Raw genomic sequence first — 226585 nt, forward strand, 5'->3', positions numbered from 1 at the left:
CTGATGTTGAAACTGCTCCCCTGCCCGCACAGTTGACCCAGGTTTGATGGCTATGCGACCTTTGTGGGGTGGCAGTAATGAGCAGTCTGCCATCTTGTCCCCACAGCACAGGCAGCAACACAGTCACCAGGCAGTGCAGCTGGGACAGGAAGTCGCCCCACCCTGAAATGGAAAATTCTGAAAGCCCGCCTTTTTCACGCAAGCCCACTCTGTGCCCAGCTTATAAAAGCGGCCAGCCCCCAAGCCGGTTCAGAGGACCTTCCTCTCCTCTGGGCTGCCTCCCTGGTGCTCGGTCATAAGCTTAAAAGTCCATCTGAAAATTTCTCTGGGGTTTCCTCTCCAGGGCCCTCTTGGGGAACCCAAGAACCTCAATGCCAGTAACAGCAGTCCATCTTTATTAGGGAGGTCAGAATTGTGGACCCCGTCTGGGGAAATGCATTCTGAAAAATTCTCTCAAGAGGTAATACTGTCTAGTACATCAACGGGAGATTTGATAATAGTTTCAGGCCCAGCTGCAGGACTGTCCCTGTGCCTGGATTCCCCTTTAGGCCTAAATTAATTAACATCTCATAAATAAGTCAATACTTAGCCATCAGTAGCTATGCACATGACAGAGGGGAAAGGAAACCAACTCTGCGGTCTTCTGTAGTTGGACTAACTGGGCAGAAAGGGGGTTGCGTGGAAGGATGGCAGTGCTCATTCTGTGGGCCTGGAAGGGGAGGCGAGTGCATCCTCTCTAGACATCCCTTCTTGTTTGCTGCACAGATGATTGAGCTAAACAAGGGAGGGGGTCCTGTGAAAGACAGCCTGAGAGGATCCTATAGAGCTAGTGACCTCCATCCTCAGCTTACAGCAAGGGCGGGAGTCTCAGCTGCTGATCTACCTGCAGTCTGCTCATTGGGCCTGTGACCTGGGTAAGTTGCCTGGTCTTCCTAAGCCTCAGGTTCCTCATCTGTAAAATGGGCATAGCAGTAGTTCTTTCTGCAAAGTGTAGTTGTAAGAATTAAATGGGGAATCCATGTAAGTGACTGACCCAGAGTAGGAACTACAAACGTATTAGCTCCACCTCACCACCAGTACATGTGAGCTCCTTTCTTCTTTGACAGAGCATAGGGAGTAGAATGCCTCTGAAGGCAATAAGTTAACAAAGCACGGGGATTGCGAATGGTGGTCCCTGAGCAGACTTCCTGTGTTTGAATCTCTCTCTAAAAACTCCTGATTATGTGACCTCGGGCTAATTATGTAGCTTCTTTGCTATTGCCTCAGCTTCCTCATCTATAAACTAAGATGAAAACTGCACAGATCTCAAAGGGTTGATTGTGAGGACCACATGCTATAATGTAGGTGAGCACTCATCATGGGGCCTGGCTTATACAATTGACCCTTGAACAACTTGGGGGTTGGGGCACCAACCCCATGCACAGTAAAAAATTCACGTATAACCTTTGACTCCCCCAAAATTTAACTACAGTAGCCCCTCGGTACTCACAGGAATGATTCCAGGACCCCCAGCAGATAAAAAAAAATCCAAGGATGGTAAGGTCCCTTATATAAAACTAGAGGCCCGGTGCACGGATTTGTGCACTGGTGGGGTCCCTTGGCCTGGCCTGTGCCCTCTCGCAATCCGGGACCCCTTGGGGGATGTCAGAGAGCCGGTTTTAGCCTGATCCCCACAGGCCAGGCCGAGGGACCCCCTGGTGCACGAATCCGTGCATCGGGCCTCTAGTATACATATAAGATCCTTGGTTAATCTCTTCCAGTCCCCTCCTTCCTCCCTCCCCTTTAAGATTCATCAGTTTGTTCCATGTTTCCATGCCTGTGCGTTGAGTGTCTGCCCCCTGGTGGTCAGTACGTGTCATTACTACTGGTCGAACGGTCACTTAGGCTTTTATATATAGAGATAGATGGAGGCAGCTGGACCAGTGTGGCTTAGTGGTTGAGCGTTGACCTATGAACCAGGAGGTCATGGTTCCATTCCCGGCCAGGACACATGCCTGGGTTGCAGGTTCAATCCCCAGTGGGGAGTAGGGTGTGCAGGAGGGAGCCAGTCAATGTTTCTCTCATCATTGATATTTCTATCTCTCTCCCTCTCCCTTCCTTTCTAAAATCAATAAAAAAATATTTTTAAAGTAATGGATATAGTCCTCTGCATCTGCAAATTCCCAACCACAGATTTACATACCCTTTTCCATCCATGGTTGATTGAATCTGCAGATGTAAAACTTGTGAATACAGAGGGCCAACTGTATATTTGAAAAAATCCGAGCATGAGTGGCCCCATGCAGTTCAAACCCATGTTGTTCAGGGGTCAACTATAGTAGATGGGCAACAAATGTAAGCCTTTCTTCTTCTTTTTTTAATCGTTCTTTATTGTTGAAAGTTTTACATATGTCCCTCTGCCTTTTTTTTTTTAACTAGTTGTAAAAAGTTTACCATTATTTTAAAATTTGAAGCAAAATTCACATAATATAAAATTAACCATTAACTATTTTAAAGTGTACAGTTCAGTGACATCTCGTACATTCATAATGTTGGGCAAGCATCACATCTCTCTAGTTCTGAGACATTTCCATTACCCTAAGAGAAAAACCTGAACCCATGAAGCATTTATTCTCATACACCTCACCCCAGCCCCTGGACACCAGTAGTCTGCTTTCTGTGTCTATAAATTTGCCTATTCTGGATATTTCCTATAGATGGAATCATAAATGTGTCCTTTTGTGTCTGGCTTCTTTGAATTGGCATAATATTTTGATATTTAAAAGCCATTATTTTGATTATTACTACTCTCTAAATGCCTCTGGCTAACATTCCAGAATTAATAGATTCTTTTTTGGAAGTGAAGGTAATAATAATAAGTTAACGATTAAAATGCTTTTGTAGGACAAATACAACTTCCTTCTTACATGTTTGGGTGTCAGATACTTTGGGGGAGGTGGGAGACAAAGGTGTTACTGGGTCGCTGCAGCCCCGTAGTGGCACAATTGAGTGTGATCAACAACCAGACAGACAAGGTCCTTCCTGTAACATGCACTCATTGAATACCTGGCTACTTGGGCCACAAAAGTGAACAAAATGAGATTACGTTCCTAGGGACATCTGTGTCATGAGGTATAAGTGGAGTAAATCCAGATAAAGGCTTTAGATGTCAAGTAGTATTCAATTGATGGTAGGTGTTATTATTATTATTGTTATATTAGTGCCTTGTTTGATATTTTCTGATTATTAATTACAGTAATAGAAGCAGTAGTAATAAGATAGGTCGATCAATCGATTGATAGACAGATAGGTAGATAGAAATGTGTAGCTATAGATAGATACAGCCCTTTGGGGAGACTTCCAATTGCTGCTTAGATGAGTTCCAATTATGCATTCCCCAAATGGGGAAATGACTATAACTGTAGGTGAGTTCGGGAACACCAGGAGATAGACCGGAACCCCATGATCACTTGACCTAGATAAGGCCTCTCTGACTGGTGGGCAACAACGGCATTTTGGATCTACAGAAAGTATTATCAGTTCAAAGCCAGTAACTAGGAGTCCCCACAAATTCTGATTATTTCCCCTTTTCCAATCAATCTGCAGTCACCTGTAAATGGCGTCAGGTCCCTTGGAGGAAGGCTGGGAGGGATAAATTTCTGATGGTGTGGCAAGTTCCCTCCTCAGTGGGCCCAGCCTCCCCCTCATGCAAGCGGCTCTGGGTGTGTGAACTGTCTCATGTCTAGAAATCGGCTGAGGGGACATTACGATGATTTAAGTCAGACTTCTCCTCAACAAACAACAGCATTTTAATTCTAGATATCTGTAATATCTGTATAAAACTACTAAAGGCCCAGTGCATGAATTCATGCACAGGTGGGGTCCCTTGGCCTGGCCAGTGATTGGAACCAATCAGGGCCATCTCACCCAGTCCAGATCAGGGCCGGCCAGCCGGGGGGAGGCACCGTGGGAGGTTGGCTGTGGGAGCGCATTGACCACCAGGGGGCAGCTCCGGCGTTAAGCATCTGCCCTCCCCACTCCCCACCCCCCTCATAGCGACCAGTCTACTGGTCATTCGGTCATGTGGTGGCTTAGGCTTTTATATCTATAGATGAGAATATACTAATTTTAAAAGTATAAGACAACAACAAAGCTATTTCTAATTTTCTAATCTGGCAAAATGAATAAAGACTTGTTTTTTAACTTATAACAACTCTGTTCTTTGAATTTGCTTCTCCTTCATAAAGCATTGTTCTTGCAACAAAACCAGCTATTCTGGTCTTTTCCCTAAGTAAAAGGGAAGGCCCTGTTACTGGCGTTTCTGGGATCCTCAGGGAATACTCAGACCCTCCCTCCTACCCGCCCAGTTTCCCTTCACAATTTAGCAGCGCCTGCTGGCTTGCTCCCGCCCGCCCGCCCGCTTCACATGATCTATTCTGGGCCCCTGCAATTATTCAGCCAGTTGAGAGTTCTTCTCAGTGACAACTGAGATACCTCAAACTAAAAATAGGACCCTGAGTGATGGAGGAAGGCGACAGCAATGGGGCCACGAGGATCCCTGTTCTCTGCCAATTCTTCTTTAAAGACCTAAAACTTAGTTTTGTTCTTTGTGCCTCGGTTTGCCACTGGTCTGTGGTTTTGCTGTCCCATGTGTGTCTGTGAAATCTTGTCAGCTGCATAATCACACACATTACATGGGCTGGAGAAGCTTATCAAAGGTCCCTGAGAATGTTCCTTCTCAGCCGGCCTTCCAGCTGGAAGCCCTGGGTCTGAGTTTGCCAGATCATTATTGTACAGTTGGGGACGTTTTCCTCGGAGGCTTTTGATTTGAGGCCAAAAGGATTTTTGCTTTTTTTTTTTAGCAAATGCAAATTTTTGTATTTTCCAAGAGCTTCTGAGAGCAACGAATGACACTGCCCTCTTTGCACTATAGATGCTTTGTAAAGTGGCAAAAAGATTTTGAAGGTAGAGGGTGGGGCTCTATTCTCCTTAATTCGGTAGCCTTGGGCAGTTTGTTTTTAAAGCCTCAGCTTTGTCATCTGTAAAATGGGCGGGGTTGGGGGGTAGTATTTAAACCTGCCTCACAGTGCTGTGGTGGTGATTAAATGAGTGTTCGCAAATGCATAGCCTCTCAGTGCCCAACAAATACTAGCCAGTGTCATCCTACAGGGCAGAAATTGCACATGCTCCTCAGGAAGTCCTGTGGAATCCCGCTCCACTGTCTGGAGTAGCAAACACTGCTCCCTTGTATTGGTTTATCCGCCGTCCAGGTCCCCCTTCTCTCTTCTCTGGCTCCCTGGGGTCGAGACAGCATAGGGGCGTGGGCTCCGCAACAGAAAATACCGGGTGGGCAGGAAGCCAAGTTAAGACCAGATGGTCAGAAGGAAATTTGGGTAAGCTGATAGAAAAAAATGCCATCACCCTCCACGCCCTGCTCAGAAATGCAGAGGTGTCTGATTTTATCCCCCTTCTAATTGCCAACGTTGAAACTGCTGCCCTGCCCGCACAGCTGACCCAGGTTTGATGGCTATGCGACCTTTGTGGGGTGGCAGTAATGAGCAGTCTGCCATCTTGTCCCCACAGCACAGGCAGCAACACAGTCACCAGGCAGTGCAGCTGGGACAGGAAGTTGCCCCACCCTGACGTGGAAAATTGCGAAAGCCCGCCTTTTTCACGCAAGCCCACTCTGTCCCCAGCTTATAAAAGCGGCCAGCCCCCAAGCCGGTTCAGAGGACCTTCCTCTCCTCTGGGCTGCCTCCCTTGTGCTCGAACATAAAAATCAGTCTGGAAATTTCTCTGGGGTTTCTTCTTGATTTCTATCTTAGGGAACCCAAGAACCCCAAGCCAGGAACAGGATCACTTCCCACATTGACCACCTGCACACAGGTCCTTGTCTTGGGCCCTGCTTGGGGGAGCCCAGTGTGAGATGAGCTACAAATGAATAAAAGCAGCAGACTATTCAGGAGTGGTTTGCAGTTACACTCTTTACAAGATTAAGTGTGGTTGTATCGTTTGGTCATATCAAAAATTAGAAAAGTATTGATAATAATTATGCTGATTTGAGATTATGTGGGTGAGAGTTGCTGATGGTGCCACTACTATTGGATATTAAATTCCCCCAATTCTGGTTTTAGTAAGCTGAGCAATAAGGAGCAGATGTGCATGAAAGAGAGGCCTTGAAGGAAGCTGGCCTAGGGGGATGTACTGATTCAAACCCTCATTCCCCACATACCTTTTCTTCTTTCTTAAAAAAAAAAGCAGGGGGGACTATAAAATGCCAAAAGCCGAGTCCCAGCAGGTATAACATAAGGGTTAGAAATGGTCAGTGTTGGGCAAATTACTCTCTGTACACTCTGCAGTCAATTCCCAAGTATTGTGCTTCTGCACGTCTCCTTCCTGTTTCCCATTTCTTTGCTTCCCTCCTGGCTGAGCTGGCTCCGGCAGCAGAACCCTCCCTGCGGCTATTCCTCCACTCTCAGCGCCTTGCTTCTGTGGCACAGTGAGGATGAGCAGACGTCTGCAGATGCCAGGGTAATGAAGGGGTCTTGCAAGGTTTCACATTTTGTGCTTGGTTTTCTGTTCTCGTTACTATGGCTGTCTAACAAATTGCCTTAAAGTTGAGTGGTGGAAACGGCCATGTGTAATGCTCATGGATTCCAGGGGCCAGGGATTTTGCCAGGGTGCAGCAGGGACAGCTTGTCTCTGTTCCATGAGGTCTGGGACCTCCGCTGGAGGTCTTGAAAGCTGGGGGCTGGAATCCTCTGAGGACTCCTACACCCCCGTGTCTGGCAGCTGATTCTGGCCGTTGACCAGAGACCCAGTTCTTCTCCACTCAAACTTTCCCATGTGGTTTCTCTGTCAGAGTTGGTTTGGACTTCCTCGTAGCATGTCAGCTGAGTTCTAAAGGCAAGTGCTCCCAGCGAGGGGGCCAGGAGGACGTGATGGCTCCTGTGAACGTGCCTTGCAAGTTGTGCATCATCATTTCCACCACATTCTATCCACGGAAGCAGCGTAAGTCCTACTCAGGTTCAAGGGGAGACTAACTAGAATCTGCCTCTTGATAGAGAGAGGCAAGGTTCTAGAAGAGTGTGGGACTGGAAGTTTTTATGGGATTGTTTTTGAAAAACACAGGCATCCACATTGCACACAGGCCACTAAAGGAATATTTTAAGGTGCTTCCAAGACTCTGGATAATTATAGGTTGAAATAGAAAAAAAGGTGATGGTGTTGGGAAGGAGCAATGGTGGGCTCCACCATGATAAGCAAGGATAATGTTTGGTTGAGTTTCCCTGCAAGATTCCTAAAAGAAAGTCAAGAAGAAGGAGGGCCAAAGGAAGGATCCTAGATAAAACACAATCACCAGGTATGTCAAAACATCCTGCCCCAAGATAGGGATCTTAAGTTTAAACAGTTCAATTTTCTGACACACTTGAAGGACCAAAGTTGGCCTTGTTTTAAGATGTGCTCAAAGAGCGTCAGCAACATGTGTGGACAGGGGGCCAAGGATAGGGCTAGGTGTCTGCAAAGAGGTGAGAGGAAAGATTGAGTCCCCAGCTTGACCAGTAGGGTTACATTCCAAGTGTCCTAAGTGAGGGCTTGTGCTGTCAACATAGGGACATTCCAAAGGTGGAACAAGGTTTGCAAACCTCTGGGGAGCTCTATGCATAGGACCCTTGGGACTTCACTCATCCTATTTCCTCAGGAAGGGGACTGAAAGTTGGAGGTGACGCCACTAGAATTCAGTCCCTGCTGAGAGGGAGCATAATTAATTGCATAGGTGCACGTACTCGGAGGGAATTTACTGAGTGACCGTAGGCACTGGGTGTTGGATGTTGGTAAGATTGTGTCTTACTGACTCCATGGCCTGAAAAGGCTCTAGCGTTGGAGGGGAAATGCTGACCAAAGGCAGGGAGAAGGAGAGAGAAGCAGGGTTGGGAGAAGTGACCTGAGGCAGAGGGAGGAGAGGAGAGTGAGGCTGAAGCTCCTGCTCCCTTCCTTTTACTGGGGCTTGTGGGCTACCCCTGAGAGAGGAGTTCACACAAAGCGCCCCCTGGGTTCCCAATACTGACTCGCAGGTAACTTTCTGTTCAGAGCCTAAAAGTAGATGAGAGTGGCCAGCTGGGGAGGGGTGCTTCTCTCCTAAAAACCCAGACTTTACAGACTCCTCCTTTTCTTTAACTACATATCCTCCCTCCAGAGCCACAGGGGCTGGAGATAGAATGTTGCAGAATAGAGTCTCAAATTGCTCAGGGCTCTTGCCTGGTTTGGAGCATTCCTCAAGCTTCTTCCAGGTATTCTCCTGGGTCAGGTCTCTCACCTCCATCCTTGGATCAAACACCTTGCTCACACCCACTCTTTCATGCCCAGACCCAAGTGGAATATACTTCCTACATACCATGCACACACTTGCCAGTAATGATGGAATCACAGGCTCTGGGGATTTGGAAGTCAGAAAAAGAATAACAGAGTAACTTAAAGTAAGCAAATGAAAGGAAATAATAAAGAAAATAATATATATCAATAAAATTGGAAACAGTACCAAAGTGTGGAACTTTGACAAAAACCATGAAGTTCTGGCATGGCTGATCAAGAAAGAATATGAAAGACAAAAATAAAATACTAAGATCAAAATAGCGAAAATAATTGCACAATTGAGATTTTAAAAATAAAAAGAGAATCTATAAACAGTTTCACACCAATAAATTAGAAAACTTGGATGGGGTAGAGACTGCCGTTGTCCAAATTCATTCTTCTCTTTTTCCTCAGTAATGGAATCTCTGATTTTTATTTTTTATTATTTACTTCCTGTTGATTTTTAGAGAGAGAGGTAGGGAGAGGGCTAGAGAGACAAGAATATCGATGAGCGAGAAACATCATCAATGGGCTGCCTCTTGCACGCCCCCTACTGGGGATCAAGCCCGGAAACCCTGACTGGGAATCAAACTGGTTCATGGGTCAACACTCAACCACTGAGCCACCTGGCTGGGGAACTTCTGATTTTTAATTGGGTGCATAGCTATAAAAAAGACATTTACTAGCATTCCTTGCAACTAGTAAGGATGGCTTCTTAGGAGTGGCTCTATGACTATGTTCTGATTAATGAAACACAATAACTTTTGTGTGGCAACTTTTGGGAAACTCTAGAAAGTCAGCTGGAACTCACCTTTGGCCCCTTTTCATTTCTTCCTCCAACCAGCTAGCTGGAATATGGACATGATGTCTGGATATGAAGCAACTATATTAGACCCTGAGACAAGAAACATGTGCAGAAAGCAGTAGAATACTAGATTAAACAAACCTATATCCCCGATAACTTTGTGATGCTGTCTACCAATCCTACAGGCTTCCTCTGGAATTCTTTTATATCCCAGAGAAACAAACGTGTAGCTTGTTGAGCCAGTGGTAGTTTAGGTTTTCTGTGGGCCACCAGCAGCTTTGAAGATGCAGCAATTCTTAAGGGAGCACTTAACTATTGATTATAAGATTTTTTTTTTGGTCCAGCTTCTGACACCCCAAAATTTAGTGGCTTAAAACAACACTTTTGCAAAGTTTCTTAGTATGTGATAGGCCATTCTCTAGCATGCATTTCAGTTACAAAATGTAACAGAGTGTCATCTAATCCTTTCTTAGGTCTCACGAAGCCCAGCTCTACAAGGAAATATCTCTCTCACCTTGGTTATTTTTTTCAACAATGAAAATTTGTTTCACTAATATCAATTTTATACCCAACTGGTCTGTTTCTGAAATTTCTATATACATAGTAACTTCCCATTTCCATACTGAATTATAGTGTCATCTTTTTTGTTGTTGTTGTTGTTAACCCTCATCTGAGGGTATTTTTTCCATTGATTTTTATAGAGAGAAACATTGATGTGAGAGAGACACATCAATTGGTTGCCTCCCGCATATGCCCCAACTGGAGGCTGGGGATCGAGCCTGCAACCAAGGTACGTGCCCTTGACCGAAATTTAAACCCAAGACCCTTCAGTTTGTGGGCCTACACTCTAACCACTGAGCCAAACCAGCTAGGTTTAGTGTAATCTTTTTAAAGATTGCTTAATTCAACACGTTCATACAACGTTGACACCACTCAACTGAAGTATAATATGAATAGCCATGATCAAGTTCAGGTTTGTAAAGGCAACAATAAATAGGTCCCGACTGCTGCCTGGTGAAGAGGAATCACACAATGTCATAGATTGTTAGACCTCGCAGCCTAATTTCAAAGGTAAAATATGTCTTAGAATCAATGACAATAAGTTTGGATACCTAATAGGGAAAACCCTTCCATCTTGATGGCTGTTGTTTTAAGCCACTAAATTTTGGAGGTAATTTGTTATGCAACAAAGGCTTAGTGATACAGTCGTTTATAACAATAACCAGGAAGTGCATCTGTTTCTAAGATTATACAAATACCTCATTAAATAAAAAGTTAGACATCTGTACAGCATCAGTTCTTGACCACAGATTTTCTGTGCTTAAGATAAAAGGAGAAATACTAACTTCTTAGCCATTGCCTTTAAGTGTCGACTTGTTCTTTTTGTAAATAACCATCTAGGTTAGGAAAGCTGAAAGTCACCAAGATTAAGCCAGGCAGGAAAGACAAGTGAGCTCTGATAAACCACAAATCACATTATGGCTGAGAACTCAGACTGATATTTATGAGCATTTGTCGCAAAGATTCGGTCATTTTAAAGTATGTGCTTTTAGTGATGAATAATAAACCTTTCCAGAACTAAAAGGGTTCTTCCTGCTGTCAGCTCCATTTCATTCCGGTTCTCTCCTCCAGAGGACTAAAGTGTCAGAATAAAGTAATGCTTAGATTTTTTTATAAATCCTCATCCGAGGGTATATTCATTGACTTTAGAGAGAGAGGAAGAGGATGGGGACAGGGGGAGGGACAGGGAGGGGGCGGGAGGGAGAGAGAGACAGAGAGAGAAATGTGGATCACCTCTCTATCCCCACCAGGGACCCTTGACCCAGGCCTGTGCCCCAACTGGGAATGGAAGCAGTGACCCTTCAGTGAACGGGATGATGCTCCAACTAACCGAACCACACCGGCCGGGATTAATGTGTAGATTTTTAAAATGAGTACTACTGCCCAACTGGCGTGGCTCAGTGGTAGAGCGTCGACCTAAGAACTAGGAGGTCATGGTTTGATTCCTGGTCAGGCCATATGTCTGGGTTGCGGGGTCAATTCCTAGAGTGCGGTGTGCAGTAGGCAACTGGTCAGTGAGTCTCTCTCATCATTGATGTTTCTTTCTCTCCCTCTCCCTATCTGAAATCAATAAAAACATATAAAAAAATAAAATAAGTGACAGTCATTGAAGCTGGGTGATCTGCACATGGGGGGAGGGGGGGCGCGTCATTGTTCAGTTTTCTCTAGTTTGTAGTATGTTTGAAAAGTTTTTATAACAAAATATATTTCTTTAAAAGGCTGTCACTTTTAAACAAAGTTCCAAATAATGTTTAATATTCAGTGAATATTTATCCATATTGGTGTTTAAGAATTTGGTGCTCACAATGTACATTACTCCCTAAGAAATATATAGATCATTTCTGCTAGAAGTAGACTGAAATATTTATGAATTACCATGTGGTGTCTGTGGTTTACTTTAAGGTACTCTACTGGTGAAGGGAGTAGAGATTTTGGATGCAACAAGGTTGGCCAGGGGTCAGTAATGGTTGGGGATATTTATACTGCCCTGTCCACTTGTGTGGATGTTAGAAATCTTGCATAATAAAAACAATAAAAAAAAAAGAGAGATGTCTATGGTTCTGCCGATCTACTTCTAGATGTGTGCTCTCGAAGAATGGAGGGCAGAGGTCTGTTTGTACACCATGTTCATAGCAGCCTCGTTCACAATAGCCAAAAAGAGAAAGCAACCTACATGTCCATTCATGGTTGAATGGATACACAAACCTTATCATGTATATACAATGGAATATTATTATTCAGCCTTCAAAAGGAAAGAAATTCTGACACATGCGATAACATGGATGAACCTTGAAGACATTACGCTAAGTGAAATAAGCCACAGACAAAAGGCCAAATTGTATGATTCTACTTATTAGAGGTACCTAGAGTAGTCAGACTCAAAGAGACAGAGCGTAGACTTGTGGTTGCCAGGGGCTGGAGGGGAATGGCGTTTTGTTTGGTGGGTGGAGAGAAGAAAACCTCGAGGTGGTTGCCCAACAATGTGAATGTGCTTAGTGGCACTGAGTTATACACGTAAAAATGGATAAAATGGTAAGTGTTATGTATAGTTTACCACAATAAAGGTATGTCTAGTTTTTAAAAATAGTACTGGGGAGAGAGGAGAGAGAGGAAAACTCAAAGTGTATGTGAGTGTGGTAAACACTGCTTGATCTCTAAGACCTGCGGTATTCCTTTCCGTCTTCACACACAGCATCATTTCCTTAAACATATTTTCTGGTTTCCACTCTTGCCTGGACCTTCTTCCCCCAAAGTCCCTGTGCTTCAGAGTCAGGAGCTGATGTGCCTCCCTGAGCCGGTCAGAACAACCGTGGACTGCGCATCACTACCCTGCCTCTCACTGCTCCCAGTCCCAAGCCTGCCCGCTCAGAGTGCTCCATGCTCCTCCTGCCCGTCTCTCCCGATTACCAGGCCTAACCACCAAGCAGCTCCTCATTCTTCTGAGGAGAAACCCGAGGCCCCGAGGAGGAGGGCGGGTCATGGACTGTGGCCAGGGTAAGGAGGCAGCGGGAAGGGAAAGAGAAGTGTGTCCAGCTCCTGTTCTCTGCATGTCACGTGTGTTAGTTCAGACCTCCGGGTCCTTCTTCTCAGCCCGCTGGCTTTCACGGCTGCCAGGTGTGGCGGTGCTCCCGATATTTTTCTCTAGAAGTCTGTACCGTCTTGGAAAGGCTCCCAGGATGCTCTCGCAGGATTCAGTAGATGCTCTTTATGGCACGTTGTTTGGAAGAAGTCCAATAGTGGGAACACATTTATCAAAGTAACAAATATCAATGGACATTTAAAGATACATTCTACACCTCAAATGGCAGATGATGTAAACACGGCCATTTAAAGACAGACAAGTTGTTTCTGTCAGTTACCCATCTGATTTGTGTGTTCACTCGTGCATACCACAGCTCTCCTCCCAGAGTGTTTAAAATGGCCTGCAGAGATGAGTAGAGTAAAATAGGATTAATTAAAAATGGTGGCACCATCTGGGTGAAGACAGCCCGGTGCAGGAAAAGCGCTTGGCACAGGGATGACTCAGATACGCGGCGGTGCCGCAGGGTCCCGTGCTCTTTGCCCACACAGGTTGACTCTGAACTTCTCGGCAGTCAAAACAAAGTGGGCAGTGCTGTCAATAACAATCACACAATTGTTAAAAATAAACCCGCTGTTCAGGAGGAGCAGCACTTTTCCTGGAACTTCCTTTCCTACAATTCCCAGGAGGCCCTGTGGGATGTAAGAGACAATGTCCTCACAATCACCCTTCCGAAACAATAGGTCTTTTCAAAGGGCTCTCTTCTGAATGTCATTCAAGGTGAGAAAGGAGAGGCACAGAAGTAGATGCCATTAAGAACTCTCCAGCCGTGGCCAGAGACTGAAGTTCAGGTGTATAGCTCTCTGATGGCCAGACGTAATTGAAAGACCATGTTTTAGGCCATCAGGTAGACTGAAAATAGTGTAACGCCCCATGACTGCTATTTCCATAGCAATACTATTGACACAGATTAGACAACAGCCCCGGCCCAGTGGCTCAGTTGGTTGCAGCGTCATCCTGTACACCAAGGAAAGGTTGCGGTTCCATTACGGTCAGGGCACATGCCTAGGTTGTGAGTTCGATCCCTGGTTGGAGTGCATACAGGAGGCAACCAATCAGTGTTTCTCATATCGATATTTTTCTCTTTCGCCCTGTCTCCTTTCTTTCTCTCTAAAAGTCAATAAAAACATACCCTCGGGTGAGGGTTTAACAAAAAAATTGGACAACAAACAGAACTATCTGATTACCTCAGGGACTTGTCTATGAAACTCGTACCTACTCCTTGTCTGGACCCTTCCCCTGGGTATCAAAAGCATTACATTTAGCTTTTGTGACCTGGTTTTTTTTCTGGCACACCGTATTGGCACAGGCCCACCCACACCCTGTGCCCTGAACCCTCTGAGCCGAGGGGCTGGCAGCTCTTGTAATGTTCTGGTCTTACTGTCCACCAGATATTCAAAGACACTGTCCAGAGTATGCTCAGCCTCTGTATCTTTTGACTTGACAAAAAGGTTTTTGTGCCAAGGTCAAATCTGCTTCCTCTCCTAGGCTCCAAATGGCTTTGTTATCTTCCTGGCAGTGGAAGTGATAGAAGAAAAGCATTCTGGGACGAGGGCAGATGTATTTATGGGAGTGAAAAACTATAGCAATTTTTTTCCCCTACCACTTTCATGGATTGAAAGAAAAATATTTTCATGTGAAATCCAGACGAGAAACAATCGTTTTCAGTTTTGGTTTCATCAGTGTTTTATGGATCAGTAGTTGTCAACAAAAGCTCAGCGTGGGGCCAAGTTTGGGCTTTTGTTCTGCCCTGCGTACGTGCTGTGTTTATGGGCCTGATCCTGTGTGTCCCATGTGGGCTCTGAGGGGCCAGGAGGAGAATGACCAGACGTCATCTGTCACTCGGAGGATCTTAAAGCAAAGGCTCTCTGAGTGCCAGGAACAACCCATGTGGATCATCCGCTTGAAAAGACCTGTCTCCTGGATCTTACCTAGCCCAGCCCAGAGAAGACTCATCAGTAGGCATTAACTTGTCTTTGGGACTTCCATGAGTTGGAAGGAGGGTGTCAAAGGGGAGCTTTGTCTCCCCAGAACAGATACTGGGTCTAATTGACGAACACACAACTGGCTACCAGGAAATGTGATGTCTCACCTAGAGTCCCTCACAAGGCGTGTGGTCCCCTCTCAGCCCACTTCCCGCAGTACTTGCATATGCAGACCTGCCCTTTGTCCTTCAGGAGGGAGGGATGGGGTAGTCAGAAGGAGGCATGCAGATGGGTCTGTACAGGACTTTCCTCAGCTCTCTGCATGCACCCATCCCTTAAGATCTCTCCTCTTAGCAAATTTCAAGTGTACAAGACAGTATTATTAACTGTATTCACATTGCTGCACGTTAGATCTCTAGAACTTAATCATCTTGCAGTAATGAAACATGATACCCCGTGGCCAACTTTTTCCCATTTTCCCTCCTGTTAGCCCCTGGAAATCATCATTCTACTCTCTGCTGCTATGAATTTGACTATTTTAGAGTCTATGTTTAAGTGAGATCATGCAGTAGTTGTCTTTTTGTATCTGGTTTACTTTATTAGCCCAAGCATGTCAAACTCAAAGGCTAACACGGGCCAAATAAACAAGGCATGCAGCCTGCAGGCCGCGAGTTTGACATGCTTGAGTTAGCCTCTAGGTTCATCATGTTTTTACAAGAAGCAGGAATTCCTTCATTTTTAAGGCTGAATAGCATTCCATTGTGTGTGTGTGTGTATGCACACACATATATAATACCCATTGTGTGTAGATGTATATATGTACATACATATACATATATACATATATGTAGTGTATGTATGTATGGATAATACATATACTGTGTGTGTTCATTCATCAGTCAGTAGACACTTAGGTTGTTTCCATATCTTGGCTATTGTGAATAATATTTCAATGAACATGGGAGTGTAGATATATCTTCAAGATATTGATTTCATTTACTTTAGATATATACCCAGAAGTAGGATTGCTGGATCATAAAGTAGTTCTATTTGAATGTTTTGAGGCAACTCCATGGTATTTTCCATAATCGTAGTAACAATTTACATTCCCATCAACAGTTTACAAGGGTTCCTTTTTCTTCACACTCTTGCCAACACTTACCTTTCCATAGCTGTCAATTTCTCCCGTCAGATCTATCAATATTTGCTTTATACATTTAGGTATTATAATGTTGGGTGCATATGTATTTATAATTATTACCTTTTTATGCTGAATTGACCTTTTTATCATTATATAATAAACTACGTAGTTTCTAGAGGCAATTTTTGACTTAAAAGTCTGTTTTGTGTGATATAAGTGTAGCCATCTCTGCTTTTTTTGTTACTATTTGCATGGAATATCTTTTTTCATCTCTTCACTTTCAGCCTATGTGTGTCCTTAAATCAAAAATGAGTCTCTTGTAGACAGTATATCACTAAATCTTTTTAAAAAATTAATTCATCCCTTCCATTCCTTTTGACCTGGGAGTATAACTCATTTACATTAAAAATAATTACTAATAGCCCTGGCTGAGTGGCTCAGTTGGTTCGAGTGTCTTCTTGTACACCAAAAGGCTGTGGCCTGGATTACTGGTCAGGGAGATATACCTAGGTTGCAGGTTCGATCCCAGTAGGGGTGCATATGGGAGGCTGCTGATTGATGTTTCTCCCTTCCTCTCTCTCTAAAAATCAATAAAAATATATTCTCAGCTGAGGGTTAAAAAAAGTAATTATTAACAGATGAAGATTTACTAATGTCATTTTATTCATTGTTTTCTATCTGTTTTATAGTTTTTTCCCCCTCTCTTCCTCTTTTGCTGTCTTCTTTTATTATTTGGTTATTTTTTGCAGTGATTTGCTTGGATTATTTCATCTTTATCTTTTATGCATGTATCTGTTATAAATTTTTTTCTTTGTGGTTATCCTAAAGCCTCCATAAAATACCTTGTAGTTATTACCAAATTGACAACTTAACCTTTTGCACTCGGATGTTGAGTGTGACTCGACACGGTTAGCATCGGTAGCAGCTCGTATGTCGAGCCACACTCGACACGTAGTTTCACCGCGGAGGGGAAGGGGGATTTTTGTCTATTTTTCCAGTATCTTTTCTTGTTTTCATTAGCATGAAAGGACAAGTAAAATGTAAATGCCATCTCAACTGATGCCAAAAAAGAAAAACATGAAAAACCAATAACGTATGTGAAATTTATTAAGAAACTAGTACATGATCTTGTTGGAGAATTCAGAGATGGTACAGTAACTTCCAGGGGTAGATTATTATCCACTAACTTAGAGCAACGTTTAGATAGAAAGCTCCATATAATCACACCTCACCCTAACAAAAAACACAAAGATTGTGTTGTTTGTTCTAACAGAAAAATCAAAGGAGGAAGAAGAGAGACGATTTATATTTGTGAAACATGTGAATGTAAACCAGGTCTTCATGTGGGTGAATGTTTCAAAAAACATCACACCATGAAAAATTATAGAGATTAAAATTACTCTTTGAATGTATCAATAATTTGAAATATAAAAAGAAAATCTAAATAAATAAGTTTGTATGAAAAGAAACTCCAGTTTTTTATTCTACTGCCGCGCTTTGTAAAATCTGGGGTATTTAAAAAATTAAATCCCGAGTAGAATAAAGGAATCGAGAAAAAAGCAAGCGAGTGCAAAGGGTTAAATCACATACAAAAACTGCTAAATCATTGTTTGCTGGGGGAATGGGGACTGAGACCTCTTCATCTGCCATCTTGTTGGTGTCACCTCTTTGATATGGGACTAAATTTCCTAAGATAGCGTGACACTTTCTTCCCAATCCATCCATTCCCCTGATGTAAAAACACTTCCTAGTAATTTATATTGTGATCATTTTGTCTATCCTTCCACCACTTTCCATCCCATTCCTTGAGCCTGGCACTTCTGAAGGTTAAAGCAGAGAAAGGGGCATCATCACCTTGGAGCTCACATGGGTTGAATTATATTGCCTGAGCCTGAATTAAATAACTGATAGGACATCCTTTGAAGTTGTGTGTAGGTTGCTTCTCTGGCTGAGAGATGGACCACCTTTTCCTTCTCAAATCAGCAGTGGATACCTTGATTCCTCTGGGGTGGAAGATGGGGAGGCAGAGAGAGCGTATGGGGCCAGCTGCCCAGCTTGTGGATAGTCCTCCTTCCCGTGTAGAGGGATGCACGTGGAGCCATGCAGGTTCTCAGAGCTGGAGGAGCTAAGTGAGGGGACAGAGCTGAGGAAACCCGGGTAAGACGGAACAGAACCACCCTCCCAAGGAAGGAGAGGCAGCCTCGGCTCCTGGGCTATGTGGGGATGACACCTGTCCTTCCAGAGCGGTTTTCTCCATTTCCTCTTCCCGTGGGTAGGACAGAACGAGTTACCAATTGTTAGACTTGTTCTCAAGCAGGTAATCTGTAAGTGAAAATCTAGGGACTTTCAGACAAGATAACTCTGGACTCTGCTCCATGGGGCAAAGGTCATTCTGGACATTTCTTCCCACGCTGCTTCCATCCAGTGAGGCTGGTTTTTCCTCAGAAACTTAGGGCCTTTCATTAATCTAGGTCAGTTGAGAACCGCTAGCAGGGTCGCCTAAGACCATCGGAAAACACAGATATTTACATTATAATTCATAACAGTAGCAAAATTACAGTTATGAAGTAGCAACGAAAATAATTTTATGGTTGAGGGTCACCACAACATGAGGACCTGTATTAAAGGGTCGCGGCATAGAAAGGTTGAGAACCACTGATCTAGGTGTTTCCTTACCCCTGAACTATGCTATCAGCCATGATTAGACTCGTGGTTTTTTTTTTTAACATTAAATTTGAGATCATTAAGATTTATATGCAGTTATAAGAAATATTACACAGAGAATTCATATACCCTTTAGGTGGGTTCTTCCAATACTAACATCGTGCGTATCTATAGTACATGATCGCGACTAAGAAATTGACATTGATACAATCAATATACGTACCTTTTTGAGATTTTATCCCACTATTTTACATGTACACTGTGTGTGTGTATTTTATTCTATGTAGTTTTATCCCATGTATAGACTCTGGTGACCACCACCACAGCCAAGATACAAAATAGTTCCATTACTACAGGGGTCTCTTTTGTTACCCTTTTGTAACTGCACTTACTCTCTTCCCCACCCCTAAACCCTGGCAACCACGAATCTTCCCTCTGTTTCTGTTTTTCATCATTTTAAGAATGCTACATAAATAGAATCACACAGATTAGCTTGTTTCACGCACTATCATTTCCTGGACAGTCATTCAAGTTGTGTGTATCAATAGTTCATTCCTTTTTATTGCTGATTTTACATCTGTGATATCAATGTACCACCGTTTGTTTAATTTAAAGGAAATTCAGATTGTTTCCAGTTTGGAGAGAACAAACTGCTACAACATTCATGTGTAGGATTTTGTGTGAAGAAATGCTTTCATTTCTGTTGGGTGGTTGGAGGAGGAGGGCAGGGAAGGTGCTTAGATTGCCCAATAGTTGTATGGTTAGTTTTTCCAGAAACTATCAAACTGTTTTCCACAGTGGCCATACTGTTCTACATTTTTACCTGTCATAGATAAGGGATCCAGTTAACTGCATCCTTGCTAGGATTTGGTGTTGTTACTATTATTTGTTAGTCATTCTGATAGTTGTGAAGTGCTATTTGCATTTCCCTGAGGGGTAATTAGGCTGAACTTCTTTTTATGTATTTACTGGTCACATATATGTTCTCCTCAGTCAAGTGTCACATTTGCCCTTTTTCTAATTGGATTGTTGTCTTCTTATTTTTGAGTTTTGAGGGTTCTTTATATATTCTAGATACTAATCTTCTATCAAACATATGATTTGCAAGTTTTTTCTCAGTCCATAGCTTGTCTTCTCCTTCTCTGCACAAGACTTTTACAGAGCAAAAGTTTAATATTGATGAGATTCAATTTCTCCTTATATATTGTATAAGTATATGATTGGTGTCAAAATTAATAACACTTTGCCTAGCCTTAGAGTCCAAAGATTTTCTAAAAGATTTATAATTTCAATAGTACATTTAAGTCTGTGGTCCATTTTGAATTAATTTTTGTGTAAGGTGTGAAGTTTAGGTCAATGATCTGTTCCCCCCATCTCTGCCCCCCGCCCCCGCCCCCATGGATATCCAATTGCTCCATCACCATTTGTTGAAAGGGTTTTACTTGTATTTATTTTTCATTCATGAATGGGGGTGAGGTGGGGAGAGGGCAGGAGAGAGAGAGAGAGAGAGAGAGAGAGAGAGAGAGAGAGAGAGAGAGAGATTTTAATGACATAATTGGGCATACGCTGTGGCAGGTTTAGGGACACTGAAAGAAAAATGTTGGTTAGGTAAGAGGGAAGGATTGCCCAAGGAGGAATTAGTTAAGTGCTGTTAGAAAATAGGGAGGCATTCGACCTGTGCATTTTCCATTTTTAAGGAGAACAAGGACTGGTGGGAAAGAGAATGGAAGAAATTGATCCGCATCTTTGCCACTAGGTGAAGTAGCAACAGTGGACTGTCATGAATTCTAACAAGTGAGGAGGAGGTGAGGAGAAAACAGGTGGCATCCAGGTGGGTGTTTGAGGAGGTCATACACAGCAAATAAGAATTTGAGGAAGACATCATTTTTCTCCAGGTCGCCTCACAGACTACAGTGGTGGCCACACCTCGCAGGGCACCCTAATTTCTCTAGGGCATGACCAAACTTGGTATCTCCCAGGGAGGAATGCCGGAGCTGCCTCTGACACGCTCTTCACTGCGTTTGCCCCTTAAGCTTCCTTGTGATGTCGGAATGTAACTACTTCAGGATCAAGAGGCCTTCCACAAGAGACAGGAAGGCTTCGCATTCCAACTCTTGGTTCCCTGCCACGCGACTGTCTCTAAAAATTTCTATGTTATTTTTGGAATGGAAAAACCAAACAGGGCATGGCTTCTTTGGATAAGCAAGGTGATTGCTCGTTAGCTCGTTTTCAGCAAATAGGCACTCTGGATAATTCTCTTAAATAGACATTTAGAATTCAAGAAGAGGGAGGCTGTAAGGAAGGAAATACTTTGACAGTGAATTCTGTGTGTGCATTTTGTTAGTGGTGGTGGTGGAATTTAGAGCAGGCTGTGATTAAACATTTTGTCATTTCTATGGAAGGAGCAAACAATAGGATGGGCAATACAACCCACTTTGAATTTTTTTATTAAAAAAAGAAAAAAGCTCTGGCCGGTTTGCCTCAGTGGATAGAGCATTAGTCTGCGGACCGAAGGGTCCCAGGTTCGATTCCGGTAAATGGCATGTACCTTGGTTGCAGGCACATTCCCAGTAGGGGGTGTGCAGGAGGCAGCTGATTGATGTTTCTCTCTCATTGATGTTTCTAACTCTCTATCCCTCTCCCTTCCTCTCTGTAAAAAATCAATAAAATATATATTTTAAAGAAAAAGAAAAAAGAAAGAGCAACCTGACTAACTGATTAGCTCTGGGATTCTTCCAGGGCAAGCTATTAACATAAAAGAGAGGAGGATGGGATTATTTAGATGGTGATGGGGATGGTTTATTTTCTCTTCTTTATATGCCAGATCGGGTAGCACCTATAACATACATTGCATCCATGTGCCTCTTTCACAGCTTTCCTTTTTTTTTTTTAACTTAAATTTATTGGGGTGACATTGGTTAGTAGCACTATATAAGTTTCAGGCGTACAGTTCCATAATACATCGTCTGTATATTGCATTGTGTGCCCACCACCCAAAGTCCAGTCTCCTGTCACCATATATTTAACCCCTTTACCTTCTTTATCCTCCCACTACCCCTACTCCCCTCTGGTAACCACCATAATGTTATCTGTGTCTGTGAGTTTGTTTGCTAGTTTAGTTTGTTCGTTTGTTGTTTTCTGTTTTATATCCCCATATGAATGAAATTGTATGGCTCTTGTTCTTTTCCATCTGACTTATTTCACTTAGTATAATACTCTGAAGATTCATTCATGTTGTCACAAATGGCAGTATCTCATCCATTCTTATGGTTGAGTAGTATTCCATTGTATATATCTCTATCTCTATCTCTATCTCTATCTCTATCTATATCTATATCTATATCTATATCTATCTATCTATATATATATCTATATCTATCTATAGATAGATGTGATATATATATCTATATCTATAGATCACATCTTCTTTATTCAGTCAACTATTGAAGGACACTTAGGTTCTTTCCATGTCTTGGCTACCATAAATAATGCTGAAGTGAACATAGGGGTTCATATATCTTTACAAAAACATGTTTTCAAAATTTTCAGGTAGATACCCCAAAGAGGGATTGCTGGGTCATATGGTAGCGCTATTTTTAATTTTTTTGAGGAACCTCCATACTATCCTATCTAATAATAGACAAATATGCAAATTGACCACACCTCCAACACACCCACAAGCCACGCCCACCATCCAATCAGAGCGAGTATGCAAATTAACCCAAACTAAGATGGCTACAGCCACAGAGAGCAAGGTTTCCTATGTAATAGAGGAAGCCAAGCTTTCTGCCAGCCGTTGCAGGCCTAAGCCTCCACTCAAGCTACAAAGTTTCAATTATAGAAGGTAAACAAATTCAAACAAATGGCGGCAGAATGGAGCTTGAGAGAGCAGGCCAGGGTTGCCGCCGGCAACAGGGGAAGCAAAGCTTTCCACACACCCTGGCCGGGCCCACCCTCTTAAGGCAACAAAGTTTCAATTATAACCCCAACACAAATGGCTGCGGGCCTCAGAGGGAGCCCCAGGCTTGGCTCTGCTCCAGGCTACAAAGTTTCAATTGTAGAAGGAAAATAAATTCCAGATACCAGGGCCTCCGCTTGCGTTGCCAGGGGGCATGGCCCACCTGCAAACCACCACAGGCCCCTTGCTCAGGCTGCCCCACGCCCCAAGGGAACCCCACCCTGATCAGGGGCACCCTTCAGGGCAAACCAGCTGGCCCCCACCCCTGTACCAGGCCTCTATCCTATCTAATAAAAGAGTACTATGCAGATTGATCATCACTGCAACACACAATATAGCTGCCCCCATGTGGTCAAAGATCCTGCCCCCATGTGGACACAAGATGGCCAGCAGGAGAGGACAGTTGGGAGGCACCCAGCCTGCAAGGGAGGGCAGTTGGAGGTGATCAACCCTGCAGGAGAGGGCAGTTAGGGGTAACCAGGCTGGCAGAGGTGGGAAGTTGGGGGCAAACAGGCTGGCAGCAGAGTGGTTAGGGGGTGATCAGGCTGGCAGGCAGAAGCGGTTAGGGGCAATCAGGAAGGCAGGCAGGCAGGCAAGCAGTTGGGAGCCAGCAGTCCTGGATTGTGAGAGGGATGTCCGACTGCCCGTTTAGGCCCGATCCCTGGGATCGGGCCTAAACGGGCAGTCGGACATCCCTTGAGGGGTCCCAGATTGGAGAGGGTACAGGCTGGGCTGAGGGACAACCCCCGGCCGTGCACGAATTTTGTGCGCTGGGCCTCTAGTTTCCTATTAAGGCTGTACTAATTTCCATTCCTACCAGCAGTGTATAAGGGTTCCTTTTTCTCCGCATACTCGCCAACACTGTTATCTTTTTTCTTTTTGATAATAGCCATCCTAAGGAGTATGAGGTGATGTCAGTTGTGGTTTTGATTTGCATTTCTCTGGTGAGTAGTGATGATGAGCACCTTTTCATATATCTCTTGGCCATTTGTATACTTTCTTTTGAAAAATGTCTATTCAAGTCCTTTGCTCCCTTAAAAATCAGGTTATTTGTTTATTTACTAGTGAGTTATCTGAATTCCTTACATATTTTGGATATTAATCCCCTATAAGATATTTGGTTTGCAAATATTTTCTCTCATTTCATAGGTAGCCTTTTTGTTCTATTGTTTCCTTTGTTGTGCAGAAGCTTTTTAGTTAGATGTAATCCTATTTGTCTATTCTTGCATTTGTTACATCTGCTTTTGGTGACATATAAAAAAAAAAAATCATTGTCCAGACCAATGTCAAGTAGTTTTTCCCTTAGGTTTTCTTCTAGTAGGTTTATGGTTTCAGGTCTTACATTTAAGTCTTCAATCCATTTTGCATTAATTTTTTGTGTAGGGTATAAGATAAGGGTCCAAGCTCATTCTTTTGCATGTGCATATCTAGTTTTCTGTTTTCATTTGTCACAGCTACTTTTTTATTTCCCCTTTGACTTCATCTTTGATTCGTTGGTTATTCAGGGGTGTGTTTAATTTCCACATATTTGTGAATTTCCTCCTGTTTTTGATTCCCAGTTCATATAATTTTTAAATTTTCTATAGGGTGTCCTTTGAAGCACAAAAGTTTTCAATTTTGATGAAGTCTAATTCATTTATTTTTCTTTTTTTGCATGTACTTTTAGTGTTATATCTAAGAAACAGTCACCTAACTCAAGTTCATAAAGATTTACTCCTATTTTTTCTTTCAGGGACTTTATAGTTTTGGCTCTCATATATTCATGAGTTAATTTTTGTGTATTGTGTAAGTTTAATATCCTATAAATGTCAAGCAGTTTAAACATACGTTTTCTTATCATAGAATTTCCCAAGGCTGTTCATTATTAACAACTTGGTGATATTGACTATGACACAACTCTTCCTCTGTAGCTAGGGTTTCCCCACTATACAGGTCTTACCTGAATTTATCAGAGAACCTGAGAATATGGAAACCTTTGTGTTGACAGAGTCACAAACACAAATCAAAGTAGTCAGAAAAATGGATTTAGGAATTCATGTAATTAGGGAAGAGTTGAATAGCCTGATGGCAGGAAGCTTGAGGTATAGCTGGACCTGAGGAACAGCTGCAACTAGGACTTGAAGGCCACCAGGACACATTTTCCCTCTCTCTCTCTCTCTCTCTCTCTTCTCTGGGTCTTGCCTCCTTTTCTCTTTGCCCATAAGCTTCACTTTCCATGCAGGCTGAAGGCTGGTTTTCTCTGCATAACCAAAGACCAGACTACAGGTAGCTCTCAAGACCCTGGACTCCAAGCTCTCACCACCAGGGAGATTTTTTTTTTCTTTATTGATTTCAGAGAGGAATGGAGACGGAGAGAAAGAGATAGAAACATCAGTGATGAGAGAGAATCATTATCAGCTGCCTCTTGCACACCCCCCACCGGGGATTGAGCCTGTAATCCAGGCATGTGCCCTTGGCTGGAATTGAACCTGCTTCTTAAGTATTTTAAATGCTTGACCAAACAAGTACATGTTCCTGAGGATTTCACTCTTACAAATATATTAACCTTATAAATAAGTGAAAGCTAAAGTTCTAATAGGTGTTCCAATACTGTCTTGAACTTGGTAGGATTTCAGCACAGTACCATAAGTCTGAGTTATTCAAATGTGTATTTTAAACTGGAGGTAGAAGGCTCTCTAATACAACAATTTTTTCAATATCACAAACACATGGGATATCTAATATTTACAGGGTCTTTCTAAACACTGAAGTATTGATACATGGTTTTGACTCCTTAAAAATTTTTAATACTTAATTTTAAATCCTCCCAGTATTAAAACCTGCTATTCACTAATAACCTGAATACTTGTAGAATTCATATGAGTTCAGAATATTTAACTCTAAATATGTCCAGGATTAAAAGATGCTCATTTACTAAGTAAATTTCATCTCTTCTAAGATGTGTCCCACACCCCCAACCCACCCCACATTTTAACATCTCTGAAATTGGCCTGTATCTGACAGTAAATGGCACCTTGATTGGTAGCAGTTAGTCTTTCTTAGTGATACATAAAATAATGCTGTCTTAAATTCAGTTCAGTTGGATGAGATATGGTACCATCTTAGTTAACGGCATCAATTCCAACTGGAAATTAGGCTGCGTGTGACACCTGCGCCACAGACACCCAGCACATTTCTTCTCACTGACACCACTGTCTTGTTGAGATTTTTTTGTTTGTTTGTTTCTGTGACATGACTTGAAAACTTAAAAAAGAAGTATGGCTCTTGTAGACCATGGCTGGATTCAATTTATCAAAAAAGTTGAGTCTCTACCTGCTTCTGAAACCCAGAAGTCCCACTGGAGCTGGTCACTTGATTGGATTGCACTTGTCTGATTTTAGTGCTCATAATTATCTTTTTTCCTATACAGCTTTGAAACATGGGAGCCTGTGCTATTTAAATGTTTTTTTCATTTAACTTTAAAGAGATTTGAATTAGATTCATTTTTTTTTCTTTCATGTTCTAGATATTTAAGGTTATTGTACTTTTTTTCCCAGTTATGTAATGTATTTGAAACTATAATAATTTTTCTCTTTTAAAATAGTTATCTTTCCTTAGCTAGAAAGCCTAGAATGACATTTCAAATGGAGAACACATATATTCTTAATTTATTCCTAAATGTAATGAAGTTATTTTCTATGCTCTTGATAATGATTTGAGATAGATATAATCTTAAGAAATTGTCATTTGTTTTAGTAAGAGGTTTTAAGAGTCAGAAATGGATTTCTAGAGAAATAGTTCACATACTGTAAAATTTACCCATTTAAAGCATACTATTCAATAATTTTTAGTATATTCACAGATATGTGCAACCATCACTGTGGTCAGTTTTAGAATATTTTCATCACCTCAAAAAGAAACCCCATACCCTTTAGCTGTACTATTTCCCCCAATCCTAAACAATCACTAGTCTATGTTCTATCTCGATAAATTGGCCTTTTCTGGACATTTACTATAAATGGAATCATATACTATGCAGTCTTTTTCTACTGGCTTCTTTCACTTGGAGAAATAGGTGTTGAATTGATCAAACATCTTTTAGGAAGTATCCTAATTTTTGATTTGGACATCTCACACGGATTTGTCTGACTTGCAGTCACAATTATGAAGTCATTCTGTTGACATGGACCAAGCAATTGTGGTCCAGAGAAGAGGTGCTGAGAGGGCCCCAAGGTCAGACCCCTGCCTCAAGCCCAGTCTCCAGACAGGGGGTGGAGTCAGGGAAGAAGGCTGGGACCACGTGGCTGGGAGAAGACAAAGAGTAGTTAGTTCCTAGAAAAGGAGACAGACAGACAAAATTGAAGATGGCTTTTTTATTTCAGCCATTTGAGGGCCCTTTCCCAGGTGTTCCTGAATGATGATTAACGTTGTGCAAAATGTTGCTGTGGTGTGCTGGGAAAGAAACCGAATTAGAAGTCAGAAGCCCTAGGTTTTTCCTTTGGCCATGCAGTTTAACCTTGAGGAAGTCGCTCTATATCTCTGAACCTCGTGTTCTTCATCTTTAAATTAGTAAAAAATTAACTACTTGGCATGGTTGTTGGTGGTATTATAGGAGATAGTGTGCCTGAAGGATGAATACAAACATTATGAAACATATAAGTGTCTAGTATCTGTCTTCTCAGTCTCTCTGATTCTGGATATCCTGCATGGTTGGTTGCTCCATAGCCCACTGGTTTTTGGCGCTGGTTCAGATTGAACTCCGGTCAAGTGCACTCAGCATTTTTCACTGCCTAATCCTCCACTTCATGTTGACCTTGGGGTTTCTGTTTACAAGGCTCATGGTTAGTGGCCTCCAGGGTCCTCAGAGGTTTTTCCCAGACTGCATCCATCCACCACTTCCAAGAACACTGAAAACCATACACCACTGCCCTCCCACCCCCAATTTCCACTCACCCACCCACTCCCAGCAAAGATGGTTTGGCTGTTAGTTACATCAGTCCCCTTGGAGGTGTGTCACGGAAAGCTCATCCTTAGTCACATCCTAAGCTGCAAAGCCTCTGGGTTGTAGAGGGGCACAGCTCCTGGTCTCTGGGGCTAAGTCCTGAGGCTGACAGATAACATAGCCACCGTGAGCGGGACACCTGATATTCGGGTGGCAGGTAGCCTGACACCAGGGTTTTGGGGCCCTGGGTTCTCTTTCAGCTTCATTTACACACACACACACACACACACACACACACACAGCACACACACATGCACACACACGTCTTTGTGCTTTCCCATCAAGATGATTCATAATCAGGATATTCCTATTCAAAGGAGATCCAGGCACCTTGAGAAGAGAGCATTTCTAAATGCTGGCACTTAGATTTGATGTTAGAATTGGAAAGAACCATGCACATAAGCTAGTCTAAACCACTCCCTAAATACCCCATCCCTCCCCTCGTTAATGGGTAATATGGAAGCTCATTGAGGTGATATGGCTTGTCTAAGATTACACAGCAAGTGAGAATTCATTCATTCATTCATTCATTCATTCAAACTGGCAGGGAGGGCATGCATGGCCAGCTTTTTATTTGGTAGAACGAAGTACATGCTCTCAGCAGCAATCATTTCCAGGGATGAACAGAAACAGGAGTCCTTCAGTGTGTCAAAAGAAATCCTGTCTTGATCACGCCACAGAAAACACTAGCTACCATTTATGGAGTGTCTCCTGCATGCAGAGTCTAGATAGGAATATAGACGTCTAGACGAGAAATCATAACAATATTGTGTGACAAAAACTATGATGGGAAGTAGAGACTGATGTGCAGCACAAAGCGTGGATGCCTTATCTGGTCTCTGGGGCCGCTGGTGGGCATGTTGAAGGTGACTTTCTGTAGTGAAGGAGCTCCAGTCCACACTTTAGGGTTGAGTAGAGTGTCCCAGGAAACGTTTATATGTGAGTTGGGGATCAAGGGAGTAAGCATGGAACAGTGTCCTTGACAGAGGGAACAGCATGTTTAAAAGCCCCAAAGTAAAGATGAACCTGGCACAAAAGACCTATATATATCAGGATGCCAATTTATTATCCCAGGAAGTGGGAGCAGGACTATATAAAAGGCTTTCAAATGCACAGAACTCACAGCCGCTACCAAGGGCAGCCATCTGGGGGCATCACATAGCTGAGAGAGTGATTTAGTATCATACCATCTCATGGAGATCAACTTTATTTTTCTTTTATCCTGATGGACTGTCGAAAGGCAAATAGAGACTATGAGTGCACGAGGCACAAAGATAAATACTTTCCTTCCATTTCTTTCTCTTCCTTTCTGGCCCAGTTAAGTCAAGGATCCACTTGATAGAAATGTTGTATTAGAAATAATGCTCAGAAAGCCTGATAGCAGCCTGTCAAAACCAGTGGCTAGTATTAGCAGGAGGCTCAGAGAAAGGACCGGGCTGCTCCACTCCCTGCATCCTAAGCTCCCCTTTCCTCACTTGTCATTTCCTGTCCCGAGAAGGACCTCCACCTGTCGCAGGACAGCAGTTGTGACCTCTCCTTTTTTGGGGGGGGGGGGGGGCGGAGGGCGGCGGAATCCACCTGTCTCTCCCTCAGTGGCTTTGTGGTCTTCAGTACGTCAATGGCTAAGACATGTTTAAATCCAGTGAACTGTGCATTTTCCACAGGGTTTGTCAGTCTTGAAAAACCCAATCTATGGGGACATCTGCAACTCAGTCTATGTGGGCTGTCCCCAGCCCAGGCCAAGTTCCTCCTTATTGTTTCTCCTTCAGCTTGATAGACAGGACTGCCCCTCCTCTGACTATCTTTGGGGGCTTGAGGACCTCTTCTCCATGAAAAGTTGCTGGAAAGAACAAAACACACACACACACAGAGAGAGAGAGAGAGAGAGAGAGAGAGAGAGAGAGAGAGAGAGAGAGAGAGAGAGAGAAGAAAGGTATATTGGTCCCTGAGACATAGCTTCCCAGGACATCAGCAACCTCTGGGGAGCTTTTGTTAAATACATCTGGAAAGACTGACAAGCACCCCACACCGAGAGCCCCTTATGGAGTCGCCTGCTCCAGGCAGACAGCCTCTTATCTTACAGCTTTTTCCTAAACATAATTGTTTCCGAAGGGTCTAGGCTTCACATTTGCATAACTAAAAGGCTGTTCCAGCGATTGCCCCAGAACAAAGGAATGGTCTCTGCTCAAAGGTGAATTACAGCTTTGACTTCTACAGAAACTTGAACCTGCAGGGAGCTCTGATATTACAAGTTACACACACACACACACACACACACACACACACACACACACGCACACGCACATGCACACGCACTCACCTACTTATAAGATATACAGCTCCTAGAAAGTCATAAGCCAGAAATAATTTTTAGGGCAGTTGACTTGAATTGTGTTTTGTGGGATTTGAATTATAAGACATTGTAAGTATATAATTTCAACAGTGAGGGAAAAAAAGGTATGGGCTACAGCCCTTCTGTTTAACAAATAAGTCTGTTTAACAAATAAGTCTGTCTTGGGACCAGTTGCCTTAAATATCCTTAACAATCACTCTGCACTGTTATTTCAGAAAAATGGAGAGCGTGGTTTGTCCAGCTCTGCTCAGGGTTGCTTTCTTTCTTCCATTCTCTCTCTTAATTAAAAAAAAAAAAAGTTCCACAGTCTTTTCTCTGCAAAATGAAATGTTAAAATTGAAGCTGCCACTGCATATCCCCAACACAGCCCTCATACAACACAGCCCCTCAGGGGAAACCACGAGACCATGGAACCTGCAGCCTGGGTTTTCGGGTTTCTCCTGGGTATGTTGGTTCTGCATGTTTAACGATTCCACACCCAAATTCACCTGCTTTTCTTGGTTCCTGCTCTCTTGCTGGTCATCTGAGAAGCCATGGCAGTGAGAATAGCTGAACTTCAAAATCGCAGGCCTTGGGGACTCCCGCTGATCACATGGCCCAGCCTCAAGCAGATGAAGCATCATAAACTGGCACCTGGCAGAGGAAGCATGGAGGCTAGAGACGCTTGGAACCGGCTCAAGATCACAGAGGAGAAGGGCTACAACCCAGGATGTCTGGCTCCTAATATGGTGCCCTTTCCATTAGAATCCAGTGGTCTAAATCCTTCCTGTGCCTAAAACTCACCTGGATAGCAGTGCCTGGCGGGGACCAGCAGAGCCACTACTCCCAGCATATTTACATCCAAATTTGGTTTTGAGCCAAATCCTCTGCCTTCCCCTTCCAGCTAACTTGCTGTCCTTAGTTGTCTCGCATATACAAAGTCCCACATAAAAATTCTGGAGTCTGAATGGTTCCATCCATTAATATTTTGGACAATCCGTTAAAATGCAGGTTGCCATTGGCGCTGGTTCCAGAGTGTCGGGTGGGTGTGGGGGAAGTCAGCGAACCTGCATTCTGACACTCTCCCCTAGTGGTTCTCTGTGGTCCGTGGGCCACACTTTGAAAAGCTGCTCCAAAGCCACCATATTAAATGTGCCTTAACTCTGAGACATTCTTCTCTTTCTAAACTGGAAGAACTGGAGGCAGGTTGTCAGGGAACATGCTTTAAGGCGATTCAGCAGCAGCTCCCACTGTAAAAGGGAACACCCTCCTGCATCCGAGGCCAGGCTGGGTGTCTGAGGCAGGGTGGGAGGACTGAGGAGCTTGTTTGAGGGTGCCCAGGGGAACCTGAGCAGCGAGGGCTTTGTGTGGGAAGCGCAGAAAAGGAAGTGCAGGGAAGGGAAGAGTTGGTGGACATTTTTCCTTGAAGTTAGGCTTTGATCTTGAGGAAAGCTGGCAGCTGGGTCCCACGAAACAATACCCTAACAACTGTTATTTCCCTGGACTTTCACCTACATTAATGAAGGGTGGGGCAGTTCTCCCACACAGTCTCCCTCGCTTCATTTTAAGGGCTTTATGGAGGTGTAAGTCACATGTATCTTTATTGAGATATAATTCACTCATTTACAGTGTCCAATTCAGTGGTTTTTATTTATTTATTTTTGTTAATCCTCACCCGAGCTATTTTTCCATTGACTTTTACAGAGCGTGGAAGGGAAGGGGAGAGACAGAAACATGGATGTGAATCGATTGATTGCCTCCCACACACACCCTGACCAGGGCCGGGTGAAGCCTGCAACCCAGGTATGTGCCCTTGACGGGAATCGGACCCCGGACCCTTCAGTCTGCAGGCAGGGCGCTATCCACTGAGCAAACCATCTAGGGCTCAGTGGTGGTTAGTATATTCACAGAGCTGTGCAATCATCACCGTCAATTTTAGAACATTTTATCACCGCAAAAAGCACCCGACACCCTTTAGCAACCCCCCTACCTCCATTTAATCTCCCCATCCTCCCAACCATAAGCAATCATTAATCTACTCTCTGCCTCTATTGATTTGTTTGTTCTGGAGGTTTCATATAGGTGGGATTATATAATATGTTGTCATTTGTGACTGGCTTCTTTTACTTAGCAAAATGTTTTTTTAATTAAATTTACTGGGGTGACATTGGTTAATTACAGTAGATACGTTTCAAGTGAACAACGCCTGACTACATCATCTGTACAGTGCAGTCTGGTCTCCTTCCATCACCGTATATTTGACTCCCTTGACTCCCTTCATCCTCCCCTCAACCCCCTTCCCCTCTGGTAACCACCATACCGTTGTCTGTGTCTATGAGTTTGTTTTGTTTGTTTGTTTCTTGCTTTCTGCTTTATATTCCACACACGAGTGAAATCGCATGGTTCCTGTCCTGTTCTGTTGAAGCCACGCCAGCGGTGACTCCGCTCTGCTTCCTTAGTCCTTCCTCCCCACGTCACCTACAGCCCCGTCCCCCGGGCTTTCACCTCCTGGTGGGGAAAAGTTCAGAGCCGGACTCGCTTCCCATTAAAGGTTGCCGGGGTCCTTCTCTGGGCCGAACCGGAAAAGGGCGAGGGTCCACTGCGCTTCCTCGGGTGGGGACAGACGCTTAGGCTGTGGGCTCTGGCTCCAGGGCACGCTGTCCTGGGCTGCTGCCTGGTGGCACTCTCCTAGCCCGAGGGACCTGTTTTAAAGTAACGGCGCTGAGCACCTTCCTTGGACCCCAGAGAGCAGGCACCCAGAGTGAGGTTGCGACCCAAAGGTTGCAGCAGCCCCGCGGCCCCAGTGCAGGGCGCGCTGGGTGTGTGTGGGTGAGAGGGAGCGTGGGAGCGCGCTCGGCCAGGGCCGGTCAGAGGCGGACCCGCTTGGCGGCAGGTGGGTGCGGCCGGCGGGTGCCCGGGCAGCGGCAGGGCAGCCACGGCTGCGGAGCGGCAGCAGCAAGTGGTTGGGCTGCGCATTTCCTTCCCTCCCCCTTGGCCCGGCCCGGCCCGCGGTGCCCAGTGCGTGGCGCCCGCGGCTGCTCGGTCCTGCGCGCCTCCCTGCAGCCGCGGGCCGCTCCCTTCCCCGCCCGCCTGCCCATGTCCCTGCCCGTGGTGCTCCCCGGCTCCTGCTGCCCGGTGGCCGGGCTCTCGGGCGGGCCGCAGGCCGGGGGCCCGGGCGCCACGGCCACCGCTGCCCAGGAGCCACCGCTGCCTCCCTTGCGGCCACGCTGGCCCCGGGCCGCGCTGCAGCCCCCGGTGCGGTCTCGCTGCTCGGCCACCGCCGCCGGGGTGCTGGCCGTGCCGCCCGCGCTCTCCTCCCGCCGGGCCGCCGCCGTCGCCCCGAGCTCCGCGCTGCTGCCCGGCCGTCCACTGCTGTCGCTCGGGCTGCTGCAGCTGATCCTGGGGTGCTGCATGGTGGCACTCAGCTTCGGGGCGCTGTCGCTGAGCAGCTCCCCGCAGGTGAAGAACTCGTGCCCGTTCTGGGCCGGCTCCTCGGTGAGTGCCGCGCGCCCCTCGCCCTCCGCAGGGCCCACCCCGGGAAGCAGGGGCTCTGCCCGGTTCCCTCCACCGTCCCAGGATTGTTTGTCGCTTGCTTTCTGTTTTGTATTCCACGCATGAGTGACATTGTATGGTTCCTGTCCAGGACTGCAGGTGGGGAGCACAGCCCTCTTGCAGGCGAGGTGAAGTTTTGGGGGGAAAAGCCCACAAGAGCGTGGAGTTCTGGGATGAATTGGGTTGTACCTGGACAGTGTCTGTTCCCCGCAGGCTGAAGGACTCCCCACTCTGTGGGAAATTGGAAGGATGGGAGTGGGTGGTAGGAAGGTGGGAGGAAAATGGTTAAACTTCCTTGACTTCGCAGACAACATCTGTGCCAGGAGGGCAGGGATTTTGACATTTTGTTCACTGATGTATCAACAGGGCCTGCCTGGCACATAGTAGGCGTGTTTGTAGGGTGGATGAAGTAACAGGAAGGCTGAGGCAGGTCACTTATTTTGTTCCCCTTTAAGACACGGACACATGTGAAACGTGTCTGGGGATGAGTGCAAAAGTAATGACAAGGTGTGTAAACTCGTGCTTGTACCTGCTTATTACAGGGGGGCCCTAAGCCCCCACTCGGCTCCCGGAGCCACACGGGCTGCTGTGCAGAGTTTAATTCTCCAGAACCCGAACCATCATTATGCACGAGTTCGTCAAAGCCCAGGGGCTGGCAGAGGAGTTGGAGATGTCTGCCCGCCTCGGGGGCCTGGCCCTGCCTCTTGGGAAAGGCTGATCTGGGGCAAAGGTGCCGCCTCCATAGTCTGTGGACACTGGGCGGCTACTCTCCCCTGCCTCATAGCAGTTTCACAGCTTGCAGGGCATCTGACCCCTTGAGCTTTGCGTGTGGCTGAGAGACTTGGAAACCGGTCTTCATGGGAAGGTTGTGGAAGATGAGTGTTTGAAAGTAAATGACCCTTTTACGAACAAACTAAATGTGAAAGTCTGGCAGTGCCTGTAGTTTTGCCTAAGATCTGCCACGAATGTGTGTTCCGAATGCATAAAAATTGTCCTTTCGCAGGTCCACACATACTCAGGTTCAAGACCAAATTCTGAGAATATAGGGAAACTCATTAAACCCAAAATAATTGCTTGAAAAGGACATTAAGAACCTTGCGTACCTGGAGCCTGGCCTCATATTTTATACTTAAACCGATGCCAATTTGCTCTCCTTTGAAATACTTTGATGCTGGGCGATCTTATGTGGCACAGCCCATGCTGTGGTAATGAGGTCACAGTCTGTGCATCAGGTAAAAAGTACCCCACGCCTCGCTGAGTGCTTTTTAAACTCTAGGAGGAGGGATTAGGCCCATTATGCTTTTTAGTCCATGTGTCAGACTAAATTCAGCCAAATGGTGGGTGCATTTCATTTCTCTAAATACCATAGGCCAGAAATGAAACTTGCATCAATTTCTTTAGAGATTTGCTCTTAGTAAAGTCATAATCGCTTGTCCTCTCAAAGATAGCTAGTTTAGGATTATTGGAAACTATTTTTTCCCTTCTAAAATTAAAACCCGAAATCAGGTGTGCTATTGTGAATTATTCTAGAGGTAAATGTACTTAGATGTCACTCAAACCACAGTTGGAGTTGATGAAGTATTTAAAAAAAAAAAAAGGCCATGATCTCACTTATTTATGGAATATAATGAACAACATAAACTGATGAACAAAAACAGATCCAGAGACAGAGAAGCATCGATCAGACCGTCAAACCTCAGAGGGAAGGTTAGGGGAGGGTGGGGGTAAGGGGGAGAGATCAACCAAAGGACTTGTATGCATGCATATAAGCATAACCAATGGACAGAGATAGCAGGGGGGTGAGGGCATGAGTGGTGGTGGTGGGGGGGTGGCGGGAGCAATAGGGCAATAAGGACACATATGTAATACCTTAATCAATAAAGAAAAAAGTTTTATATATATATATAAAAGGCCATTAGCCTGAAGATGAAGGCTCTTCCCTGGGCCTGCTGGCTGGATATGTCCTTGCCTCCACGACCCAGGAAACCAGATCAGGGAAAGGATCAGTTATTTAGAACTAAATTCTCTTCTAGAGGGACGTTTCCCACCTCCTATCTCCCAACTCTACATGCAAACTTGCAACTATTCATTATTCTTATTTTGTGTGGCCTGTTTCTGAGGTTGACCTCAGAATTTGCAAAATGACAACAGAACCAGCAGATACTGCATCTCTGGAACAGCATACTGAGGACGGAATTGGGTACCGTGACTCTCTAGGAGTTTTGGGAAAAAAGTCTCACCCTCACTGGTAGCATACCTTTTGAATTTGTGTATGTGAGAGAGGTGGTGGTGTTTTTTAACCTCTGCATTATGGAAAATTTTGTAGTTATTCAAGCACTACACAATGAATCGTCGTATATCCTCACCCAGGTCCAACACTTGTTTGGTCTGGGCCTCTTCCTGGCCCTGCTGCTGGGTCTGTGTGTTCTGATAACTCCAGGGGATGGGTCTTCCAAGCAGGGGAGGAATTATCTCCATCGTGCTTCCTAGCCCATTTATCAGATTAATTTTCTTTATTGTTTTGAAGCAAATCTCAGACATTGCATTGTTTCAACTGTAAATATTTTAAAATAGAAAACATAAACAGAATAGAGAGCGAGCCTAGAAGTGACCAGGAAATCTTAAGAACCTCTCTCAGTTTTAATCTTTTATTATGAAATTTTAAAATCTCAACAAATATAGAGAAAATAGTATAATGAGCCTCCATTTACCCATCACCCACAGCTTCAGTAGCTGTCCACATATGGCCACACCCTCTCCCCCTTCTTAACACCCACTGGGTTACTTTAAGGCAAATCCCAGGTATAATTTTAACCATTAAATACTTCTGTATGTATTTCCAAAAGAAAGGGACTTAATAGTACAGTGTAACTAATTTAAAGAGAGCTGAACTAAGGTTTTTATGATAGAAAGCTTAAAAATTATGACTGAAAGACTATATAAAAGTTTTTCTTTAAAACTAACAACTTCATTGGGATACAATTCACATTCCATATGATTCACCCACTTAATGTATGCAATTCAGTGATTTTTAGTAAAGTCACAGAATTGTACAACCATCATCACAATTTTAGAAAATTTTCATCACCCCAAAAATAAACCCTGCCCTGGCAGCTCAGTTGGTTAGAGTGTCGTCCCGATATGCCAAGGTTGCCAGTTCAATTTCTGGTCAGGGCACATTCAAGAAGCAACTAATGAATGCATAAATAAGTGGAACAATGAACTGGTCTCTCTCTCTCAAATTAGTAATAAAAAAAAAAAAAGAAAGCTGGAACCTATTAGTAGTCATTCCCCATTTCCCCCTGACACCCTTATTCCTAGAGAACCGCGGATTAACCATGTTCTGTCTCGCTGGATTTCTTATTCCGGACATTTAATATAAAGGGAATCATACAACATGTGAACCTTTGTGACTGGCTTCTTTCACTTAGCATAATGTTTTTAAGGTCCATCCATGTTGTGACATGTATCAGGACTTCATTCCTGTTTATTGCCAAATGAGATTCTATTATATGGATATACCACGTTTTGTTTATCACTCAGAAGTTTTGTTGGTCTGTGAAACTTGGTAGTTGAGTAGCAGTGCCAACTTAAGTCTAAGGTTACTTCAAACCCACATGGGAACACAGTAGAAGGATATCCTCATATTTCAACCTGTGGATGACCATTATGTGCCATAATCTGCTGTATCAAACTCAATGGGAAAATCTTTTGGCTTCAGTAAAAATTTTGCTTGTATATTTGATAAAAAATTAAATCAAATATATTTATTTAAAAGGTCTATTTTGTTAAACACGGCATAGTTCAAGAGTATTTGCTCCATGTACACCTCTGTAAGTGTTCTCACATTGAGCCTGAGATTTTGAGGCTTCCTTCACTTGTCTGAACCTTGAAGGTATATTTTATCTATTTTAGTATATACTTAAGAATTAGCCTGATAGAGTGGCTCAGTAGGTTGAGTGTTATCCTGTGCACCAAAGGGTTGCCAGTTCTATTTCTGGTCAGGGCACATGCCTGGATTGTGGGTTTGATCCCCAGTCCAGGCACGTATAGAACTGGGGCATGTACAGATGCAACTGATGGATGTTTCTCTATCTTTGTCTCTGTCTCTGTTTCTGTCTCTATCTCTCTCCCCCCACCTTTCTCTCTCTAAGCATATCCTTAATGAACATTAAAAAAAAATTCTTCTTCAAAAAAAGAATGAACAGTTCCTATAAAGACTCTTTTTCAAAATTTCAGCAGGTTGAAGGGAGTGTTTTTCATGTACTCATTGTTTTTGAACATCCTGTGATCATTTTATTTCTTCCTGGTATTCTTGGTTAATGACTCAATCTATTATTATTACCGAAGTTCATGAAGCTAAGAGATTAGCCACTTTAAAAACAACCCGAAGTTTGACTCCATGTGGGTGGCAGAGAAACGATCTCGATGTCCATGCTCAGGCCACGCTGTCCAGGCACCTGATTTGGGGGAGCAGGTAGTTAACTTTAGATCCCACTGGGATTAGCGGAGACACAGCCTACCACACTGTGTTAGATTTAATGAAAGAGTAGAGATTCGCATTGGTTTATATCTCCTCCTTCAAAAAACAGAATTTTGGACTCTGATGACATATTTGATCCTTAGGAGATATTTTAGGCAAGTGGTAAGGAGTTGGTTATTGTTTTTGATCCTTCTCTGGGAGCCCTAATTTCCTTTCCTGTCTGCATACATTCATGTCTCCCTGCCTGGAGTCACTGACCTGTACTCATGGTCACCCATTCCTTGAGTCTGTGATTCTTGGGTGAGATTCCAGTTCTTTATAAAGAAACAGTCATTGGTGAATCTTAAGGTTAACCTTTTCTTAAAAAAAAAAAAGAAATTGAAACGACAAGACATAAAACGAATGAATGATCCAAAGGAGAAATTAATGCAAAAGTTCTGAAGTCTCTCATGGTTAAACAATGGTAAATACATTTTTTCAATCAAAACTATCAAATACTACTTTAATAGTTAAGAAGCATTTTAAATATAATTTTGATGAGATTTTTTTTATTTCTTTAGTCCTTTATTTTACAAGACAGCAGAGTTACATTTATACGTTTTTGAGCGAAGAAAACAAATAAGTTTTTGAGCCTCTTAGCCCCAGTTACTCATGTATAAAATGAGATGATTTTTACCTCAAAATTGATTATGTAAGTGTGTAATTAGAAAACATTTAGGACAGTGGTTCCCTGTGGGGCATGGCACCAGGCCTGGCATATACTAGAATTTCTATAATGTTTTTTAAACATCAAGGCAATCCTACCTAATAAAAGGGTAATATGCAAATAACCATCACTCCGCTACACCCACGATGGGGCCAGCGGGAGGCTGGGGGGCGGGACTCTGGGTGGCCTATCCGGTCATTGAGAGGCGCCGGAGGCTTTTGGTCTGGTGCACGAGCGGACACCCAGCTCCCCTGCCATCGAAAGCGGGGAGCTGGGTGTCTCTCTGTGCATACGGAGAGACTATAAAATGCCAAGAAAGAAACCACTACTAAGGAAATGACTCAAAAACTAAAACTATGGAACTTACAGGTAAAGAAATAGGAGAAAATCTTTGCTACTTTGGAGGTAGCTAGATAGCTTAGAAGGACATAGGAAACACTAACCATAAAAAAGTAATTATTAGATTTTTTAAAATTAACATCTTCTCTTGAAAAAAGACACCATTATGAAAATAAAAAGGCAAGTCATAGGGAGAAATTATTCACAATACGTATGTCTGAAACAGACTTTTATGGAGAATATCTATGAAGCAGTCTTACAATTCAATGGTAAGAATACAGACAACCCAATGTTCAAAATGTGCAAAAAGATTTGAACAGACACATCACAAAAATAAGATCTACCATCATGTGATGATTAATATCATTAGTCATAAGGGAAATGTGGATTAAGCCTCAGTGATTTTCTACAAAACACACTAGAAAGGCTAAAATTAAAAAGACTGACAATAACAAGTATTGGCAAGTATGAGGAGCCACTACAACTCTCATGTAGGTGGGAGTATAAACTGTTGCACCCACTTTGGAAAATGTATTGACAGTTTCTTAGAAAGGTAAACGTTCCCTTACCATAGACCCAGCAATGTTACCTCTTGGTATTTAAAATAAATCAATAAATCATAACATTTATTCACACAAGGATTTGTACACAGATGTCCATTGTAATCCTATATAATAAAGAGCTAATATGCTAATTAGACCAGATGGCAGAACAACCTTCCAGAACGATCAGTGGGCGGGGCTGTGAGGTAGCCGGGGCCCAAGGCAGCTGGGGCTTTGAGGGCTGAGTTCCTTGCACAAATTTTGTGCATGGGGCCTCTAGTATTTCATTAAAGTAAGATGAACAGGCCAGTTTTTTTTTTGTGGGGCATTCTGGTAACCATCGTGTATACATTAAAATATCCAGTTGCGTACTTCTTTAATTTTTTCTTTTTTTTTTAAATATATTTTTATTGATTTCAGAGAGGAAGGGAGAGGGAGAGATAGACACATCAATGATGAGAGAGAATCATTGATGGGCTGCCTCCTGCACGCCCCCTACTGAGGATCAAGCCCACAACCTGGGCATGTGACCTACCAGGAATCGAACTGAGAGATCCTGGTTCAAAAGTCGACACTCAACCACTGAGCCACCGTGGCCAGGCTTCCTTAATTTTTTTAATGAATCATGCTGGACAGGTAAGGAAGAATGACACATACACATTTTTTTAAATTGTCAGTGTAAAAGTCATAACAAGTTAGGTTATGAGAGGTTTGATTATATGTGCTCATTTATAAGGTAAGCATGGGACATTAACAACATGGCTCTTTTTATCTCTGTGTTTATATACAATTTTGATAAACAATCCAGAACATTTTTGCCCTACGGCATGCTAGTGGATTAACAAAGAAAAATAGGCAAGTAGAATTATATGCTTTTTATATTAATGATTTGATTTTTAAGTTGAAAAACTAAGACACATTAACCATATGTATCAGGTAATAGTGATTTCTGTCTGGAGCATCTCAGAATCCTTCTTTGCAAAAATCATTAAGAGAAAGAGAAAGAGAGAGAGAGAGAGAGAGAGAGAGGAGAGAGAGAGAGAAAGAGAGAGATCCGCTTTTTCCTAAAAGCTAAAAGGAATGGGTTGCAAGTGAGTAAAACCAAAATTGTAACAAATCTCACTCTAATAATAAAGAGATAATCTGATGTCAGAATATAGGTTCTTGCCTGTTCATTCAGAGCAAGTTGCATCTTGCATTGCATGGAAAGAATGCTGATGGAGTTGCCTTTTGCTGTTGATTTACTCTTTCAGAAAGCACAGAAGTGAATAATGTGTTTAGGCTTCCATGGTTATTTTTGAGTAAGCTTGTCTCCTATTTTTGACCTTTATTTATTTATTTGTTCATCATCCATTCATTTATTCATGACTCTTGCCACAACTGAGTGCCTTGAGGACCCTTTACGTATTTGAGTGACTATTCACAGATCTAAGACCTCATGAGATTGCAGTGAGCATAAAACACAATTAAACAAGTAATAGTATTATTGTGTAACTGGAGGTCTGATGCTCGAAATTTGTGCAAGAGTAGGCCTTCCTTCCCCGCGGCTGCTGGCACCAGCTTCCCCCCGGCACCCAGGACCCGGGCTTCCCTCACAGCCCCGGCTTTGTCCGGAAGGTCATCGGGAAGGTCATCCGGTCTAATTAGCATATTACGATTTTATTATTATAGATGGGCACCATGGATGGTCATTGTTAAGGGATTTTCTTGACTCCCTTCTGGAGCTCCAGCTTCTGCTGCCGAGGGAGGTAGAGGTAAATCATACTCTGCCTTCTTTTTTTAAAAATAAAAGTGAAATATGTTTATTGTAGAAATGTTGGGAAATTCAGAGAGAATCTAAAACACCCATAATCCCAGTTGAAACATCTTTGAATGTGTTTATTTCCAGTCTTTAAAAAATATTTAATTATAGTTGGTGTACAATACTGTATTAATTATATTAGTTTTAGGTGTACAATATAGTGATTCAACATTTTTATATGTTACCTTGTAATCATGCCACTAATTCTAGTAATCATCTCTCACTGTGCAAACTGATCACAATATGTCTACTGTATTCCCCTTCACCTTTCCACCCATTCCCTAGCCGCCTCCCTGCTGGTAACCATCCCATTGGTCTGCGTTTCTATGAATCTATTTTTGTTTTGTTTTACTTGTTATTTGTTTAGTGTGTGTTTTTTTTTTAAGATTCCACACATAAGTGAAGGTATAGGGTATTCGTCTTTCTCTATCTGACTTATATCACTTAGCATAATACCCTCTAGATCAGTGGTTCTCAACCTTTCTAATGCCGCGACCCTTTAATACAGTTCCTCATGTTGTGGTGACCCCCAACCATAAAATTATTTTCGTTGCTACTTCATAACTGTAATTTTGCTACTGTTATGAATCGTAATGTAAATATCTGTGTTTTCCGATGATCTTAGGCGACCCTGCTAGCGACCGCTGCTGTAGAGCCTAAGACCATCAGAAAACACAGATATTTACATTACGATTCATTAACAGTAGCAAAATTACAGTTATGAAGTAGCAACGAAAATAATTTTATGGTTGGGGGTCACCACAACATGAGGAACTGTATTAAAGGGTCTCGGCATTAGAAAGGTTGAGAACCACTGATTTAAGGTCTTCTTATTGCTTAATAAGCTTTATATATCTCCCTACTGAGGTCTTAAGTATCTTTAGATGATTGATATTTCTTATTTGTCAAGTACATATTTTTAAAATTGTGTTTTAAAGTTAGTTTGTTGCTCGTATATGCAACCTTCCCCTTCCAAAAAATAAAAAAGGGGGGGGGGGGAGAAATAAAGATAGCTTAGTTCTTATGTCCCAGAGATCCTTCATTTGAAATGACAATTGTATCTGTCATGAGCTATTATATATATAATCTCCCTTCCAGCTTAGCAACCTACTCCTGGGACTTAATCCAACAGAAATAAAAAACACTGTTTTTTGGGATATATGTTCATGGATGTTGGCTGCAGCATTGTTTGTGAGGGCAAAACACTGGAAATAGAGTAGATACTCATGAATATGGAAATTATTGAATACATTAGGTTCAGCCATACAAAGGAATATTATGTAGCCATTAAATGGAAATGAATGAGAGCTATTCCTGTGAACATGAAGAATTTCCATGAAATATTTATTGAGAGGGAAAAAGAAGAGGAGGAAAAGTATCTTTCATGATCCATTTCTTTATGGTAAAAATTATACCCCTGTGCATTTGTATATATACACATTACCCATATGTGTCTAGTTAAGAATTTAGAGGCCCTAGTTGGTTTGGCTCAGTGGATAAAGCGTCAGCCTGTGGACTGAAGGGTCTCAGGTTCAATTCTGGTCATGGGCACATGCCCAGGTTACAGGCTCGATCCCCAGTAGGGGGTGTGCAGAAGGCAGCTGATCAATGATTCTCTCTCATCATTGATGCTTTTATCTCCCCCTCATCCTTCCTCTCTCTAAAATCAATAAAAAATACTTTTTAAAAAATAAAAAAAAGAATTTAGAATGAGAAAATATGCTATTGGCTTTAAGATGATTACAAGGATATAGTGCTTGGTGGGCAGACAGCTGGTAGTAGCTTTGAACATCGATAGGATACAAAGAAATTGTTGCTTATCTGCCCATGTTTGGTTTTTGGTCCTTGATTCTAGTGGGTAGACTTGACCTGTGCTGGTTTGATATTGTGGAGTGAATTCCTCCCAGTCAGTAACTGGAGACTAGAGAGTATTGCAAGTAGGCCTGTGAGCTTTGAATTTGAAGCAACATGGCCAAATCCTTCCTGATTTGTAGTAATTGTGAAATGGTGCATTTGAGTGATTTGGGTATAAAATGCACTTAAAAGAAAATTCTCTCATGACTGCATTCAGCCGATGCACCTTATTGCACACAGGTAAATGTGATCAAATGGCATCAGAATGTCCCTGGGTGAATAATTACTTTGACTATTCTTTTCTAACTGTTTAGTGAACTGTGTTATTCAAAGGGCTGATGTTGGTTTCCAGTTTACATTTTTGCAAAATGTTGGCTCCTCTTTACCGAGGATTTTATTTTATTTATTGAAGTGTCATTTTATAACATGAGATTCTTTCTCACTGTAGTCCCCCCTCTTTGTGCAATAAATGCTCAGGAACATTTATTAGTCACCAGTCATGTGTCAGGCACTGTGCTAGGAGCAGGGGATTCAGAGAGACAAGATAGGAATTCACAGTTAGTAGGCAAGTCAGAGATGCAATACAGAGGTTTTTGCGGAAAAATAAAAATTATATGTAGAGGGCTTCCAGGTGTAGGGTGGTAGGGTTAGGGAAAGCTTCTCAGAGGAGGTAACTGTTAGCTGGGGTCTTGCAGGATGCATAGGAGTTCTCAGGCAGCTTGAAGGGGAGTTGGGAGGAGAGGATATTGCAGCAAAAAGCAGCACAAAGCCCGGGAATGTCTAGGGCCGAGCCAGTCTGAGGAATGATAGCTGTGCCAGGAATGAAGGTGTGTGGTGGAAGGGGCAAGGGTACATGGAAACCGCGTCTGAGAGCTAGGCAGGGGAAGACCCTGAAGGCCTGGTTGACTATGTAGATGAGTTGGCTTGTTCTGTAAAGATGGGGGTACCCACCTGAGCAGAGGGTTACGGTGAGATGTGCATCGTTTGAGGCTGACTCTGACAACAGATTAGGTGCCACTGTGGGCAGGGAGCTTGGATCAGAAATACTGATCCCTTCACTAACCAGAGGACAGACCAATTTTTGTTTGTGTTCTTAATTGACCTTAAGAACAAAATATACTGTCAGTAAAAAAGCTTCAGGGCCTTGAACGTGAAGGATAGTCCAAAGAGGTCTATGAGGGCTCATATAATCAGCAGGAATATTAAATGTTTGAGTTAGGAGGCTTTGAAATGTCAGTATTTAAAAAAATATACACTTTTAGATACTGGGTATTAGTTTATTGGAATTGGTCCCTTTTCTAGATTTATGATACTGTTTATCTTTGTAGGTGATACTCTCTGGAATCATAGGATTAACAACTTGGAAACGGCCTATGATACTCCTGGTATGTACTGTTCTTATAAATGTTTACCCTTTGTAAAAGGTGCTATTTATGAAGTCTATTAAATAAACCATTGAAGAAATGCTAAAGCTCCCTTGTGCATCATAAAAGAAGTTAATGATGCCCTAATTTCTGCCTGCGCACAGAGGGTCTCGGGTTTGATTCCCAGTCAAGAGCATACACCTGGGTTGCAGGTTCATCCCTTGCTCTGCTCTGTCTAGGCATGTGCGGGAGGCAACCAATCTGTGTGTCTCTTTCACATCAATGTTTCTCTCTCTCTCTCTCTCTCTCTCTCTCTCTCTCTCTCACTCTCTCTCTCTCTCCCCCTTCCTCCCTTCTACTCTTTTTAAAAAGCAATGGAAAAAATATTGTCCAGTAAGGATTAACAATAACAAAAAATAAGTTAACGATGGACAATATTAGAACTCACATGTTCTCATAACAGTAAAGTATTTTGCCAGTTTTCTGATTGACTTTAAGTTCCTTATGTATCCAATGCTAAATAATTCTTTCTTGTTTCAGGATTAGACCTACTGTAAGGATATAATTTTTAAAAAACAATCAATATAAATGTTTTTAACAGATATAAAAGTGGAGGGAATAATATAATAAATTCTCTGTACCAATAATCCAGCTTTAATAATTGCATATTAACTCCTAGCTAGTCTTGTTCAGCTTGAACCATTCCCCCAACCCTCCATATTCTTTTGAAGCAAATCTCAATATTAATCATAAATACATAATTTTTTTATTGTTATAATGCTCTGCTTGGACAACCTAAGAATTTCGTTACTTAGATTTTCTATATTCTCTCTTTATCACACAAATATATTTTTATGATAATACTAGAGGCCCGGTGCACGAAATTCATGCACTGGGGTGGGGGGTGGGGAGGGTCCCTTAGCCTGCCTCCACCCTCTTGCAGTTTGGGACCCCTCGGGAGATGTCGGCCTGCCAGCTTAGGCCCGATCCCTTAAGCCGGCAGTCAGACATCCCTCTTGCAGTCCAGGGCTCTTGCAGTCCAGGATCCCTCGCTCTTTACCACCTGCCTGCAGTGGAGGCAGGAGAGGCTCCCGCCACCATCGCTGTGCTCGCCAGCCATAAGCCCAGCTTCTGGCTGAGTGGCGCTCCCCCTGTGGGAGTGCACTGACCACTAAGGGGCAGCTCCTGCATTGAGCGTCTGCTCCTTGGTGGTCAGTACGTGTCATAGTGACCAGTCGTTCTGCCAGTTGGTTGATTTGCATATTAGGGTTTTATTATATAGGACTAGAGGCCCGGTGTACAAATTCATACACAGGTGGGGTCCCTTGGCCTGGCCAGCGATCAGGGCCAATTGGGGCTGGCTGGCGGAGGGGAGGGACCGTGGGAGGTTGGCCGGCTGTGGGAGTTGGCTGTGGGAGCGCACTGACCACCAGGGGGCAGCTCCTGCATTGAGCGTCTGCCCCCTGGTGGTCAGCGTGCGTCATAGCTACCGGTCGGTTGTCTGGTGGTAACGATTGCTTAGGCTTTAATATATATATAGAGATAGACATATATTGGTGAGTTTTAAAATTTTTCATTATTGAGGTAAAATTCACTGAATATAAAATTAATCATTTTAAAGTATATAATTTAGTGGCATTTAGTACATTCCCAATGTTTATCCTTTGTTTTTATTTGCTGTGTCCTTCTGATTCAGGGAGTACTATAAAAAACCGACCATTACTAATGAAGTTGCCAACGTTCAGGGATGAAGTACAAGGTCTAGGAAATTCAATTTGAAAAGTATACTTAAATATTTTTTTAAAAAATATATTTTATTGATTTTTTACAGAGAGGAAGGGAAAGGGATAGAGAGTTAGAAACATCTATGAGAGAGAAACATCGATCGGCTGCCTCCTGCACACCTCCTACTGGGGATGTGCCCACAACCAAGGTACATGCCCTTGACCGAAATCGTACCTGGGACCTTTCAGTCCGCAGGCCGACGCTCTATCCACTGAGCCAAACCGGTTAGGACTAAAATTTTTTTTATATAACATTTCATTTTAGAATTTCCTCCCATCCAGTTTGAAATAAGGTTAAATAATTTTCTCATCATTTTATGTATATACTTAACAGTTTATCTTGAACAGACCAGTGCTTGCTAGGTGTGGGTAATAAATACAAAACTAATTAGATTCTTAAATACTACAAGGAGAAGAAGCACAATATAAAATATAATCAGAAAAATAGATTGTACCCTAGCTGGTGGCTCAGTTGGTGGAGTCTTGTCACAATAAACCAAAGTTTTGGGTTTGATTCCCATTCAGGATGCATGAAAGGGTCAACTGATGAATGTATGAATAAGTGGAACAGCAGATCAAAGTTCTCTCCCTCTCTCTCTCTTAAATTAATAAAATTTTAAAGAAAGCAAAAAAGAAGAATGGAGCCCTATATTGTGTTGATGGTCCTGAAAAATTAGTTTTCAGGCCACACTAGCTGGTTTGTCTCAGTGGTTAGAGCATTGGCCCTTGGACTGAAGGGTCATGGGTTTGATTCTAGTCAAGGGCACATACCTCCATTGCAGGCTCAATCCCCAGGCCTGGTTGGGGCATGTTCAGGAGGCAACCAATCAATGTGTCTTTCTCACATGGATCTTTTTCTCTGTCTCTCCCCCTACCTTCCATTCTTCTCTTAAAAAAATATAAAAATATGGAAAAAAAAAATATCCCCAGGTGAGGATTAAAAAATAAAAAAAAAAGAGTTTTCAGGCCCACAAGACAATTTAGGCAACATTTTCCCAGCCCATCAATTCTTGCATTTAGTGAAACTAATATTTCTGGAAGGAGTAAATTACTAAGGCAGCATTTTAATATGACATCAGGATAGGCGAAAACAAGGCTTTGGATGAGTTCTGTGGCAGATGTTACGAGTGCCTGAGGCTTGTTTTGCAACAACTCCCTACGTTTACAATCTCTGCAGAAGAATTTTGGATGGTGTTCAATGTTTATACTAATATTTGGTTATAGGAATCATTTTTTCCATTGGGTCAGTATTGAAATACTCAGTAATAGAAACCTCGGGTATTTAAATTAAATTAAAATCAGAAAATCTCTAATGCTATTTATACTTTAAAAATTCCAACTGGTGAAGAGAATATGAATATGTGTTCTAGATAGATATTAAGAAAGCCCTGCTTTTATCTAAGTAACAAAATAATCTGATGAACGGAGTGGATCCAGAGACATGGAAGCATAGAACAGAGAATGGAATCTTGGAGGGAAGGTAGGGGAGGATGGATGGGTGGGTGGGAGGTAATCAACCAAGGACCTTGTATGCATATAGGCATGGCCCATGAACACAGACAATGGGGCACTGAGGGCTGGGATGGGGGACGGGCTGGAGGGAATCAATGGGGGGAAAAAGGGGACATATACTTTCAACAATAAAGAATGAGTAAACAAACAAAAAAAGAAAGCTCTCCTTTAAATACATTAATTTTTAACAATGTTTTCTTTTGGAAAGATGCCCTATACATTTATTATATTAGCTCAAGCAATTTTAAATAAAAATGACCTTTATATGCATGTATTACATTTTATTAATTTATTTATCCTCAAGAATATTTTTCCATTGATTTTTAGAGAGAGTGGACAGGGAGAGACAGAGAGAGAGAGAAACATCAATGTGAGAGAGCCATATTGATTAGTTGCCTCCCACAGAAGTACGTGCCCTTGATCATAATCAAACCCTTGACCTTTCAGTCCATGGGCCAATGCTCTATCCACTGAGCCAAACCAGCTAGGACTCAGTGTGAGCTGCTGGGTGCACACCAGTCGAGTGTGCATCCAGGACTCCTTACTTCCTTTTGAGAACCACTTACCTCTGTGCTCCCTCTTTTGTAATTGTTTCAGTGGTTCCTCAGGTTTCATACTCCTTTGAATAAACGAGGGTCAGTTTGACCTAGTTCCTTCAAACTCAAGTTTTCATGGAAACTCAGAAGTGGTGGCTCTCATTCATTGGGTTCTCTTCCTTATAACGATAAAATACTCACGTGTCCAGAACAAAAATAAGAATGTTGGAAAATAGTCTGCAAATATTGGTAGCTATTTATTAATATGACTGGGATTGAGCTAGGGTGTTTGTGCATGGGCATACATTTATGCATGCGTAGCGTGTGCATGCATGCAGAGTATTCTAGGTTGTATATTTTCCATCAAGAGAAAACATTTTCCATTTTTAAAAGGATGTTTTCATTTCTTCTAGATATTCCCTTTTTATTCCAATGAAATGTTTAGAAATCACAGACTCAGTGCAAGAAAAGACCTCAATGTTTGTATTGTCTAGGCACCTCGGTTAGAAAATGAAATTGTCTTGATAAGATATTTTTCTTTGGTGGCACATTTGGTAAGAATTGCCACTGTGAATGCCCAGCCAGGCATTCTGCCTATGATTTTGGTTGCTTAGGAAGTAGTAATTTGAGCTATTGTTCCTTTTTTCTTGTCGTTTGGAACAATGGGGAGAATAGGACTTTTAAGCTGATACAAGGACACCTGTATTCTTTAGCACCAAGAATGAAGGCTCTTGCCTGGTGATGTTCTTGGGTCACATATGTGGTTTATTCTCAGCTGGGGGCCCTGTTGATTTGCACTCTAGCCTGGGAGTAGAAGAGGTAAATGAACTGGCTATTTAAAAATATTATGTATCAGTTTCTCTCCTGACGTCAAGATTATATATAGTATTTAGGGTAGAGAGCCTCATTATCCAAGGAGACTAAAAAATGGCTTAAGTAAAATATATAGACATGGCCCCTACCCCTCATCTAACAGTCCAAGTGGGCTAGACTGGCAAGGTGGGCTGCTCCATGAAGCCATGTGGGGATCCAGTTAACTCCTGAGCCACTCGGGTGCTTTTCATCTTACTGTTCCTTGAAGGGAGAGTCGGGGAACACCCACACACTTGGTCCAAAGAGGTTAAGGAATTAGCCTCAACAGGGAGTCAGAAATAGTTACAGGTGGGCTGTGTTGTAAGGTAGGTGGGGGTCCTTTCATTCCTGATGATAATTAAGAACAGGAGGGGTCAGAACACCCACATGCCGTTCAGGAATATGCACATTTATCACATGGGCCCTGAGGCTCTGGTGTAGTGCAGCCTGGTGCTTGCAAATAGATCTCATGGTTGTCAGTAATTTGGGATGAGCCCTGGTTTGAGAGGCCAGGAACCCCGCACTTTCATTTTAATGCTGACATGTTACCACTAATTATCAGGGGACCTTGGGGGAAATCTCATGATTTCTCTGTCTGTAAAATGAGGGGCTTGGATCAGAAAAATCTTTTAAGAGTCCTTCTAGCTCTCATATTACAGGTTTAGAGAATCTTCTTTAGTTACCTGGGTGATGTTTAACTTTAGATGAGCATTTTTAACAGGCCATTATAAGTGCCCTGTGTATAAACTGAGATACTATGATTGTTTTACTATTGTTTTTTAAGGCATAAAAAAGGATGGTTATTCTCACTCTTCAGAATTATTAATACTCTCTTGCCTGTATATAATGCTTAAGAGTTTACTAGGTTCTTTTACATTTCTTGTGTGATTTATAGGTATCATTTATATTTTATAGATAAGGGACCAGTGGCTCAGGAGTTAACTGGTTTATCCAATCATAAATAGATGAACTATTATTAGGAAGAACCTACCATTCCTGCCCAGCCATCATGGCTCAGTGGTTGAGCATCGACCTATGAACCTGGAAATCATGGTTCGATTCCTGGTTAGGGCATATGCCTGGGTTGCAGGCTCGATCCCCAGTGTGGGGCTGCCCCAGTGTAGGGCATGCAGGAGGCAGCCAACCAATGATTGTCTCTCATTATTGATGTTTCTATCTCTCCCTCTCCCTTCCTCTCTGAAATCAATAAAAATATATTTTAAAAGAAGGAACGAACCTACCATTCCATTACCTCCTCTGTTAGTAAATTGGTAGGTATTTCTCTGTGGCCAACTATTGTGTGTGTGTGTGTGTGTGTGTGTGTGTGTGTGTGTGTGTGTATAAAATGTCATTTAAATTAGTTATCTTATTTGTGACATGTCCAATTCTTCTTCAAGTTCTAAACTGGCAAAAGTTTTGGAATTTTATCTTTGACTCAATAGTGCCAGAGGCAGAAAAGAATAAGACAACAGTTTTGAGTCTTAGTCCTGTCGCTTTCAATCAGCAAGTGGCCAAGGAAATTACCGAGTTTCCTTATTTGAATAACTAGAGGCCCGGTGCATGGATTCGTGCCCATTGAAAGGAAATTAATTAGAAGGTGGCCAGCGGGGTGGGACTGAGCGAGATGGGTCAGACACACCCTGGAGCCAACCTCTATAGATGCCCTTCAAGCCCTGGCGCCGCCCCAGGTGCAGGGTCCCTCGGCCTGGCCTGCAGGGATCAGGCCAAAACCAGCAGTCCAACATCCCCCGAGGGGTCCCGGAGTGTGAGAGGACACTCTGTAAAGTTTCTGTCACTCGACTGCTCCTGTGTTGAGCGTCTGCCCCCTGGTGGTCAGTGTGTGTCATTCCTACCGGCTGGTCGGCCAGTTGCTTAGGCTTTTATATATATAGATGTGAATGCACCCATCCTTCAGGACTGTAGTGAGGAGCAAAAGATGTGAATGCGCATGAAACTGTAAATGTAAAATGGGACCTAAGGCTTGGCAGGCACATTATGCTTTATTTTTCATCATCCACTGAGAAAATCCCCAAGAGGGCAGCTCTGTCAGTTTGGTGTGTCATTAACTAACCCATGGCAACAAAAAATGCACTTAGGCATCATGAAGGCACCCTGAACTTGGTTTGGGCTTACCTGTGACCACAGTGGGTTTAGCCCATTGATAGTAGAGCTTTAATTTCTGTCCTTTGATAACTTGCTCCCAGGAACTATGCATTAGGTAAGAACCTGGCACCCTCAGAAATAGGAAGTACTTGTGTGTTCATCTCTGGGCAGAATTAAGGCCTGAGTAGTACCTTGTTTACAAACTTACCTAAGCCATTTGGGTATGCTCTCAGCAGGTTTAGTTTGGTAGCAACAGGTAATTGCCAAAGCTTTGAAATAACCTTCCTGCCAAGTTGATGTTTACAATAAAAGTGAGTCTCAAGCCAAATTCTGCTACATATGCAAACTCTTACTAACCAACAAACAAAAAATTGTTCATGCACTCTGATTTGCACGCTTAAAGGATAGAGAGCTGGGATTTTTATCGAGTTTACAGAACACAGTATGAACAATTTTTTTTCTTATAGTTTTTTTTTGTTGTTGCATCCATTTGTCTTGAATACCATGGCTGATAACCTGAAATTCTGCCGAACAAGCACAGCTAAGTTTATTGGACCTGCGGCTATAAGAGAGAACACTTCCTTGCTAGTAGTTCTGAGAAAGGGTGAGTCAAAGAGAGCCTCAGGTGAGTCCTTCAAAATAGGGAAACTTACTGGGTTTGGGCAGAGCCTCTGAGATAAGGGCTTTAGATTGGTGGGCGAATGGAAGGGAGGGCATAGAAGCAAGATTTGGTGAGTAAGCTGTTAGATTTAATAAACTATTTTATTGGTCCACAGTCTTACCTTTGTGGAGCAAGTATTCCCTGGAGCAAGTAGCTAAGTTCTCTTTGCTTGTTCTCAGTATTGTTTACTATAGGGTCAGAAATAACACTGAGTGGCCAGATTATTGTGATCTCTGAATGCATAATAATCTGGCCACTCAGTGTATATCCTATATAATAAAAGGCTAATATGCAAATTGTCCCCTCGACCAGGAGTTTGACCAGCAGGCAGGCCAGACAACCGCCCATGTCCCCTCCCCCTGGCCAGGCTGGCCGGACCCCACCCATGCATGAATTCATGTGCCAGGCCTCTAATACACACATACACACACACACACACACACACACACACATACACACACACTGAGTGGCCAGATTATTATGTGTTCAGAGATCATAATAATCTGGCCACTCAGTGTATATGGCTGGTCCCAGAATTGATTAACGCAGGGGCAGGAAATTGTGTTGATTTTAGCTCTCACCACCAACTTCACAGAGAACACGTATTAAGCATCCATTGTGCTGATTAAACAAATTAATCATTTCATGAATTGGACAACTCATTTCCACCATGCCAACTTAGCAACGTCACCTGGATGTTGTTGGGAGATCGAGATAAAGGAGGCAGCTTCCGGGTACGGCCTTTCTCATAAATGCTAGCGGACTGTCCTGGCACGGGAGTTCTTCATTGTCCTTAGGGTGTCGCTTGGACCAACCTATATGCACATGATATCACAGCCTCTGTGTTGAAGTATTTCAAAGTGCATTATAGACACACTCTGGTAATATGTGAATATCTGGTCGCTGAAGGGCCCTACAGACTGTAGTGATCAAGTTCTGAATAACACTGTGAGAAAACTGCACGAATCATGAATGAATGATTTGGAGCAAGAAGGGAAACTGTTTTCAATGGGGGAACATTTTAAAATAGATGCATTGTCATGTGAAAAGTTGCAGAATAGTATGTATGGTACGTGTGTGTGTGTGTGAAAAACCTGGGGGATTATACATACATTTTGTAGTTACACAGGAAATTTCTAGAAAAGATGTACGTACAGGAAACTGTTTCTAGTGGGCACCTCTGTTGAGTGCAGTGGGAATGGGAAGGAGGGAGACTTTGCCTTCCTGCTTTATACCTGGAGAGCACACGTGTTGTCTAAAGAGGAGGCTGTTTCAGTGTCTTGCGTTAGTTGGGTTTGGCCATTGGTATCTGCAGTATCCGAGCTCTCTTCTTGGGGTTGATCTATCTGCCTTTGTGTGAGTCTGGTGAGAGGCAGGGCCCCACCTCCAGCTGTGGACTCTTCTGAGGCCAGATGCTTACACTTCTAAATGTCGGTGGCCAGGGTGCTCGTGACCTCCAACCACTGAAGTTCCTGTCCAGGACTCTGAAGCTGGAACCACTGATGCACAATAGTCAGGCAGCTGAGAATTCATTAGGGAAAAGAGACAACCGGTGTCCGAGGCTGGCCACCAGGGACGTGACCTTGCTAGAGGTCCCAGCACCCAGCTTCCCTTGGCTCCTTCCTGGGCTTCTGATCCTGGTTCCTGTGGATTCTGTGAGCTACCTGATAGCCTCGCAAGAAATTCCTTTTCTGCTTACATAGCACAACTTGGTTTCTGTTGTTCACAATATAATCAAGAAGTCTGACTGCTGTAGGACTGTGATATTTTTCCTCCATGAGTTACTTTTATAACAGGTTAAAAAAAAACTACTTCAAAAATAAGGAAATTCATTTTAAACATTTGGTTATTTATGGTAACTCAGTTGAAGAATGAAAAATCCAATGGGTTCTCAAGTTAGATTCATTAATGGTGAGTGCTTGACTGGGTGGAAAGTGTTGGGTGGAAGAGGCTGGGGTGGGGGAAGTGTCAGGGCTGTGGTGGTGGTGGAATTGGGTCTTAGTAGCTGTCATTTCTCAATGAGGACACCAAAAGGTTGCCTTGTAGTGCTCTTTATTGAAGAGAAAGGAATAATTTAAAAATGGACATTGTGTATTAGCAGGTATTATACATGTTGAGGGGAAAGAATATAGATTTGAATAAGACCTGCATCTGATTGGGGTCCCCTTATTAGTTGTATGATTTGGGGCATAATAAATAAATCACCACTTGTTTTATGTCTATATCTATAAAATATATTTTTATATAATACACACTGTGTATATATTTTAAACATATATATGGCGCATATACTAGTATGTACACACTATATATATCAAACACATCACAGTAACATTGTGACATTTTATAATTTCCTAAATGCCTTTTAAGAGGAAATTACATTTTTATTTAGAAAGGAAAACTCATAGCCTTTTTACTTTTATTAAAAATAACAACTAGCTCTGCTAGTGTGGCTCAGTGGATTGAGCATCATCCCCATGCACCAAGAGGTCACCGGTTCGATTCCCGGTCAGGGCACATGCCCAGGTTGTATGCTTAATCCTCAGAGGCAACTCATCAATGTTTCTCTCTCATCGATGTTTCTGTCTCCATCTCCCTTCCTCTCTCTCTCAAATCAATAATACAAACATATTAAAAAATATAATTAGACCTTAGTGCATTTCTTCCAGCATCCAAACCTGATTACACTCTCCAGGTTAACCGTTTAAACTCATTTCTAGTTTTAGTGCTCCTGGTGGCTGTCCCCATCTTGCTAAAGCGAGGGATCTGTAACACTTAGCACTCTCACCTAGCTTCCTCTCCTGTTTTTGGAAATTATTTTGATTTCCCCTATTGATGACTTTATAATTTTAAATAATATTATAAACTTCTATTTCTTTTTTATGTTTGTTGTTGTTGTTAATTCTCACCCAGGATATTTTTTCCATTGATTTTTTTTTTAAAGAGAGAGTGGAAGGAAGGGATGGAGGGAGGGAGAGAGAAAGAGAGAAAAACATCGATGTGGGAGAGACACATCGATTGGTTGCCTCCCCCATACACCCTGACCGGGATGGGGATGGAACCTGCACACCAGGTACATGCCCTTGACCAGGAATTGAACCACAACCCTTCGGTGTGAGGTCTGATGCTCTAACCACTGAGAAACACTGGCCAGGACTAAACTTCTATTTCTTAAATCAACTTTGTAAAGTATATCTTGACTCTCTCTTTTATAAGGTGAAGGAATCAGCACTTAGCTCTATTTCTTTCCCCCATTTCACTTCCCAGTTTTTCACAGTAACACCATTACCTTATATTGGCAGTGTTTTAATGCTTACATTTTGCTCTTAACCTTTGCACTCGCTTGCTTTTTTCTCGATTCCTTTATTCTAATGCTAACCGTGTTGAGTCACACTCGACATCCAAGTGCAAAAGGTTAAACTATGTTATACCATTCAGACGTCGTCCATAAATTGTTTCTAAAATAGTAAAAAACGAATAATAGCATCACTTGCACCAGGAAGTTAGCAATGGATTCTTTATTTCCACATTCACCGGAGGCTGCCATGTAACAGATGTCAGCAGCTCCCACATTTTAGCGCGTGTTAGACTGTCCAGGCAGGACGTGCAAAGCTTCTGGGTGAAAACCAGTTTTGCAACCCTTCGCTGATCTCTTCCCCCAGCCTATAAACACATTAGGGATTAAAGAGACATGTTTTTGAGGAAGTTACTGACCTGCTGGGGCGTTGGAGTTCCATCTCCCCCGGGGGAGAGGTGCTTGAAGATAGGCACTTGGATGACCTGATACGGTCCCTTGGTGGCTGACTGGGCTGAGGTCAGGCGCATGCTTGCGGGGGAGTTAGAGGTCTGGTTGGAGTGCCCTGTGGCCTCAGAGTTAAAGACTGCCATTGGGAAAGAAATGTACTTTCACAGACCAAGCCCAAGATGCATACTTCCAACTGACAGACGCAAGAGAGAGCAGACCTGCGTAAGCTTAGATCCTGCTCCCGAGAGCCTCTTAGAGGAGTGAGGAGACCGCAGCCTGCTCAGCTCGATGCCAAAGCCAAGGGAACTACAGGCTCAACAGTGGATGTCTCAGAGGAGCCACGGGAAGCCCCATTCGGGATCAAGTCCCCTAAACCGGCGTTCCGAAAGGTTGGCGACCGCTGCCCGAACACTTGCCGAGGCTACAAGTGAACTCAAGTGAGCTCTCGCTGCCCCTTACCTTGTTTACCATCGTGCCCTGGCCTCCCGCTCATCCCGTCCAGTCCTGAATGGCAGGGCTGTGGCTGGCAGGTCAGGAGAAATGGACACGAAAAGTGGGGAAATCAAGAAGCCTGCAATGCTCCCTTGCCTTTCCCCACTGCAGGCTTGCTTGCTCCCTGATGAGAAGAAGAGCTGAAATTTAAGTGAAGTTGCAAGTTTTGACCGGGACACAGGTCTGGACATTGTTATTGCTGAAATGAGACTTTCTGTTGCTTGCAGTGAGGAAGGACTCTTTGTATCAGATACTGACCAGAGAAGGCATGGGCCCAAACCCCAATTTCATCTAAGGGTTCAGGAAGAACTAGCCCTACAAAGTGGGCTTGATGAACATTGGTGAAGAGAGCAAAGTGGTTTTCTGTTGACCCCGTGAGTCCTGCTGTTCAGGAGATGAGCTAGATTAGTTACTGTAGCACCAGGAAGAACGATCGGGCCTAGAGAGAAGGAAACGTAAGCTCTGTCGCTCAAAGGACAGTTTTGAGCAGCCAGGTCAAATCTATTGTTTTTTCTTATTCTCTATCGTCTGTTCAGTATTATGTCACATTTAATTTGGCTCAGCTTAACAGCTCTATTGAGATAACATTGACATACCATACATAACATGCACCCAATTAAAGTGTACAGTTCAGTTGCTGTTAGTATTTCACAGATATGTGCAAAGTCACCACCAACAATTGTAGAACCTTTTCATCACCTCCCAGAGAAACCCTGTACCCATTGGTAGTCACCCTTGATATCTCCCCAATACTCCCAGTCCTAGGAAACCACTAATGCAGTTTCTGTCTTTATAAATTTGCCTATTCTGGGTATTTCAAATAAATGAAATTATATAATATGTGACCCTTTATAACTGGCTTCTTTCAGTTAGCATAGTTTTGTTTTGTTTTGTTTTTTAAATATATTTTTACTAGAGGCCCGGTGCACGAATTCATGCACCAGTGAGGTTCCTTGGCCTGGCCTGCGGGGATCAGGTTGAAACCAGCTCTCTGACATCCCCCGAGGGGTCCCGGGTTGCGAGAGGGCACAGGCCAGGCCGAGGAACACCACCGTTGCACGATTGGGGTCAGGGAGAGACCGCGGGAGGGCTCCAGGGCATGTCTGGCCCATCTCGCCCATTCCTGATCTGCTGGACCCCAGCAGCAAGCTAACCTACCGGTTGGAGTGTTTGCCCCTGGTGGTCAGTGCACGTCATAGCGACTGGTCGAACGGTTGGTCCAACGGTTGAATGGACAGTCGAACACTTAGCATATTAGGCTTTTATTATATAGGATTGATTTCAGAGAGGAAGCAAGAGGGAGAGAGAGAGAAACATCAATGATGAGAGAGAATCATTGATTGGCTGCCTCCTACATGCCCCCAACTGGTGATTGAGCCTGCAACCCAGGCATGTGCCCTGACCAGAATTGAACCTGGGACCCTTCAGTCTACAGGCCAACACTCTATCCACCAAGCCAAACCGGCTAGGGCTCAGTTAGCATGTTTTTCTAAGCACAGCATTTTAAAGGGTTATCCATGTTGCAGCGTGTATCAGTACTTTCCCCCCTTTTTATTGTTGAGTGATATATACCACATTTTATTCATCTGCTCATCAGTTCATTATTTCTACTTTGGGGCTGTTATCAATAATGCTGCAATGAGCATTAGTGTATAAGTATTTTTATGGACATGTTTTAATTTCTCTTGGCTATATGCCTAGGAGAAGAATTGCTGAATCATATGGTAACTCTGTGTTTAACATTTTGAGGAACTGTTTTCCAAAGCAGCTGTGTCATTTTACATTCCCATCAACAACATGTGTGGGTTTCAATTTTCTCCACATCTTTGTCAACACTTATTATTGTCTGTATTTTTTATTAGTCATTTGTATGGGTGGTAAGCAGTATCTCATTGTGGTTTTGATTTGATGTTGAGCATCTTTTCATGTGCTTATTGGTATTTGCATGTCTTCTTTGGAGAAATGTCTATTCAGATCCTTTGCTCATTTTTAAATTAGATTATTTGTGTTTTTATTACAAGTTATCACATAAATTATTTGCAAATATTGTCTCTCATTCTGTGGGTTGTCTTTTTACTTTTTTGATGGTGTCCTTTGAATCATGAAAGTTTTTAATTTTGATGAAATCCAGTTTATTTATTTGTTGTGGCTGTACTACCACCTTTAAGAAGGCTGGTCTAAGCCAAGGTCACGAAGAATTTCCTCAGATTTTCTTCTAAGAGTTTTATTGTATTAGTTTATATCTAGGTCTCTGATCCATTATTGGATTTCTTTTATTTTGAAGACATCTTTCTTCACACTGAGCAATTTTTAAAATTGTTTGATTAATTCTTTCCCTCAATTTGCTCTGCTCTATTTTTCCTAGAACAGCTAATCAGATGTTTGACCTCATGAATTGAGGCTCTTTGGTTTTTAACTTTTCAGAGTCTCACATTTTCTATTTCTTTGTCTTTTATATTTATATTCTAGGTATTTTCTTAATTTTTCTTCTGCCATTCCATTAAAGAGTTTGATAATTTTATCTTTTGATGTTCAGAAACTATTTTTGGATCTCTGATTATCTTTTACATAGCAGCTATTCTTGTTTTATGCATGCTGTGATTTCCCTTATCTCTTTGAAGATACAGGTTAAATACATTTACATTTTTCCTTTTATACTTTCTGAGTAATCTATGTTTTTTCCCTGCAGGCGGTGGGGGTGTGTGTCTAATTATGATTTAAGAACTAGATTGGTAATATTTGTAGTCTGTAATAATAAAAAACACATAACTGAGATGCATGTACTAGCCCACTGAACTATGAAGTGTTACTAGTGTCCTCATTCTGAAGAAACTGAGGCACAGAGAGGTTAAGTAATTTTCCCAAGTTTGCATGGTTAGGAGTGGAAGCGTTGGGTGCAGTGTCAGTTGATCTGCCTCTAGAGTCCATGCTCTTCATCACTCCCTTGCTTGTGTGCGTCTGCTTCCACAGCAGGCCCGTCTGGGGGAGGGCTGCCTGGAGCTCTGTGCGGCTGAGCGGGCCTTAGTGATGGCGAGGCTTTATCTCAGGGTGCGCTTGAGAGGAGCAGGCAGATGACCCTGCTTTGCCAAAAAGAAGATCTGACTCTGTAATGAATACGCCACTGGGAACTTTGCACCTCCAGCCAGATTATCCAGCTATTTTAGAAAGACGTTCACTGGTAGGAGCTGGTAGGCAAATGCCTCTACTCTGTTACTTGTGCACCTGAAAAAAGTCTCTTCAATTTTTTTTTCAATGTTTTATCAGGAAAAGCCTAAAACTTACAGGAATATTGAGCAAATGACCCAGCGAATTCTCATATACCTACCACTTGGATTCTGTAGCTGTTAACATTTTGCCATATTTGCTATGTCTACACATAAATAAGGGATTTTAATTTGAAGTATTTCAATGTTTCGGATTTCATGGTACTTTACCCCTGTATTCTTTTTTTCCCCAGAAACATTAAAACAATGGAATTTTATTTTGTTGAAAAACTCGAGTTTACAATCATTTAGTAAATGAAGAGCAAACACTTCATTTTCCTATCCCATAACTCTTATGAAAAAAATCATTAGTAAATAAATATCTGTGAACAGATTAAGAGTAAGGCGGACTGGATAATAAGCCACCCCTGATGTTCACACTCCCTGCATGTGACTCACTCTCACAGGGTGAGCCGGCACTGGAGATAACTGAACTCTTATGATATGGGCATTGAATCTCATTCTAATCATTCAAATAAGCCCAATGATAAATATTTATTTTTTTGCTCATCATGGGCAGTAAACTATACACATTTTACTGAAGGAATACTTTGATAGAAGCACTTAAAGTTACATTGTGCATCACAACTATAAAAATGTCTTCAACAGTTCCATTTAACCACCATTACCCCTATATTCTTTTTTTTTGTTGTTGAAAACTTTATTAATTTTTGTTTTTTAAGTATATTTTATTGATTTTTTTTACAGAGAGGAAGGGAGAGGGATAGAGAGTTAGAAACATCAATGAGAGAGAAACATCGATCAGCTGCCTCCTGCACACCCACTACTGGGCATGTGCCCGCAACCAAGGCACATGCCCTTGACTGGACTCGAACCCGGGACCCTTCAGTTCGCAGGCCGACACTCTATCCACTGAGGCAAACTGGCTAGGGTGTATATTCTTAAGGAGGCATTCTCTCCTAAAAATAAGACATTCTTCTATCTCACCATAATAACATTATGACAGCTAGGAAAATGATCAGTAATTTCCTAATGTCATTTAATATACGGCTCTTATTTACATTTCCCCAGTCACTCCAAAATGTTGTATAACTTATTCTTAATCAAAAAGCTTTTTAACTAAAGTATGATTTGTGTACATTTCTGTATGCATACGTGTACAGATTGATGTATCATCAAAAAGTGAATACACCTGTGTAACCTAGTTCCATTAAAAAAAACACAAACACCTAGGGTCCAGTCAAGGTTCCGTCATTTCCTTTAATTATAGTGTCTTTAGTGTTCTAAAATACTCTTTTTTATGAAGAGATAAGTCAAATAGTTTATTTATTCTCCCCTCTCTCCTTTCCTTTTCCTCTTCTCTTTCTCCTCTTCCTCCTCATTTCTTTCCTTCTTCTCTTCCATTTTCTTCTCTTCCTTCTTCTTTTGATATGGTAAATTTCAAATGCACTCCTAATCAGAGAGAAACACACGAACACCTTGTACCCATTGCTCAGCTACTATAATCATTAACAGTTGTTCGGATTTGTCTCATCTACACCCCTAACCATTTCTCTTTTCCCTTGCCATTGGGTTGTTTTGAAATAAAACCCAGCCTTCACAACATTTCATCCTTAAATATTTTAATACATTTGCATAAAAGACATGTCCGGGTGCTCAGTAAGGGCTGTTGACTAAAACATGAACATGTGCCCTGCCCATGTACTTGCCCCCAGCATGGTGGTTAGGATCTGAGAGGGAGTGTCTCAGAAGAGTGTTTCAGGAGGCCCAGGAGGCACAGGTGGCCCAGGCTTCTTACAGTCTAGCTTTGTGTGTCCCAGAATGTCACTTGCACCACTTTCTGTTGATCAGACAAGTTCCTACGGCCAGCTTAGAATCAAGGGGAAGGGAAACAGAAATTGGACTTCATCTCTTTTCCTTCCTTTCTTTTCTTTTTTGTTTAATTTTATAAAAAAAAATTTTGATAAAATACACATAAAATAAAAATGACCATTTTTACCATTTTGAGTGTACAGTTCAATGGCATTATGTGCATTCACAATGCTGTCTAACCATCACCACTATTCATTTTTTAAATAATCCCCAATAAAATCTCTGTACCCATTCAGCAATAACTCCCTTCCCCCCTCCCCAACTGACCACCAATCTACTGTCTGTCTCTATGAATTTGACCTCATCCTATATAATAAAAGCCTAATATGCTAAGTGTCCAGTTGTCCATTCAACCAATCAAAGCGTAATATGCCAATGATATGCTAAGGCCGCTCAACCACTAGCTATGACGTGCACTGACCACCAGGGGGCAGTTGACCGGTCAACCAGTCACTATGATGTGCACTGACCACCAGGGGCAGATGCTCTGACCGGTAGGTTAGCTTGCTGCTGGGGTCTGGCCAATCGGGACTGAGCAAGACGGGCCGAACACGCTCTGGAGCCCTTCCACAGTCCCTCTCCTTGGGCCAACCTCCCGCGCCCCTCTTCAGTCCCAATTGTGCATTGGTGGGGTCCCTCGGCCTTGCCTGCGCCCTCTCGCAATCTGGGCTGAGGGACCCTCCACGCCCTAAGTGCACGAATTTTGTGCACCGAGCCTATAGTATAAGTATAATCATCCTCTTGTGTCTGGCTTATTTAATTTAGCATTCTGTTCCCAAGGTTCATTCCCATTGTAGTATGTGTCACTGCTTCCTTTTTAAGGCTGGAGAATATTCCATTGTATGTATTGGACTTCACATACAATGTGAACAGCTTGCGAGTACAGAGAGGGAAGGACTTCATGGCAGACATATTCGGAGATTGTTCTTGAGAGCTGTGATCTTCATTGTTGGGGAATCATAAGGTCTGACTCTTTAACCAGCTGTGTCTTGAGAAGCTAACCACATCAGAGAAGAGGCCAGAAGCAAGAACAGAACACAAATTAGAGAAGTACAAAGAAAAGGAAAAAAAGAATAATGGAGTAAAGAGAGTAGAGTATCAAGAATCTTAGATCAGCAGTTTTGTTTAAACCTAACTTTCTGTTTTCTTCCTTATCTTCAAATCCAACTTGACTTCTGCCAGCCGATTCCTGAGGGCCATACCGGACCGCATTCCTGACCCTTCCACCGGATTTGTATAGCAGATCTGGTGTGTCATGTCATCCTCTGATTATTTCTTTTGAGATTCTCATTCAGATGTTGGTCTCCTGGTCGCAGTCGCATTCCTGACAAGAACATGTTAATTTAGGGATGGCAGAGCTAAGCTGTATTGGGGAATTACAGAGCCAGACACATGCGAAGGACCTCCCCTTTTTTCTTCCGCCCGACTCCTTAGCTCCTGAGAAAAGCCACTTTTCCTAAGAAATGAGGGGCGATGAGCTGAAAGGGAGCCCTGGGAGACGGGGGAGGTGCAAGAGATCAGGGCGAAGAGTCCTGGTAGGACAGAATGCCCCTTTCACACGTACGGAGACGGGAAGTAACCCCTGAGACCTGCACATTTCCACCAGAATTAGGGACTCATCTTGAAACTGTTCTCCAACTGATGAAGATTTGTGTCTCACTTTGGTGGAGAGGGGAAGAAGCCTTCTGCTCCCATTGAAAAAGCAATTGGAAATAAATGTTACCATATTTTAAACACTTTAACTTCGGGACAGGCCCAACCTGAGTAAATCTGACACTTAGCATCTTTGAGAGGAAAGAGAGACAGCTGGTTCTGTCCGCAGGGGGGCCTGTGTTTGGCCTGCCGGCAAGAAGCCGTCTGAGTGTTAGTGATCTGCCTGCCAAGTTTCTGGGAGACGTTTCAGGGGTGTCACGGGAGTAAGTTCTCTTGGGATCTGGGGATTAAGCCACACAGGCAAACCAAGTCAGTGCCTGTGTGAGCTCCCAAAACAGGTTCCAAGCAGGCAGAGTCTGGGCTTTTGAGTGACAGTGATTTATTATGTTTTGTTGGTTTCCATGGTGCTGGGGGGTCAATCAGAAACATTCATTTTTGTTAAACTACTTCAGAAAAGTTTGAGTATGGTGTCCTTTCCTCATTACCCCACCCCCCCCCCCCCTCCGCCCAGTGTCATTGTGTTGTGTTCGGATAACTTTGCTCAGGATTCTACACCTTTGTATTAAAATACTTCCCCAAACCGAGTTAAAATTTTAAATGTTAAGAGTCACATAAGCACTTATATGAACTGTCGTGGGTTCTATGGAATTTGTCTTATCAATTTGTCTCATCAGTGACTAATCAGTGGTTTGGAGCTTGGACTCTATGTCTCCAAAAACACAGATGTTAAAATGCCAGCCAGGTCACACGGCGTTCTTGTTTTAAAGGGAAAGTGTAACCTGAATTCTAAGAACAGGCTGCTTTGTCCCACCCACCACCCCCGCCCCCCGCAACCCTTCCCATCTTCCTTCCTCAGGAAGTGGTGAGTTCCCACCAGAGCAAAGGTGGCAACCATTTTCATACAAGCAGTGGTAGTGGATTCGGTGCTTGCCTTTCAGGGCCTGCCTGTATATGTTCCAGAATATTAGTAAGAACGCATGATACCCCCATGTAGTGTTTACCATAAAGTATCGATTTTCTTTCATTTGTTCACTGAGTGATTGTTGGATTCATTCATTCATTCATTCATTCAGTATTATTTAAGACCACCTGTGTGTTAGGGTCCTTGGTTCAAACTTTGTGCCCCACTGGAGAAAGTGTATATTGTTTTACATTTGTTTTGAGCAGTATGAAAGACTGCATGGGGGGGCGGGGGCAGGGAAGGCATAGTGATTAAATGAGTACCAGTGATATTTTCTTAGGAAATTACAAAAATGAATGACATTGTGAAAGAAAATCATTCTGAGGCAGTATTTTTTTTAAATTTGTTGGGGTGACACTGGCTAATAAAATTATACAAGTTTCACGTGCACAGTCTACACCACATCACCTGTACATTGCATTGTGCTTTCACCACCCCACCTCAAGTCTCAGTCCATCACCATTTATTCACCCTCTACCTTCCTCCACTTCCCTCCACCCCTGCCCCCTCCGGCAATCACCACACTGTTGTCCGGATAGCTCAGTTGGTTAGAGCATCATCCTGATATGCCAAGGTTTCAGGTTGGATCTCAGGGCACATTCAAGAAGCAACCAATGAATGTGTGAATAAGTGGAACAAATCGATCTCTCTCTATCTCTTCCCCCCTCCCCTTCTTCCCTGTTCTCTCTCCCCCCACCCCTCCAATCAATTAAAAAAATGTGTCCAGAATAAAAAAAAGTATTGGAGTTTTTAAAATTCAACGTCTTTGAGTTTTTCCTCATGAGGAATTTGATGAGCTTTTGATATTTAAATAGAAACACATACACACACACACATACACACACAAACACAACACACATACACACACAAACACACACACACATATTCACTAATCCCATTAATCTCCAAAAGGCCCCACCTCCTAATACCATCATCTTGGGGGTTAGGATTTCAACATATATGGGGGATACAAACATTCAGGCCATAGCACAGAGTTTTATTCATTTCTGAATATATTATAATCTGTTCATCCATTCTCCTATTCTTGGACCTTTGCATTGTTTCCAGGTTTTGGTTAGTAGGAATCAATCCATTGCTGCAAACATTCTTGTGTGTCTTCTTGTGGACATATACATTGATTTGTCTTGAGTATAGGATGGTGTATGTTTAACCTCATTAGAAACTGCCAATAGTTTTCCACAGTGGTTGTACCATTTTCTAATCACTTCTTAGGCTCTTGAACAGTCCTATTTTTAGGTTCACTTTCTTTTCCAGAAGCATATGCAGCCATAAGAACATTTGGAGATTCTGAGGAGTAAATCCTGTTAAGTTTTGGCTTTCCTCATTGCTATTGTATGATTCCCTTTTCTCTGGACTGTTGAGTCGATTCGCACTTGCCCATGGCTTTCTGGCTTCTAAAATGTTGCTGTTTTCCCATTTGCTTTGTTTTTATGTATTTCTGCATTTAAAAATTTTCCTTTACTGCCATTTTAATGTGCTTTCAGGATTTAGTAGGACTAAATGCTTATGTTCAACTCATCATTTTAAAGATATTCATTTTTTAACTACTCTATCTTCGTGTGATTACTGGAACAATTTATTTAAACATGCATAGTTGAGTTTTAGTTGCATCTTGAGCTTGGAGCACTGGGGAAATAAGCAAAATAAAAGTGTTGGGCAGTGGGAAAGGTCAACCTATTTATTTAGAGAATGAAATCTTGTATCAAAAAAGACATTGAATAATATACCAAGTGATTATAGGCATAATTATTTAAGGCTATTATGTGATGGGGATTATGAGGGACTTTTAGCAGGTAGGAACAGGCAAATTGAAGATGTTGTTTCTTCTTGATAGCCTCAGGCTCCACAAATATTTTTTCCACAAATATTCCTTTATTGGGTCATTTAATTGAAATCTGGAATGAACAGAAGGCACAATTGCAAAAGGTCAGATTTGAGATGAATTCCAAATACTGAGTTGAAGAACATAATGCCTTTTGCATCAAGCTACCTGATATATAACTATCATAAAGTACTCATGGTTCAAGTTATTGCTGGAAGTATTCCACTGTCTATTCTCCTGTTGTTGGATATTTGAGTTTTTATTTTTTTGGTCTAAAATGAATAAAGGTGTTGTAAATAGCTTCTGTAAGTCCTTTTGTGGGCAGTTGCACTTATTTCTCTGGGTCTATTTCTAAGAGTGGAATTGCAGGTCATATGGTAGGTATATATATTCAGAATTTTTAAAAATTAAAATTGTATTTTAGAATAGATTTAGATTTACAGAAATTTTGTAAAGATAGTACAGAGAGGTTCTGTATCCTCATACCCAGTCTCCCCTATTATTTTTTAAATCTTTACAGTTGAGAGTATTACAGATGACCCCCCTTTTTCAGTTTTCCCTATTATTGACACAATGGATGAACTAAAGGTACATTAGTCACAATTAATGAGCCAATATTGGTACGTCATTATTAACTAAAATGTATGCTCTCCAGGTTTCCTTAGCTTATACCTAACATCCTTTCTCTGTCCAGGATCCCACGCAGGACACCTTGTTACATTTCGTTGTCATGTCTGAGAAAGTGTCTTAGACTTTCCTTGATTTCGATGTTCTCCACTGTTCTGAGGGGTTCTTGTCAGACACTCGGTAGAACGTGCCTCAGTTGAGATTGTCGGCTGTTTTTCTCATGAACAGACGGAGGTTATTATGAATGTTGGGGAGGAAGACCACAGAGGTAGAACGCCATTTTCATCATATCCTATGAAGGGTGCATACCATCAATAGGACGTATTAGTGATGTTAACCTTGGTCACCTGGTCGATATTGTGTTTGTCAGGTTTCTCCCCTGGAAAGTTACTTCTCCTCGATCCTTTTCAGCCCACATTTATGGTGTAGGGAATTGAGGGTAGAGTAACCCCATAAATTATTTGGAATTCCTCTGCATGGGAGATTTATATTTAATTTTTAAGCAATTGATGTATCAGGACAATGCTCTAACCAGCTGAGCTATTCAGCCAGGGCTCAATTTTTAAGCAATTGAAATACAGTTTTCTAAAGCAGTGGTACATTTTGTACCCAGACAGGCGATGTCTGAACGTCCATGTGCTTCTCATTCTCACCAACACTTACTGTTGTCCGTCTTTTTTATTTTAACCATTCTTGTTGGTGTAAAGTGGTATCTCATTATAGTTTTAATTTGCATTCATGATCATTAATGATGTTGACACTTTTTCATGCTCTTATTGGCCAGTCCTTTAACTTCTTATGTTAAATACATGTTCCAGTCTTTTGCCCAGTTTTGTTTGTTTGTTTTAGCTAATGGTAACGTGCCTGGGACAGGGCGGGGTAAGGGAAGGGGAAGTGGAAGGACCGGGCAGGCATGCACCTGGGAGAGAGAGCACCTGCCCAGTTTTTACTTTGGGTTGTCTGCCTTTCTGTTTTGAGCTGAGGGGTAATTTGTATATTCTGGAAAAGGTTCTTTGTTCAACATAGGCATGATATATTTTCTCCCAGTCTGGGGCTTGCCTGTTGACTCTTTAAATGGAGTCATTTGATGAGCTGGACTTAAGATTTTAATGATGAAGTTTGGGGTCTAGCGTTGGGTGATGGACTCTCACCCATTCTATATTTGCTGCTGAGCCTTAGTCATGAAGATTAGTGGTGTGCTTTCTTTTCAAAGCCTCTGATGATGTGGTAGATACAGCAGTGGTTACTGGTGCCGCTCTGTCTGACCGCTGATTGGGTGAAGGGTTTGAGGGGCAACCGAGGGAAATTCCAATCTTATCAGAGGAGGCGCAGCCTGAGTCACACAGAACTGAACTGGGAAAGGGCTCATCTCTATTTTCACGTGTCTACTACAGTTTCTGGCTAGTAATGGCTCTGAGCTTCTTGATTTCCCTGGGTTCCATTTTTATTCTAGAATTCTCCATTTGTCTACTTATCATTTATTCTGCAAACCTCAGGAATAATAACAACGGCTCAAGGAGAACATCACTGTTGCTTTTTGCATTGTACAGATAAAAGACAGGGGCAGAACTCCCTTATCTGAAAAAGTGGGGGGGGGGGGGGGGAGGAAATAAGGACATGAAATTATTGAGAACATTTGAAAGACACTGGCATTCCTGAGCACATTTTAAACATTCTAAAAGTGGTGGTTGGGGGGGAGTTTTTTAAACTAAAACCATGGTCTGACTTTAAAAAAAAATGCTTCCTCTAGGAAGAGAATGTGAGTTTGTTTTATTCAGATAAAACCCTCTCTGAATTTAGCTGCCATCTTTTTCTAACTACCTATTTTCTTGCCATTTCAGGTCAACCTCTTCGTGCTGCTCTCCGTGGTGTGTGTCCTCTTAAATCTCGCTGGGTTTATCCTGGGCTGCCAAGGGGCTCAGTTCGTGTCCAGCGTGCCCAGGTGTGATTTGGTAAGCAGTCCGAAACGCCACTGTGCACCGGGCTGACCCCGCCTGTCTGGCTCCCCTTGGGTGCCAGTGTGTAGCTGGCAGCATGGATGCACCAGGCAGCCTCCTAAAGTGAAGCCTGAAGTTGGTAAAAGGAAGCTGTCTGCTAATTATTTTACTCAGGCTGTCAGTTATTTTGTTCTAGGCAGGGGCCAGCCAGCAGGACCCCAAGCCCCAGTAATTCAGTGCATCGTTAGTTAACTGGTGGATTAGGTATCCACTGTCAGTATCTATCTGCTCTCATCTAAAGAGGAAAAATGGGTATTATCAGAATACAAGTCAGCAGGCCTTTATCCACAACCTTTGGAGGCCAGGGGTGTTTCAGATTTCAGAGTTTTCCCAACTTTTAGAAGATAAATGTGACGTATAGACTATTTATTCTGTAGCACCCTAGTGCAATCTGGGACAGCGGCTGTAATAGAAACTTTTAAGGTTTCAGAATTGAGTATAAGAGGTTGTGGACCTGTACCATCTCTGAATTTTTCAAAAATATTTTTGTATAGTTATTTTTTTGTGGGCCTGGTTTTATTTCTCTTGAATAAATATATATACACACACACAGGTAGAACTGCTGGGTTATGAAATAAATGTATGTCTAACTTCATAAAAAACTTCCTAAATAAATACTTTTAATTTAAAATATATAGCAGTTCCTGTAATAAAGGGCTTCAGCTCACATTTCTCAGGTGACCCTCCTCCAGCAACAAGTGTCTTTCATTTTTTGCCAGTCTCCTGGGACTGAAGTGAGATCTCCTCCTTACTTTAGTTGGCAGTTCCTTAGTTGCTAAAGATGCATTGCCACTTTTTAGGCAGCTTCCCAGAAGATTCTGATGTGCAGCGAGGGTTGAGAACCACAGTACTGGTTGATGGCGGGAGGAAGGAGTAGATCTAACAGCCAGTGTCAAGGTTGAAGAATGGATGTTGTTCACTTAGGCTTGGGGAGAGTTGGCCAGGTTTGTGTGCCGGTAGGTTAAAGAGATTGAGGAGGAGTTAAGGTACGTTTTTAGAAACCTTGGGCAGAGATGGGATTAGGAGGGGAGGTGAAGGATCAGGACCAGGGAGAGCACAGAATACAACATGCACAGTTGTCTAGAATCATTTTGCACAGAGCCTTCGGGTTTCTTGTACCAGCTGGGCACAGTCATTGATATTCATTATTATTTGCAGAATGATTAAACTTTCAAATAGTCTTGTTTAAAGGGATTAACCTTCATACATCTGGAAAATTTTGCCGTCCACACTGGCTCACCCCAAAGGTTTCTGTATATTTGAATGTCGGGCGTTGTGTGAATAATGCAGCCATGTGTGTAGCCCATATAGGCCTGGTTTCTCTCTTAACGGAATGCCTTGTGTCAAGAATGGACTTGTGGGAAGGGAGGACTTGATAAAATGACATCTCGTCTTACCTGAGGGAGGTATAATCCTTCGATAAGATCTTGAGAATTACAGAAGTACAAGAAATACTGTGTCGTGTTGGAAACAGTGAGCTGGGGTCCTGCTTGGGGAGGAGAGGGCCTTGTGTACATGGCAGAATGGAGACACGCACAGAATGTATCACCTCTGTTCGCTGCCTGTTTGTTACCGCTAAACAGTGCTGCCTGCACTGAAACAGGAAGCTCCCAGCTGGAGACTTTAAAGGAGGGAGACCCTTGAGAGTAATATTTACCTGCAGAATTTAATTATGGGAGAGGGACCAAGAGACAGCTAGCGACCCCCAAGAGGAAAGGAAAGTTCCAGCCCGCCTAGACCCAGCCTAGAGAAACCCTGTCCGAATAGCCACAGTGGTTTTCCCTTCGAAGGCAGGAATCTAGGATGCATCTTCAACAATGTGAGACTGGAAGAAGAATTCACATACAGACAGCTTAGCCTGTGTGTGTGTGTGCGTGTGCGTGTGCGTGCGTGCGTGCGTGCGTGTGTGTGTGTGTGTGTGTGTGTGTGTGTGTGGTGGGGGGTGGACTTGGGTGTGAGGGCATCGCTGAGATCATCTCTGTGGACAAACTAGGAAAGGAAAGAAACCAAATGGGAATGAATGGACAGATAATGGAGTCCATCAAGGTAACTTTGGTTGTAATTCTTTGTATCACAGGCAGCATTTACGTTAAAATCCGGGCATCAGTGTTTGATATAATAATACATCCCTTTCAATGTGGTTTAAGGACAAGGAATCCATGGAGTTCTGGAAGAGGCAAAACTAATCTATGTAGAAAAAAAAATCAAAACCTTGGTTGCCTTTAGAAGGGTGTGGGCAGGGATTGATGGGGAAGGGTGTACTCCCATGGTCATGTTCTCTGTGTTGATAGGGTTTGGGTTACACAGGTGTATGCATTGCTCAAAATTCCTCAAATGGTACGCTTAACATTTGTGTGTGCAAATTTTGTGTGTATATAAATTTGCAAAAAAAGAAAAACTATAACCAAACCAAACTAAAAAAAAAAAAAAAAAAAAGCTGTGTAATCCAATAGTGGAATTTTTCCTTTAGCTTCCTAGTCAAATTTTTCCTAATTTTCAAAACTACCGTGAAATTTATTACTATGGCTAGAGGGTAAAAATCTTCATTCAATAAGAAAAAAAAATTTTTTTTTCTGATCAGTGAAGTTATCACTTCAAATAAATAAAACATTGAAGAAGTGAACTAAGAGATCTCTTTAAGTACAGATGGTTTAGGGCTACTGTTCACCAAAATGTACCATCTGCTTGTTACAGGGACACGGTAAACTGAGCTTCCTTGCCCTCTTGGAGTTTGGTGGGGACAAATTAGGTAAAGTGTTGAGTGTCATCGCGAAGAGGAAGATTTATGCTAGGGTTGACAGATTTAGCAAATAAAAATACAGGACAGGACATTAATTAAATTTGAATGTAAAATAAACAGCTAATAGCTTATATTGTAAACATGTCTCATGCAATATTTGGGACATACTTATACTAAAAAATGGTCTATTTTTTTTTCAAATTTAACTGGGTGTCTTGCATTTTATCTGACAACCCTACTTTAAGTGCCAATGTGCAATTTATCTTGTGTTCTCCATTTCTCTGGCACACCAATGATTAATCCTGAGATGGTAGATACTCTATCAACCTGGGTCTCTAAGTTAATTTGATGAGCAGAGTCCCCTGCTGACCTAAATGGACATGTGGCATGTTCAAGAAATAACCTTGTTTGGTTAAGCCACTGGAAATTGGGGGCTGGTTGTTAGCACAGCACACCAGAGCCTGTCCTGACTGATACAGACTCTGCCTGACCCTAAACCGTGTCTTATCTCATTCTGTAGGATTGGTGCTCCTTGGTGTAGCCTGTGTATTTTTTTTTTTTATTAATAATGAAATTATTATTCTGCCTTTTCCCCCTTAAGGTGGACTTAGGTGAAGGCAAGATTTGCTTTTGTTGTGAAGAATTTCAACCAGCCAAATGCACAGACAAAGAAAATGTCTTGAAACTCTTCCCGGTTCAGCCTTGTAGCGCGGTTCACCTTCTACTTAAGGTATTTTGAATGAATTTCATATCCCAGCAATAAAAACACGATAGAGCCCCGAAAAAGCAAAGTTACTTGTTACCTCCCTCAAATAGTTATGCTGCTGAAAGCAGATGTGAACAACCCCTCATCGGTGACTCAGAGACAGAATTGAACACAGAAAGAGTCACGTATTATTGTGTGTCTCTTGCATTGTGTATGGACGGCTTTCTTTGTGTTCAGGAATTATAAAATAGTAAAAAAAAAAATGTAAATGAGTATACACACACACATACATACACACACATGATGTAGCTTTTAGCAAACTCTTTAAATTGCTTGCCCATTTGCCATTGTTCTGATGCTCCTAGGTAGGTGTAAGTGAGTCTTGTGGGCTGTTGAGTGCTATCGTTCTGGGACACGCACTTAGGAGAGATATTGGCCGGAAGACACAGGATAAATTCAAGCACTTTACCTCTTGTTTAATAGGGATCAACTATAATAAGCAAAAGAGATTAAAACCAAATGATCCCAGTTGAAGACAAATACAAAATTAACCTTTATTAGGGAATTGGATAAAAATGGTGTACTGCCTTAAGGCCCATCAGCCCAGGGAGTGACAAGATCAGTTGGTGAGGTGGGAGGTACTAGCTTTTGGATAGTCTACCACTCATGGCTTTCTTTAGTTAGACCTTTGTTTGGAGTTTATTTTGGGGGGAGGAGGAATCTCTGAGCAGAGGAAGAAGCTGCCAGCTCTCTGGATTATGCAGGATGTAAAAATGGCTTCTTTCTTTGGCTTCTGAAGTTTTGGAGGCTGAGTCACCCCCAAACTTCCTGAGCCAGGACTTAGCTTAGGGAAAGCCCCACTAAGGAGCCAGGACTGTGGCAACAAAAACTTGGAATCGCCTTTGCTGCTATTCTGAGATGTGTGTTTAGAGGAGAGAAGCCCTGTTTACACTCGGGCGGCCTGCCCCCTCCCTTGTCCTAGTTGTGTGCCCTGGGCAGCTCTGCCAGTAGCTCCTGAAATAGAATCGGTGGCCACAGATGCAGCAGCAAGCTATCCTGGCGCAAGGCTGTGGGAGGGGGAGGCTGGGAATTGATGTCACTGGAAACTTCAACTTCAGAAGAGAAACTCACTGCTTTCCTGGAGGGAGTGTTTCCAGACAGTGTCCTGATGCTTGCAGAGGGAAATCGTGTAGTATCTGGTCTTTCTGGGACAGGAAGCTTCTAAGATAAGTTTTTAAATTAAGAAGTACACACCATTGTGTGAGTCATAATGATTACCAGCATTAAAAAAATCCTCACCTGAGGATATGTTCACTGATTTTAGGGAGAGGGGAAAAGAGAGAGAGAAACATTGATTGGTTTCCTCTGTACCCATCCCTCCTGGGGATAAAACCCACAACCTAGGTATGTGCCCCGACTGGAAATCGAATCCAGAATGTTTTGGGTGTACAATGCTCCAACCAACTGAGCCTCCAGGCTGGGCATCACTAGCATTTTGGGGGGCCTTTACCGTGTAATTCCTTTACATGAATTTTCTAAAGAGAATTATCTTACGGGGACAGTGTTATTCGTTCTTTTTACAAGTTCTTATATTGCACCTGGTCATCTGCTTTCAAGTACTCAGTGGCGTCTCTGTTTCCTCGTCCTAGAAAGTCCTTTTTGCGCTGTGTGCCTTGAACGCCCTGACCACCACCGTCTGCCTGGTGGCCGCCGCCCTCCGCTACGTCCAGATCTTTGCCGCCAGGAGGTCCTGCAGCGTAAGTCCCTGCGAGGTGGCACCGCCCCTGTGATTCTGCGGAACCGGCCCAGGACTTTTCTGGGCGGATTGCTTCTCTCCCCGAGCCTCGGGGGTGCAGGCTGCTGACTAATGCGGTGTTGTTTCGTTAGGATGAGTCCCAGATTTCTGCCGAGGAAGTGGAAGAACAGGGACGCATCCCAGACCCCGACGACTTCGTGCCGCCGGTGCCGCCCCCTTCCTATTTCGCCACGTTTTACTCGTGCACACCCCGGATGAACCGCAGGTCCGCTTCTACGCCCCCGCCTCACCCACTCCTCTGAGGGGTGCTCTTCGTTTTAGGACTGGAGCTCTGGACTTTTCTCCTAAATCTGGACAGATTGTGTTATTTGGGGGATTTTAAAATCTCTCTCTCTCTCTCTCTCTCTCTCTCTCTCTCTCTCTCTCTCTCTCTCTCTCTTTTTGATAAACTGCATGAAACCAAAGAAAAGTCAGACCTTGACCTAAGGATATACTTTTTCAATTTCAATTAGCTTCCCAGGAAAACTGACACCCAGGGAGATAACGGCTGTAATTTGACATGATTGAGAGCTGCGTTGCCCTGGAAACGTGCTCAGTTAGGCCAAATTGATGTTCATTATAACACCATCAGCAGGTCCTCAAATCATGCAGTTCTTCCCAGCCATTAAAAAGTGATGAATTATTAATTAATTCTCTCTGGTCTAGAAAAAATAGACTCTAGGCTTACTGTCGTTTTCAAATTCTAGCTCCAAATTTGATTCTTTCCTTTTTCTTTTACTTTATATATATATTTTTAAATCCTCACCCAAGGATATTTTTCCATTGATTTTTAGAGAGAGTGGAAGAGAGAGGGAAAGACAGAGAGAAATATCAATGTGAGAGAAACACATTAGTTGCCTCTTGCACGAAACCCGACCGGGGCCGGGCTGGGGAGGAGCCTGCAACCCAGGTATGTGCCCTTGATCCGGGAAACTTCTGTCCACAGACCGACCCTGTATCCACCGAGCCAAACCAGCTAGGGCTGATGATCTGTTTCTTAACTCTCAGGAATTATTATTTGGAGAATGAAATGCTGTAAACCTTCCTCTGATTGTTACCAAGTGCTAGAATTGTAACTAAGAAATGACTTTATTCATTCAACAAACGTTTAATCCGTTCTGTTGCTTACTAACTAATCACTGTGCTGAGTTACTGAGATTCAAAACGAGTGAGACCCACCCCCTCTGCATATGGAGGAACTCACAGCCCAGGCCCTGCAGAGTGAGTGTGGTTAGGACCCAGTAAGTGGTGCTCAGAGGAGAGGACTTACGTGCACCGAGGAGGACCCTGCCCTGGGTGGGCCGCAGGGAGCTTGAAGGAAGAGTCAGCCGGTCAGGCTTGGCGTCCTGGACAAGGTGATCTTAAGCTGACCTTCGAGGATAAACAAAACCATATTTAAGCTTCCAAAGAGAAACTCTGAATTCTACAGAAAGACAAGTGTCTTTAGCTTGATATTTAGAGGCCCAGGAATTTTTAATTTTTAATCTCTGAGGTTGTCAAATTTGGTGCCAGGCATGGTTTTTGGGAATCCATTTTCTAGTGCTTGGGGCAGCCAAACGTGACCCTGTAACAGGTCGCCACGGGGAGCTACCACCAGAAGCTGTTAATGCTCTCTTCCTTGTGTTAGAGTCATACCTAACCCGCCCCCTCAGGCCCCCCACCTGGCCACCCACCTAGGTGGAGGTAGAGATGACCACAGAGCCAGAGCGGGAGGCTGCTGGCAGGTCGGATGGGCTGGGGTGGCCCGAGGAACTGAACGCTTGAAGCTTCAGGTGCCAAGACAGCCTCCTTAGTCTCTTAGGAAATGAGCCCAGAATTATAGGGGCCATGGAGACCGCCACAAAACCCTTATTCTTTGTGCACGTTAGGACACGTTGGCTAAGACCTTAGCCCAATCTCAGGCTGCGTGCAGAGGGCTCATGGGAGGGTTCACTGCCTGGCGTTTCATGGTTCGGGAGAGAAGAGCCCTCTTCAACAAGAAGACTTCCTTGGCCCTTGAGGCCGTGGGTGAGCACTTGGTTGACCCAAGAGGAGGCAACAGACAGATTTAGTTTCCTGTAGTCGCAGAAAGGGAGAGTGACTCATGTGGGCTCGGGTTTGGAGTTGTGCCTGTGGGGCAGCCCCCCTCCTCCTTCCCCCTTCTTCCCCTCCCTTCCCCTCCCTTTCTTTCCTTCCTCTCCCCTGCTCCTCCACAGTCACGGTTAGCAGGGTGGGCATTTCCACTCTTGGAGGAGGGTATACATGCATCTCTGGATTTGTCCCTTTGAGTCCCGAGACAGCCCCTGGCCAAATGTAGGTTGGAAGAAGACAGGCACGCTTCTCATCAAGGGCATTGCTATTCAGAACTTTCTGGAAGGAATGTGGGGGGAGGGTGTTCAAGCAAAACAGGCTGGTGAGGAAGAAGGCACTGCTGGGCCTGAACCACGTACCTGGAGCCCTAGAGCACATCTCCATGGGCAGACGCTCCCATTTCTGAAATTCCACCATCTCAGCGTACAGCCCACTTTCTTTTTTAAAATGGCTAAATTTATTCACCTCTCTATACATACTCTATCCGAGATATTTTTAAGTTTGATCAACTTTGCTGGATTCTCAGTATAAATCAACTTTGTAGACGCTAGATGTTTAATCCCAATTGGTAACTTTTCTTGTAAGCAGGCAGGCAAAATATTGATGAATGTTATTTAAAAATTTCCATAACCGGTTGTGTTAAGTGTTTTCACACAATAGAGGCTCCCCATTTCCTGTTAGGTATTGTGACCTCTCCGAAGAGGTTTATTTATTTAACTTCTATAAATACAACCGCTTCATGCATTGGTCTCTCCTTGAGAAAGGGCTTCTCAAGTTACTGTCATAAACAGAGGCCCGATTGCAGTCCCGGCTGCTGTCCAAGCGCCGGTTATCTACTTAGTGAATCGATTTGCCGTCCGGGAGGGGGCTGTGCACCATCGCCACTACCCCGGGGAGTCCCCATTCTCAGAAATGGGCTGGAGCTAGGAGTCAGAAAGGAGACTCTCTCAACTACAGGGTGTCCCAAAAAATGTGTGCACGCTTTAACAGCGGATGGCTCAGTTTTGAAAAGGAGATGTAGTTTAATAAACACTGACTTTATAATTATTCAAAGTGAACATATACATTTTTGTGACACCCTATATTTTGTGAACATGGACCTGGTTATACCATGAGATGTCCCCTGCGATAGAACATTAAAGAAGTGGGTGAGAGGCAGGTGGACCTGGGCATTTCTTAAAAGTGAAGACAAAGCCCACATATTTGTTTTCTTTTAAAAACACACACACATATATATATGTTTTTATTGATTTCAGAGAGAGGAAGGGAGAGGGAGAGAGATAGAAACATCAAATGATGAAAATCATCGACTGGCTGCCTCCTGTACACCCCCTACTGGAGATTGAGTCTGCAACCCAGGTATGTGCCCTGATGGGGAATCGAACCGTGACTTCCTGGTTCATAGGTCGGCACTCAACCGCTGAGCTACACCAGCTGGGCCATATGCTTTCTTAACGAGATTCCGAACCCACCCTCAGGTTGACCCAGTGCTAGGCTGCTGGGCAGGGTACCCTTGCCTGGCTCCCCGCTCCAGGGGCAGCAACGCTACCACCATGTGCCCAGGAAAAGGGCTCACGCAGCTTTCCCAGCGCACAGAGGACGAGCAGGCTTTGGTCAAGGGCGTATTAGTTGCTGTATCCCCCTCGGATGAGTTCTCGAGGCCTGTTGGTAGGATCATGTTCCGCACGATCTGTTTGGTTCCCTGTTCACCTTCAGGGCTCAGGAGCACGAAGCAGAGCCGGTTTCCTGGAGACTCTGGGATGAACTTGAAAGAGCCCAGGCTCTGGAGTCTCCTGAAGGGGTGACCCTGGGTGGCGCTCCTACCATTTCCGGGCTCCAGTCTCCTCACCCACCTGCGTGGTCACGGGCCGCTGAGAGGCTTGTTACAAGAATGTGGCCATGAAAAAGCTTCAGAAAATGAGAAGCTTCCACTGCGCTCTGTCCCTGTTAGTTGCTCTGTTTAAAATGTTATTGGCATGTTCCTTGCTTTTAAGAAACATTTAGCCCTTCATCTTACCTCTGCCTTATCAGGTAGCAGTTTTCTAAAGACACTCATTCTTAGTAAAAATCTCATCATCTTTCCCAGACATAACAGGGTTTCATGTCGGCCACCAGGCACCCGTTCCGTTGGCGGTGTTCTCAGTCCCGCTGTGCACTGGGCATCGCCCGGGGCCACTGACAGCCTGCAGCTGCCTGGACCCCCCTCTCTACCCCGCGTCCCCCTCCACCCCCCGCTCCACCCCGCCACCGGCCACTAGAGCAGAACTTCTAGAGGGGAGGCCTGGGCCAACCATGGTTGGAAACCTCTCCCGGTGAAAGCCAGGGAGGATCAGGAGAGAGCAGACCCGTTCCCCACAAACAGATCCTATTTACCCACAGAGGGAATCGGAAATAAATGCGGAAAAGCCGCCTGAGAGGAAGGGGACTTCCTTTCTGCAGCCGTAGCCGCATCTCCCATCAAAACGAGGCTTTCCTGGTCCTTTTAATAACAACCAGAGAAGCCATTCTTGTTTTTTGTTGTTGTTGTTGTCTTTTTGGTCAATTTAGATAAAGTATGTCCCCTCTTCTCTGTCAGTTTCCTTCTTGAAGAAATTTCTGTAGTTTAGGGTCTAAAATGGAAGCCCTTTCTTCTCTGTGAATGTCTATATTGGTAGCCACTGGGCTGGGAATATAAAACAAGGACCACCAGAGCTGACAGACAGACAGGCAGGGGTTCACTTTCCAGGCCGGGGCCCAGCAGTGAGGAAATGCTGCAGAGTTGGCTGAGGGGAGGCGTTTGTGAGGGCTAGAAGATGGCTCATGAGGTTAGGGTTAGGGCGTGAGGAGAGGACAGGAGGGGTGCCCAGGGCTCATGGAGTAAACGGGTCACCGTGTGCATTGGTCCGGAAAGCATCTGCAGTCAGGCCCCGGAAGGGTCTGGATGCTGGAGTCGCTTGGCGTTTATAGCTGTAGAACAGCTTCGGCTGCGTTGGAGCATTGGGGAGGAATCCTGGGCAAGTCCTGCTCGGAGGGAGAATCTAATCTCCCTTTCTTGGTAACTTTCCCAGGACACCCCCCGCCCCCCAATACCCCTGGGAGAGACCCTCCAGGCTGGCGCCTCTCTTTAGACATAGTATGTGCTACGTCCTGAGCTGCACCTATCCATGCAATCCGGTGTCAAAATATAACCTTCTCCCTTCCCTCTCAGGGATGGCAGTCTTCCTTCCGAACAAAGATCAAGGGGAAAAGGGGAGAGCTTTCTGCTTTGTTTTATTTTATTTTATTTTATTTTATTTTATTTTATTTTAATTCAGGCTGCACAAGTCTCATTCTTCTACATCCCAGAATTCCAGAAGTTTTACTGTTAGGAATAAAGAACATTACATCTTTTTCAACTTCTTTTCCTTCACCCGTTGCATTTTTGAAAATGGGCACTGGGCAGGACATCCATAGAGCACCTTTCCAAAACAGCAGTGCCCTGCGCTCGTGGCTCCAGACATCTTCTCCTCCGTCTCCTTCAGTGTGTGTCCGTGTTTGCGTTTCAAGAACAGACGTTAAACTTTGCTGTTATCTATTTTTTCATCCTCCAATACTCCATGGATTGAATATAGGTTTTTGGGGTCTTTTGTGTGTTTTTAAAAATTGAGGTACAATTGTAATTGGATACAATTTCAGGTGTGAGACATTATGATTTGACATTTGTATATATGGCAAATGATCTCCACAATAGGTCTGGTTAGCTGATGCATCCTTGAGAATTTTTAAGACCTACTGTCTTAGCAACTTTCAAATACAATTCAGTATTATTAACTATAATCACCATGCTGTACGTTACAGCCCCAGGACTTATTTTATAATCAGGAGTTTCATTAAAAGGTACAAACTTCTGCTCGGCTGGCATGGCTCAGTGGTTGAGCGTTGACTTATGAACCAGGAGGTCAAGGTTTGATTCCCAGTCAGGGCACATGTCTGGGTTGTGGGCTTGATCCCCAGTGTGGGGCGTGCAGGAGGCAGCCAACCAATGATTCTCTCTCATCATTGATGTTTCTATCTCTCCCTCTCCCTTCCTTTCTGAAATCAACTTAAAGATATTTTTTAAAAGGTACAAAATTCCACATATTTTTAACTATTATTTAATTTATTTTTTTTCTTTTTAATATTTTCCCTATCACTATTTATCCCCTCTTCCACCTCCACCCATAACCCCTGCCATCACCACAGTGTTGTCCATGTCCTGAGTTCTCTCTCTTTTTTTATTCTTTTTTGATCAATCCTCTCTCCTCCCCAACCCCGACCCCCAACAAGAGCTGTCTGCCTGTTCTCTGTCTATGAGTCTGCCTCTATTTTGCTTGGTAGTTCAGTTTTTTAACTATTAACTATTATTTTAAAATGTAGGTTCTTTGTTACGTAGGGGTGTGTGTGTGTGTGTGTGTGATTTTCTGTGGACACTGGCAGGAAATCTTGTGGGTTTTTTGTGTTTGTTTTCTGCTGTCAAGGATCCCTCACCCGCAGGACAATACGCACAGTGCCTGGCGTGCAGCAGGCGCCCAATCAGTGTTTGGTGAAGGGCCACCTTCAGGAAGGGGCGCTCTGTGCCCCCTCTGCTGTGTGCTGCTTTGTCTCTGAGCTCTGATGTGGTTTGCTTTATTTTAAAAATGTATTTATCCTTTCAAATATATTTAACAAGTAGTGAGTTTCTTCCACGAATCAGACATTAGAGAAACCCAGGTAAGAACGGTGTCATGTCAGAAATAATTGAGTTTCTCTGTGTCCCTAATTTTGTCTTTTCTTTAATTGAGGTGACATTAACCATTTGGAAATGCACAATTCAGTGGCATTTACTACATTCACGTGCAACCATCACCTCCATCTGGTTCTAAAGCATTTTTTTCACCTCCAAGGAGTTCTATATCCATCCACCGGCCACTCCCCCACTCCGTCCCTCCCCCCAGCCCCTGGCAACCGCTCATCTGCTTTCTGTCTCAGGGATTGTTGTTTGCTTTTTGCCTAGCGGGCTTAAAGGAACGATGGTATCACACACGATGCGTTGCCACTTGCCTAAGGATAAGCATCTAGAGGCGAAGGCCAGCGTGCGGGAGCCGCCAGGTCGGCTGGCTTGTCTGTAGAACGCGCTTCCTGATGCCAACATGCTCTTCCTAGGATGGTTGGTCCCGACGTGATCCCACTGCCGCATATATATGGAGCGAGAATCAAAGGCGTGGAGGTGTTCTGTCCTCTGGACCCGCCGCCTCCGTACGAAGCCGTGGTGCATGAGACAGACCGGGAGCAGGTACTGTCCACGCAGGTTCGCTTTGGTGTGTTGACAAGTAGGAAAAGCCGCGTTGGGTACAGAGAGCAGTGGGAGACGGTTTGCCCTGCAGATCTTTTTAAGCTCCCTGGGCCCAGCTGATGCTTGAGTTGAATATCAACCAATATCCCTCTCTTTTCCTGTGATGCAGACGTCTTCATTCCAAATATCAGAGGGATCAGAAGCCGCCACCAGCCCGATGGAACCGATCGGCGTGCCAGTGACTCAAGGTAATACACACACGGTCACGCCCACACCTGTGAGGCAGTAAGTTAAAACACGATAAAATAATGATCTCGGGGGTATTTTGTTGGAGGTCAGATATTCTTGGAGCGACAGCCTTTGCAGGTGCAAAACTACTATCAACGTTTAGGGCTTACAAGTGGGAGATAACATTGAACAGAAATACGGATATCCCTAGAATCTGTTAGGAGTTACCAGACTATTCTCAGGGACCTATGAAATACATTAGAGTTTAATTTGGCATTCCTGTGTTTTCCAACCTAAGATTTTTTTTTTTCTTCTGTTCAAATAAGATGAACTGTTTTGAAGAGAAAAAAAGCATTTCATTTCTTACATGGGTGATTTGCTGTGAGATCATGCTCAGGTCATGCTGCCTTCACATGCAGTGAATTTTGATTCCCAGCCCTGCATTAAATATTCGAGTCGGTTTGTATTTATCTTTGTAATTTAAGGGGACATTGTTGCAGCTTTCTCTCTTTGGAGAGGTTTTAAGTGCCCCAGAAAATTGTCCACCAGGACAAAATTGCACATGGTGATAAATAATGGATCAACTTTCAGCTCTTATAGACAGAGGTGGTTTTTCAGCAGCACCATTTGGAGTTGGGTTTCTGTCCCGTTCACCTTCTGTCTTATGTAGAACTGCACAGTGCACTCTGTTTCCTGAGTATGTTTGTAATTCTTCCATTTTTTTTCTTTTTAAAAATCTTTATTGTTGAAAGTATTACATATGTCCCCCCTTTTCCTTCATTGACCCCTTCTAGCCCACCCCCGCCCCCTGCCCCAGGCATTCACCTCCCTGTTGTCTGTGTCCATGGCTTATGATACATGCATACAGCTTCTTTGGTTGATCTCTTCCCACCCACCCCCGTCTTCCCTCTGAGATTCCACAGTCTGTTCCGTGCTTCTGTGTCTCTGGATCTAGTTTGTTCTTCAATTTATTTTGTTCATTAAATTCCACATATTAGTGAGATCATGTGATACTTTGTCTTTCTCTGACTGGCTTATTTCGCTTAGCATAATACTCTCCAGGTCCCTCCATGCTGTCTCAGAGGGTAAGAGGCCCTTCAATTTTACTGCTGCATAGTGTTCCGTGGTGTAAATGTACCACAGCTTTTTTATCCACTCATGTACTGATGGGCACTTGGACTGTTTCCAGATCTTAGCTATTGTAAATTGTGCTGCTATGAATATAGAGGTGCATACATTCTTTCTGATTGGTATTTTGGGTTTCTTAGGATATATTCCTAGAAGTGGGATCACTGGGTCAAATGGCAGTTCCATATTTAATTTTTTGAGGAAACTCCATACTGTTCTCCACAGTGGCTGCACCAGTCTGCATTCCCACCAGCAGTGCACGAGGGTTCCCTTTTCTCCACATCCTCATCAGCACTTGTCATTTGTTGATTTGTTGATGGTAGCCATTCTGACAGGTGTGAGGTGTTTTCATTGTTGTTTTACTTTGCGTTTTGCTGATGATCAGTGACTTTGAGCATGTTTTCATATGTCTCTTGGTCATCTGTATGTCCCCTTTGGAGAAGTGTCTATTTAGGTCCTTTGCCCATTTTTAAATTGGATTGCTGTCTTCCTTTTGTTAAGTTGTATGAGTTCCTTATATATATTAACCCTTATCAGAATGTTCTCTCATTCTTTCACTTCTTAAAAAAAGTTTCCCAGCCCACAGCTGAGGCTCACAATGATGTGATTTTTATTTACTGCACGATCGCCTCGGCATGGGAGAGCTCCAAGCCGTCTCATACCGTTCGGGATGGGCTTGTTGGGTGGAAAATAATACCTGCAGAAGTATTATTACCCGAGCAGAAGTCACCCAATTCCAGAGTGGTTTCACTGATGCATTTAGTGGCTACTGGCTCTTTAACTGGGCTCAACAGAAGTGTCCATGGCCCAGCCTGCAGATACCTCTCTGCCTGCGCTTGGTCTGCAGCCCACAGGGCAGCCGCTCACCTTTGCAGGTGTTATTTTCCACCCAACAAGCCCGTCCTGAACGGTATGAGACGGCTCGGAGCTCTCCCACGCCGAGGCGATCGTGCGGTAACGCACACTCTCTCTTCACCAGGATGCTTCACTGGAGAAGCTACTGAGCACCTTTAGGAAAAACTGACATTTGGGCAGGGCTTCATTGTTTGGAAGCGAAGGTTTTGTTTGTCTGAGGTCTGGAGTGGTGGTTTGGAGCGGCAGCGTTTCCCACAGTGCCGGGAAAGAGACACTTCTCGGGCCAGCCGCCTAAGCAAATGTTGTCAACTGTGTGGCCCTTGCCCCGGCAGGTTTGGGCTCACAGGTGTTTCCTGCCCAAATTTCTGAGGGCTGCAGCTGGCAAAATAATTTTTGTTTCTCCTCTTAAAAAAAAATACTTAGATGGGAACATTCCTAACACACCTGGAGAAGAAGGCGCATCCACTTCAGTTGCCAACTCAGACCAGCCACATCCCGGGAGAAGCCGGAGAGCCCTCCCGCCCACGATGACAAGGTCGAAGAGCGACCCTGTGTTCCATCCTTCTGCAGAGCGAGGTGAGGCGGCCCCCAGGCTCCCGCAGAGCACTTGCTTGCCTCCAGGTGCCACGTGCAAGCAGGTGGCTCCGGCCACCCAGGGCCCTGCAGTTCCAGAGATGCCTTGAGGAAATAAGATATTCTACACGCACATTAGGGATATACATCTGCCCCATCTTTTAAGCTGGTGGGGTGTTTTTATTTTATTTTTGTTTGTTTTTTAAAATATATTTTTATTGATTTCAGAGAGGAAGGGAGAGGGGGAGAGAGAGATGGAAACATCAATGATGAGAATCATTGATCGACGGCTTCCTTCATGGCCCCTACTGGGGATCGAGCCCGCAATCCGGGCATGTGCCCTGACTGGGAATTGAACCCTGACCTCCTGGTTCCTAGGTTGATGCTCAACCACTGAGCCACACTGGAGGGCAAGAGTGTTTTTCTTTTTAAATCATTGTCATCAAAAGCATTTGGTTGCAGACGATGCTGTGGTAGGTACTACATGAAGAAAATGACGCCAACCTCTTTCTGACTTCTACGTGCTCGCGATCGTGTGGGAATACATATTCTCTCTCAAGGAAAGGTCAAAGGGAGGTCTTGTTTGTATTCCCTCTTCTATAATTTAATATTAGTTATCTTTTTGCTGAGTACGAATGGATTGCATTATTTAACTCCCACCTTGTTTTAAGAACTTTGGATTAGAGTGAAACTCACACTTCATCCCCTCCCTCTCTGTTTTGAGTTTGTTTGTGTCTAGATGTTATTTGAATATATGAATACCTGAACATCTCCAAATATGTCTTCAGTGTAGAAAATTGTAAAAAATAAAGGGACGAAAGGAAGAAAATGAAAACCTTCTGTAATCCTGTGCGCACCGGCTTCTCTCGGTGACCTGTTCTCACCAGTGCCTTCGCTCTCCTGCTCACCTTGCCTTCTCCGGGGCCTGGGTCACCCCTTCATTCTGGTTCTGTCCCTCTGACAGCCTGTGTTGTTGGCCCCAGTCTCGATTGACAGTGTGGGAACCAGAAAGCACCCTCGCCACCTTCTCCACCCCCGCCCCCTGCTCCTGGGACTGAGCGCCTCTGCCACCCCAGCAGGCGGGCAGCTGGCCCTCGGCTCCCAGGCCCTCGGCTCCCAGGCCCTCGGCTCCCAGGCTCTCCGCTCCCAGGCCTTCCTTCACTGCCGTCGCTGCCCTACCTGGCAAGCTGAGGACTCGAGCTGGTCACCTGCCGGCTTCAACGGGAACGTTGCTGTCTGCGCAGCTCAGAGAGGTCTTTCCAGAATCCCTTCCCATGCTGCAGCGCTGCAGGGGCGAGGATGACCCGTGTTTACCTGTGGGACCAGGTTGCCTTCAAGGGACTGGTGTGGCCCCTGTCCTCACACCTGAGTGTCTGTAGGGAGTGCTCCTGGGAGGTCCCGGCTCCGTGACATGCCTGTGGCAGCCCAGGAGGACCGCTGCTCACCGCTGTTTGCAGATCCTCATGCCTCCGTTCTCCACCTGCTCTCCCACCCGCTGCTTCCTTTCCTCACTGACTCTCAGATCCTGCTTAGCAGGCCTCCGCAGACTGAAACCTCCAGGGCCGCGCGCACCGAAGGCTGCTGGCCGGCTTCTGAACACGCGGGAGCCAGGCCTGCATCCCACCTCACCCGCCTGCGGTGCCGCCGTGCCCTGCACCCTTCCACTCTCGCTAAAGCAGGTAGTCGTGGAAGTGAGAGCCTGCGGTGGGTTTCCCAGGCCCCCTGCTGACTTCTGGAATGACCTAGTTTTCCTGCACTTAGATTTCTCTTTCTGTAATCGTCAGCCGTAGCGCTGCCTACAGCCCCGGTGCGAGCACTGATACCATGTCCGTACAGTGCCCTCGCGGATGTTTAGGACAAAGGTACAGTCCACGTGCACAGAGCCTTCCCCTCATCCCACGAGTCTTGTCTTTCCTTAGCCCCTGCCTCTCAGCGGCTCCTTCATCCTCCCCCTTGAACGTTCGTTTCTCCATCAGCCAGCCACGCTTTGTCTGCTTGCCCACCCATCCCCAGACATTGGCCATCACCCATGACACTGCTGCTCCGCTGCGGTTTGTATTCGGGATGCCCTTCTCGATCACCTGTCTTTACCGCGGGGGTAGTGTTTTCCGTGGCACAGAAAAATGGGTTGGGGACATATCCTGTTGGAACGACATCAGGAAATAAGCTCATGTCATAGTTGTTGGTTTTGTGTGTGTTTTTTTTCCTTTTGCAAAATGAAAAGCAAGATGCGCATGGCTGTTGGCATTTGTCATGTGCTTTCCGCGCCGAGTTCAGCGGTCCGTGCCGTTTCCCATGCAGGCGCGTGTTCGCAGGGGCCTGGCCAACGGGTCCGTGCTGTTTGTCTGCCCACAGCCGCTCCCGTGCTCAGCTGTGAAGCCGCCACCCAGACGGAGGGGAGACCGGACCTGGCCGCGGTGACCCTGCGGAGGGGCTTGCGACCCCGAGCTGCCAGGTGCAGGCCGCAGTCCCTCATAGATTACAAGTCGTACATCGACACCAAGCTGCTGGTGGCCAGGTTCCTGGAGCAGTCCTCCTGCGCCATGACGCCCGACATCCACGAACTTGTGGAAAACATCAAATCGGTTCTGAAGTCCGACGAGGAGCACATGGAGGAGGCCATCACGAGTGCCAGCTTCCTAGAGCAGGTAGCTTTAATTTTATTATCCGGTCTGAGTCAGATCACCCGTTTCCACAGCAGCCCACATGGCCTCTCCGAGTTCCTGTCCCCGGCACGGTAAGTTCATGGTCGCTGTAGCAGGGGAAATGTGGCCCGGAGGTGGTAGGGGAGGGGGAGGGGGAGTGGAGAGGAAGCCGGAGCACTTTCTTTTCAGGCGGGGTGACTTTCCCCAGCCTTCTTGGCCCAAACGAAGAGGAACCATTTTTCCGGGATTGGGCGCCTGGAAAAAGCGAAGGGTGCAGCTTGGAGCTAAAAGCAGGGGCATGGGCAGTGGGGGGCACATGCAGCAGTTGGCTCCCTGTGTTGAAAGTGTCCCTGGATGCGGCATGTTTTCTCAGCCCGTTGCCAATGACGGACATGCCTGAATGTTAACATGGGCGAGATTCTGAGAGCTGTTCCCGTTCCCGTGAAATGTTTGGCAAGATATCCAAGCTGATAGGACCGAATGGAATACACACCCTTTCTTTCCAAAGGTTAAAGGCGACCCCCTGAGGGGAAGCCACAGGGAAAAGATACAAGCGGGCGCGTGAATGATCCTCTTGGGTGTCAGGCCTCTCACCCGGAAGTGGAGGGCTGCACGAGGTGGTCCTGCGCCCGTATTCCTGAATGAAGGGACTTGCCTTCTGACGAGAACGGGGGCTGGGCCACATCTCGGGTTACCCACCTCTTTTTAAAAGCCGTCACCCTGGGGGCGTTTACTCCCCTGCTCTGGTACGTGGGGTGGCGGCGAAGGCAGCGGTGTTACCCGGCTGCGTGCATCAGTGCCCAGCAGACACTTCCTGGTCACAGTTCTCAGGTCATTACCAGCACCAGGATCCTGGGTAAAATTTCAAGGCAGTTTGGTCCCCTTCTCACTGTCCTTTCTGTTCCCCCGTTCTACCTCCCGGTCGCTTCTAACAGAAGCCACAGCCAGAGTCTCTCCAGACCCTCAGGGGAGCACAAGAGCAATCCGATTCCTCGCAGGAAGAGGTGCACGAGCCATGGGCCCCCTTGTCTGCTTTCTGAAAGAGTGGTTGGCCCATGGCCCTGGGTCAGGCTCTAGGTAGTATCCCACGTTGGGGAGACATTTACGTCCGGGGGTCCCTGGTCTGTGCAAAACGTCACCTCCTGCCTCCTTTCCTCTGAGCACCCCCAGTAGCCCACTAACCAGGAGCGAGCATGTGGAGTCCCTGAAAGGCTGCCGAGCTCTGGCGAGGCAAGAGCCGGAGCCTCCGCCACGCAGGTGGTCTGGACCTTCTGCACAGGCCTGCTCGCTGGGCGATCACTGGGGGGTGAAAGACGGCAGGTGCTGTCGCCACCAACATTCACTGGGCCTGGATCAAAGTTCGGGCGCTGGGACTGTTGCAGTAGACCTGGGCCATCTGCTGGAGCCTTCCCAGCTTTTGCACACTTCACTTTCTCTACGTTATTAGAATGCATTTTTAGATCCACTTTAAGTTTCACCAATTCAAAACCACTTCTCCTAACTTACACGTAATAACAGTTGATAGCTATGAATGTTGGAATTTTCTTCTTACTCAGGAAACAAGGACAGGCCTTAAAGACAGAATCATAGAGTGTTAGCAAATCTGATATCTCTTTGCGGGGTTAACTTCTTAGTGACCTTAAAGTCTCAGAATGGGCCCTGGCCGGATGGCTCAGTTGGTTGGAGCGCTGTCCCGTGCACCAGAAGGCTGTGGGTTTGATTCCTGGTCAGGGCATATACCTAGGTTGTGGGTTCAATCCCCGTATGGAAGGCAACCAATCGATGTTCTCTCTCACCTGTCCCTCTCAAAATCAATTTAAAAAAACCCTGTCCTTGGGTGAGGGTAAAAAACAATTCTGAATGGTACAAACTAAACAAAACGTCATCCCCATGATTGTTCTATGACGTGGGTGGTAACAAAGCACCGGGCTTCTCCCAGGGCGCTGACAGTATTGTGGGTCACAGACGGGACTGTGCAGTGTAACAGACTTCCGTGTACTGGACAGCTCTCCCCTCCTCCCTCCCAGCTGGGTGAGGAATTTATCATGTTTTTGTCATTTTTACAAAGTAAGTCATATTATGATGTCCTTAACGTTATGTATGTGGCACATGGCCAAAAACAGATCTAGCAGTAGAACCATTCCTCAGAGTTTTTACAAATAAACCAGATTAGTTGTTACGTTGTTTGCTGAGGGGCTCTTGGATCAGTTAGAAGCATCATCGGTTTTGGTTGACATTTGGTAAACTCATTACCTGGTCGCAATGCCAAGTCATAGTTACCAAATGTGTGAGTCCATTAGTGTCGCCTGGGTTCTTGTTGCAAGTACAGATGCTTGAGCCCCACTCCTCACTCACGTGTGCGGGGAGCTGGGAACCCACGTCTCTGACAGGCTCCCGTCCCTTCCTGTGATGTGCAGGCCCCCGTGAGGCCACAGCGAGATTGGGGAAAGTGATGAGCAATGTTCAGTATAAAGCAGTGTTCGGCAAACTCATTAGTCAACAGAGCCAAATATCAGCAGTACAACGATTGAAATTTCTTTTGAGAGCCAAATTTTTTAAACTTAAACTTCTTCTAACGCCACTTCTTCAAAATAGACTCGCCCAGGCCATGGTATTTTGTGGAAGAGCCACACTCAAGGGGCCAAAGAGCCGCATGTGGCTCGCGAGCCACAGTTTGCCAACCACTGGTATAAAGCAAGACATTGCAATAGAGGAGTCAGGGAAGTGAGGCAGGGCTACCTTTGAAACCATAGGACATTTGGGGAATGTGTTAGAAACGTTAGAAAACAGGCACTATGTTAAGTCTCTCTGGAATTCTGCGTGGTTCCACTTTGGGAGAACGCTCTTTTCTTTCTCAAGGCAACTAAACGTCGTATGGATGGACGTAGGAGGCAGACCCAGGACCTCTGTGAAGCTTAACCTCTCCCTACCCTCTTCCTTCTCCCCAAGATCATGGCCCCCTTGCAGCCCAGCCCCCCCAGGGCCCACCTGCTGCCCTCGCGGAGCCAGCCCGGCGTGCTGCACCTGAGGAGCTGCGGGGACCTGAGCACCTTCGTGGCGGCCGGGAGGCCGAGAGTCGAGAGGAGGCCCCGGCGGGCGGCTGAGCGGCCACACAGCCTCATCGGCGTCATTCGCGAGACTGTCCTGTGAACCTCAGGAGCAGGAAGGAAGGATCCCCTCCTCACCATGCAGCGTCCAGGGTGGGGGTTGGGGTCCCCCTCTGGGAGCTGCTCTAAAAGGGGGGGCCTTCGGAGGACACCTGTCCTCGCTCCATGGCTCACCTTTCTGCTGGCCTAGGGTTCTTCCAGGCTCATTTGGGTTTGGATGCATCAGATTGGAGGCTGTGAAGGCAGCATCCCTCTCCCCCCTCACTGGCCCTGCCCCGGAGTAGGTTAATGAATCTTTGCCCACACACCACCTCGTGGCTCTCTGCCTCGTCCAGCCCTGTCACTGGGGCAGGTCTGCTGGGCTGCTGTTGATAGACGCTGCGGCCACGCACTGCTCCGTGAGAGAGGAATTGGCACGCCACCCACTGGGGATCGCCCGCAACCCAGGCATGTGCCCTGACCGGGAAGCGAACCGTGACCTCCTGGTTCATAGCCCGACGCTCAACCACTGAGCCACGCCAGCCGGGCTGGCATGAAGCACGGATGATCAACCCCCATGCTCTAATCATCAAGTCCCTGCATAGATCGCCCTGCAATCACTCTCTTTAGGAAAAACAGGGAACTTTTTCAGTGACAAATCGTAATGAAAGACATTTAGGGGGGATATTCTTGTTGATTCCATTTATTCATGCTTGCAAAACTAGAGATGGCTAAGGCAGAACTGAGAATAAAATGTTTACTTTGGACCTCTGGACTCGGTGTACAACGTTTGTGTATGCGGACGGGGCCACACCTGACCTTACGGAGATGCAGGAGCAGTGGTGGTCAGGTTTGGGCAGGCCACCAGGCCAGTTGCATCTCCAAAGTACCTGATCTCCGTGCATAACAATGTGTCCTTTATGCATTCAGCAGGCGCCTGGCCGAATGGCTTCATGGCGCTGCCTTGTAGTGGGACCGTGGGCAATAAGTCAGTAAAGTGATTACAGATTAAGCATTAGTGCTAAGAAGGAAGGAGGCGGTTGGAGAAGGCTTCTTTGCGGAAATGACATTTAAACTGGACTTGACTATGAGGGGCAGGGAAGGGTGTTCCACGCAGAGGGAACAGCCAAGGCAAAGGCCTCCAGCACTAGAGGCTGCTGTGGAAGCAGCACTTGAGTGAGGGGAGAGGTAGGAGGAGCTCAGGCTGGGCTTTATGCTAACAGTGAGGTTCCATGGGAGAGTTTCAACAGGAGTAACAGATTTAATTTACATGCGTAGCGGAGGCTAGTTTAGGTCAGGATATGGGGTACAGGAGGTGAGGAGCTGGACAAGGATGCCTGTGCTCCAGGTCCTGTGCTGGGGGTTTTACAGTCTCATTTCACCCTCACCACAGCCTGAGAGGGGGAGCTGTGAGTGTCCCCATTTCACAGACAAGGAAAACGAGGCTCAGTGACTTGCCCAAGGTCACTCAGAAGGTCTTGGCAGTGATGCCCTTCACACCCAGGAGCCCATCTCCAGAAACCGCTCTGGTTCTCGGCCTCCCAAGTAGTAGCTGTTTGTCATTTCTTGTTTCTCCGAGGAAGTGGTTGCTAGGACTTCGCGCTTGGCTCATGGAAGCACAGACACCCTGGGCTCCAAGCCCACGGACTTCGCACGGTGAGAACTGGCATGAGGTCAGGGGACTGAGAAATGGAAAGGGAAGGACTACTGGGAGGCACTGAGCTGGAGTGGAAAGTGGATTGTGGAGGCAGGTGTGCAAATGAGGGGACTGGGGGCCTGCAAACAGCCCGGGGTCGGCCCACCTCCCTGGCTGAGCTGTGTTTGTGGAGGTTCCCAGGGGTTTCCCCGAACGACAGTCTCTGTTCTCACCCCCTCACCCTCACATACTGAACTCCCCACGTTAGCGAACAGCCTCTCCATTTCTTTAGAAGCCCCCACTGTCAGCACCATGGCTGCCCACTGGGGGCTGGCCCACTCCCTGAGGTAAGCCCCGTCCTTCCTGAGGGTCTGCAGTGTTACAAGCCCAGGTCTCACCCAGGCTCTCTGACACCCAGAGACCACCCACGTAGCCAGGCTGGTTGCTTTTCTCCGTTATGGCTGCTTAGCTGCCCCTGACCTAGTGTCTCAGGGTCAAGCCAGGGATTCTCAGCCCACCAATTCGTTCCTCCCCTGGGGCTGAGAGACAAGGACTGGCCTTCCTCCACCCAGGCTGGGTCTTCCCAGGCTTCTGTTTTTTCTTACTGCAGGAGGACATTTTCCCAGCTGCATCTCTTTCCACCTTCCCTCTGAACTCCTGTAGCTCACCTCCAGCTGCCACACAGACCTCACCGCCTGCTGTGAAGGCTCAGGGGAGACAGGTGGGCGCCTGTCATGGAGGTGGTCTCAGCCATCCCGAGGAAAGGGAAATTTCCAGCCACAACCAGAGGAGGAAAGAACATAAAGGCTGAGCCATAGCAGGAGGATTTGAAGATTCGACCTCGCAGCCAGGGAAATGGTCCACGTAATTCCAGCCTCTGAAGGTATTGGTGAAGTCAGAAAACTGACTTCTGTCTTGCTTCTCAGATGTTAAGGAATATTAAAATTAAAAAATATACATGATAATATAACTAGAGGCCTGGTGAACGGATTTGTGCACCGGTGGGGTCCCTCAGCCTGGCCTGTGCCCTCTCGCAATCTGGGACCCCTCGGGGGATGTCGGAGAACCGGTTTCGGCCCATCCCTGCAGCCCAGGCCAAGGGACCCCACCAGTGCATGAATCTGTGCACCAGGCCTCTGGTATGCATATAAGATCTTTGGTTAATCTCTTCCACCCTCCTCCCACCCCCCTCCCCCTTCCCTCTGAGATTCATCAGTCTGTTCCATGTTTCCATGCCTGTGGTTTCCGCTCCTGCATTGAGCATCTGCCCCCTGGTGGTCAGTATGTGTTATGGCTACCGGCCGGTAGGCCAGATACCATCACATTGGGGATTAAGGTTTTAACATATGGATTTTAAGGGGACATAAGCATTCAGTGCATAGCACTGATTTACCAGGAAAATGAATATATTAGTAATAAAAAAGATGTAAAATGCAACCCGCTTTTATTAAAGAGATTTTATTTTTAGAGCAGTTTTAAGTTCACAGCAAAACAAAGCATAGAAATTTCCCATATACACCGCCCCCCACATGCATGGTCTCCCCAACCATCAACATCCCCACCAGAGTGGTACATTAGTTACAATTGATAAACTGCATTGACGTCATTATCACTCAAAGTTTACATTAGGGTTCACTCTGGGTGCCGCACATTCTAGTGGTTTGGACAAATATATAATATGTATCCATCACTGTAGTATCATACAGAGTAGTTCTCTGCCCCCCAAGTCCTCTGTGCTCCACCTATTCCTCCTTCCCTTCCCCCTCACTCTTGGAAACCACTGAGCTTGTTGCTGCCTCCACAGGATTGCACTTACCAGAATGCCATGTAGTAGTGAGCATCATGCTGTACGTACCCGTTCAGAGTGGCTTCTTTCACTTAGTAATGCGTATGCATGTAAGTTTCCTCCAGGTCTTTTCATGAGTGATCGTTCATTCAACCCCCTTCAAAAATTATTAGATCCAACAGGCGTAGCGGTACTCTATCAAGTTAATATTGCAGAGCCCTGTCCTAATCTGAACTTGGTCTTGGCCAGGTCTGGGACCCACACTCTGAGCACCGATGGTCGGGGACCTTCTCCAGCCTGAGTGTCCCAGGTTCACTGGAGCCCGTTGTGTGTGCTAGGCCTGGCGACACTGAGAAGAGGACTGGGAGAGGGAGCAGGGACAGACGGACAGACGGACAGACACCCTTCCTCTGCACCCGCGGCTCCCCTCACGGAGAAGCGCGCCCTGCGAAGGTCCAGGCTTTTTCTGGTGAGTCCCTCGGGATTAGGAAAACAGCAGGGGGAAGAGGCAGCTGCACCTCCACCCAGCGGAGAGGAAATCAGGAAGCAGAACAAAGGAGCACGTGGCCACCTCCCCCAGGCGGCAGGATGCAGGACAGAACAATCAGGGGGACGGGGAGGCCAGGGGCCTGGACAAGGGCATCTTTGTTTACCAGGTTCTCCTCCCTGGGGCCTCCGCAAGGGAAGCCAGGTCTGGGGCCAAAGGCACCACAATTCTTCCATCTGCGTCTCTGCAGGAACCCTCATCCTCTCATTCAGCGGCTATTGATTGAGCTGCAGAGTAGTAGGCGGAGGGCCAGATGCTGAGGAGAGAATGCTGAGCGGGGAGAGGGGAGCCGACAAAAACCGCACGAACATTAAATGCAAAGTCCCATTTCTCTGGCCGCTGCTGAACTGCTCCCGGGCCCCAAGCAGGTGAGCAGCCAGACCCTGTCTTGGATAACTTTGAAGACCAAAGGGCTGGGCTGGTTAGAGGGATCCCCTCGCCCCTGGCTGTGAAACAGGCCCTGGTGGGGATGCCCTAGGAGAAGCTCTGCAGAGCTGGGCTTGTGGGAGCAGGCGGCCCCCACCTTGGGGATTGTTAAAGAAAGAGTACGCATGACACCTGTTCAAGATGGTCAGGAAGGCTGCTCAAGAGGGAAGGACTGCAGTGGGGTGTTGCAGTAGGGAAGAGAGAGCGGGTTCAACTCAGTGCAACAAGGTCAAGTGAAGATTTATAGCCAAGAAGCAGGGTCTGGGGTCAGTGGGTGGCAAATAATTAAGAGGACTAGGGGCTCAGGGCTAGGGGGATTCTTGCTTCACCAACTCAACAAGACTCTTGCTGAAGGCAGGCGAAGGGTCGGGGGATGAAGAATTCGCTCTGATATTGAAGGTATTAAAAAAAAGAAACAACAGGCCAAAATGGAGTCACTGTTGCTAAACCAAAACTTAGCAACTAACCTAACTGTAGTTGCAGCCTCTCCCAGGAGGGGCATTTTCGACCAATGAGTGAAATTTTCTGGTGGGCTCCAGGGAGGTATCTGCCCGATAGACCCCGCCTTCCCCTAAGGTGAGGCGATCATGCTACTCTTCAGTTTCCTGTCCCATCCCCCTCCTGCCTATCGAAACCTTTCATTCTGTACAACCCCTCGGAGCACCCTTCTGTGGCTAGATGGGGTGCTGCCCGATTCGTGAGTCACTTAATAAAGCCAACGAGATCTTCACATTTATCTGGTTGAATTTTGCTCCTTAACAAAAGTGACCAGATACCAAGGCTCGGGGATCTTCACTAAGCTGGCCCAGTAGGAATCCTGCTAAAATCGGACTGAGCAGACCAAGGACAGGGCCTGGTCAGAAAGGGACTCAGAGGGCCAGTCTCAAGTTTGGTCAAGGAGAGCGTCTTTGTCAGAATCTGAGCAACGTCTCCTCTTCTGAATGGGGACCCCCTTGCCGCACTGTGTCCCGGGCCTCAGACATGTCACCGTCTCAGCAGGAATGCTCTCTTTATCGTAACGGCTGGCAGGATTCCCCGTGTTTTGCCCTAACAAGAGCTAGGGCCAAAATTCAGAACGAATCATCGTTCCTCTCTTGCAGAGTGGCTGCAGGTCCCAGGTGTAGGCAGGCTTTTCCAGCATCTTTAGATCCTGCGCATACATTCTGATCTCAAAGGAGCATTTCACGATGGGGGTGGAGAGATGCCAGGCAGGAAAGGATCGAGCAGAGAGAGTTGCTGGAATTCGTTTGCTCTGGTAGGAGCTCTCTCTCCCACTGCACCGTATCTGCTTGGTGGAGGTTCTCAACAATAATCATAAAGCACGGAGGCCTGTCTCCTTGTTTTGTAGATGAGGAACTCAGTGTCCAGAGAGGTAGACCAACTTGCCTAAGATCGCACAACCTGCAAATGTCAGAATGCTAGGACTTTACCTATGTCTTCTGCCTTCTGTCATAACAGAGTCTCTTCCCTGGACTGTGGCAGCATGGGACTATGGGAAGGTAAAGGAAACCCACCATAGGGATTCTCAAGGAATGGGGACATTAACACCAGTGTGTCACTTAAAAATTATAATAATAACTAACATTTATTGTGAGTCCTTCCCAGAACTGTAATTCACCAGTTCTTATGACTTGACATGATTTCTCTTGTCTAATTGCATTGGCTGATATCTCTAGTACAATGTTGAAGAGTAGTAGAATTAGTGGACATCCTTGCTTTATTCTTGAACATAGAAGGAATGCCTTTGATGCTTCTTCTTTAGAATGAAATGATATACTGTATATTCTAGCATGTTAAAAAGTATACCTGAGTTCTTGAGTGTGTTTATTGTGGGTTTGTGTGTGTGTGTGTGTGTGTGTGTGTGTGTGTGTGTGTGAAGAGATGTTGAATTTTTCTCAGCATTAATAGAGATAATCATGATTTTCCCCCTTAGATTTTAAAAGTCAACTATGCAATTAATGGATTTCTAATAGTGAACCAGCCTTGCATTATTGAATAAATCTCATTTATTCATGGTGCATTATTTTCTTAATGTAATGTTAGATTTGTTCTGTTTGTTGATATTCTCTGCTTAATTTTTCTCCCCAGCATGCATCATGACTTAATAGAAACTTGCCATTTACTAATTTGCTTTTTGTCTCTTCTAATGGAATAGAAATTGCAGGAGGGCAGGATTTTGTCATTGTTCATTGTAGTATTCCCAGCTCCTGGCACAGGATTAAGGCTAAATAAATGCTTGTTGTCTGACCAAATGACCATAATCTAAAGAAAGTGAATGTTCCACTTGCCACCAAAGACCATCGAATTTGCCTTTGGTTAGTAAAAGGCATTTGATGGCTAGACTTCTCTCTCAATAGGGAGCTGGTTCTCTTGGTAGATTTAGAGTCCATTTTTAAGAATGCTATTTCTACATGATGTTTTGTTAGTTTCTTCGTTTTCAGCAACAACATAACTCTATTTGTGGCTTAGAGATTGGGGGTGGCAGTGGACCACTGAGGCTGGGCCTCCGGAGAAGAGGGGATGGGGTCACTGGTGCTGATTCCTCCCCGGTGTGTGAAAGCGCCACCCCTGGTGTGCTGGCTCCAGCGCGGTGCCTGGACACTCGTAGACTTGCGGGTCTGGTTCTGGCTGGGGAAGCGCCAGTCCAAGGGCAGCGTTGGCCATTTCTGCTCAGGGGGTTTTGGCATCAATATCTAACATCCCTTAAAAAGGCAACTCCTGGCTGATGTGAACATATCACCAGGTGAGCTGTGCTGTGGCTCCCCGTGCATCCCCGTGCTTCCGGTGTCCAAGGTCTAGAACCCCAGCCCAGGAAACAGGCCAGCTCCGAGCTGGATTGGTTGTGACCCTCTAACCCCCGGAACCCAGTGAGAGCGCCTGGATGGAAGGGTCAGGAACTCGGGGTGGGGTCAGTGGAGACCCGTCTCTCCCCTCCTGGCTCCCGGCTGAGGTGTCCTGTCCACTTACCCTATTTTTTTATGGATTCTTCTCCTTAGATTTTTAAAAAACCTGAGCCAAGCAGCAGAAGGGGAAGGCTTTATTGCACACCCATCCTCACCCACTGTGGATGAGCCGAGGAGTGCCAGTTGGCTATTTCCTCTTTTACTAAAGAGAGACGAGGATGATGCAGGCCCCGAGCAGCCCCAGGGGAGAGAATCTAGACCAGGGCAGCCCTCTAGGATCCAGGGGTTTATCTGAATGAGAATGAGTTGCCCTATTCCCATATGGCCCACCAGGTGGCTATAGACTATCACAGGTTGGCCCAGCCGCCGGGCCGGGGCTGGAGAATGCCAGGAGAACCAACCCGGGGAACACCCGGAGAGGCCTGGCCACCTCCAAGCAAGCAGGCGCTCTGAGTATGTATCCCTATGGGGACACCTGACTAGGATGCCGGCTCCTAGGTAATCATGGCTAACACCCACGGGCACTGACAGCACAGCCAGGCACTGATGAGTCCCAATCCCCTTTATGTCGCTCACTGTTCAGGGCCAGCCTCTGAGGTCAGCACTGTTACTGCCCCCGCTTTTCAGATGGGGAAACCGGCGCGCAGTGAGGAAATTAAGTAATTTACCCCAGGCCTCAGCGCTAGTGAGGCAGTGCGGGAACCAAAACTCACGCACTTGCCCACTTGCAGCCGCCCAGCAGTGCCAGGCCCTTGCTGTGACACAATTCCAGAGTGGAGGCTGCACTCCCGGGACTGTGCTTTCTCAGCTAAAAGGAGTCGGAAGCTGCTGGGCTGGCTCTCCAAAGCGTTTTGTGATCAGGCCCAGACTGAGCGCTCTCCTCTCCACTTCCATTTCCTTCTCTGTTTGGCTTCCATGAGGAGTGACATGCAGTCAGGCTGACTGCTTCCTATGTGGCTTTGGGCAAGTCCTACCATTGTTAGGACTTTATTTTTCTTCTCTGGAAAACAAAGGACCCGGGATTGGTGGCTAAAATTCCTCCCTCACTGCCTCACCTACTGGGATTCTAGGTGGTTATCTGGATTTGCCATTTCTCATGTCACTCCAGCAGAGGGCGCCAAATCCTAGCGCCTGCCAAATTGGTTCCTCATTGAAAAGGGGTGATTTAGCAATGGGGGCTCAGAGGAGGTGATGAGTGTGAGCTGAGTGTGATGAACTCCTCTGTGTGTGCGCGCACACATGAGCACAGCCTTAGAGTTGTTACCATCACCCACATCTTTCACCTCACCGCCACCCCTAGGTGAGGGCGGTTTCACCCAAGGGGGCAGACACCACGCACGGGGGACAGTCATCTCCCACAGGGGCAGCAAACCTCCAGGGAGCCTGCTGAGAGGTGCCACCAGCCGCCGATCCCACTTCATCCTGGTGACATAGGAGGACCACAGAGGGGTGCTGCCCTTTGGGGGAGTGTAGACCTCAGGAAAGGAGCCCTTCACTCCCCCTCCTCCCCATGGGGTAACGAAAGAGAAGCCGTTCTCTTACCGCAAGCCAAGGGAGGGGACCCCCAAGAGAACCACCTGTGAAGTTGGGGAGCCCGAGCCCTCCCCTGTATGACATTCATTCGTCACTGGTGACCATCTTATGCAAACGTGACTGAGGGTCTGGCCGGGTGGGTGGAAACGAATGGCTCATGGCACGGCCACGTGAGAGAGAGGCAAGGGCACCTCGCCTTTCCCTCTGAGGGGCCAAGAAGGTGGACCCCTCACGAGCTCGCTGGCTGGTGAGACCTGCTGGGCACAGCACGGGGGTTGAAGAAGGATGCTTTTTAGAGAGCTGTGTCCTGAGGGGTGGATCCTTGGGAGGATGGGCCGAGGGTTTGAGGAAACCCAGTGCCTGGGGGTCACTCACTGTCAATATTGAGCCCCTAACGAATGCACTGGATTGGCCGAAGGACCCAGACAAAGAGAGGCCAGTGACCTTTCCAAAGGTCATGTGCAGAGAGGCTGGGAAAGCAAAGCCCGCCAGGGTAGCCTGGGGGTGGGCGGCTTTGAATACAGAGGAGGTTGCAGTTTGCAAAAGGTAAGAATTGGGGGGAAGGCACTGTAAGAGCCAAGAAAGGGAAGTATGATGCTGAGTTCAGTGATGGAGCAGGGCACTTGGAAACATAAATGTAAGTCCTTAAACTCTCCGTGCCTCAGTTCCTCGTCTATAAAATGGGCGTAACAGCGGCATCTGCCTCTTAGAGCTGCTCGGGGGTTCATCCAGTTAATCCGGGAACAGTGCCCGCACGTGTGAGGTGCTAGGGAGACCGGCTTTAGTCTCCAAGTTGGGACTGCTCCCTGCATCAGCGAAACGTGTTTTCTTCCCATTTTACTCAACAGCAGACATCTGTGTGGTGAGGTCTTTCTGTGAGAGGGGGCAAAGGGAGGACGGGGCCCGGGGGTTCGAGGTACAAACTCTGTTTCCTGGGCTTTTAGCAGCTGTTGGCGGGGGTGGGGGGGGTGATTCCCGTATTTGATGTGACTGTCGCGTGTGATGAAGCAGCAGACCTCCCGCTCACCCGAGGAGGGGCCGTGTCACCTGAGAGGAATGTTCTGGCCTAGGTAAGTGGCCATTAAGCTGCTTTCTGCCTTGATCACACTGAGCTTAACAAGCACGTGGCTACCTTTGCCTTCCTTTCCCTCCGAAACCCACCAGCTCCTCGGTGCCTGAGGCGCTGCTTCTGTCGGTAAGTTTCCTTAACAAATGCTTGATGTGACTCTGGAGTTGTCAGCCTCCTTTTGGGGTGTCTGGCCGGCCCTGGAAATGCTCACAGTTGAGGAGCCAGCCAGGAGGCTGGAGAAACTGTGTGAGTGTGGGGCCCGGAAAACACCCCCGGGCTGTCCCACTGTGTGAGTGTGGGGCCTTGGAAAGTGTCCCCAGGCTGTCCCACTGTGTGAGTGTGGGGCCTGGAAAGTGCCCCCGGGCTGTCCCACTGTGTGAGTGTGGGGCCTGGAAAGTGCCCCCGGGCTGTCCCACTGTGTGAGTGAGGGGCCCGGAAAACACCCCTGGGCTGTCCCACTGTGTGAGTGTGGGGCCTTGGAAAGTGTCCCCAGGCTGTCCCACTGTGTGAGTGTAGGGCCTGGAAAGTGCCCCCGGGCTGTCCCACTGTGTGAGTGAGGGGCCCGGAAAACACCCCTGGGCTGTCCCACTGTGTGAGTGTGGGGCCCTGGAAAGCGCCCCCGGGCTGTCCCACTGTGTGAGTGTGGGTCCCTGGAAAGCGCCCCCGGGCTGTCCCACTGTGTGAGTGTGGGGCCCTGGAAAGCGCCCCCGGGCTGTCCCACTGTGTGAGTGTGGGGCCCTGGAAAGCGCCCCCAGGCTGTCCCACTGTGTGAGTGTGGGGCCTGGAAAACGCCCCTGGGCTGTCCCACTGTGTGAGTGTGGGGCCCTGGAAAGCGCCCCCAGGCTGTCCCACTGTGTGAGTGTGGGGCTTTGGAAAACACCCCCGGGCTGTCCCACTGTGTGAGTGTGGGGCTTTGGAAAACACCCCCGGGCTGTCCCATTGTGTGAGTGTGGGGCCTTGGAAAGAGCCCCCGGGCTGTCCCACTGTGTGAGTGTGGGGCCCTGGAAAGCACCCCGGGCTGTCCCACTGTGTGTGGGGCCCTGGAAAGCGCCCCCGGCTGTCCCACTGTGTGAGTGTGGGGCCCTGGAAAGCGCCCCCGGGCTGTCCCACTGTGTGAGTGTGGGGCCCTGGAAAGCACCCCGGGCTGTCCCACTGTGTGAGTGTGGGGCCCTGGAAAGCACCCCGGGCTGTCCCACTGTGTGTGGGGCCCTGGAAAGCGCCCCCGGCTGTCCCACTGTGTGAGTGTGGGGCCCCGGAAAGCGCCCCCGGGCTGTCCCACTGTGTGAGTGTGGGGCCCTGGAAAGCGTCCTCAGGCTGTCCCACTCTGTGAGTGTGGGGCCCCGGAAAGCGCCCCCGGGCTGTCCCACTGTGTGAGTGTGGGGCCCGGAAAGCGTCCCCGGGCTGTCCCACTGTGTGAGTGTGGGGCCCTGGAAAGCGCCCCCGGGCTGTCCCACTGTGTGAGTGTGGGGCCCTGGAAAGCGCCCCCGGGCTGTCCCACTGTGTGAGTGTGGGGCCCTGGAAAGCGCCCCCAGGCTGTCCCACTGTGTGACTGGGGCCCCGGAAAGCGCTGCCAGGCTGGAGCTTGTTTGCTGGGTGTCCCTGGCCCGCTGTGCAAGGAAGGGCCGGGATGGACACTCCAGGAGCCGGTGCTTTAAGGGCAGTTGGGCTGGTAACCAACGCCTTTTCAAGGTCAGGAAACTGGAGGGGGGAAGGGATGTACGTTTTTTCTCCTCCCTCTTGACTACTAACTTAGCTGAGAAAACTGAGGAACAAGATAGCGAAATAGAAGCCGAAGCCTGCCCCTGCCCCTGCCGCTTTGTAAAACCGGGAGGAAGGAAGTTAACAGCGGCCACAGACACAGGCAGTAGCCACGGAGCTGGGATGAACTCAAAGAACCTGGAACCTGGGGAGACTAGAGGGCCTTCCTCGTGCTCCCTCCAGGCTGTTTCCATAGCGCCTCCAGGTGCCGCTGGGGGGGGGGGGGGGGGGGGGGCGTGGCTGGGGGCGCGTCACTCCCCCTTCCTGACCTCTGAAAGGAGCTCGTTATGTTGATGACATCATGTGAACAGGTGACGATTTCCTTTCACAGGAAACTCGGTTCCTTAGGCCGTCACCTCCGAGATGGAGGATGGGCAGTGAGTCCCCAAAGGTACAGGCCCGGGTTCTGTAAACTTTCCTGCGGTGGTTTGGTGGGTGAGACGTGCCTGGTGCTGGGGTCGTGGCGGATAAGATACCAGCAGCTCCTAGTCCCAAACATGAAAAGAGTGGACTCCATTGGGAAAACCCTTGTGGGGCCACAACTCCGGGAAGAGATCTGGGTCGGACCGCAGGCCCCGGAGTGGATCTGCTGGGTTCCGGGTCCCTGCCCATTCTGAAGTTTCGGCCCCAGTCATCTGGAAGCGGGTGCTTTGGCCCAGATTTAAACCTTGGTGCCAACACAAGCTGCAGGTTTAGCCCCCTGGGCCCGTCAGAAAAGTGGACCGAGGGGCAGAAGTAGGATGGACTATTGCACAGGGAGCAGGTGTGCCTAGACAGTACGGTGATGTTTTAGCAGCAAGAAAGGTGGCCAGCTTTGCTCCCGTTTACAACTAACTAAGTAAGCTGCCTCATCCACCTGGGCATGTGCATAAAGCCAACAGCCCAGTAAAAGACTGGCAAATAGATGAATTACATTGGCCCCTTGCCGACTAGGAAGGCTCAGAATATGCTCTCACCGGTGTAGCTACAGCTACTGTCTGCTACAGGCTTCTCCTTGGAGACGGGCAAATCAAAAGGCAACTTCAAAAGGGTTATTAACATTGAGTACCAGGATGGACCCCATGCCACGTAGATCCAGGACCTCATTTCAGGGACATGACGTCCAACAATGGGTACCAGATAATGACACTGGGTGGAGGTTCTGTTTGCCGTGTAACCCTCACGCCGCAGGAGGAATAGAAAGGGAAAATGACTTCGCTGAAACAGCAGACACGGCGGTTGGGAAAAGGCTGCCTGGCTGGGTAGATGAAGGGGCTTGAGGCAGCTTTAACTCACCCGAAGGCTGACTCCACAGGCCTGCTGCTCGGATGACAATGGGGCACACCTGGGGAAGCCCTGGCTCCACAGGTAGGGAAGGAGGCGCCTCGTGTAATTGTGCAATCACGCCCGAGGTGCTGGCAGTGAGCCCCACAATATCGGACTCCATTGTCACTGAGGCCCGGACACAGCATAATTGCTTTAATATGGAAGGTGCCAGCTGGCTGGCTGGGGTATTTTTTGCCACAAGCGAGGCAGCCTCAGTCCTCCTTAGTCCCCTGTTCTCCCGGGAGCTGGCCCTTTAAAGACACACTGTGCATTCCAGGTGGCCAGAGAGATACCTAAAGGTACCGGTACCAACCCTAACCTGGCACAGTACCCCCATAGGGACCCTTCAGTCGGCTCGGGTGCCCGGTCCCTCTGTACGCCCCTCCCTTTCAGAAGCCTGCAGCAGCAGCAGCTGCCCACAGAGATGAGGCCACCAGCATTATGTTAGAAGAAGACCTCCCTACAGGTTCCAACTGAACACCTTTTTGTTTGCCCCTAGCTGCTGCTGCTTTTTTATTTTTTTATTGTTTAAAGTATTACATGTGTCTCCTTCCCCACGCCCCCATCCACCTCTCCCCAGCCGCTCCCGGCACATGCCCTCACCCCCTTAGTGTCTGTGTCCGTGGGTTATGCTTATATGCATGCATACCAGTCCATTGATCACTTACCCCTTCACCCCCACCCTCCCCTGCCTTGCCTCTGAGGGTTGACGGTCTGTTCGATGCTTCTGTGTCTCTACTCCTAGCTTCTCGATGTTCATGCGTTGCCTTCAGGTGACCTACTTAATGCAGCCTGTTCCTGTAACGGCTCATTCACGTGCTCCGGTTCCCGGCTGCTGGGTGTGCGGCTAAGTGCCTCGCTTTGTCCTGCTCTCACGTTGGGCTGGCTCTTGGGCATCCCGCTGGAAACGGCCTCTCCATTCCTTTTGTCGTCCTTGCGATGACTCCCCGCCTCGCGTGTGCTTGTTACTGTGCGGCCTTCTCGGGGGCGGGGAACCTTCTCCTGCCAGGGGCCATTTGGCATTTATAACGTCGCTCTCGGGCCACACAAAATTATCAACCTAAAAATCAGCCTGCTGCGTTTGGGCAAACATGTCAGTAACTCACCCCTCACGCCCTGCAGGGCCGGACCAAATGACCTCACAGGCCTTATACGGCCCTCAGGCCGGACGTTCCCCACCCCGGTCTGTCGTGTGGACAGCTGATGTCACAAAGGGACATCTCTGTGCCTCCATCCCAGAGACCATCGTGGAAAAGAGGGGGTCACATAGGATTGTAAGCGAGCCAGGAGGGGCGGAGTTAGGAGAAATGATTCCTGGTACTTCATGTGACAGCCGCCATCTTAGGAAGCAAGCTGACCACCAGGGGGCTGGGAGGGGGCGGGGCGTATCACCCGAAAGGAATGTTCCTGCGTGGTTAGTGGGCCCATTGCTTACTGCCTTGGATCATACAGCTCTTCACGAGCCCGCACCACATGGCTACCCGCCCGTGTCAGCCTGTGCCACGTGGCTGCGTACATCGGCCTCGGTGCCCTTTCCCTGCAGAAGCCCACTGTCTGCTGCCCCCCAAACTCTGCTGCTGTCTCTCGGTTTCCTAACAAACTCCTAACGAGCTCTGGAGTTGCCAGCCCCTTTCTCGGGTCTTCTTGGCGGGGTGGATGAAGGTACTTGAGGCAGCTTTAACTCCTCTGAATGCCAACTCCATAGGCCTGTGTACTTAGCACTAAGATGTGCTGATGACAATGGGGGACCCCGGGGGAAGCCCTGGCTTGAGCCCGGGGACATTTCACAGCAGCAGCCCCAGCGGCGGGACCCTCAGGGCTGCCTGGGCTTCACCGGGAAGCCGGGGAGAAAAAGCTCCAAGGACGTTTTGCTTTTGGAACAGGGCTGGACACTCTGTGTTGGGGTCCGGTGTCCCCCGCAGGCCCGGGTCATGATAGCAAGTTCCCACACTTGCTATGAAGGAGCATCAGCACCTTCCCCAATTGCTCAGAGCCTCCAGGTACAGTTCCCCTGCAGCCAGCCCCTTAACCACGGCCGCCTCCCCTCGCTGGCCACTTCTTGGGGGAGGTAACTACCGCCTGCTTCCCTTCCTCCTGGGAACCGGAGGTCCCCCTCTCCCGTGACGGGAGGAGCTGAGGAGACTGGGAGAGCAGCGGTATCGGGTGATACACCGTGTGTAAAACCAAGTAGGTTTCACAGAATGCGCCCATTTAGTAAAATGCCTGGGCCTGGGGCATCAAGCAGGCTCCACAGGATGGGCGGGAGGTGGCCTGTTGGGGAAAAGACAAAATCTGCCCACTGCCTGGGCCCCGTCCCGCCCCCAATACAGTAGACACTCGGCTGGTCAAGAGGTGAAGTTCCTGTTTATTGTTGCAGCAACTCTTACAGACATTAGCGTTCAGTTAAATAAAGGAAGAGAACACATTAAATACATCACAACCCCCAACACACCACGGAGGGGAGGGCGGGCGGGGCCCAGGGACCAGACTGTCGGAGGAAGTACATTCAGTGGGTGTGCGGCGTCCACATTCCAGGCTCACGTGTATATATACTTTATTTATATATTTATTTATATTTATATATAGAGATCGAGTTCTGTGTATACAAAGAACGATATTGGTACAAATACAATACTATATTCTCCCACTGCTTTACAATAAGCTCTGTTTTATCCTCTTTACAGAACAATAGTACAGGTTGTCCTGGAGGGGCTGTGCTGGGTAAGTCCACAAAACCTCCTTCCCACACCGTCCTTTCGCGCTGCCTTGAGGGGTGTGTGTGTGTGTGTGTGTGTGTGTGTGTGTAGGTCGGCCAAACCAGGGAAGGAGCAGACAATCTCACAACAAGGGGCATGTGAGTGGGAGAGTGAACAGGTGTGCGGGAAGGTGGCCCTTGGTTGTAAACATTGACAGCCACACCCTGGCTGTGGCTCGTGGATGGTGTGCTCAGCGTGCGGATGGGGCTGGGGTGACGGGAGCGATGGGGGAGGTAGTGGGTTACTCGGACCCTCAGAGGCCGGTGTGCATGGGCCATGTTCACGCAGCAGAGCTGTCTGCAGGGCCTCGGAGTCTCGGGGCATCAGTCTCGGGGATTTCCTCGGAACCCTTGGGAACCCGAGGCTGATGGTGGCTCCCTGAAATGGTCGCATCTGAGAAGGCGGGTGGGGTGGGTTCCGGTGCATCCTGGCTGGACCAGGAGGGAGCACAGGGGCGGGGGCAGTGGGGGGAGCTGGGAGCCATGTTGGGGATGCTCGGCACATGGTCTTGCCCATCACACGGGTATCCAGATGTTCACATGTACAACTATTCATATTGGAATGTCAGGGGACACGGACCACCACTTCCCACGGGGCTCTCAAAATCGGAGCTTCTAACATGTAAGGTCCTGCCTCCGGGTTAACCACAGGGACTGCCCTCCCTCCCTCCAGTGGGTGACCGTGTACCGAGCTCCATAACATGTGCGCGCTGTGTGTGCGGGGCCCCTCCTAGCAGGAAGGAGGGTGGTGGGGAACGATTCTCCTCGTAGACGAGGACATGTCCCTCCGCTAGGCCAGCTTACCAAGTTGGCTCTCCCAGCCCCTGGCCAACTGCCTAGGTTCCCGTGCAGCAGCGCAGAGAGGACTCCCTCCTCCCTCTGGGGGAAGACACGTCGCTGTGATTACGGGGAGGCTCACAGGGACAAGCTAGCCGAGTGCCCGGCCCATCTGGGCGGCCTCTGCACAGGCCTTGGGCAGGCGGCCCGGTCACCCTGGGGGCAGACAGGCACGAGCCCGGCGAGGCTTTGCCAGGCTCCCGAGGCCTGAAATGCACCAATACCAATGCACTCATGTCTTACCTCTCTCTCTCCCTTTGGCAGAGGAACGCTGAACTGACGACTCTGTAGTATTTCATTATAGTACCACACACTCTGCAGCCGGAAAGTGGGAACTGGACCCAGGGTTCCTGACTGCCCACCGGCTCCCCTGGAGGAGGCGCCCCCCTCCTCCCCAGCGCTCGCTGACCACACACCCAGCGACCGGCCGCCGATGGCTTTGAAACATTCGGCTTTCCTGACTTGAGGCAGGAAACTCAGAAGGTACAGAGATCCCCTGGGAACAGAGGGAACACAGCTGTCTGGTCCAAGTCTCCTGCTCCTCATCCCTTTATATTCGCTTTTCTCCCTCCCTGGAGCCCCTCCCCATTCGATCTATAAACACATACCCAACGTGTGCTCACCGAACTCCTACTTCCACAAGCACAACATAAATATCCCACGTGCAGAGAACAGGGACTATATTAATATTATAAAATATATTAGTTTCTCTCTTCCCCGTCTCTGCGGAGGTCATGAACAAAACACAACAAAAAACAAGCCACACCCCGTCCACATGAAAACAAAATGCTCTTTGGACCAAAGAATAAGTAAAAACTGGCTCAGAATAAAATTACTAAAATATTTTCACTGAACTGAGACGGGACTCATACACACGAGGCACCTGATAAAATAAACATGTCACCCTCCACAGCGATTAAACGCTCAGACCCACAAGGCAGCGAGGGGAAGTTCCGGGAACACGCTGGGGACTTGGGCATCGCTTGAGGTCATGACTGTCCCCCTCGTTTTCTGGTTTATGTGCTCTCCGGCCGTTCCCAGGTCACATCCTGCCTAGTGGCCCTGAGCAGAGGAGGAGATGTCACACGAACGCACCTGCATCCCCGTCTTCCAGGTGAGCAGTCCCACCTTCCCAGGCTCCCTGTGTGTGTGTGTGGTGGGGGGGGGGGGGGGGGGAAGCCACCAGAATACTGAGCCAAGGTGGTGCTGGCAGGGCCGGGCCTGAGCCACAGAAGGGCCTCTCCCCCAGGACAGAGCTGACCAGCCCCAGGGATCTCACCAGCCAGGGGAGGGGGGCTCACACAGAGGTAATGGGGTTCTCCAGGGGCTCCGTGTGCCTCCCGGGTGGAGGGGAAGAGGGAAGGATGATATATATGCAAGCGAGACTGTGTGTACATACACGTGGGTGACATGGATGGAGGCAGACAGCACCTGCCCACGTTCATCTAACTGTGTAACCTCAGGACAACCTAGAGGCTCTGATGTCCCAGGAACTGCCAACACGTGGTGCCATCCTTGGGGGAGGGGCTCCTATTAGAAAACAGTTGTGTTGACATTAGAACTATACAAGGGGCCTTAGGTGGGCTCAGAAACCCTGGGCAGAAATGATGGATGGCGCCCCACGTCCGTGGTGGGCCGGTCTGTTACCACCGATTCCCACACACGCACTCGAGGAGAGCCGAGATCAGTGATGGGCTTGCAGGCACTGCGGAGTCAGCTTCCTGCCGTCCCTCCGAGCGCCCCGAAGAAGCTGGCCCCTCCTGGGAAGGGAGCATTCCCCCTTGGGCGGGGCCAGCCCTCCTGGGCCCCCGAGGGCCCTCAGGACAGTCCAGTCCTGGGTGGATACTGGCTGCTCTCCAGCCTCAGGGGAGTGCATACAAAACTTCCCTGGTACTAAAAAAAAAGTAAACAGGAGAGACGGAGAGCACAGTCCTTACGGATGCCTTCCTTCCTGTGTAAGACCGAAGGAGGGCACGAGGGGACGTCTCAGTGGGCACACAGATGCAGCACGAGAAACACAACCACAAGCGAGGAGAGTCCTCCATGCATGCGCCGGGCGGTGGGCGCGGCCTCAGATGTACACGGGCTGCTCCTGGGCCGTCAGCAGTCTGTACATGGCAGCCGGCATCGTCTTCATGTGAATCTGAGGGCAGAGGCAGACGTTAGCAGGGGTGGAGGCTCGGGGCCCAGGGCTGGGGGAGAGGGTACCTCCCACAGGGGTGGGTGTGAAGATACCTCCCAAGCCCACTGCTAGCAGGAGCCTGCCTCCAGGAAGAGTTGCGTCCACAGGCTTTCTAAAAAGCTGGGGGTGGGCGGGGCAGGGTAGCCAGGAAGACCAGGTCAGGTTTATTCTCCCAGTCAGGTGCTTTGGTTCCCATCAGGGTCAGAAGGGCTGTTCCCGCTCATTTCCTGCACCACCCCGGCTGGCGGGGAGGGCAGCGGCGGGAGCAGTCAGCACCTGCAGGCGCTTACTTCCATTTTAAGAATTCTCTCCTTTTTGGCGATAAATGGTGACTAGACTTTTAGGGGTGATCAGTTTGTCATGCATACAGATGTTCAATTATGATACTGTACAGAACTTAAAAAAAGTGAGCAAATCACCCTCACTTGAGGCCCGACAGACCCTCATCTCCTGAGTAAGGGGACTTGGTCTTGTCTCAGGGAGATGTTCTTGGACCTCTTTCCTTACTGACTCTCCCATCTGGCCTGAGACAGACAGACTGCTCTGGCTGCTGAGCACTCGGGCTTGGTCAGGGCCGGCCCGCGGCGCCAGGCATCCGAGGACCCCGGCCCCGGCCCCCACGCCTACCTCCCCCACAGCGTTGGAGAGGATGTGGACGATCTTCTCGTGCGGGGTGGCCACCACGCTCTGCCCGTTGATCTCGATGATCCGATGCCCCACGCGGACGCCTCCCCTCTCGGCGATGCCCCCTCGCATGAGGCTGCAGATCTGTCGGAGTCAAAGGCCAGGTTACCCCTCGTGGGCCGGGAGCTGGGTGGGGACAGAGCCTGTCCTTTCTGGAGGCCCTGCTTCTCGCCTCTCACCTCCGAGAAGCTGCCCCGGGGAGGCTTCGTGCGTTTCGATCTCCTTGTTGCTTTTCACAGGAAGCAGGGTTCTGTGTGCCCACGTGGCCAGCTCCTTCGTGCACGTTGCACAGGGAACGGGGCACATCACGGGGTTTCACGCACTCAGAATCCTGCCTACTTTTATCCCAGCTGAGTCCCCGTAAAAAGAGCGGTTGGGGGCTGTCACTGAGCTGCCAACGTTTTCAAACTGTCAGCCTGTGTAACTCAGGTGAGTTTTATTTCCTACAATCACCAGGGGCTCAAATGCCAAAACGTATGATGCTAGCAGCCACTTTTTAGGGTCACAGTGACATGAGCCAAACTGGGGCTGGAACCCCACTCCATGTCCCAGAGTGCGGCCAGCTGGAGGGGAGCCGCTCCTCCCGCCTTCCCAGCTCAGTGCCCGGATCAGACGCCCTTCTCCCAGAAACCACAGCGGTGCGGGGCTGTGTCCAGGAGGGCAGGGGCTGCGGGCTGGCGGGAGCGAGCCTGCACTTCCTCGTTGGGCGGGTTCTGGGCTGGGCACCGCAGGGGACAGCCACCTCCACCTCACACCCAAAACAGGCGGAATCTCCCCAGAAGAACATGTTCTGAATTGACAAAGCTGACTTTTCACTGAGACGTGAGCCGCTATTTAAAAGCCTACGCAGCCCTAGCCGGTTTGGCTCAGTGGATCGAGTGTCAGCCTGCGGTCCCGGGTCCGATCCCCAGTAGGGGGCGTGCAGGAGGCAGCTGATCAGTGATTCTCTCTCATCATTGATGTCTCTATCTCGCTCTCCCTCTCCCTTCTTCTCTGAAATCAATAAAATATATTTAAGAAAATAAAAGCCTCCGCAGGTGAGACTCTTGCGACAACACACCTCCTCCCTGTGAGCACGTGGAGACCTGCGGCCCACCAGGCCCCTTGGTCAGAAGTTCCTTAGGCGCAGACCGCACTTTAACTGAGAATGAGGCCCGACAGACCCTCATCTACTGAGTAAGAACCTTTTGATCCTATTTGAACTTTTCATATTATTCAAATAGGAACAAAGCAAACGGGGAGGACAGAAACAGGATGTCAGACTAAACCGATCAGGAGTCACCCGCGCTCCTCTCCGGAAAGGAAACAACGCTACACAGGTACCGGGGCCAGATGACGTGGGCTGGTGTTTCACCTCCAGCGGGGATCTTCAAGTGGGTATTTCCAAACCTTAAAACTACGTGAAATAACATTTTGATTACCTACAACTCGTAACTGAAATTTAAGGAGGAAAAAAGAACATAATTTTTTTTTAATCTGGAAGGATGAAAATCAGGAGGTTATAGAGGACAGATTGGCCACCCAAACCCAGAATGCCGATGAGAGCAGAAAGGCCAGCTGGGCAAGAGGAAGGGGCACTGAGTAGGGGAGTTTCTGTCTGCGATGAAGAGAAGTTCTAAAAAGGGTGATGGCCATATCACTTGCTGAAGGTACTTAATGCCCTTGAATTTTATGCTTCAAAATAGTTTAAATGGTCAACTTAAGGTGTATGTTTTACCACGAGGAGAAAAGGAAGTATTATTTTAAGGTCGACATCCAAGGGATACACTGTATTCTCAAAGTGCCAGCTGAGGTTAAAAAGGCAAAGCACAGCCCGGCTGGCGTGGCTCAGTGGTTGAGCGTCGACCTATGAACTAAGAGGTCACAGTTGGATTCCTGGTCAGGGCATATGCCCAGGTTGTGGGCTCTCTCATTATTGTTTCTCTCTCTCCCTTCCTCTCTGAAATCAATATATATATTAGAAGCCTGATGCATGAAATTTGTGCACTCAGCGGGGGGGGGGGGGGGGGGGGCAGCAGGGGGGGGTCCCTTAGCCCGGCCCGTGCCCTCTGGCAGTCGGGGAGCCCAGGGATCAATCGCCCAGCAGAGGGAGGCCCCGCCCACCCGCTGCAGTGCCAGCCGCTGCCGGCCAGGTAGCCTGGGCCTCCCTCTTTGGGGTGATCAATCACAGGGCTCCATGATGGATCACCCCAAAGAGGGAGGCCCTGCCCACCCGGACGGGGCTCCGCCCACCTGCCACAGCCCACTGGGCCTCCCTCTTTGGGGCCATTGTGGAGCCCCTCTCCCCAGCCCCGCCCCCCATATTGATCGCCCTGCCAGCTGGTGGCCTGGGCCTCCCTCTACAGCAGTGGTTCTCAACCTTTCTGTGCCGCGACCCTTTCATACAGTTCCTCATGTTGTGGTGACCCCCAACCATAAAATTATTTTCGTTGCTACTTCATAACTGTAATTTTGCCACTGTTATGAATCGTAATGTAAATATCTGTGTTTTCCGATGATCTTAGGCGACCCTGCTAGCGGTTCTCAACCTGTGGGTCACGACAATAAAATATATTTAAGGAAATCAATAAAATATATTTAAGAAAATAAAATAAAAGCCTCCTTTACGATCAATAAGGCTAGACAGGAAGGAAGCCCGAGCTGGTACGTCCCAAGCTACCTCACGTTAGCAGCTGGGAGGCCCTCCTGCCCGGCCACCGAGCCTCGGGCTCCGAGGCCAGGGCTCTGAGCAGGGCCCCCCTCTCTCACGTTGAGAAGCACAGGTTCTCCGTCCAAAGAGGAAGCCGAGCCCGCCTTCACCCATCCATCCCCTTCCTTGCTGGATGCTTTCAGGGAACGGACCAGCGTTAAACATTAAAACTAAAGCCCCAAACGGGGTCACATTTGCGTATGGCTTCGGAAAGGGGCGTGGAGTTGTACTTACAATTCCGTTCTGGACGCTGAAACCCAGCTGGTAGCGAAGGTCCGGCCTCCGGATCAGCACGGTGGTCACCGGCGGGCACCTCACAATGTTCAGCTTCACCCGGGCCTGGTTCTTCAGGCCCTGAAAAGGAGCAGAGCACCGTGGGGTGGCGACCACGCAGGCAGCACGCAGCACCGGAGGCAAAGGGGCCCCAGTGAGGCCCTGTCACTCCGCGGGCTCCCCACCTTCCCGCAGTCCATCGGCTCGGGAGAAGCCGCCCGCCTTACACGGGGCCCTGGCGGCCTGTGCAGAGACCGGCGGCTAGGGCGCGGCCTTCACGTTGGGAGGCCGGCTGTTCGTTGACCTGAGGAAAGGGGTCGTCTGCGCCACGCAGAGGCCAACTGCCCCGTGTGCTCGCGGCTTGGCGGAGGAGGGCGGCACAGGGTGTCCCCTGGCCAGGAGACAGACCATGGGAAATACTTTTTCTCCGAGAGGCAAACTCAAGCAAAGGACATCTAATTCCAGCCACTGGCCCGATGCGCCAGGCTCGCTTTCCCTCCCTCTCGAATGCTCCTGCTTCCCCACCCCCGTGCCTGTTCGTTCATCAACCTCCCCACAGGCGCTGGGCAAGCAGGGCAGGCAGGGCTCTCCCAGGCCTCCTGGGGAGAAGGAACAGGGCGCTGCTGGGGAGGAAGGGAGGAGGGAGGGAGGCTGGAGGTTGTCCAGGTTACAGGATGCTTACTGACACACCCCACCCTCTAAGTCAGGATGGAGGGCAGAGGGGAGGGTGGTTTTTAAAGATAAAAAGGGGACCTGGCCTGGTTTCAGAGCCTAATGAGTGAGCTTCCTCCACTCACTCTCAGCTACGCTGAGCTCAGGCCCACGCTCCTGTCCCCTGGCCACGCGGCAATGACCTGGTCTGCTCAGGAGGTTACTTGGGGTCTGGGGAGGTTGTGCTCCTCCAGGTCCTACCACCAACTGTGAGCTTCCTCTTAAAGGAGGCGCCAGACACAACCAGTGCGGCCCTGGAATCAAGGTCCACCTCCCAGATCTTGAGACCACCTGCTCTGTCCTGGGAGCGAGCGCCTGCCCTGCCCAGCGAGCGCCTGCCCTGCCCAGCGGGCGCCTACCCTGCCCAGAGAGCGCCTGCCCTGCCCAGAGAACGCCTGCCCTGCCCAGAGAACGCCTTCCCTGCCCAGAGGGCGCCTGCCCTGCCCAGCGGGCGCCTGCCCTGCCCAGCGGGCGCCTGCCCTGCCCAGCGAGCACCTGCCTGCCGGAGGGTCCAGACCAAATGGCCGACAGCAGGCATTTCCCAACCTGTTTCAAGTCATGTACAGAGAAAAGACATGGATTCGCACCCTGTGGCTGGAGGCACTGCTGCCCAGGCTTTGCTCCAAGGGTTGAGGCGGGCAGATCTCAGCACTCCTGCCAGGAACACCTGCCCCACTGGACTTCCATCTGATGAGGCCAGCTGACTGGGGAAAGGCTCAAGGTCAGCCCAGTGCCTACCCTCCAAAGGGTCAGAGGGGAGGGGGAAGCGGTTCCTAAATGAGGGGCCTGTGGGGTGGGTGGGCAGCCTCTCCTCCAGCAGCCACCAGAGCAGGGCCAGGTGTCCAGGACCAGCCACTGAGGAGGGCCAGGTGTCCAGGACCAGCCACTGAGGAGGGCCAGGTGTCCAGGACCAGCCACTGAGGAGGGACGGGTGTCCAGGACCAGCCACTGAGGAGGGCCAGGTGTCCAGGACCAGCCACTGAGGAGGGACGGGTGTCCAGGACCAGCCACTGAGGAGGGCCAGGTGTCCAGGACCAGCCACTGAGGAGGGCCAGGTGTCCAGGACCAGCCACTGAGGAGGGACGGGTGTCCAGGACCAGCCACTGAGGAGGGACGGGTGTCCAGGACCAGCCACTGAGGAGGGACAGGTGTCCAGGACCAGCCACTGAGGAGGGACGGGTGTCCAGGACCAGGTGGGCTCTACTCCCCCCACGTCCACTGTATGCCCTGGAGACAGCACCTGATCAATTAAAAAACGGGTCCAGTGTGTGCCCTGCGGGGCCCAGTGGGAAGAGACCTGGGAGAACGATGACAAACCCACTTCAGCCGGAAGGGGGCCTCCTCGTCTATAAGTAGAAAGCTGCAACGCCCACAGCTGCGCCTGAGGCCCCCCTTGGCCAGTCCGCAGAGCCTCCCCTGTGGCAGGCCAGGACTTCCCTTCCAGTTCCAGGTGAGCACAGACAGGGACACGAAACCCAATGTGACTGTCCAAGGCCCTTGGGTCAGAGCCGGATGATGGCTCCCCTGCTCCAGCCCCTGCCTTCCTCACACGCACCTGGCCCAGCAGAGAGGTGGTGCTGCATGATTTCAAGACCATCGGAATCTGTGGCAAGAGTGCGACATGCCTCTCTGAGTAGAAGTGACCCGCTCACCTCTGTTTCTAAGGAATAACGACACACTTTAGCTTGAGGGATGGGTAGGGCCTTTTTGCTTCTGGTTGTCGGACCTTATTATGCTTGGCCAATAGGTCTAGACCCGTGGTTGGCAAACTGTGGCTCGCGAGCCACATGCAGCTCTTGGGCCCCTTGAGTGTGGCTCTTCCACAAAATACCACGGCCTGGGCGAGTCTATTTTGAAGAAGTGGCGTTAGAAGAAGTTTAAGTTTAAAAAATTTGGCTCTCAAAAGAAATTTCAATCGTTGATATTTGGCTCTGTTGACTAATGAGTTTGCCGACCACTGGTCTAGACCTATCGTCCTCAAAAAGGGGACCCCACACCAGCAGCAGCAAGACCTGTTTTGTTAGAAATGCGGAGTCTGGGGTCCACCCAGACCTACTGAATCAGACACTACAGGGGTGGGACCTACAATCTCTGTGCTAACTAGTCTTCCCAGTGAGACTCCATATTGAGAACAACCGGTGCAGACGTCCACCGCCAACAATGAGCTCACTGCACCCAGGTGCCTGGGACCAACGATGCACTTACTCCCGACGCCTGTGGCCAGTTGCTCTGTGGGAAGGGGCTAGCAGCGTCGGGGTGCGGGTGAGGCTTGTGGGCGAGTTGGTTGGCCAGATGCCCGGTCGGCCATCTGTATGTCTGTACCACGTGTGAGTGCCCCTGAGACTGCTGTCCCTCAACACCCATGCTGACGTTGAAACCTGCCGAGCCACCTGTCCCTGAACCCCGACGCCTGCCAAGCACTGACCTGGAGGTTCGCAGAGCTGTCCCCGCTAATGTCCTTGTAAAATGGCAGCTACCATTAGGCCTATTTTATAAAAGAAGAAACTGAGGCTCAGAGATACTAACAACACACCCAAGTTCACCCACATCAACATCCAACCCCAGGTCTGTCTGGGTTCAAACCCAAGGCGTTTTCTCCTCCACCCTGATCCTCCACAGACCACGGGAGGGACCGTGTCATTCACGAGTCAGGCTTGCTCAGCCCAGGAGCCGGGGAGAGCAGCGGAGTATAGAGCGTGTGCCCCGCGCCTTTTGTTCCAGCCTCGCGTGGGCCGTGTTTTCAGCTGGCTTTCCTACCTGGCGAGTTCTTCAAGGGCCCCGCTGTGGCTTGCACTGCCTTTAATCGATTCCAGTTTGTCCCCTCAACGCAGGCATTTTGAGGGGCTCCATTTAGGTTCCCACCTCCAGCGTCTCGGTGTTCTGAACTGCTCTGTTTTCTGTGGCTGCCATTTGGCTTCCGGTGACTTGGTGTACACGCAGGCAGCAGTTACCAGCGTCGCCCGTGGCTTCTGGGACATCCCTGGGAAACCTCTCTGGTTCGAGAAATGATTTCAAAATGCAGCAGCGATGAGCTGAGCGGGATTCTCCCTGGCCTTCTGCAGGTCAGCAGGTCCACCGTCCACGCTGAGCTCTGGCTTTTGCTGCCGACAGCAGGGCTTGGTGCAGGGACTCCGCTGTGTCCGGAGGCCTGGGCTCAAGCTGTGTGTCTGCTGCCCTGGGCGTGGGGCCTCGGACACTCTGTGCCCTCCTTCCCCTCAGCCTCCTCATCGGCAGAACATCCGGTGCCACCCACTACGGTCTCTTCCAGTTCTCATTTCTGACTTCACCCCTTCTCGTGCCTTTTTTTTTTTTCTTTCCGAAATATATTTGCCGACACCACGCTGTGCTTAGCAACACCTATTTCTAAAATTAAAAACAGGTAGGCGGAGGGTTTCGCTCAGACATCATTCATGCGTGTATTTCTTTTCCCTTTGAGTGCTTCCTTTTTCTCGTTCACTTAATCAATAAATATTTATAGATCATTTGCATGTGCCAAGGAATGTGTTCGGCGCTGGGAGTGGGTGGAGCGGGGCCTTAGAGCTCAGGAGAGGGCTTCGGGGCACATGGCCGAGCAGCGAGAGGGCTTGAGTCCCTTCACTCCTCTCTCTCTCTCCCCACAATCACACCCCACGACACCAGGAATTTGTGGGAAGCAAGAGCAAAGAATGCTGAAACAGAGGCGTTAGGACCACAGCCCTTCAGACGAAGCCACCTGCTTTGAATGTCTACACCTGCTGTGTAGGTGTGTCTGTGACGTGCAGGAGCCACCTGAGGCGTGCACAGGGCTCCGGTGCGCTCCCTTCGGTGTGACCCTGCTTAAGAGGCCCGACCTGCCGCCCAGCGAACAGATTTCTAGGCGGGCCCGGGTGCTGCGCGGTGAGGCTGAGCGAGGTGGCAATTTGAAACGAACAGACCATGCGTTTGCCTGGCTGTTCCTAATCAGTGCTTCAAGTTGGGTCCCATTAGCTTGCGTTTCTGAGCTGCCGTTTTATTAGAGGTGCCAATGAAATAAATGGTCATTTCGTCCCCATGACAACGGTGGAATGGTACAGCACATTAAGAAATCTGGTGGGAGGGTAAGGGTAGGAGAGTGGGGAGGGGAGAAGAGAGAAGCCAGTGTGGTCTCTATGGCAACAGGCAAGCAGAACCAGGTGATCCTGTGGAAGGAAGGGGAGCGGTGCTCTGGTTTAAGAAAGGAAAATGCAATCAGAAGGGCAGGACCATGGAGGCAATGAGCAGGCCCACTGCTAACATGCTTAGCCTACCAATTATGCTTTGGGAATTATGACGGGAAAAATAAGAGCCAGGGAAGAAAGCAATTTAAAAAATTCAATACCTATAACTCCATTCTAGAAATGGATTCTATTTCCTATAATTAGGGGAGAAAGGTCAGCATGCATGAAGTGGCCAGACATAGACTACGAGGCTTTTTCCTCAAAGCACAGCCTGGGATTGGTGATCACCACCCGGGAGCCAGAATCCCACCCCCCCCACCTGCTGAACCGGAACCTGCATTTTAAACGAGATCCCGGGTGATTCCAATCAAAGTGTGTGAAGCACCGATTTGGCAGGATGAGAGCCGCTTGTTAAATCCGTCGAGGGAGCACTACACACACAGAAATAAGCAATGCTAACAGGAAGCCCCCAAGAGGCCCAGAGCATTCCCTGCAGCGCCCCCAGGTGGTGGGGGAGGGAGAGCGAGCATCTGCTCAGGTGCAGGCAAAAGGGTGTGTTGTCTAGAATTCAAAAACAATCCAACAATCCACTAAACGTTCGCATTCGGTTCTGGCAATCCAACTGGAATCAGTGGTAACATTTTCCCAGCCAGGGGCGATGTGGCTGAGCCGACACACTTCCCTCCCACAAAGCTGTGCGTGGGGCACCTGGGAGGGCAGCTGTGTCCTAATGGGGCTGCCCGCAGGGTACTTCTCCGCTGAGGGCGGCATGGAGGCACTGGTGTCCTCACTCTCCATCTTCACCAGTGACACCTCTTTCATCACCACATGGCCTTTTAATTTGCTGATTTCACAGACGCTTCATGTACAGACATCAAAGGTCAGCTATTCACGCAAACAAACCCTTTCCCGGAGGAAACTGCTCAGACGGTGCTGACTACTCTGAGCGAGCTTCCTTTCCACCTCGCTGTGTGATCCACTGGACAGAGGGTGAGTCCGCGTGTGGTACCAGGGGAAGTCCGCGCTGCCCGCACGGGCCTCAGCCTACCCCATCTCACCTGTCTCCTTCCTGGAGGGGGATCTGGACTTACGTGTGTGGGGGGGTCCAGGGCAAGTCAGCTTCAGAGTCTCTGATGACCCATCTGCAAACCAGGTGTTTGCTGTCCCCTCCCTAATGGGCTGTCTGTCATGAGGAGGAGTGGCGGGGGGGTGGGGTGGGGGGTGTGACTCTGAAGGGCCTGGCACTGTCTGGCAGGTGCATCATGGGCACTGGCATGCAGCCCCGCCAGTCCTCACGAGGTCCTGCTTATTCCCACCCAGGCCCCAGCCCCACCCTCACTCAGGTTACCCCCACTTCCTGCTCCTCCTCCCCAAACCTTTCTAGACCCAGATCAAGTCCCCACAAACCTCCCCCCGCCCCCACCGACCTCCCTCTCTCCTGACTTCTCTCTCCCCATCTGAACTTCTACCCGCCTAAGTCAGCCCTCTCCACCTCAGCGCCGTGGGCATTGGGCTGGGTCCTCCTTTGCTGTGGGGCTGTCCCTGCACGGAAGGGTGCTTGGCAGAAACCCTGGCCTCTACCCACTAGGTGCCAGCAGCATGTCCTCCTCCCTAGTTGTGACAAACTATCTCTAGACCTTGCCGTATGTCTCCCAGGGATGGGGTTCAAGAGCCCCCCACTGAGAACCACTGCCCCGGGTGCGTGACTGGGTGACTGAGCCGAGGACAATCCTATTGAGACAACGGAGAAGCTGCGACTGATTAGTGACGCCCGTTGATGGGCACAGTGTCAGACACTGGTGTTATCTGAGCCAAGGAGCCCATCTCTGATGTAAAAACGATTTCAGGGAGGAGTCTATAAATAGTAACTTGATGGTACACAGCCGAGTGCAAGCCCGTGCCTTTGGTATCTGTGTGCTCAGTGCCTGACACGTGGACTGTGCTCATAAATATTAATGACTGAGTTGCAGGCACGCTTCAGGCCTGCCACCGAAGTGGACTTCCCCCTCCCACCCCCAGTACCTTAATGATGCTCTGGCAGGTGGACAGAGGCAGGCCCACCAGGCTGGTGCCGTTGATGGACATGATCTGGTCCCCGATATTCAGCTTCCCCGACTTCTCGGCAGGCCCGCCATGCATCATGTTGGCTATGATCACGGTCGGCAGGATGGAGCCCCAGCCGGACTCCACGATCACCACACCCAGGATCTCGCCTTTCTGCTTCTCTATGAAGACCTGAAAGGAGAGAGACACTTACTTGGAAAGCCCGAATCAGCAACCCTCAGAAACCAAAGCATTTGCCCTCTTCCTGCCGTGGCTAAAGCAGAAAGACATTTCCCTGAGTCGCCAACCCTATGGGTCCTGTCTTCTCCGGATTCCACGGCATCGGCGTGTGCAAGAAACAACTCAACACGGGCCCACACCGTCTCTGTTACTCTCATTCCACATCAGCAATTTCTACTCGGCAATACAACCACGGGGGCACGGAGTTGTTGTTTTCCTGTAGTCCCTGGGGAGGGCGGGAGGGGGAGAGACTGTGTAGGTGAGAGCTTTGGTGGTGAGTTATGGCTTCCAGAAATAGCTTTTGGATTCTATGCACCGGTTCCCCTGTTCCACAATGCTTCACAAAGTCCCTCCAACATTTAAGATTCTTGGGTTAAAAGTAAATATATATACATCACAGAAACACTTCTCTGCAAGGAGAAAGCTGAAGAGAAAGAAAAAGAAAAGATGCTAAAGTTATCACCACCAAAAGGCTGGAAATGCACACAGGAAGACCGTGCTGTGGCTATGTGTCATTTTCCGTAGCTTTCCTTGGCAGGGCGGAGAAGACAGTTCATTTGGGAGATCTGCTGGCTGGCGAGGTTTGCAGACACACACAAAGGAATAGGATACTTGGTGGAAGACGCACCAGAGTGTGTGCACTTATTCACTCCTATTCACAGACACCCATATGCTCAAACCTGCACGGTAGTGGTGGCTGCTGGGGCCTGACAGAGCCTCCTTCACAGGCTGGCACCCCCTACCCCCTCAGCTGAAGCTCTCGGCTGGCCCCTTCCCTGGAGAGCTGCCCTTAGCCAAGTGGGAGACACCCCTCACAAGGGCTGAATTGTGTCCCAACACCCGGTGCTTCGGAATATGACCTGTGGGCTGGGTAAGGTGGAGTGCAGGTCCTGCCTGCCCCTGGAACCCACCCCAGATTTAGCTCAGGACTGCTGGAGGCCCTGGCTCACTAGTGATGGCCCTCTGCTAGTCTTTAATCACAGAGCCTCATGCAGTGTCCTGCTGACAGCACGCTCTCTGCCCTGCCCCCACCCCATCCCCGGGCTCCCTGGAGCTTCGACCAGGAAAGTACCTACATCTTTGCAGTTTTCCGACTTGGAGAAGTGGATCAGGTCGTCGTTGTACATGTCCTGGGTGTTGAGCAGGTCGCTGTACTCCTTCTGGCTGAGGTCCTCAGGGTTAATCCCGTTGGCCCTGAGGAATTCCTGGTAAGCCACGCTGAAGGCCTGCCCTATGGACTGTGCGATCAGCTGGGCCTAGACAGCAGCCAGAGAGGGAAGATGAAGGTCAGTAGGGCAGCCCTGTTGGGGGACAGCCTGGGCCCCATCAGGACCACGGAGCCCAAGGCATCCACTAGGCCAGTGGGGCCATTTTTGGTTTTGACAACAGTCACAAGGGAGCTACGGGCAACTGGGAGACAGGAGTCAGAGACACTGGACTTACAACCGTGCAAAGGACAGTCCTACCCACGGATGAGTCATTCGACCTCTCACATAACTTTCAAATAACCCACTGGATGTTCATTACATGTAACCCTGTGTCTAATCATCTGACTTCAGGACTCAACTCAACTTCATATAAAAATACAAAAGACCTTAATTATACACATTGAATGTTCCAAGAACACAACCACTCCGTAAACGGAGAGTGACACTTCGTTTTGGCCAACACTTTACAAGGAGTAGGCGTCACACCTTTGGAAAATCACCAGCATTAACACTGTTGTGTACCTGGGTTGCCAGCGAATCACATCACTGTCGGCTGCACATCTGCTGGCCCGTGGGTGACTCTGCCTGCCTGGGTGTCTGTCTGTCCACTTATCTATTTTCTTAGTTACCTTCATTCAAAATGTCAAGTACAGAGTGTTTACAATATTCAGCTGAGGACTGTGTTCTCACACCCACACTGATCACGTAGGTGCAAGCACCTCGTCACCCCACTATTCCTTCAGGAAGGGCTGGAGCCAGGCACTCACATATTGTCCTAAGTACAATGCGAATTGAGCCTGGGTCCTTTCGCTTCTCCTTGGTGTTACAGCAATACTTTGTTTTGTAAAAATGTTTTCAAAAGGAGAGGTTCCATCATCTGTGCATTTCATTTCAGGATGGATAGTATCTGGGCATCTAAATGTTTGTTGAGAAGCCTGATCTAGTCCAACCCTGCCTTTTCCAGGTGAGGAGACTTGAGGCTCAGAGACATAAAGGACCCTGCTCCAGGCCACACAGCTCACCGCAGGGAACTCTGCCTGCACTGCGCTTTCTCCTGCACCGAGCTGCGGCAGCCTTTCGCTGCAGCCATTCATCCGCATTCTGACTCAGGGTAGCCAGTAGCAACCGAGCACTTCCCACGTGCCTGCCATGCACTCAGTTCTTCCTGAGGATCATTACAGAAATCCTCCCAGCAAGCCTAGGGCCGGTGGGCGTATGGCTGGTCCACAGGCCCTCCTCCTCAGCTCTGTGCTTCAGAATTAGAAAATCGGGGATTTCAGAAAAGTAACAGGATGATCTATCATACACTGTGTGATAACCCTTTTAGGGCCTGGGGAAGTGTCCTATTAATGAACACAGGAATATTCCTGCAGCAAAACGTACAAGATTCACAGTAAGCTGGACAAACCCCATCAGTGACTTCATGGTGGGTCAGGGCAGGTTTATCAGCAAAGTGACTCCCCAAATCCCTTTGTTTGTCAGAGCTCTTTAGACTTTGGAACTGTGGCTCTGTGTTACTGTCCCCTCAGACAGGTAAGGAGACGGAGGTTGAGAGGTTAAGTTGTCCACGGCCTGGGAAAGAGGTGCAGTGGCGGGGAGGGGGTGTGAGGGGGCTGGATCCTGGCAGACTGATTTCAGAGTCCACCCTCCGCCCACCACATGGGACTGCCTCAGTGAAATTTGAATGGGTAGAAAACCACCACCAAGTCTTTAGAGTGATGTTTTAAAAAACACACATAATTCTAACCTCTTCTCCTTTCCCTACCTTCCCCAGTTTTCTTTTGCTTAAAAGCAGCTAATTAACGGGGATGGTAGTGCTTTCTGTGTGGCTGGCTGTGGGGAAGAAATGCTTGCCTTTCTCACTCTGAGAATCTGGTGGCTTCGTGCCACAGTCCATCCAGGCCCACCGCCCTGCGTCCGGCTGTGAAGCGGGAGGCAGTGGGCATCGCCTCAGGCTGAGGCACGCGGACAGATGAACTGAACAGTGTGCCTGGGAACACGGCCAGCCGACTTGCTGACCTCCGTGCACGGATGCACGTGTGAACACACAGGCTGCGGTGTTTCTCCAGCATCTACCACGGTCACACAGCAGCCGGCGAGGGGACAGTCTCCTGCAGAAGCTCAGCGGCCACACAGCCGGTACCTCGACCTCTCCCAGGTCCTGTGCTTAAAAAGCCACGGGTAAGATTCCCAGGTCCGCGCTTGTCCTAACTCCTGCTGGCTCGCATTCTTTCGTCATCATGTTCCCTGGCAGGAAGCCCAAGGGAAAGAAAGCCTCGGGGCTCCAAGCCAGATGGAGGTGGCAGAGGGCTCCTCATACGTACACATGTGGGTACAGGGGGCCTTCGGCCCGGTGAGCAGAGCTAACCCCCCTTTTCACTGGCCTGCAGGACACACGAGGCTTACGGTTCTAAATTGGACTCTTTGGGAACTTTCCGAGAACCTGCTGAAGCTCACTTTCTCCCGGTGTGCAAGTCTGGCCTCGGTGTTAAAGGAACAGCAGGGAGAATGGCGGGGACACGCGCTGCAGGCTCGCTGCCTTGTGGGCGACTTGTCCAGAGACCCAGACAGTGAAGACGGTGCAGAAAGTGTGAGGGCGCCTCCTCCCCGGGCTGCAGCCGGGCAGCTCCGACTCCCCGGGGGAAAGTGGCTTGCTTCTGCCCAGCTTGTTGGAGGAAGGCAAATGGCTGCGGCTAGATGAGCATGTTCATGGAGGAAAAATGGCTTCTTTTAGGAGCCAAGGTTGCCACAGGTTTTCTTTAAGTAGAAAGGGCTCTCTCTGCTCAACAGGAGACACAGAGCTGGTTTCACTGTGGTAGGAGGTAAAACATCAGCATCATGGCTGGTTTAGATCTCTGCAGTTCAAAACCACGGTGGGCTGTGGCCGGCCCGGGGTGGGGGGCTTCCAAGGCCTGCCCAGCCTTGGAGACACTTGGATGCTATGCAGCTGGAAGCTGGTGGCCTCACCAGCGCTTCCAGTTCCACCCGGGGAAGAGGACTGAATGGGAGGATGGGCCCCATCTCTGTTGAACATTCATTTTCTCTGTTCACTGCATCACCTGGAGAGATGGGGGTCAGGCAGCTTTTGACAGGAGGAGCAGCAGGTTGTCATCAGGACTGAAGGTGAGCAGGGATCCTAATGTTCCAGTAGCCTCCAGGGTAGCCCACACAGCCAAGAACTTTATTCCCGAATGCCCTATTGCCCCGGTGAGACCCGCTCAGGCCTCCAGGGGTCGGGCTGAACACCTCCCTCTCGCCTCTCATTTAAGCTCTGGCAATTCGGGCTCCTTGCATTTCTTCAAGCTGCATCAGCAGGCCCCTGCCTCAGGGCCTTTGCACATGCTCTCTCCTCACTCCTCTTTACTCAGATCTCTGTCAGATCTCGCCCCTCAGGGAGAACTTTGTTGATCATTCTCCCTGAAACAGCCTCTGGCCCTCTATCCTGACCTAGTTTTAATTTTTCTTTATCAAACGTCCCGTTACCTACTTTTGTATTAAGTATATTTATCGATTTATCTTCTGTCTCCCTACAGCCCTCAGGAGTACCTTGTCTGTTTTACCCAGCCTTATGTGCCTAGCACTAGAACAGGGATAGAAGGCTGAGTAACACACAGTAGGTGCTCAATTAATATTTGTTTACACATGTGATTCAGGTCCTGAGAAACAGAGAGAATCTGGCCACCCAAAGGCAGTTCAGGGCACTGGAGGGAGATGGGGGAAGCACCCTTACGTCCTCAGACTCGAAGACGTGGCAGATCATCTTGTACTGCCTTTTCCCATCCTGGGACGGGTGCGAGGCTTCCACGTTCTCCTGGGAGTTGGACCTCGGCATCCGCCTGCGGGCCATCAGCACGACAATGTTCCCGATGTCTGCGATGTAGGAAATGGTCCTCAGAGGGTGGTCCATCATCGTCTCCTGGATGGGGAAGGGAGAGGGCGGCAAATCAGGGCACCATCCAGTGACCCCTGGGAAAGTCTGTCTCCCCACAACCCAGCCACGTGGGCTCCACATGCAGGGGGCTCCGGTGCTCACAGCAAAGACCCTGCGAGCAGGTGTGTGTGCACCCACCCGGCCTGGGCCCAGTTCCCGGGGCTGATAATGACCCAGGAGGCCTGTGGCAGGTGAAGAGAAATGTCCATCATTTTACAACCACTAGACTCTCTGGTGGGGAAGGTAAAATAAAAAAGATAAAAAATCTGCATGTGATGGTTGCACTGTGTGTGTGTGTGTGTGTGTGTGTGTGTGTGTGTGTGTGTGATTTTAAACAAAGGTTTTTAAAAGGCTAATCTGTTCAAGGTCACAAATCTCCTGATAAAAACTTAGGAGATTATCAAACAACATTCACAGTTTCTTTTTTCCTTTGTCTTTAAGAAAACAGTCCCAAGGCTCCCTGCACACCCAGCCCAAGCAGGCATTGCAGACACAGCCTTCTAGCATGTACAGAAGCCCGCATCTGGGGACAGCTGCTCTGCAGACACGGGTACGGTCTCTGCATTGCCGTGCTGCTAAGCTTGACCCCCGGGAAAGGTGGGAGCCAGCTAATACCTGTGTGTCAGCATTCAATACTTTGATTCTCTGCGTAGAAATGAAGAGATCCACTTCGGTCATTGGCTGAGATTCGCCTTCAGGAGCCTGAGAAGAAAAATGCACCGAGAGAGAGCTTAGTACATTCCTCTGGCCCAGGAGATGGAAGCAAGGTGAGCTCAGACACAGGCATCGAGACACAGTCACCAGAACAGCAGTGCAGACTCCAGAATTAGGCTGTCAGAGCTGAAGTTACCGCAGAGGATGGGCACACGAATGAGAGTTAGCATTTGCGGGTTCCAAGGAAAAACACAGGATCCCCTTGGCTGCTTCCGCTCTAGAAGCAGGAACGTACTGTAGCAGATTTGGCTCTGGGAACGAGGGTTGCCAGTGGCCCTTTCTGCAAGGCTGTTGGAGCCCAACATATCAAAGGAAGAAGGGCAACTGACTTGACACCTGAGGAACTCGGCAAAAGCAGTCTGCCCCTGCTCCCGGGACCGGGACGACGTTTCCAGCAGGTGCAAAGAAAGGCATCTGAATGCAGTTCTGGTCAGAGGGTCTTTGTGTTCACAAACCGACACAGCCACACAGAAGCAGCACCCTGAAACGCCCCTCCCCCCCCCATTCAGAAAGAGCCCAATGCGTCCATGTCCCATGGGTAGCTCATAAGCATCTAGAAGCTGCACAACCACAGAAAGCGTATCCGTCTGGCTCACTTAAGGCTTAACTCCGCACACGTGTGGTTATTAGCGAGTTTTCTTTTTTGCATCCAGCAATCTGACAAATCCGCAAATCAAACATGACTCTCATCGGACAGACCCAAGTCCCTGCCGCATCAATGCCTGAATGGTGGGAACTTTCACTCGAGCGTAGGACTCATTTAGCATCTCCAATCTGCTCCCTGCCGTTCCTCTCACGTGAAATGACTCATGAGCAACAGAAAACAGCCATTTTAGGCAACTGAGTTTTGAGAAACGTTGGCTTATGGGGCGGTTCAAAAAGAAATCTGAACAAAAACTTGCTGGATGCAGAAAACAAAAACACGAAATAATAAAAAGGGAAAACATAAATAAATGGAAAGAACAGGCATAACACCAAGCTGATGAAGTTGTTGGTACTGCACCTTCTTCCTGCTTTTGGCTAATTTCTGGGCCATCTGCTTAGCATGGAACAAACAGAGACAGGAGAACAGTTAGAAAAGAATTTGCAGAGACTCCAAGTTGAAAAGGAAATTGACAAACTAATACGGATAGTGGTATAAAGTATTGCTGTGGGAAGACTGACTTAAAAAAAAAAAAAAGTCCCACTCTGTAGACAATGGATTTCCTAACTCAGAATTTAATAGATGGCAGGGGGAGTAGGAGGAAAGAAATTTATTGAGTTGCAATCTTATACTTAACTGCAATCAATGTCTTCAAAGAATCAACTTCTGTTTCTGTTGGTTTTCTCTTTTATATGCCTGTTCTCTATTTCATTGATTTCAGTCTACATCTTTATATTCTCTTTCCTTCTCTGAGCTGAATTTGCAGACTTTTTCCAGCTTCTTGAGATGAAAACGTAAGTGATGGATTTTCAAACGTTTTTTTCCTGATATACTTATTTAGAGCTACGGCTCTCCCTCCAAGCAGTGCTTTAGCTGTATCCCACACATTTTGATTTGCTGCAATTTAATTATCATTTAAAACATTTTCTAATTTCCACTATGATTTCTCTTTTGAACTTTGAGTCACTTAGAATTGTGTTATTAATAATAATACATTTGGAGATTTTCCTAGTTATCTGTTATTCATGTCTGAATTAATTCCACTGGGACAGAGAATATACCCTGATTTCAATCCTTTGAAATTTATTGAATCTTAGCCTGTATGGCCCTGAACATGACTGACTTTGGTGAATGTGTCATGGGGACTTCAAAAGACGCATTCAGCAGTTGTTGAGGATAGTATTCTATGAATGTCAATTAGGTTAAATATGTTGACCAAGAGTATTGTTCAACTCTTGTATGTTTTTGCTGATTTTTTTGTCTGCTGATTCTAATATTTATTAGAAGTGTGTTTAGATCTCCAGCTGTTACTGTGAATTTGTCCATGACTACTTCTGTCAATCTTTGCTTTATCCATTTCATAGCTATGTTATAAGGTGCATACATATTTAATATGTTTGTCTTCCTACTGACTCGATCTTTTGTTGTTTTCCCTCTTTAGTAATACTTCTTGCCTTAAATTTGTGTAATATCTTGTAGCCTACACCTAACTAGAAATGAATGTAATATTCCCCTCTTTTCTTATAAACAAAAGCCTAGTTGATAAAAGCAGACTCTGGGGTTGAATTGCTTGAAACTAAACCCTGGCTCCGCTACCTAACTAGTTGTGTGATTTAGAGTGAGCAACTTAACATCTCTGTGCCTCAGTTTACTCATCTGTCAAATGAGGATGAACATAATATTGACCTTATAGGGCTGTTCTGAGGATAAATACATGCAAAGCTCTTGGAACCATGCCTGGTGTATTATGAGCACTATATTTGTGTTTGCTGTCACATGACTATAATTCACGTATATCAGGATGCAAGTTCTTGGCTTTCAATAGGGCTTGCTATACACACGAAGATCTTGTACGAATAATGGTGAGTCAATGGCCAAACCAGGATGCTGCTGTGGTGATGGGGTGGGAGAGGGTCTGCTCTCTCACATTCTTGGTACTCACCTGGTAGAAAGCTCTTTTGCTCTCAGCAGCACAACCTTACTTCATTAATGACTAAGGTGTCTTGTCTGTACTACCTCATTGTGGAAAAACTGGATGAGTCAGCCATCCCAGCACCAAAGAGCTCATCTGTGCTACTCCCAGGAGTCCAGGGCAGCCCAGGCTGCACGGGCACCCAAGCTCGTCCTGGTGAAGAGCCTGCGATGGAAAGGCTAAAGGCGGCACCTGCAAGTGTTACCCTGACTGACGCTCATGAGAAGTGCAGAAATACTGACGCTACGTCCACCACAGGTTCTTTTGTGGAATCGGGAAGTTCTGACCTGCACCAGTTATAATGCGATGATAAACGACTGCTGTGAGATCCTAATGTTTGTTTTCTACCACTTCCCCTGAAATAATAGGATATGAAGTGGAATGAAATGGCAGTAACATAAGAATTTCCCTTATTTTTTGATACGAAAACCTAACCGCTGTTGGTCAAAATGCTTCACTCTAGTGATCTGAAAGGGCCCTTTCAAAGGAAAATAAGTCTGCCACCAATGGAATGCCCACATTCTGTTTTGTTTTGTTGTTTTTTTGCTAGAACTGGTGATAAGGAAGAGGATCCAAATGGCAGACTGAGTTTCATGAAAGGCACTCTGAAATAATGTTTATGAAGTTAAAAAAATATTTTATGCACTTATTAGAGGAATGCCATCTTTAAATCACTTATGATATTCAAGTGCCCTGGAACAAATTATAATGTAAAATTTAGACATAACATTGGAAATGATAGAGAGGGTCGGAGCCAGAATGAGGAACTGGAGTAGCAGAGAGAAGTCTGAGAGAACCACAAAGCCAGCATGCATCCTAAAGCAAGAATGACAACATCCACTTAAATCCTGTGTTTCCTGGAATTGATCACGGCTTACCACCCAGCAGGGTGTGTGCAAGGACATAAACGGTGGCACCGTCCATTCAGTCACTCAATGCACAATGTGTATGGAGTGTTAAGTGTTGTTAAGCCCCTCTAGCTTATTCACACCAGGGCTCCTCCCAACTACTGAAGCTTTCTCCCTGCTGACAGTATCCTTCTAAGTGCTACAGGACTATCAATGTAAAAGCTGACAGCAGCCCTGCGAGGTAGGCACAACATTATCCTCATCTTCCAGAAGAGGAAACTGAGGCACAGAGAGGCTAATTAACCTGCCTAAGGTCACACAGCTGTTAAGTGGCAAAACACAGATTCAAACCTGGAAGTCTCACTATACACTCCAAATTGCTAGTTGTGTGATCTGGGCAAGTTTTTCATCTATCAACTCCTCTGTTTGTCTGAAAACAAAAATGGGATTAAATAATACCTACCTCACAGAATTCCCCACCCCCTCCATTTTGAGGAGTAAATGAAATAATGTATGCATAGACTTCTTCAAGTTAGATGGGAAACCACATGGCTGGGACAAAGCTAGATGGACAGAAATTTGAATTATACAATTAAATCATAATTTTTGACATTTAAAGAAAATCTTTTTATAAAAGAATGGAAAAATCGGATCTTTGGCCCTAACTGGTTTGGCTCAGTGGATAGAGCATCGACCTGTGGACTGAAGGGTCCCAGGTTTGATTTCGGTCAAGAGCATGTACCTTGATTGCATGCACATCCCCAGTGTGTGTGTGTGGGGGGGGGGGGGGGGCGGGGTGCAGGAGGCAGCTGATTGATGTTTCTCTCTCATTGATGTTTCTAACTCTCTATTCCTCTCCCTTCCTCTCTGTAAAAAATCAATAAAATATTGGATCTTTGGGGACAGGCTGGTCTTTACAGGTATAGGGATAATTGATAATGATCCTTACAAAAATGCATGGACCAAAAAAAAAAAAAAAACTCAAAACACCACTTGTGACCTAGTCACATGAGCTTCACAAAGGTAGAAAGACTGAAAACATACACACCATACTCTTTGTGGACATGAAGCAGTTACTGAGGCTCAGCAGGGGTCAGTAGCCACTCCCCCCACCGCCCATCTTCCAGTTGAGGAGCAGAGAATAAAGTGGGCATGAGAGTGGAATGAGGCATGGAGATGGAGTGGAGAGAGAGAGGAAGACAAGGGAGCTGGCTACACTGGATAGTGTTCAGGCATGATTCCCACACTGTGTGTGTGTGTGTGTGTGTGTGTGTGTGTGTATGTGTACGCGTGCACGCACTTTAGATACAGACGGCATGAAGAGCAAAGTTCTTTCCAGAAGTTTCTCCCAAAATGTGTTCCAGAGAATCCTAGCAACAAGACTAATTTAGCAGGCATCACACAGTGATACTGCATCTCTGTTCAAATAACTATGGGAGCTTCTGGTTCAAGAAAGCGAACTAAATCCCCTTGGTGCAGGACTTCTCAGAGCCTTCAATGGGGCAAACAGCCAACAGGATCTACTTTGCAGCATTTCTTGAGCTTATCTGCCAACAGGACGCTGTCAATGAGAAGCGCTCGGCTTGACTGGGACACCACAGAGCTCAGTTGGACACAGACGCTCTGGAACCAGGGCGGTCTGCCCTTCTCCGAGACAGTGGACATCAGCGTCTCCTGAAGGGCTTATGGAAACACAGATTCCTGGACCCTACCCTCACCTGCTTCTGACTAAGGCAGAGCCTGGGAATTTGCATTTGCAACAAGTACTGCTGGGCCAGGGATCCCACTTTGAGAACCATTGCTGTAATGCATTCCTAAGTAATGGGGGGGCTTCTTGCCAAGATATTATTTCCTCTAGAAAACGATGAACAACAAAGACAGAAAGGCTACATTAGGGAGATTCTAAAGATGATTTTAAAAAAAAGTAAAAAGAATGGCAGACGTCTTCTGATCCTGCTGTTGCATTAGGTGCACCTTATTTCGCACATTTTGGTGGGAAAAGCCTTTCAGTTTCCCACTCCTCAGCCTGCCCGGCATTATGGTTACTGTGACGCTCGTCTTTACGTCCTGTTAGACTGCACGCTTCCCCGAGTCGAGGACTGGGTCTTGGTTGACTTTATCTCCTACGAGTCTACCACAGGGGTCTGCATTGGAACAGTTTGCTTTTTGAGCCAAATTCCTCTGTTTTCTCTTCTCATTAAGTAGAAAATTCCCGCCTAAACCACAACTCCAAATTCTCTCCCCATTTGGCAAATACATCTGTAAATTCTTTGTTAAACTAAGAAAACCGTAATCCTTATGTCTCCAGGTGTAAATCCAGTACCAATATTCAGTGCTGGTATACTAGTACAGTTGGTGCTAGGTGAGTGACAGATACCACAACTGATGAACAGTCAGACATTAAAAACTGTTTCAAAATGGGAGCCTATGCTTCAGATCTAGTATTTGCTCAACAAAGCGCCACAAACATCCATCAGGGCACAGAGAGAACATGGGCAGAGGGAAGAGAGGGGGCAACGGGATGTCCCTGGGAGGAAGGAGGAACTGGAAACCAGAGGACGGAATTCCTCGGCCTCTGTTTAGGGGAGAGCACCAAGGCCGAAACTACTCACCCGTTTGTGGTGAGGGTATTGCTAAATGGGTTTCCAAAGAAATCCACAGAGCTCTCCTTCCCTCCTTCCTGGATGGACACTGTAAAATCTGCAGCCTTACTCTGCTCTATGTTTCTCTAGACGTAGCCTAGCAAACCTCGTCCCCCAAAGGCCAGCCTCTCTTCAGGAGAAAGCATGGCGCCACCTCCCTTAGACAAAGTGTCTCCTGGGCATGTGTGGGCAGCGCAGGGCACACTTCCCTGGAGACCATCCTGACTGACTTAGACAAGTTCTCTTGGCCCCCCTCTGCAGTAGATCAAGTCTCTGCGTGCCCCGCAAAGAGTGACTTGCTGCAGGGTGCAGAAATAAACTATGGGTCTGAACGCAACTGTCTCCACTTACAATCTGAGAAAGAGTCAGGCTTGGTGCAAAGGCAAGCAATCCGAAGGGCATTTAGATGGATGTAGAAGGAACACAAGGCAGACGATGTAAATGAGAGGCAACAGTTCCTTCGGAGGCACGGCAGCACACTGTGAAGTGATATCTACAAATGAAATGGAACCCTTTAACCTCACCCCTCCGGAATGAATTCCTCCACACCAGAGTCACTTGCTGGAGAAACAAATGTATGTTCTTTAGATGCCTACGCTACCCTAGGCAGGTCTAAAATGGATTTATAATCACCCTCTCTCGTGCTCGTTCTGATGGACAAAGCCACCTAATTTTTTGTGCAAATGAACAGTGAAACTTGAAGCAAAGTGCAATAAAACGAGGTGCGTCTGTGGCTCATGGTAGGCGTGGTGCTGGATGCTGTAGTCTAGCCTGAGCCCCGCTTTATGTCTGGGAGATGTGCCTGTGCCTGCTCCCCACAGCCCCAGGTCATCGAGTACCATGTCTGTCTCACAGTGGAAAGACAGAAACTCTATCTGTAGGAGTCCAGGACGATCAGTCTAGGAGGCCAATCAACAACGTGCCCAGAATGAAACCTGACCCTTCATATGTTTTAAACCTTGATGGACAGAACCCAGGAAAGAACTAATCTCAAAGCAACACGCAGCTTTCGGTGTTAGGGGTCTTCGTTCGGGGATGGACTGCTGCTTTGTTCTGGAAGACTCACCTAAGTGGGCCCGGGGAGTGTTCCCCGACAGGGAGTGCAGGGGAACACTAGAGTTTTGGAGGAGATACACCTTTGGCGTGTGGCCCCATCCTGGACACTGCAGGGCATCAGCATCTCTGCCTCTGACCCACGAGAGCCAGTAGAAATGCCCCCGACACAGTAGCAATCCAAGTGCCCCCGCGCATCTCCAAACGCCCCTGTGGGAGGTGATCCCTGTCTGCCCGGAACCACTGAGCAAGGCGCACCGGGCCTCTGCACTCCCATCGACCCCCGGAAGCTGACAGCACTGTTAGGCTGGGAAACTAAGTGTTGTGTTGAGAGCTTAGCTAAGCTACTCGGTGGTCCTGCTGCCTCAGCATCTTTTTTGTATGGCCAAGTGGTCTGCAGTGACCTTGAACAGACACTAGTCCCCTCATGCAGGCACATTCTCTAGATAACAGCCTGAGGCATGAGCAAAAGTAAGCTCCTTTGACTCCCCCAACAGCCCTTGATCAACAGTCTTCCCCACCTCCAGGGCCCTCCCTGTCTATCCCCTTAGATAAGACCCCTGAGGAGCTTACCAAATCCTGACTCCTTCTGTTTGAATTGACCAATCTCGTCCTAGCTCAGGAACCCCAAGCACCCCACCCACGGGTCCTAATAAAGGCAAGTTCCCAGGCATGTTCCTCTCTCCCTCTCCGCCTCACCTTGCCGTGACTTCCCTACACGGCCCCTCTAGGCCTTCCTCCAGGACCTGTGAGCAATAACTTACCGATTTTAATTTCTCTTGTGGTCTTTTGCTCACCATCTGGCACCCCAGGGCTCTACTTAACAAGTTTTAATTCAACAAAATCATAACATGCTGTTCTTGGTGACTGCGGGACACGAGGAGTCAGAACTACGACCCTGTCGATTTAGTTTTCCAAGTTCACTGCTCTGGGTGAAATAAGACTGAGACGCAGCATGTTCTCTCAGAGAGCTTTGTGTTCTTGCTTTGAAGGCTGTGCCGGGGAGATCCTAGATTAAGAACAGTGGGAGGATCTGGCAGTATTAATGTCACCCCTTTATGAGAAGGGGTGACAGTGGAAAGAAATGAGGCCAGGCTTGGCTGGGCAGCTCAACAGGAACCCGATGTTCTACTGATAGAATTACTGAGTCTGAAAGAGCACGAAGGTCTGAGGGTCAGGCAGATATGTTTTCATGGAGCTGTCCTGCTGGGAAGTCTGGGGCAGGAGGCCCCTCTGTGGGTAGGAGGTGGGACTTCCTTTGAAGGCAGTGGACCTTCCTACTGTCAATCATCCTGGGAGAGGCTGATTATGGGAGAAAACATGAAAACCTCGGAAGGGGGCCTGGTGGTCGCAGTGTCTCTAAGACACAGACAAGGTTTGGGCTGCCCAGACGAAGGGGTGAAGTGGGTCCCTGACACACGGGTGAAACTGGCAGGACTCTGTCAGTAATTTTGACATTGGGCTACCTTTGATGCAACTGTAAATTACTCTCTCGTTTATACATCCCAATTCCCAAAACCTGAGCAATGTTATCCAAAGCTGCGGCGAGGGTTTGCTCTACAATGATGGATACTTAAGGGCAGGGCCACATCGCTGACTCAATTCATTTCTCATTTGTGCTGCTGAGTGTGAGGGTCAGGCTCTCACTTTCTAAATCGCCATTTCCCGTCCTCCGGAGACCCCGCACAGCCTTGGACACATGAATGCTCAAGAAATATTTTGTCCTTAAGTGAGAATCAAGGACTCACAGCGCCTGCCTTCTCCCCGTGCTCCCTTCTCATTCCACGCGGTCACACAAACACCAGGGCGAGACTTGTGAGTGTGTGAGCGAGAAGATATAAAAACGTGAATGGCTTCTCGAGGTGAGGACTGGTTTTGACCAGCTGAAACTGGATACAGCCAATCCTGGAGCGCCCTCACCTCTCCCATCCTGCTTGAAATACCTGGTGCTGGTGTCAACAGTGACGCTCTCCCTGTGGCTCCAGGGTGGCCGCCCAGCGGTTCTGGGTGCCGGTGGCCCCTAAGGACACGGGAGTGACATGATGACACTGAGTGTCTCTGTAGACCTGAGGTGTGTCTGGCTTCGGGGTGGAGATCCTAGCGCTCTGTGTTTCCATGGGCTCACACCTGTCTGGCTGGTTCGAACCGGTTGTGAACGATTTAAACTGGATGAAAGTGGTTCTTCCTGAGCAACACGGGCGCGCTCCCTGTCCATCTTGGTGGAACAGATCCAAACAGGTTACGAGGGACTCAGACTAGTTTAAACGGGGCTAGCCTTGCTCAGACTTGTTCAGACGAGCCAGGCTAGATCTGATCAAAGGGCTCATTTTCCTTGAAGCAAACCAGTTCAGCTTAGCTTGAGCAGGATCAGCAGGTTCAAAAGCAAAGGACCCAGTTTGAACCACGCTGTCAGTGGAAATACAGGAATATAACTCTCACGTTAGAGATACTACTCGACACGAGATCTGTCCTCGTCAACTCAACTCCTGAAAGTTCAGGATCACATGTATTCTTTTTCTCAGAGCGGCCACTGAGAACAACCCAAACATACAGTGCTCCCATGTAAGGACTCCAGGACACTTCAGAAATCGTTCTTTCTCGTTAGAACTGTGGCAGGAACATGTGTAAGCCCTGCCTGCAACGTCACCCCAATCCACTCTCCTCTACCCTCAGGACTAGACAGTGAGGTGTGGGGGCGACCACTGTGGGCGGCTCAGGTACCCGCCGCTGCCCCCCGCCCCCGCGGAGCACACGGCCCCCCTCACCTTGATCCTGCTCACCGCTTCCTGGGCCTGCATCATGCGCACGTTTTTGGAGGGAGTTTTGTCGGAGAGCAGCTGGGTAGAGCCAAGGTAATTGGCAGCAAAAATGATTCCATCGATTAAGTCTTCAGGGTCACAAGGTCCGGGAACTGTAACACACAGAGGCACCTTGGTGAGGGAAGCCACTGTGGGGTGGGCCTGCCCAACCCCTGCATACACCCCTCCCCACTGCTCACCTCTGGCCCAGGGGGCCGGTCCTGAGGGCCCTGAGCAGTCTAAGGTACCCATAACTGCCTCCACTCGCCCCTCATCTTCAAATAATAGGAACAATTTTTTCTTATAGTCACTTACTTCAGCCAGACCGTGTACTGTGAGAAATGATGTGCAGATTTATGTAAACACAGAACATGACATGTTTCATGAAGGCTATTGCTTCTCCTGTCACACGGTGAGCTCTGGGGACAAGGACTATGTAATCTTTGGCTTTCTTGTGTCTGGTCAGCACCTGTCAGCCAGTGGGTATCAAATAAAGAAGCAGCTCCTTGACTTGCTACTGATTCCTATCTCCCCTCTCCATTTTATCTATAATGGGGGAAGTAAATTTTATAAATAAAAAATCGAGATATTTGTTTCAGAATGTTTGGTTCCCATAATAGCCTCTGACCCCAATTTTGGGAGATAGCTAACATTACTCCGAAGCTGCCGTCTCATGCTGCTGATCCTGCTGATTTATAGACCATAAGTTCCTGGCCTGCATCTGCATACAGATCAGTTCCAGGGAAAATGGGAATTTGTTTCATTGATCAACCTTTTAAATCAAATGTTAGCCCAGCCAGTGTGGCTCAGTGGTTAAGCGTTGGCCCATGAACTAGGAGCTCAGGGTTCGAGTCCTGGTCAGGGCACATGCCTGGGTTGTGGACTCAATTCCCAGTAGGTGGTGTGCAGAAGGCAGCCGACCAATAGTTCTCTCTCATCATTGATGTTTCTCTCTCTTTCTCTCCCTTCTTCTCTCTAGAATCAATAAAAATATGTTTTAGGAAAAAAAATCCAACCTTAGTTTTATTTTATTCTTTTTTAAAAAATATATATTTTATTGATTTTTTACAGAGAGGAAGGGAGAGGGATAGAGAGTTAGAAACATCGATGAGAGAGAAACATCGATCAGCTGCCTCCTGCATACCCCCTACTGGGGATGTGCCCGCAACCACGGTACATGCCCTTGACTGGAATCGAACCCGGGCCCCTCCAGTCCGCAGGCCGACGCTCTAGCCACTGAGCCAAACCGGTCAGGGCCCAACCTTAGTTTTAAATAATTAAGAGGAGGTATCTGACTCTAACCATAATCTGCTGTAAACGTTATTTGAAGTTAGAACACGTCTGGGACTAATATATAACTAACTCTGTATCAGATGCACTAACAAAGGCATTCTAATTCTGCAATGAAAACATGTATTTTCTTTGGCTTGAAGGCTGTGTTTGGGGAGACTAAAATATACATCTTAACCCACAGTTAAAACCTCCAGGTCTTAAATTAGATTCCTTGAAATGGAAACAATTTGCTCTTTCCGTTTGGAGAGCTAATCTGAAATGGTTTTAATTTTTATCCTCCAAGATGAAGCTCATCTTGAGCTTAAACAGCCACTTCCCATGATAAGCTACTTATCAGGGGGCAGACTTAAAATAATCTATTCATTTTTTCTAAAACCAAGGTGGTGATGGAAACAAAGGAATTAACAATGTTGCAGGAAATGCCTTCACAAAGTGTCTGTGTAGTAATTACATAAGGAAACCTGTTATTTGTCTTATTCTCGATCTTTCTGGGAGAGACTTCTAGACAAACACTGGGAGGTACATCGCCATACTTGTAATTTCCATTCTTCTCAATAACCCTACGCTCCTCACCCTGAAACTTTGGTGGATGTGGGACGAATTCAGGTTATTGACAATATACAGATGAGTGGTACAGCAGGGAAGCAGCAGTCTAACTAAAATGACGTAAGGACAAGTTTGGAGCCACACTGTGTTTTGTAAAACGTGGAAGAAGGTCAGTCTTCCATTACAAACTCCTGTGATGCATGCACAATGCTCCTGAACCACAGTCCCTTTTGTCGACTAGGCCCTGAGAAAGAAGATCTCATCGGGCATAGTCACTTTTAAAATATTCACTTGTGAAAATAACGAATGCCAAAGAAAAAGGAAAATTAACCACCTCTTTCTGGAACTTCCAATACCATACCATAGTCATCTCTGATTTAGCTCTACTCACTGAAAAGGCTCCCTCTTGAGGCCTCGTAAGTGTGGATATGCAGATGTGTTTAAGAGCAATCCAAACAATATTTAAATGACTGTGTAAATGTCAAGCAGCCAGGAGACAGAAATATTGGGTCTAAACAAATTATACATTCAAGATATAATCTCATGCCTTTAATCCTCCAGGGAAACTGATTACAATCAAATGTCACTGTCACTCGATCGTACTCAGCAAAAAAAAAAAAAAAAAAAAAGCATCCTAATTTCCTAAGTGCATTTTAGGCTTAGTGTGTTATTAAAAACAAGTTGTCATATTCCTAAGTCAATGAATCACAGGTTCATTGTGGTCTTTTGGGACGTGTTTTTCTTCCCAGTGATGCCTTTGTGTTGCCTCCATCCTCACCTCGTGTTCATGCTAAGCCTGAGCACAGCTACGAAGGAAAACGGAGCTTCCAAACTTCCTATCACTCCCAAAGCTGCTCTCCTAGAATTGTGGAGCTTGACCACAACAGCACAGGGAATCTACAGGTTACTCGGGAATGGGACCCGAGTCACTGAACCTACCCCAGGACCATGTTCTGGGCTTCAAACCTGAAGGTCCAGAGAGGTTTCGTGCCCAGGCAGTAGGACACACTGGCTGTGTCCTCACAGGATCCAAAGACCAGCCATGACCCCCACGTGATGCCTGAGCATGGTCTGGCCCCAGAAAATCCTCCTTCGAGGAAATGACAACCCACCCTACCCGAGAAAGCACCTGCCCTCCTCCTGGTAGAGGTCGCTGTCACCTCTAGCTTGGGGTGCCTTTGTGTGAATAAGAAATGGGCACTCTGTATGTGTGGCCTGACCTCAACCTGGGGTGGCCAGGCTGGGCAGAGTTTGGGCCCTATAGGCCGCTTGTGCAGTGAGTAACCTGCACAACCACGCGTGGCAGCCCCGCAGAGGACACGGGGAACTGTGCAGTCAGGCTGCTGGCTGATAGCCTGCTCCGCTGCTCGCTAACGGTGCGATCCAGGGAAAGTTGCTCCCCGCTTCTATGCCTCAGTCCTCATCCATAACACGGGATAATGATAACACTCCCTTCACAAGATCAGTGTGAGGATTCAAGGAGTTATTACATGGCAAGTGCTTAGAACAGTACCTGGAAAAGAGCAAGCCCTTAATGTTTCTTTTACTAACTCATCCAAGCAAGAGATGGGAATTACTGGGAAGGTTTTTTTTTTTTTTTTTTTGTTTTTGTGTTTTTTCTTAAGAGGACCAAAATGTCTCCCCGTTAGTTAAAGCGTATTCCCACTTAAATAGCCCGTGGTGGAATAGAGGTGGGAAGACTTGGGTTTCAGATCCAATGTGATCATTACTAAGCTGGGCAAAGCCCCTACCCCCAGGCTCAGGTTCCGTGGACAGAATCAGCAAGGGCAGGGAGGAGGATGTCTGAGAGGCTCACAGCTACCCTTCTTTTAGGCTAAGGTTCTAAGACTGTTAAGACTGTGAATTAACTGGCTCCATGGCCTTTCTTCTCCACTATCGTCTCCCAGCCCAGTGCTTCCAATGCTAAAAGATTCATGAATGACTCAGTGCTCAATATCTCCTTTTAGCTCTTACCTTCAACGTAGGTTGGGAATGAAGCCAAGCTTTTTCTTGACTGTAATTAAGACAAAGAAGTTTCAAAAAGGGCAAAGCATGATGAAAAATGCATTAATACAACCATCCATGTAGCATAAAATACAAATACATCATCAGTGTCAGGTATTACCCAGTTGTCAACCATTCTTGGTTACAGAAAGTAAAGTGTAGATAAACACACACATTTCTTATTAAAGGTTACCCAGAGCCCAGAGCCATCCACTCATATATTAATTAGATAATTTGAAAATCCTACATTCCAAATCAGATGTCTGTCAGCTTAAAAAATATCCCACAAACCAAAATCCATAATCCACAATCGCAATAAAAAGGGCTTAATTTGTATTCTTAAGAATCTCGGCTTCTAAGTAAGAACTGCTGATTAATGAAAGCACCAACATCATTATATGCTGAAATTAAAAATTTTCTTGGAGAATTTTATTTCATGTTAGGTCTTTGCTGCAGGGATCTCTCCCTGGGCTAAAACATTTGCTTGAGTTTTTATCTCTTCCTTTCATCTCATGATTTATTTTAGTCTGAAAATTTCACTATATATGTCATTATCATATGTTACTTTAAAACAAGCACACAACAAACAAAGGAGTAAATTAAAGGCCCTGGAAGTTTGTATATTAAGTGACAATTTGGAGCAAAGATCCATTTCCCAACAGCACCCTTGTTTCAACCAGAAACCTTCCAGAACCTGACTGGACAGCAGTGTAAATGCTGGCTCTCAGGGGAGCGTTCCTGACCCTTTCGTTCTTTGTATAAGTGGATGTCCTAGAGAGAACTCTGAGTGCCACGAGAGTAGGAAATTCATCCCTGATCTGTCTGGGGCAGGGTGAGGTGAGCATTGCAGGAGAGTGGAGAGCTAATGTCAAAGGCAAGAGTCCCTAAAACAGGCAAAAAGTAGGGTTTGCATGGCCAAGGGGTAAGCTCAGAAAGCCTAAAGGGTTTCATTGCTAAGACTCTACCAGTTGTTAGGTAACCTTTTAAAGACCTGCATTTTAGGAAAAGGATGTCTAGTAGAGCATAGTTGCTCAACAGGTTGACTTAATTGAGGGTGTGCTATGGGGTGCCTGGTGGGCTGGAAGGGCGAAGGCCCTGCATGAGGGCCGGGATGTCGTGGGAAACAATTCCAGATCAGAGGACTCTATACAGTGATCTTCACTTGGAAGATTTCAGGAACAGCAAAGGAATGATTAGTTGATTTGCACAAAATTCTAAGAAGCAGTAGTGTTAATTGTTATGTGGAAAACTGCAGGCAGTTGAAGAGACTTAATTTTAGGGATCTAACTCAATTCAGGACCACGACAAGAATTTAACACTAATCACACAATACACTGCGCAGAGCAACCTGCTGTGACGTGCCCACTGGGATGAAATGCTTCCTCCCACCAAAGAGGCTGGGTTTCTGGTTTCAGTTTCAGAAAGGATCACCTTTAAAGAAACTAAAGTCACAAGTCCACCAGGGATAAAAGGTTAACACATTTATGGAAAAATGCACATCAAGTGAGAGCCAAGGAATCGGGACAGGAGGAAAGAGAAATCCAAGTTCAATAGTGCTTTACGTTACTTTTACTTTCTATTTATCCAAGTGAGACGACAGGCCCAGGTGAGAGCCGACATCCAAGTCTGTCTATTTCTGTGGTTTAAAGAAAAATAATCCTTAACTTCGGGGCATGCAGAAGGAAGCTAGTGTCTTCACAAAGGCCAAAGATTTCCAAATTATTATTCCCCAACCATCTCCCTGTCCTTGTCCTCAGCCGCTAAGGGTCTGGGGTAATAAGGGTTTACTTTGTTTAATCAAAATGCTTAAGCCTCCAGGTAGCTCCAAGAAGCCAATTCAGATTTTCTTGGGCTATTCAGGGTACTTTACTGAATGCCAATCTCAAGGACAGTGTCCAGATTTTATTAGAAACTACAGAAGAATGACTTCAGTCTAAAGCTCTAAAAACTGCCGTTTTATTTAGAGCTACAATGGAGGGCATTTGGTACATTTGCTTATTCTCTATTCATGAGCTCATGACTGGCTTTCTTTAGTCTCGGGGGTAGTAATTTTTTTAAAAGAGTTTTCTGAAATGAAAGAATTGCTAATTATTGCACACAAAGAGCATTTTCATCATTATTCCTAAGGATCTGTAGAAACATGTGCCAAGTCCTATAGGAACCGAGAAACTAACAAATTTGCCTTGCTTATTATAGCTGATGAATAATCAAATACTGAGTATTCAGAAGTCTGATTAGCCCTTTATTTTCTCAGATGGGGGCAGAGATGAGCATTAGTTAATCCTTAACATGCAAAAATTAATAAAACCACATTCAAGAAGAGAAAGGCCAAACTCTCTGGGGTTTTCCAGGCCACACTAACCACGTGCAGAGCCTGGAGGCCTGATGACGGGGATCATGGCATGCGAGCCACCTTCCCATGCAGTGTGCGACCTGCAAGCACTCTTCACCCCCAGGACAGCCGATCCTGATGTTAGGAGCCCACAGGCACTCTGGGTTCAAATCCTGGTCCCACCAGCTGTGAGCCCTGGGGCCTCAGGTAAATTATCCAACCTCTCAGCTTCCTTAACTAACACAAAAGGACAACAATTCCTGCCTCACGGAATTATTTTAAGGATTAAATGAGATACTATCTGTGATGGCTTGGCCTTCGACCTGAACACTATTAATGCTCGTGCTGTTTTTATTATCATTGTGGCTGTCACTCTTCCCTTCCTGTCATTTGTTCTCTCCTCTCCGTGTGCTCCGAATAAAATATAAGGCAAAGCTACGGGATGAAGGGGCAGCAGAAACTGTGACCCCATTAGGCCTGTTCCTTTAGTCCTCAGGCCTTATGGGCTAAGGATCAAGACCAGAGGAGTACAAAGGATATTTCAAATCTAAATTCTAATGTTTGTTTGGTTTATATCAGGGGTGGGGAACGTCCGGCCCTCGGGCCGTATAAGGCCGGTGAAATCATTTGGTCTGGCCCTGCCAAGGCATTAGGGGTGAGTTAATTAAGTGTTTGACCAAATACAGCAGGCTCATTTTTAAGTTGATAATTTTGTATGGCCCAGGAATGATGTTATAAATACCCAAATGGCCCCTGGCAGGAAAAAAACGGTTCCCCACCCCTGTTTATATGAACAGATTAATAAAAAAATATACTTCTCCCCTGAATGAATATTTAATGGAAAATGCATATGTATTTGATGATACTTTAAAGGTAAATTTCAACTAAGGCTCCCTTTGGAAGTGATCTGCCACTGACGTTAAAACTTAGCATAAAATTATAGCAAGAGGAGGGAAAGGGAAACAACCATTCGTTCTGTGGTGTGGCCGCCCTAGCGCATCCCTCGGTGTGGACGAGGCAGCCTCTAGAGTTAGAGCCAGCTGGGCCCACACACAGACTGTGCCGCAGGCCAGTGTTCACCTGACGCTGGCTGCCAAGGAGGTGGGGGTGGCAGCTAGCTGGGTGTCAAAAGACGACGGTGCTGGGGAAGGCGGTGGCGCCCCTCAGGGAAAAACACCTGCCCCTTTTGGCCCTCGGAACCTCAGTGGGAGCAAGCAACATCTTCTTGCTTACATGTTCCCCACCAGAGCTCAGTTTGGCCTCCCTCAGGAGGCGGCAGTATGATTTATTGCCCAAAGGGCCACTACAGGGCTGCAGTGTCCAGGAGCCCCTCGCCGCACGTGGCCATGTAAGGTCACTGAAACTGAACACAATGAAAACGTCAGGTCCTCAGGCCCACTAGCCACGTGTCCAGGGCTTGCTAGGCACACGTGGCTGGTGACTCCCCCAGAGGACAGGACAGAGTGGACCACTCCCAGGGCTGCAGCCGGGTCTCTGAACAGACTGCTTTCAGGAGTGAGAGGGTGCTCGCCAGGTGAGCAGTGGGACAGCAGGTGTGAACTGGAACCACCGCGGCTACAGCAGGACCAACGGTCACCCTGTCGCCAGGAAAGGTATTTCACTTGGGCCGGAAATCACTGGATATTTTTAAAAAATCAACCCACTTCCCAAGCCACAGAGTAGCTGTCGGCCCACGGTCCCCGAGGCCTGTGCGCCACGAGGAAGAATGCTGCCACAGAGACTCATGGATGTCCAGCACTGTCCATGGGTGCGAACGTTCCACTCTCTCCCTGGTCTAATACAGTGGCCACCAGTCACGTGTGGCCGCTGAGCACTTGAATTATGGCTGGTGTGCCTGAGGAGCGAGTTTATTTCATTTCTCAATGAAAATAGCTGTGGATGTCGCGACCTTATTCGCCCCATTCCACACTGGAGAGGAGAAAAGTTTCTCCCCGGGATACTTGGGGACAGAAGCGCTGTGGGAGGCTGGGGAAGGCATAGGCCAGAATCGGGATGGAGGACGAAGGGCTGGAGGCTTTTGAAAGGAAGCGGCACCCTACCTCTTTGTTGGTGGAGCCTTCCGCGGGGTCACTGGGATGAAGGGGTGTGCTTGAAGACTCTGCGCCCAGGGGCGAGGAGCTGCCTGGAGAGGGAGACTGGAAGAAGCAATGGAACAACACAGTGAGAACCCGAGGGGCTGGGGAGCGCCCGGCCTGCAGGGAGGGGCGGGGGAGACAGCGGCGCACAACCCACCCCGCATTCGGGTGGGGAGAAAGCTTTGGAGAGGACTTGCCAAATGTATATAACAGGCCTGGGTTTGCCCAGCTTTCCTTTAAATTCCTGCCATGTTTTCAAAGGCGCCCTCAGAGCTCAGCTCCCCCAGCCCCTTAAGGCCACGTGTTAATTAAACACAGCAAGATTTGAAAGTCAAACTTCAAGTTCTAGATGAAAAAGCTAATACACACATGTTTGTGCTTTAAAATTTTTTCTTACTGAAGGACACAAAGACTTTGGGTACTACACGTCGGATAAGATCACCTGCTCAAGAAGATTTGAGTGAGAAAAGAAAAATTACAGCATGTATTTTTAAAGAGGCAGCTGGGATTGACTTTGATGACCGGAAACTGCACCACCTGTATTTTCCTAGTCGGTTCAGATTTCAAATATCTTTTCTGACTTACACCACTGAAAATTCAGAGAAATTTCAGCATCCAAAACAGCATTACCTTGGCTGACCTTAGAAAAGTCGAAACATTCTGTTAAGTGATATATTTAAAGCAATTCTACTTCTAGTATTTATCCAAAGAAAAAAACAACAAGAATTCAAAAAGATATCTGCACCCCCATGTTCGCTGCAGCACTGTTTATAGTAGCCAAGGTATGGCAGCAACTAAGTGTCCATCCATAGATGAGTGGCTCAAGAAGATGTGATATATATACATATACATATATACATACACACACACAATGATATAATACTCAGCCATAAAAAGGAATGAAATAGCCCTGGCCGGTTTGGCTCAGTGGATAGAGCGTCGGCCCGTGGACTGAAGGGTCCCGGGTTCGATTCCAGTCAAGGGCACATGCCTGGGTTGCTGGCTTGATCCCCAGTGGGTGGTGGGGGGGGGGTGCAGGAGGCAGCTGATTGGTGGTTCTCTCTCATTGTTGAGGTTTCTCTCTCTCTCTCTCTCTCTCTCTCTCTCTCTCTCTCTTTCTCTCTGAAATCAATAAAAATAAATAAAAAGAAAACTATTAAAAAAAGAATGAAATATTGGCATTTTGACAAAATGAATGCACCTAGAGGATATGAGACTAAATGAAATGTCAGACAGAGAAAGTCAAATACTATATGATTTCACTTATATGTGAAGTCTAAAAAACAAAACAAATGAACAAACAAAACGAAACAGAAACAAACTGATGGCTGCCAGAGGGGAGGAAGGTGATGGTGATGGTGGAAAAGGGAAAGGGGATTAAGAAATACAAACTTTCATTTATAAAGGAAGTCACCTGGGATAGAGTGTACGGCACAGGGAGTGTCGTCCATAATATCATAAGAACTATGTATGATTACAGATGGTTACTAGACTTACTGTGGTGATCACTTAGGAAAGTATATAAATGTTGCATCGTTACATTAGACACCGAAACTAAGATAATATTCTATGTCGACAATGATTTAAAAACGTAAAAAATCTTTAATGAGTAAAATAAGGCTTGAAAATAGGATCAGGGGGTATGGCCGCCATCAGGGTGTGAATGCCACAGGTGATGGGCTCGGCACCGGCAGACCCGCCCGGGAGCATGAAGCTCCAGGCCAGTGCCTGACACACAGCACGTGCTCCAAACATACATGCTGAGTAAATGACCAAAGCAAGCAAGCAGGAACGGGACTAACCCGGGCTCTGAAGTTCCTCCCTAGCCGACCCTTGAACCTTTCTGCACGCTCCTGAAACCTTGGGAGGTGAAGGGAATCTTCAGGTGAGCCACCAGATGCTTATGAATTCCGTAGCGATGGTCCTCTGAGAGCAAGAATGCTCTGCTTCACAGTTGGTTGGTGATGTTTGATGGAGGACATAAAGCGGAACCCACACGAGGATCTCTCCTCTGAGGAACCGTGGGGATGTGGACAGGGGAGGTAAGTCCTGGGAAAAGGAAGCACTGGTTGCGTGAACTTCATCCGATATCGTGGCACTGGCTCCCTTGGGGAGGCCGAGGCACAGACAGCAGTAAAATACCTCTGTGTGAAAAGCGAGAATGTTCCATAAAACAGTGGTGCTGAGGAGGGAAGGGGGCACATTGAAAAGAGGGACCTCAGTGAGCAAGCAGTATGGGAAGCCATAAACATACGAGGTCTTTTCCCAAAAGTCTGAGTTACAAGAAACACAGAGGCACCAAATGGGCTGAAAGAGGATGCGATGAAATGCAGAATTCTTCACACTGAGATGTTGTGTGGTCCCAGCCTATTGCTATGAGGCCTGGGTTTATTTCCCATGAGCCCATGCTCCCGATTCTGAGCAGGGAGGTGAGGATCACTGAATCTCTAAGACATTCACGTGCAGAAAGCAGCTGCTGTGCAGCAAAGCCAAGGGTAACAGCAGACATAAAGCACGCCAGGCCCGGAGGCACGGGGTGCAAGGAAACAGCCTTGCGTGCCTTTAAGAAGGAACACAGCGTTTTTCACTTGGCACCCAGGAGAGCCGGTGGGTACTTGCTGAGTTAGCTCTATGTTTAGCCTACTCAAAATTAATGTAGTAAAGTCTTCATGAGAATTTAATGCCTTTAAAATTTCCCAATTTTTCAAATTTGAAGGGCTTCCTTAGATATTTATGTGTCTCTATTTCCCCCCAAGCACTTTCCTCTGTCACAAGGATTTTAAGGGTCTAGTCCCTGGGAAAGCTAGTGCAGCTGGTTTTTCTTTAATTACTTGGTTTGAAAGGCAGTGTGTCACCTTCATTAAAAACACAGCAACCCTCCCAAAGAGTCCCATAGTTCCTGTCGCTTTAACTATTTTCTGTTGCAAATCTTCTAAAAATGGGTTCTTTGCAACGTCGTGGCACTAGATCATCTCAGGGTGATTTGAGCGGACAGCTTATCCAAACAGTACGCTGGGGTGGGGGAGAGCAGGTCGGAACCCACAGTAGGGCTAAAAGCCCAGTGCTGGGCACCCATCGCAGCACCTGGAGAAGAGGCACAAAGGCAACCCTCACTGCAGTTCTCACAGGACCCACACCAACCATCATCGGGGCCCACGGCCCCTCAGACACTCAATGCTCCAGCCTTCGGCACACAGATGAGCTCATTCATGTCTCCTATTTACAAGTGCAGTTAATTACCTCCATCCAGAGAGTCCTCCCTCATTCTCTCCTGTGTTCCATGAACAATTCAAAAGCACTCATCTTGCTGAAACTGTCCCACTCTATTCATGGTATGTTCTCTCCTGATGGCATGCACCGGGGTTTGTAATGTGTGTCTGTCCCCCCCCCCCCCCCGCCTTACCCCCCACCCCCGCCCTCCGCCCCAAGAGCTCTTTGACAGGGATCTTGTAATACAAGTGCCTAGCCTCGGTCGCATAAACAGAAGGCACTCGGCAAACATTTACAGAATAAATGACTTCAATGTAGTCTGCAGCGTTGCCATGTTTTCCGACTTGTACAGAATGCAGATCAGCCACCACGTTCTTTTTTAATGGTCAATGGTAACCCCTTTCCTGCTACAGCACCCCCACGCTGTGCTGTGTAGAATGTTACATCTCCATTTTGAATTAGAGAAATAGTCTTTGCCTGAGAAGATCCTGACCCGAGTGCCAGCGTAGCTCTTCTGAAGCAGAAGGCAGGCCCAACACGAGAGGGGACCCCACCCAGGGGAAGCCTACGGCTCACCACACCACTGCCGACAGAGCCGCGGTGGACAAATGCTTTGGCGCAGACACAGCCTCCATGGAGCCGAAACAAAGATGCTAGTATCAACGCAGCTCAAATATCTGCTTGAAAAGCCCTTTGCCCCTTACCTTCTGCCTTGCTACTCTCAAAAGTGGAGAGAAAACCAGAAATTGGATAATGCTCTTTACTACCAAAGAATGTATTAGAGGCAAATTTTAACCACTGAAATATGCTAAAAAGTAAACATTATTACTACACATTGCTCTGTCTGGAGCCTCAGGCCTTCTGGGTTACTCGGTCGATATTCAATTTTAGGCAAATGGGGCCAGTTGTGGGAAGCAAACACGCGCTCAGCAATTCACAAAGGTACGTGCCACATGGACAACTATACGAGGTAGTGTTCAAAGACAACTCAACAACTCCCTGTTCTGAGTAATTACCGGAGGTCTCCTGAAGCTCAACTACTTTTCTTCTGCAGATTGTGTGCCAGGGGATTCCCCACAACCATGGTCTAAATTCACGGTAGCAGCGCTGGGGTCTCCCCAAGCAGAGCTCCCTCCCTTACAACTTGGGATTTTCTATGCCAGGACGAGAGACGGATAGTTCTTCGGTCAGAGGTAGGGTAAGGGTGTGAACGCATCCAAAGGGAAAGGTGATTATTCATTTAAATTCTGACTGAACATCTCCTGGGGCCCAATCTGATATTACCGGTGGCAGGCATGAGACCAGCAGCTGAAGGAACTTTCAGGCTATACTTAGAGGGGGAAGGGCATCACGCGAGTAACTATTATTCACTTATTCCTTCCACAGAATTTCAGATCCTGTCTGTGTTCCTAACACTGGGCCATAAACAACGAGGGGTGGTCCTCTCCTCCACCCCTTCCAAGACAATGGGAGGAGTCAGAGATGGGAAGGCAGGGCTGCGGCAGGTGCTAGGATAGTAATCTGTCCATGGGGTTGGGAGGGAGCAATTCCGCAGGAGGGGAGAGGTGTGTATCAGGCAGTGCTTCATGCGAAAGGTGATGGTTTTAGCCGAATCCTGAAAACTGCAGTATTCAAGAAGTAGGGTGGGCAGGGATAGGGAGGAAGGAGAAGGTACTGGGAACAGAAATAGGGAGGTAGGAGCACAGCTCTGCAGGGAAGTGCTGAAGAGCAGGGCAGGGACCAGTGACTGGAGCCCACTTGATGACAAGCAGCGCCCGCTCTGCCCAGAGGGTGTTTTCTTTGTGAGTCATTGGCCTGAAGAAGCACAATCTGGTACTCCCCAACTATTCCTGCTGCACTGGAAGAGATAAAGGACTGAGGGACTGAGTGGTCACTTTCACGCTTTCCTCTCCCTGAATCCTCTTTCACCCTTGGACATCTGCTGAAGAGAAGAGTGCAATCTGGAAAAGTCGGTGGGATGATAATGGGAATATCTCAAAAGGAGAGGCAGGGGGCCCCTGGCTCCTCCCAAGTGGACAGTGTTCTTGTCAGGAAGACCTAAGGACTGAGGCAGGACTGAGATCAAAGCTGTGATCTAGAAAGGTGTTCAGAGAGCTTGGAAGCCTTTTGGAGGAATTCTAGTCAAAAGACACAAAAAATATGAGTTCTATGAGGCCCGTTCATTTATTTGACACAGAAGTGCTGACAGCGTCTAGGGAGCCCAGATCCCTGCCTGCGCCCAAGATCTCCTGGTCCAGCAGAGGAGAAAGACCTAGAAACACACGCAGGTTGTCCTCTGTAGCCAGTAGTCACTGTCTGAGTCCTTGAGGAAAGCAAAAGTCACAAGAGCACAAAAACAGCTGCCACAGAGCCAGCTGCTCACAATGTCTCCTCCTCCCCAAACACTAGCATCTACCTGGTGCATGTCTTTGTCAGCTGGTCTCTGTTGACTGTTGGGACCATCTGGCATTACAAGGCAAAACCAAAAATACTCCCCAAACAGCACACTTATTGCACAGAAGTGCAAATACTGCAAAAATAAAGCAGAAAGAATCGGATAAAGCTGAAGAGTGGCTCAGAGCAGTGACAGATAATCGAGGCGCTGGTTCCTGAGAACTGGGGAAAACAGTTATTACCCACCTCCTGGGGCTGACATGAGGATTCATTGGTGACAACATGCACATGGGATCAGCTCAGTGCCTGAGCATGTACCAAGCCCTCAACCAATATTTGATAAGTGTTTTAAGGTTCCCATGGTTACAAAAATTATTTTACCCCTTTGGGAGAATGCTTACAAGGAAAACTCACACCCATGGGGATGTTTTCTTTATCTCATCTTCTTGTTTCCTTTCTTATTAAAATTTTATTCATGGATAAAATTAAAAAGCACACAAAGGGCTCTATAAAATCATACCACAAAGACTCTAAATTAAGTTGTAAGTCCCAAGACCCTTACTGGAATATTGGTAAGAGCAGCTCATCACTAGCTAAGACTGGACAATGACTGTATGCAATTGCTGGCATGTCTACTGTCTGGCACTCAAGACAGCATTCTGGAATATGGGTGGTGAGAGTGATGCTGTTATGGTGACTGATTTACAAAAGAGAATCCTGTGCATATGCATTGTTCTCGTGTTAACTTATAACACGGTGTATGGCTGTGACACACCAAGATTCTCCACAGAACCAGTTCCTGTACATGTTGGTCCCTTTTCTCCAAGGAAACTTTGTGACAAAACTTTCACTCCAATAAAGGCTAGGAGAAAATAATTCTTTAAAAATTATACCATTTTACCAAGTCTATCTGGGACTGCATGACTTATAGTAATTTCACCTATGTGGAACTCAGAACCTAAATAAGGTGCTTTGTTTTTTTGTTTATTTGCTTTTAAGTCACCAAACTGCCCCAACATACTATATGAGACCCGAGCAACCAAGAGCTCCGAACTTTCTTCACCCGTGTTATCAACTGCATGTTTGTGTCCCCTTCAGATTAATATGTTGAAACCCTAGCCCTCAATGGGATGGTGTTTGGAGATGGGGCCTTGGGAGGTAACTGAGTTAAGAGGGTGGGGCTCTCATGATGGGATTAGTGCCCTTACAAGAAGAGATGTGAGAGAGCTTGCTTCCCCTCTCTCTGCTCTCTGCCATGTGAGGACACAGCAGGAAGATGGCCATCTGCAAACCAGGAAGAGGGTCCTCCCAGGGACCACGCTGGACCCTGATCTCAGACCTCTCAGGCACCAGAACTGTGAGAAAGAAAGTTCTGTTGTTTAAGCCATCCACTCTATAGTATCTTATTACAGCAGCCCAAACTGACAACCACGGACATCACATTAAGTCCTATTAACTCTCATTTTAAACACAGTTTTAACAAGCTCTGAGCAAGTCATTCCTCCATTTAATGACGTCAATGGTTCCTTTTTCCTTACAGAATAAATCGTAGGCTCTTTACCTTGGCACTAAAGGCACTCCAGGGTGTGGCCTTAGTTTCTTGACCATTTCCCCCCTCTAGTTCTTACTGTCTATCGTCAAGCCAAACAGGGCTACTTTCTGTTCCCTGCACCCACCTGTGAGTTTCCGCTCAATGCCTTTGTTTACACTCCTTTGAACTCCACAGGTCCATGAGCCTCCAAAAGCCCATTTCAAATGTCACTTCTTTCATGAAGTCTTCCCAATTCTTAAGTGAAAACAATCTGTCTTCTTTGAGAACTGCTTGTCTTTTATCTGTGCCATTCTTATGAAGCATCATGTTTTCCTTTGTATTTTACAAAAATATAATAGTATATAATATTTATAATATATTTTAATTACAAATGTTGTAATAAGCACCATTAAAGGCAGGGTTTATGAATAATTTATGTGCTTTCTTCTCCAAGTGTTTTATACATGATTTCCCATAAAATATGCAACAGGAGTTCAATCAATGTGTTGAAGATATGGGAGGATGCACGGCACTAATCCTTTTGCATCACAGGAAAAGGAAACACAGAATAGACTTCTGTACAGAGAAGGTTCTGAGCATGTTGCCGTTATGTGCTCACTGGATATTCGTACCCATGTGCAGCTCAGGGTTCTCTTCACTGGTTTTTATTTTTAATGTGAATGTTCAATAACAGCATTATTTTATTTTATTTTTTAGGTATTCATGCATTTTTGTTTACATTTTATATTGGTTTCAGGTGTACAGCATAGTGGTTAGACAAGCATATACTTTACATCAGGCGTCCTCAAACTACGGCCCGCAGGCCACATGCGGGTGTTTTTGCCATTTTGTTTTTTTACTTCAAAATAAGATATGTGCAGTGTGCATAGGAATTTGTTCATAGTTTTTTTTAAACTATAGTCGGGCCCTCCAACGGTCTGAGGGACAGTGAACTGGCCCCCTGTTTAAAAAGTTTGAGGACCCCTGCTTTACATAGTGGCCCACACCCTGATATTTTCAGTACCCCAACTGGCACCATACATAGTTATCACAATATTATGTTCCCTACACTCCACTTTAGATACCAGTGACTATTTTGTAACTACCAATTTGTCAATTTGTGCTTTTTAAAAAAAGATTTTTGAATTGATTTTTAGAAACAGAGGAACAGAGGAGAGAAAGAGGGAAACATCGATGTGAGAGTGGGACATTGATCGGCTGTCTCCTGCACACCCCCTACCAGGGATCGAACCAGCAACCTTTCAATGCACAGGATGACACCCAACCAACTGAGCCACGCTGGCCAGGGCCCAATTTGTGCTTCTTAGTCCCTTCACCTCTTTCACCCAGCCCCCCAACCCCTCTCCCCTCTGGCAGTCATTAGTTCTCTCTTTGTATCTATGAGTCTGTTTGAATTCTACTTGTTTGTTTATTGTTCCTTAGATTCCACTTGTTTATTGTTCCTTAGATTCCACACGTAAGTGAAGTCATGTGGTATTTTCTTTTTCGGATTGATTTATTTCACTGAGCATAGTACCCTCTTGGTCCATGGTGACAGCATGGTTCTCTTCACTGGTTCCTGATCGTGGTCTGTCTCCCTTCTTTGGCAGACGCTGCTTACAAATCATGCATCCGCATATGATTGTAAAGTACTGCAGACATAGCTGGAACAGGTGTTCTCACAGGTGGCATTTCATATGGACTGTAATTCAGTTCCTTCCAGCCTACCCTTCTGGCTCCATTCCCTTCTACACATGGCAGGTGTGTCAGCTAGGCCAGCCCATGGCACACTTTCGTTCTTTTGGTAACTTCCATTTCAGGGAACATATGGGGCTTCTCTAGTTCCCGTGTCTTCATATAGTTTTTCCACTATGAGTATTGGATTATACAGCTTTATCCCTTTTCTCAATTAAATATGCATTGTTTTCCTCACTGATCTAAGTTGTTTTAAATTAACTTTATTCCATCTTAGAATTATTAAAAATATATGATTGGTTTTTCCTTGCTCCAAGATATGTTTGTGCTTCTGAAAATTGAAACTGGTGAAGAAATCCATAATTTTTCATCCTCAATTCAAACTATATTATCAATGCACATTTGTATTTCCTGAAGGTGGTGAGCACAGGCATTCTAGGGGCATAATTATGTCATTAAAATGATAATGGCCTGGGCCTAATGAACTGTTTTATATACACATTCATAATGAATTCAATTAATACCAACAGAATATTTTGAGACCACTGTCAGTTAAAATATTCTGGCTATTTCCATTCTCTCTTTTCCCACAGGGAGAGTGGTCCCGTTCCCAGCCCCATGTCCCTTAAACCCGTGGAAGGGCTGTCAGGTGAAGACCTGGGCCACCGTGAATCTCACAGAGAGCTTTGCACTGCAACAACGTCCTCAAATAGAGGGTGCTTTCATTGTTGGGGTGCCACACAAATAATTCATTTTATGACCATCGCAGGGGCTCCTGGCTTCTGAAGCCATGTTCTCAGAGGCAAAAACAAACAAAACTGACCAGTTAACTATGAACCAGAGCCATCATTGTCAAGTCAGGTAACTTACCATTTGATAAAGCTGATCTATAAACAGAGGTTATCTTGTCCCCTTTGAAACAGCCTCACAGTATTTATTTGAAATGCCTTTCAACTTAGGATGAACAAATGAGGGAGCCTGTTATTCATTTCCCCCTCTAAGTCCACTCAGTTCTTGATGGTCTGCCTGCACGTTCATTCCCAGGCCACCTGACCTGAGACCAGTCAAAGGAAAAGCCCAAGTCACTTCGTTTGTATTAAGAGATGCAAACGATTTGCGGTAATAACGCATCACCAGCTAATTCAGGACAACTCAGGAGGGCTTTCTGTGTGCCAGGCACTGTACCAGGTACATTATGCCCAATACCTCGTTTACTAACAAAGCAGTTCCTAATGTGCAAGGCACTGATCTCCATGCATTTTCATTAGCATCATGGAAGCAAAAGACACAACACAGAGCAAGAAACTGGAGGCTGCAGTGCCCAACGTCAGTCATCCATTAGAACACAGAGAGTAACCACCCAACGCTGACGGGGAGAGCAAAGGCACGGCATCTTTCTAAGTGATCAAACACCTTTTCTCTCTGCAGGTTATCTGGGACTTCCAGGCAACAGGCAAACCTGATTACATTTCTCCGGTCCTGGACACTGCCCACTCTCCTGATCTATTCCTGCTCTGTCCATTTACTGCTACTATTGAGAGAAACATAGAGAACTGGTGAAGAAATCCGTAATTTTTCATCCTCAGGACTAGGAGGAGAAAAGCAAAAGCAAAGCAATAAACATCATTCCGAAGCCGGAGGATCCACCTACCTCATCTTCGTAACACTCAAACTGGTACATCCAAAAATTCTCCATCTTCACGGGTGCTTTGTGGGCAGCAGAGACAGCTCTGGTGCATCCACTTGGGAGCTGAGACTGACTCCTGACCTCAGTGCCCGTCCGGTGGATTGTTTCCAGTGGTGTTAGATGCCCCAGTCAATAATGCAACTTGTAACAGGAGCCGTGACCACCTCCCAGGGTGTCCGACCCATGCACATGAACCCCTCCCCGCCCAAACGGCGCAGGCAGGCATGCATTACTGGTCGAGCCTCATCACCTGATGTTTCTCTGGAGGGGCTGGCCCACCCCTTCTGGCAGTGACACCTACTATTTCTGGGGGAAGTAAAATAGATTCCAAGGTGCTACCAGAAACTTTCACACACTTTAAACTTGTGAAGTTTATAGAACTTGTGAAAAAAGCACCCCGCTCCTGTGGAAGGAAGGGGTGGGAGCTGAGAAAAAGGATCTCTCCGAACATGCGTTAGAATGCACCTGGGAATTCTAAGAGAACACTGCGGCCAGCCAGGGCCTGGGCTTCTGGGCACATGGGATGCTGGGAGTAGCCTCTCACCGCCTCCTCATGTGTGCCGAGTGCCTTCAGCATCCTTGCCCTGCAGTCTCAATGACGGGCTGTAGCAAACCAGCTCACAAACACAGACAAGAACGCGGCCCCCGGGGCAAGCATGGTGTGACCCAAACCAATGAGTAAGGCCAAGTTGGGTTCAAGAGCTGGACCATATCGGCCGTTCCTCAGCCGACAAGAGGAAGGTCAAGAAATAAAGGTGAAGCTGGGCTGGAGGGAGCTCATGGCAACTGAGGTGGGCAGGGTGGTTCTGGAGGCAGCAGACAGGAGGCAGACAGAGCTATCTCCCGGAGCCAATCTGCTTCAGAAAAAAGATCCATGTCGATGGGGAAGTGTGTGGATACGTGAAAGAGGAAAGGCACAGAGCACCCAAGAGACTTGTCCTAATCCATGGATTCTGCCTTCTCTCTCACCAAATTCTTTTTTTTTTTTAAATATATTTTATTGATTTTTTACAGAGAGGAAGAGAGAGGGATAGTCAGAAACATCGATGAGAGAGAAACATCGATCAGCTGCCTCCTGCACACCCCCTACCGGGGATGTGCCCGCAACCAAGGTACATGCCCTTGACCGGAATCGAACCTGGGACCCTTCAGTCCGCAGGCCGACGCTCTATCCACTGAGCCAAACCGGTTTCGGCTCTCTCACCAAACTCTTAATCAAGCATGTTGACAGGTCTCTCTGAGTCCACCTGTTTCGTTAACGAGTTGTGATAGGGTCATAAGGTAGAAGAAAGAAAAGCAAAGGACTTGAACAACTGACAGCTAGACAACCCACCGGTGCTGGTGGACAGGGTCCTGTGCTGTGGACAACTCTGCAGGCCAGAGTGGGAAACAGGATCGGAGGAAGGGTGTCCTCGGGCCCTTCGCCTCCCTTCTGACCTGATCTACTGTTTCTGACCACTCTTGCCGGCAGTTGGACTGTACCTACTGTAATCCAGGTCAGTGTGATGCCCCTAATCAAGAATGGTGAGCAGGGCAGGAGGTATTCCTTCCTAATTTACAGTACTTGGCGTCTCTCAAAAACACTTTCATCTTTCCATTTATTATTTAAATGATAGAAAAAATTTCTTGATTCCCAGATTGAACATCCCTATCACTTATTTCTCCCCAGCTCATAGGTGAAGCCATTTCCCCCTCTATCACTTAAAATGTGGTTTGGATTCATGAACCACTCAAGACAGGCCGAAGCTGTTATAATCTTCACTGCTGCTGTGGAAAGCATGCAATTTTTTCAGTTATTAACTAGAGAGCTACAATCACACACAAGATTAAAATCACCAGACAAAAAAGACTGCAAAAACCCCTGCTAGGCCTTCTGGAAAGTTATAGAAAGCATCTACATATAGTGTCCTATTGGTGTGACAGAATTCAGGATTTTTTTTCCTGGCTCTCTTATTTTTATTCTTTCTTTCCCTTTAATGTTCAATCTGCACCTGAAACCTGCTTAATTATTCACCACTGCCTTCTCCATGCCTCATCAATAATGGATCACACCCGGGATGGAAAACTTCATCTGCCACAAGGAGGTGGTTGAGATGGGATCATAAAGAATAGGATCCACACGCCACACCAGAGGGAGAAACCAAGCCACCACAATGACAGCCAGCCTCCAGGTCTGTCTCCTTCTGTTCTTTCTGCACCATCAAGACCCCTTAACTCTGCCTCTCGACTTGTTCTGCATCATGACACATGTCAATTAGAGAAGCGCTGGAGCCCCAGATGAAGCTGCTGGGGGTGAAGGCAATGTACCTGGTGGCCCAGTTCACCCCATCCCCAAAAGTCAGGGGATCATCCGCACACTGATTGAAAACCTCCGCCTTAACTTTCAAATGAGTCTTGACAGCAAATTCTTTTGACCCTGGCAGTCCCTTGAGAATAAAGTTAAAATCCATCTCCTTATGAAGAATCCACATGGAATGCCTATTCCTTCATGACAATCCCTCCTCTTTCCTATCTCCACAGGCACTCCTGAGCCTCAACTTTCTCTGGCATGGCCACCTGCCTCATCTCTGTGCTGGCACACACTATTGTTCCCTTTTTCACCACTTTAGCTTTGTTCTATTATCTCAGAATCTGCAGATCGGCCTATTCTCAGCCAGACAAATAAATACAGCCCTGGAGTTGGGAATGGAGAACAAGGCCAGCAGCTGCTGTGTCCTCAGGTTTTAAGCCCAGCAGCTCTTTGCTGGCAAAAGGTAATGACAGATACCAAACATGTTAGGCAGGCTTCTCGATGGTCTCCAATGATCCCCACACCTCCAGGTATTCACACCCTTGTGCAAAAGACTATGACTTCCATCTTGCTCTAAGACGCTATGGTCATCTTGTCTTGCGTACTTTTTAAAGTGAGCTGCCATGTAGGAGAGGGCTCACACGGCAAAGAACCAGGGATGCCTCTGGCCATTACTCAGTGGGGAACTGAGAGACCCTTAGTCCAACAGCCCATAAGGATCTGAACAAGCGTATGAGCTTGGGAGCAGGTCTTTCCCCAGGAGAGCCTTAAGGTGACCACAGGCCACTGACACCTTGATTGCAGCCTCTGAGAGAACCACAAGCAGAGAGCCAGCTAGGCCATGCCAGATTCTGGGCCATAGGAACTGTGAGAAAACCAATGTGGCTTGCTATATGCCACTAAGTTCTGGGCAATGTGTTACTCAGCAGTAGAGAGCTATAGCCAAAACACCAAATAAGGCTTCAGGTGAAAGCCTCAAGAGCAGAGGAAGCTTGGAGGTCTGGCTGAGGGCTCACCTAAAGTAGATCACAGACTCTGCACAGGCAGGGCTGTGTCTATGCTAGCCAGAGCCTGAATCTCAGTTGCTGCTGCATCTTAGTGTCTTGCACAGTGCCTGACTTATAGGGTGAACTTGAAAATATTTGTTGAAGGAGTGGATGACAAATTGTGAGACAGACTCTCAGTTTGTGACTAGGGACAGTAGTCACAATTCCCTCTGGCTCACTGACAAATGATAAACGGCAGAGCTTTGCGGCCAGACCCTATTTCTTAGTCACAATGTCCTATATGTAAACAGTGCTTGATTAACCGCAAAAGTGTTGGCAGGGAGCAACTATAACAATTATAATAACTCAGTGACTTTATGGCACTTTGCATGGTGGGTGATTGAGAACAGCATGTTATTCCTTTGATACCATTCACTTGTCTAAGGAGAGGTGTCCCATCGGTTTCTGAGGTCTACTTGGTAAAACACTGGGGCCCACTGCTGCTGTCCTGAGAGCAGATCCTTCGGTCCTAAGGTTATGTTTCTGGGATGCTGACCTGAAAGGTCTGCCAGTCAACTTTTTTAATTTATAGTTTTATTGATTTTTAGAGAAGGGGGGGGGGGGGGAGAGGGAGAGAGAAACATCGCTGTGAGAGTGCAACATTGATTGGCTGCCTCCTGCACACCCCCAACTGGGAATCAAGCCCACAACCTAGGCATATGCCCTGACTGAGAATTAAACCCGCAACCTTTTGGTGCATGGGATGATGCTTAACCTACTAAGCCACACCAGTTAGGGCAGCCAACTTTTTTCTAAAAAGTCTGAACCATAGAAAAGAACAAAGTTGGTTTTAGAGCCAACCCTGGGATGTCTACTTTCCCATAGGAGACCAAGAGAGCAGTCTGAGATAAGGATGCATAGAGTCTAGTCCTTTTCAGGCCACAGGTGGACATAGTCCGGAGCCAACTATCCTAGATCTCTTTCCTCACCCTTGCCCCTACATGCGAAGAAAACATTATATTCCAGCTAGGAATTAATCCACTTGGGGAAGTCAGGCCCCAACACAATGTAAATTCATCCTAAAGTCTATCTGCTTGACTTCAGATCCCATTTCAGCTCTACCCCTTACTATCCAGACCCTAGAAAAACTGGCTGGCTGGAACTCCCTGAGGAGGTGTGGATTTGCAAGAAGAAATTTCTCAATTCAGAATAGCTTAGCAGGAATCCTTCAGGAGCACAGAATCCTCCAGCGGTAAACCAGTTCTTTTCACTCGCCCTTGTAAGCCTGACAACACAACCGCAAGGTCAACAGGATAAGATGTTGCTAACAAGCCTTAATGAATTAGCATGTGCACTTGACCTTGGTCAATAGTTTCTTAGCAACAATAAGAAGAAAAAAATCCATGTAGGCTGATGCTGACTTCAGGGCAGAGGGGAAGGGAGAGAGGACAGGGAGGAGGTGATGTCAAGGAAATCAAGGCCCAGAAGAAGCCAGGATGTTCCTCCACCCTCTTTACATCACCTTTCTCAAAATTAAAAAAGAAAAAAAAAAGGTGGGCACAAAAGTGCACATGATCAGTGAGGCAGGTGTTAACATCAGGCCCTCACTTACCAGGGTTTTGACAATATCTTCTTCTCAGTAAGAGAGTGGCTGGTTTCTGAATAAGAAGTGTTAGTGCTGTACTGGTTTCCTGCCTCAAAATACTTTCTCCAATTGGCCTTTGGAATTGAAGATGCCAATAAAAGGTAAATGTTATCTGAAGGGGGTCATGCATGTTGCCATTATCACTAATTAGCAGTTTAGTTTTAGTTAATGAGACCAGCTCTGAAGAAGAGGCTGACAATATATTACTGCTTAAGGGGGAAGCGGCGAGCTCAGGTCATTCGGAGTACATAACCAGGACTGGCAGGACAGTAGAGGCCTGGGAGGGAAAGCAGAAAACAAATACCAGCCTGGAGACGGTGAGGAAGGGGTGCTAACAACCAACTCCTCCTAACTTAGCTTGCCATTGACCAACCCTAAATGCTACGTGAGCTTTGACCTACTGAGGCAACTAATGCATCAAACTTGTGATTCTGATTTCACATTTCCATAGATAAGTCAATATCTGCAAAACCCTTTTCTCCCATAGTCATCCTGGAAGATAAATCGAATAACTCATTTTACTGATGAGGAAACTGAAGCCAAGGAAGAAAGCAGGTGATCAACTCAAGGTAACTGCAGCAGGTCAACTGTAGGGCAAATCTTTATATATAATAGCATACAATCAACTCTGTGTGACTTACTCGAATACAAGAGGAGGATAAGACACTATTGCCTTCAAAGCCTGACAGCGAATTCCAGAGGCAACAGGCTAATGCAGGTAAGACAAGTAGATAATATAGTAAAGAATCAAGCGTTCAACTGTAGTCCACAGTTTAAGTTGGTGGTTACCAATTTTGACTGGGCCTCAGAAACTCTGAGGTCAAGATCCAACTTCCAAAAATGCTAATTGGGGCCATGACGATATTGAATGGGGAAATGTGATCTGGATGGAGGTGAGAGCCAGTGTGGTATCGAGGCAAGTGTGGATAAGCAGAAGCAGATTTTGAGTCTGTAAGTACAAGGTTAGTGAGTAAGTATGGGTGTGTGATCCTTACATGCCAAAGGAGCCATATGGTCTCAGTCCAGTGGGATCTGCCTAGTCATACTGGGAATTGACACTAGGAAATTACTTCCTGGGGAAATCTCCTTAAGTTTGCCTAAGACAAAGGGCATTAGACATCCAGGATGATATGCCCTCTAAAGCTCGGTGAAATGTGTCCAAGACAATGACTGGCAGGCCAAGGCGACTAGGTCACAGGACCCAGCTACTTTTAGCCATTCGATCTGGGAAACTGAGGTCAAAATGCCCAGGTGGGCCCCAACCCTGGTTTGATGCATTCCGAGCCTGATTGTCCTGCTGGCAGGGTCTGGCCAACTCAAGAGGTCTACCAGGCAGGCCCAGCAGGCAGTAAGAGCCTGCTTCTCCACTGGGGACAAGCCGGAGAGAGAAACTGCCAGCGGGACTCTTCGGGAGGGTGAGGTGGCCTTTGGTGAAATAAAACAACACCATCTCTGTGCTGCTCTCAGGAAACCGGTCAGTGAAAACCGTTTCGGAGAAAGTGGACAGAGAAACGACATTTCTTTGTAGTAAGAACATGTTGCCAGCTGCACTTGCAGTGGGAGCATTTCTCCTAATTTTGAAGATAATCACGTTTATGGACAAATCACATTTCAGATTTTCCCAGGACTACTCAGGCCCAGAATTTAATTGGGCTACATATGGAATTCAATTATCTCTGACATATCCGTTCCTCTCCCTGCCCCTTCCCTTCCTCCCGTCGCCCCAGTGCACTTAGCAGAGGAAACGTCCCGAGTGCACAGTGAGGGGAGCTGACATAATTCTTCTAAAAACTCCTGGGAAGTTTCTTGAGCCCCAGCTTATTAAGAGAGCATGTCAGACACCCGAACTGCGGCCCTGTGGGCTGCATTTCTATCTGGAAAGTGATAGCAAAAGTCTCTCCGGCGAAATCGTCCATTCTCTTCCCTGCTGCTTGCCCTGTCACTTCCTGGCACAGTTTCACATAGACACTGACTAGTGAGACAATCCATTACGAAGTTGAGAAAGATTCCTCTTGGGAGTGGAGTCAGGTGAAGCGAAAAAGATTGGAGCCTGGGGGTTTAAAAAAACCAATCTTTCCCATCACGTACTTCCATGCCATGGAGCACAGAGTAATTTGCGCCCTGGCCTTCTGCTGTGCCGATCATCAGACAGGCTTGCTCTGCTGATTCCAACACGGCTGGATGTCAGTGGGAAGGCACCTGCCCAGCCCTGGAAACAGGGCCTGCCTGGAGCTGAACCCACAGGTGAAACTCTGAAGGTGAGTTAAAAGAATCAGAGCCAATACTTCATACCCAGGAGGAGAGAGCAAGACACATATCCTCCAACTTCCTCTTGTTTTCTCATGATTGAAATGAATTATTTGCTCACCAAGAGAGATTTCAAGGTCAAGCTTTCTCCTTTTGAAGTTGTAACAGGAAGATCATTACATCCTTAAAAAGTTACCTCCCCTGGTCACATCAGGTCCTCACAGCTCATAGAAAAATGGCTCATTTTGTTTTTGTTACAACTAAATTCTCTTTCGTCAAGCATTCCTTTTCATTGGCAGAGACACGGCAATTCACTGCTGATCCTAAATTGTAGGATGGGCCATTAAATGTAGCCCGGTAAAGGAAGTATCTCGAAACATTTCATTTTAAAAGTAAAAACCATGAACCTAAATTCGTATACAAACTTGAGAGCAGTGAATGCACCCACATGTGACCTCTGCAGTTGTTGGTATTCTTCCTGCTACCTTCCCACCTGTGTTCAGTGGTTTCCAAACTCCAGCTCGTTTTCAAGCCCACAGCTCTCAAATGCATGAGGCTTTGCATTGCCAAAGTGCAAACCCCCTTTCCAATTAGGGTTCTTCACCTTAAGTAGAACAGCCACAGCCCTTGACCTACTTTTTACTTCTTTACTCTGATGTGTGTAATGTAAGCCATGAAATTAAAATGGAAAACTCAGAACATTTACCTTACCATATAACAGTTACTAAAACAGTCATTTTCTAAATAGGGCACATATAATATACAGAAGTGTTTGCCTTTTTCTATTTTTTCAAGAAAACAGTAACAATGAAAGGATCCCTCTGTTGAGTGAGTGATCTCTGAATAATGATCCCAACTCTTTTATATTTTTTATATTTTTAATTTAAGGCAAAGAAATCCTATATAATAAAAGCCAAATATGCCAAGTGTTTGGTTGACAGGTCGGCTGTTCAACCAATCAAAGCGTAATATGCTGATGATATGCTAAGGCCGCTCAACGACTCACTATGATGTGCACTGACCACCAGGGGGCAGACGCTCCCACCAGTAAGTTAGCTTGCTGCTGGGGTCCAGCTGATCGGGTCTGAGCGAGATAGGTGGGACACGCCCTGGAGCCCTCCCTGGCCCCCATTGTGCACCGGTGGGGTCCCTTGGCCTGGCCTGTGCCCTCTCACAATCCAGGACCCCTCGGGGGATTTCTGAGAGCTGGTTTTGGCCCGATCCTGCAGGCCAGGCTGAGGGGCCCCACTGGTGCACAAATCCGTGCACCAGGCCTCTAGTACATGAATATAGTTTTAAAAGTCAAACAATACTGTCTAGTTTTATGGCAAACATGGAGGTTCTTTTCCCTATTTCTTTCCACCCTTAGTCTTTTAGCATTTCTTCCAGTATTTACTATGTATGATACTCATAAACATTGTGTTTACACTGATTCACCTTGATTTTTCCATTTTAGAATTGGCTTCTACCATAAAAGACTAGGATTTACTGCTTTTCTAATGCATCTTTCCTTACTCTCTCAATATTACAATTTTTGGTTAGTCAATATTCAGTGTTTGTACGCTGAAGACTATGTGTATGCTCTTCCCTGCGGAGACACATGCATTCTTTTATTATATTTCTTGCCTGTATAACCATTGTTTTTAGTCAGAAAATGAACTGAATTGTTTTTCCATTCATTTAGTTTTCTGTTTATTAATCAATAATTCATGCCAAACTCTCCTAAAACAATCTAAGGTTCCCCTCAGTATAATCATATTAGGAAATCTTCCATTTCCATTCTTTCGGGAAACCTCCGTGGAGCCCTCCAAGTTCTGGGCCACACTGGATTGGCTGCTGCCGTGGCCTGCCTTTCAGCTGTCATGTGGGATCTCTGACCTCATCACCCTGGGGAGTCCCTTTGTCTATTTCCCATGTTGGATCCCATTTCTCAGATCTTGCATCTTCTGCTTTGATTTACGCTCTCATTTGGAGGGACAACTGCCTAGTAGTTTCCTGAGAAAGGGTGTAGGGGAGGGACATTTTCTGGGACCCTGCATTTCTGAAAACATCTGTATTCCACCTTCACACTTAATTGGAAATTAGGCTGCGTGTAGATCTCCCAGTTGTTTGAGAAGTCCAACACCATTGTGATTCCTGATCATTTGTAAACCTGCTTTTACTTTCCTGAAAGCTTGCCGGATCTTCTCTTTTTCCAGTTTTCTGAAATGTCTGTGGGTCTTTTTATTTCATTGTTCTAGGTACCCAGTGGAACCTTTTAATCAGGGAAAATCTCATGTCATTTGGTTCTAGGAAATAATCTTTCATAATGTCTCCATTTTATTTATTTATGTTCCTACTACTTTCATTCCTTTTGCCCAAATTATTCTACTTCCTTGAAGATTTCCTCTATTTTGTCTTCTACCCTTCCTACTGAAGGATTTTTAAATGTTAATTTTAAACTTCTGCTGTCATATATTTTAGTTTAAAAATGTTTTATTAAAATAAAGCAATATAATTTAGTGGCTTCCTTTCTGAAAACATTGATAAGTGTTTTACTAGTATAGTTTTCTTCTGCTCTGAGCACTGCCTTTATTTCTCCAAGTTCCTTTCTTCATTTGCTTTTTCTGTATCTTTGTCTTTCATGTTAGAGATGTTCTTCGAATGTCTGGTGATCCTTGGATGTCCATGTCTATTTCACTGTGTGTCAAAAAAAAGCACATGCATGGCAGGAACCTTTACTGTGGGGTGATCTGGTAGGGAGCCAGGTGCTATGTTTGGGAACCCCCAAACATGAGTGTCTGTAGGTATCTTCTCCTGGGTCTGTTTCCTCAGAGAGGAATATTCTAGTCTCCTGCTGGAGTGTGGGGTCGGGTGGGTTCTAAGCTTGACAGCTAAGAACTCTGAGGCAGTCTGAGTCTCGCAGTTCAGCAGGCGTGTGTTCTTTAAGGCTCTTCATCCATTTTCAGCTTCGACTAGTGCCCCCACTTCCAGTGCTTCTCCGACTCACCCTCTCCTCATAGTACCTCCCGTCTTCTGTGGGCAGGGGAGGAGAGGTAACCTGCCCACAGAAGCTGGACAAGGGATCTAACCTCTCCTAATGACAGACTTTCAAACACTGCTGTTTTCCCAGCCATACTCCTGCCATCTGAGGTGTCCGGTGTCTCGAATTCCCAAGCCTTTCTTAGGGTCCATAGCAAAATCCTTACGGCCACTCAGCAAAGGAAACAGAAACCTATCAGTTATTTCTCAGGATGGATCAGGCTCTGCTCTGATAACAAACCCCCCCCCCCCACGTTGATTCCTCTCTCACACTGCACGTCCACGGGGTCAGCAGGGAGCCCTGCTCATCAGGGTCACTCGGGACCCAGGCTGATAGAGGCTCTGAGTCTTGTGACCTGAGGCTTCAGGGGGAGAACTCTGCTCACTGCTCCTATTTCATGGGCCAGGCCTAACGTCTAGGGAACAAGGAAGGACAGTACAGTCCTCCCTGTGCTCAGCAGAAGAGGACAACTGGAAATACAGGGGAGCACCAGTGTCCCCAAATTTTGTTGTTCTCAGCTGCTGCTGTTTCCTCTGTCTTGTGGTGCTTGTGGTTTTACATACTTTTATTATTTTACTATCATTTTAGTGTAGCTTTAAGAGGGAGCGGAGTTAAACACGATTTCAAGCTGCAGAACACACCAAAGTATCCAACACCATCCAATTAATACTGTGCGCTGCTACCCTCCATCTCTCTGATCCTACCAGGACTCTGTTCTCTCCTTTGTTGCCTAAAAAGAGATTGCTAGGCGGTGGAACTTTTCAGAACTGGGCATTCATTACTGATATTTTTTTCAAGAAGGGGGTTGGGACGCAGTTTTCAAACACATATCTGGAAAAGGGAAAGTCTTTACTAGAAGCAAAGGATTAATAAGTATTTTTTAAATTTTCAGAAAGCAATTATTTCCCCTCAGTGCTGAGCATCTCCTATGTGTTCAATAAGTTCTCGCTAATGAGCAACCCTATCTTTGCATCTGCACAGGTCATCAGCAAGCAAATGCCAGCTCGCGCCAAGTGAAGAGGAAAATGCTCAAGTTCCGAGGGAATTAAAAGTCGTGTTAAAAGCAGACTGAGCTATCAGCAGTTATCTCTGGCAAGTGGTAATACAGGTGTTTTTCATGTGCTTCATTATAGCTTCTGGTCATGCCAATTTGAGAATGCACTGCTTTTGGAATAAGAATTTCGGGGCCACTTCCCCAGGTCTGCTGACCATAACCACAGCAGGGCAGCCCTTTTTGTTCAAACCGTACCTGTGCTAATAAAAGGTAGTTAAGTCTCAACCCCACTGCTATTATATGGGGAAACTGCCCAGAGAATACTTTTCTTAAAATTTAAATAAATGATTCTTAATCTTTTATATGCTTAAGAATCACAGGGAGAATTTACAAAACAATATAACACAAAGTCAGAAAACAAACAAAAAACCCAAATCCCAGCTCACTGGGCTCCACTTAGGTAATCTGGTTTGGAAGGGAAAGGCAGTAATTTGTATTTTTAACAAGTACCTCCTGGACAGACTTTTAATAGTGCTTCCCATTTTCTACCTGGAATGAGTATGCAGTAAATATTTCTTGATGCTGAGGTGGAAATCAACAGAATGTGTATATTTATATACTAACCACCCCTCCCCCAATATTATCATCAAAGAAGTAGCAAATGAAGGTCTTTCCCATAAAAACACCTGGCAGATGAAGCACAATACACAAATTTAAATGGCTTACAACTGACTGGTGGGATATTTTAAGGCTCAGGTTTTGGGGTTTGCTTGGTATTAACTATTCATAACCCAGTAAGCCTTACTTACCAATTTCTTAAAACCAAGCCTAATTTCTGACAGTATGGGTTTCTAAAGCATCACCTGATATTCCATAATTAATTCTACCTTTGGAATGAAGGAGAGGATTAAGTGGTTATCTAGAATAATAAAAGTATAATATGCTAATTAGACCAGATGAAGGACATCCTTCTGGACGACCTTCCGGACGAAGCTGAAGCATTAGGGGCCGGGGCAGAGGGACCACCACGGCGGGCGGGGGCCTAGCCCCTTGCATGAATTTCATGCATCGGGCCTCTAGTCTTAGTATAAATGAACAGAAGGAAGACGGCCCCGGCCCTGCCCTAGTGCAGGCTGTGCTGAGGGTTCATCAGGAGGCTGCAGGGACAACATGGTTTTGCTGGTAATTTTCAGGAGCTGGTACATGTGGGAAAGCTGAAGGACGAGGCCAGCATCTGGACTTAACGCTCCTGCAGCTCTTCCCAAGTTTCTAAAAGAATGTAGAACCCAGCTTCTTGCCAGCTCCCTACTTTTGAAAACCTGCTCCATTTCCACTTCATTTGCAAAATGCTTGCTGCAGTCCCTCCCTCCTAGCCAAGAGGAACCTGGAAATGCTGGAGGTCAAATACATGTCAGCACACCTGTTTTGAACCTTTTGGATGTGAAGTCTGGAAAACAGGAGAGAGAGAGATACAGGACATCATGGACCTAACTGACCCAATGCTGCCCCCTTGCTGTGGGGGGAGCACGAAGATCTTTTCCTACAGGTTCCCAGCCTTTCCTTAAAGGCGCAGGAGATTTAATCAGCCGACAGCAAATGTTGACGGTTACTAAAAGAGGTGGCGAGCCATACCTCTCTGACCTGCACAGCCCTTTCCGTATAAGTAAAATGAACAGCTTCCAATAATGGTTTCTCACTCCAAAAGGTATACTGAGAAACAGCCTAGTGCACTCATAAAATGAAGAATTAAATGAAACTGAATTTAACCTCCTGACCCTTCTTTTACTCCAAGCTCCCATTTTAAATGAAATCGCTTAAAACATTTTCAGGAGAATGGAAAGTGAGAGTCGGAGCAGAAAGAGGATCTTTATAGCAAGGTGGTGGGCCAAAGGTTAGTCTTCTTGGTTTATTTTGAATAGATTGTGACACCCAAGCTTGCCATGTTATCAAATTTCTCAGGTATTTCAAAAATGGAAAGTAAAATGTCAACATGGGACAGCAATAGCTTTCGGTAGCTCTTCACAAAGAAGCATAATTCAGTTTAAAACCAAAAGCACGTCTTTTGTGACGTGAGAAGGACACCCTGGTGCCTTAAATTAAGCACTTGCTGAAAGCCACAGTGAGGAACAGGTGGGTGGAAACTCCTGGCAGGAAAGGGCTCCAAAATCTCTCCTCGGAGGAGGCCGCACTCTCTGTGCCAAACCTGTCAGAGGTCGTTTTAAATCGGTGATCCCAGACTGTGGTTCTGGGACCAGCAGATCAGCATCACCTGGGAACTCGTTAGTGACCATGTCAAACTTCACCCGAGCCCTGTGAACAGCAGAAGTTAAGGGTCCCCCACCAAAGTGTTTGGGAAACAGCTTACCACAAAGAACCCCCCATATCCCTTAGATAAGACTCACTCACAGGTGCCCCCCTGATTACTGGTACCTATGACAAAGTCAGACACAGACTTCCAAATTCCCACTCTTCCCCTGACAGAAGATCGACTGAACTTCGGATTAATCGGAACAAAATGCCTGTAAACCAACCTTTGGTTAAGCTTCTCTCCTTTTCCTCCAGGTCCTTGAACGCTGGCTAGTCCACAGCCCCTCCTCAGCAACCTCTCAGGACAATAGGCTGGTCTCAGGTTAAAACATTTTTCTCATCTGCCATGCTTTCTGCCCACTTCCTCATGCCCATCCTTTCCAGCATTGTTTACCCTTCCCTATAAAAGAAACCCCCTTTTTTTCCCCCAAACCCTAGGGACTCCTGCAGAGCTCAGAGTCAGAGATTACCCTATAGCTGGTCCTCCCTCCCACGTCCCCCATTACAATAGTACCTTTCTCCCATTTGCAATGCACCTTTCCAATAAAGGCTTTCCTCATTCAATCAGGACTACACATTCTCAGGCCCCACCCCAAACCTTCTAAATGAGAAAGGAGGGCGGGGAGGGCGTGGGTGGGGGCGGGGTGCGCCTAGAAATCCATTTCTGAACAAGGGTTCTAGGAGCAGTCTGAGAACCACTGATTCACAGCAATCCCTCTAAGATCTGAGAAGCTCATTTAACACTTGAACTCCCAACCGCCTGAGTTTCCCTCGCGCTTAAGTGCGAGCTATTTTTGAGGCTGACAGTGGACACACTTTAGCATCCCCACTGACCACTTATCTCCTACTCATTCCCCAATGACAAACACGGCCACACTGCACTCGTCTCCTCCCGTGGCCGCGCGTACTTACATCTCCATCCCCCGGCCTCTGGTCATCGCAATCCCTGGTGGGGCTAATGTCCTGGCGCATGACCCAGATGGGCTCTTTGGGCTCGTCGGGGGTGTAAGGCGAACGGATGGTCCTGGTTTTCACCTCCTCGATGGCCTCCTTAATATCCTTGATGGCCAGCGAGATGGCATCCCTCTTCTCCTTGCTGTACCGCTGCACCGCCTCGCCCACCACGGTGCCCGCCGCCCGCTGCTGCCCAGCCGGGGCCGGCGGCCCGGGGCTGTCGGGGTGGCCTCCGCCGGGGGTGGAGGCGCGCTCCAGGTCCTGCTCGGCCTCCGGCATGTCCTCGGCCGCCTTGTCGAGGCTCTGCGAGCTCATGCTCTGCTTGACCTCGGCCACGATCTGGTCGATGTCCTCCTCCTGCTCGTAGCTGTCCATTCGCGGGTAGGGGGCGAACTCGGCCTCCTTCTCGGGGCTGTCGGACTCGCCGTCCGAGCGCTCGTCGTAGTGGTGCAGCCGCGCGCCCAGGGCCTCCTGGCGGTACGCGGCCTCCTCGTCGCGCTCCTGCTCGTACAACCGCAGCCCGTCGCGCGCGTCCAGCTCGGGCGCGTCCCCGATCTCCTCGTACACGTGCTCCTGGAGGCCGCCGTAGTCGGCGTAGGGCTCGGCGTAGGGCTCGTCCTCGCCGCGGTGGAACAGCCGGTGCGTGTACACGTAGCCCGAGTAGGCCGCGTTCATGGCCTCCTCGTGCTCCAGCGAGTGGAAGTGCAGGTGGTTGGGCAGCGCGAGGCGGTGCGTGGCCTCGGCGTGCTCGGCCTCCGCCTGCTCCGTGTACTCCTCGGCCTCGGGCCGGTACTGCACGGCGTAGGCGCTCTCGTCCTCGGGGTCCGGCGTGCGCTCCGGGTCGTCGCCGCCGTCGCGGGCCGCTGCGATCACGTCGCCCTCGGCCGTGTCCGTGTGGTTGTGGAAGCCGCTCTCCGTGCTGGCCGAGCGCGCCAGGCACTCCCCGCGCTCCTCTTCCTCCGGAGGCCCGGGCTGGGCGCGGGGGTCCTCGACGGCGAGCGCGCGCGGGGGCCGGCCCGCATGCTGCTGCTGCTGCTGCTGCTGTTGCTGCACCTCCTGCGCCTGCTCCTCCTCCACCTCGGGGCGCTCCAGGTCGGCCTCCACCGACTCGTTCACCTCCCCGCCTGCCGCCTCGTCGGTCACCTCCACCTCCGCGGCCCCCTCCAAGGGGTTCATGGTGGGCGTCGGGGACGGCTGGGAGAGAGGCTGGGCCGGCTCACTGCGCGCTCATTCTGCTTCGCCCGCCTGGAAAGACAAGAGGGGCAGGAGGGGGCGTTAAGTGGTTCAGGCTGTAGTCCTGAAAGCGGAGCACCAAGATGGCCTGAAAAACAGCTGCTATGGATCCCTCCTGAATCTGGGTCAATTTAAAAAATGATCGCAAATGGAAGCTCAGTCTGACAGCACCTAGTTCATTTTCTTGGTTTCCCGTAATTTCTAATTACATATCCACTTGTTTAATTGCTTACCGGGGCTGTTCTCCCTCCCCCACCCCGGCGACGGAGGGCCTCCTGCGCCTTTGTTCCCTACGAGGCTTACTCTTCAGGTTCCGTTTCTGATGCAGATGAATCAGGAGTGCTGCTAAATTGAATGGGCCGATTGACACATTTTCTATCTGCTAGGCCGGGATAAACCTCTATAAACTAGGATCCTAAATAACCTTAGAAACGATTCTTTAAATAAATTTCAAAGGAAAAAAAAAATCTCAATGTTTTGAAGCCGTTGCTATCAGTGCGGACAGGCAGCCCATCTGAGGGAGGCGCCCACCACCATGGATTCTCCTGCTATTCCCGGTGGTTACTCCCACGAGTGGCTTCATTTTCTGGTCCTCCATCCACAATGGACTCATTTCCTAGAGCGGGATGTTAACGGCTATTACACAGGGAGAAGAGGCTCGTTGGCTCCCTGGTCAAATAAGTTTGGGAAATGCTGACTTACTAGTAGAGTTGCCGTTTCGTTGTGAATATTCAAGAGGATGGAGACACAGGATTCAGCATTTCCCAATCTTATTCGACTAGGAAACATTTTCTACCCCTAGAGGCCAGAGTTCTGACAAATACGTTTAAAGAGACACTGACTAGCTCACTTCCCCCATACACTCTGGATCTAAAATTCTGTGAATTACTATTATAGCCAGAACTGGACAACATGGCCAATCTCTTTACCCATTTCAATCAGAGAACAGGGACTATGGACTAGGGATAAGAGCGCGTTCCGAAAGCAAGTGTGAGTCTCCATTCAGACTTTGATGGATGGTTAATGCTCTGAACAGAGAAGAGGCAAGTATTAGTGCTGGGGGCCCCCTGGTTCAGTGGCCTCCAGTGAGTGGGTCATGGAAAATACAAAACAGATATTCAATTCAATACAACACATGGGCAAGAACACTACCCATGCTTCCTTTATAAGGACTCTCTGAAAAAGACAACCGATTAAAAACTTTATTATGTACAAGCTAAGTCTGATAGACACAAAACAAGGGTTCACAGAGGGATAGTAAGCATACCAACACTCCCCTGGGTGCTGTTCCTCTGTGGTGTGTCAGCTCTGGGTGGCCAGTGTTAGAAACACAGTAACAGCCATCCGAAGCACCCGGATGGCCAACAATTCATGATTATCACGTGTAGAACTGACCAAATCACTGTCTTCAGTGAAAATAGATTTTTCTATTTTATATGCATTAGAAAGAAATTTTAGTTTATTCTACATTATAACTTTATTTGACCAACAAATGGTGCCCTCTCTTAGCACATGTATTGATTCAAAGGAAATGAAATTTCTACGCAAGTGCGTACACTACATCATGGCAAGGAAAGTTGCAAGAAACCCGTCCTGTGAGGGAAAATACTGTTACAATAATGCAGTCTGGTAATGGGGAGCTCTATATTCACTGAGTACATTTTCCTTATATCCCCTCCCAGGCCTCAGGGGAGTATTTATGCATGGAGTGCTTATATTTCACGTATTGCCATGGTTTCAAGAATAAAGTTTGGGTTGTGGTATTGCCAACATTTTAATTAATAACAGGTATTTACTTGAGGAGCTTCCCTAGAACAAACGCAACTAGCAACGTTTAAAGATGGAGCTGACATTGGTGATCACGTCCATAGGTAGCACACGAGAGAACTGTTCCCCACATCCTGGCAATTTTGGGGGTGGTATTTATAAAAGAATATTTATAAAAGCTGATTTTAAAGAATCCCAAAATATTTGAAGAATCCTATCCAATAAAAGAGTAATATGCAAATGGACTATCACTCCAACACACAAGATGGCTGCCCCCATGCGGTCAAAGACGGCTGCCACAAGATGGCCAGCAGGGGAGGGCAATTGGGAGGGACCAAGCCTGCAAGGGAGGGCAGTTAGGGGTGACCAAGCCAGCAGAGGAGGGGAGTTGGGGGTGACCGGGCCTGCAGGGAAGGGCAGTTAGGGCTGACCAGGCCTGCAGGGGAGGGCAGTTAGGGGTAATCAGGCTGGCAGGGGAACAGTTAGGTATCAATCAGGCTGGCAGGTGAGTGGTTAGGGGGTGATCAGGCTGGCAGGCAGAAGTGGTTAGGGGCAATCAGGAAGGCAGGCAGGCAGAGCAGTTGGGAGCCAGCAGTCCTGGATTGTGAGAGGGATGTCACAATTTGGCAAGATGAGTTAAAATCTAACTCGTGGTCCCAGCCCTCCAGGGCAGACTCTTCAGTAATTATAATACCTGGTGATTAGTGCAAAGTCGAAATAGGTTCAAGCTACAAAAGGAGCCTAGAGTTAAAACAACAACAGCAACTGCATCACCTTTGGGAGTCATGTAAGTGCTGCTGTTCATACAGGTCCTGCACTTTGTGAGCTCATAAGCATCCTAGGGCCTAAAGCCTAAGAGAGGGGTGCCATCATCCAATCAATGTCCTAAATGATGACCCCTGTACCTCTGGAGGCTGAGAGAGCAGGAGAAGGAGCAGCTGGTCAAAGAAAATTCCTCTGCCTCTACAAATGCTGGCTGACCTGGAATACACAGGCAAGGCAGTCCCCTCAGCAGGAGTCCCTCCACAGCACGGAGAGGGGGTGCTATGGCATCTTGGCTGCAGGAGTGAGGGAATCCAGGCTGCCAGTAGTGAAGCACAGGTGGCTTTCTGACCCCTGGTTCTGGAATGTTCCACAGCCAGACTGGAAAAGGGGAACAAAGGGCGGGAACGCCACTGCAGTGCACCATTTAGATAGAAAACATTTCACGATTCAGCAGTTGAATCCAGGTGTCTAACAATGTTAGCTGAGGTTCGTGTTGGTTTGGAACTAGTAGGAGGGAAGGCTGTAAATTACTTTGGTTGATCTGTCCTTAAGTAGTCACTGATAAGAATTTCCAGTAAATCCTCCCTTTTAACACATTGAAAAGTAGTTTTAGAAGAAGAATCATACTGAAGACAAATGTAATGTAAAAAAAGAACCAAAGGAATTATACCAGGTGGTTACACCGAAGGGTATTGTGTTGGTGGGTGTGGGGAGTTGCAGGGTGGAGGTAATGCAGGTGTAGGGGAAAACATGAAGGTAGAGGGCGGAGAAGTGGGAGAAGAAGACTCCCAGCTCTCCTCTCTCCTGAAAAAACTTGGATGAACATGATTCCATTTATATAAGTATTCATTCTTTTGCATATATTTAAGAAGTACAATGACTTCCCCTGGACTTAATGAATGGTCCTCATCTCCTCCCAGTGGAGTTGGAAGGAAAGTCCTATTTCTTGAGACTGCAGCCTATTCTATTCCACCTGCACACATACTGTTCCAGTCAACAGGACGTCTGCCACCAAGCCATCGGAGGGGCTGCCCATGACACAGACTGTGGTGATATGTTAATTTCCATAGCAACAAACAGTTGGGGTTGCCAAATAAGATATACCCTGGATGTAGTGTACACACACACACACACACACACACACACACACACACAATCTTCATAGGCTAGAAGATTAATGGTTCTCGTTTTATTAAAAAAAAAAAAAAAGGATGACAGCATAAGAACACCCAGATATTCTTATCTATATTCCCTACCCTATAAATACGTTTTCTTTCCAGGAGGTAGATCAATTGTGAAATATCTACAGGGAATCTAGGGGATATCAGGAGGCCCACTCAACTCATCAGCTCTTCTAAACATAGTGCATCTATTAACAAGAAAGAATAACACAGTTCGTTAAAGCTTAACCTCCTTTGATTCATTTGGAAGTTAAATTTAGTGATACTGGATGGGACCCAAGGTGGATACAGAACACACATTACTCCTCCTTAAGATCATTTTCCATTTAAATTGGCTCACACAGTCAGAAAAACCCTCCTCACACAGAACATCTTGCCTCAGCAAAATGGAATTTCACTTCCCCTAATATCCTTTGTGCCTGAAACTGTAAAGCATGGCTTGACAGATAGTATTGGTAATGGTTTCAGAGTAAGTTGAGTACCTGAACCCAAGGAATGTTGCTGAACGGCTAGATGTCAACCTGAGGGAGGGCTCTGTGGTTGGACCTCAGGGCTGTGTCCTTAACCCTAGCCCACTTGGATGAAGATGTGTGAGCTGGCCATCTTCAGTTTCCCCCTCCAGATCCACGCGGTACCTTCTCCACCCTGCTCTGTGCCTCTTTGGGCTGCCTCAAGAGCTCCCAGTTCCTCTGGCTTCTGTTTGGGTTTGGCCAATGGGGAGCTCTGATGGGACATCAGAGAAAGGGAGGAGACTGAGGATGGGATATTTATTCTCCCAGTTCCCTCCCTACAAGATTATCTCAGGCCCTAACTGGTTTGGCCTGTGGACTCAAGGGTCCCAGGTTCGATTCTGGTCAAGGGGCATGTACCTTGCTTGCGGACACATACCCAATAGGGAGTGTGCAGGAGGCAGCTGATCAATGCTTCTCTCTCATCGAAGTTTCTAACTCTCTATCCCTCTCCCTTCCTCTCTGTAAAAAATCAAAATATATTTTTTAAAAAAGAGGGACCCTGTCAAACGGTCCCTCTCCACATGGTTTCACTTGATGGCTCCCTCCCCTCCCCTTCAGACTTATGAGTAGTAGGGGTGGTGGGATCCCACAAGTCCACACCTTTGTAAATAGTCCTTCTATTCATCTCTTGGTCTCCCTGCATATTACCTAATTTGAGAGCCCTATCTATTTCCTACTGGGATCCTAGCTGATAACAAAAGTGTAATACTCGTGTTAGTATATGACAAAGAAATAAATCAATAACTGTTTCAATTAAATAAAAGTGTAAAACAAGAAATAGTATAGCTATAGTAAAAATCATGAAGGTGGCACCCAGACTCTGCTGTGTCTTCCCAGATCCACTGCACGGCCTCTCCCCAGGCTACACAGCATTCAGGGATTTGATGTAGGAACTCCACACAGGAAGCATAATAGGCATAAAAGCCAGCCTGATTCTGTGTTGCAGCCTCTACAGGCCAAGAGGCATGTGGCCCTTGGGCCGCGAGTTTGACATGCTTGCTCTACACCTTTCTTCTTCCCACAGTGAGGCTATTAACCTTCTACTGTCCATCAACTGTAGGCTCAGCCCATTCCCAGTCTCTATGCAATCCCAATGTTAGACTTAGCTTTGCTCCTCCCCCAAGAATTAGGGTCTGGACCCTGATCTTCCATCCTGTGATTTGGGTTGTCTCCCATGGACAGATAGCCCCAATGTTAGCTGCCTCATCACCTTGGATACCCCATTTTCTGGATCAAGAATGCCAACAGCTTGTCTGGATGGCCACTGGTTGGTGGTTGCCATATCCCTTAAAGATAGTGAATAGCTTGCTGAACGGAACTTTTGTCCATTCATGCAACTGAATTTGCCTTCTAGCACCTGTTCAACACAGATGAGTGGGTCCCGATTCTTCTCACCGGCTTGGTAGACTCTACACATGTTTCAAGGCCTTTGCTCAAAATGCATTGGCCACTCCCTTATTGGAACCGCTTCCAAAGTTAACTTGTGGGATTTTAAGTTACCAGCGAATCATTCTCAATATTCTATAGTCATATTTAGTCATATTTGATTTTTGACCTCAAAGGATTAGCCCCCTCCATATTTACAAGCCTTAGCCATGAATGGTGCTTGATAGTCTTCAGATATCAAATTGATCCTTAAAGGATCATCCAGTGATACTTAGTGAAGCATGATAGTGGTGAAGGGGACAGGTGTGGGCAACAGACTGCCTGAATTTGCTTCCTGGTTTCATCACTTACTAGCTCTTTCACTTTAGATAACTTACTCATAGCAAATGCTCCAATTTTATCATTTCTAAAATGGGGATAGTAATATTACCTACATCACAGGATTATTGGATGATACGTTAATATATATAAAATACTTAGAACAGTATCTGACACTTTACTAGTATAAGTGCTGTTTAACAGTCACTAGTGCATTTTCTGCGCATATCATAATTAGTACTTAACAGATATAGTTAACATAGTATTTAAAAAGAAAAAATTAAAACAATGTTAATATAAATAACTTGAGAACATGGTCCATTTATTAATGCTACCCTTTCCTGAATAAGGCTATGTAGGGACAGAAAACAAACACTTAGGTTTCTTTTAATCCATTTTGAAATAAGGTTGGGTATAAATAAATCCATCAAATAATAACCACATACCCTGTACTATGTGTAGGCCAGGATATACGGCGCTTTACATGCTACATTCCTAACCCAATGGAAATTATGATCTCCACTTGCTAATTTCGAAGCAGAAGCTCAGACAGCTTTGAATAAATTGTCCAAGGTCACTCAGAGCTGAAAAGGGTGGAGGTAGACTCATCTGGCTCGCATTGCTCATGTTCTTCCTATTACATTTCACTAAGCCCATAAAGTGATTCAATCGATTTTTTAAACAAACATCTACATTGGTGTAATCCCTTTTAGATTGGTCACCTTGGCAGACTCTATACTAACAGATTCCAAGGGCACTGCCTTTGCTCAAAACACTCTGGCCACTCCTATATTGGAATTGATTTCCAAGTTAATTTAAGGGCTTTGAAGCGACCAGTTAATCATTTTTCATATTCTATAGTCATATTTAGTCATATTTGATTTTTAACCTCAAAGGGTATCACCCAGTTTTATTACCCACCTTGTGTACAAGATTTTGCTGCGAATGCTGTTTGCTGCTCCTCAAATGTCACACCTACCCCTAACGGTTGAAGATGCGCAGCAGCAGCCAAGATTACTGAACAGACTGTGGTTCAAGCGCCGAAGTCAGTTCCAAAAGAGGGCTTTTAAAAATGGTTTTGGCCAATGGCCACATCTTTAACATAGGCCTTTATTCTTGCAGAGTGAACAGAGGGACAGGAGGCCGTTTGGATGAACACATTCTTCTGTGATTAATACAAAATCAGGCTGGTTACTTTCATCCACCTTGAAATCTGTGTCATTGTGGCTACCGCTTAACCAGGCAGGAAAATTAATTCCTCCACTTGAATTAATTTAGACGGGCCAACCCGAAAGCTCTGATCACAACCCAGCCTTTGATTAAAGAGAAAATTCTGAATTTATGCAGACTTCTTATTGTCTGGCCCTCTGTCTAGCACGTTAACAATCAAATCATTCATTTATTATTCTCATTCCAATAAAATGCATGAAATAAGCTTAAGGCAATCATGGAAACTCAGAGGGGAACTCTTACAAATTTTATGGAAAACTCAAAGGGTATTCTCTGGAAATCAAAACCAATTAAAAGTCTATCAGAGTTTTTGTGAAATGCCCCTGGTATAAATCAAACATATCTACATAACCCATATTTATTGAGGATTACAAAAACTTAGCATTTTTTCTCTTCCTTTTTGTCATTTTTCCCCGTTAAATCCCTTTCTTGATGCCCCTGCACAGCTTTCCTTCCTCACCCCACCACGTTTATTATCTTTGTTGCTACATTACCTTCAGTTCAGGGCTATTAAATCACCAGTTATAATCAATTTCAGCCATTGTTCTGATGTTTCTGTTATTATACAGAGAGCCATAGACACAATACTATAGTGGTAAAGACAGTAAATCTCTAAAATCAGTTCAGCTGTTCGTTGTCAGAGGCTCATTGCCTCACGCTGCAAAAGGAGATGGGAACGTGAATATCAGGCCAAGGATGAATTGAACAGTAATTCATTAAAGTGTACTCCTTCCTTTGAGACCACATCACCTCAAATTTACTGCTATTGTTACTTTTACAAATTATTTGCCTCATTAGAAAGACAGTTAACTTGCTTCTTTCTATTCCCTCAAGTTTACTGTAGCTCTCTCTAGCATTTTCTTTTAAAATTCACACCAGAATGCCAGCCACGATCCTAATTATGAAGCTTCAAATTAAATTCTTGTTTCCAAGCTTCTTTTTTATTCACAGGTCAAGAAAGCAGCAGTATGATGGCATAGTCCTCAAACATTTTTTCAGGTATGCCCCAAATCTGATATACATGAGATGATTAAAAACAGCTGAATCCCAAAAGATTTGCTCCCTGACAATACGGCTTCATAACTCCCCAAATCTATTAAGCAACTATTAGGTAGCAATGTTGGTGATGACTTAAATTTGAATTTGATGAGCCAGAAACCCCATGTTGATTCAAAGCCTCCCACAATAATCAACTCTCTCAATTTAGTCACATTACAAAAAATTATCAGGGAAAGAAACACAATGTGGGGAAAGAAGAAAACGGCTTTCCCTTAAAATTATTCATGGATCGTCTGGACACTCTTAAGAGTTCATTGGACCTGCTGACTAGAATGTAAAGAGATAGGGTATCTGCACTCTACACTCTTCTTCTAGTTAACTGATCTCATTAGGCCCCAAATATGTACAGATCAGTAAAATTCAAAACTGACTTTCTAGGACCCAGAACTTCTCAGTCACCTTGAGGGAAGAAAAGAAAATTCTTTTTAATTTGATTTGTTAAAAACTAGCATAGACGGGCCAGCGTGGCTCAGTGGTTGAGCATAGACCTACGAACCAGGAGGTCAGGGTTCGATTCCCGGTCAGGGCCCATGCCCTGGGTTGTGGGCTCAATCCCCAGTGTGGGGAATGCAGGAGGCAGCCAATCAATGATTCTCTCTCACCATTGATGTTTCCATCTCTCCTTTTCTCTCTGAAATCAATTATATATGTATAATAGTGTGGCCCTGGCTGGTGTGCTCAGTAGAATATTGGCCCACACAATGAAGGGTTATGGATTCAATTCCTGGTCAAGGGCATGTACCTAGGTTGCTGATTCTATCCCCAACAACAGTTGGGGCACGTGCAGAAGGCAACCAATCTCTCTCTCTCTCTCTCTCTCTCTCCTCTCTCTCTCCCTTCCTCCCTTCCACTTTCTCTAAAAATCAATGAAAAAAATATCCTTGGGTGAGGATTAACAAAAATCAAACAAACAAAAACAGTGTCGATTTTACTGATGATTTCATAGTGAAGACTGAGGCGAGAGATTGCATTGCTCATCACACAATTACCTAATTGGTTTAATTTTCCCACGTCTTCCTTTTCAGTCCTCAGCCACAGGGCTTCTCTCATGTTATCAGAACTTTCTCTCCAAATAACAGGAGATAATGAATAACAAAGAAATGAACGAGTGAAAATGCTGGTTGTTGCTGTGACCCAGAACTAAGCAGGATACTGTCCGGTCAGCCGTTTCCCAAGGAGATTGGTCCCACGTTCCTCCCTCCTGCAGTCTTCACCATTGTCCTCTAATCTCAGGTGTCTTTGGACCTGGAGTCCAGAGTCACTGTCCCTGCTCCTTTCCCCTCTTAATTATTCCCAGCCTCATCCTCCCTTTTCCCTTCTGTCCCCCTCACCAATAACTCTCATGCTCATGGGTATAGCTATCCCACAGCTCCTGCCCTTCAGCACCCAAGGCTTCTGCCGCAGAGAACAGCACAAGTCTCTCCAAGATTCCTCCTGCAGGCAGTGAAGCTATGGGGAAGTCCTGTGGAGCAAGAGCAGAGAGCACCCTCTACTGCCACCTGGAGGAGGGGTGGGGAGGGGAAAGAGAATGAAAGAGTGGGGAATTGAGTCAGAGGCAGCACAGTGGTTAAAAACACACTGAATCAGACTGCCTGACTTCCAATTCAGTTCCAGCACTCACTAGCTATGGGACCTTAGGCAAGTCACTTCACTTTACCGTGCCTCCGTTTCCTCTTCTCTAAATGGGGGTAACAATAGCATCTACTGTATAGAGTTATTGAAGAGTTAAATGAGGTAATAGAACACTAAGAACAAGAATAAAAAAATGTACTTGTCAACCCTTAGAATGTACAACACCGAGAATGAACCCTATTGTGAACTATGGGCTTTGGGTGATGATGGCTGTCGATGTAGTTCATCAGTTGTAACAAATGCGCCGTCTGGTGCAGCATGTTGACAGTGGGGAGACCGCATGTGTGGATGGGGGTGTATGGGAACTCTCTGTAGTTTCAGCTCAATTTTGCTGTGAACCTAAAACTGCTCTAAGAAATAAAGCATATAAAAATATATGTCCTTATTTAAATATATATTTATATATATCAAAATATACTTTATATTATGCATGTTATATATAATATACAGGGGTGGACAAAAGTAAGTTTACAGTTGTTAGTATGCAAAACCCAGAGTTTATTCTTGTATTATTATTTATAAATTTTATTTTATTTATTTGTACTACAACTGTAAGCCTACTTTTGCCCAGTCCCATGTATATGTTAAATAGAGATATATAGGTATATCTATAATAATAAAAGTGTAATATGCAAATCGACCGAACGACCGAACAGCAGAAAGACTGTCCGGATCACTATCCGGAAGACCACTCTATGACACACACTGGCGCCAGGCCAGCCAAGGTGGGTGCGATGCAATTGGTCAGGGGCCCCGTCATAGCCCCACGATCGCCTCCCAGAGAGGGAGGCCCAGGCCACCCTCTGCGGGGCAATCGATTGGGGGTGGGGAGGCTCCAGGATTGGTCACCGAGCCCCGCAATTGATTGCCCCAAAGAGGGAGGCCCAGGCTACCCAGCCAGTGGCGCTGTGGAGGGTGGGCGGGGCCTCCCTCTGCGAGACGATTGATCATGGAGTCCCGGCCAGGTAGCCCTCTTTGAGGCGATTGATATTTTCATATACATTTTACTAATTTTCTTTCATCTCTGACACTTCTATTATAGAGAAAGAGCAAATAGCAATATTAAAATGTTTCCTCTAATTAATTCCCTTTCAATGTGCATGAATTTGTGCACCGGGCCACTAGTATTATATAAATATTATACACATAAATAATGTAAATGTACTATATTTAAATATATTCTATATAACATAAATATAGGGTGTCCCCCAAAAAATCTATACACACATTTTGAATAATTATAAAGGAGGTGTTTATTAAAATACATTTCATTTTCAAAATTGAGCTATCAGCTGTTAAAGTGTATCTATACCTTTGGGGGGACACCCTGTAAATAAATTATATATTATACTCAAATATATATATTTCCTTATTTAAAATCTGCAAGCAAGGCTGTTCCACTTTTAAAAACTACCCCTCTTCCCCTCACTAGACCTTAAATGACATTGTCCCAATTCTAAGGCCCTGTGAATGCAGGTGTGGGTGGCAGGAATCCCACGGGCGTGGGGAGTCTGGCTCAAAGGCTATTTTGTGATGCGTGTGTAACTGCTATTTCCGGAGCCTCTGATAAGCTGGTGTCCACACCCTGGGCCTCTGGCTCACAAAGGGCCTGCGCAGACACTGGCGGTGCTCTGCTCACATCTGCCGCTGTGACTGCCCAGCACGCTGCAAGCAAGCCTCGCTCTTTCAGCTTGCGCTTAGGTGAGCTGCTGTTCCGCTTGCCCACCACATGGGTGCCCACTTCAGCTTCTAGTACCAACCTGTCTGACCTGGTGTTACCCACACCCAGCCAGCTCCAACTCAGGAAAATCACATCTGTGCACGGGCAAGCTGTTTACATCCCTGGATTTGCCATCACACATTCTTAGCACCTGTCCTCATGTAGAAAATGGTACATTTCTACATGTTATTACCATTTATAAATTTTATTTATTTGAAAGCATCAGGGTAATTTGGGTAATTTGAAAGCATCAAATTTGCCACTCCGAGGAATTTACGTATATATTCATACATAGTTTGTGAAATGCCTTTCGTACAACTTAAAATTACTAAAGCGTAGCTTGTGATCACAAAAGACCTGAAACAACTAAAATGTCCATGTTAGGAAATTGGTAAAATATGTTATACATAGGATTCTATGAAACATAAAAGGGTGAGCTTTCTGTACAGATAATAGAGAGAACTCCCTGGTACAGTAAATTAAAACGTGGTCAGAACAGAGAGTAACAAGAATCATCGCAAAGGCAGAAGAGGGGGGAAAGAATGTATATGTGTAAAACTCTCTGAAATGACCTAATACCAGTAGTTATTTCTTTTGGGGGGAGGTTGAGGAAGGATAATTGGGCAGACGGGGGACTAGGGTGGGACGAAAGCTTCTCACCCTCTACTTTTTTGTACTTTTTGATGTTTAAGCCATGAACCTATTTAAAAAAAAAAAAAAAACACTAAGTAAGCCATGGAAATAATAACCAGCTCTGCCTCCCTCACGGGGAGGTGGCTGCTTTGGGAACGGTGAAGTGCCTGGACTCTATCACCTTTCTTGCGGAGGAGGGCTTTGTGGTGGGGCTGACGAGCTGAGTCCCACACAAGCTTCCTCTTCTGTCACTGATGGAAATTTCTCACCGGCCTTCTTGCTACCACGCTGTTACTCAACCTCTGCTTCTCTTAGAGCCTCACTGTTCAAGAGCGAGGTCTCTGTTGACAGACCGCAGGGGAGGGAAAGGACCAGAAGAGTCACTATGCTGATAACTCAGGCTATGGCCTCTCATTTGCACCCCAGAAACTCAACTGTTATCAGTGCGCGGACGGATGGAATTAGAAAGTAACAAAAGTTTGAAACCGAAAGGGCTGGCAAAGCCCAACAAGTCCCTTCTCTTCCAGGTAAGGACACCAGTGAGTGGAGAGGTTATCGGGCTTGTCCTAAGCCACCCAGGTGTCAAGGAAGCCAGCAGCAGGGAGCAGCATGCTGCCTCTTCTCTTGTCACACCTCCTCCCACCGTAATGCCAGTGTATTAAGTTACAAAGAGGACATGCTATCTAGTTATGGTACAAAGGACAGATCTACTAAATGACAGGAAATAATTACAAAAAGACGCAGGGTTCAATGACACTAGAGCAAAAGGGAAAGGAATTGGAAAATATTCAAACAACTCCAAGCAAATCTGATCAACATGCCATCCTTTCTAGCTACAGGACACCTGACTGTCTAGTGTCCAGAATCCAATGTCCTTTCTGAGGAGAGGGCAAGGGGTGCGTGCCATCTCTACATGGCTATTTGGATGTGGAATAGAATGCGGCAGAAATGGTTTGTTGCCACCAAAAATTTGAGCTCCCCCTCCGTAAGGTAAGACGGTCAGCAGGAACTACATTTCCAAGCCCACCTTATCCGATGGGGCCAGGACCAGTTCTCTCCACGGGGTGAGAATGGAAGTGAGCAGTTCTTTCTGGGCTGGGTCATTGAAGAAGGGAGTTTGCCTTTTCCCTGCTCTCCTGCCCTCTCCAGGGGCTAAATAAGAGTCTGAGACCTGCAGGATACCAGAATCACAACAAGGAAACAAACGGCCTGAATCTCTGACTCAACCAAGGGAAGGAAAACTGCCTACTGACGAGAAATAAACTGCACTGGACTGCCACTGCCGGTAAATGAACCTCTAATGCGTTACTTCAATAAAGACGTGGACTTGTTTATGTTATTCTAATCAATCAGCGCGGGGAACATTTCAGTGGGGCCTCAAAACAAGTCATTAACGCTCAGCTTTAGAAAAGAATCACTGCGGATCGGGAGAAAACATACCCTGTTTCTGCTTTTAGCTCCATATCTCTACATAATACATCGCAATTTACTGAGTTAATTTAGGCAATATCTATTGACTTCCTGCTATGAAAGATGATGAAAGATGAAAACGTAGCATTTAGTTCACTTAATCTTTCCTTTCCTTCTGTCTCCCAATGTTTAAAAATTATACTTTTTATTGGTTACATTTGTAATTTTAAATACTAGCCTATTTTTTTTTTAAAAAAGAAAGACCATCTTTTGAGTATTTTTAACTTTATAATAAAATTGAGAGGGAGGTACAGAGATTTCCCCTATATACCCTGTCCCCACACATGCATGGCCTCCCCCATTACCAACATCGCTCACCAGAATGGTAAATTTTTTGTATTTTGTATTTTGCCTTAAAGTGCTTTGATTCTGCCTTTATACTCAATTGATCATTGGGGATAGAATTCTATATTCATAATTTTTTTTCATACGATGAAGTCATCATCCTTTGTGTTCTAGCCTGTTTATGTGCATATGAGTCACCTGGAGATCTTACTAAAAGGCAGATGCTCACTGGTGGGCCGAGGGTGGGGCCTGAGGCTCTGCATGGCTAAGAACCCCCAGATGATGATCCTGCCGCTGGTCTGAGGACCATGCTGGAGTCGTGCTTCCAGCATCCAAGGCTGCTGCTGAGAAGTCTGCTATTAGCCTAATTCAGATCCTCCTGTAGTGTTCTTCTCTCTGGTATCTTTCAACATATTGCTCCTGTTCTTAATGTTTGGAAATTTCAGGAGAATGAGGCTTTAACTCTTTAATTAATCATTGTCTTCTGCACTTGGTAGGCCATTTCAATCTGAAGGTTTGTGTCTCTCTTCAGTTTTTGGAATGTTCTATTATCTCCTTGATAATTTCCTTCCTTTTCCCCTGCCATTTTCTTGGGCTTTACTTCCCAAGCCTCCTGTTGCTCATATGTTGGAGTCTTTTCTTTTCCCAGCTTTACTGAGATATAATTGACATATAACTTTGTATAAGTTTAAGATGTACAACCTGTTGATTTGACCCAGTTATATACTGCAAAATGATTCCCACCTTAGTGTTAGCTAACACCTCCATTATGTCATATTATTACTGTTTCTTTTTGTGTGTATGATGAGAACATGTAAGATTTACTCTCTGGCAAGTTTCAAGTATATAATACAGTACTAGAGGCCGGGTGCACGAAAATTCGTGCACGAAAATTCATGCACTGTGGGGGAGGGGGGGGTCCCTCAGCTCAGCCTGCGCCCTCTTGCACTCCAGGACCCCTCGGGGGATGTCCACCTGCCGGCTTAGGCCTGCTCCCCAGGGGATCAGGCCTAAACTGGCAGTCAGACATCCCTCTGGCAGCCTGGGAGCGGGCTTAAGCTGCAGTCGGACATCCTTAGCGCTGCTGAGGAGGCGGGAGAGGCTCCCACCACCACTGCCATGCTCACAGCCGTCAGCCCAGCTTGTGGCTGAGCGGAGCTCCCCCTGTGGGAGTGCACTGACTACCAGGGACCAGCTCCTGCATTAAGTGTCTGCCCCCTGGTGGTCAGTGCATGTCATAGCGACCAGTCATTCCCGGGAGTTCAGCCATTAGGGTCAATTTGCATATTACCCTTTATTATGTAGGACTAGAGGCCTGGTGCATAGAAAATTCATGCACTGGAGGGGGCGTCCCTCAGCCCAGCCTGCCCCCTCTCACAGTCCAGGAGCCCTCAGGGGCGGGAGGCGACCCGGCGATCAGGGGAAGGCAATGCCCCCATCACACCTCTGCTGCTGCCACTGCCGGCAGTGCAAGCCTCGGCCGGCCCTAGTTGCCTGAGCCTCGGGCAGCCCTGGATGGCTGGGCAGCCACCATCCAAGGCTTGCCTGTGCCTCGGGCCAGCCCTGGGCAGCTGGGCAGCTGCCATCCAAGGCTTGCCTGCACTTTGGGCCGGCCCTGGGCAGCTGACAGGACTGGGGGACTCCAGAGGCAGGCGTGCAGAGCGGCCGGACCTGCATGGGGGCGGGCCTGGCCGTGCCGTGTACCTGCCACCCTGGTGGGGCTGAGGGGACTGGGCGCTGCCATCTTGTGGCTGTGGGCGCCACCATCTTTGAGGGCATGGCAGTCAATTAGCATATTCCCTCTTTATTAGATAGGATTATTAACTATAATCACCTTGCTGCACATTAGATCCCAGAACTCATTCATCTTATAACTGGAAGTTTGTTTCCTGTGACCAATATCTCTTCATTTTCCACAATCCCCAGCCACTGGTAACCACCATTCTACTCTCTGTTTCTATGAGTTAAGATATTTTAGATTCTACATGAAAGTGATATCACACAGTAAGACTTTTCTGTCTGACTTATTTCACTTAGCATAATGCCCTCAAGGTCCATCCATGTTGTCACAAATGGCAGGACTTCCTTCTTTCTCGAGGCTGAAAAAACACACACAACATATCTATAATATTTTATTGATCCATTAGTCCACTGATGGACACATCCTGTTTCCATCTTTTGGCTATTGTGAATAATGCTGCAATAAACACGGGAGTGCAGCTATCTCCTCGAGATCCTGTTGTAATTTTCTTTGGATAAATACCCAGAAGTGGAATTGCTGGGTCATGGTAGTTCTATTTTTAATTTTTTGAGGAACCTCCATTCTGTTTTCCCTAGTGACTGTACCAGAGCTTTTGGACTGGTCCTTCACTTCTCTTATCTTTTCTCTACTGTTTCCACCTCTTTCTCTTCTTGCTTTATGTTCTATTAAATACCCTCAGCTTATTTTTCCCACGCCCTTCTGTTGAACTTTTGGGTAGTTTATCTTTAATCTGTAAGAACTCATTCTTTTTTTATTATCTGATTTCATGTCATTTTAAAATGGACCTTATGAGTTCATGGATCTCTCTCAACATACTACTGAGAGCTGCTGTTTGTCCGAAGTTTCCTCGATTGTCTTCGTTTCCTCTGGGCTGGCTTTTTCTGTTTCTCTTGGCCTTTCTCTTTTGTGCTGCAAGTTTTCTCCACGTAGTTGGTGATTCCTGTCCATACTTAAGAATAAAGGATTAGGTGGATGGTGTGAGTTTTCCTTGATGTTGTATAAGATTGTTTTCCCTAATTTACTCTGTTTAATGATGTCAACATATATATGGTTTACATAACCATTTTCGTATTAACTAATATTAGGTTATTTCCATGTTTTTCAATACAGCGTTTCAATAAACGCCCTCAGATATACATACCCATATGGGCTGATACAATTATTTCAATAGAATAAATTCCTAAAAGTTGAGATGGCTGGTTGAAAGAAATACACATGATAAAACAATTTTTATTATGGAAAATGTCAAACATATGGAGAACAAAATAGAGTAATTATTCTCTTCATTTGACAGAGAGGCTGCAAGCCTTACGGACGTGATTAAAGGCCAGTCCTGAGCCTCCATGCCCTGACCCACTGCGCCCTCCTCTGGGATTATGTTGAAGCAGATGCCAGACCCCAAGTCTTGTCATCCAAATTAATACAAATTCAGATTTTAGTAGCTACTTCCAGGTGCCTCCTTCCCAATCTTAGTAATTCCCTTCAACTCCAAGGAACTTCTATTTCTCTACATGTAGCCACGGTTATATTTTTCTATGAAAGGTTTTTTACCTTTTTCCTTGGTTGACGAGGGTAATCTCATTAAAATCTACCAGTAGTTCCCCAGCTTATCTGTATGGGATCTGGTCACTTACATGGGCAGAAAATTATAAAATCAATTTGAACAGTTTGGGAAGTGAATGAGGCCACTTCTAATGCTTTTAATCTGCTGCTCTAATTGCACACAAAGTGCCTACACACATTTCTCTCAATTAAAAATTCTAATTAGCAGATGGCATCTTTAAAATACCTCGGCGGTATACCCTGGAGAGGTTGGGAATTCTATGCTGGTTTTCCCTTCCTAATCTGTAGGTGAAAGGATTCACTTATATCCCTCATCTATGAAATTCAAGGGTTAAAAAAAGCACCTAGACCGTCAACAATAAAAAAATAATAAATAATAAAAAGAAAGAACTTAGAGCTTTCCTGACCCAACCTGCCCATTTGTTTATGAGGAGAAGAACTAGTGTTTCACCTTTCTTGGAGCCATCCTTAACTTCCTTTCTCACCCCTCTGGGTGCAGCCGGAGCCCAGGGGTCTGGGTTATCCATCTCTGTAGCCCTCACACCCAGCATGGTGCCTGGCACCCAGTAGGACCTAAGATACATTTGTTGAATGATGAATTTCTCAAGGTTATATAGCTAGTTAAAGATGAACTGACTCCTGACCCAGGACTCTCTCCTCTACTGTAAACTGCCCAGACTTTGGAGTAGGAAAGATCGGAGTTAGAATCCGGGCTCTGCCACATACAAGATGGGCTCCCACGCGAAAGGTTATTAACCCGCCTCAGCCTGTCTCTTGGTTTCTCCTTTCTCTTCTGTTATGCCTGAAGGCCATTCCAGTTGGGCTCTCACCGCGACCACTCCACTGAATCAGGTTTTGTCCAGGTCACCAACTAGTGCCATATTACAAAATTTGGCAGTCACTGGCTTTGACCGTGGGCAGATTTGATGCCGCTGATCACACCCTCTCTCTCTCTCTCCTGGCTTCAGGACACCACTTCCTCTGGTTCCCCACCTGCTGCTCCTCTTTATCTCCCAGGCCTCTTCCCATTGGAGAGCTCAGTCCTCCGACCCTTCTTTTCACCGTCTACCCTGTCCCCTCAGGTGATCTCAGGCAGACACCCGGCTTACAAACGCCCTACACAATGACAGTCCTCCCATTTACAGTCCCAGTTCAGAGCTCTCCCCTGAACTCTTGTCGACACCTGCCTCCTTGCCCTCTTATCCTGGGTGTCTCCCAGGCGCCTCAATATCATACCTAAGAGTAAACTTCTGACATTTCCTTCTAAACCTGCTCCTTCCACCATCTTCCTTCACTGCCCTTCCTGCAGTTGCTCAGGCAAAAACTTGGTGTCGTCCCTAAATCCTTTCTCTCAGATCCTATATCAGATCAGTCAGCAACTCTTGTCCTTTCTGCTTTCAAAACAGATCAAGAATCAACCAAGCACTTCTCATACCCTCCGCTGCAACCCCTGCCAGTCTTACCTGGACTATTTCAACAGCTTCCTCACCTGTCTCCAGGCTCCACAATCTCGCCCAAATGCAAATTACATCATGTAACTCCTCCAGTGGTTTCCTGTCTTCCACTAAGCAAAACCCCAAATGCTTACAATGATCTATGGGCCTCATCCAATCAGGTCACCCTGACCTCGAATCCCACGCGCCCCTCAGCTAACCTTTGCTCAGCCACACTAGTGTCCTTGCTGTTCCAAAAATGCCTTTGCAGTCTCTGTTCCCTCTGTCTAGAATGATCTTCCCCCAGATGGTCGCATGGCTTATTCCTGTCATTTCCTCATGTTCCTCCTCAGTGTCACCTTGAAGAGCAGTTCTCTCTGACAATCTAAAATAGCAGTCCCCATCACCATCTGTTTACCTTTCTATTTTCTTTTTCTTCATTTTATTTAATATTTCTAGATTTCTTACTTTTTTCTTATTTCTTCATAGCACTTTTCACCTGACCTATTACCTACTTATTTATTGCCTTCCTCACCCACCACTGCTGTGTTCCCAGGGTCTGGAACAGTGTGTGACAATTAACAAGTGCCCTATACAGATGTTTGAGTGAATGGAAGAGCAAGCCTCTACTTAGTACAGACTAACTTGATGTATGTAAAGCACTTAGTAGAGTATGGATACAGTATGAGTTACTCAATAAATCAGTAATAAAACCCTAGAAAAAAAGGGGGAAAGCTTGATAGCATATGTGCCCCAAAGAAGGAGAAATATATGATATATATATATATATATATATATATATATATATATATATATATATATACTAGAGGCCTGGTGCACGAAATTCGTGCACGGAGGGGGGTTGTCCCTCAGCCCAGCCTGTACCCTCTCCAATATGGGACCCCTTGAGGGCAGTCAGACATCCCTCTCACAATCCAGGACTGCTGGCTCCCAACTGCTTGCCTGCCTGCCTTCCTGATTGCCCCTAACCACTTCTGCCTGCCAGCCTGTTTGCCCCCAACTTCCCTCCTCTGCCGGCCTGGTCACCTCCAACTGCCCTCCCTTGCAGGCTTGGTCCTTCTCAACTGCCCTCCCTTGCAGGCCGGGTGCCTCCCAATTGCCCTCTCCTGCTGGCCATCTTGTGGTGGCCATCTTGTGTCCACATGGGGGCAGGATCTTTACCACATGGGGGCAGCTATATTGTGTGTTGCAGTGATGATCAATCTGCATATTACTCTTTTATTAGATAGGATAGAGGCCTGGTACAGGGGTGGGGGCCAGCTGGTTTGCCCTGAAGGGTGTCCCATATCAGGTGGGGGTTCCCTTGTGGCATGGGGCGGCCTGAGCGAGGGGCCTGTGGTGGTTTGCAGGCCGGCCACGCCCCCTGGCAACCTAAGCGGAGGCCCTGGTATCTGGAATTTATTTTCCTTCTACAATTGAAACTTTGTAGCCTGGAGCGGAGCCAAGCCTGGGGCTCCCTCTGAGGCTGGCAGCCATTTCTGTTGGGATTATAATTGAAACTTTGTTGCCTTAAGCGGATGGGCCCGGCCAGGGTGTGTGGAAAGCTTTGCTTCCCCTGTTGCCGGCAGCAACCCTGGCCTGCTCTCTCAAGCTCCATTCTGTCGCCATTTGTTTGAATTTGTTTACCTTCTATAATTGAAACTTTGTAGCTTGAATGGAGGCTTAGGCCTGGCAAGGGCAGACGGAAAGCTTGGCTTCCTCTATTACCTAGGAAACCTTGCTCTCTGTGGCTGTAGCCATCTTGGTTTGGGTTAATTGCATACTCGCTCTGATTGGATGGTGGACGTGGCTTGTGGGTGTGTCGGAGGTATGTTCAATTTGCATATTTGTCTATTATTAGGTAGGATATTAATATATATATATATATATATATATATATATACACATACATTTCTAATTGACCATTGCAACAGAATGACTGGAATGACCGGTTGACCAATCGCTATGATGTGCACTGACCACCAGGGGGCAGATGTTCAAGGCAGGAGCTGCCCCCTGGTGGTCAGTGTGCTCCCACAGGCCTGCAGGGACCAGGCCTAAACCAGCAGTTGGACATCCCTCTTGCAATCGGGACCCCTCAGGGGATGTCCGACTGCCAGTTTAGGCCCCTGAGGTGTCCCGGATTATGAGAGGGTGCAGGCTGGGCTGAGGGACATGCCACCCCTCTGTGCCTGAATTTTATGCACTGGGCCTCTAGTTTACGAATAAACATGCTAACTTTTTCTTTTTAGTTTCAAATCAGAGTATGTTGCTTGAGACTAATGTGATACCTGATTCCTGGGACAATCCCAGTTTATATTAAAAATTTTTTTTACTTTTATAAAAACTAATTTTATTTTTGACATAGTTACAAAATATATCTATTCATGATAAAACTGATTAATAAATAAATATGCCTGAAAATTATATAATTTTTAAAAGTAGGTTTTATTTTTTAAAACAGTTTTAGGTTCACAGCAAAATTGAGCAGAAAGTAGATAGAGTAAATAAACCTCCCTCCTCCCCTGCCCCACCATGACATCTCCCACCAGAGTGGTACTTTTGTTACAGCAGATGAATCTACATTGAGACATCATTGTCATAAAGGCCATCGTTTACATTAGGGCTTATTTTTTGTGTTGTACATTTTGATGTGCTTATTTTGATAAATGCATAATGACTTGTATCTCCCATTATAGTACCATACAGGATAGTTTCACTGCTCTAAAATTCCCCTGTGTTCTACCTTTTCATTCTCTCCTCTCCCCCAACTCTTAGCAACCATTGATCTTATCACTGTCCTCACAGTTTTGCCTTTTGTAGAATGGCATATAATTGGACATACAGTATGTGGCCTTTTCAGATTGGCTTCTTTCACTTAGTAGTAAGTATTTAAGTTTCTCTCATATCTTTTCATGGCTTGATATCTCTTTCTCTCTCTCTCTCTCTCTTTTTTTTAATTTTTATTTTTTAGTGCTAAGTAATATTCCATTGTCTGGATGTAACACCCATTTATTTATCCATTGCTTCCAAGTTTTGGCAATTATGAATAAAGTTGTTATAGACATCCATGTTCATGTTTTTGTGTAGACACAAGTTTTAAACTCCTTTCAGTAAATATTAAGGAACACAATGGCTGGACCATATGTTTGGAAAGAGTATGTTTAGTTTTGTTAAGAAACTGCTGAACTGTCTTCCAAGAAAATTTATATAATTTTTAAATACATTTTTACTGATTTCAGAGAGGCAGGGAGAGGGAGAGAGAGACAGAAACATCAATGATGAGAGAGAATCATCGATTGGCTGCCTCCTGAACACACACCGCCCCCCCTTCCCCCCGCTCCACTGGGGACCAAGCTTGTAACTTGGGCATGTGCCCTGACCAGGAATCGAACTGTGACCTCTTGGTTCATAGGTCAAATGCTCAACCACTGAGCTATGCAGGGGCCAGGCAATTTATGTAATTTTAATAGGCTTAGTGTTTCCTTTTATTCTCAAAAGCATCCAAGTTTGGGTGATAAATTGAATGGTCACTCTACTTAAGACAGATAATCTCTCCTGAATTACAGAAAAACAGTATGTCACCCTTGCAATTCTGTAGTTGTATTTCTTTGAACCAAATCAAAATGAATCACAAATAGCCCTGGCTCGTGAGGACTGCGGGGGCAGAAGGAGAGGGCAAGTGAACCGGCTCGCCTTGTCCTTGCAGGGAAATCAGCACAACGAGGTTAAGAGGCTCTGCAGGCCCCAGCAGCCCCCTGCACAGCAGGAGTGCAATCAGATCTCTGCAAACTCCATTGAACGTGCCACCGTCCCTGGACCAAAATCTCCTTGTATTGTCCAATTAGTTAGGGTTCTTTAGTTTCTAAGAATGGCACTTGGTGGGTTTAACATGGAAGTGTGTGGGTCCTGAGAGGGGCGGTGGCCGCTAATTGGAGGGACGCCCCTGCCAGTTGTGCCAGCCTGGGCTGTGCAGGCGTTCCCCACCTGGCCTGCCCTCCGCAGCCTGCACCGTGCCTGGGGTCCTAGCGGCTGCCTTGGTTCCCCACTCAGGGCAGAACACAGAGGTCTGGAAACCACTAGAAAGTGATGATTATGGGGCTGAGGAGACGCTTAATGCTGTGCCCTGCTGCCTTTCCAGACAGCCCCACGGGTGCGGCTGCCGGCCTCACGGAATTAGCACTGGCAACATCCCTTGGCTAACACACCAAGTACACAGGCCCTAGGCCAATCAAAAGCACTCAGATGGCATTTCCTATGTTGCAGGGATTCTTCTACTCACTTAAATATTATTTAATCCCTATACCAATGCTATGGAAGTAGGTGTCTTCAGCTTTAAGTGGAGGAAACCAGGGAACAGGTAAGTCAAATGCCTTTCCCAGGGTCACAGAGCAGATAAGCGGAGGGGCTGGGATTTGAACTTGCAGTCTGTTTTTTCCAGGATCTGGTTTAATGATGAAGCTATGGATCTGGTCTCTTCAATGGGCCAGCAATGTCTGAATTTTCCCCAGTTAAGCTAATGGGTTCATTGGATCTCTGTCATCATTTCTCCCATTTAAGGAAGTACTTTGCAAACAGTTAAAGCACATTAATTTGGATCTAAATAACTTGACATAAATTGCAGGCCTCTCCAACTCAATTTCCTTCCCTATAACAGGGGTGGGTATAGTATCGACATTTGTTGCAAGAATAAAAGATGTTATAAAGTGTGGAGTCTTTGTATCAAGAAACTGCCATAATCATACTAGCTTCTACTACTATTATTTTATTGTTACTGTTATTTTTAGGCTGGAATGGAACTTTCCCTTTGCAGTATCCATGACGAATTTGTAAAATGGTGCAAACAGTACTTTCAGTACTTAGGGTACCTTTAAGGGATATTTTAAATACTTTAAAAGCATTTGTTCATGTGTCAATAATCACCATGCAAATTACAAGTCATGCATTAAAATTCCTTATGACACACTGCAAAGGACCTTATCAACTCTTTGTTGGCTCAGTTCCTGTTATTAAAAGGAGTTGAAAGTAATATAAATATAATAAGTTGGCTTTCTAGTAATTTATTATATTTACACATATACTTCCATGCAGTAAGACAGCTGTAGAAAAATTGATATTACAAGAAAAAACGGAGCGGGAACTAATAAGGTAAAATTCAAGTATAGAATTCCCTGTTGAACATCCCAGCCAAGACTCACAGCTGCTCACCTGGGCTCCAGTCCACACCTGACATACACACAGGGTCCCCCATTATTGTGCACGACGGGAACTCTCACACAGGGTAGCTTTACTATCAGTGCCCAGTGATGGCAAAAGACATAGGATTACTAAAAGATAGAATTAATTCAGGGACACGTTAAAAAATTGAATTGTTTTAATTATACGAGCAGCTACACACAGCTGGAAAACACCTAAGGCCATGTGCTCAGGATAAACTATTTATTCAGTCTGTGGAGAATGCTTGTTATCTGTGTGGATGGTTTCGAGGATGGACCCTCAATAGACAGGAGTCTCTGCTTTCCCACCTGCCATTGCCCACCCAGGGCCTTGGCCCTCAGTGAAACCAATGGTTTGCTCTCCAGTCAGACTGGAAGACACCTTTAGGGTCTCTGCGCAGCTTCTCACAGTTCTCCTTTCCCTGGAATTGCTTTTCTATCATCCACACGATCGTCGGGTTATCCCCCTTACCCATGATAAGGTACAGTTCTCTTTGCAGAAATTTAGAAATCGGACTAAGATTTCAATTCTAATCTGGGTTGGCTTCATGTGGAGAATCGAAACTCACCCTAGCCAGCTTGCACAAATGGGCTTGGTGGGAGATGGGCTAACTGGCACAGGGGGGCTGGCACAGAGAAACCAAGGGCGGGTGAGAGAGAGTACGGCAAAAACAATCACCGGCCTGGATGCTTGCTAGCTTTCCGGTCCCTTCTTTGACTGGATGCATGTTCTTGGGATCCATAGGACACTTACATGTTCTGTTAATACTTCTTGCCTCCACTTCCTGCCCTCCTTAATCTAGCTTGAGTTGGTTTCTATTACTTACAACCCATCATTCTAACCAATTCAAACAAGAACACAGGATCATGTTGGGCAGGAGACATCTGCTAACTCAAATAAGATGCTTGCAAAGAGCCATAAAGCACTGAGCCTTTTTTTGTTTTTATTATTTACTAGAGGCCCGGTGCACAAAAATTCGTGCACTGAGTGGGGGGTCCCTCAGCCCAGCCTGCCCCCTCTCATAGTCCAGGAGCCCTCAGGGGATGTCCTACTGATTGCTTAGGCCCTCTCAGGGGGAGCAGACCTAAGCCGCAGTCTGGCCTCCCTCTGCAGGAAGCGACGGGCCCATCAGGGGAAGGCACCGCCCCCATTACCACCTCGCTGCTGCTGCCTCTGGCCTCCCTCTGAGGGAGGCGACCCGGTGATCAGGGGAAGGTGATGCCCCCATCACGACTCTGCTGCTGCCACTGCCAGCCGCACAAGCCTTGGCCGGCCCTCTTTGCCTGAACCTTGGGCCGGCTTCCCTGAGCCTCTGGCCGGCCCTGGGCAGTGGCAGCTGCCTTCGGCGGCTTGCCTGAGACTCAGGTAGCCACTGGGGCTTTGTCCAGAAGGACATCCGGATGGTCGTCCGGAAGACGTCTGGTCTAATTAGCATACTACCCTTTTCTTAGTATAGATTAGGGGTTTAGTCTGTCTCTCCCTTTAGATTCTAAACACAATAATGGCAGAGACGGAGCCTCCACTATAGTTGGTAATCCTCAGGGTGCCTTGCATAATGTAGGAAGCCCCCTGCCAATTTGCATTCATGATGGTGATTTTTCAATGTCCTGAATCTTACCATTTGGACTCAGATATAAAATTATTTTCAATGCTAAAAGAGACCAAATTTGAAAACGGGATATTTAAGTCCATTTACCAATGAATGACCTTCAACAAAGAGCCTTCTGCATGTCATGGAAGATTCAGGTCAAAGTTGTCACCGCTTCAGAGAAAAGGCAGGCGTTTGAAGAGCTCTCCTGCTCTGGCTGGTGGGGCACACTCTTCCTCCCTCCTCAGCAGTCTACACACTTTCTGACGTATTATGATCTTTGAAGTTATACAAGATCATTGTGAGCCTTTCTAAAGTTCACAATCTGGACTGAGACTTCTTCAGTCCTTCGGGTAGACAGAGCAATCTGAATGCGAGGGTATCCTTTGTGTTGAGCTGTCTTTTGTACCTGGCCTGGATTCGGTGTCATTATCATAAAAACCACCATTTTGCCTTTGTCTCAGGTTAACCCGCGAGACTTAGACCCGGCAATCTCTCTGACCAGCTGGCTCACTACAGCAGCAGAAGGAGGGTGAGGTATTCTCAGTCAGGGCTCCATCTACATCGGGGCTGTGAAGTAGCTGCCAGAGACAGGTGGTGGGTTGCCTTTTCTGTCCTCACTTCGCTTTCTCTAGGAATTGTTCCCACCCAGGGATGCTGCTGAAGGGACAGCCCAGCATGCTTTGGTTCGGGAAGGAGACTGGAAGAGAGAGAGCCGAAGGGAGGGAGAGAACCCAGAGGGAGAGCTCAGTGGTGGCTTCCAGGGTCACAGAGCCATTCCCAGGGCAGGGCCGCCTCCTCTGGGAGAGGCTCCACGGTGGGTATGACCAATGCCTCCTTCAGGAGCATGAGCTTCAGTGGGCTGGGGAGAGGGAGCCTTGAGAAGAATAACCTTAGAGTTTTTCCATATTAAATACACATCGTAATAGGCAAAAGGGAAAAAATAAGCATCAGAAACCATTGGTTCTCTTAAAATACAACATTGAGGAATAAACCTTACAGTGAGGATCAGGAGAGAGCAAATGGCTTAGAATCAAAAGATATCAATAAGAACCTGGGGTGCATAAGAAGGCTGCTAAAGCTATTTGTGCCTCGGCTTCCTGAGCTATGAATGAAAGCAATGCCAATGTCTGACCACTGGCTTCATAGGGTTATTCTGATTATAAAATGATATGAAGTATGTGGAAGAGATTGCAATTTAAAAGTTATTTTTTTTAATCACTTGATAGAGTTAAATTCATTATCAAGTATAAGTTATTTTTAAAAATTCATTTCCCAGAAGACACTTCTGAATCTTGTGAGAGTCTCTAGGGTAAGAACCAGTCGTTAGAGCACAGAGACCCGTGGGGAGTTAAATTCAGATGCTTAGCAACAGAGTACCCCCTGCCCCCTCCCCTCTCCAACCCCACTTCCGCGTGCTTTTCTCTCACATAAAAGAAACCCAGGAGCGGGCAGTCCCGGGCTGGAATGGCTACCCACAATGCTGCCTCTTTCCAGCTTTCCACTCTGCCGTGCTGAGGGCTTGACCCTCATCCTCACACACTTCCCAACGGCAGCCTGAGCCCCTGCCATCACGTCTGTATTCCAGGCAAGCAGAGGGAGCAGGGCAGAGAGCAAGAAAGGACATGTATCCACTGAATCAGTTCCTTCCAAAGAGCTTTCCTAGAATCCGTCTGGTGATTTCCACTTATAGCTCCTCAGCCAAAAGTGTGTCCCACTGACCTCCGCCAGCTGTAAGGCAAACCTAAAAGCATCGGTTTGCTTTGGTGGTCGTTTATTTTGTTTTTTGGCTAGACACCTTGCTACCCCACACAAAACCTGGCTTCTCTTTGTAATTAAGAAGGGGAGAATGAATAATAAGTAGGTCTCTGATTACTAGAATATTGATTCATTTTTGTCATTTTCAATTTCTAAGGTAGGTTAAAGCTGGACATCTTGGCAATAAAAAAAACACATAAAAAACAAACAAACAAGCAAACACCGAAGCTCAACAGCCTTGGCCAGGGTCCTGGCTGCAGGGCTGGAATGAGGTCCGAGCTTTCCCTGTCCCTCGTCAGGTGCTTTACTCAGAGGGCCACCCCATGTCCGGTTTCAGATGCAATCATCCAAGGGCTGGGATCATGGCGTGGTCGGCAGAGCACCGGCCCCCAAAGGTGTCCATGCCCTAACCTGGGACTTGTGCAGGTGTTACCTTACATGAAGGCATGTTGTGGGTGTGAGTAAGGGATGGGCCTTGAGATGGAGAGATTACCCTGGATTATCTGAGTCCGCCCAACCTAATCCCATGAGTCCTCAAGTGTGGAGCGTGTTTTCCAGCTGCGCCAGAGATGAGCCTGAAAGAGGAGGAGAGACGGGAAGGGAAGCACAGGAGGGACTTGACCCCGCATTGCTGACTCTGAAGAAGGGGCGTGTGTGTGTGTGTGTGTGTGTGTGTGTGCGTGTGTGTGTGTATGAGCCCAAAAGTACAAGTGGCCTCCAGAACCTGGGAACAGCCTCACTGGCAGCCAGCGTGGAGATGGGGACCTGCGTCTGACAACTGCAAGGTACTGGATTCTGCCCTCGGCTTGAATGAGCAAAGAAACGGGCCTCCGTCAGGGCCTCCAGGAGACAGAGCCCGGCCCGCACCTTCATGTCAGCTCCCGAGTCCCGTGTCAGCTTCTGATGTACAGAACCATAAGGTAATAAAGTTTTGATGTTTTACGCAGCTAAATTTGTGATGATGTTACAGCACCAGCAGCAGCAGGAAACTGCTGCAAGTAGATTGACAGAGGCTGCAAGCTCTTCTCACTGCTTTCCATGTTTTAAGCAAGCTTATCAGTGAAATGTCTGCTTACCTGCACAGGAGCAGCATCTGACAAACGAACAGGTGGGAGCCATGAAAGGGTGAAAGGCAGTCAGGATGCCTGAGCCCCCAGGGATGAGCAGAGCCACGTTTTAATCATAAGATAGCTCAGCCTTGGCACCAGGCAGGCAAGTAAAATGAATGAATGCGGCTGTAGGTGCGACTGCTCAGCGGTGGGACCGTGGCACGAACTGGACAGCGCACGCCACGTCCAAAGACCTTCGAACGCAATCTGAGTTAAAACAAGCAGCAGCCAAGCAACATCTGCTTAAGGGCCAAATTCTGCCCCTGCATCACCCCCAGTTTCTGTTAGGACCACCAGAGGGCGCAGAAAACGATGAGAAGAAAACGTGGGAAGACGTGGGTAAAATGGGAAAGGGGATGAAACGGGAAAGACGAAGGAAAGGATGGGGGAAGAAATGAAGCCCTGGCAGAGAAAGGACAGGGGTGTGTGCTGATGAGGCTGCGGGTACCACCACCATTTGGCCAGCCTTGTGTGAGGTGCTCCAGTTAGAACATCCTGCTCACTGGGACCCCCAGCCTCCTCAAAGCCCACTGGCTCTTTTCTCTGTGGCAAACAAGGCCACTTCAGATCTCATGGGAGGAGACGTAGCTGGCTCTCTCCTTTGTTACAGGAGCTGCTGAGGCAGGACAGCAGTGGCTGTAGCTCCGAAGCGCTCAGGGCAGGGGTGACCAGAGCTCTCAGAACAGGAGCACAGAGGTAGACAGACAGGGGCAAGGTGAAGGGGGGCAGACAGGGGCATCACAATGGAATACTATGCTGCCATAAAAAAGAAGGAATTCTCATCATTTGCAGCAGCCTGGATGGAATTGGAGAACATTATGCTGAGTGAAATAAGCCAGTCAATGAAAGAAAAATACCACATGATCTCACTCATTTACGGATAATAAAGAACATTATAAACTTGAACAAAAAGATAGATACAGAGGCAGTAAAGCATCAAACAGTCTGTCAAATTACAGCAGGAAGGTTAGGGAGAGGTGGGGAAGATAAGAGAACAATCAAAGGACTTGTATGCATGCATATAAGCATAACCAATGGACGCAAAACTCTGGGGGGTGAGGGCATGTATGGGAGTGGGGTGGGGGGGCAATGGTAAGATATGTACACATATAATACCTTAATAAAAAAATTGGGGGGAAAAAAAAACACAAGACTGCAATGTCTACATTACCCAGGCAGGTGTACAAAAAAGCAAATTCTAAGTTCCAGAGCAATCTGTAGGTCGACACCAACCCAACCCACTGCAGGCCATGGCAGGCTGCTTGCAATCTCCTCTTTAAGGCGGAGCACAGAGAGTATTCGTAAAGGCAGCGGTCCGTCGCCTTGCTAGATGGCGGCAGGTTTGGGGAAGAAAGGGTAGGCCTTTTCTGTCATTGTCCAACCGCCCAGCATTCTCCAGGGGCCCTGTCGGTGTGTAGGGCAGTGTTAGCTGAAGTACATACTTCTGTGGAGAGTCAGACGCTCAGCCAGGCTTCTGCACTGTTTGTCCGCTTGAACTCTGCCCCTCTCTTGTCCAACAAAGTCTAAACCCCACCAATATTTCACTCCCTGCCACTGTGGTCCAATGAGTCATCAACTCCACGCTTGTCAGGCAACAGGACATGGTCTGTACATTTTCATTTCTGAGCTCTTCTACAACTTCTCAATCCCTCCGTGGCCTTGGCCTCCCTGGCCTGTAAGTGACCTCTCATGGTGTGGTAAAAGGGGGTAAATGCAGAGCTAAGTACCTTTCAAATCCAAACCAATCAATAAACACAGTATCTGTGGGAAGAAGAGAGACCAAGAGGACGTTTCAAATACGTTTGTAAATTTTAAAAAAGGAAACACCTTGACGAGGATATCAACATGGAAAGGAGGCTTACATTAGGACAAAGGAGATATATTTTCTAATTTCTTTTGTGTGCCTTGCCTTGCTTCCCAGGATTGCTGCAAAAATTGGAACTGAATTTTCCCATCATGTATTATTATAGGCTTTGGATTCTAAAGAGCCGGCACCAAATCTGGAATCTGGTATGCATAAGATGTATGAACTTGAGGCATGCCACTTAAAGGCACTGAGGCTCAGTCTTCTTATCTGAAAAATGGGAATATAATAACTATACCTGTCCTGCTGATAAGGTTGTTACAAGGTACAAACTAGGTGAGGCATGTGTGGTGTTGTCTATATTGGACCGAATAATCTTTGGGTTATGGTACAGGCTCATAATTAGTCTTCACCTGGCCTGCTTTGATGAATTTAACCATTTATTTAGTTATTTCAAAATGTCATACACTGTACTTGTAACCAAAAGTGCTGCACAGAGGCCGGCCAATGTGGCCAGTGGTTGAGTGTTGACCTATGAACCAGGAGGTCATGGTTCCATTCCAGGTCAGGGCACATGCCCGGGTTGTAGGCTCCACCCCCAGTGTTGGGTGTGCATGAGGCAGCTGACCAATGATTCCCTCTCATCATTGATGATTCTATATTTCTCTCCCTCTTCCTTCCTCTCTGAAATCAATAAAAATATTTAAAACAAACAAAAAAATTGCTCCACAGATATTAATTTCTAAGGAATTAAGGAATAAAAATAATAAGCTCTGTGACAAATGATGCAGCATCTAGCCATCAGCCATCTTTCCCTACAGGTCAGACTGATTTCTTCTTCCCTTCCTTTCAAATGTCCTCTGAAACTGTCCTCCTCCTCTGTCTCCAATTCACCTTGGATCATTCATTTTCCTTTTTTTTTTTTTTAACCTCTTCTGTACTCACTTTGTCCCTATATTGTCCTACAAGTGCCTTTCAATTATTTCATGAATGTTGGTTCTTATTAGAAATGATACAAAGGGAATTCATGTGATGGTAGAGGACTGGATAAACTTCAAGTCATTCTCCATTTATTCACTCATTTTGCAAATATTTATGGAACTCCAGTTATATGTGTGGCATTGTGGTAGGCACTAGGGAAATAGCATGAATAAAAGAGATAAGATCTTTGCCCTTGTGGATCTCACTAAGGAGTTTACAAGACAAGTGACCCCATGTATATGGTGAGTACTGTGAAGGGCTGTAAAGGGAGCAAGAGTGAAGACAGAGGAGTTAGGCAAGTGAGCATCAGTTACCTGGGAAAAGCATTCTAGACAGAGTCAATAGCAAGTTCAAAGGTGCTGAGGTAGGAGGAAGGTTTTACTGCCTTCCACCAGGAGGCAATGCTTTACTGGACACCTCACAGATGTGTGGCTATACTCTACTGCTGTGGACACATATACATGTGCACATACACGTATCCTATAGATATTATATACACATATATGTATAAATATATATAATTACAGACATGACTATCTTAAAACCTGATCACAAGTAATGTTAAATCCTCAGCTATGAGAAGATTAGTGTTGACATATTCTGCCTTCAGATAATATTCATTAAACATACAGCTTTGAGAGAAAAGAAAGATGTTTGGAAAAATAATCCACTGGATATCTTTTGGATCTCTAATCAGCTATTAGATCTTGGTGACAGATTTTAGGGGACAAGGTCACAGCTGCTTGTAACGCTGCCACACAGTGGTTCCCAGCAGATCGTGGGGCTTTCAAAATGAGCATTAATATTTTAAACATAATGTAATATAATCTGTGTACTTTTCTATTTTAGTTTATAGAGTTTCAGAATCAATCTTTTTTTCTGTGTGTTTTTTTTCTCTCCAACCATTAAACTATTTTGTTACATAAATAAGTCTGGGTGACCTTTTTGTTCCTGAAACAAAAATCTTAATTATGTGCTATTATGAAATTTTTAAGACAAGGAGAGACAGGGCTTTTGAAAGATTCCATGAAATCTTTATTAGGGCAAAACCTATGTACCATGAAATGGTAAATTTGAAACATTTCAATTTTTCTTTTAATCTTTGCTGTTTAGACAGGTGTCGGCTTTCTCTTTCTTCACCTGCCTTAATTCTCTAAACGTTGAATGCCTGCTCTGTGTAAGGCATGGTTTTGGGGAAGAGAGATGGGGCGGCAAGGGCATGAGGAGAAGTGATCTATGCTGAGGCTAGAATGGAACTGTTCAGAGAGTTTTTTAAGAAATATCACATAGTTCAGACAATCATGCACTTTGCAAGGTCTTCCCCCTGATATTTCCACCACCCACAGTTGAAACTGATATGAAATATTGAATGTAAACTGTAACTGAAAAAAATCTAAAAGTGTAAAAAAGGAAGGAAGGAAGGAAGGAAGGAAGGAAGGAAGGAAGGAAGGAAGGAAGGAAGGTCACATAGCTCATTGTGGATAGACAGCTCTGAGTGTGGATTCCTGCAGAAACGTGGGAGAAAATGTCTAGAAAGATTAAGAAAAAAATATCATGAAAGGCCGTGAATAGTACAACAGAGGAGATTGTTTACAAACTATTCAACCCTCATGAAGGTTTTTAAGGAAAAAAGTGAAGTGCCAGAATTGGTGTTTGCCTTCCAGGTGATTTTCATAAGTTGGATGTTTATTGTATTATTTAGGCCTCACCTAGATATCCCCTTACCCCCCACCTTGCCTGATTCGCTGTTTTTCTCTTCTAGTCCTGAACAAAGAATAGCACAAAGCAAACAGAGAAGTGACAAATGTCTCATCCTTTATGCATAAAATGAGGAGGTCCTGCAGGAAAATTAATTTACATTGAGTTCAAACACACACTCATATTCAACTCTGACTAACGGATCCTGCTGCTTCGCCCATGGAAGAGTTTAACAAAAACCAAGGTGGGGAGATGAATTTACAACACAACTTGGTCTTTTATCTGAACTGAGATATTGATACATCCAAAGAGACATTTAAAATCAATGTCACGTCTACATTCAAAACAGGTCCACTTCCCAGCATGTTAGGGCTAGACCTCACTATTAAAGCAAGTGCTGTTTATGCCTGGATATGTAATATATAAGAGTCAGTGCGGGGGAAAGGAGACATATGTACTACTATTTGTAATACTTTAAACAATAAAATAATTTTTTTTTAAAAAAGAATCAATATGTGTTCATTACCATGAATACACTCAGCATTTTGTTAACACTGGATAGGTAGATAATAAACAGCTAGGAGCTAAAACTTTAAAAAGTTGGGATCCAATTCATGTGTCTACTGGGAGTTGACAAATTTTATTTAGTTTTAAAATCAGAGTTCAATGGTAGATTCATTTTCATAGAAACAGAGCTTATAAAAGTGGAACCCTAGAAACACTGGTATTTTAAAAGTTAATCTCTTATTACTCTCACCTTACTTTCTTTTCCCAAACTAAATGGTGCCCGATCATGGCACTTTGTTTTTTTCAATGGAGGTATAACTTACAGACTGTATATGCACAGGTTTTAAGTCATGATGACCGTGTATGTGTGTGTGTGTGTGTGTGTGTGTGTGTGTGTGTGTGTACATACATATCTTGTATCTACAACATAAAGGACATTTTCATCACCCTAGAAATTTCCTTTTTGCCCCTTCCCAGACAATATTCCCAGAATTAACTGCTGTTGTGCCTTCTACCGTCATGGATTAGATTAGCCTCTTCTTGGACTTCACAAAAATGAAATCCCACAGCATATACGCATTTGTGTCTGGCTTCCTTGGCTCAACATAATTTACTTGAAATTCAGCTATGTTCTTGTACCTTTCAAGGACTCAGAATTGTTTATTGTTGAGTAGTATTCCATTATATGAACATACCACAATTGGTTCATCTATTCTCTTATTGATGGGTATTTTGGTTGTTTCCATCGCGGACAATGTTTTTGCCAGATCTCCCTGGGGTTTAAGACTTGACCAGAGAGGCATAAAAATTGACTGAGAATTCTAAGTTATAAGCACAGATTTTTTAAAATATAGATTGTTCCGGATACTGTACATTGCAAATCCCTGGCAGAAAAGAACCTATCTTTCTCACACTCGATAAAGCGTCTGACTCAGATTTATTAAGCATCCAATTAAAAAATTTGGTTCATCATGGTGCTAATGAATACAAAAGTGTGGAATGAATCCTAAGTGAGGTGGTTAGTTTTTCTGGTGCAAAGAGCTCCATTCCCAGGTCTCAGAAAACAATAGGGACCCCTGAGCTGCTCACCGGTGCACGCTGTGGAGCCCAGAGGTAGTGGGAAGATTTGTGTACATCACCTGGAAAAGCTCATCCCATCCAGCAGTGCAGCCCAAAGTGTATCGTCGTCAATTTGGGTGAATTATAAAGTCCTTTGAAAAGCAATTTATTCACATGCCTACTTATCCAATATTGATAAAATGCTGGGGGTATTCATGGTAATTAACACATGTTGATCCGTATATGTTACATATACAGGAGTGGGCAAAAGTAAGTTAACAGTTGTAATACAAATAAATAATAGAATAATCGATAAGTAATAATACAAGAATAAACTGTTTTGCATATTCACAACAGTAAACCTACTTTTGCTCACCTTTAATCCTCACAACTCCGCCAAGTGGCTGTTGTTTTTCCCACATTTCAGGTGAAGAAACAAACTCAGTAAATTCAGGCCATGTGGTGAGGATCTAACAGAGCCAGAACTTGATCCCAGGGTGTCACATTCGAAAGCCCACCCATCCTCGTTGCACTCAGTCATCTCTGCACTCACTCGTCTTTATAACAGTAGTAGGCACATAACTTCCAAACTTGAGGAATTGGATATAGATGCAACTGGTTTCATTGTAATCCATCATAATTTTTGATTAAGAGGAATCTAAACCTCTTATATCTCACCAAAGGCACCGGCACAGAAACTGACCCAAAGCTCCCGTCAGCACCCAGCACCTGCGGGGAGCTTACTAGTAAATGTACAGCAGAGACGTATCTGCTGTGCTCATAGGAGCAGCTTTCCTCGGCGTTTCCGTGCGCAGCAGTCAAAACATTTCATCAAGTCTAATTTTTTTCTACCTTAAAAATAAAATTGTGAGGTTTTGCTACTGCCTCTCAAATAAGGCACACCCTTTAAAAATAGCAGAGAAGAGCAGATATTTTTAGGTACACACACACACACACACACACACACACACACACACGGTGATATCTGATTCCAAAGACAGCTTTCTGTATTCATCTTGATTCAGTAGTAAGGACACCTGCAGAAAAATCATTTCTCTTCCCAAGGCAGTTCCTTATAAATTCGTCACAGGCATAAACAGATGCTAGGACAGAGGGTGAGCCAAGAGATCTAAAGAACTACTGGTGACTCTGATGCCTTGCATGTGCCCTGAGAAGACATCTCCATAATCGAAATACATATTCAAAACCTAGTGAGCCACTGCGGACAAGAACATTTCAACATCAGAAACTCATTCTGCTTGGAGACAATCCAGGTTTCTTCCAAGCAGTAGTGGACGATCTGGCCACAGATGCAAGTTTTTTGTTGTTGTTGTTAATCCTCATCTGAGAACATTTTCCCCCATTGATTTTTAGAGAGAGTGGAAATTAGGGGGAGAGACACACACACAGAGAAACGTTGATGTGAGAGAGACACATCGATTGGTTGCCTCCCGCACATGCCCTGACTGGGGCCGGAGATGAAGCCTGCAATCAAGGTACATGCCATAGGCTGGAATCAAACCCAGGACCCTTCAGTCTGCAGGCCGATGCTCTATCCACTGAGCCAAACTGGCCAGGGCAAGGATGCAAGTTTTAATATTTGCACAACCATTTTCCAGTGTACAGGAGAAAACAAGCTATTCCACTGGGCTATTTCACTCAAGTTTTAAAGATTCCTTAGGCCAGTGGTCGGCAAGCTGTGGCTCTTTGGCCCCTTGAGTGTGGCTCTTCCACAAACTACCACGTGCGGGCGCACACGTACAGTGCGATTGAAACTTCGTGGCCCATGCGCAGAAGTCGGTTTTTGGCTCTCAAAAGAAATTTCAATCGTTGTACTGTTGATATTTGGCTCTGTTGACTAATGAGTTTGCCGACCACTGCCTTAGGCTGTATGAAATGGAAATAGAAGAAAAGGATGATAGCTCTGGCTATTAATGGGTGCTAGACACCACACACCCTTCATTCTCCCTGACACCCTATTTGATTACGTGAAGTGTGGGGACTGGGGCGACTCACCATGCCACTTGTCCTTTTCATAAGCATCTCTTCTGTGTTATGTAACATCTTCAAAATATGCATTTCATGCCTGAAGGTATTACATTGTATAGTTGTGCAGTGATTTGTTCAATCGCTGGCAACACTTTAGGAAGGGATCATGTCAGTGTAACCGTGAGTGCAGAGAGACCGGCATCTCCTCCCTACACGGGCATACGTGAGAAGATAATTGGTGCAACAATTCAGCAAACACTTTGCAATATATGTCAAAATTTAACAAGATAATGTCCAAGTCCTTCATGCCTTTTTATAATTAAAATTTTGAGAAACAGCTTAAGTAACCTACCAGAGTAGAATTTCAAAGACGAGAAGGGATATTTCATGGTTGTTTTGATTGACATTTCTGTGATTACTCATTAGCTGACCAGTTTTTAAAATGCATACAGGCCATCTGGATTTTCTCTTTAGGAAATTGTTCATGCCCTCTGCTCAATTACCTAGTGTGTTCCTAGTGTTATTTTAAAATATCATATAAGTTATTTATGTAATGAGGGTACTACCCATTTAATTGTCAAACTTCATGACTCGGGTGCCTGTTTCAATCTAAAACTAAAGGAGGAACCCAAAACAAGGAAGCAGTCAAGTGGAAAAAAAAAAAAGAAGAAGAAGAAAAACAGAAAAGCCAAATTACTTTCATATTTATAGCTCAACATAAATTGCCACTTGAGCCTAAGTCAGAAAAGCATTTAGATACGTAATTCTCCAACCAGGAAGAATGAAGTGAATGAAGTCTTTTATAGGAACCCCTAAAGCACAGCCATTGATGCACACAATCCACAGAAATCTGTTGCAAGTGGAAAATACCAAATCGGCTCAAATATATCTGGACCTGAAACAAAACCAGGTCTCCTTTGGTCGGCAAGAACAAGCCAAAGCATTTACATCTTTGTTCAGTCCACACGCGGAAGACTGAAATCTTAAGGGGTAAGTAAATATGGGAAACCAGAGAGACGCTGGACACAGATGCAAAATGAGGGGTTTGTGAGCACAACTGTGGTGGACAGCCTGTCAGATTGTATGAAAACGCAGTCACAACAACTTCCACTGTGGTAAGAATTCTAATGTACCTGTGACCAAGTGCAGTTGTAGGTTATGACTCTGCAAAGGGACTGATACTTAGCACGTCTAGAAAAATACACACGTGAGTATCATTTAGTCCTTAGAGCTAGGGGTGATGGCCACTCTCAATAGTTGCCTTAGTTCTCCAAATACACTGTAAAGTTAACTGTGACTAGTTGTTTTATTCCTCCGAGGGGATATATCCTTTGGTGATCAACGCCTTAACTTAAAAAAGTTAAGAAGGTCTTTGGAGACAGACTGATATCTAGTGTGCAAAGGCTGAGCAGAGAAGGAAATTAGCAAACATTCAGCTAAAATGTTCTCAGGGGCAGGGATTCACAGTAATAAACGAAATCATTTCAAGCTTGAAGGGGGTTACCTGTGGGAGACTGCACAGATCGCGTCAGGGATCCCTGCCTAAAAATGGAGCTGCCTGTAGCTTTTCTAGATCAGCATCAGTCCCTTTGCAGAGGAGATGCTAAACTCGAACAAAATGAGAGGCTATCCTGAATCATTTGTGAAGGGCTAAGAACGCCACAGAATTATGAAGTGTTAACAATGCCAACAAATTAGCAGGATACACAAAATCGAGGATATTATGTCCATGATATTGAACAGTATCATTTGTAAACCATGGAAAAAGGAGGTGAGACAATTAGATGTGCCAGTGGAGTCCTATCGTGTTCCCGATAAGTCCTGTGCTCACCCAACTCACTAGGACAATCTATGTCCAAGTCTCCTCAGGCTCCCATAGTCTCTCAGCCATGACAACGCGTGAGCACTTACTAAATGCGTTCAATAGAGAAGTCAAGTCTTATCTGTATCCAGGAAGAAAATTATTTGGTCCGTTCTTCAACGTCTTCAGAGAAAGACTTCATTTAGCCTCTCTTTGGGGTGAACGTCTGAGGATAAGGAACAACGAATAACCCAAAATTCGTCACAGAATCCTTAAACCTACTTTAAGACAATTGCCTCCCCTGTCCCCCAACGCCCCCATGCCCTGTCACCCCCCTATGAGAAGTGTTTACAACTCTAAAAATGACTAGTGGGGGGATGGTCTTTTTCACTGATAACAGCGATTCCTTCCATGAGTACAACTGTCTGTGAACTGTCAGAGATCAGTCGGTGGGCAACCAGACCGAAAGGCAGGAGCAGATGTTTGTCTCGGATGGTTTCAGAACAGTGCGGTCACTTAGAAGTTTCAAACCAGAGGCTATGAACTGCAAGAGCACTTTTGTTTTCTTTTACTAAGAAGGCACATTTTCTTCTTTTTGCCACAAGCCTCAACACTCCCAGTTGTCTTATACTTTGTCCGGTTTACCCTTTATTGGTCATCCTTGTGTGGCCTAATACATTGCAATTTTGAAAATGAAGTGTGTCGTGCTTAGACTATATATTGCCTAACTATCATTGTTAGTCAATGTTTGTTTAAATGAAACCTGTTTTTTTGTATATTCTTTGTATACTCAAAATATCAAATTCATTGATAGTATGGGTCAACTCTTCCACATCTTTGGTCTTTTTTGTTTGCCTGAGGTATCATTTTTCTGAGGGATGTGTGTGTTAATACCTCCCATTGTAATTATGAATTTGTCTATTTCTCCTTGTCATTTAATCAAATTTGGCTTTATTTACCTTGAGGGTTCAGGCTCAGAATTTTTAATCTTCCTGATGAATTATTCCTAAAAACATAGTTTTGCCTTAAAGTCTGTTTTGCATGATATTAATGTGGTTATATTGGCTCTCGTTTTAAAAATATCTTCCTAATTTATCATTTTATATCCCTTGGCTTTGTGTAAATTGGTTCGGGAGTCCCTCTTACAAACAATAGGTAGAATCTTTATCTTCTAACAGTTAAAAGTATGTTGTTGCCCTAGCTGGTTTGGCTCAGTGGATAGAGCGTCAGCCTATGAACTGAAGGTCCCAGGTTAGATTCCGGTCAAAGACACATGCCTGGGTTTCGGGCTCGACCCCCAGTAGGGGGCGTGCAGGAGGCAGCCGGTCAATGATTCTCTCTCATCATTAATGTTTCTATCTCTCTCTTCCTCTCCTTTCCTCTCTGAACTCAATAAAAAAATAAATTTTTTTAAAAGTACGCTGTTAACAAATTACATCTATGCTATAACTAGAGGTCCAGTGCACGAAATTCCTGCACCGGTAGGGTCCCTACTGGCTGCCAGCTGCTGGCTGGGGCCTCCCTTCCCCCAGCCACCTGCTGCCGCTGCTGGCTGGGGCAGGGCCAGCTGGGGGGAGGGGTCTTGGGTAGTTGGCCAGCCGGCCCCACCCCCCTGGTCGAACTCCCGGTGGAACTTCTGGTTGAGGGGACACTTTGCATATTAGGCTTTTATTATATAGGATTACTAATTTAATTGGACCCATTTCTTCCATTATTTTTTCTTGTCTTGGTGTTCTCCTTTCTTGCTTACTATTAGATTGAATGCCTTAATTCTTATTTAACAATCAACTAATATGAAAGTTAGATGTTCTGTTTTTATGATTTTTGTGACTACATTAAATTGTTAAGATTCACTCAAACATAATCAACATTTCTACTCTCCTTCAGAAAAAAGCAAGGATCTTAGAATCTTTTAACTCCAATTACCACCTACCACACTTACCATACTCACTGGTTGTTATCTAGTGTTTTAATTCCATCTTGCTTTTAACCCCCACATCCCAGAGACATGATTATTGTTGTTAGTCAATGTTTGTTTAAATGAAACCTCTTATTTACCACTTTCTTTTCACACTGTTCATTATTACAACCCACTCTGATCCTCTGGGTTCTAACTCAATTCTCTAGTGAATATTTATTAAAAGCAAACTTGAAGAATCTGTATTATGCCCCCTGTTTGTGTGTGTGTGTGTGTGTGTGTGTGTGTGTGTGTGTGTTGTGTTTGTTTTTTGTTGCTAATCTTCACCGAGGATATTTTTTCCATGGATTTTTAGAGAGAGTGGAAGGAAGGAGGGCTATAGAGAAAGAGAGAGAAAGAAACATTGATGTGAGAAAGACACATTGATTGGTTGCCTCCTGCACAATTCCTGACCCGGGCCAGGGATAGAAACTGCAACCCAGGTATGTGCCCTTGACTGGGAATAGAACTTAAATCCTTCAGTGTTCAGGCAAACGCTCTAACCAGTGAGCACATCAGCTAGGGCTATGCCCTCTGTTTTTTTGTTTTTTTTTTGGGGGGGGGGTTGGTATTATTTTATGGGGGATCAAAATAATACAGTGAGGTACGTAATGTGCATGCATGCAAAGGGTTTAGCTTGATAAATTTTTGCAGACACCCAAGCAAATACCACCTAGATCAAGAACTGTAATATTTCTATCTCACCAGAGGGTCTCCCCTGCCCCTCATCTCCACTATTCAGACATTTTCACTCCTGATTAATTTACCCTATTTTTTGAATTTCACACAAATGGAAATCGTACAGCAGTTGCTCTTTTGTGTCTGGCTTCTTTCACTCAACATAATGTTTGTGAGATTACTGTTTTGATCAGTAGTTTTTCCTCTCACTGTATACTCCATGCCATTATCACCCTTAAGTGATGGTTTACAGGGGACAGAATCCCAGGTTGATAGTTATTTTTTCTCCGCTTTTGAAGATGTTATTTCAATGTCTTTTCATCCTTATTGTTGCCAGAAAGAAGTTTGCTGCCAGATGAGTAGTTTTTTTCTTTGCTGGCCATTTGACCATTTCTCTGTTATTTACTTTTCCCTCTTCCGGTTATATTTAAAATGCTCCTTTTTCCTTTGTTCTAAAATTTTCATGTTTTTATCGAGACGAGGATTTGCATTGGGCAATGCTAAGAGAATGGACAAAAGTCAAAAGGCCTCATGGTCTGAGGGCCTGTGACACTTTGGGTTAGATGATGTCCCCAGACTTCCACGTCACTGGGGCAGATCTGGACCCTACCCCAGGACATGAAATGGGTTAGATGGATGAAGTTTTTCAAGCCTCCTTTTTGAAAAAAGGGTGACCTTTGAGGAGCTCAGCTTTCTACGAGGTTTAAGTTTTAGCTCCCTGCTTGCACAGGTCTGACTGATCCCATCCTCTGTCTGTGCACGCATGGGAATTAGCTCGGGGTCTCCTTCCAGATCCAGTAGCTCCTTGGGCCCTAATCACAGCTTTCTTACCTGGCTCTTTTTTAAAAAAATATTTCTATTGATTTCAGAGAGGAAGAGAGAGATAGAAACATCAATGATGAGAGAGAACCCCTGATCGGCTGCCTCCCACTCACTCCCTCCCGCCCCCCACTAGGGATCAGCCTACAATCTGGGCACACAGAAATCAAACCGTGACTTCCTGGTTCCCAGGTCAATGCTCAACCACTGAGCCACGCCAGCCGGGCCTTATCTGGTTCCTTTGAGCTTTCATTTCCTTTCCCACACCTGGTGATTCTCTTTCTTGGATTTCAATTACGATGACATTTTTAAAAAGTATACTTTAGCCAACCTTCCTATTTATTTATGGTTAAAGGTAACTCTGTATGAGTTTTGCCCACCATGTTGCCAGAATCTGAATGTAATTCACTTTTTTATCATTTATCTGATTGGCCCTTTTAGGCTTTTGAGTGGCTAAGAGCCAGGGCTCTGGAGGGAATGGATCTGATTTGGAATCACTGCCTTAACTACTGACTCACTGTTTGATACAGGGTAGGTTGTTTAACTTTCCTAAGCCTCAGTTTCCTCATCTCCAAAAAGAGGATGATAAAAATTCTTCCTGCAATAGGTTATGTGAGGTTAAAATATGCTAATAAGTATAAAGCACTTGGCACAGTACCTCAGTAAGCACTCATCAATAATCATTAACATTATGAAGCACTGCATAATGATGTTATTAAACTTATTAATTTGCCTACACCTTGATGCTACATAGAAACAGGAACATATCTTTCATGAGAAAGAACTAAACTGAGTAATAACTAAATATGATAATACTAGAGGCCTGGTGCATGAATTGTGCATGGGTGGGATCCCTCAGCCTGACTGGCGATCAGGGCCATTTGGGGTCATCTCGCCCAGTCCTGATCGGGGTCAATCAGGGCTGGCCGGGGGGGGGGGGGGGAGAGGGAGGGACGTGGGGAGGGGAGGGATCACGAGAGGTTGGCTGGTCACGGGACATTGGCTGTGGGATTGCACTGACCACCAGGAGGCAGCTCTTGCGTTGAGCGTGTGCCCCCTGGTGGTCAGTGTGCATCATAGCAACCAGTCGACCAGTTGTTCATTGACTGGTGGTAACGGTCACTTAGGCTTTTATATATATAGATGGACTCTGTATAGGTGGGATATATAATGTTATTTTTAAAAAATATTGCCCAGCAAAAATGCCATGTTCTCACATTTTATACATTCTGAGCAGAACTTTCCAAAGTTTAGAGAAAATCCTGAGAAGTCAGAGAGAGAACATTGAGAGAGAATATTGTCATTTTGCTTCTCCCAGAACGTATGTCTGAGCTCTGGCTTCCTTTGTGGAGGAAGCTGCCGTGACAAACAGATGAGCAGTGTGCTTAGTGATGGGGCTGGTTTACACAGTGAAGATGTGTGAACTCCTTTAACTTGCTGCAGACCAGTAACAAACAGCCCACTGACTGGGTCTGAGGATCACACTTTGAATAGCACAGTTTTAGGGACACTTTAGTACTATCCTAAAAGTAGGATTATTGTTACATAGGAAGGAAAGTGCCTTTTCTTCATGAAAGGATGCTGGGGGCCTGAGTTAAATATCAGCTCACATAGAGAACAAAGCTACTTATGCTACATAATAAATAAAGTTTATTATTGGTTTATAATGAACCAATCACCATTTGCTGTGTTGTCCAGAGATACACTGTAGTCTTGACTATAGCTGAGTTTAGGATCTAGGTGGATCTACTCATTTATCATTTGTGGTCTAGGGGATCTGGTAAGGTGACCATGATCACCACAATTTTTATTTCTGCTATTTGGCCTCTAACAACTGTTTTGGTAGGAGGTGATAATTTTTCTCAATTAGTGTTTTTTTTTTTTTCATTATTTCCCCCCAAAACGTAGTGGTTGGACTGATTTCTTGTACTTCCAAAGTAGATCTAATAGTATTTTCTGTGTATTGTCAAAAGAAATTGGCTTGCTACTGTAAGGTCAAATTGAGCATTAAATTTAATTCAGAAGCAATTTTTTAAGGCTTGAGATGGTACAGCAAGAAAATGAAACCTTACAGTGTAAATATTACTAACATTAAAAACATCCCAGATTTTGTTGATTCTATTTGAATAATTTTAGCCAAAACATTTGAAGATTAACTTAAGGACTGCAAAAAAAACCCCAACAACATTTTGTGTGCCTGGCCTATTGCAAGGAGAATACACTAGATCTGCTCAAATAGTAAAGTTTAATTTTGGCCTTTAAAAATCCTATCTAATAAAGAGGGAATATGCTAATTGACTGCTCACCCTCAAAGATGGCAGCACCCACAGCCAATGAGGAGGAAATATGCTAATTGACTGTCACACCCTCAAAGATGGCGGTACCCACAGCCACAAGATGGCGGCGCCCAGTCCCCTCAACCCTGCAGCACGCCCACCTCGGAAGTCCCCCAGTCCTCTCAGCCCACCAGCCGCCCAGGGCCAGCCCGAGGCTCAGGTAACCAGGGCCGGCTGAGGCTTGCGCTGCCAGCAGTGGCAGCAGCAGAGGTGTGATGGGGGCGTCACCTTCCCGTGATTGCCAGGTCGCCTCCCACCCCTGAGGGCTCCCTGACTGTGAGAGGGGACAGGCCTGGCTGAGGGACCCCCCTTCCAATGCATGAATTTTCATGCACCAGGCCTCTAGTATAATATAATGATCTTTCAAAACACCAAATTAAAAATGATAAGGTTAAAAGAAATACTCTGATAAAATAGTCTTAATAGACTTGAATACCATAGAAAATTATTTTAAAATTCACTGTTCAATCTCAAAGTTTCCCTTGCTACTTGGAAAGTGATTGTTTTTTAGATTTTAAACAGAATTTAGTCACTTCACTATACATAAAAGCCTTCAGCTGTTCTTTGCTCTGGGCTTCAGTGGGGCCCATAGTCTGGGCCGGTCTATTTGTCAGTTGAACCCTTTCCACACACAAGTCTCCAGCCTATCTTATCCTGTACACATGAGTCATGTAAATTTGCAAGATTCTTAAAACCTGAATTATATATTCTTGCACTTTGGTTACAAACCTTTCTTTATACATTTAAGAAAAAGTACATCTCTATCTAGCTTGTGATTTTTCAGTTAGAAATGACTTGTTTTCCACAAGCACTCAAAATAGACTTGGAAATTAAAAAGATTTTGCTATTAAATTTCTCCTTCACTGTCACCAGCAAAGGAGATGTTATCAAAAGTCCTCTTCTAAAATGATTCCAAGTGAAAAGCTGTCTCTGTATTAGCACAGTTTTCATCAAGAGCCAACTTAAGATCCACTTTCCCTTTTCTGAAATAAAAAACATTCTTAAATCCAAAAAGTTGAAAAGGTTAATATATTGGCCAATATTTGAGTTGCAAGGTAGCAAATAAGAACCCCCAACAACCCATATATTAACCTTTTCTACTTTGCTTGACTAATATTGGTAGAAATATACTGGCTCCTATCATTTTGAGTTCACTGATTAGTTGGTTCTAATTTTTTAAACAATTGCTAGAGAGACTTGTCTGTCCATCCATCCATCAACTTTCAGACCACTCTGAAGAAATCAAGGCCTTCTACATGCACAGCGTGGGGTCCTGTGGTTCCTGACACTCAGATGGACAGCTTTCTCCAAGATGAGAGAACAGCAGGTCTCTAGCTTTGCCAGAGACTGATTATCCCCATAGCATCCACTGACTTTTGTGAATGTAAAAGTCACCAGGTAAAATGTCAAGAAACACAAGCTACCCACTTTGGAAACAAATAGCACAGCCTCCCCTCAAAGTCAGATCTCAATAAAGCGTGTCTGGTGGCATTCACTGGACAGCAAGGGAGTGTTTTCTGGTGGTGGTATTCCATTCCCAGTGACATTATCCACACAAAGTGCACATCAGATGCGACTCCCCAAGCTCTGGATTCCAGAGTCTCCCATCCAAGCACCTGCTCCTGGCTTCTGTACTTCCAACAGCCACCTCTCAGTTCCAGGAGCACGGCCTGCGGCTGAACGATGGAACTCACACCCGAGTGCAGTTCATCAAAAGAGCCGTGGAAGCACAATTCCGTCCCCGTGGCAACGCTTTGAAACCCACTAACAACTGAGATGATGTTAACACTGAATGACAACCTCCTTTCAAGAACGTTATGAATATGAATACCCTGATCAAAGATTAATATTTAAAAACAAAGAGCATGCCTTCGTGTTCGACAGCAACATGTCTGAATTGTGAAAGGCCCGTTTTCTCATCAGTTTCAATGGTTACGGATGAGCATGTCAATATGGTGGGCCTGACTTTGCTTCGGCTGCTGGGGTGGAAGGCCACGTGTGTTTGTATAATCTCGACGCTCTTCTTCAACTGACAAAAGTGAAGGTCATGGCTGGAATCTGTCCGTTTTTATATAAACACAAGTAAATAACTACCACATGTTCAGAACAAGGCTAGATTTGGGGGGGAAGGAAGTAGGAGACATTCTTCCTGTCTTCAAGGAGCTTGCACTCAAATTGTGAAGAGAGTACTAACATGATCAATTAGACTCCAATATAAAATACTTCATTTCTACCCTGTGCCAAGGACTCTGCTAGTCCCAAGGACATAAAAAGAGCCTTTCCTTAGGCCAAGCATGCAAGTAGAGTAACAATAACAATAAAATAGTGGTGAATACGATTAAGTATTTACTATAATGTGCCTGGCACTGCATGGGATATTGTGACAGTCCATACAGACTTCAGTGAGGGTAAAAAGGCGAAGTGAACTTGATTCTTATTCTGAGTAACCAGAATAGGTAATATTCCCACAATCAAGTCTTACGAAGAATGATCAATTCTGCTGTGGCCAGGTCTGATTCCCTAGATGACTGCTTTTCTCCCAGCCATATGAAATATTTCTTCTTACGCCAGCTTTATTGAGATGTAACTGACAGGTAATGTCGTATAAGTTTAAGATGTACAAGATAGTGATTTGATATATGTATATATTGCAAAAATGATCACCATAATGAGGTTAGTCAACACATCCGGCATCTCACAAAGTTACAATTTGTGTGTATGTGTGGTAAGAACCTTTCAGATTTACTCTCCCCAACTTTCAGACATACAATATTATTCACTAGGGTCACCATGTTATATGTTACATCCCCAGAACTATTCACCTTAGAACTATAACTTTATACCTTTGGACCACCTTCACCCATCCTGCCCCCTCTAACCTTCTGCACCCCGGAAATATTGCTAATGTGAATTTAGTGGAAAGACGGCAGCCCAAGTCGGTAAGAAAAAAAGGCACATCTTCCTTTGTTGCTCCTCGTACAGTATGGGCATAAAGCCAAGAGAAGAAAACACTGTAAAACACTCTTTCTAATCCTGAAGAAAGAAACAGAACACAAGACTGATTTCTCGCTTGCAAAAGCCTCCAAACAACTGAAATGCAAAGGTGATCGGAAATACCTGGCAGGCAGAGGCCCACGCTCATGGGTCATCCTGGAGGCCACCTTTACAAGGACCCACCTGTAGGCAGGGTGCCTACACTTCACCCACAGCCAGAGCTGCTACCAGAGTTGTGATGGGCCTGAGATTTAAATACACATCAGGGGAGTCCTTAGGCCGTCTGAAGTATGGGTGTTCCTCCCTTATCCCTCTCTGCATACTCTCCCTGGGTGATGGCATCCAGATCCATGATCTTAATGATCTGCACGCTAATTCTGCCAAAGACATATCCCTCTTTACATTTCTCTGTGGAGTTTCATATCCGGGTACCCAACTGCCTACTGGATATCTCCTCGCAGCTGTCTCAAACTGCTCAAAGATGAACTCATCATCTTTCTCTCCCTTCGCAGTTCTTCCATATTATATTATTTATTTATCTCGACAAATAGCTCTGATACCTGCCATTCCAAAGCAGCACCCTGGCACATCTCAATGGCTCATCTTTTGCCCTCACCCTCCATATCCTACACAGGGTTCAAATCCACCCCTGAGCCCCGTACCCACAATGCCCACTCTCATCCAGGCTACGGATTACTTAGCTCTCCTCCTGTCCTTCCTCTCGTCCAAAATGTTCTCCACCATGCAGCCAGCCTGATCTTTCTAAAACGCAACTCAAATCTGTCCCTCCTTTCTTCAAAATGCTTTTCTTTCCCCACTGCTCCCTGAGTAAAGAGCAAGCTTTGACCATGACCTCAAGGCTGCACATGTGGGTCTCTACCAACCAGCCCAGCCTCCTCTCTCATCATGCTCCTCCTTCCGTTCCTGCTCTCCTCTCCCTGCCCCTGTGCTGAGCACTTATCTGGACTCTACCCCACGCTTGGCCTGACCGGCTACTGCTCATCCTTCAGAATGCAACCTAAAAATCCTTTCCAGAAAGACCCTTCCCTTAATTTCCCCAGACTGCAGTGGGCCTCCTGTTACCTATCCTCCTAGCAACACACTTCTGCTTCTCTAACACAGAGTAGGGATGTCATTGACATGCCCTCATCTGGGAAATCCCCTGTGCCCTTGTCCTGGGTCTCATCATCCTGGGTCTGCAGCCTTCCATCCTGTGGGCCATCATATCAACTCAGTGCAAAGCAATTGTCCATTTGTTCCTCTAGTCTAGTGGTTTCCACAGCAGACGGCACACTCTTGAAGGCACATACTGTGTCTTTACCTGCCACTCCCCAGTATCTGGGGGCAGTGCCTAGCACACATTGGTGATTGATATGTGCTGCATGAATGAAGGATGATGAACATGCTCTGAAAGCAGTTCTTAGAAATAGAAATCTGATCATGTCACTTTCCTGTCCAATAGCTTCACATGTTTTTCTTGAAAGAAATTTCAGTCCCCTTCATGGCCAATCAAGCTTTGCATGATTTTGGCCCTGACTACCTGTCTGACCTCATCTACAACTGTCCTTTCTGCTTCTCAAACACGCCACTCTCATTCTCACATCAGGGCCTTTGCCCCTGCTGTTTCCTACCTGGACCCATTACCCGCAGAACTCAATGGCCGGCTCCCAGCTGCATTCAGGCCTCTGCTCAGATGTTTCCCTGCCCAGCCTGGCTCAAACACCACCAGGTCCCCCTCGCCCACCATCACTCGAAACCTTCCTTCCTTCCTTACTACTTCATGGTATGTTATTATCTGCCATCAGATATTTGCTCTGTGTTTTCTGTCTGCCTCACTGTATGGAGTGTCAGGTTGGCGAGGGCTGAAACGGTCCATGTTGTTCCTGCCTGTATTGCCAGCTGCTTGATCAATGCCTGGCGCCCAGTAGGAGCACAGGAAATATTTGTTGAATGAATGATGAATGGACAAATCTCAGTACTGAAGGGCTTATATGCATTAGTACTTTCTGAATTATTTAATAATGAGCATTTGCTATAATATTAACAAGGTGTAAATTCCTGTATGGAATTATCCATTGATTCAACAGAAGTATTTATTAGATTCTTTATACAGCAGTCGAGCTCATAGGAGGGATCAGCCACACAGAGAAAACATGACCCGAGTGGGCTCTGGAAGGAGGAGCAGACCTCTGCCAGATAGAGAAGGGGGCCCCACAGAGAGACTGGCACCTGCAAAGGGGAAGGCCACTCTCTTCCAACACTAAGGTAATTCCTGCCACCTCCACCCCCACCCCCACACAGTCATTCACTTAATTAAAACTGTTAACCTTGGTCGAGAATATGTTTGTATATTTTCAGAAAACAACTCCGAGACCATGTGGATTCTAGCAAGAGAGGAATCGACAGGACTACTCCAGTCATGAAGACAGAAGAGAAGCAGTCCAGAGACAGAAGACGCTGATGTGGCCTTCCCATACTAGCAGTTAGCAGCTGTGCATCACTGCAGATTGCCCAGGACCAAACCAGACAGAGTCGGACCTGCATTACCACCAGTTGTCCACCATCCAGAACTGAAATGTCAGTGCTGACATGTACACATAAGGAACTGTTGGACATTGAAATTGGGTCTCAAAAGAACTGTTGGCCCAGAAAGAAACTCACTACAGACCGATTCATTTGCCTGTCACCATAACCATTATTGCTTGTCTCATTTTCGGTTCTTATAAGTGTATTTCTAATAGCACATGATCTCACTCATCTAGTGGAAATAATGAACAACATAGACTGATGAACAAGAACAGACCCAGAAACAAGGAGGCATGGATCAGACTGTCGGGCCTCAGAGGGAGGGTAGGGGAGGGTGGGGGTAAAGGGGGAGATCAACCTAAGGACTTGTGTGCAGACATATGAGCCCAACCAGAGGTTGGGGACAACAGGGGCGTGGGGGCATGTGTGGGGAGGGGTGTGGGATGGGAATGGGGGGATGAGGACAAATATGTGATATCTTAATCAATAAAGAAATTAAAATAAATAAATAAATAAAAATAAAATGCATAAACACTGGGCACAATAAAAAAAAATAAATTAAAACTGTTAACCTTGAGTTTTCAACATTCCTCCTTAACTTGGAATGCGGGTTTGAACTCCATCCCCCAGTGTCTGCCTGACTAATGCAGGGATTCCTAGCAGGCGGGCTTGTCAGAATGAGCTGCTCGCCTCCACCGCCTCCACCCTGAGCCGCTCTGCCCCGGGAGCCTGCAGGGGAAGGTGCATCACTCAGCGAAGGGAGGCCAGAGAGTGTATGAGACCTTGGGCTTTTGTGGAGAATCCAGGGAGGGCTGGCCTCCTCCTCCTTCCACACCTCATCTCCTTCAGGAAATCGCCCTCGCCCTCCTAATAGTAGTTTTATACCTTTTGCCAAAAGTGCTGAACCACCACACTAAGTAAGAGATGTCACCTGCGAGTGTTGCTCCACACTCCCATGCAGGGTGGGCGACAGACTGAGTGGGAGACGGCACAGGAAGGCTTCTCCCTGACACGGAGCCGCAGGTCACTGGGGTTCCCCGAGAATGGCTCACATGCCCCCAGAGAAAGTGCTCATTTCTCAGAGCCTCACGTCAGAGCGGCCTGTGATAACACTCCCACAGAGGGCGGGAAATGCCTCACCGGGGAGCAGAGCCCTCTCCCAGCCTTCAGGGGACTTTGAAAAGTTAAATTGGGGGAGAAAGAATCTTACTGGGCGTGCTGAACGTTAGGCCTTTACTGTGTTCTTCAAAATGGAAGAAAACCAATTACAAATGCTACTTGTTAATATAAAACTGCAGCCAGGATGCAGGCACTGTGCCACATGTAGTCAGGAGAACCAGCCTTCTCCGACCCCGTCCCTGGCCTCTTCCACCCGAATTGTAAGTGCATCCTCGCTTCCTCCAGCCCGCTCTTGTTTTCCACCAGAAACAGAAGAGGTCACATAGAGGATGTAGAAGGCATTTATCTAAATACTTCATGATGTGGTCAGCTGAGCTTCTTGACAAGCAAACCCACGAATCCTTTGGAAGGCAGCACAGTGTAGTGGTCAAGAGTGAAATCTGCCGTTTAACACATTTAACAGCTGTGAGTGTTCAACGTTCTATGCCAGTTTCCTCACGGGTCAAACGCTGATATTAATCGCAGTGCATGATAGACTTATCGCAAGGACTAATAACATGGGTGGAGGGCTGATGAACCGAGTCTGGCGTGCAGCCAGCAGTGCAACGCCAGTAGCTCTATCACTTCCCGCGAAGCAGGTGAGAGGTGCATGTGAGCCGGTGCAGATCAAGAACTGGGCTTTCCGGGAGGCTCAGTCTCTACAACATGCCCTGTCCCCCAAGTCCGTCCACGGAAAAGAATGCTCACAGCCAAGGAGAGCCGATGGGAAAGAGCAAACATGGAACGCTCCCTCCTCTGTTACTCAGCTATGGAACGGGCATCCTGCAGCGTTTGTCTACCTCCTGTGGTGCTTTCCCCTGACAAGGAAGTTTAACTGGGTCACCCTTCCATGGAGACTACGTTTTTCATTCAGGTGTGGCTTAACACACCACCCCGCAACCATGGCACCACATCACACCCCCAAACCGGAGAAGCATTTCTAAAAAAGTGATTTTCACCTAAGAAATGAAAGGTAAACAGAATTTGCCAAGTGATAGGACTATATGAGAGTGTAAGAAAGTGTGTTATATGTGTATATCTATGTGTGTGTGTGTGTGTGTGTGTGTGTGTGTGTGTGTGTGTGTCCACGGTTCTCAATGGGGGATGATTCTTCCCTCCCCCGTTTCTTGTGACATTTGTCAATATATGGAGGCATTTTTTTCTGTCGTAACTGTGTGCGTTGGGGCATTACTGGCATCTAGTGGGTAGAAGCCAGGGATGCTATAAAACATCCTACAATGCACAGGACAGACCCCATACAAAGAGTTATCCAGCCCCCAAATCCCAACAGTGCCGAGATTTAAAAAACCCTGAACAAATACTGACATTTATTTCTAACCTTATGGAGGGGTATCGAGGCAACACTAGAAATCCTACTAACATGGAGAAACAGGAAGCTTGGTCCACAGACTTAACATTCTTCTCGTGAAATAAAACTGCTGCAGAGGTGAATGCCAGGCTGACAATGGAGAAGAAATTAGCCTGCTTTCTTCCAGGATAACACTGATTCCAAGGTGCCCAAGAAACCTACCAGACTCCTTTTTTCTTCCGAGGCAGATAAGAACAGCCTGGATCAAGCTCCAGAAATAATTAAATCCCATTGCCAGGCGTGCAATCTTCATTGTGGGCGAGCGACACTGTACATTCTTGTTCCCCTGCCAGGTAGGTCAGAACTGAGGGAGAGGTTTAAATGTATTCTCAGACAGAGAATCGGCGAATATTAATCAGGGTTCTGAGAAGGCACTTAACTCATTGTCTCTCCTTCTAGCAAGAAGGGGGTGGGGCAGGCATTCAGACCAGTGGGAACCTGCCTAGGTTTCAGGGCCGAAAGGCTCCTTAGCACATTCTAGTAAGAGGCGCTTGCTTTAGGAGACGAAGGCATTTACTATAGGTGTATTGAGTACCTACTCTGTGCCAGGCAGGGAGGACACAATGAGAGGGAGACCCAAGCCCTCACCTCTGGTGGCTCACGCTGGAGAGAGGCACAACAGAAGAACAAAAAGAACAAAAAGAACAACAGTGTCATGTCACAAGGGCAAGAGTTCAAAGAATCCCAGATGAAATGCAAAGGACATATTTAGCCCGTCAGTGAAAGATAAATACCACATGATCTCACTCATTTATGGATAATAAAGAACGTTATAAACTGTTGAACAAAAACAGACAGAGGCAAAGAAGCATCGAACAGACTGTCAAACTACAGCGGGAAGGTAGGGGCGGGTTGGGGTGGGGGGAGGTAAGAGATCAACTGAAGAACTTGCATGCATGCATATAAGCACAACCAACAGACGAAACACACTGGGGGTGGGGGGACGAGGGCAAGTGCAGGGGGTAGGGGAGGCAGGGGGAGGTCAGTGGGGGAAAAAAAAAAAGAGAGACATGTGCTACTATTTGTAATACCTTAAACAATAAAAATTTTTTAAAAAGATGATTATCTGGGGTAGTTAAAGGAAGGCGTCCTGGAAGAGTGGCGATCTTCCTTGGGTTGTGAAGGATGAAGAACATTTTCCAGATGCATTTGATGGGGGCGGGGGGCAGGGGCAATGGCTGTGCAAGGCCCTCGGTGTCCAGGGCCTCCGCGTGCTCTGGAGCTGGGCGAGTACACTGGTCTGAGGGGAGGAGGTACTCGGGGGTTGTTGCTGGAAATATGGGCTGGGGTCTAACAAATACATCTAATTTTGATGGTATAGAGTTTTCTCACTGTCATATGGGATGATTTTTAAGGCAGTTTATAATATTATAATCTGCCCTCAGACTTAAATTCGAAGTGACTTCATAAAGATGTTTTGGCCCCCTTTAAACACCTCTGTTTTTCTGGCATTTAGAGATGTATAAACAGATATAATGTGTGGGAGAATGGTTCCCGAAGGGGCACTAAGTAAGTTCCTTTGTAATAGGAAGGCACCTACCTTCCAATCAGTGTGTAGTCTCAGGGAACTTCCTGAGAGGCTCAGAGAGCAGCCCCGTTCCCCCTGTTCCAGCCCCTCTCACCCAGGGAGCAAGCTTTATCCTCGGTGTTTTGGGCTAGAGTCTGTATTTCTCTCCCTGCACAGTGTGGTAGGGGCCATCTACAAACACGATCGGGCGATCGATCAAAGAACATTTCCCTCTCAGAGCTCCGGCTTGCCAGGGCCTCTGATTAGAATCGCAGTTTTCCCTCTTGGTTTGTCTGTGACTCTGTTCTGAGGGAAAAAGCCCATTAGACAATAAATCAACACGAACAATAGCAGCCTAATCAAACAAGTGTCTTCTGGGTTGTACTATTTTTTTGTACTGAGAGAGTAATCCTCTGACTCCCAGGTGGGAGTGAGACCATGGACGCTGCAGGCAGCCCTCGGGCACACGCTGCCCCGCTCTGGGCCACCGCGCCAGTCACCCTGCGCCTTCCCAAGAGGCCGCACCGAGAGCATTGCTGAGGCTTCCTCTTTTCCCATGCACAATCCCAGGACCAGATGTCAAGCAGAAGCACATTTTTAAAAATTAACTGGTAATTTTGTCAACTATAAAATGATGAAAAAATTTTCACTGTTGAATACATGAATGCCAAGGATTGAAAAAAAAATTTAAAACGAAGTCATGGAAATAATCACATTAGAGAAAATGAAAGGAGAAATAGCTCATATGCCCAGCATTGTTTATCTGTTTCTTAGGTCCATTTTATATAGCTCCAGGCACAAGTCCATACAATTTTGTATTCTCGTCTTTTATGCATTTAAATAATTACTTGTCTATAAAATGAATGATACAGGCATTAAAATCTTTGTTTTTCTGAGAATACTTGATGGCATACATGGGAAAACGTTAAATAATAAATACAAAACGATACAATTTACAACCCTAATCTTCGCATAGATGTACACATACTCACACACGTAGGTGGAAAGAAGTATACCACAATGTTAACAGGGGTAAGTTACTTGGGGATGGTAGGGTTAGTGTGTTTTTTTTTTTTATTTTTATTAGCACTGTTCTGAATTATTCTGTTTCTACAATGAACATCTGTCAGTTTTACACTGGAAAAAGTTATAAATATCACATTAAAATTTTCCCATGTTCCTAGTGTTGATAACTATCTTTCTGATGCTGGCACAATATTCCATTGAATGGACATAGCTTTCTTCCTTAATTCTTTTCTTGTGAGGACATGGAGGTCATTTCCCATTTGTGGCTGTTATGACTCAAGTTTTTAATTTCTCCTGGCCCCATGTCCAAGCAGCTTTACCTGGAAAACAAGACCTCAGTGATCTGACCTCTGCCCACTGCTGCAGCCTTGGGCAGCGCTAAGAGCACAGCATGCAGGGGGATGTTCTGGGCAGAATCCTGCCCTGCCACTTCTTCATGGTCACGGACTCAACAATGTGGGAAGATGGATCTGCAGTTCCTGGCATATTGAAGGCACTCAGAGGAGGGTGCTGCGATTATTACCTTGTCCCCACTCCCATCCTTTGCCTAAAGCTCCAGCTGGAATGAATCGTTCCAAGTGGCCCAAACACGCCCCCTCCCCCCACCAGCTTCCGCTCCCTTTGTGTGTGTGTTGGCTTCATTCTAGAAAGCCCCTCCACTTCATCTCTACCGGGGCCAACTCATTCCCACACAGTCCAAGTGTCCAAACTCTTGTGATCTTTCTGGGACTCCTTGTCTGGGTTAGTGGCCCCTCTTTGAGGTGGGTGTCCCAGAGGCCCCAGGAAGTACCACCACCATGTGAACATGTGCCACATGTTTGCCTGCTGATTTCTCTCTGTCTCCAGGTCAGAGCTGAGATGTCCATCCCAAGCCTTGAGCACGGGGTTTAACACAGTAGATTTTCAGGATGGTGGTGGCCTGAGTGGCTTCTTACCCAGTCACCCTTCTTCAACAATATGGTTTTAATGGTTACATAGTATTTTATTGTGATATAGGTTCTATAATCTATTTAACTATTCCCTTTCTTGTATAGTCCCCCTTTGGTCTGGGACTGTATATAATTGATGGGGAACACCCTAGTACGTAAATCTTATTTTTTAAAAGAATAAAATTTAAGGTGTAGAATGGTTGGCTTTGAACATCTCAAAGCTTCGATTTTCATTGTGTGTGGAGGCTTCCTATCTTTAGGCTCCAGTCTCAGTCCCACGTGTCTATAGTGCTGTCCTCTGAACGAATCAACTCAATTGCTCAGGATAACTTCTTGCCCTGTAAATGGCATTCCTGCTGAAGAACCTCAGCATTTCTAATATTCCCAGTGTGCCCAGCCTTGGCCTTCATCTCTCTCTCTCTCTCAATCTCTCTCTCAATCTCTCTCTCTCTCCCTCTCTCTCTCTCTCTCTCTCTCTCTCTCTCACACACACACACACACACACACACACACACACACACACACGAGACACCTGGAGGGGCCACCTCTGCCATGAGGCCTGAGGAAGGGGAAGGGAACAGCATTTCCCCCACGCTTTCTGCCTGCAATGGCCAGACAGGTGACTGTGACCTGGAGTTCTTACATCTCAGCACAAAAGCCCAGAAACACTTTGCTATCACCGTGTTCATGCTCAGTGATGGCCCTTCTCCCCTGACCCTGATTATGACACTTTCTTTCAAATTTTGTTTTATTCTGTAATACAAAATTGGTGAGATTCAAATATTTCTTCCTACAAAAATAGCAATTCCTGTATATGTGTGTATATATCCAAATAAATGTCCTAGTGATAAAAAACAATTCTCCCCTCACCTAATATGTTTAAAACTAGAGGCCCGTTGCACGAAGATTCGTGCAATAGGCCTTCCTTCCCCTGGCTGCCGGTACCGGTTTTCCTCCAGCACCTGGGACCCAGGCCAAAGTGGAGCCAAGCCTTCAGCCTTCAGGCTTGGCTCAGGCCACAGCGGAGCCTTCAGTCTTTAGCCTTCAGGCTTCGCTCCGTGCCTGCATATGCAAATTAACCCGCCATTTTGTTGGGTTAATTTGCATACTCCTGATTGGCTGGTGTGTGTCACGGAAGTACGGTCAATTTGCATCTTTCTCTTTTATTAGTGTAGATGGTAAGCTTTTATCTGCAGGGAGAGAACTTCAAAACATGGTTTATTCCCTGGACCTGCACAAGGACCACCTGGCCCACACCTATCTCATGAGTGGGCACAAGGATCTGTATTTGAAAAGGTCCCAGGAGTTCTTTTTGTCCTCTAGTTTTACTGAGATATAAATGACATATAGTTGACAATGTATACAATGACATATGACATTATATACGTTTAAGATGTACAAGTGATGATCTGATGCATGTATATATTATCAAATGTTTACCACAGTAAGGTGAGTTAACACTCCATCACCTCTCATCATTATGGTTTTGTTGTTATTGTTACGGTGAGAACATGAGAGCATTACTCTCACAGCAACTTTCAAGGATATGACATAGTATTGTTGACTCAAGTCACCATGCAAGATCCGCAGACCTCACTCATCTTACAACTGGAAGTTCGTTCCCTTTGACCAACATAAGGAAAATGTTTCCCAAATAAAATTATTTTGAAGACATGATTATCATTGTTATGAAAACTTAATACCACTTAACAGAAATGGAATAGTCAACAATGCTCATCCTTTTGCCACTTGAATGATCACAGTTAAGGAAATTTGAGTTTAAGTTGTTCATATTTTAGATTATCAAAATAAGGTCTTGCCCTAGCTGGTTTGGCTTGCTGGGCAGAGTGTCGGCCT

The 226585-nt window shown here is 46.2% G+C and overlaps 2 protein-coding genes across 8 annotated transcripts; one reads left to right on the plus strand and one right to left on the minus strand.

Moving 5' to 3' along the window:
• Positions 1-32690: 32690 nt before the first annotated feature.
• On the plus strand, positions 32691-90142 carry ENTREP1 (endosomal transmembrane epsin interactor 1). 5 transcript variants are annotated; one of them, XM_054727209.1, is made up of 12 exons: positions 32692-33272; positions 44383-44439; positions 68125-68235; positions 71622-71750; positions 73376-73483; positions 73614-73747; positions 80731-80875; positions 81030-81108; positions 83495-83647; positions 86000-86292; positions 87225-87293; positions 89239-90142. In XM_054727209.1, the coding sequence occupies exons 1-12, from the start codon at positions 32874-32876 to the stop codon at positions 89437-89439; spliced, it is 1878 nt and encodes a 625-aa protein (XP_054583184.1). In that variant the 5' UTR covers positions 32692-32873; the 3' UTR covers positions 89440-90142. The 5 variants fall into 5 exon arrangements, with proteins under 5 accessions (XP_054583186.1, XP_054583184.1, XP_054583185.1 ...); XM_054727210.1 differs by having other exon boundaries at positions 80731-80860; XM_054727211.1 differs by lacking the exon at positions 44383-44439 and having other exon boundaries at positions 32691-33272.
• A 17747-nt stretch (positions 90143-107889) lies between these two features.
• On the minus strand, positions 107890-169145 carry APBA1 (amyloid beta precursor protein binding family A member 1). Of its 3 annotated transcripts, none has more exons than XM_054727180.1 (13): positions 169032-169145; positions 167928-168995; positions 142972-143067; positions 138550-138589; positions 134704-134849; positions 125784-125816; positions 124682-124768; positions 123866-124051; positions 120004-120183; positions 118667-118879; positions 111720-111839; positions 108740-108880; positions 107890-108073 (listed from the first exon to the last, which is right to left on the minus strand). In XM_054727180.1, the coding sequence occupies exons 1-13, from the start codon at positions 169143-169145 to the stop codon at positions 108002-108004; spliced, it is 2496 nt and encodes an 831-aa protein (XP_054583155.1). In that variant the 3' UTR covers positions 107890-108001. The 3 variants fall into 3 exon arrangements, with proteins under 3 accessions (XP_054583155.1, XP_054583154.1, XP_008140331.2); XM_054727179.1 differs by having other exon boundaries at positions 167928-168998; XM_008142109.3 differs by having other exon boundaries at positions 167928-169145.
• Positions 169146-226585: the final 57440 nt, after the last annotated feature.

This window comes from Eptesicus fuscus, chromosome 15 (genome assembly GCF_027574615.1).
Source record: "Eptesicus fuscus isolate TK198812 chromosome 15, DD_ASM_mEF_20220401, whole genome shotgun sequence".
Classification (NCBI taxonomy): Eukaryota; Metazoa; Chordata; class Mammalia; order Chiroptera; family Vespertilionidae; genus Eptesicus; species Eptesicus fuscus.

Coding starts and splice junctions, on each gene's coding strand:
- ENTREP1 (XM_054727209.1), top strand. CDS start 32,874: ATGTCCCTGCCCGTGGTGCTCCCCGGCTCCTGCTGCCCGGTGGCCGGG. Junction 81,109..83,494: donor CGGCGTGCCAGTGACTCAAG/GTAATACACACA, acceptor AAAAATACTTAG/ATGGGAACATTCCTAACACA. Junction 83,648..85,999: donor CCATCCTTCTGCAGAGCGAG/GTGAGGCGGCCC, acceptor GTCTGCCCACAG/CCGCTCCCGTGCTCAGCTGT.
- APBA1 (XM_008142109.3), bottom strand. CDS start 169,145: ATGAACCCCTTGGAGGGGGCCGCGGAGGTGGAGGTGACCGACGAGGCG. Junction 143,068..167,927: donor AGAGGCCGGGGGATGGAGAT/GTAAGTACGCGC, acceptor TGCTTCTTCCAG/TCTCCCTCTCCAGGCAGCTC. Junction 138,590..142,971: donor AAGGCTCCACCAACAAAGAG/GTAGGGTGCCGC, acceptor TCTTAATTACAG/TCAAGAAAAAGCTTGGCTTC.